The following is a 250,321-nucleotide window of genomic DNA, read 5'->3' on the forward strand; positions in this document are numbered from 1 at the left end:
TTGGGGAACATTTTTGTTTCTGAGAAGATGACATTAAGTTGGATCTTGAATGAAGGGTAAGATTTTGACCAGAAGAGAATGTTCCAGGAGGGGGAACCAGCTTATTTTCTTTCTTCCTTCTTTCTTTCTACTCCTCTATTCAATATTTCCATTTTTTTCCATGTAGAAATTAGGAAGTATGTCTCTCTACTTCCTGACATAGCTCTACTTAAAATTTTAGATGCCTTTGTATACATTTTCCCTTCTTGATTATACTCGAAAGCTCAAACAAAATTTGAGGCTACATGATTAAATGATACCAAAGACCTGGGTGTGGGAAAAGTTCTAGGGCTGGCTCTCTGTGAATCTTGTACTATGTAAATTCTGTGTAAAATGGCAAGGTATCTTCAGCTTCTGACATTTGAGTCATTACTCTATATCCAGGATGTCTCTCTCAACTTAAAATTTATGTTTTCCTCCTATTGTACCCTTCAGGTAACTTCAAGTCAGTCTTGTACACGAAATTGATGGATGGAGGAAATCACTCAGTGGTGTCTGAATTTTTCTTACTGGGACTCACCAGTTCTTGGGAGATTCAGATTCTCCTTTTTCTGTTTTTCACAATATTTTATGCAGCGAGTATGCTGGGAAACCTTCTCATTCTGCTCACCATCATTTCAGACCACCACTTACATTCCCCAATGTACTTCCTGCTGGCAAATCTCTCCTTCATTGATACCGGTGTTTCCAGTATTGCAACCCCCAAAATGATTTATGACCTTTTCAGAAAACATAAAGTCATCTCCTTGAAAGGGTGCATTACCCAGATGTTCTTTATTCACACCGTTGGGGGAACAGAGATGGTGCTGCTCATAGTCATGGCCTATGATCGATACATTGCTATCTGTAAGCCCCTCCACTACCTGACCATCATGCGCTTAAGAATGTGCATTTCTCTTACGGCTGTTGCTTGGACCATTGGACTCATCCACTCTGTGGCCCAGCTGGCTTTTGTTGTAAACTTACCCTTTTGTGGTCCCAACAAAATGGATAGCTTTTATTGTGATTTTCCTCGCTTCATCAAACTTGCGTGTATAGACACATATAGACTGGAGTTTCTGGTCACTGCCAACAGCGGTTTCATCTCCATGGGCACCTTTTTCATCTTGATTTTGTCTTATACCTTCATCCTGGTCACGATTCGTAAACGCTCTTCAGGTGGTTCACCCAAGGCCCTCTCTACCCTCTCAGCTCACATCACTGTTGTGGTTTTCTTCTTTGGTCCTTGCATTATTGTCTATGTGTGGCCATTCCCTACCTTACCCATAGATAAATTTTTAGCTATCTTTGATGTCCTCATCACTCCTTTTATGAATCCTGTCATCTACACATTTAGAAATAAGGACATGAAGGTGGCAATGAGGAGACTGTTTGTTAAGGCTTTAAGTTTCAGGAAGAGTTTTTTTATGTACAGTTCAAGAAATTCAGATTCATCTTGAGTATTTTTGGAAATTAATCTCTTTAATTAAACCTTTCACAAAACTTTTCAGTTTAGTTAGTGTTTTCAGTATCCACTATGAAATGTCTTTTCAAGAACTCTGTTCTGATCTGGTCTGTTCTTCACAAGGAACCACTGTTCTGAAGATCCTAAAAATACTGAGAAGGAGTGAAGTTAGCCTTGGAAAGTGGTGTCCTTGTATATTATTGAAGACTTCAGTGATGGTGTTTGCTGAAATCTCACATCCTGGGCATATTTTCCATTAACACCAAATGTTGGGCACTTATCTTTGGCACTGATTCTCAAAAGGCAAATCTCTTCTAGTCCAGATATGTACCTATATTCATGCTCTCTGAGTTTTTCGGTGTCTACATACGTGGAAGAATAACAAAATGAGGATAATTGCCTAGATAGCTTTCAGCATTTGATGCTTTTAAATCTAAATTTGCTCACCCACACTCAGATACAGTTAATACTAAGATTTTTAGATTGAGTTAGAATCAGAAGTGATATTTGGGGAAAATCATAGAGAGAGAATCGGGAAAATTTGATATTATTAACCAATAAAATGTTTTGAGACCAGAAGTTATAAATTTCTACACCACTCAATGTGTATGACAATTATATTTTTTATCCCAATAATTTCATAAACAATTAGTCATTATTTTTATATGGCAAAGAAAACTTTGCAAATATTTAATGATTACAAATGGAACAGATATTTTGGAATTGAAAACAGGAGACATTGATTTAAGAAGAAATGAATAAAATGTAAAAGGTTTCTATTCTATGTGAACCAGGTTTATAAGTAAAAGAAAAGCAAATACGAAGTGCAGAAATTATAAAAAGTTACAAAACTGACTATAAATGAAGAGATATAAAAATACCATGAAGATATACATTAAGCTTTCTATGTGATAAAATTTATTATACATAATTATTTTAAAAATAAACACGCTATTCAAAAATAGTATAAGTGACTATTCAAAAAGAGCATCTTACTGATTTCTCTGAGTTACCAAATGAGTAGGGGCAAGTGTCAAGTGAACACACTATTACTTAAGCGTAGATTAAACAACCTGTCAGGAAGCTGGCCTGTACTCCCTCCATGAGTTCCAGAATGACCTGTTGCAATCCTTGTAGTGGCAGCAATAGAGTATTAGTAAAAGATTGGAAGAGTAATGTTCAAGGATGAAATTAATATTTCTGACAAATCTTCAGCCTCTCTCTTGTACAAATTTATCACTGAACCTCAGCTAAAACGTTAGACCCTCTTGAACTACAAGATAGATACATTGGCACTCCTCTTTTGAAGTGCTTGCTTTTATGTATTAAAAAATTTTCATATTAAGTGTTTCATACCTCTGAAATATCCTCCCAAATATCTAACAGGAGTTCTGACTTCTTTCCTCAACCCCAGACAATATAACTTGATAGGGGAATTCCACACATAACTTTTATTCAACTTTTCCCTTTCCCCTTAGAAACTGGACTCTTCTTTCTGCATTTCTCAACCAGATTGGTGATGCTGTTCAGTCTTCTCAAGCTAGAATACTACAGATGCCTAGACTTTGCTCCCACCCCCTATAATTTTGTCTATTATTCTTTCTAATATTGCATATATGTCCCTTCCTCTTCCTTTTCAGTGTCATTTCCTTAGTCCAGGTCTTCTCATTCCTCTCCTCCTAATTGGTTTGGGCATTGAATTTCCCCTTCCATGCTTTTGGTGGGAATGTAAATTAGTACAAAAAACAGTATGACAGTTGCTCAAAAATTAAAAATAGAACAATTATATGATCCACCAATCCCACTGCTGGGTATATATCTAAGGAAGTAAATCACTATGTGGAAGAGATATCTTCACTCCCACATTCACTGCAGCATTATTCACAACAGCCAAGATATGGAATCATCCAAGGTATCTATTGACAGATTAATGGATAAATAAAATGTGGTATGCACATAAATATATGTGTGTATGTGTATATATGTGTACACACACACGTGCAATGGAATACTCTTTTACCTTACAAAAGAAGGAAATTCTATCATTTACTAAAACATGAATGAATCTGGGGGACATTACAAGTGAAATAAGCGGGGACATTACATCAAGTGAAATAAGCTGCCACACAAGGTTAATACTGCATTATCTCACTTATATGTGGAATCTTAAAAAGTTGAACTTATAGAAACAGAGTGGAATGGTGGTTATGAGAGGCTGTAGCAGGGAGTGTAAGGAAGGAGGTTGGGGAGATGTTGGTAAAGGATAGAAAATTCAGTTAGATAGGAGAGATAAATTCAAAATGGTGACCATATTTAATAACAGTGTATTATATTCTTAAAATTTACTAAGAGAATATATTTTAAGCATTGCCATCAAAAAAAAATGATAAATATATGAGGTCATACATATGGTAATTATCTTGATTTAGCCACTCCACAATATACATATTTCAAGGTATTATGTTGTATATGATAAATATATATATTTGTCATTTAAAAAGTAAATGAAATAAACTCTTGAACAGTTCAGAACATTTTAATAATATTTTTTACAAAACAGCTGTATATCATCTCCCTTATCTTATCAGTATGGAACAGAAAACAAGCATGTAAAATTAAGAAAGATATAAAATTATATGTTCAATCAATTTGAGTTAAAATGATGACAGTTCTGCAGTATGTTCACTCAGACATAAGATCTAAGATGCTTAGTTTTTTCATCCTCGGTTTAGTGTTAAATAGAGTAATTAGTGCTTATTATTTGGATAATTTTAAATAAGATTAAATATTGAATACTGAAACATTTGTCCCGGTGAGGGTCTATGTTTGTGTCTTCACATGTGTGCACATGTGTCACTTTACCTATACCTTTATGGCGTGTCTGTGCCTTTAGATCTTGTTAGTGAATGTGTTCATTTTTCCTACTTTATAAATAACATTTACTACGTTTGAGAAAGTATGAATAGGCTGTGTGTGGTGGTAAGGGGTTGTATTTAAGGTGCTCGTGAGCTCTGCTGGTCTACTAAAATGACTGCATGAGACAGACAGATATAAGTTACCTTCAAGAACTCTCAGTGAAACAGAAGTTAGTTACACTGTTTAAACATCACATTAATAATTAATATAGGTGAATGAAACTACACTAGAAGTTCTAGTGACCAAGAAATATGACCATGCAAGGTAGTAGGATCTGACTGTGTTTATCAGAGGGAAAAGGTTAGATTCACCCTAAGATAAAGTGTCTGGATAGTTCAGAATATGAAAGAGGATAGTAAAAGAGAAAACCCAATGGCAATAGAAAGCTATAGAAGATTCAGAAAGTAAACTCTGTTTGTCTTAGTTGTATACACACACACACACACACACACACACACACACACACAAATAATGAGTCTGTAAAGAAGCAATGATATATGCTAAAACTTTGGCAATGTTTGCATCCTCAGAGTTGATAGTTTTATAAAAATAAAAAAGAAAAGAAAAGAAAACTCAGTGATTCCATCCTTGTCATTTGGCTGTTTCCACTATGCTGACACTTCACAGCTGAGGCCTTGAGACCAAAGCATACACAAGTTCATCAAGACATGAAACCTGTGGAGTAGACATTTTACAAGAACTGTTAAGAGAACAATTTAAGAGGGACAGAAGTAATGGGAGGTTAGAAGAAGAAAGAGCATGGGGTAAAAGGAAGTGGGGGAGAAAAAGGGATGAGTGAATGGAAAAGAGAAGGAAGAAGGCCTGAGAGAGGAAAGGAAAAGGGCCCTGGCCCAGAGAGTACACTGTGGCTGAGGAAAAAGGAGGAGGGGCAAAGGGGAATTAAAACTGAATGGTGTTGAGTAGCATGATGTTGATCATGGAGAAAAATCATGACGTATTCTTCTTTCTCTCTTGGATTTCCAAAAATAGCTCAAACATCTTCTACCCAAAAGCATGCATCCATTAGAATCCTGTAAGTGTGCAAAGATGCTATTCTCCTTGCACTGCCCTCAAAGAGACACAAAAGGGGGGTGGATGTGGGCAAGCTGTGAGATACAGTAGGAGGACCCACTTGAATCTCCCTTTATGAATGCCCCATCGCACACTGCCAAAAATCTTCTGAGGGCCTTAAAGAAGCTTTCTCTCTTGTGTTTCTAAGAATTATTTTATATAAAAATTATTCCTTAGGAATTACAGCTCAAAGTTACTATACTCTTTGATTTACAAATATTGTATATATACTTTCTTCTCTGTTTTCCTAAGTTAATGTCTTTCCCTGGATATGTAAAGACCATATGCACCCAATATAAGTTTGGATAATCAATCCAGTTTGGACAAAAAGAAGCTTCTCTGAGTTTGACCATCAGCAATGGCTTTAAACAGTCAATGAGGACACTCACAATACAAGCAATCACTTAGGAGATCTTCCTGTAATTCACTAGCTGTCTGCATACTTTCCTCATTGCCATCCTCATTTATTGATTCCTGAATGTGTAGATGATAGGATTCAGAAGAGGAGTGAGAATTGCATCAAAGATGGCCAGAAACTTATCTAAGTGTGTGGAGGGAGATGGCCATGTGTACAAGAATATCGAAGGACCAAAGAACAAGACTACCACGGTGATGTGAGATGAAAGTGTAGACAGAGCCTTGGATGAACCAGCTGAAGAGTGTTTCTGAACAGTGAGAATGATGGCAATATAGGAAATGATCAGTATGAAAAAGGAGAGCAGAGGCCGGGCGCGGTGGCTCACGCCTGTAATCCTACCTCTGGGAGGCCGAGGCGGGTGGATCGCTCGAGGTCAGGAGTTCAAGACCAGCCTGAGCAAGAGTGAGACCCCGTCTCTACTAAAAATAGAAAAGAAATTATCTGGCCAACTAAAAATATATATACAAAAAAATTAGCCGGGCATGGTGGCTCATGCCTGTAGTCCCAGCTACTAGGGAGGCTGAGGCAGTAGGGTCGCTTAAGCCCAGGAGTCTGAGGTTGCTGTGAGCTAGGCTGATGCCACGGCACTCACTCTAGCCTGGGCAACAAAGTGAGACTCTGTCTCAAAAAAAAAAAAAAAAAAAAAGAAAAGAAAAAGGAGAGCACAGACATGAATCCACTGTTGGCTATGACCATGAACTCTAGTTGGTAGGTATCTGTGCAAGCAAGTTTGATAAACCGAGGAAGGTCACAGTAAAAGCTGTCCAATACATTTGGACCACAGAAGGGTAAGTTTACTACAAAAGCCAACTGAACAACAGAGTGGATGAGGCCTGTCGTCCAGGCAGCCACTAAAAAGAAGATGCACATTCATGGGCTCATGATCGTCAGGTAGTGAAGAGGCTTACATATGGCCACGTATCTGTCAAAGGCCATGGCTATGAGCAGCACCATCTCCACTCCACCAATGACATGGATGAAGAAGATCTGAGCAATGCAGCCTCCAAAGGAGATGACTTTGTGCTTTCTGAAAAGGTCATAAATCATCTTCGGAGAAGTGGCAGAAGAAATACCCAGGTCAATGAAGGAGAGGTTGGCCAATAGAAAATACATGGGAGAGTGTAAGTGAGGCCCAGTGGTCACAGTGAGCATAATGAGAGAATTTCCCATCAAGCTTGCCACATAAAACACAGAGGAGAACACAAAGAGGAGAAGTTGGATCTCCCAGGAATTGGTGAGTCCCAGGAACACAAACTCTGACACCACAGAGTGATTTGCTCCATCCATTGCCTGTGTGGGCATTGCTACCTAAAGAAGAAAAATAGGAGAAAATGTAAATTATGATCATTTTATTAATGAACCAAAAGGAGAGAAGTCAAAGTAATGAAAGCTTATTTCTACTTTAGCATTAAAAGCAACCAAATGGGCAACAGGTATATGAAAAATTGTCAACATCCCTAATCATCAGGGACATGCAAATTTTAAATGACGAGATACCATCTCATGCCTGTTAGATAATCTATTATCAAAAAAGACAAAACGCAAAAAGTGTTGGCGAGGCTGTGGAATAAGGGAACCCTGCTACCCTATTGGTGAAAATGTAAATTCATATAGCTATTATGAAACACACTGTGGAGGTTCCTTAAGAAATTAAAAATAAAACTACCATGTGATTCAGAAATCCCATTCCGGGTACATATAGAAAGCAATTTAAAAAGTATCTCATGATTGAGCTTGGGAAGGCTGTGTGATTCTAAAAATTTGTCCATTTCCTCCTCATTCTCCAATTTGTGTGCATAAAGATTTTTGTAATATTCATAGATAATGTCACGTATCTCTGTGGCTTCGGTTGTGATTTCTCCTTTCATGTTCCTGATGGAAGTTATTAAAGATTTTTCTTTTCTGCTCTTGGTTAGTCTAGCCAGTGGTGTGTCTATTTTATTTATCTTTTCAAAGAACCAACTTTTTGTTTTATTAATTTCCCTTATAGTATTTCTGTTGTCTTTTTCATTTAATTCTGATTTGATCTTAATAATTTCTCGCCTTCTGCTGGGTTTGGGGTCAGTCTGTTCTTCTTTCTCCAGCTCTTTGAGTCTATTCATTAAGTTGTCTAGTTGTAAATTGTCTGTCTTTTTGAAATAGGCATTTATGGAAATGAATTTTCCTCTCAGGACTGCTTTAGCTGCATCCCATAGATTTTGATAAGTTGTGTCACCTTTGTCATTTAATTCAAAGAATGTTTTGATTTCTGACTTAATTTCTTCCTTTACAAAATTGTTATTCAGGAGAAGGTTGTTTAGCTTCCATGACTTTGCGTAGGAATGAGAGTTCCTGTTAAGGTTCATTATTATTTTTATTCCATTGTGATCTGAGAAGATGCACGGTATGATTTCTATTTTTTTAATTTTTTTAAGACTTGCTTTATGACCTAGGATATGGTCAATCTTAGAGAATGTCCCGTGAGCTGATGAGAAGAATGTATATTCAGTGGTTTTCGGGTAGAATGTCCTGTAGATGTCAGTCAGGCCCATTTGTTCTAGCATTCTGTTTAAGTCTACTATGTCTTTACTTATTTTCTGCTTGGAGGATCTGTCCTGTGCTGTCAGTGGGGTATTAAAATCTCCAACTATTAAAGTGTTGTTGCCTATGATTTGGTTTAGATCGAGTAGGATTTGCTTTATGAATCTGGGTGCACCTAGATTGGGTGCATATATATTAAGTATGGTTATGTCTTCTTGTTGAATTGTGCCTTTCACCAGTATGTAGTAACCGTCTTTGTCTTTTATTACTTTTGTTGGTTTGAAGACTAAGTTATTGGAAATTAAAACTGCCACACCAGCTTTCTTTTGGCTACCATTTGCTTGAAATATCAGGTTCCATCCTTTTATTTTCAGTCTAAATGCATCTTTGCCGGTTAAGTGAGTTTCCTGAAGGCAGCAGACACTTGGTTTGTGTTTTTTTATCCATTGGCCCAGTCTATGTCTCTTGAGTGGGGAATTCAGGCCATTGACATTTAGTGAGAGAACTGATAATTGGGATAGATTTCTGTTTATCTTATTGGGTAGAACTTCATTGCTATGTTTTCTCTCTTGAGCCATTGTGGTGGCTAGAATTTGATCTTTAGCTCTTGGGTGGTTTTACATTCGTGGGTCTTTGTTGTGATGATCCATGTGTAACTCTCTTTTGAGTACTTCTTGGAGGGGTGGCCTTGTCTTGGTGAATTCCCTCAGTCCTTGTTTATCCGAGAATGTCTTAATTTCTCCTTCATATAGAAAGCTTAGCTTAGCTGGGTACAAGATTCTAGGCTGGGCATTATTCTGTTTCAGAAGAGTGAGAATGGGGCCCCAACTTCTTCTTGCTTGTAAAGTTTCAGTTGAGAAATCTGGCGTAATTCTAATGGGCCTCCCTTTGTATGTTACTTGTTTCTTTCTCCTTACAGCTCGAAGAAGGGTCTCTTTAGTGGATATTTTGGTCAGTCTGACGACTACGTGGCGTGGTGTTTTCCTATTTGCTATGAATCTACCAGGGGTTCTTTGAGCTTCTTGAACCTGTATATCTAAAGTTTTAGCAAGGCCTGGGAAATTTTCTTCTATTATGTCTTCAAATAGTTTATCCAGCCCTTGCTTATTATCTTCTTCAAAATCCCAAAACAACACATGTTGGCGTGGATGCGGAGAGACAGGAACACTCATACACTGCTGGTGGGAATGCAAACTAGTGCAACCCCTATGGAAAGCAATATGGAGATACCTTAAACAGATTCAAGTAGACCTACCATTTGATCCAGCAATCCCATTATTGGGCATATACCCAGAAGAACAAAAGTCATTCTTTAACAAAAACACCTGTACCCGAATGTTTATAGCAGCACAATTTACAATCGCAAGGATGTGGAAACAACCCAAGTGCCCATCAATCCACGAATGGATTAGTAAACTGTGGTATATGTATACCATGGAGTACTACTCAGCTATAAGAAATAACAATGATACGACATCTCTTTGGTTCTCCTGGAGAGAGCTGGAACCCATTATACTAAGTGAAGTATCCAAAGAATGGAAAAACAAGCATCACATGTACTCACCAGAAAACTGGTTTCCCTGATCATCACCTAAATGTACATCAGGGAAGGATACCAATTGGATATCAGACTGGGATGGGGGGTGGGGGGAGGGGATGGGTGTATGCCTACATGATGAGTGCGTTGCACACCCTCTGGGGAATGGTCATGCTTGAAGGTGCAGACCTGGGGAGGTGTGGGGGGGAGGGGATGGAGGTATGACTACATGATGAGTGCCAGGTGCACTGTCGGGAGAATGAGAACGGACGCGCTTGGGACTCTGACTCGGGGGGATGGGTGGGACATGGAAAATGTATATAACCTAAACTTATGTACCCCCATGATGAGCTGAAATAAAAAAAATATATATATAAAAAAAAAATAAATAAAATAAAGTCATTCCATTAAAAAAAAAAAAAAAAAGTATCTCAGCAAGATATCTGCACTCCCATGTTCATTACAGCGTTATTCACAAGAGCCAAGATGTGGAAACAACCTCAGTGTACACTGACAGGTGAATGGATAGAGACAATGGGTTGAGAGGGGAGGTGTATACACATGTACAATGCAATATTCTTCAGCTGTAACAAAGAAGGAAATCCTGTCATTTAGAACAACATGGATGAAGCCAGAGAAAATTGTGCTAAGTGAAATAAGAAAGACACAGAAAGACAAATTCTATAAGATCTCATTTATATGTGGAATCTAAAGAAATCAACCTTACAGAACTAGAGATCAGAATAGTGGTTGACAAGAGCTGGTGAGGGAGTGAGGAATGGGGAGATATTATTCACAGGGTACAACATTTCCATAAAACCAGAGAATAAACTCTAGAGGTCTATTGTGAAGCATAGTTATTAGAGGTAATAACAATGTATTACACTCTTGGAAATTGTTAAGAGGGGAGATTTTCAATGCTCTCACCACAAAGAAATGGTAAGTATGGGAAATGATGAATATGTTGATTAGCTTGAATTAAGCATTTTATAATGTATACATATATCAAAACATCACATCATACACCATAAATGTATACAATTTTTGTTAACCACACCTTATTAAAGCTTGCTGGGGTAGGGGAGGAAAACCTAATATGCTCAGATTCTGTAATTGTCCTGACACAGAGACAGTGGTGACTGTCACATGGAGGCATTCTCTTCCACCAAGGTGTCTCTGTTTTAATCCCCTTCTGCTTTCTCCCACAGTAGTTGATGTGATGTTCCTCATGAGATACAAGATTGCTCAACATCAGTAACAGCAATTTAACTCCAAATTCTTTTGATTTTTGCTTCAGTACTAATATAGCTTGGCTCCAGTCACGCAAAACGATTCATGTTTTTCAACTATTTAATATTAAATCCACTCCAAGGCTACCAGCCTTATTCATGCAAATAAGCACCTCCTTCCCACTCCCTACCTCACAAAAATATCAATATTCAAGATTTATTAAATGTTTACCATATCTGTAACATGTAGCTTCATATTACTAGCATTTATTTTACTATCCCTTATATTACAGTGAACTAGATACAAGTCTAACTCATCGAATAGCCTGCAAGCATCTGAAAGGCATGGATTGTACTTTTTCACATTTGGATTTGTTGAAGCTATGAAACAGTGGTTCACAGACAGATGCAGTTAAATGAGCTGTCTTTTACCAGTTTACATTATGTTAGGTACTGAAGTTAAAAGTCAATATTGAGGAACTTTACTAATAATTTGACATTACAGCAAAATCCAAGTGTCTGATTTTGTGTTCTACTAAAGTATCAGTCCGAGAAGCATTAGGGGGAAAAAACAAAGATAATTTGAGAAGATTTTGAAAAGAATTGCTGTTGAATACTTAGCACATGATCTGGAGAGCTTAAATGTATGAAGAACATCATAATGTAGTGGAAAACATTTTATTGAAGCCTCTGTGTAAGGATTTATCACATTATACTGTAATTTTAGTTTTATTTAGAGAAGTAATATGGTATAGTAGAAACAATGTGGGCTTTGGATTCAGAAAACCAAGATTTATACCATAGTTCAGCTACTGACAAGTTGAGATTGGACAAGTTACTTAAACTCTTGAGCCTCAGTTTGTCTATCAAATTGCAATTAATAATACTAACTTCACTGGGTAAATTGTGGGGATTAAATAATTAAAGTTTTAACTCAGCTATTTGATCAAATGAAACTTTATATATGTAAATGCCACAAACTAAGTCGCTCCTTAGCTTTCTGTTCACAAGACTCAACAAACTCAATACCTGTTTTATTTATTCTTTGAATTTTATTCACTCTTCGAATTTTATTCTCATCTTCATCCCCAAAATTATTTTTGTCAGCATACCTAAGCCTTCTTCATTCTACTTATATTAATAGTTCAAAGATAAAATTAATAAAAATACTTTAAGTCTGAATAACATAAAAGACTAGGAAAACTCAATCTAACCCCTGGTAGTTTTATGTACTATTTTGTTTTTAAATTTTTCACATAGCATTTTTTTTTTTTTTTTTTTTTTTTTTTTTTTTTGAGACAGAGTCTCACTTTGTTGCCCGGGCTAGAGTGAGTGCCGTGGCATCAGCCTAGCTCACAGCAACCTCAAACTCCTGGGCTTAAGCGATCCTACTGCCTCAGCCTCCCGAGTAGCTGGGACTACAGGCATGAGCCACCATGCCCGGCTAATTTTTTTTTTTTTTTTTTTTTTGTATATATATTTTTAGTTGGCCAGATAATTTCTTTCTATTTTTAGTAGAGACGGGGTCTCACTCTTGCTCAGGCTGGTCTCGAACTCCTGACCTCGAGCGATCCACCCGCCTCCGCCTCCCAGAGCTAGGATTACAGGCGTGAGCCACCGCGCCCGGCCACATAGCATTTTTAAATGACATTACATTGGAGTTACTTATTCAGCTTTAGGTATTTTGGTATCCATGTCTTTTATTTCTATTCAGGTCTCTATGAAACTGTTTTCCACCCTGTAAACTTGATAAGTTGATGATAAATTTGCTTCCCTTGTTACAGAACATCAACAGTTTATACCCATCTCTTTTAAGAAGAAAATTGAGATAAAAAATGTAATTAACTTTATCATTCTAATTTCATGTGTCATCAATTTTCTTGACTTTTTACCAAGTGGCAGAAGAAGAGAATCATTCATATAATCATCAATGAGAACAGAGTGATTAATTGCAACATATACTGAATCCAAACATTACAAAGCCATCTGACTTTTTCCAATGTCTTTCACATTTCCCTAGGCACAATATAATTCTAGCTCAAAGTCAAGTTCAGTTAACCTTTTCCAATATGTTAATAAACTTTTTCATAATTATTCTCCTGTACTATTCAGTTCCTTATTCTGGACTCTACCTACTTCACTTTAGGATAAATGCATGTACCTTAGGATAAGATTCATGTCCATAGCAATTCCAACAAGAAAAAAGAATAAAGCCACTCTTCCCAGTGTTAAATGTTATTTCCATCATTCCATTACCTGTATAAAGAGACCAGCAACTTCAAGGACTTTGAGATTTTCCTGTGTCCTCTAACATAAAGTGCCACATAGTATCCTGCCATAGGAAGACATGAAGCTAATTACATAGACCTCAAGAGCACAGTGACCAAGTGATGCTGCAAAAACATGATGGTTTAGAAGGAACTCATGGATCGGGTACTTTGCCCCTAGAGAACTATTTGCTTGGTCCAATGCAACCAAAGCATATAAAAACTCATAATAAGACACTAGAGAGAAAGACGGAAACAAAAGTGCAATTTTTTGTCTAATATTTTTGTGCTATTTTGTTGTAACTATTGATAATTACCCAATATAATTAATCCCTTAAAATAGGTAAATTTTAACTCAAAAAATTAAATAATGACTTGATCATCTTCATAGAAGACAATGTGCTAAACTTTTATACAGCAAATAGTAAAAGAATATACACAACACTTCATTTTCATACAATCATATATTGAGTAATTATGGACGTGTTCCGAGATTTAGCTGTGCAGAAGTTCTTTCCAGTGCTTAGAGCTTAACAGTAAGTGAAACAATTAAAAAATCTATCAGTTGATGATAAATTAAAGAAGTTATGCTATATCCATACAGTGAAATTCTCTGAAGCCACTGAAAAGCAAGCTCAAAATCTCTATAGCTAAAGACAACCACAAAATGCTATTGAGTGAAACAGTGGACAGCACACTATATAGTATGTCACTGTGCATATAAATATATATGTATCTAGAAAAATAGACAATAAACTTTCTATAATAAGTATTTCAGGGCAGTGCAATTGTTAAACAAGAAAACAAGGAATTTCACTTTCAATTTTATATACTCATATCAATCAAGATCCTTCCAAGATAAGAGATGGCATACTCAAAATAGGTAACTGGAGAAGAGCTTAATAAATACTCTTAAGCTTACTATGTACTCTAAACAAAGTCAGGTAGAGAAGGGTTGAAAGTGAACAACATTTGGAGGCACAAATGGAAGCTATTCTTTTACTCTCTTTATCCACTCATTTATACAGGGAGCAATCAGGGCAGGAAAAATAACATCAGGATAGAAGAAATTTTGTATGATAGGAGAAATAGTTACATCTTTGCAGAGTACTCTAAACCCAAAATGCCAGCCTCTATCAGTGTCCTTCCTATGAATTAACTAGTGGAAAATAGAGAAAGAAAAAGGTAATTAACACAAAATATAACTGTCAAAATCTCCATTACTGTAGCTGGTCATGAGGTCTATTTTGATAACAGAACTTCCATCAGTTCATCTTATCTTCTATCAGTACCTAAGCTGGACAGGGTACCCTTCCTGTGGGATGAACAAATTATTTTATCCCTACAATTATTCCTATAGGATATCAATCTTCAGATGATCCTTTTTTTGATGGAATGCCATTGTTTTCCATTGATGAGAACTATGGGCAAAAAGTACTAAGAAGCACCTCCAGTATATTCCCAGAGTTCTGGACTTAATACTCCTTGTCCCCACTGTGGAGTAGGAACCAACTTTCCATCAGTATTTGGAATGTGTCAGCCTGACACGCAGTACTGTCCTTAGACCCAAGCAAGAGAATCCCCTTCCCTGCTTACTCCCCATCCTACAAAAGATGCGAAAATAGCCATTTCCTGCTCATACCCTTCACCATGGTGTGAAGATTTTAAGAAGCCACGAGACGTGTCCACCTGGAGTCCTTGCCCCTACTTCTAGATCACGTTCTGGTCCTCAGAACCCAGTAATTTTATTCCAAACATTCCAAAATCCGCAAACCTGGCTTTCCAAATTTTCTGGGTATTGATGCATATATTAATATATATTTTGTGATAAATTGATCAGTATGTTAAAAGAGAATTTATTTTACTTGGGATTTTGTTAGCTTGATTTAAAACTTCCAAATAGTTCAACATGTGGCTTGTGGAATTCTGTTTTTGCTCTTCCCCAGGCCACACAAATGTCAGAGGCAGACCCCTTTCTATCTGTTGGCTTAGTGACAAAAGGAGCTCAAAGTGGTCAGAGACCAGTCCCAGCTATGCTCACTTTGGAAGCATTCTTCCTTGGGACACCACAACCTCTAACCCTACTACATGTCATTGTACATCTTAAATATAATTTTTATTTGTCAATTATACCTCAATAAACTGGGGAAAAGAAAATAAAAATGTTTAAAAGCATAAATATATACCAATAGAAGGAAGAACTTTCTAACAGTTACTTATGCAAGTATAGAACAAGCCTGGGATCAAAGTGATTTTCTATGTCTGGAGTAACACAAGTATGCACTGAATGTCCACATAATGAGTGTGTTGTCAGGATCTACGGTCCATAAAATAAGCCATGTGTGAGAGGAGTCAGTGCTGTGCTGGACTAAAATGTCAATGATCTCATTTGTTTTATTAAATAAAAATGAAATTATACTTACATGAATATAAAATATAAACAATATACCAAAAAAGCAGAGCATTCACTAGGCCATCCCACTACTCTATTAAGCCATTTGTTTCTGGGTGTTAGAGCACAAGTCTAGTGAAGTTCATGGGTATAAGCCCATTGTCACACTTCATTTCCTAAAAAAACATGCCCAGAGGAAATATTGAATATGATACAACAGCAACAGATATAGCAGTAAAGCTATTCTATAAATCCATGAATGGTGGTGCTGGCAGCAGCACTATGCATTGGAAAGACAAATCGGTACCTAGGAAAAGTAAGAAAGAAAGAAAAAAGAAAGAAAGATGAATGTTAAGAAGGAGTGCTATAACATATTTATATTATATAATTATATACTATATATTTACAGATAATAAATATACGTTTATAATATATGTATGTATATTTATCTCTATGACTTTTTATATATGCATATATGAAGATTAGCCTTTCTCAATTCAATAAAAGAAAAGTTTAACTCTGTTGAACCTTCCAAAAGGTGGACAGCTACAGCTAGTCTCACACTATGGTGAGATAAGTACTGTAGTGGGTGCTGACTCTTTACCTTTATGTTGGAAGCTTGGGCACTCGGCAGTGAAGACAGCCAGATCAGCCTTACTGAAGGGAAATTCATGTGGTTGATTTTATGCAGAGACTTCATCTCTGTTGCTATGGCCAGTTTAGTACCTATTAAGCAGTCCTAGGATAGCTGGGGAAAAGGACTGACTGGCATCTCCAGGGGCAGGTCATCTGCTCCTGGATACTTACCAACCTCTAACTGGCTTTATATGAACATAAATGTCTTCATTGTCTGTGCCTTTCTTTGAAGTCTAAATACATATCTCTCCCCAGCAGTCCATGCCAATAATTTTATAATCTTCTTCCTTCTTAGGCCCTGAACATCCAAACAAACCATCAGCCCTGCCTAAGAATTAGTAAGATCTGTATCTCAGGCCATCTCTCCTTCCAAAGACTACTGTATATAACTAAATGTATTCCCTAAAGTTCTTCCCACTAGAGGAGCTGTCATTTGCCACTATCCTTCAGGCAGTCTCTTAGTAGGATTTAATACAGTGCTTATTCACCTACAGCTGATGCCGGCATGATATGCATATCTATTCATAAACCAGGCTCATGCTTTGTCCTCCACTCTTAATTGGTCATAGAGAATTTTCAGTAATGCTGTGAAGGAGTAGGAGTCTGAGCTCCTACGTATGCAGGTTACTATTGCCTTGCAGACTGTGTACAGAGACTTTTCTTGCTCCAGACACAACTTGAAACAGGCAGCCTATGATTCCCCGGTAAATGAGTTGGAACAATACACCCATTACAGAATATGTTGCCTCCAAATTCCAAAGAAATGCACCAAGGATTGGGCCTCTTTCTCTGTGCCAGGCATTGCGAGGTGCAGCAACTTTGGAAGAAGTACCATGGCATGCCACCAAACCACTTAGAGATAAAAGTCACTGCTGTGTGAGGTCCCTGAACATTTGCAGGATTCATCTTCCTTCGTCATCTGGCAAATGTGCTTCTTACTAAGGCATTTAGAGTACTTATTACTTCTACGTACTAGCTCGTTAGATCTAATTACCATGATATGAAAGTACTGAACCAACGTAATATTCCATATAATACCAACATCCTCAATATCCTTCTCTGGCAGTAATATGACAGAGATCAGGAAAACCTACGCATCAAAGGTTGAGTTCCCAAGCAGACTCTCAGATCAGCATGCAGGAAGTTTGTCAAAGAGTGCTCTCAGGATCAATTCTGTTTGAAAGCAGGGATTAAGCTAGATGTGCCAGAGGAAGAAATTGGACAAGAGTGCAGTTACAACAAGGCCTCAGCCACCCTTGGCGGGAGTCCTGAACCTAGGATGACCTTTCAGAATTGTCTCAAGTTGGCTGTTGGAGGAAACTGCCACAAAAGTGCACATGGTCTTGGTTAAATCAACTGTCTTTAGCCAAGTCTGTTCCAAGGAGGGCAGACTGATGAGAGATGTCAGGCAACAGCTCTTCTACCAGCTGGGGGAATAAATGTCTGTCATGAAGAGGGGACCTGGGTGACAGCAGAGGATACATGACATCCACCATGGAGCCACTTGCATCTTCGTGCTTCACCTGGGTTCTGGGAATAGCTCTTCCAGGGCTTTGGTCCGCCTCTTATCCTGAACACATCTTATTAGAGGAAAGCTAATGGGATGAATTACAAAACCTACTCCTCAAGTGAGTTGTGAAACCACACCTGGTACTCATATCCCTCCTTTCCTATATAGTCTAGATTCTTCAGTTAACAAATCTGCTGTCCTATTTGGCTCATAAGTTGACCTCAGTGCTCACCCATGAGCACTCCAAGCCACTGCTTACTATGCACTTCTCAGGCCACAGCTGCTGCACTTGTCCATCTACCACCAAAACTGGCTATAGGAATATTAAAAGTCACCCATGTGGATCAGCTGGTGCCAAACTCTATCGTCCCTACTTCCGTTACCTAACAACAGTTTTACTTTTTCCTAATGATCAATTACTGCTGCCAGGATGGTGATTGTTCTTCTTCCTTGTTTGTTCATCACACAAGAATTTTGAATTTCCTGGGCAATAGCCATAAGCGAAAATAAAACTCTTGCGTCTCTGGTAGAAATGTTTCCTCTTGTTATGAAAACCAGGACTTCTAAACACGAACTACCCAGAGCTGTAAGATAGGAACCTCAAATTCCCCAACTGCAGGATGGGTACAGTGGCTCACACCTGTAATCTTAACACTCTTGGAGGCCAAGGCAGGATTATTGCTTGAGCTCAGGAGTTCCCACCGACCTGAGCATCAGTGAGACCCATCTCAACCAAAAATAGAAAAAAATTAGCTGGGCATGATAGTGTGCACCTATAGTACCGGCTACTCAAGAGGCCGAGGGAGGATGATCTCAGAAGCCCAGGGTTTTGAAGTTGCTATGAGCTAAGCTGACACCACAGTACTCTAGGCCAGGCAACAGGTGAGATTCTACCTCAAAAAAAAAAAGCAAAAACAAAAAAAAACCTAAGGGGTTTTAGTAGCATAATGTTGATCATGGAGAACAATCATGACAATTTCTCAGTTCTCTTTTGATATTCCAAAAATAGCTCACACAGCTTCTAAACAAAAGCATGCATTCATTAGACTCCTGTATGTGTGCTCTCAAACATGCTATTCTTCTTGCACAGCCCTCAAAGAGACACAAAAGCGGGGTAGATATGGACAAGCTGTGGGATACAGTAGGAGGACCCACTTGAATCTCCCTTTATGAATCCACCATTGCATACTGCCATAAATTCCTGTATTTGAGACAGATTCCTGTTAGTTCCCTCTTCTGAAGGCCTTAAAGGATCTTGCTCTCTTGTATTTCTATGGATTATTTTATATAAATATTATTCCTTAGGACTTATAGCTCAAAATTATTATAATCTTTGTTTTACAAATATTTTATCTATAATTCCTTTTCTCTTTTGTTAAGTTGATGTTTTTCGCAGCCAAGTGAGGACCAAAAAAACCCAATATCTGTGTTGATAATCAATCCAGTTAAGACAAAGAGAAGATTCTCTCTGAGTTTGACCGTCAGCAATGTCCTTAAACAGTCAATGAGGACACTCACAATACAAGCAAACACTTAAGAGATCTTCCTGTAATTCACTAGCTGTCTGCATACTTCCCCAATTGCCACCTTCATTTCTTGATTCCTGAGTGTGTAGATGATAGGATTCAGAAGAGGAGTGAGAATTGCATCAAAGATGGCCAGAAACTTATCCAGGTGTGTGGAGGGAGATGGCCATGTATAGAAGAATATCAAAGGACCAAAGAACAAGACTACCACAGTGATGTGAGCTGAAAGTGTAGACAGAGCCTTGGATGAACCAGCTGAAGAGTGTTTCTGAACAGTGAGAATGATGGCAATATAGGAAATGATCAGTATGAAAAAGGAGAACACAGACATGAATCCACTGTTGGCTATGACCATGAACTCTAGTTGGTAGGTATCTGTGCAAGCAAGTTTGATAAACCGAGGAAGGTCACAGTAAAAGCTGTCCAACACGTTAGGACCACAGAAGGGTAAGTTTATTACAAATGCCAACTGAACAACAGAGTGGATGAGGCCTGTCATCCAGGCAGCCACTAAAAAGAAGATGCACATTCGTGGGCTCATGATCGTCAGGTAGTGGAGAGGCTTACATATGGCCACGTATCTGTCAAAGGCCATGGCTATGAGCAGCACCATCTCCACTCCACCAATGACATGGATGAAGAAGATCTGAGCAATGCAGCCTCCAAAGGAGATGACTTTGTGCTTTCTGAAAAGGTCATAAATCATCTTCGGAGAAGTGACAGAAGAAATACCCAGGTCAATGAAGGAGAGGTTGGCCAATAGAAAATACATAGGAGAATGTAAGTGAGGGTCAGTGGTCACAGTGAGCATAATGAGAGAATTTCCCATCATGCTTCCCACATAAAACACAGAGGAGAACACAAAGAGGAGAAGTTGGATCTCCCAGGAATTGGTGAGTCCCAGGAACACAAACTCTGACACCACAGAGTGATTTGCTTTCTCCATTGGCTGTGTGGGCATTGCTACCTGAAGGAGAAAAACAGGAGAAAATGTAAATTATCATCATTTTATTAGTGAACCAAAAGGGGAGAAGTCCAAGTAATGAAAGCTTATTTCCACTTTAGCATTAAAAGCAACCAAATGGGCAACAGGTATATGAAAAATTGTCAACATCACTAATCATAAGAGATATGCAAATGTAAACGATGAGATATCATCTCATACTTGTTATAATACCTATTATCAAAAAGACAAAAAGTAGCAAGTGTCAAGACCGTGGAGTAAGGGAACCCTTGTACCCTATTATTGAAAATGTAAATTCATATAGCCATTATGAAACACAGTGTGGAGGTTCCTCAAGAAATTAAAATAAAACTACCATGTGATGCAGAAATCCCACTCTGGGTACATATAGAAAGCAATTTAAAAAGTATCTCAGTGAGATATCTGCACAGCCATGTTCATTGCAGCATTACTCACAAGAGCCAAGATGTGGAAACAACCTCAGTGTACACTGACAGGTGAATGGATAGAGACATGGGTTGAGAGGGGAGGTGTATACATATATACAATGGAATACTCTTCAGCCTTAAGAAAGAAGGAAATCCTGTCATTTGCAACAACATGGATGAAGCTAGAGGAAATTGTGCTGAGTGAAGTAAGACAGACAGAAAAACAAATTCTGTAAGATCCCACTTATATGTGGAATCTAAAGATATCAAACTTATACAGCTAGAGATTGAATAGTGGTTGACAAGGGCTGCTGAGGGGGTGTGCAATGGGGAGATGTTATTCACAGGGTACAATGTTTCAGTTAAACCTGGGAATAAATCTAGAGGTCTACTGTGAAGCATAGTTACTACAGTTAATAACAATGTATTGCATGCACTCTTGGAAATTGCTAAGAGGGTAGATTGTCACTGTTCTCACCACAAAGAAATGGTAAGTATGGGAAATTATGAATATGTTGATTAGCTTGAATTAAGCATTTTATAATGTATACATATATCAAAACATCACATCATACACCATAAATGTATACAATTTTTGTTAACCACACCTTATTAAAGCTTGCAGGGGTAGGGGAGGAAAACCTAATATGCTCACAGATTCTGTAATTGTCCTGACACAGAGACAGTGGTGACTGTCACATGGAGGCATTCTCTTCCACCAAGTTGTCTCTGTTTTAATCTCCTTCTACTTTCTCCCACAGTAGTTGCTGTGATGTTCCTCATGAGATACAAGATTGCTCAACATTGGTAACAGCAATTTAACTCCAAATTCTATTGATTTTTGCTTCAGTACTAATATAGCCTTGCTGCAGTCTCACAAAACGATTCATGTTTTTCAACTATTTAATATTACATCCCGGCCGGGTACGGTGGCTCATGCCTGTAATCCTAGCACTCTGGGAGGCAGAGGCGGGAAGATCACTCGAGGTCAGGAGTTCAAGACCAGCCTGAGCAAGAGCGAGACCCCGTCTCTACTAAAAATAGAAAGAAATGATCTGGACAGCTAAAAATATATAGAAAAAATTAGCCGGGCATGGTGGCACATGTCTGTAGTCCCAGCTACTCAGGAGGCTGAGGCAGAAGGATTGCTTGAGCCCAGGAGTTTGAGGTAGCTGTGAGCTAGGCTGATGCCACAGCACTCTAGCCCGGGCAAAAGAGCAAGACTGTGTCCCCAAAAAAAAAAAATATTACAACTACTCGAAGACTACCAGCCTTATTCACACAATGAAGCACTTCCTTCCCACTCCCTACCTCACAAAAATATCAATATTCAAGATTTATTAAATGTTTACCATATCTGTGACATCTAGCTTTATATTACTAGCATTTATTTTACTATCCCTTATATTACAGTGAACTAGGTACAAGTCTAACTCACCGAATAGCCTGCAAGCATCTGAAAGGCATGGATTGTACTTTTTCACATTTGGATTCGTTGAAGCTATGAAACAGTGGTTCACAGACAGATGCAGTTAAATGAGCTGTCTTTTACCAGTTTACATTATGTTAGGTACTGAAGTTGAAAGTCAATATTCAGAAACTTTACTAATAATTTGACATTACAGCAAAACCGAAGGGTGTGATTTTGTGTTCTACTGAAGTGTGAGTCTGAGAAGCATTAGGGGAAAAAAACAAAGATAATTTGAGAAGATTTTTGAAAAGAATTGCTGTTGAATACTTAGCACATGATCTGCAAAGCTTAAATGTATGAAGAACATCATAATGTAGTGTAAAACATTTTATTGAAGCCTCTGTGTAAGGATTTATCACATTATACTGTAATTTTAGTTTTATTTAGAGAAGTAATATGGTATAGTAGAAAGAATGTGGGCTTTGGATTCAGAATACCAAGATTTATACCACAGTTCAGCCACTGACAAGCTGAGATTGGACAAGTTACTTAAACTCTTGAACCTCAGTTTATTTGTCTATCAAATTGCAATTAATAATACTAACTTCACTGGGTAAACTGTAGGGATAAAATAATTATAGTTTTATACTCAGCTACTGGATCAAATAAAATTTTATATATATAAATGCCATAAAGTAAGTTGCTCCTTAGTTTTCTGTTCACAAGACTCAACAAACTCAATACCTTTTATATTTACTCTCAGAATATTTTTCTCATGCCCATCCCCAAAATTATTTTTGTCAATGAACCTAACCCTTCTTCACTCTACTTGTTATTTAGAAACAAAATTAATACAAATACTCTAATTCTGAACCACATAAGAGACCAGGAAAACTCAGTCTAACCTCCGGTAGTTTTATGTACTATTTTATTTTTAAATTTTTCACATAGCATTTTTAAATGACGTTACATTGGAGTTATTTATTCAGCTTTAGGTATTTTGGTATCTATGTCTTTTATTTCCATTCAGGTGTCTATGAAACTGTTTTCCACCTTGCAAACTTGACAAGTTGATGATAAATTTGCTTCCCTTGTTACAGAACATCAACAGTTTATACCCATCTCTTTTAAAAAGAAAATTGAGATAAAAATATAACCTTTATTTTTGTATTTTCATGTGTCATCAATTTTCTTGACTTTTTACCAAGTTACAGAAGATGAGAATCACTCATGTAATTATCAATGAGAACAGAGTGATTAATTGCAACCTATACTGAATCGAAAACATTGCAAAGCCATTTGAATTTTTCTAATGCCTTTCATATTTCCCTGGGCACAATACAATTCTAGCTCAAAGTCAAGTTCAGTTAACCTTTTCCAATATGTTAATAAACTTTTTCATAATTACTTTCCTGTGCTATTCAATTCCATTCTGGACTCTATCTACTTCACTTCAGGATGACATACATGCACCTTGGGATAAGACTCATGTTCATAACAATTCCAACAAGAAAACCACGTCTGAGACTAAAGCCACTCTTCCCAGTGTTAAATGTATTTCCATCATTCCATTACCTGTATAAAGAGACTGGCATCTTCAGGGACTCTGAGATTTTGCTTTGTTCTCTAACACAAAGTGCCATATAATATCCTGCCATAGGAAGACATGAAGCTAATTACATAGACCTCAAGAGCACAGTGACCAAGAGATGCTGCAAAAACATGATGATTTAGAAGGAGCTCATAGATCTGGTACTTTGCCCCTAGAGAGCTATTTGCTTTGTCCATTGCAACCAAAGGATATCAAAACTCATAATAAGACACTAGAGAGAAAGAAACAAAAGTGAAATTTTTTGTCTAATATCTTTGTGCTATTTTGTTGGAACTATTGATAATTACCCATTATAATTAATCCCTTAAAATAAATAAATGTTAACTCAAAAAATTAGCTATCATCACTTGATCATCTTCATAGAAGTCAATGTGCTATATTTTTATGGGGTAAATAGAAGAATATATATACCACTTTTTATACAATCACATACTGAGCAATTATGGATGTGTACCAAGATTTAGCTTTACAGAAGTTCTTTGCTGTGTTTAAAGCTTAATAGTAAATGAAACAACTAAAATATCTATCAGTTGATGATAAATTAAAGAAGTTAGGCTACATCCATACAGTGAAATTCTCTGAACCCACTCAAAAGCAAGTTCAAAATCACTATAGTTAAAGATAACCACAACATGCTGTTGCGTGAAACAGTGGACAGCACACCATATAGTATGTCACTGTTCATATAAATATATATGTATATGAAAAAATAGACAAACTTTCTTCAGTAAGTATTTCAGGGCAGTGAAACTGTTAAGCAAGAAAACAAGGAATTTCACTTTAAATTTTGTACACTTGTATCATTCAAGATCCTTCGAAGATAAGAGACAGCACACTCAAAATAGTTACCTGGAGAAGACTTAATAAATACACAAAGTTAGGTGGAGAAGGCTTGAGGGTGAACAACATTTGGAGGGACAAATGGAAACTATTCTTTTATTCTCTGTGTCCACTCTTTCATACAGGGAACAATCAGGGCAGGACAAATAATATCAGGATAGAAGAAATTTTGTATCATAGGAGAAATAGTTACATCTTTGCAGAGTACTCTAAACCCAAAATGCCAGCCTCTACCAGGGTCTTTCATGTGAATTAACTACTGGGAAATAGAGAAAGAAAAAGGTAATTAACACAAAATATAACTGTTCTTCTACCTTGAGCTTATATATTCTGGCTATGGAAGAGATGGCATCTTATATTGTCACTGATTTAAGGCATGTATTGCATCAAATAGGACAGCATCCTCCATTTAGAAGGCATTTGTGTCCCAGTTGGTACAAAAGCTGGCATTTACCAATAGCATTAATAATCAGGAAATGCAAATTAGAACTACAATGAGATATTACCCCATATCTATTAAGATGGCTATTATCAAAAGTCAAATGATGACAAGTGCTGGCAAGGATATAGAGTAACGAAACCCTTTTATACTGTTTGTAGTACTGTAAGTTTATACAGTCATTATGAAACACAGTGTGGTGATTCCTCAAAAATTAAAAATGGAACTACCACATGATCTAGCAATGCTACTTCTGAGTATCCAAATGAAAAGGAATCATTACCTTGAAGAGACATCTACACTCCCATTTTCATTGCAGCATTATTCACAATAACCAAGACATGGAAACAATGTAAGTGTGTTCTCCAATGGATGAATGTGGAAAGAAAATGTGAAAAACATACATACATACACTATGGAATAATATTCAGCCTTTCCAGAGAAGGCAATGTTATCATAGGAGACGATAGCTTTGTGTGTGTTATTGACCACGAAGACCTTCTAGCAGGACATGATGTGTAGGTAGAAGACAGTGATATTGATGATCCTGACCCAGTGTAGGCCTCGGCTAATGTGTGGTTTTGTGTCTCAGTTTTTACAGAGAAGTTTAAAAAGTAAAAAATAAATAAAAATAGAAAATACTTAAGAAGAATACAAAGAAATAAAATATTTTGTATAGCTGTACAATGTGTTTGTGTTTTAAGCTAAGTGTTATTACAAAAAAGTAAAAAAGTTAAAAAACTTTAAAAGGTTTTTAAAGTAAAAAAAATTACAGTAAGCTGGCATTAATTTATTATTGAAGAAATTAAAATGTTAAAAATAAATTTAGTATAGCCTAAGTGTATAGTGTTCATAAAGTCTACAATAGTTTATGGTAATGTTCACATTCACTCACTGACTTACCCAGAATAACTTCCAGTCCTTCAAGCTCCTTTCATGATAAGTGAGTGCCCTACACAGTTGTACCATATTTAATTTTTTATACTATGTCTTTACTGTACCTTTTCTGTGTTTAGCTAGATTTAAATACACAAATATTTACCATTGTGTTACAGTTGCCTACAATATTCAGTACGGTAATATGCTGTATAGGTTTGTAGCCCAGGAGCAATAGGCTATACCATATAGCCTAGGTGCGTAGTAGAATACGCCATCTACATTGTGCAAGTACATTCTATGATGTTTACACAATGATGAAATCACCTAATGAAGCACTTACCACAATGTATCCCTGAGGTTAAATGATGCATGACTGTACTTTAAATCATCTCTAGAATACTTACAATATCCAATACAATGTAAATGCTATGTGAATAGTTGTTATGCTATATTGGTTTCAAATTTGTATTATTTTTTATTGCTGTATTATTATTTTTTATTGTTAATTTTTAAAATATTTTTGATTTGAAGCTGGTTGAGTCCGTGGGTGCAGAACCCATGGATAAGGAGGGCAGATTGTATTATTGGATTCAATTTACAAATATTTTGCTGAGGATTTTTGCATGTATGTTCATAAGAGATATTGGTCTGTAGTTTTCTTTACTTTTTTAATGTCTTTGGTTTTGGTATTAAGGTAGTGCTGGCCTTATAGAATAAGTTAGGATGTATTTTCTCTACTTCTGTCCTTTGGAACAGATTTTCAAGCATTGGTATAATTTCTTCCTTAAATGTTTGGTAAAATTCACCAGTGAACTTGTCTGGACCCGGTGCTTTCTATCTGGGAAGGTTACTAATTGTTGATCTAATTTCTTTAATAAATATAGGCCCATTCAGATAGTCTATTTCTTCTTCTGTGAGTTTTGGTAGATTGTGTCTTTGAAGGAATTGGTCTATTTCACCTAGGTTATCAAATTTGTGGGCATAGAGTTATTTATAATATTCCGTTATTAATCTTTTAATGTCCAGGGGATCTATAGCAATGTTTTTTCCTTCATTTCTGATATTAGTAAAATGTGTTCTTTCTTTTTTTCTTAGTTACCCTGGCTACAGGCTTATTGATTTTATTGATCTTTTTAAAAAACCAGCTTTTGGTTTTGTTGATTTCTGTATTGGTTTTCTGTTTTCAATTTCATTGATTTCTGCTCTAATTTTTACTATTTCTTTTCATCTGCTTACTTTGGATTTAATTTGCCCTTTTTCTGGTTTCCTAAGGTGGAAGCCTAGATTACTAAGTCTTCTTTTCTAATATGTACATTCAATGCTATAAATTTTCCTCTAAGCATGGCTTTTGCCACATTCCACAGATTTTGATACATTGTGTTGATTTATGCATTTTTTCAGGGAGACAGGAAAAAGAATATTATACTGGCAAGCAATCCCTCCAGAGGATTAATCAGAGAATATATTACTTCTGTTCTAAGAAATGCTTGTTGTTTTAGATAATAACAAGAAACATAACTTTAAAAAAAATTATATTTAGTTGTTATGGGTACATAATAGTTGTATATATTTATAGGGTATATGTGATGTTTTATTACAAGCATACAATATCTATTAATCAATTCAGGGTAATTGAGGCATCTATCACCTCAAGAATTTATCATTTCTTTGTTTGGAACATTCTAATTCCACTCTTCTGTAATAGTTATTTTATGGTATACCCTGACTTATTGTTGATTATAGTCACCTTGATTTTTAAGTTTCTCTTGAGATTTCCTCTTTGACTCTTGTGTTATTTAGAAGCGTACTGTTTAATCTCCAAGAACTTTGGAAATTTCAAGCTATATCTTTCTTTTATTGTGGACTAAGAGCCTGCCTTCAATTTTGAAAGATATTTTTGCTGCATAAATAATTTTTAGTTGACACTTTTTTGGTTTTTTTTTTTTCTCCTTTTTTGAGACAGAGTCTTGCTCTGTTGCCTGGGCTAGAGTGCCGTCCCGTACTCCTAGCTCACAGCAACCTCAAACTTGCGGGCTCAAGCAATCCTCCTGCCTCAGCCTTCCGAGTAGCTGGGACTACCGGCATGCACCACCATGCCCAGCTAATTTTTCTGTTTTTAGTAGAGATGGGGTCTCACTTTTGCTTGGGCTGGTCTTAAGCGATCCTCCCACCTCCACCTCCCAGAGTGCTAGGATTACAGGCGTGGGCCACCGCACTGGCCTGTCTTTTCTTGAATAATTTCTTGTGAGAAATCTGATCTAATTTTTGTTCTCTATATGTGATGTGTCTTTTTCCTCTGGATCATTTAAAAATTTTCTCCTCATCACTGGTAATTTGATTATGCTCTGTTTCGGATGATTTTCTTTATGTTTATTCTGCTTGGAGTTAGTTGAACTTCTTAGATATGTGAGTTCATAGTTTTCATCAAACTTGGTAAAATTTCAACCATTACTGTTTCTGTACCCTTCCTCTACTTTCCTTCTGGGAGTCCAGCTATGTGTATATTAGGGTCCCTGATACTCAAATAGTTTTTCCATTTTTTTCCCTCTCTGTGCTTCATTTGAATAATTTCATATCTATGTTGTTAAATTTACTGATAATATCTTCAGAAGCGCTTAATCTACTGTCCATTCCACCTAGTGAATTTTTCATTTCAGATATTGTATTTTTATTTTTCAAAGTTCCATTTGGATCTTTTTTTAAAAAAAAAAAACTTTCATTTCTCTTTCCATCATGCTCATATTTTCTTTCCTCTACCTTCTTAAACATGTAAAACCACAAGTTCCATCATCTCTTTAATTTCTGGTTCTGTTTCCATTCATTGATTTTTTTTCTCTTGGTTCTTTGTAGGCTGGACATTGGGATTTTTATATGGTTTATTTCTGGATTTCTTAAACAGTTTTGGATCTTGTTCCAGAGGGCAGTTATTTAATATGTTACTTGGCATCTGTTGGATTCCTGTGAGTCTTGCTTTTAGGCCTAAAGCTCTTCCAGGGCAGCCTTTTTTAGTCAAGGGCTTATATAACTACTAATGAGATCCTACCCAAATGTTCCATGTATTATGGGGCCCTTCCATTCTGGCTGCTAGGAACCCAAAACATTCCCTGTGTGTGTTGTGTGCACTATTCTACCTACCACTTTCTAGTAGTTATTTTTTTCTTATACACGTGCAGATCATGTCTTAGTCAAAGCTTCAAAGAAGATAGTTCTCTACAGATCTTCAGAGCTCTCTCTTCTGTGGCGCATTGCACATTCTATCTGCTTTGATCTCTTCAAACTTCCTGGGTGTTATTTTTTTCTCTTCCTTGCATGGCCTGACATTTGCTGCTAGGTAGTAAACCGGTACAGTCATAAGGCTTATTTTGTTTGTTTCCCTTCTCACAAAGATCACAACCCTATGCTGAAGATTCAGTATCTGGTTCTCATGGTTTCATATATTTTGCCTGATTTTCCACTGGTATAAGGTGGGAGGGTCAAAACAGTGTCCTATTACTCCATCCTGTCTGGAAGCGAACCCCAGTGTAATTTTGATTTATCTTTCTCTTACTATTTGTAATTGGAGCATTTTAAATATGTTTAAAAGTCACTTACATTTCTTTTTCTCCAAACTACCTCCTCTTATCTATTGCTTAGTTTTTTTTTTTGTCCAGTGAATTTTGTCACTATTTTTTAGACAATTTTCATATGTTAGGTATATAAACCTTTGTCGTTTAAATAGCAAAATATTTGCCCATTATTTCTTTGTTTATGGTGTTTTTGACAATGCAAAATATTTTTAGGTTTTCATTTTTATATTGTCAAATTTAGCTATCTTTTCTCTATGCGTCTAGATTGTGAGTATGTTAATAGTTAGAAATGTTTTCTCTACTTACAGATTATAGAGGAATTTACTCATGTTTCTTCTAATACCTGTGTGTGTTCCCTTAAAAAATATTTAGACCTCTGCATCATTTGGAAGTTATCTTGATGCACTGTCAGCAATGAGTCTAATTTAACCTTTTCTACATATATTATAGTTCTCTAGTATTCTCAGTCATTTATTAAAATGTCCATATTTCTTGACGACAAAGGTTTATCTTTATTGAATATTAAATTTCCAACTGCGATTTGGAATGTTGATGCAATTTCCATTTGGTCCCAGTAATTTATTTGTTTATTTCTGTAGTTATTTTTATTTATAGAGGCTTTTAATATATTTTAATATCTGTTAGAGATTTCTCCCTCCTCCTTCTCTCCTCCTCTTCATTTATTTCCCCTTTCAAGGTTTTATAGCTATTCTGGTTTGTTCTTTCAAATAAAATTTATAATTAATTTATCTGGCTCCTGAGGAAAATCTGATGATACTTTTATTTAAATCATGATAAATTTAGAGATTAACCTAGAGAAAATTCACATCCTTGTATTTTTGTTTTAATTTTTGCTTTTACAAATGTCTTTTTGCCACAGTGTTTCCCACTTTAAAATTATATACTTATGGGTATAATGTGCATTGCTCCAGTGTTGGATACACTGAAGGCCCAGACTTCACCACCATGCAATATATTAATGTCAATGTAGCAAAATTGCACTTGTACCCCATGAATATATACAAATAAAAAAATAAAGGAAAAAAAAAGAAAAAAATTATGTACTTATATCTAATGGACTTTTCTGGGGTCTCCTCCCATCCCTAACTGTCAACTAAAGGTTTTGAAGAAATGTTAAATTCAAATACTAGTGCTCTAGCACTAGCTAGAGGGAAAAATTTCATAAAATAAACTCTTTGGAATGAGTATTCTTTCTTCTTATTTTTTAAATAAAAACTGTCAAATAAGAAATTTCTAGTTGAGTAGTATTCCATAGGTGAGGCAAATGCATTTTATGTAACCAAAATGTTTGCACTCCCATAATATCCTGAATTTAAAAAAAAAAAGAAATATCTATGCAAAAATTACAAAAGTATATTCAGGTATTCAATTACTCTTCCCAGAGCTAAGAAATTTTACTTTTTTCTTTTGCATGCTTTATATTTAATTGCTAGTGCATATATAAAATATTATCTTCTATCCATTCCCTTTAAAAAAACTTCCTACTATTTGAAGCCGTTTCATATCCATACAAACAGAACTTCCCTAATCTTTTCTTATTGCTTCCATTATATAAATGTACTATAATTTAGCTACTACTTCACTGATGAACATTTCCCCCAATTGTGTGCAATTACAAATATTTTATAAACAATCATTATTTTTTTCTACCAAAACACATATTAAATCACTAATGTCATTTAGCATACAGTCCATTTTCAAGTTTTCTCAATTTTCACAAAGATATCTTTGTAGCCTTTTTGTTTGTTTGTTTGCCTTTGTTATATCTAGGAGAAGTTTGATTTTAGGTTTTAGTTTTTATTTTGCTTTACTTCCTCTTTTTATTAAATCCAAGTTTTCTTATATTGTGATTAGAGTACTATTTCCACTTTTGGAAAGTTCTTATGGTATATGGTCTTATGGGTACTTGAAAAGAAAAAATTGTCTGTTTTAGGCTTCAGAGTATGATATTACTTAGATCTACATTATTATTTATGTACTTTAGGTCTTTTATGTGCTTTCACTTTTGACCTTTTTTCTCTGTTTTGTGACTCGTTTATAGCTCTCTCTGTTGGCTTGCTAGGATTCTGGGTGACAATTCCCTTGGACAAATGAACTCATATTGGTGATCCCAAATCTCTGCAGTATCATTTGGTCAGTACTCCCTGTGTGCCAATTAGTTATATATTTCACAATAATGGCATTTTTATAGCTGTTTGTGCATGAAGTAATGCTAGTTCTAACCAGGGGAAGGTTGAATGTGGTTAAGTCTTTGGAAATAGTCATACCTTTGATCTTTAAATAAGTATATTAATGGCAAATATAGAAATAGCTTAGGGATATTGGTGTACAATATTGAAGTCCAAAAGGCCAGTATTGAATAGTGTTTCTGATGACAAGGTTGTTTTGTGTAGAAATCAATCAAATATTCCCTTGTACAAGGGAAGAAGCTTTAGTTGAGCTTAATGATCAATAATTGATACAAATGAGAAGAAAAATAACATGCAGTTAGAAACTAAAATTACTTTTTTTTTAGCCCATTGCTATTTAAGGTTGCGATCCACAAAAGGGAATTAGAATGGTTAGGAGGCAGTCTTGTAAGTGGGAATAGAATCTGATTTGCTTTAGTTCTGCGCTTTATTTCATTTCTTGACCTGGAGACAGAGCACCTTTGCTTTCTTCATTCACTAGAGAGTAGTAAGGACTGAGTCTCTCATGGGAAGCTAAAGAATTTTGTGGATCAAGACAATGGCAGTCTGGAAACCCAACCAGGATGCTCTGAGCTGCAGGTACTATATGAATTGGCCTTCTCCTAGCATGTTTATTTAAAAAGCCAGGATGAATTAAGCATGTATTTGAAGTAGCTTAAGAAACCCAGATTTTTGTGAATACTTAAGGACAAAGCTGCCTTCTCCCCTCTCACTTAGATCTGCCTAGGGTGTGGAGGGTGGAACATGAAAAAGGGACTAAAGTGTGTCATACAATCAGAAAGTCATGAGAAAAAAGCAAAGTCTTCTCTATCTACTGGATAAGAGAGAGACCAGAGTATCAATATCAGATCTACCACTTATTAATCTAGCTTGTTACTTCCCTCTCTTGGTCTTGATTTCCCTAAATGTTAAAAGAAGACAATAATGCCAACTGTCATGGCTTTTGTAAACAAAATAGTGTATGTAAAGGAGTAATTGTTTTTCACATGGTAACCATTGCTTTGGTTTTGTTTTCGATTATCGTTACTTCCCTAGAAAGCTCACCAACCACTGCTCCAGACTGAAAGATAGTCCCTGATAGTGTTTCAGTAATTCTTTATGCTCAGACATAAAGCTGTATATTGACATAAATTAGACCCACCTTTTAAAGTGCAGCATAGGTTCTGATTTCTTTCTTAATACAGTTCTGATCACCCTGGCTCATGGGTATCTTTTCTGCTTCAAAAATCTTATGATCATCCATTCTGTCCCTGAATAAAAAAAAAAAAATCTTATGATCATACTACTTATTTGACATTTTTTATATAGTACCTTTTTTATTATTTACTTTTGTGTTTGTGTGCATGAATGTAAAAGCCTTAGGGTAAGTGAACATTTTAATGCTTCAATAAGTCCATAGTGTCCAGTGTGCACAGTAGGCATCTAGTTGTTTGTTGACTGATAACAAATGGTTATGATAAAGGGCAAAATAAATGATACAACAGACTTATAATAATATGTTAATTAAATCACAAAAGGAATTAGAGAAAAGAGAGAGTACTGTGAAGAGAAGGGCTTCCATGGGATATGGCACTTATAACCAACTACAAATAGGGGGGGAAATGGTGAACATGTTAGCAGTCCAATGCAGAGAATACCAACAACATGGAGAATTTCATTACATATTGGGCTAGCATTGTATTATAAAATAATAGAAATGTTAGATTTGGGGCCAGGCGTGGTGGCTCACACCTATAATCCTAGCACTCTGGGAGGTTGAGGTGGGAGGATTGCTTGAGCATAGGAGTTCAAGACCAGCCTGAGCAAGAGTAGACCCTTTCTCTACTAAAAATGGAAAAATTAGCCAGGCGTTCTGGCATTTGCCTGTAGTCCCACCTACTCAGCAGGCTGAGGCAGGATGATCGCTTGAGCCCAGGAGTTTGAGGTTGCAGTGAGCTATGATGATGCCACTGCACTCTAGCCGGGGCAACAGAGTAAGAGTGTCTCAAAAAGAAATGTTAGACTTGGAAGGATTACTTAGCATCACCTAGCCCAGCCCCTTTATTTTACAAATAATGTTACTAAGTTCAAGAAGTAGTTGAGTGTGGAAGGGATAGGAGAAAGAAATTACTCAAATTCTCATGGACTTAGGGTTAGAATTTAATCACACTCTTCTGATTCCAAGTGAAAGTTCTTTCTACCATTCCATGAAACATGAAATGTTAACATGGCCAATGATCTGCAAATATCAATCATGTAAAATTGTGTTTGCTACATTGTATTAGTTCTATTCATGTTCAGATTCCCCAGCATACCTCTTTTTTCTGACCTTGTCCTTCTCTACTATATGCTGTCACAGCCCAGGCTTTGTGATTGCCTCCACTCCCTGGGCTTAGCTACAAAAGTGGGATACTTTTAGGGTTTCTACATTATCTTCTCTTCTTCTGAGGAAAAGGTGAATATGATTCAATAAAACTGCAATAGCATGAGGCAAAACATGAGACAGTATGAATGACAGTGACAGCATTGCCTATAGGAGCAATCAAAGGGAAAAGAAAAACAGAGGTCATCAAAAATTGCTTGAGGTCTGGGGAACTTCAGAGGCAGGAGTAAAAAACCGTGAAGGAAAATCAATGTGTTCATTTCCATTTCCCCCTTTTTTCCTTCATGTTATTTCAGCACATTTCTAGCCCTCTCATAACTTCTCATCTGATTCTGCATTTGTTTTTGCCTAATCTTCTTTTACCAAAACGTGTAGAATTTTAGGAAGTATGGGGACTTAGAAGTAGTGCTTTGTGGCAATGAGTTACTGACTATTTTCTGCAACTACAGTTGAAGGGGTTATATAGAGGTGCTTTGGCTCTGTAAGGTAAGGCAATGTTATTTGCTTACAGTTTTAAACTTACGCAGTCAATGACTCCTCACAAAGCTTGATCTTATCTTTACTCCCTTTTCAGGTAATGTTAGAGTCAGCTTTGCTCGCAGAGATGATGGATGGAGCCAACCACTCTGTGGTATCTGAGTTTGTATTCCTTGGACTCTCCAATTCATGGGGGATCCAGCTTCTTCTTTTCCTCTTTTCCTCTGTGTTCTACATGGCAAGTTTGGTGGGAAACCTCCTCATTGTGTTCTCTGTGACCTCTGACTCTAACTTACACTCCCCCATGTACTTCCTGCTGGCCAACCTCTCCTTTCTTGACCTTGGAGTTTGCTCTATTGCAGCCCCCAAAATGATTTATGACCTTTTTAGAAAACGCAAAGCCATCTCTTTCAGGGGTTGTGTAACTCAGATCTTTTTTATCCATGCTATTGGGGGCACAGAAATGGTGCTGCTCATAGCCATGGCCTTTGACAGATATGTGGCCATATGTAAGCCTCTCCACTACTTGACCATCATGCACCCACGAATGTGCATTTTAATTTTGGCAGCTGCCTGGATCCTTGGCCTCATCCACTCAGTGGCCCAATTGGCTTTTGTCATAGACTTGCCCTTCTGTGGCCCTAATGTATTGGACAGCTTTTACTGTGATCTTCCTCAGCTCATTAAACTTGCCTGCACAGAGACCAACAGACTGGAGTTCATGGTCACAGCCAACAGTGGACTCATCTCTGTGGGATCCTTCTTCATGCTGATTATTTCTTACATCTTCATTCTGGTCACTGTTTGGAAACACTCCTCATCTGGTTTATCCAAAGCCCTCTCTACTTTGTCAGCTCATGTCACTGTGGTGGTTTTATTCTTTGGGCCATTAATCTTCTTCTACACCTGGCCCTTCCCCTCATCACACTTGGACAAATTCCTTGCTATCTTTGATGCAGTTCTCACTCCTTTTCTGAATCCAGTTATCTATACATTTAGGAACAAGGAGATGAAGGCAGCAATGAAGAAACTTTGCCATCAGCTTGTGAGTCATAGGAAGATATCCTGAATATTCTAAAGGCAAACAAAAATGTAGCTCTACACTCAATGACAATGGAAAAAATAAAGTCATTGAAATTTTAGATCTCTATTAATTTGTGTACTAGGTTACATTTAGGCATTTACCATGTCATTGTTTATCTCTAGTGCCTTAATCAATAAGGGTAAAGAAAGCTAACACTGGTGACTTCTCTGTTTCAGACCCTGTGCTGGATGTTTAATATAAATTATTTAATATTCATGATAACTCTATGGTATTTTTACTTCAGTATTATTAAGAAATGCTTTCTGTTCATTCTCCTTTTAATTACTGTGTAAATGTTTCAAACCAAAGCCGACTGTCACAGTCCACCACTTCCAATTGTCTTAGCTCTCAAAAGGTGCCAGAGAACATGTTCAACAATTCAATGTTGGATATTAGTGTATTATTACTTTTCACTGTTATATACTTTCCCCATTTTGAATTGGTTAATGTCCATTTCTCAAAATATCTACCAAACTGCCATAAAACCTAACTGGTTTGATGTTCTCCCTTCTTCCTTTGGTATCTGCTTGTTTCCTGTATCCTTTGGCTACTTAGAGAACTGTTGGCTGTATAATAGAATTTGGAATTTTAGAACTGGAATTTGAGAGATCATGTTCCAGCCTATTATTTTATAGATGATAATACTCAGGCACAGAAATGTTAGATGATACATTTGGGATGAGAATTAGATCATTTTTAGATTTAAAAAATTTAAAAAATATTTAAGCCCACTTTTGTTGATTTGGATTCTAAAGCTTTCCACTAACAATCTATACCTCTGGCCTTCTATTGCCTTTCTATTTCTGACCCCAGTGAGCAGAAGAGACACCAATGAGTTCATCACTCTTTTTTATTATCATCAATTTCATATGATTGTTTGTTGTTTCCAAGTTCTTTCTCTATTTGCCACCCAACTAGAAATTTCTTGAACCAGGTCCTAGTTATTTTACAACTGCATGATTATATCATCACTTGTTCCTGGTCTCTTCCATGGCTTTTACTTATGTCACTTACTAAAAAGTCCACAATTAAACACTCTTCTCTGTCTAGATTGCTTTTCTACTCTAATGAACACTCTAAAGAGCATTCACCATCACTTTGCTTATTGCTACCAAGATCTGGCAATTATCTTAGGTTTGCTTCAAGAATTTCAGGTATAGGCCGGGCGCGGTGGCTCACGCCTGTAATCCTAGCACTCTAGGAGGCCCAGGTGGGAGGATTGCTCAAGGTCAGGAGTTTGAAACCAGCCTGAACAAGAGCAAGACCCTGTCTCTACTAAAAATAGAAAGAAATTATCTGGACAACTAAAAATATATATAGAAAAAATTAGCCGGGCATAGTGGCACATGTCTGTAGTCCCAGCTACTCGAGAGGCTGAGGCAGGAGGATTGCTTGAGCCTAGGAGTTTGAGGTTGCTGTGAGCTAGGCTGACACCACGGCACTGTAGCCCAGGCAACAGAGAGAGATTCTGTCTCAAAAAAAAAAAAAATTTCAGGTATGAATATATGAATATTATTGCATTTAAAAAATCTGTTTTTATTAGTGGATCATGGTTTCCATGACTGAACAGCTGGCCACTTTAGAACTTTCAAGACCCAAGGGCAATATAAGCCAGAGATGAAATCTTTCTGATCTATAAATAAAGGCATAAATTTATAAACTAATAACTATGATAATATTACAATAATGCCTATTCTAAAGATTCTTTTAAAATGTCACATATATACTCATATCCCTGTAGACTAATAATTTTTGGCAGATCTTTATAATGAATCCATCTTCTTAAAGCATTGACAGGTTTCAGACTTCTCTTAGGAAGTTATTTTACCCTTTTACATTCATATTTATTTTTATTTTATTTTGGACTTCTTTAAAATTGTTAATTCACTTGTAATATATATTTATTAGGACACATATAGGCTCAGCCATTAACTCAGCCAGGTAAGAGATGTTTCCTTTTAGCAAAATTAGCCATTAGCCATAGGTTATCTATGTATGCAATTATTCCTTTTCCCTCTTGGTAAGCTTCATTTATACTTCTCTTTCTCTTAATGACTTCACAGAGTACCTCTGTGGATATCAGCCTCACACACATGTGATTCTCTGACCTTCTATTTGACAAGGAGAAGCTTAAACATGCAATCATTCCAGATAAAATTCAGGTCAGATTTATCATCATTCTGCTTGCCCTTAACTGTTTCATTCACAAGTCTGGTTGAAACTGCCACAGCTTGTTTCTCATTTATCAGTGTTCTCACAGGATATTTAAAGATCATTCACTGGTTTTGTCCAACAACCACCACCTCCACCACCACCACAGACACGCAGCTGGCAAGTGGTAGAGCCAGGATGCACATCCAAACACCTGCTGCTGCAACACCCCTGCTCTTCTTAATCACCACACTCCACCGCCTCTCAAGATTGTGGGTCCCTCTCTCCTGTACTTAAAATCTGAAGACATTTTTTCTATATATACTTAATACTATAAAATAGTAAACATAAAACATATATCAACTCAATAAAATATAATGCTATTTAAGATTTGTGTTCTGTCATTTTAATGTATCATTAAAATATCCATCTATTTACTATTCTACGGTGTTAAGACTCAGAGGTAACTTATAGACTAAAATAATTTTATAACCTTCTCATATTCAAACATAACTATGCACAAGTGAAGGGCAGTGCATCATCTACTTCTTGGAGATATTTGGTCCATGATAGAGTAATGTAATTTGAGGAAAAGAATGAAGCTTCAGTGGACAACTCATGGGGTTGCTTCATTCTCACTGAACCAGAGAGTTGCATCAGTCCAGGCAGAGAATGAGCCAATTTTAATAAGACAGCTTTAATTTACAGCTGGAAATGACTGAAAAAATGATGCACTGCTTCCTGATTCTATACCATTAGGCTCCTCCAAAATACCCCAACAAGAGCTTGAAAAAAAAAATGAACACTAAGTTTCAAGAACAGCTCTTCCTGGCCAGGCACAGTGGCTCATGGCTGTAATCCTAGCACTCTGGGAGGCCGAGGCAGGAGGATCACTTGAGATCAGGAGTCCAAGATCAGCCTGAGCAAGAATGAGATTCCATCTCTACAAAAAAATAGAAAAAATTAGCCGAGCATGGTGGCACACACCTGTAGTCCCAGCTACTCAGGAGGCTGAGGCAGGAGGATCACTTGAGCCCAGGAGTTTGAGGTTGTGGTAAGCTAAGATGATGCCACTGCATTCTAGCTGGGGTGACAGAGGGAGACTCTGTCTCAAAAAAACAAACAAAAAAATGTCAAAAAACAGCTCTTTCTGGAAAATACAAAACTCTTCCTTCTTAGCTAATATAATTAACCAATAAAGTTCCCCTTATCTCCCCAGCTACAATTATGGAGTGCTGTATGCCAGGCACTAATTTCTACATTATCTCATTGAAATCCCACAACCACCCTGTGAAGTGAGTACTATTATTACTTTCCCCCCATTACAGATAACGAATCAGGCACCGGAAGTCAAGAAGCTTGTCCTAGGGTACAGAGATGTGAAGTGTTGGAGCTGGGATCTGAACCCAGATCTCTCTGACCCCAGAGCCACTCTCTAAACCAATGTAGATTTCTTTTCTCTTCTATTAAATTTAGTTCATTAAAGGAATCTGATTTCTTCTGGATTTTCACTGAATGTTGTTTTGAGGTGATTTCTTTATCATATCAATAGATGTTAAAGTAACAGTTGTCTATAGTTCAACAGTTAGTAGACAGGGATTTATTTTTACTTCTCTAATTTTATGCCTCTGTTGACTTTTCAAGGGCTACAGCTGAAAACTGAATATCAAATGGCATTAAAGAAGGCAGTTTTAGTGATGCTGCTGCAACAAATCAGTCTTAGAAGAAAGTTTTGGTCAATATAATGATGAATGATTGCTTCTATTCTAGGCTTTATATGCCATGGAGCCTGTGATTTCAGTAATAGTGACAGAGACTCAATTTAGTCCAATTACATGGTAAACAGTAAAGATAAAAAAGTAGATGGAGACAAGGTAATAGCCAACCTTTCTCTTATTTCTCTTGGGAATCATGTCCTACACATGGATAGACTCAAAATGGACAGTCATGGTGTCTCTAGTTGATTGAAAAACATGGCTGCCATACTTTGTACCTCCTCCTGCCAAGAGGTGGAGTCTATTTCTCCAACCTTAAATCTGGCCTAGTCTTGTGTACATTGCTTTGTCCAATAGAATGAGGCAAAGTGATGTCATATGAGTTCCAGAACTCAGGTATAGCTTGCTTGTAGCTCCTGCCTTTGCACACTTGTAGCTCTCCCTGCCACCATGTAAAGAAGCTTGGGCAAAACTACTGAATAATAAAAGACCCCTTGGAGAGAAAGGCCCAGCCTATAGCCAGCACTAAGGCTCCAGACACATGAGTGAGGCCATCTTAGATCCTGCAACCCTGGTCAAGCTGCCAGATGACTGACACCTCATGAGAAAGCCCAGGGGAGACCAGCAGAAAAACTGCGTAGTTGAGCTTAGCCTGAATTACAGACTCAAGAGCTAGCAAAATGTTACTGATTTAAGCTACTTTGTTATGCAGCAATAGGTAATTGATATGGGGTACTCTGTATAATTGTAGATTATCAATGGCCCTTTCACTGACTCTTTCTCTGTACACCTTTGATGTAAAAATATAAAATATAACCAGAGGTTTTCTGTTCTGTTGATTTTTTTTTTTTAGAAAAAAATATCTTGCCTTATGAGAGGTTAAACCATTAGTGGTTTGTCTTATCCCAGATCCACTAGCATTTTAAGTCCATCCCCATGTGCTGCTCTTATAACACCCTATTCATCTCTCCTCACCAGCACACAATAAAGAACTAACTAAATGTTGACTGGAAAACTGTACATCTTATTACCTCTAATTTAGTTATCCTTTCTAAAGGTACACGGATTGTACTCTAGATGCCACATTGGAGGCTTCTCTTTTTTTCCCATTTTTCTCCCTTCCTATGGAGATGATAAACTTTATTTTGCTTTTTTGAAGGTATATTCATTTTTATGGAGTCTCTTCCCACCCAGAGAAAAAACAAGCAGATAAATGGATTTTTAAAATCTGTAATTATTACACACACAAAAATCCCTAGTCTCCCTTCTTCCTTCTCCTCAAGTGACCCATTACCAGCTTTTCCCTTTTAATTGCTGTGGACAAATTTCTGTGGTCCTAGGAAACAATTCTCTTGGCCAAATGTACTCATGATGGCAATCTCACTTTTCGGTGCTGCTAATTAGCCACCTTTCCCCCATGGAGGTATTATATATGGCTTTTTATGCCAAGTGATGATGACATCAACGAGCTCTGCATTTGTGATCCTCTAACTCCATGATAATTTCAACATTGGTGCAGGTAGGTTAGATGGATAGAAACTGTCTCTGATGGAGATCAGAACTTCAAGTGGAAACCCACAGAGCACTGAGAGGGAGAAATTAATCAACCAGAAGAAACGAATCAACTCTGCTATTTAACAGGGAAACTGCAGCAGAATGACTAACTACCAAAATGTAGAAGGCAGAAGAATGAGTACAGTCAAGTCATGATTTTATGTGTAGTACAGGAAAGGTTATTCCAGTGACATTTGCGCAGACGTCTCGCATGTGTGTCTCCAGGCAAAGAATAAAGCTGGAGTGGAAGATTGCAGTCCAGTGAAAATAAAATGTAGAGAATTTTGGACAATGCTAAAGAAACTAGCTTTGATATATAATGATTTCCTGGGCCACAGACAGGACACAAAGACTGGACCATCACAGCAAAAGAAGCACGGTATAATGGAAATAACCTGGACTGATGAAGCCAAAGGTCAAACATATTAATTTTGGATTTGCCACCACCTTGTTCTGTAGCTTCAGCAGAGTCATTTGCCTTCCCTGTACCCTGGTTGCACTAACTCTAAGATAAAAGCGTTTTACATTCACTAGTAAAGTTTCATTCAGGTCATAACAACAGACTTTTACAATGCTGGCTGCATTGATAGCAGTAAGAAAAATCATTTTGAGAGCCTGCAGCTCCAGTGCACATTCCGTACATCTTTCTCCTATTATCAGTGGTGTCTTGAGCTCTTTCTACCCACCTGAGGAAGAAAAAACTAGTGGAGAAACTTCCATGATAATCAGATTGAAATGTTTTCCAGCAAATTTTAGTATTATCCAGCAACTTTAATTTGAACTCAACCTAGTAACTGGAGACTAAAGGTTAGAAAGTAGAGGATAACAGCCAGGCACGGTGGCCTGTGCCTGTTGTCTGAGCTTCTTGAGAGGCTGAAGCGGGAGGATCCCTTGAGCTCAGGAGTCTGAGGCCAGCCTGGGCAATGTAGCAAGACCCCATCTCTAGAAAAAAAAATGTAGAAGATAACAAATCTGAGTGACTCCAAACATGCATCTACTTTTTGAAAAACTCTAGAATTATCCGCCTTTCTTGAATTGGTGGTAAGCTCATATGACTTATAATTCATTTCCTGTTTATGTTGGCCAGCACAAGGATGAGCAGACTTAAGCAGAAGAGAGAGCCAGCTAGTCAGTAGACGATCTCTGAAGCATCTCTCTCTTTTTACATTCTACACTGAGGAGTGGGAGTGTGGGCAGAGGTCAGGGCTCTGTGTTAAACGCACCACGGGATTCAGAACACTACAAACGCACACTGAGATTTAGTTGCTTATCATCACTGATAACCTATCTTCCTTTTGCGTAGTGAGTTAAGTACACAGTTTCCCTCTGTCTTCCCTGAAAAGATCAGATTTAAACTACTATTGTGCCCTTGTTAAAAAGTGAAGTTGTTTCATGGGGACTGATACAAAGTGTGGTATCCAGAGACCTTAAGTTTTCAGTGTAGATAGAACATAAAAGTCTGGCTAGAAATCAGTAGCACCAACAATGAGTGTACAAGCCTGTTTTCCAAACTTTTACCAACATTAGGACTTATCTAACTTTTTAATCTTTGCTAACATGATACATAAAAGATATTTTTAAAAATAAAACAAGGTCTTGTATAAAAATTAAAAAAAGTTTAAGATTGAGTAGGAATTCGAAGCATTGATAGATGAGATAGATTGAGTAGGATTCGAAGCATCGATAGCATTGTCAGCTTCTAGGGGAGCAATTTAGAATTCAGTCATTTGTTTGGATAAATTGCATGAGTGGGAAAATTGTGATGATAGTCACTGTGAAAGGAAACTAAGTGATTCCAAGCTAAGTTATTCTTTATAAATGTATCATTTATCCTGTTATGAGAAAGTTTTAAAAAGACATTTTAAAGACATATGAAAGAGACATCATTTACAATGACAAGAAATTCAATAGTGTTCTTTGTTCAACCACTATTAGAGCACTATTATTACAAGTGTTTTTGGTTTGGTTACCACAATATAAAAAAATTTATCTTCAGTTGGTGTATATAAGAGTAAGGGTATCGAAGAGGACTTCATGGAGGAAGGAATTTTGTAGGGTGAGTGTTGAAGAGAACAGAAAGAATTAGAGAGATGTAAAGAGGGTAAAGGCATTGCATGCCAAGTGAAGAATGTGGAAGAAGACATGAGTTAAAATATTTGATAGTGTGTGTGAGGGAAGAGTAAATACCATTTGGGAGCATGTCCAGTAAAGAGGAAGTAGTTTAGCTTAGAGTGGGAGGTGTAGGGAGGAGTGGAGTAGGAAAGTTAGTGAATATTTGGGGAGTACCTACGATCTTTGTCTTAATTTAGGAGATAGACTATGATTGTATCTTTAGATGCTCTGAATATATAAATTGTGTAGTTTTCCAAATTCACATACATTCACCTTATTGTAAAAGTGAAATAGATACGTGCTCACTGCAAAAATTTAAGATAGTAAGAGCACAAAGTGAAAAGCAAAAGTTCTCTTTTCCTTCATTACTTTCTCAACCCCACCCCTTAGAGATAATTATTAACAGGTTTTTGTGTATCAACCTAGACATTTTCTATCTACTTATTATTTTATTTAATTTTATTTTTAAACCCAGATGGGATAATGTAGTACACGAAACTGCCAACCTTTCTCCTGTTTGTCGTCTCTCTTTTTAAAAATTATATGTATATATGTATTTTTAGAGATGCGTCCTCACTATGTTGCACAGGCTGGTTTTGAACTCCTGGTCTCAAGTGATCCTCCCCTCTCAGCCTCCCAATGTTCTGGGTTTACAGGCATGAGACATCATGCCTGGTTTCCCCTATCTATTCTAGGCACATTTAGGTCTACCTCAGTGTTATAAATGGCTGCATTACACAGAAATGATCCCATATAAGTTATTTAGCTAGTCTCCTATTTGAATCTAACGTAAGTTAATTAACTTTTCTCCTAGTCTACACATTGAAGTTATTGTGTGCTCTTAATAACATCTATCAAAAATAACAAAGAAATACTATTTTTTTGTTCACATGCACACATACATATATTCAGGGATTTTTTTTCCCCAGAAGTAGAAGAGCTGAGTCAAAGTATACAAGCATGTAAAAATTCAGAAGGTATTTCCAAATTGGCAAATGTTTTATCAGTTTGCTTTCCCACTACCAGTTATGATTGTCTGTTTCCCCATTTTCTGCCAAACTCTGAATTTTGTCAAAAGTTTAAATATCTGCCAAACTGATAAGAAAAACTAGCATTTTGCTAATTTAGTATGTATTTATTTAATTATGAATGAGGTTAAATATCTCATTTAAAAGTAGACAGGGACTTTAACAGGCAGTTAAAGTAAACAGGGACATTTCTAAATCCTCTGGTCTTTTTACTTTTCTCCTTTACTTAAGATTTACAACTCATCACTCTCATTCTGGTTGCCTCTTTTACTTGTGGTCTCACGTTCTTTCCTTCCTCGGGAAAGAATCTCCTTAGTCAGAATCTCCTTTATGGTACCCACAACTGTGTCACTTTTTCTAGCCCTCATGGTGACTGCTGTGAGCTGGCATCCTCTACTCCTATATTTCTTGCCTTCTTCTAAATAACTTGTCTTCTCAATATACAGATATGAGAAATATGTATGTCCACGCCCTAAACATGCATGTAAGTATTCCAAAAGAACTTGCCAATGTGATCATACATATGGTATTAGTATATTGAGGAATGTTCAAGTTATGTTACTTAAGTATTTAATATATTTAATTTGTAAAAAGTCCTTAGCTCTTAGTCATACATAAATAACACTTAAAAATACAACAGCAGTATCCATCCAAATAAATAAAAGCATGGTTATTCTGTGCAATATATTTTTCAGCAATAAAATGTATAACAGAGGAATGTAAATTGATTTGTGACTGGAATAGTCTCCAAAGGCATAAATTAGCCTTTGTCTAGTTTTCTGACAACTTTCAAATTGCCCACTATTTTGCCAAGATCAGTGCTATTTGTCCTAAATCACAGTTTCTCCTTCCTCTCCTCTTTCAGGTGGCATGAGAGTTGTCACTGCTGATGGAGGCAATGGATGAAGCCAACCACACTGTGGTGTCTGAATTTGTGTTCCTGGGACTCTCTACTTCATGGGAGATCCAGCTCCTCCTCTTCCTCTTTTCCTCTGTGTTCTATGCGGCAAGCCTGATGGGAAACCTCCTCATTGTGCTAACTGTGACCTCTGACCCCCGTTTACAGTCCCCCATGTACTTCCTGCTGGCCAACCTTTCCATTATTGATTTGATATTTTGCTCCTCCACAGCTCCCAAGATGATTTATGACCTTTTCAGAAAGCACAAAACTATCTCTTTTGGGGGCTGTGTAGTTCAAATCTTTTTTATCCACGCAGTTGGGGGCACTGAGATAGTGCTGCTCATAGCCATGGCCTTTGACCGATATGTTGCCATATGTAAGCCTCTCCACTACCTGACTATCATGAGTCCAAGAAGATGCATTTTGTTTTTAGTCACTTCCTGGATTATTGGCCTTATGCACTCAGTGACCCAGTTGGCTTTTATTGTAGACTTGCCTTTCTGTGGCCCTAATGAATTAGACAGCTTTTTTTGTGATCTTCCTCGATTTATCAAACTTGCTTGCATACAGACCTACACATTGGGATTCATGGTTACTGCCAACAGTGGATTTATTTCTGTGGCCTCCTTTTTAATCCTGATCATCTCTTACATCTTCATTTTGGTGACCGTTCAGAAAAATTCTTCAGGTGGCATATTCAAGGCCCTCTCTACTCTGTCAGCTCATGTCACTGTGGTGGTTTTGTTCTTTGGGCCATTAATTTTTTTCTACATGTGGCCATTTCCTACATCACATCTGGATAAGTTTCTTGCCATCTTTGATGTAGTTATCACTCCTTTTCTAAATCCAGTCATCTACACTTTTAGGAATAAAGAGATGAAGATGGCAATGAGAAGATTATGCACTCGGTTTGTGAATTACAGTAAAATCTCTTAAATATATTGAGAATATATAAAAAGGCAAAATATACTAGAATTTCAGATGGATACCTACTAAATAAGCTATGTTAAATTTAACCAGAATGTCACTAACTACTAAAATGTGTTGTGCCCTGTCTTTTTTTTTCTCCCCAAATAGAATTGTGATGACAATCTCTTGACTATTTATATAAAAGATATAAAGACTAAAGATTATAGGTTGTGGCTGCTTTATCTCACCAGTGGTCTTATCTCTGCATAGTGCCAAACAGAATTACTACAAAATTAAACAATTCATTTTGAAAGTCAGTATGTGGCTTATTGTCCCTTTTCTATTTTTCCCATTTTAAGTAGACTATCTTAAAGTTAAATATTGATTTTTACTTTACCTGATTTGTCTTACTATATTTGTTTATTATTTCAGCTCATTATCTTTTAGCTATTCATTTGCTAATCTGGCCTTTTAGAAGACAAGTAAGGAGACAGAAATCACGCTTTTTTTTTTTTTTTTTGAAAAAAGAAAGTTTGATGTAAAGAATTATTAACCAAGCATGAAGGTGTATTAAACAAATTTTATGGGAGCCCATTGTTTTGGACCAGCCTCCTTCACTAGGCCCCGGCAGACCCGATCAAAGCAGAATGGAGTCACTCGTGCTAAGTGCCACATACTTTGCAACAGGCCAGTTTTCAAACAAAACAAAATAAAACCCCCAGGAGATTCCAGTCAACCTGAGTGAGCATAATAAATTCTCTCTGTTTAAGCTTAAAGGGAAGTACTTTTGAAAAGATCAAACCACTTTTTGTTGTCTGTTTCCGCTCTTTTCAGCCCCTTTCTCCCTAAAAACCAACCTGCTCTGCTCAGCTCATTGGAACACTCGCTCTGTTTTAGAGAATGAGGTGGTGTTGCCCAACTCTAGAATCACCAACGAAAGCCAATTCGATATTTCAACTGAAGTTGTTGTAATTTTGTCTTTTAACAGTTCACTAGTTATTTGAAAAAGAATGAACTTTAAGATTACAGATGTAGTATTTGTAGGATGGGGAGGGGGAAATAAAGGAAAGCGGTTAGAATTACTAAAACTTAAAAAAAAAAAAAAAGGAAACCCCTTAAAAGCTGCGAGGAAGGCCCCGCGGAGAGGAAACGCAATACCTGCGGAGGGGACGCGGGCTGGCGCGGGCGTCTCCGAGCCAAGACAGGGCGTGTGCGCCACCGCGCGGGCTGGCGCGGGCGTCCCCGAGGAGCGTGTGAGGGTCGAGCGACTCTAGCATTGGAGAAACTGCACCTGGATTCCGCTGCCGCTTTGGAAAGGAACCAAGGCTTCTGAGGTGAGGAGTACGGTGCTAGCGGGCGACGGTCACAGGCACAGCACACAGCGCTCGAAGAGGAAAGAACAGGCCCCTCTTCCACCCCCAGCCTCGCGGTCTTCCTCTAGTGCCCTCTAGTGGCGAGTCTAAACGGGGCAGCTGGCGAAAAAAAAAAAGAAGTTGGCGGAACCCTGCTCCTGCCTCACACGGAGTGTAGTAGATAGGTACCTTGGAGCTGAAAGATGGTATCTTATATAGCACATGCAGTTACGTAGTAGGATCACAGAGTTGAATTTAAATTATAAATCTTCTCAGAGTTTCCTCATTTTAGACAGTCTCAGCTACTGGAAAATAATTAACCCAAGATGATAAAAGAGATGTATGGAAGATCCAAATCTAGAATCTCGGTTGACAGACTCCTGGTCTTTTGCTGTCTTCTGACATTTTAGATCATGTTTCCTCAGTTGATAAGTCTGGTGTTCCCATTGGAATATTAATTGTTCACTGACGTGCGCTGTATATTATTCACCTTGTATCTTGAGTAACTGTCAAACAGCAGAGTTTCAACAAATGTTCAAGCATGATTTTAACTTGATAAATATATTTAGTAATATTTTACATTTCTTTTTCTGATTCTATTGATTTTTTTAAAAATAAAGCTTTTATTTTGGAATAATCTTTTTTTTTTTTTTTTTTTTTTTGAGACAGAGTCTCGCTCTGTTGCCCGGGCTAGAGTGCCGTGGCATCAGCCTAGCTCACAGCAACCTCAAACCCCTGAGCTCAAGCGATCCTCCTGCCTCAGCCTCCCGAGTAGGTGGGGCTACAGGCATGCGCCACCATGCCCGGCTAATTTTTTCTATATATATTTTTAGCTGTCCATATATTTTCTTTCTATTTTTAGTAGAGACGGAGTCTTGCTCTTGCTTAGGCTGGTCTCGAACTCCCCGCCTCGGCCTCCCAGAGTGTTAGGATTACAGGCGTGAGCCAACACGCCCGGCCTGGAATAATTTTAGATTTACAAAAAAGTTGCAGTGCTAGTCCGGAGAGTTCCCATATCCCCGTTACCCAGTTTCAGTTTCCCCTAATGTTATCATCTTCCATTTCCATGGTACATTTTCCAAAACTGAGAAATCAACACTGGTACATTACTATTAACTAAATTCTAGTCTTTATTCAAATTTCACCCGTTTTCCCATTAATGTCCTTTTTCTGTTTCAGAATCCAATTCTGGATATCACATTACTTTTAGTTATCATGTCCCCTTAATCTCCTCTGGTTTGTGACAATTTCTCATTTTTCTCTTGTTTTTCATAGCTGTGACACTTTAAGGAATATTGGTCAGGTGTTTCATAGAACATCCCTCAATTTGTGTTTGTCTGAAGTTTTTCCTTATATTAATAGTTAGACATGGGTTCGAGATTTTTGTAAAGAATACTCAAGAGATAGATCTTGTTACCACATGATATCAAGGGGTACATAATATCCATATATCACTAGTAATGTTAAACTTGCTGAGTTGGTTTGTTACTTTATCTTAATAAAAGAGCAGTGACTTCTCAGAGAATGCCATATGCATTCTTTCTTCCTACATAAGTAGTTAATCCCTTCCCCCAACTTATTTAGGGGATTGACGAGGGTTTATTATCATTTCTGCATATATTACTTAGATAATTCTTGGGGTATAAGCAAAGAATTATTTCAACTCCATCCCACCCTGGTTGGGTTGTAAAGGTATGCTGCGTACATGACTGCTCCTGGTCCCCTTCTCTTGCTGCTTCTTTGATTCAGTCATGTTTTGCTTCTATCCAGATGGAACTCTTTGCCTCTCTCTTTTTGAGTTTCCTAGTCTTATGCTATTAGAACTGATATTTGTATTTCGGAACTCTTTCTATTGAGTTTTAGTTTTCCCCAGGAGTTCTCACTGGAGTATCTTTGGCACTTTAATCACGTTTGCCAGTTCCTAATACCCCTATGTTTCACCCAGGCCCTCTGGCCTAATTCTATTTGAGTGGACATTTGACTATTTTGTCATGAATCTTTGACATATAACTGTTACCACAGCAACATGGATGAATTAATGACTGCTCTCCACACCTTCACCCTGGGTTTCAGGAGAATGCAGAGGAAAAATGTCTTTTTTCTCACCGATATTATTTTTAGGCCTGGAATCTACTCACTAATTTAGTTATTTAATTTATTTGTATTATTTTTCTGTACCATAAAACAGTGATTAATAAACAATGATCACTAGTTCAAAGGGTCAGTGCTTTGTAATGCTTTGAAAGATATGAACATCATCATTGCTCATCTTCAGGGAGACAAGTAGGAGGATGTTCCTGGCAGTGTTGCTTTTAGCACAGGGCAGGTATGATATTCAAAACATGAAACAAGTGCACGTGTAGGCACTGACCCATCAGAACAAATGCTGGCCACAGAGTTGGAGGAGGGTCCTGGAGACTCCTGCTGTTCTATGCATTAACTTTTAGTAGCTAATTTCATAAACTCTGGGAAAAGAACTTGGGGGCAGGTAGAAGCTCCAGGGACTTATGACAGTGGCTGTATTCTAAACAGTGTGCAAGTATTTTAGAATTTTAACAACCACTGTCATTACACTCATGTGTTCTAGAATATTAATATTATTGGGTTGTCGAGGTTGAAGAAGTTGGAGGCAAAGAACAATACTTGTGTAGTCCAATGCAGGGGCCCTGAAAAACTTGGAGGTAATCTGGGTAATCAGACAGGCAGAACATGGTATGTACTCACCACAGAGTGCAAGATAGTATTTAGATATATATGTAGCAACATGAACTAAGTGGGGAAAAAAGAATTAGCATGAGATATAAAACATTATTTTATATGTATATGCACACAAAACAATAAAACGTGTTTCACAATAACACACAAAACAGCAGGACATACTTTAAAAACACAAGAATGATTGTCTTTGAGGGAAAGAGCTTGGGAATGGGGAATGGAAATTAAAGGGAATAAACAAGTAAAATAAGAGAGGATCCCTTTGTGAAACCAATGCTCATAATGCATCATTGACAGAGAAATATGATTACCTCAATCCTCTACACCTGAGGTTAAAAACCACAGAGAAAAACAAGTCCTGTTACTTCATCTTAATATTTTGAAGTCAACCTTTATTCTTATTATCCCTGCCTCCAATGACAGGCACAATAAGGGACAATGGAATTGTTTCAACAACTAGATTCTTTTCTTAGATTCAACAAATATAAGTTAGGCTCCCTTGATTGCAGGAAACTGTACAAGTTGCTTTGGAAGAGATAAATATGAGTTAGACAAAGCCTGTATCTTCAAATTTAATATATTAAGTATATTAAATTTATGGTATATAAAACTCACATTATAAGATATTTTAAAAATTATTTTTATAGTTTATTCTTTTCTTGACTAGTTAATTTGTGTGTAGAGGAAATTGATATTTATAAGGATGTTTCATTTGATTTCTATGAATCTCTTGGAAAGTGAGTATTATCAGATTATCTAGAGACACTTAGTTATAGGATTTAAATAGGCGAAAATAATGATAAAGATTGATTTTCTTAAAGATTCCACTGTCATCCCTCCCTCCCATGACTCTTTATCAACATTTTCCCTTCGTTGCTATGATCACAACGAATATATTTCAAGAACATAATTTTCTTGGCTAATTGACTTTAGTTTTGCAGTCCCAGGTCACTATAGCTTTATTTGGTCACTATCTTCCAAATGCAGTTAATTAACTATTTTTTTCCATTTATAGAAACATTTTATATACCTGTGTGTGCTTGAGATAATAGTCTGTTAATTGCTGCAAGGGAAAGATGAGCTGAAGTTCACAACAGGAAGAAGATTTTTTTTAATAAAAAAAAACTTTTTATTTTTCCTTTCAAAAGTGCTAATATGCCCTGTGTAATATCACATAAAATAGTGACATTAAGAAGATATTAAACTAGATAAATTTCAGCAAGAAGAAAGACTCAGGTAACAGTTTGCTTTTTACACATGTCAAGTAAGTTTTGGCCTGGGGGACAGGAAGAAACAGGTGGTGGTGATGATGAATGAATGTTTAAACCAATGGGGAAATGATCACAGCAGGAGAATAAATATGAATTGTCATGAATATGAAGAAGAAGAATTTACCTTAATTTTTAACTAGGACTAGGAAATGACTTGGAGATCCAAGGTGTACCCGAGGGTATGTAGCAGAGTCTGCAGTCTGCACCATGCCTCGGTTCAGGTGAGAACTAGGATACAGGTTAAATTGTAAACTGTACCCAGGGACATTTAGTGAAATTTATTAACCCTGAAAATGAAGACAAATATGCCGCTTGTCTTCCCAACAAGGTTGTTGTCTACTTTACTTCTATTTCTAAAGAAGAGCTAAGATATAAAGAGGAGAAAATTCATTAGGCACTAGTGATAAATGCAGTTTTGAAAGATAAAACCCCAGTTTTATAGAATCAAGATGGAGAAAGAATGATTAAAAAGTTGTTTGGAAGAAAGACATCTAGGGATCTAACTTAACCCAAACTAAAATAATGTAGTGTCTGTCAAAATTAGATGATGAAAGAACAGAGAAAAAAAGTAGGAAACTAAATGTATAATGTTTAACAATGTGCAATCAATCCTCCTGTACTTATTTATGTTTTTAAAACATTTTTTAATAATTTTTTCTAGCTCAATACAATGATATGTTTCGTGGTGAAATAGGGTGATTAGGCAAGAGGGATAGAATATGGATCCTATGAGGAAAGGCTAAAGGAATGGAGATGATTAAAATTAGAGGGTACGGATGAATGATCTTCATTTGCTCGTACCAAGCTCAAGAGTATGAAACATTTATTTGAGAGAGTTTCTGACCGCTTCTTTATGTCCACAGAGGATGAATTAAGTGGACATCGACTTAATTGAAAGGATGAGAGATTTCCTTTTTATAAGAAAGAACCTTTGGACTATTATGTTAATAAAAACAGAAAACCCAGGAAAGAAATGGATTTTTAAACATTGTAAACTGACATGTCTTGGATAGAAAAAATAAAAGAAATAAATTGGGTAAGAACATATTTTTAGATCTCTTTCAGTTCATTGATTTTATTAATTGGGGATAATGAGCATATCTCTCTTTTTCCCAAAATTTTAAAATGTAAAACAAAATTACATAAAATGTAAAGTAATAAATCTTTTCTAAGAAATTACCCAATTTCAATTCTGTACAGGTGAATTTAAATTTTAATAGTGATTCCATCAAATGCTAGCATATCTGGATTTGTCACATATCACAATGATTTAAGTATTAATAGTGTAAATAAATGATGACTATAATTCACATCATTATAATTATTAAGAACAATAGCTAGGCTGGGCCCAGTGGCTCACGCCTATAATCCCAGCACTTTGGGAGGCCGAGGTGGGCGGATTGTTTGAGCTCAGGAGTTCGAGACCAGCCTGAGCAAGAGCGAGACCCCATCTCTACTAAAAATAGAAAGAAATTATATGAACAACTAAAAATATATACAGAAAAAATTAACCGGGCATGGTGGCACATGCCTGTAGTCCCAGCTACTCAGGAGGCTGAGGCAGGAGGATTGCTTGAGCCCAGGAGTTTGAGGTTGCTGTGAGCTGGGCTGACACCACAGCACTCTAGCTCAGGCGACAGAGTGAGACTCTGTCTCAAAAAAAAAAAAAAAAAAAGACCAATAGCTAGACCAGAACTAAAAAACTCAAACTGGAATATCACTTAATGGCAATGGTCTTAGGAGAGAGCCCACTCTTCCCATGGAGGGTCTGGAATGCCTCAAAGCGATCAAGCACTTGTAACCCAGTGTCTCACTCTGGAAGCCATTCGAAAATTCAAAGATGGATGATAGTCTAGAAATGTGAAGACTTGAAGAAAAGAGCCGAGTAAGTTTCCAGATCTGCTGATATTTGCTATTTGTTTTATTTTCTCATCTTTGCTCTTTAAGAATTATAAAGTAAGTAAATTTTGTGTTTATCCCTATTTCTCCTGCTCAGTTCCACCTCTCCTTTCTGGGGTCTGTCCTTCTCCTACCCAGCCCTCTGCTCTGAACCTTTCTCCTGTAGCAACTGACTGAAGTTAATCTTCCTTGAGTAAGGACTCAAGTTACTTATTTCTTCATCACCAAAACTCTCCTGTCTTGCATGCATAAGAGCTCAGCTAAAGAAAGCCATCTGGTAACTTATTTGTCTGTAATTGCTTAGTGGAGTGCCCATCCCATAGCAATGTAAGCAAAACTAGACACTGCAGTATGTTAACCTTAAAGAAAGCAAGTCTAATGCTGGGTGCTAATAGAAAATATTTTGGGGCACTGGGGCTCTTAAGATTGCACATCTATTGCATATCATAAGTTTTGGTATGTTGTAGTTTTGTTTTCATTTGTTTCAATTCATAGCTGTGTAAAAGGCACACATTAAAAAAAGCAGAAAGACCTCAAATCAATAACCTAACTGAACACCTTAAAGAACTAGAAAAAGCAAAGTCAACCCAAGCTAGCAGAAAAAAAGGTAAAAAATAAACGTTAGAGCAAAGATAAAATAAAATGGAGAATAGAAAAACAATAGAGAAAAGCAACAAAACCAAAGTTGTTTCTTTGAAAAGATCGGTAAAATTGACAAAACTTTAGCTAGATTGACTAAGAGAGATAAGACTCAAATTGTCAAACTCAGAAATGAAAGTGGAGACATTACTACAGATTTTACCAAAATAAAAAGGAATGACCGGGCACAGTGGCTCACGCCTGTAATCCTAGCACTCTGGGAGGCCGAGGTGGGTGGATCGCTCGAGGTCAGGAGTTCGAGACCGGCCTGAGCAAGAGTGAGACCCCCCCACTCCCGTCTCTACTAAAAATAGAAAGAAATGATGTGGACAGCTAAAAATATATATAGAAAAAATTAGCCGTGCATGGTGGCGCATGTCTGTAGTCCCAGCTACTTGGGAGGCTGAGGCAGTAGGATCGCTTAAGCCCAGGAGTTTGAGGTTGCTGTGAGCTAGGCTGATGCCACGGCACTCACTCTAGCCTGGGCAAAAGAGCCAGACTCTGTCTCAAAAAAAAAAAAAAAGGATTATAAGAGAATACTATGAACAGTTTTATGCCAACAAATTAGATAACCTAGATGCCTTGCTGCATTCCAAGCCTAAGTGCCTTCATTCAGTGCCCTTTTCATGAGGAGTTATCTGCAAAGATCCACTTATCAGGGGGAGAGGGGAACCTACCGCTGTAATTCTGAAGGAGGGTTCTCGGTATATTGCAATGATTCCAAACTAAGCATGTGCACTACGGATGAAGTATGCAAGGCCCAGGCTTATATCTTGTTACATACCCAATGAGTTACTGAGAATGGGCATTCTAAATTCCTGCCTCCAGAGCTCCTGTGTGGTAGCTAATATAGCAATGAAGAAGCCTCTCCTAACGAAATCCTTAGCTGATCTAAGACAGAGGGGCTTTTTTCTTGCAATTTGTATATATACTTTTTAAAAGGGTTGACCCTCAGCTTCATTGTTTTTGTTTTTTACTTATAAATCAGTGCACACTACATTTATACATATTGTATCTAACTACAAAAAAATTCTTTTTTTTTTTTATAGAGACAAAGTATAGATATATCAACTGCAGGTAACTAAACATTTTTAAAATACTTCAGAGTTTCGGTGTTTACCTCAGACTGGTGCTACCTCTTTTATATTTTGATGTCTTAATTGGCTCAGATCAGAAATTTGTACAATCTTCTACTGAAGAAGTTCAGGCGGCATCATTTTATATAAATTTGTTACTTATTTATCTTTTCTAGCTATTTTCTATACAAATTCTTAATAGATGGAAAATTAGACACTTTCTTCGTTAATACTCTTACCAAAAAGGCATTTCTTTCAGGCCATTTATGTATTGTAGTCACCTTTGCCCTTTGAAGGATGTTAAACTAGTACATCAAAGTGAAACATCAAGGTATCATCTAAATATTCAGCAATCACACTCACTGATATTCCTGAGGCTTTGTGTGTTGCAGGCCTTAGAATAGACATTACTTTGGTTAATGTAACTTCACTTAAAAATTCATTAAGTTTTATAATTGTTCTTTATTTGGCATAGTCAAATTATCTAAATGAAAATGGCAGCTTTACAAATAGTATCATTAAGTGAACTTTGGAACTATGGACATGAAACAAATGATGGCTGGGATTTATGATTTTTGTCTGGCAATAAACAGGTTTGTCCAGAGTCTAATAAATCAGTCATATAAAAAAATTGAATTTAGCAAACCAGTGCATTATGATGTTATTCAAATAGTTTATCTTGGGTATGTCAAACAGGTCCAGAGAAGCAATTAATTTAGTAGTGCCAGATGGGAGCCAACTGACTCCTCCAAGTAGAAGTCCAGGGTACACGTGATGAAGGTTATTTGCACATGTAAGATGCCACTATGACAATTATTTTTATGGCTGGAGGCTTTCTTTTATGAACTTTCATAATGCTTGCTTATGTAATTCTCTCTCATTTTCTTTATTTCATTAGTTAACATGAAATATGATCCTGGTGTCTGGGGCAATGGATGGAATGAATCACTCTGTAGTATCAGAGTTTGTGTTCCTTGGACTCACCAGTTCATGGGAGATTCAGCTTCTCCTCTTTGTCTTCTCCTTACTGTTCTACTTTGCAAGCATGATGGGAAACCTTGTCATTGTGTTCACTGTGACCATGGATGCTCATCTGCACTCCCCCATGTATTTCCTCCTGGCTAACCTCTCAGTCATTGATATGGTATTTTGTTCCATCACAGCCCCTAAGATGATTTGCGATAGCTTCAAGAGGCACAAAGCCATCTCGTTTTGGGGATGTATTACCCAGATTTTCTTTAGCCATGCCATAGGGGGCACTGAGATGGTGCTGCTCATAGCCATGGCCTTTGACAGATACGTGGCCATATGCAAGCCCCTCCACTACCTGACCATCATGAGCCCACGAATATGTCTATACTTTTTAGCGAGTTCCTGGATCATTGGCCTTATCCACTCATTGGTCCAATTAGTTTTTGTGGTAGATTTACCTTTTTGTGGCCCTAATGTATTTGATAGTTTTTACTGTGACCTTCCCCGGCTCCTCAGACTTGCCTGCACAAACACCCAAGAACTGGAGTTCATGGTCACTGTCAATAGTGGGCTCATTTCTGTGGGCTCCTTTGTCTTGCTGGTCATTTCCTACATCTTCATTCTGCTCACTGTTTGGAAACATTCTTCTGGTAGTTTATCCAAGGCCCTCTCTACTCTGTCAGCGCATATCACTGTGGTCATCCTGTTCTTTGGGCCACTGATGTTTTTCTACACATGGCCTTCTCCCACATCTCACCTGGATAAATATCTCGCTATTTTTGATGCGTTTATCACTCCTTTTCTGAATCCAGTCATCTATACATTAAGGAACAAAGACATGAAAGTAGCAATGAGAAGACTGTGCAGTCATCTTGTGCATTCCAGGAAGATTTCATAGATCAATTAGCTAAGAAGATGTGGAACTATGGATTCTCCCCCATGCTGGTTGTGAAAAAGACATTATGCTATTTCAGAGAAATATCCGAGACTTAGGCCACATCATATGCCTAGAAATCTATCTATTAAAATATGGTATCTAGTTCACCATTAAATTAGAAGTGATGTTTTTTGATGCTCTGTGCATCACAGCACTGAATATCAAATCTTCTGTCTTTTGTAACCTACCAATTTGAAAATCCTTGTTCTAGGAGAGTACCAGGTAATTGAGCAAATAATAATATTTTATCGTTGTCTGTATTGGACAGATTTTTCTATTGATAAACAAACTATTCATTCACATGATCGTTAATCTGTTTACTATCTATCTTGATTTTAATTCATTTTGTTCCTGAGCTGTTTCCTTTGTGTTGCCCCAGTCGCTACATATTTTCTTCCTTATCATGCTCCCCTGTCTGGAATCTGGGAAATTGTTAGTCCTATGTTTCGAATACTAGAATTTAAAGTTAGAATGGATTACCTGTATCATTTGTTCTGCTCTCCTCCAGTTACACATGCTAAAAACCAGAAATTGAGAAGTGAGGGCAGTTTGCCCAAGGGTGCACAGCTAGAAATCATCAAAGAGAGCAAGAAACCAGGACCCTAGTTGCTAGGTCAGTGCCCTTTCACTTTCAACTTAATTTTGTGTTTGAATTTATGTCGTATTCTACTCTTCCAGCTTTTTCTGTAGACCTAATTCTGAGTTTATTTGAAGAAAGAACTTTATACTTCTCATTTGTATTCCTTCCTCCCAGCACATTATCATTAGTATTTAGCACTTCTTTATCATTTCTAAAACCTTACATAATTTCTACCACTACCACACATTTCCTTGTTCAGGGCCTACCAAACCTGAATTTTATAAATCATGGCTTTAATTACTAAAAAAATGTTAAACTTATTAAACAGTATTCTTTTTTTTTTTTTTTTTTTTTGAGACAGAGTCTCACTTTGTTGCCCAGGCTAGAGTGAGTGCCGTGGCATCAGCCTAGCTCACAGCAACCTCAGACTCCTGGGCTTAAGCGATCCTACTGCCTCAGCCTCCCGAGTAGCTGGGACTACAGGCATGAGCCACCATGCCCGGCTAATTTTTTTGTATATATATTTTTAGTTGGCCAGATAATTTCTTTCTATTTTTGGTAGAGACGGGGTCTCACTCTTGCTCAGGCTGGTCTCGAACTCCTGACCTCGAGCGATCCACCCGCCTCGGCCTCCCAGAGCTAGGATTACAGGCATGAGCCACCACGCCCGGCCTAAACAGTATTCTTTTGTCTGTGGTGGTATTCACAGACATGCTTGATTAAATTTTATTTTATAGGCCTAAAGTTCACCCAAATACTTACAGTTGATGGTGTGTCCTTTTTTGAGGAAACAAATGTGATTGGTGAATTGTGTATTCGGATCAAGTAAATCACACTAAAATCATCATGCTTTTTCTCAGAAAGATAAATTTCAAATATTTCAGCAAATAGAAAGTGAAATATTTGTAAAATATGTGCGAAAGTTCTCTTTTTCCAAAAATTGTGCAGCTTGTTATCTATCATGGTTACTAAAAAGAATAGAAAGGAACCTATTAAGTGAAGTTTCCATCCTTCATGAGGTGACGAGGAATGCCTGTCATTATCTGTGTCTTAGAGAAGATAACAATTGATGAGACTCATGTAGTACTTCTTGTAGTCCAGGTATTGTTCAAAGTGCTTCACATTGAATCTTATGAAGCAGATACTTTCATTATCCCCATTTTCAAGAGGAACTGTATAAGGCACAGAGAAGCTACATAGCTTCAAGGTCTATTAAGTATAATAATAAGCCTGGATTCCAAGTCTGGTAGTTTGAATTCAGGATCTGTTCTCATAACCCCTACACTATAATGCATCTCTGGTAATAAAAAGTATCAGAATAACTCCTTTACTAAAAAGCAATCCCTATTTGCAGGCCCTACTTTGGGTGACCCCGTCACCACCAAAGCCCAGCATTTATGGGGTCAATTGACTTACAAACACTTATTGTGTATATACATTCAGACAGTTTGTTCTAGGCAGTCACTACTATTAGGGAAGTTGAAATACCAGAATTTCTCTGATATACTGTAAAGGAAAAAGTCTAAAGTCAATATTAAGTCAAATATGAGAAAGGTATTTGAATGGATCTACTGTGTGTAACCTACTTAGATAACTCTTAACTTTACCCTCTGGGGGGTGTTGGGGGGACACAGCATCACCATGGCTGCTGTAATAAAAATGGTAGAAGGAAGAACTGTACAACAGCTCAGTAGGTATACATAGACATGGTAATAATTCTATCAGTACTTGGCCCAAATGTACCTGTGACTATTTACTTGCACAATCAAACCCCAGGAAAAGAAAGAATATCACATTTTAGAGACTGTTAAACACAGATTTGACATTTACACCCAGGCTCCTGAAGGGTCATTGCTGCCCTTTTGTTTAAGTGGAGGGATGTGGAAATTAGATAATACACAGAATCCCTGTCCAGATCTGGTTCATTTTGCATCCCCCAAATGACAACCCTCCAGTGATAATTACACCATTTTTTTCTTCTTTAGAGACAGGGTCTTACTCTGTCACTAGGGCTAGAGTGTAGTGGCATTATCATAACTCACTGCAGTCTTGAACTCCTGGGCTGAACCAATCCTCCTGCTTCAGCCTCTCGAGTAGGTAGGACTACAGACTCACACCACCATGCCCAGCTAATTTTTTATTTTTTGTAGAGACAGAGTCTCGCCATGTTGCCCAGGCTGGTCTCCAACTTCTGACCTCAAGCAACTCTACTGCCTTGGCCTCCCAAAGTGCTGGAATTAGAAGCATGAGCCACCATGCCAGGCCCCATTCAGTTTTTATTCCCCTTTCCCTCTCTTCCTTTTTCCTCAACCAAAGTATCCTCTTTGGGCCAGGAAGGTTTTTTCTCCCTTTTCCTTTCCTCTCTAAGGCTTTATTCCTTCTCCTTCCCATTCACTCATCCCTTCCCCCCCACTTCCTTTTACCCTATGCCCTTTCTTCTTCTAACCTCCCATTACTGCTGCCCCTCTTAAATTTCTCTCTTAACAGTTCTTGTAAAATGTCTACTCCACAGGTTTCATGTCTTTATGAACTTGTGTGTGTTTTGGTCTCGAGGCCTCAGCTGTGAAGTGTCAGCATAGTGGAAACAGCCAAACAACAAGGATATAATCACTGAGTTTTCTTTTTTTTTTAATAAACCCATCACTCCGAGCATTGCAAACATTTCCAAAATTTTAACATATCATTGCTTCTTTACAGGTTCATCATTTGAATTTATATGTATGTATATAACTAAGACAAACAGAACCTGAACCTTCTACAGCTTTCTATTGCCATTGGGTTTTGTCTTTTACTATCCTCTTTCACATTCTGAAACATCCAGACACTTTGTCTTAGGGTGAATCTACCCTTTTCCCTCTGATAAACACAATCAGATCTTATTACCTTGAGTGATCATATTTCTTGGTCTCTAGAACTCCTAGTACAGTTTCATTCACCTATATTAATTATTAATGTGATGTTTAAACAATGTAACAAACTTCTATTTCTTTTTTTGTTTTTTGTGTTTTTTTTGAGACAGAGTCTCACTTTGTTGCCCTCACAGCAACCTCACACTCCTGGGCTTAAGCGATCCCACTGCCTCAGCCTCCCGAGCAGCTGGGACTACAGGCATGTGCCACCATGCCCGGCTAATTTTTTTTGCTATATATATTGTTAGTTGGCCAGATAATTTCTTTCTATTTTTAGTAGAGACGGGGTCTCACTCAGGCTGGTCTCGAACTCCTGACCTTGAGCGATCCACCCGCCTCGGCCTCCCAGAGTGCTAGGATTACAGGCGTGAGCCACCGCGCCCGGCCTAAACTTCTATTTCACTGAGAGTTCTTGAAGGTAACTTAGATCTGTCTGTCTCATGTAGTCATTTTAGTAGACCAGCAGAGCTCATGAGCACCTTAAATACAACCCCTTACCACCACACACAGCCTACTCATACCTTCTCAAGGTAGTAAATATTATTTATAAAGTAGGAAAAACGAACACATTCACTAACAGATTCCAAAGGCACAGGCACTCCATAAAGGTATAATTTAAGTGACACACGCGTGCGCGCGCACACACACACACACATGCAAACATAGACACTCACTAGGATGTTTCAATATTCAATATTTCAATATTCAATATTCAATTGAATGTTTCAATATTCAATATTTAATCCTATTTAAAATTATCCAAATAATATACAGTAATTTCTCTATTTAACACTAAACCAAAGATTTAAAAAACTAAGCATCTTAGATCTTATGTTTAAGTGGACATACTGCAGAACTATCATCATTTTAATTCAAATTGATTAAACATACAATTTTGTAGCTTTCCTAATTTTACATGCTTGCTTTCTATTCCATACCTATGAGATCAGGTAGAGGATAGACAGCTGTTTTATAAAAAATATTACTAAAATGTTCTGAACTGTTCAAGAACTTATTTCATTTACTTTTCAAAAGATACAAATTATATATTTATCATGTACAATATAATATTTTGAAATATGTATATTGTGGAGTGGCCAAATCAAGATAATTGTCGTATACTTTACCCCATATACTTATTTTTTGTGATGACAATGCTTAAAATCTATTCTCTTAGTGAATTTCAAGAATACAACACACTATTATTAACTATAGTGGCCATTTTGAAATTATCCCTCCTATCCAACTGAATTTTCTATTCTTTACCAACATCTCCCCAACCTCCTTCCTTATACTCCCTGCTCCAGTCCCTGACAACCATTCCATTTTCTGTTTCTATATGTTCAACTTTTTTATATTCCACATGTAAGTGAGATAATGCAGTAATAAGATATCCTTCTGTGCCTGGTTTATTTCACTTAACATAATGTCTCCCAGATTCACTCATGTTTTAGTAAATGATAGAATTTCCTTCTTTATACAGAAAATGTATTCCATTGCAAGTGCTCACATGTGTGTGTGCACGTGTGTATGTATACACACAAGTATATTTAATATGTATACCACATTTTATTTATCCATTAATCTATCAATAGACACTTTGGTTGATTCCATATCTTGGCTGTTGTGAATAACGCTGCAATGAATGTGAGAGTGCAGATTTCTCTTCAACACAGTGATTTCCTTCCTTGGATATATACCCAGCAGTGGGATTGCTGGATCATATAGCAGTTCTGTTTTTAATATTTTGAGGAACCATGATACTGTTTTTCATAATGGCTGTACTAATTTACATTCCCACCAATAATGTGGAAGGGGAGACACAATGCCCAAACCAATTAGGAGGACAGCAATGAGAGAAATTGGACTAAGGAAATGACACTGAAAAGAAAGAGGAAGGAACAAATATATGCAATATTAAAAAGAATAATAGACAAAATTATAGTGGGTTAGAGCAAAGTCTAGGCATCTCCAGTATTCTAGCTTGGGAAGACTGAATGGCATCACCAGTCTAGGTAAGAAGTGCAGAAAGAAAAACCCAGTTTCTAAGAGGAAAGAGTAAACTTTAATAAAAGTTGTATGTGGAATTCCCCTATCAAGTATGTTGTCTGGGGTTCAAGAAAGAAGTCAGGACTGCTGTTACATATCTAGGAGAATATTTCAGAGGTATGCAATACTCAGTATGAAATTTTTTTAATACATAAAAGGACTATGAAAGAGGAGTGCCAATATATCTATCCGCTAGTTCGAGAGGATCTAATCTTTTAGCTGAGATTCAGTGGCAAATTTGTGCAAGGGAGAGGGTGAAGATTTATCAGAAATATTAATTCCATCCTTGAACATTACTCTTCCAATCTTTTACTAATACTCTATTGTTGCCACTACAAGGATTGCTACAGGCCATTCTGGAGCTCATGGAGGGAGTGCAGGCCAGCTTCCTAACAGGTTGTTTAATCTACCCTTGAGTAATAATGTGTTCACTTCACACTTGCCCCTACACATTTGGTAACGCAAAGCAGTAAAATTCTCTCTTTGAATAGTTATTTATACTATTTTTGAATAGCATATTTATTTTTGAAATAATTATATATAATAAATTTTATCACATAGAAAGCTTAATGTATATCTTCATTATATTTTTATATCTCTTCATTTATAGTCTGTTTTATAACTTTTTATAATTTCTACACTTTGTATTTGCTTTTCATTTACTTATAAACCTGGTTCACATAGAATAGAAACCTTTTACATTTTATTCATTTGTTCTTAAGTAAATGTCTCCTGTTTTTAGCTCCAAAATATCTGTTCCATTTGTAATCATTAAATATTTGCAAAGTTTTCTTTGCCATATAAAAATAATGACTAATTGTTTATGAAATTATTGGGATAAAAAATAATTGTCATACACATTGAGTGGTGTAGAAATTTATAACTTCTGGTCTCAAAACATTTTATTGCTTAATAATATCAAATTTTCCTGATTCTCTCTCTATGATTTTCCCCAAATTTCACTTCTGATTCTAAATAAATCTAAATAAAAAGGTTGGTATTAACTGTATCTGAGTGTGGGTGAGCAAATTCAGATTTAAAAGCCTGACATGCTTAAAGCTATCTAGGCAATTATCATCATTTTGTTTATTCCTCCACGTATGTAGACATTGAAAAACTCAGAGGGCGTGAATATAGGTACATATCTGGACTAGAAGAGATTTGCCTTTTGAGAATCAGTGCCAAAGATAAGTGTCCAACATTTGGTGTTAATGGGAAATATGCCCAGGATGTGAGATTTCAGCAAACACCATCACTGAAGTCTTCAATAATAAACAGGGACACCACATTCCAAGGCTAACTTCACTCTTCCTCAATATTTTTAGGATCCTCAGAACAGTGGTTCCTTATGTAGAACAGACCAGATCAGAACTGAGTCCTTGAAAAGAGATTTCATAGTTGATATTAAAAACACTAACTAAACTGAAAAGTTTTGTGAAAGGTTTAATTAAAGAGATTAATTTCCAAGAATACTCAAGATGAATCTGAATTTCTTGAACTGTACATAAAAAAACTCTTCCTGAAACTTACAGCCTTAACAAACAGTCTCTTCATTGCCACTTTCATGTCCTTATTTCTAAATGTGTAGATGACAGGATTCATAAAAGGAGTGATAAGGGCATCAAAGATAGCTAAAAATTTATCTATGGGTAAGGTAGGGAATGGCCACACATAGACAATAATGCAAGGACCAAAGAAGAAAACCACAACAGTGATGTGAGCTGAGAGGGTAGAGAGGGCCTTGGGTGAACCACCTGAAGAGCGTTTACGAATCGTGACCAGGATGAAGGTGTAAGACAAAATCAAGATGAAGAAGGTGCCCATGGAGATGAAACCGCTGTTGGCAGTGACCAGAAACTCCAGTCTATATGTGTCTATACACGCAAGTTTGATGAAGCGAGGAAAATCACAATAAAAGCTATCCATTTTGTTGGGACCACAAAAGGGTAAGTTTACAACAAAAGCCAGTTGGGCCACAGAGTGGATGAGTCCAATGGTCCAAGCAACAGCCGTAAGAGAAATGCACATTCTTAAGCGCATGATGGTCAGGTAGTGGAGGGGCTTACAGATAGCAACATATCGATCGTAGGCCATGGCTATGAGCAGCACCATCTCTGTGCCCCCAACAGTGTGAATAAAGAACATCTGGGTAATGCACCCTTTCAAGGAGATGACTTTATGTTTTCTGAAAAGGTCATAAATCATTTTGGGGGTTGCAATACTGGAAACACCGGTATCAATGAAGGAGAGATTTGCCAGCAGGAAGTACATTGGGGAATGTAAGTGGTGGTCTGAAATGATGGTGAGCAGAATGAGAAGGTTTCCCAGCATACTCGCTGCATAAAATATTGTGAAAAACAGAAAAAGGAGAATCTGAATCTCCCAAGAACTGGTGAGTCCCAGCAAGAAAAATTCAGACACCACCGAGTGATTTCCTCCATCCATCAATTTCGTGTACAAGGCTGACTTGAAGTTACCTGAAGGGTACAATAGGAGGAAAACATAAATTTTAAGGTGAAAAAGACATCCTGGATATAGAGTAATGACTCAAATGTCAGAAACTGAAGATACCTTGCCATTTTACACAGAATTTACATAGTACAAGATTCACAGAGAGCCAGCCCTAGAACTTTTCCCACACCCAGGTCTTTGGTATCATTTAATCATGTAGCCTCAAATTTAGTTTGGGCTTTCAAGTATAATCAAGAAGGGAAAATGTATACAAAGGCATCTAAAATTTCAAGTAAGAGTAGGAAGTAGAGAGACATACTTCCTAATTTCTACATGGAAAAAAATGCCCCAGAATAGAAACCTGCTAAAATAGAGAAAAGTTACTTACTTTTGTCTGTATTATGTAGCCACCTTACTACATTCTATAGTTTTTTGCTGAAATGTCTTGGATTTTCTAGGTTTACAATCATGTCACCAGCAAAAAGAGATCACTTTTCACATCTTTAATTTTTATAGGTTTGATTAAGATAGTATTCATTTCATTACCCCCTTATTAACATGGAAGTCCTACAACACTTTTCTGTTCATGGCTACCACCCTTTTCTAGTGACAAAATTCTCTACTCTTATTTTAAAGTAAGAGGTCAACTATTTCCCCTACCAATATGATCTATTTCCTTCCTGCTTTCCCCTAACACCAATTAAGATGAGACCTTTGGAATACTTTTCTGTCTGTCTGATTTCCTCCTTTCCCTACTCAGTTCTTTTTTATCCTTATGGAACTACTATTGGTTTTACACAATATGCCTCCTGAATCTATCCTCCCTGTTTTATTTCCTTTCGTGATTTTCATCTCATTATCTTTATCTTATGTGTTTTTAGATACCCATTGCACCTTCCAGCCTCAGATTTGGATTTCAAAAATAATCATCTGGGCCAAGCTCAGTGGCACATGTCTGTAGTCCCAGCAACTCAAGAAGTTGAAGCAGCAAGATTGCTTGAACCAAGGAGTTACAGGCAGCAGTCAACTATGATTGTTCCTGTGAATGACCACTGCACTCTAGCTTGGGCAAGATAGCTTAACCCAGTCTCTAAAAAAAAAAGAAAATAAAAAAAGAATAATTATCTTCTTTAAATTCATCTTCCGAATTGTTCAACTCCAGAAGATCTTGTCTATGGTGCACTTGAATCTCCTTACATGCTATTGTTATGTTCTATTGAAATTAGTATATGCTTTTTCCGATAGCCATGTATCAAATATCAACCTAATAATACATATATTTAACATGGGTGTAATGAATAAAACTTACAGGATTTAACAGGATCATTCAGAAATCATCTATATCAAGCATCTGATTTCAAGATTCATTCAATAATATCCAGTCTAGTCTCGTTTTTTTTTACTCTATAATCTCTCCAGGGATGTAAATGCCACCTAAAGACAGTGGTAGACTCCTTGCTAAATTAGAATCATAACTTGAGTTCTACAATAGAAATGTGCCTGAAAATCTGTGAAATAAATAAATATCATGGGCATTGAGGTTTGAAGTAAACTATAATTCTCAATAACCATATTTTTATGTATTGCTTTGTGATGAAGTGATTAAAGAAAAACTAAATTGATGAGCTTGACATTTTTTAAGGACACAAACCTAGAATTGAGCTCATCTCAAACATTTTCTGTCACAATGAAGGCTGACCATGAAGACAAGTAAAATTTTCTCTACGGGATAACAAAGAACGAGAATTTAAAATAAAAATTCAATCATGTTAATCTTTCCAAATCTAAAATTTGGGTATTATGTAGTTTATTTAAACTGGTTTGCTTTCCTTCTGTTTAATGATCTGGAGAGACAGATGTAACATATTGGCTAAAAATGAAGAATCACAAGTCAAGCTGCTGGGTTTAAACTTGACTCAACCACTTACCTTCCTGCTTACCCTAACCTTAGATAAGTTACCTATCTCATTGTATCTAAGTTTCCTCATCTCTTAAATTGGGTAATAATAGTTCTGGCCTCAAACAAGGCTATGAATAAAGAGTTTAGAACAGTATTTGACACATAGAAAGAACTCAATAACTGTTAGCTATAATGATACTATTATAAACATCCTTAGTGGCACTAAACTCTCCTGGTAGTCCTAATTCTCAAACCCCTCCTTTTATTATTCCCCATTTTTCATTTTTCCTTCAGTATATAAATAAGAACATTATTTAAGATCTTATCTATTCTTTTCTCCTAAGGGGCTTTCTGTTTGATCTTATTATACCCTCCCCAAAAGCTGGACCACTATTTGAGAGGCAAGGTATATGGAAGGCTCTAGTAGTATCCCTAGCATACAAATGCTAGTTGAATCTGAGCAAGTATATCATTCATCCTGAACAACATAGTCATATTTCCCTCAGCCTGCTAAGCACTATCACCTATATGCTTGCATAAGAATCATATGCACGTGAAATTGTACATGACTACAACAAAACTCAGTCAACTCTCTATTCCCCAATGCAGCTTTTCCTCCAGATCTATTATAATACTGCCAGCATCTCATCCATCCTGCTTCTCTCAAATCTCTCATTTGCTTTCACTAACCAATACTAAAATCCTATAACACAGAAAAACTGATCTCTCCTCATTTCTCCACAGGGCATGGTAGCTCATGCCTGTAATCCCAGCACTTTGGGAAGAGGTCAGGAGTTCAAGACCAACCTGAGCAACATACCAAGACCCTATCTATGTGAAAAAAAAAAATTTTTTTTTAATTAGCCAGGTATGGAAGTGTGCACCTATAGTCCCGGTTACTTGGGAGACTGAGGCAGAAGGGTCACATGAGCCCAGGAGTTTGAGGGTGTAGTGAGTTATTATTGGGCCACTGAACTCCAGCCTGGGTGACAGAGTGAGACCCTGTCTCTTAAAAAATAAAATAAAATACCTATTCACCTCTCTTTAGTCTTATGGTATCCAGAATAGACAAACTTTTTATTATGAATGGCATTTTCTTTCTCAACACTTATTAACATATTATTAGTTCTTGTCTGACCCTCTTCACTATCTGCACATAACGTTCTCAATGTGCTAATGAATCTTGGTTTTAAAACTTTAAAAAGGGTCTATCTAATTATAAATACAATACAATTATTTCCTGAATCTTGTAGGTCATACTTCTGTTAATTCTTATCTCATATTGATGTTATAAAATATTAATATTATAATATAGTGGTATTATATCCTCTGGAAATTAAGACACTGTATGTTAGAATATCATTAGTCCTGACGATTAACCCTATACATTATAAACTCATCTGAAATGATAATGTGCCTATTCTCTCACCTAATTGCACTAAGACAATTTCTTCAACTTCTGTCCTACTATAAATGCTGTTTTTTTATCTTTTTTTATGAATCATTTCCTCCAGGAAAAAAAATTTATAATATTAATTTGCTTTTCTCCTTAAAGCTTACAGCCTGTAAAAACCTTTTATATGTCTTGTTATAAAATAGCCAGTGAAGAATACAGGAAAGACAACGATATGATCCACTATTTATAGATTAGAAAATAAGGACTCGAAAAGGTTAAATGAATTGCCTGGTTTTGCAAAGCCAAGTATCAAATTCAAACCCAATTCTTGCACATGCTTAAAAAATGCAAGTGAGTAAAAAAAGTATAACATCTAAAGAAAATTTCAAAAATCTTTTACTATCACGGTATGTGGTAGAATTTCATGGAAGACAAAGAGGGCCTTGGTACCTACCACCTCATTTCCAGCTCTTCTACGCTCTTTTATAGTACTGTCATCTGCTCCTACTACCTTCATACTTTCCTAGGCTGTCCAGAGATTTCCACTATGTCATTCTCTAACATATCTATTCTCCTCTAAGTTCCCAGGCTTCAGGATTATTCTTTCTACATTCCTTTCAATTAACCCATTTATTAATACATGTTGAGCCAGTTCTACATGAGAATTTAGAAGGAAATCAGTGCAGTTACCTGGGTTTATATAAATTCTGATCATATTTTTATGTTAGTTATATATGTTCCTGACTGTGCTATGCTTCCTGATTATTCCAGGATGCTAAAACTCTCAGCTCTCACCTTGCCCTCCTTACACTCCAGAAAAAGGGACATCAACAACTTAGCACTAAATTTCTAAAATGTTGCCTACACCTGATCTTAGCTCCTTATGGCAGAGTTTTATGTGAGAATTGAAGTTTACTCTATTCCACTGTCTTCATCTGTATTACATTAAAACAAAAACAGATGAATCTTCTCTGAGCCCTAGAAATAATTCTTACTCGATGAAAATACCATTAATTCTGTTTACAAAGAAAATCAGTGGGACCCAAAACTCTCTCTTACCTGAGTTAGATCAAAGAATCTAATCTACTCTCTTCATATGGCAGATCAATTCCCTCCAAATTTTGTGAGAAGACAAAAAGCTTCAATCATTTGATAGCTACAATTTCTAAAGAGAAAAATAAGAATTAGTTGGAGTGATGCCAAAAATCAAATGACAGATATTGGGAGTTTATAAAACACAGAAACTGAAAACATCACTTAGGTATTTATCTACCATGAAAAGCTAAAAGAAAACACAGAATAGAAGAGTAGAAAGAAATAAAGAATAGAAAGGAAGAAAATATCATACAGTTTCCCCCTTCTGGAACATTTTCTTTTGGTCAAAATCCTACCCTTCATTCATGATCCAACTTACTGTCATCTTCTCTAAAAAAATAAAAAATAAAACCTTCCCTGATACTGTTAGCAAAAGCCATAGCTTGCTCATCTTGATACTCTTCTCCATGCCTTGCCCAGAATGCATATATAACAAATATCTCGAATAGGGATTAGATTATAGATTAAAGTAAGAGGAGAAATATTTACTGAGCAATAGTCAGAGACAGATCAACTATCCAAGGATAGGTTGGATTTATATCTAGTCTACTAAACTGTAAAACATTTGTTTTACATATGTTTTACAGGATAGTACTTGAAGTAAGAGCATGTTTCTAGATTCACAAGAGGATAATTTCACATTCCAACTAAGATTGTAATCTTTTCAAAAACAAAGAGTCCTGCATTGTTTTCCTCAAGTAAAAAAGATTCTAATTAACAACCTTGGATATTGGTGACCAAATGATGGCACTGAGTCTTGGGAATAGTCAGTCCTTCCTTGGTTAGATTTTCCTGGGAATTATCCCTCGGAGTCTACACTGATTTTCACCCAGGGAATAAAAAGGACAAAAGAACAGAAGATTAATGTACAGATTTAGCCAAAATTTCCCTAAAAAACAATTAATGTACAGAAATATTTTTGTGTAAAGTGAGTCAATAGAAGTAACTGACTGAGAAGTCCAGCACTTTAAAATACTTGGAAAGAAGAGCTGGAAGGTGAAAGAGTAACTGTACTATAGCACTAACTAGAGATTTCATGACAGAAACACCCTCTTCAATGAGGACAAGGTTATCACAGGAAATAAGAAGCCACAGAACATAAAGCTATTTTTTACCAATTTTGATTTTCTAGATGTTTTGAGGCCCAAACCCAAGACCTAAGACTATAGAAATTTTTTATCAAAGAGCATTGTCATGTCACAAAACATTAATTACTGGAGTATAAGAGGAATTACGTCAGACAGTTTTCAAATAAATATACCTTTTCCAGAAAAACCTTTCTTGACCGTATTTAAAAAGAGTTTCATATACTTGTCTTTCACAGTCCCATGATCTTTCCCTCTCTTTCTATTCTTGCCATTATCCTTCAGATACTATTGCTTCATATTATCTCTTACAAAGAACTGCAATTGATCAGCCCCCACACCCACACCACACACTGCCATAACCTGATCAGTAAGGCAAGCAAGCAGCATTAAACAATGCAGAGCACATGGTCAATACTTAATAAAAATTTGTTTTGAAAATCTATGTGCTTAATTTTTTTCTGATCTAGGTTAGAATAATTTTTATAATCAATAATGTAACCACATGGTTGACCCCTCATAAACACAGCCTCTGCCAAAGAGCAGCTCGTATAAGAATTCAATGAAGTAAAGCCATTGTCTGAGTTTTACGTATTTGTAGATAATGTCAAAATTGACTTTAAAAATCCATCTATATGCTATTTACAAGACACATACCTAAAAACATAAAGATACAGAAAGGCTGAAAGTAAAATAACAAGAAAATGATCATAATGATAAATTTCAATTCACCAGGAACATTCTAAATGTATATAATTAATATAATAGCCTCAAAATAATAAAAAGAAAAAATTGATTAAATACAGCATCTTTCCAACATAATAGAAAACTTCAATACATTTCTTACACCACTTATAAGTCAAGCAAACAAAAAACAGCAATGTTATGGACTTGAACAATCATGAGCAATATTAATGACTAGATAAACAATCATGGTCTCATTGAAACATAGAACTCTATTTCCCGCAATTACAGAATATACATTTTTTAAAACACATATGAAGCAATTACAAAAACTTACCAATACCTCGTATCAGGTAGTTAAAAAGAGAGAAAGAGAGAGAGAAAAAAAAAGAAAAAGAAAAACCTACCAAGTAAGAGAACATTAGTCTTAACATATTTCAAAGAATATGACCTCAGTCTCTGACTACAACACTATCAACTTAACAAGTTTATAAAAGAGATATATTTTTTAAATTCCCATACATTTGCAAGCTCTGAAATTTCTAAATAATTTTTGTTGTAGTGAAAGATTTTTGGAAATTTTAAAATAATTAAAAGAATGTGTGGGGTATGGAAGCTCATGTGTACTTCAATGAAAATGCACATATGAGAAAACAAGAAAGCCAGAAAATTAAGTACTATCTAACTTTCTAACATAAGAAGTTAGAAAAATAAAATAAATTCAAAGAAAATAGATAGATAGATTTTAGTTATCAGCCCTTTATCGGATGTGTAACATGCGAATATTTTCTCTCATTTTGTAGGTTGTCTGTTTGCTCTCATGATAGTTTCTTTGGCTGTTCAGAAGCTTTTTAATTTGATCAGGTCCCGTTTATTTATTTTTTTTGTTGCTGTGATTGCCTTTGGGGTCTTCTTCATAAATTCTTTGCCTAGGCCAATGTCTGCAAGAGTTTTCTCCACATTTTTTTCTACAATTCTTATAGTTTCACACCTTAGGTTTAAGTCTGTTATCCATCGTGAGCTGATTTTTGTGAGAGGTGAAAGGTGCGGATCCTGTTTCAGTCTTCTACATGTGGCTATCCAGTTTTCCCAGCACCATTATCTATATAGAACTCAGAAAAATCAGCAAGAAAAAATCAAACAGCCCTATTAAAAAATGCGCAAAGGACATGAACAGAAACTTTCAAAAGAAGATAGACTAATGGCCAACAAACATACAAAAAAATGCTCAACATCTCTAATCATCAGGAAAATGCAAATCAAAAACCACAATGAAATACCACTTATCTCCAGTGAGAATGGCCTTTATTGAAAAGTCCCAAAACAATAAATGTTGGCATAGATGTGGAGACATAGGAACACTCATACACTGCTGGTGGGACTGCATACTAGTGCAACCTCTGTGGAAAGTAATATGGAGATACCTCAAAGAGATACAGGTAGAACTACCATTTGATCCAGCAATCCCATTACTGGGCATCTACCCAAAAGAAAAAAAGACATCTGCACTTGAATGTTTACAGCAGCACAATTCACAGTTGCAAAGATGTGGAAACAACTCAAGTGCCCATCAATACATGAGTGGATTAATAAAATGTGGTATATGTATACCATGGAGTTCTACTTAGCCACAAAAAACAATGGTGATCTAGCACCTCTTGTATTATCCTGGATAGAGCTGGAACCCATTCTACTAAGTGAAGTATCACAAGAATAGAAAAAGAAGCACCATATGTACTACCATCAAATTGGTATTAACTGATTGACACTTAGGTGCACCTATAGTAATAACATTCATCGGGTATCAGGCAGGTGGGAGGGGGAGAAGGGGGTGGGCATATACACACCTAATGGCTGTGGTGTGCACCGTCTGGGGGATGGACGCTTGAAGCTCTGACTCGGGTGGGGCAAAGGCAATATATGTAACCTAAACATCTGTACCCCTGTAATATGCTGAAATAAAAAAAAATAAAAAATAAAATGTTCCTCTCTCTGCACACTCTCAGTGGCATTTGTTGTTTTTTGTCTTTTTGATAATAGCCATTCTAACCAGTGTGAGATGATATCTCATTTTGTGGTTTTGATTTCACTGATGATTAATGATGTTGAGCATTTTTTATACATTTCTTTGGCCATTTGTATGTCTTCTTTTGAGAAATGTCTGTCCAGACCATTTGCCTATTTTTTAATCAAATTATGTGTTGTTGTTGCTTTTGATTTTTTTTTCATTTTTGTTTTGTTTTGTTTGCTCTTGTTTGAGTCCTTTGTTGGAGAAATAGTTTGCCAACATTTTCTCTCATTCTGTGGGTTGCCTCTTCACTTGATTATTTACTTTGCTGCACAGAAACTTTTTAGCTTGATATAGTCCTATTTGTCTATCTTTGCTTTTGTTGCCTTTGCTTTTGAGGTCTCATTCCCAAAATCATTTCCCAGGCTAGGGACAATAGTTTACGCCTGTAATCCCAGCACTTTGGGAGGCTGAGGTGGGAGGATCATTTGAGGCCAGGCCTTTGAGATCAGCTTGGGCAATATAGCAAGACCCCATCTCTACAAAAAATTAGCCTGGTGTGGTGGCATGTGCCTATAGTCCCAGCTACTCAGTAGACTGAGTCAGGGGGATTGCTTGAGCCCAGGAGTTTGAGGTTGCAGTGAGCTATGAGGCTGCCACTACACTCTAGTCTGGGTGACAAAGTGAGACTCTGTCTCAAAAAAAAAAAAAAACTCTTTTTTTCAGATCGATCTCCTGAAGCATTTCCCCTGTGTTTTTTCTTAGTTGTTTTATAATTTTGGGTTTTACATTTAGGTCTTTGATCCTTTCGAGTTGATTCTTGTATACGGTGAGAGGTAGGAGTCTAGTTTCCTTTTTCTGCATATGGATATCCAGTTTTCCCAGCACCACTTATTGAAGAGACTATCCTTTCCCTACTGAATATTCTTGGCATTTTTGTCAAAAATCAGTTGGCTGTAAATACAGATTGATTTCTGGTTTCTCTATTTTGTTCCATTGGTCTATGTAGTTGCTTTTATGCCAACACCATGCTGTTTTAGTTGCCGTAGCTTTGTAGCATATATTGAAGCCAGGTAGTGTGATGTTTACAGCTTTGTTCTTTTTTGCTCAGGATTGCTTTGTCTATTTAGGGTCTGGTTCCATACAAACTTCTGGTTCCAAAGAAATTTTAGGATTGTTTTTTCTATATTTGTGAAGAATGTCATTGGTATTTTGATAGGGATTGCATTGAATCTGCAGATTGCTTTTGGTAGTATGGTCATTTTCACAATATTAATTTGTCCAATCTGTGAACATGGAATGTCTTTCCATTTTTGTGTCCTCTTCCATTTTTTTCATCAGTGTTTTATAGTTTTCCTTGTAGAGATCTTTCAACTCCTAGGTTAAATTTATTCCTAGGGGGGTTTTTTGTTTGTTTGTTTGTTTGTTTGTTTGTTTGTTTGTTTAGTAGCTATTGTAAGTGAGATTAATTTCCTGATTTCTTTTTTTGCTAGTTCATTGTTGGTGTAAAAAAATGCTACTGATTTTCATATGTTTATTTTGAATCCTGCAACTGTGCTAAATTCATTTATTAGTTCCAAGAGTATTTTTGTGGACCTTTTAGGATTTTCTATATACAGGATTGTATCATCTTCAAACAAGGACAACTTGATTCTTCCTTTCCAGTGTGGATGCTTTTTATTTCTTTCTCTTGACTAATTGCTCTTTCAAGGACTTAAGAGTAGTGAGAGGGGGCTTCTTTGCCTTGTTCAGCTTCTTAGAGGAAAATTTTGGTAAGCTTTTTCCCATTCAGTATAATGTTAGCTGTGGGTTTGTTAATATATACCCTTTATTGTGTTGACATATGCTCCTTTATAATTAGTTTGTTGGGAGTTTTTACCATGGAGGGATGTTGAATTTTACCAAATCCTTCTTCTGTGTCTATTGATGATCCTATGGCTTTTGTTCTTCATTCTATTAATGTGATGGATCGGGTTTATTGATTTGCATATGTTGGATCATCCTTGCCTCTGTGGGATAAATCCCACTTAGTCATGCTGATCTTTTTAATATGCTGCTGGAATTAGTTTGCTAGTACTTTGTTGAGGATTTTTGCATATATGTTTGTCAGGGATACTGGCCTGTAGTAGCTTGTCCTTCTCTGGTTTTGATATCTGGGTGATGTTGGCCTCATAGAGTGAATTTGGAAGAATTCCCTTCTCTTCAATATTCTGGAAGATTTTAAGAATTGTTATTAGTTCTTCTTTAAATGTTTGGTAGAATTCAGCAGGGAGGCCACCAGGTCTTGGGCTTTTCTTTGACGGGGAACTTTTTATTACTAATTTAATCCCATTACTCATAATTGGTCTGTTCAGGTTTCCTACTTTTTCTTGGTTCATTCTTGGCAAGTTGTGCATGTCTAGAATTTATCCATTTCTGCTAGGTTTTCACATTTGTTGGCATATAGTTCTTCATAATAGTCTCTAATGGTTTTTTTTGTATTTCTGTGGAATCAGTGGTAGTCTCCTTTATGATTTCTGATTTTATTTGGATATTTATCTTTTTTTCTTGGTTAGCCAAGCTAATGATTTGTCAATTTTGTTCATCTTTTCAAAACACCAAGTTTTGTTTCTTTGATATTTTGTACTTTTTTGTCTCAATTTTATTTATTTCAACTCTGAACTTTATTATTTCTTTCCTTCTACTAATTTTGGGCTTGGTGAGTTCTTGCTTTTCTAGTTCCTTGAGATGCATTGTTAGGTTGTTTATTTAAAATCTACTCTCAATGTAGGCATTTATTGCTGTAAACATCCCTCTTGATACTGTTTTTGCTGAACCCCATACTTGTTGGTATATTATGTTTATATTTTCATTTGTTTCCAGAAATTTCCTTTTTAGTTTCTTCATTGACTCTTTGCTTGTTCAAGAGCATGTTTAATTTAATTTCCATGTATTTGCACAGTTTTGAAAGTTCCTCCTGTTATTGATTTCTAGTTTTCTTCCAGTGTGGTCAGAAAAGATATTTGATATGGTTTAAATTCTTTTAAATTTTGTTGAGACTTGTTTTGTGGCTTAATATGTGGTCTACCTTTCAAAATGTTCCATGTGCTGATGAGAATGTGTTCTGCAGCTGTTGCATGAAATATTCTATAAATATCTGTTAGATAAAATTGGTGTAAAGTGCACCTTAAATCCAATGTTACTTTGCTGATTTTCTGTCTTGACGATCTGTCCAATGCTGAGAGTAGAGTGTTAAGGTCCCCAGTTATTATTGTGTTGGAGTCTATCTCTCTCTTTAGATCAAATAATGTCTGGTTTATATATCTGGGTGCTCCAGTGTTGAGTGCATATATATTTAAAATTGTTATATCCACTGGCTACATTGAACCCTTTATCATTATATAATGACCTTCTTTGTTTCTTTTTTAAAGTTTTTGACTTAAAGTATGGTTTATCTGATGCAACTATAGCTACTCCTGTTCACGTTTAGTTTTCATCGCACGGAATATCTTTTCTCTCCCTGCACTCTCAGTCTATATATGTCTTTACAGGTGTTTGAGTTTCTTATAGGCAGCAGATAGAGTTGGGTCTTGTTTTTCTTATCTATTCAGCCGGTCTACATCTTTTAAGTGGGGAATGTAATCCACTTTTCTATTCAAGGTTATTATTGAAAATTGAGGACTTACTCTTGTCATTTTGTTGTTTTCTTGTTGTTTTGTATATCCTTTGGTTTTTTTCTTCCTCATTTATTGTTTACCATTAGAATTTGATTATTTTCTGTACTGTTAAGGTGAGATTCTTTTCTCTTCCTTCTTTGTATATGTGCTTTGCCAGTAAGGGGTTTTTATTTTATTTATTTTATTTTTTTTTAATTAGTTGCTTGGCCAAATTTCTTTCTATTTTTTTTTAGTAGAGACAGGGTCTCATTCTTGCTCAGGCTTGTCTTGAACTCCTGAGATCAAGCAATCCTCCCGCCTTGGCCTCCCAGAGTGCTAGGATTACAAGCGTGAGCCACCATGTCCAGCCACCAGTAAGGTTTATACTTTGCATGTCTTCATAATGATAATTGTTACCTTTTCACTTCCAGATGCAGAATGCCCTGCAGCATTTCTTGCAAGGTTGCTTTAGCAGTGACAAGTTCCCTGTTTTTCCTTTTCTGAGAAAGACTTTATTTCTCCCTCATTTCTGTAGGATAGCTTTGCTGGGTGTGGTATTCTTGGCTAGCATTTTTTTTTCTTTTTAGCACTTGAATTTATTATCCCATTCTCTCCTGGCCTATAAGGTTTCTGCTGACAAATCTGCATTACTTTATTGGGAATTCCCTTTTATGTGATTTGATGCATTATATGTTATTTGCTGCATTTCTCTATTTTTACCATTCTCTCTTTGTCTTTGACTTTTGAAGTTTTGACTGTAATGTGCATTGGGCAGGCATTTTTTGGTTGAATCCATCTGGAGACCTTTGATCTTCCTGGATCTGGATGCCCATATCTCTCCCCAAAACTACTTAGGAAGTTTTCAGTTATTATTTCATTAAATAGGTTTTTTATGCCTTTCTCCATTTTTTTTCCCTGAAATTCCCATAATATGAATATTTATTCACTTAATGGTGTCTCATATGTCTTGCAGAGTTTCTTTGCTATTTTTCATTCTTATTACTTTTTTTTCTCTCATTGGATAATTTCAAATGACCTATCTTCAAGTTCAGAGACTCATTTTTCTGCTTGATAAGTCTACTATTGAAGCTCTCTTTGTATTTCATTTATTTAATTCTTCACCTGCAGGATTTCTGCTTGGTTCTTTTTTATGATATCTATCTCCTTATTGAATTTCTCATTTCTGATTGTGTTGAACCATCTATCTGTATTTTCTTGTGCCTTGTCAAGTTTCTTTATGATTATTATTTTGAATTCCTTTTTCTGCAACTGATTGAGTTCCTTTTCATTGTGGTCTATTACTAAACAGTTATATTCCTTTGGTGATATCATATTTCCTTGCTCTTTCCTGTTTCTTGTGTCCCTGAATTGATGTCTGTGCATCTGGTAGAACAATCACCTCTTTCAGACTTTCTAGAGTGACTCTCATACGAAAAGATTTCACCTGCATTTGGATCTCAGTATGTTTTTGGAAAGGATGTGGTGGCTCTGTTTCCAGAGAGATGCAGTGGTATAGTCTCCAGGCAGCTTCTTCAGCTGCATTCAATGTCAGTAATAACTGTGGGCACATCAGTAGCCTAGGCTGTAGAAGTTTGTTGTAGGTTGTTTATGTCCTTGGTGACAAGGGCTTTGGGGTTCCTCCTATTCTCATTTTCCCCACAATGGGGAGACTTAGCCAAGGATATTTCTCTTGGTGTCAGGTCTGATGTGGCCAAAAAGCAACAGCAGCAGTGCTGGGTTCCAGGTGCAGGTGTTCAGAGGGGCTGTCAGGTCAGAGTCCTAGGGTCAGGATCTCATGAACTTATTACAGCATCAGGGTTTTGAGGTGCAGGTTTTCTCTCTGTGACAGCGTTGGATGTAGGTTGCCCACAGAGAGAGGATCTTTGACTCTGAGGTACCCACCCCCAGCAGCTTGGGCACAGGGGGCAATGTTGTAGCTGTGATTCTACTCCTGTAAGGTAGAGCACAGCACTGGCCTGACTCTGGGAAAGAAGGAGTTCTTTGGAGTTTGAGGCCTGGGAAGTTGGCCATGGCCACAAACTCAGGAACCTGAGCTAATACGCTCAGGGACAACTCAGGTCACTGGTGATAAGATACCATGTAGTGGTAACTCTAGACCCTGGGATGGTGGTGTTCAGCAGAATCCCAGACTCTGTGAGGCCAGATGCAGCAGCAGCAAGTTCCCCACAATGGCTAAGCACAGCATTATTTGGGCCCCAGGGAACAGGCAGAAGCACAGCAATGACCCCACTCTCCAGGGAGAGAAGTGTCTCAGCAGCTCAGATTCTAGCATGCTAGCCCAGCTCAAGGGAAGCAAAGTACTAGAGTTGTTTGGCCTGTAGGATGGAGTGTCTCAGCTCAGCCACTGCTCTGTGTGCCTGGGACCCAGGGTACTACATCAGCTCAGCCCTGGGGTGCAATAGCTGTCCAAGGCACTTATTCCCCATGGGGGCAGTATGCTGCTTCAGCTCAGGTCCATCAAGCATGACTGTTCTGGGCTGCCTAGGCGCCATTTCCCTTGGATGCAGGGCTCTGCCAAGGAAATGTTTCCTCAGGAGGCAGTGCACAGTTTCAGCTCAGGCCACTAGGGGCAAAGTGCAGCCGTGGCTGAGAGAGGTAGACGGACTGATTCTGCCAAAGCAGTTTTCTCAGGAGAGTATGCACAGCTTCAGCTCCAGCCTGAGGGAGCAAGGAGAAGGGTAGGTGGAGCCACTCCACTGATGCTTGGCCCCATAGGGAAGGGCATAACAGTTGCTCCTAGCTCAACTTGGGGATGTCAGCTACCAGGCAGGTAGTTTGCAGCAGTTTAGCCTCAGGGATGACAGAGTACCATGGCTACTCACTCCCAGGGAAAGACACACTCCAACAGTAGTTCTAGTCCCAAGATGGCATAGCATACAAGCCACAGGGGTGAGGCACAGTGCCAGCTCCTTCTCTTGGGGGAGCATAGCTGTGTGGACTCCAGGCAGCTCTCTCAGCTGGTCTTAGTGCCTCTGAGGGCTGCAAGGGACTCTAGTGGTGAGGACTGTAGGTGTCCAAGGTGTTCATGGGGGCTGCTGGGATCATCTTGCCTACCTTTTCACCATAGGAAGAAGTTTCTCCTTGTTCCCAGCTTATCCTGGCTGGGAGATGGGGTGGTGGAGTGCCAATGTTTCCTTCCATTCTCTATGTCCTGAGTTTCAAGGTTTCAGTTACTTCTTTGATGTACTCCAGTGCTCCCCTTGAGTTACTTTTATTAAAATGTAGTTATTTATTTATTATTTTGGCTCTCTTTGTGGAAGACATGAGCTCTATGGGCTTCTAGTCAGCCACCCTGGGATGTCACTCTCTCCATGAGGGAACTTCTGTATATAGGAAGTCTTTTCTTGGAGTTGACACTCAAGTTTAAACCTTAATGATAAGAAGAAGCCAGCCCTGCATATATCTGGGCAAAGCACTCTTCAGGTGGAGGGAAGAGCCAATGGTCTCAGGAGGCCACAAGCTTGTTATATTAAAGTGACAGAAAATCCAAAATGGCTCAGAGCATCCAGCAGGAAAAAGAGTGGCATGAAAAAACAACCAGTGAGGTTGGTAGGGTCAGATCTAGTTAGGCTTTGTGGACCTTGGTTAGGCAATGAGGTAGAGTAGGTGGTTAACCTCCCCAATTACGCTGTGGTATCAACCTGCCCTTAGCAGAGGTTTTCATTAGCTCTGTCCTTCCCAGAGCATGCAGTGACCTCAGAAGACTGGTCAGCATGGGCTTCAGCCCCATCCATAACATTCACAAGTCTATGAATCCCATCTGCTCAAACACCTTCATCGAGTCTACCCACTTTACAATACCCTTTAGTTACCTGCAGTAATTTTTTGTTTCAGAGACCTGTTGTCCCTTCCTAAAATTGGATTATATACTTCTAACATCATTTTCTACAGTTCCTAACACAGGAATTAGAACATAGTGAGTATTCAATATATTTTTTTGATCAACTGGATTTCTATTTATATATAATTTTTGTAAGTTAATCAGCCTGGTAACTTCCTCTAGCACATCGAAAACACCATAGATAAGCAAAACAAGCTTCATAGAACTGTGACATAGCATGAAGAAGGCAGTTTGATTATAAGAGAAAGAAAAGGTAAAGAAAGTATAGAAAGTTGGCCAGGTGCAGTGGCTCAGGCCTGTAATCCTAGCACTTTGGGAGGCCAAGATGGTCACGAGTTTGAGACCAGCCTAAGTAAGAGCAAGACCCCATCTATATAAAAAATAGAAAAATTGGCCAGGGTGGCAGGCACTTGTATTCCCAGCAGGTTAAGGCAGGAGGATTGCTCAAGCCCAGGAATTTGAGGTTGTAGTGAGCTATGATGCACTCTAGCCTGGGCAACAGAGACCCTGTCAAAAAAAAAAAAAGAAAAAGAAAGAAAGAATAGAAAATTAACTGAATTGTAGGAATCTTGAAGTCTCTATATTTAAGAAATTATATCATTTTAAATAACTGAAGAATATGCACTCTAGTCCTGTTAGGAAAAAAATAAGTTCTTGATCAAAGACTGATGAACAGAGTTAGAAAGAAAAGAAGCAATCTGTAGACAGCATAAAAGATCATCAAAACTGAGAGGGGGTTTTAATGTTTTATTGCATTTTACTCAACAAGAACTTATATAACACCATAGACCAAGAATTATTTAAAGCATTTTTTATAAATATTAGTCCAGTTACTCCTTAAAACCTTATAAGGAAGATATCTTCAGTCGTAAGGAACTGCCATTTTTTTTTAAGTCAAAAGCAGTCAAACATTGGGAATTTCAGATAGTTCATCCCAGCCCCATTTTACAGATGATGGAACTTAGGCATAAGGAGGTTAAGCAATTTGAGTAAATAAAAAGCAAAGCTGAGATTTCAAAGCAGACAGTCTGGCTCCAGAGTCTGTGCTTGTAACCATGTCACTGAAAAAGAAAAGAATTTACCTACCTCTGAGGAATGATTGCTAATTTCATTGTAAGTAGGACAAGCACAAGCTGGGAAAGAATTATTAAATAGGTCATTGTCTTTGCCCCTTACTGGGCCTCCATTGTTCAAATCCCCGACAGTAAAGGAACACAGCTTTTGAATGAAATTGAGCAATTATAAGGCTTAATTCACAGTTACCATATGCACTAGCTGAAATGCTTAAGAAGCCATAACCTAATGATCCAATTTCAGGCTAATGTTGTGATAAAATATAAATTTTTTTTTAATTTTAAAATAACTTTAGCTCTTTACTTTTGTTTATTGAAGGGCGTTATATATTGAAGGGTAATTTATAGATAATAATATCTCTTTAAAATTCTCTTTTTATCTTTCATCTGTTTTCTTCACAAGTCTGTTTCCACACATGTGGAAACCCCAGAGTCTGAAAAAAAAAAACTATCCCTAATAATTGCAAATTTTCTTATGGTTCCAAAGCACTTTTATTCAGATTCTGCATCACAAAACCCCAAAATTCAATCTGACAAGGGAGGATCATCCTCAGAATGCAGAGTAGGATATAATAGGCCAGTCCAGAATTGTCTTTATCAGGAATGGGGGGGTGGGGGTAAATGTGGAAACAGTTCTATATTAATACTTTTTATTCCAACACATTTTGTAAGAAAGAGTTCCATATCCTCCTTGGTATGGTCAAAAAATACATTAAGAAAATCCTGCACATTAGTAATTAAACTAGTAAGCAAAGCATCTATGGTGCTACGTTTCACTGGATTTGTGTCTGCAGCATAGGCCAGGGATTTTAGAGATGCTTGTCTTTCTTGATACCAAAATCGCTTAAAACAGCTTCCAGATGTTCAACATCTGACTGAATATTCTCCTCATCGCCACCTTCATGTCTTTATTCCTAAAAGTATAGATGGCAGGGTTCAGAAATGGAGTAATTATTACATCAAAAATGGCAAGGAATTTATCCACAGGCACTGTGAGAAATGGCCATGAATACACAAAGATGCACGGACCAAAATATAAAACCACCACTGTCATGTGCGCTGACAGTGTAGAGAGGGCTTTGGACAAGCCACCTGAAGAATGTTGCCAAACGGTGACCAAGATGAAGATATAGGAGATAATCAAGATGAAAAAAGTCCCCAGAGAGATGAAACCACTGTTGGCAGTGACTATGAGCTCCAATCTGTAAATGACCGTACAGGCAAGCCTAATGAATCGAGGAAGATCACAGTAAAAGCTATCCACTTCATTGGGGCCACAGAATGGTAGATTTACAACAAATACAAGTTGGATCAATGAGTGGGTGATTCCAATGGTCCAGGCAGCCACCAAAAGGAAAGTGCAAGTTCTGAAGTTCATGATGGTCAGGTAGTGGAGAGGCCTACATATAGCAACATATCGGTCAAGGGCCATGACAACGAGCAAAACCATCTCAGTTCCTCCAATAACATGAACGAAGAACATCTGCGTAATGCAGCCTTGGAAAGAGATTACTTTTCTCTCCTTGAAAAGATCATAAATCATCTTGGGAACTGTAATGGAGGAAACCCACATGTCAATAAAGGAGAGATTGGCCAGCAGGAAATACATGGGGGAGTGCAAATGGGAGTCAGAGATCACTGTGAGCACAATGAGGAAGTTTCCTAAAATACCTGCTACATAGAACACGGAGAAAACTAGAAAGAGGACAAGTTGCATCTCCAAAGAACTGGTAAGTCCCACCAACACAATCTCATGCACCACTGAATAATTTCCTCCCCCCATGGTCTCAGTCACTTTGGGCTCCAAATTTGCCTGAAAGAACAGGAGAAATAAGAAGGTAGAATTACTGGATGTATCATTCAGGGTTCCATTAGAGAGACAGAACCACTAAGAAATAATATGATAAGGAAATGTTACAGAAAGTTGACTTTATGTAATCATAGAAGCTGATTCAGCAATCGATATGTCAATTCCTTTTGCTTCTGATGCTGTGGTTGAAGACCACAAGACAAGCAGTCAGGAAGGGAAGAAGGACAGAAAATTGGGGAGAGCAAGAATAAATGGAAACCCACAAGCAAGTGCTAGAATCCACAAGGACAGACTGAAACTGGTGTCAGTTCTCATTGCCTCTGACCTTGATGGTACAGGTGTACTGCAGTAGCCAGGATCCTTTGTCACAGGGATAAACACACATACCTGGCCTTTGAGTCAATGAACCTAATGGAGGATCCCAAGGAAGGTGTTGCTTTTGTAGTCCCAGCCACTGCTTCACATCAATGAGATAAGCTCACCGATAAACAACGTGTATGATCTGCAAAGATGCTGCCGTTTTTCTTCCCTCAAAATCTTGCAAAAGAATCTCTCTTGCAGCCCACCCTAGTTGGAAACATACAGAAAAGGGACTTCTGAGGAATACAGCTCAGTCTAGCCAAGTTGACACAATAGAAACCACAACAATGGCTATTTAAAATGAATTTCCAAGTAAGAAAGAAAATGAACAAATTTTAAAATTGAACTATCACCTATTTTCACACAGTCAAACCATGACCACAGTGGCACTTAAATAGAGTTGGGAAAGGCTCCAAGTCCACTAGTCCTAATCTCAACCTGTCTTTCACCAATTTCCCTTTTTATTACTTAATCTGTTTAAAATTTCACTGGAAGAATCCAGGCAAGGTGGAGAACGAGAAGCAGCATGCACATGCCACTCTCAAGGAGAGGATTGAAAGTTGCAAGTACATGCCCAACTATGGATGGACCTTCTTGGAAAGAGCATTGTAAATCATCACAGAAGTGGCAGGATACACTCAAAGTGAAGGAGAGGGATCTAGGGTGATCTACTAGACAACATCAAAAGGTACGTGGGGATGTGTCCACACATGGAAAAAGTTCAGAGGAGAGCTCTAGGCTCCCCCAGCAGATACTGCAACCCAAGCTGTGAGGGAGCTCCCACCACCACTGTAGGCCTCTATTCTGATCAGGGAGCTGCTTAGAAACTGTACAGTAACATTGCACCAGAGAGTGGGCATAGCAGGGACATTTTGATTTCTGTTCCTGGGTTGCTATAACTGATGCCATTCTGAGATCTCAGATCCAGAGCATCTAGTCTACACACCGATCAGCTTCACTACAACTGCCTCCACATCACCCCTGCCAGGCCAGGGAGATGCTCTCGCATGCTCCAGGATGGGGAGCTAAGTGCCCCCCACTGGGGTATTCAAACAGAACAGGTGCCAATACTACCCGAGAACTCCATGGCAACGGCCTTAGTGGGACCTGCATAGGGAGAGAGTCCTAGCCACCTGGAGGCCTGTCCCCACAGTCCTGCATGCCTCCTAGCACCATGCCTGTGGTCCAATGCTCCACCACAGACCTACTAGCCATGAGCTGCCCCCTGCCATGTGCCACCATTGCACCTATCCCTGGGTAGAGCAAATGCCTGCAGCCTTGACACCCATAGCCACTGCCTAGATAGCCTTGCCAAGCAGCCACTGCCACCACCATGGGGAAACCAGGGCAGAGCAATCTCTGGCAACACCCAGCTCCATGGAGAGAGACTCACCAGCCCCCCACCTGAGCTTTGAACAGTGGCCTGGGGACCAATGCACCACTCCACGTGAAAATTAAACAACTTGCTGCTGAGGATGGAAATTAAGATGTAAATAAAAAGATTCTTTGAACTGAACAACAAAGGTGACACAAGTGTTTAAAAATCTATGGGATACAGTAAAAGCAGTGCTAAAGGGAAAATTCATAACCTTAAATGCTTACAACAAAAACACAGAAAGATCACAACCTAACTTTACACCAAAAGGAACTAGAAAAAGAAAAACAAACCAAACCCAAAGCCAGCAGAGGAAAAGAAATAACAGTGCTCAGAGCAGAACTAAACAAAATGGAAATCAAAAAAACAATGCAAGGGACCAATGAAACAAAGCGTTGGTACTTCGAAAAGATAAACAAAATAGGTAGACCACTAGCCAGATTAAGCAGAAATAGAAGAGAAAGAATGCAAATAAGCTCAATCAGAAATAAAAAAGGAGACATTACAACTGATACCACAGAAATACAAAATAAGTGTCTGTGAATACTACAAAAACCTCTAAGCACAAAAACTAGAAAATCAGATCAAATGGAAAAATTCCTGGAAGCACACAACCTCCCAAGCCTGAATCAGGAAGAAATAGAAATCCTGAGCAAATCAGTAATAAGCAATGAAATTGAAGCAGTAATAAAAAATTTCCCAAGAAAAGAAAGCAGCAGACCAGAAAGATATATAGCTGAATTCTACCAGATGTACAAATAAGAACTGACATTTGTCCACGTGAATTATTCCATAACATCAAGAAGAAGGGAAACCTCCCTAACTCATTCTACTAAAGCACTATTATCTTAATCCCAAAGCCAAGAAAGGACACAACAAAAAGAGAAAACTGCAGACCAAAATCCTTTGAGAATATAGATGTAAAAATCCTCAACAAAATACTAGAAAATTGAATTCAACAGCGTATCAAAAAGGTGAGTTCACCATGATCAAGTGGGTTTCATCTTAGGGACTCAAGGATGGTTCAACATATGCAAATCAGTAAATATGATTCCCTACAAAAACAGAAGGGAAAACAGAGACCATGGAATCATCTCCATAGATGGAGAAAAGGCATTCAACAAAATCCAGCACCCTTTCGTGATAAAAAACCTCAACAAACAAGGCATAGAAGGAACACGCTTAAAATTATGAAAGCCGTATATGACAAACACACAAACAACATCATGATGAATGGGGGAAAGTTGAAAATATTCCCTCTAAGAACTGAAACAAGACAAGTATGCCCACTGTCACCACTTTTATTCACCATAGTGCTGGAAGTCCTAGCCAGAGCAATCGGAAAAGAAAATGAAATAAATAAAGGGTATCCAAATCAAGAAAGAAGAAGTCAAACTATCCCTATTTGCTAACAATACGATCGTGTATCTGGAAAACCCTAAGGATTCCACCAAAAGACTCCTAGAATTAATAAAGAAATTCAGCATAAGTCTCAGATTACAAAATCAGTGTATACAAAGCAGTAGCATTTCTATATACTAATAACAGTCAAACTGAGAGTCAAATCAAGGACTCAATACCATTTACAATAGCTACCAAGGAAATAAAATACTTAGGAATATACTTAACCAAGGAGGTGAAAGATCTCTCTATAAGGAGAACTATAAAACACTGATGAAACAAACAAATGGAAAAACATCCCATGCTCATGGATTGGTAGAATCAACATCATTAAAATGTCTGTACTCCCCAAAGTAATTTACAGAATCAATGCAATTCCCATCAAAATACCAGCATCATATTTTGCATATCTAGGAAAAATAATCCTAAGATTCATTTGGAACCACAAAGAGCCTGAATAGCGAAAGCAATCTTAAGCAAAAAGAACAATCCGGAGGCATCACATTACATGAATTCAAATTATGCTACAAGGCTATAGGAACCAAAACAGCATAAAAGTAGAGACATACAGAGCTTGAATCCATCCTCCAAAGTGAGATATAACAAGAATGGAAGAATAGGCACCACATGTATTCGCCATCAAACTGGCACTGACTGATCAACACTAAGGGGCTCACACAGCAGTAATATTCTTTGGGGATAGCGGGGTTGGGGTGGGCAAACTCACAACTAATGGACACAGTGAGCATTGTAGGGGGGAAAGGGCATGTCTCAAATCATGGTTTGGATGTGGCCCGGTCCCCAGTCCCTGCCACCCCAGTCCATTCTACAGAAGATTATTGTTCTGAAAACACTAATTATGCCTCTCTATTGCTCAAAATCCTCAGTGAGTATCCATTGGCTAAAGAGCAACCATGCTATTCAACAGGTCCCTATGTTTTAGCTCCAGCAATATCTCACCCTGTCTTCACCCAAACCAGTCCCCTTGCCATCCCTAAAACTCCTTTCCTCTTTTTGCTCAAACTATCCCCTCCTCATAAAATACCCTGCCCCATCTATTCTGACATGTTGCCTATTTTTCACAGCCACGCTTAAAAGCCATCTATCTCTCAAAAACTCCCCAATGCTCTTAGCTAAAAAACAAAAAAACAAAAATCTTGTTCCCCACCTGGGCCCTAGCCACAAACTAATCACACCAAGACAAGACCTGAGCTTTACTTCTCAGAAAATATTTGCCAGAAACCCTGATGGATAGAAAATGGCAGACCCTTAATATAAAACTGAAGTTTCTCCTATTTTTTCCACTTCACTTCTAATGCAACATTTCCCTAAAGAGCAATCCTCACTTACTTATCTTTCCCCTCACAGCTGTTCCGGCTCTAGCTGCACAGTGATAGGAAATTATACCACTTTCTTTTTCTATCTCCTACACCAAGCTGTGAGCTCAGGGGGGAAAGAAACATCTTTCTCTCTATAACCCCAGCACCCAGCTCAGTACTAGAAACATAACAGAAGCCAAAGTGTTTTTTGTTGAATTTTAAAAATGGGTGTACAAACAAAAGTGAACCTAACCCAGATATCAAGGTTCTTTGACTATTTCAGAAGACTGGGGTCCAACTAAGAAAATTAGAGGGAATATTTCTCCTTCACAATCAATTCATATTTGTTCTCTTCAGTCATTTGCTATAATAACTGATTAAATGGTCAGTGTAGGAGGAAAAAATGTTTCTCCCTCTTCTTTGTCAAACACCACCTGAATTTCATTCTTCCATTTGCTTGGTCCACATAGAAGTTTCCTTCTACAACCAAGACCAAATACCATTACCTGGTATTTGGACAGATTTTCTCAATTACCATTACTTGCTACTCTGGAGTGGATGTTTACTGCCAAACTAATCTGAATTAGGAGCCAAATCTAAGCATCCTAGTGTTATTTACACTCCTGTGAATTCTTGGCTCATGCCTGATTCTCCCACATCATGGTTCCTTCTTTTAATTTTTAATTTTTATTTTATTTTAATTATTTTATACACATGATAAATTGTACAAAAGGTATTTTATAGCCACACTGGTTAGTTTAACATGTTTTGTATCTATGATTTTTATAAATCCATTAAAATTTACCTTAAACTACAAAAAAAAATTATTATGGATACATAAAAGTTGTACATATTTATGGGGTACATGTGATATTTTCATATGAGCACACATGTATAATGATCAAATCATTGTAATTAGGATAGCCATCACCTCAAGCATTTACCATTTCCTTGTGTTAGGAACATTCCAATTCCACTCTTTTAGTTATTGTGAAATATACAATAAATTATTATTAACTATAATTGCCTTGTTGTGATACCAGGCACTAGATCTTATTTCTTCTATCTAACTGTATTTTTGTACCCATTGACCATCCCCACTCCCTCCTCCTCACTGTCCTTCCCAGCCTTTGGTAACTATCACTCTACTCTGTCTCCAGGAGTTCAATTTTTTTTTTTAGCTCCCACATGTGAGTGAGAACATGCAATACTTGTCTTTCTATGCCTGGCTTATTTCAGTTAAAAATAATGTCCTCTAGTTCTATCCATGTTGTTGCAAATGACAGGATTTCACCACATGATGGTTCCTACCCTTAAATACCTGAGACCCTCTCTGTCTCTGTTTAAACACCAACATAAGTTCCCCGCAGATATTCGTCAAACCCTGCCCATTGACTCAATTTCTGTTCTCAACTCTTTCTCTTCCGGGTGCCTTCTTCTCCTATACCCAGTGGTGATTTCAAACTGTCGTTTAGTTACCAGAAAATCTCTTAGCAAAATACAACAATCTGATTGAATCTATGCTGCCCCTCCTTCTCACCCACCTGTTCTCCGGCAGATCTGAAGTAGTAGCTTCTTCAGAAAAATCATATCTGGCATTTGGAGCTATTTTACATGAGCCCAGAGTAGAAAAGGGATACTAATTCACAATGCAAGGGTAGTAAAAAGTGGTACTAATTAGAGCATGGAAGGCCAATATGACTGCAGTCTGTGCTGGGATTGGTCTCATAGAATAAGACTGATTTTCCCAAAGCAACATAGCAGGAGGCAATTAATGGGTCACCTTGGGGAAGGGATCCCTCAAGAATAAGTAAGTTTTATCAATTTATTTTTATATCTCAGGGGTTGGGGCAAAGATAAAATCATAAGAGTCATGAAAATATCTTTTAATTACTTTTTAATGAAAATTATCTTTATTGGCCTTTCATATACACACACAGAAGACATATAAAAACATATACGGTAGATACATATTTTCTAGATATCTTCATTTGGGCAGGGTGGAGAAAAGAAAAACACACATATTCTGGGATTTAGAATATACAACAACAGTCCAAAAAAAAAGAGATACCAAAAATAAGACCTATTGTTCTTCACCCTATCCTGAGTCCACCTCAATGTTCTTACTTCTAAATGCCTATTGCCCTGCCAAATAAATATTTATATAATTTTTACGGGTTTTAGTGTATTTTCTGTTTCAGTGATGGCCTTTGCAGTGTCTACTTAGTTCTCTTGGGAAAATATTTTTCTTTAAATGTTTATGGACCACTGAGTAAGACGATAGTGAAAAGGATGAGAGGACCATGTTCAAATCACTTCTACAAACACTAATTGGGATTCTAATATACCGAGCTCTATTGCTCTATTATATATGATGATTAACAAGAAGAAGAAGGAAGAGGAGTGAGGCAGGCAGGGGGGAGGAGGGAGGAAGGAGGAAGAGAAGTCACAGACTATCCCTCAAAGAAGTCACAGTCTGTACATGAGAGAAAGGTAAAGAAATATTACAAAATAGAGTGATAAGTGTAGTATTAAAAGTTCCACACAAAAGACAAAGTGATAAAATATGACTGGAAAGTATAAAGAGGCTTAATCAAAGAGGTGACAGCTTTGCTTTGAGCAGTGACAGAGGAAGCAGCATCTGCAGAGACACAAAAATCTGAAACAGTGTAACACGCTCAGGGGCTTGCCAGCAGTTTGTGCAGGGGGGCTGTGGTTTGCAGAAATGAGGTTCCTGGAAATAATTATGGGCACCTTGGGCTAACGAGAGAAGATATGACCAAAAATCACAGACCAGCTTATTGTCAAAGAGGACAGAGGATGGTATACAAAAGGGGTATTGGCCACTTGGGAATACATAGCAAAGTGGTATTGTGATTCTCCTTGTGTTTTTATTTAAGAATGCTGAATTTTTGTTGGTCTTGAGGGACTGGAAGTGGGAAACCCCAATATCCTTGATTTAAGGTAAGTCTGCAACCAATGTAACCCTTTCTCATTATTTAACACTAAACCCTAACCCTTTTCATTTGTATCTAAATGATTGGCAAAACTGTTAAAAATAGCAGGGCAATAAGTATATTTAATTCTCCATGCCATATACTTTTTAAGTTGGTACTCTATGGGTAATGTATCCCTGAAGTCTCAAATTTATCTAATTGTATTTCAAGAGAATTCACAGTTTTTCCTTTTTTCTGTTATAATAGCCTGAAACACTTTATTGAAATCTAGATATATTGTGTCTTTCTCTTCTTCTCTTATATGGAACTAATTAATCCATATTGGATAATAAAAATTTCAACCTTGGCCCTGAGCTCAAAAAATTGCAGTAACTAGCTGAGTATGGTGGCATGAGCCTATAGTCCCAGCTACTTTGTAGGCTGAGGTGAGAGGACTGCTTGAGCCCAAGAGTTCAAGGTTGCAGTGAGGTATGATCATGCCAGTGCACTCTAGCCTTGGTGACAGGGCAAGACCTTGTCTCTAAAGAAAAAAAATTATAGTAAAACTTTATCACTGCTAGGCTATCAATGATGTGTGTTGGAGAAAGTCAGTCTATTCAGCTTATATTTCTAACCAAAATTCATGGAACCTACTAAACTATTGTATGTCTACAAAAGTGAATAAAGTTTACCCTTGGCACTACTGGTTCAATAAACACATGACAGATTCAAACATTTTTTACAAAGTACTTGCTATTGAATAATGTAATGAATAAGCTCAGGTTTTCAACACCTTACATTTTCAAAAGCTTTCTAAATGTATCCTGTGAGGACTTTTACTGCACCAAGTGTATTTTTACCACCATCATTTGTGACAAATCTTAGCAGTTCCACTTCAGATTATACCAAATTTGTGTTTTCTCAACTCTGAAAATAGTCTCACCTATAGTTGTTCCACACAAACTATTCATAGAGGCTAATTTTTCAGCCACTTCAAACTCAGCGTTGACTCCTAAAATAAATGACAACTGAAAAGTATCAGTAACATCTATCAACTTATCAAGAACCAAAGGAAACCATTTGAAATAATTTGCTTGTTTTTAATTAACTATTGATGTTCCAATGCCCTCAACTCTTCAATAAATTGTTCTCATTATAAAGCTATAGTCTTAAGCAAGCATGTTTTATCTGGACACATTTCTTTGGCTGCAACAATAAAACAAGATTTAATTAATTTACTGTTGATAAATGTCTTTCCTTCCTTGGCTAACAAATGAGCCACTTGGAAATTTACTTTGGCTATAGCCTCATTTTCATTTTTTTTATTTTTTATTATTTTTATGTCACCTATTCTTTGCCTTCACTTCTAAAATTCTTTTCATTTATTTTTATTTATTTACTCATTTATTTTAGAAACAGATTCTTGTTCTGTCACCCAGGCTGGAGTGCAATGGCATAATCATTGCTCACTGCAACCTCAAACTCCTGGGCTCAAGCAATCCTCCCACCTCAGCCTCCTGAGTAGCTGGAACTATAAGCATGCATCACCACACCCAGCTAATTATCCTTTTTTTTTTCTTTTTTGTAGAGATGGGGTCTTGCTATGTTGCCCAGGCTGATCTCAAACTCCTGGCCTCAAGCAATCCTTCCACCTCAGCCTCCTGAGTAGCTGGGATTATAGGAATATACCACCATGTTCAGCTCTCATTTTCATTTTTTATTGTTGGGAAGAAATTCTACTTTAAAGAGATATTCCATTTTAAATTTTCTAATTTTTCCGACCATTGCTTTCCTGTGAGTGCTTAGTCTAGTAATGTTGACTATACTATAATCAAAAAAAGAAAAAGTCTTTATTTCACCTTTAATTTGGAAAGATATTTTCACTGAATAAAGTTCTATATGGACAGTAGATTTGTTTTGTTTTGCCTTTTAGAAACTTTAATATTACTCCATTATCTTCTGACTTACCTAATTTCTGATGAGAAGTTATTTGCTTTCCTTCTATGTGCAATAAATTCTTTTTTATCTGGCTATCTTTAAATTTTTCTCCTCTTCACTGGTTTTCAGCAATTTGATTGTGATGTTCCTTATCAGGATTTTAACTTTCCTTTTCTGATAGTTTCATCATTTCTGGCATTTCTGGATCTGTTTCTATTTATTTATTTTTCCTCTAGGGGTCATATTTTCCTGCTTATTTGCATACCTGGTAATTTTTGTTTGGACTCTAGTCATTATGGTTTTTTCATTGTTGATTATTGCATTTTGTTGCATTCCTTTAGATAGTGTTGAATTTTGTCCTACAATTAGATAATTATAATCTTCTGCTCAGTTTCCAAACACCTATTATAAGATTTGGTAAGATGCTCTCTAAAGAATGATTGCAAATCTTAACCAAGGAAGAAGGAAAATCTTATCTTCTTTGGCTGATTTAGCCCAACCTAGCACTATGACTTTGAAAGAAATATAGAAAACCAAAATGACTTTTGGGGTGTTCTTAAATTATTTCATGATGAAGAGCTTTTTTTCTTCACTACTTCCTTTAAATAAATGATTGGTTCTATTTCCTCAAACACTTAAGAGCTCTCTACAAGCCAAGATAATAAACAGATCTTTTTCTCGTGTTTTAGAGGTCTCCCTGAAAACATATTTCAGTGACGGTTACTACAAAGCAAGCTTCAAGGGCTGCTCGTTGGTCATATAATCAGCCTTTCCCTTCCAGAAAAGTCAGTATCTAAAACAGCCAATTAACAATGTTTTGAAAATTGTATTAAGAAAGTATTTTTCTATACCATGTAATCAGTTCTCCATTTACATAACATAAATATACTCTCTAATTTGTGTTATATATGGACAGAAAACTGATCAAAGTTCTCCTTAAATGTTTCTTTATTCAACTCCTTAGCTTTAACTCTTCCAAATGAGTAACCAAAATGTTTTAAACCTGTTTTTACCTCTTCCATTACTGCATTGTTCTTCTCTACTTACTTTCCAAAACATTAAGAGCTGGGCACAGTGGCTCATGGGTGTAATCCTAGCACTCTGGGAGGCTGAGGCAGGAGGATGGATTGAGGTCAGGAGTTCGAGACCAGCCTGAGCAAGAGTGAGACCCCCCCCCATCTCTACAAAAAATAGAAAAATTAGCCAGATGTGACAGCACATGCCTATAGTCCTAGACTTGGAAGGTTGAGGCAGGAGGATCGCTTGAGCCCAGGTGTTTGGGGTTATAGTGAGCTGTGTATGATGATGCCACTGCCCTTTAATCAGGACAACAGAGTGAGACTCTGTCTCCAAACTAAATAAAAATTTAAAAATAAATAAATAAATGAAATAATACATTAAGAAAATACAATTCAGCAATCTATTAATGCAAAAACTAAGGCTGAATTAAAAAAGCAATTTCCCCCTGGTTCTTGCAAATGGAGTGCTATTAAAACATCACAGTTTCATGCAAGAACTCTTATGTTAAATTCTCTTACCCATATTAGAACAAGGAGAATCACTTTATGGCAGTGTCCTTTATAAGTACTGGGCTGTTACCCTCTCTGGATTATCTGTGATCTTGCCGCCTCTCATAGTTCTTCCTATTCACTATGATTTTTTAAAATCCCTAGTGCTTTCTCTGGGGGAAGCACTTTTCTCTGTCTGGGAAAGTTGCATTCTCTTTGGAAGTTCATGTATTATTAAGGAAAGAAAACATTATTTCTCTGCCAGTGAGATCAACCTTGGAGATCTATGGGATTACAGATTTCAGATCAGATTATTGTAGTATCCTAAACACTATCCTTGTTTTTCCCTTCCCTTCTTTCCATCAAAACAATGCGGCTCTAAGGGAAGTTACACCTTCAAGGTTGATATCTTTATGTGTACCTGCCCCAGTAATGTTGAATCATGAAAAGGTTTATCCCTTCAAATGTTCCCTATACTTTAAATAACTCACCAAATCAGGCTTTGAAAATTTAAGATACCTTGAACTGAACTAAATAAAAGAGAAATATTCCCCTCACTTTGAACAGATTTCTTCCTTACCTATTAGTGACTGGAATTGACCAAAATGGGGTAACGGGGAAAGACCAATGTAACATAGAATAAGGAGAATTGGACTGAGGGTCCTAGCTGTGTCACCTGTTTTTTTTGTAGCCGCATGAAAGTCACTTCACCCATCTGGACCTTAGTTTTCACGTATTTAAATTAGGGAGAAAAGATGGAGAATTGGACTAGATAACCATTAACAATCCCTTCTAGATCTAATATTCTATATTACTACATAAATATACTTGAGGTATTAGATAAAATCACCAAAAAAAAAAAAAGCAATAGGAGATTTTTCTCAAAAAAACTTCAAAAAGGTGGCAACTAACCATTGACACTTACTACTATGTGCCAGGCCCTGGAAATTTAGCAGTGAAAGAGGCAGATATATCCTAGCCTTCATTGAGTCTGATGATTGTAGGAAGAACAACATTAGAAATATAAACACAATTAATTCCAATTTATTCATAACCTTAATTAATGAACGAGTTGATTGATTATAGGGTAATTGAATAATTTTAACTTTTTAAAAAATAACTTTCAATAACTTTAATAAAAAATCTAATCCAATCTGGCATTAGAAAAGGTTTCCCTGAGAAACTCATTTAACCTGAGACCAGACTCAAAGGGATGTTCAAAAGATGAGCAAGCATTTTTAAATAAGTGGAGAAAAAGGTGGGGCACAGTGGCTCACATCTATAATCCCAGCACTTTGGGAGGCAAAGGTGGGAGGATCACTTGAGGCCAGGAGTTTGAGATCAGGCTGGGCAACACAGCAAGACCCCATCTCTACAAAAAATACCAAAACTAACCAGGTATAGTGGCAAGTGCCTGTAGTCCCCACTACTCAGGAGGCTGAGGCGGGAGGATCGCTTAAGCCCAGGAGTTTGAGGTTTCAGTGATCTTTGATGGTGCCAGTGCACACCAGCCTGGGCAACAAAGCGAGACTTGTCTCAAAAAAAACAAAAGTCAAGAAAAAGAGGAGATAGAAAAATTATAATGAAAAGAATCCTAAGAAAGTTGAAAAAGAGAGAAAAAATGAAAGTGATAAAAATGGCGGCCAATGTTTTCACATCTACTTGGGAGTTAGAAATCCTCAGAGCTTAGCCATATATCAGAATTACCCTGAACACTAATTACTGCATGAGCTTCTACTCTGGTATGTAAACTTGTTACTTAACAGTTCTGGATATAATAACAGCACATTCTATTGAGGTCACAAAATAGCTAATTGTTTTGCCTAGGGAATTGTAACATGTCATCAGTCTAGGTTTTTAATTACTTGGTGATGAAGTACAGAGAGCAACTTCCTCCTGTGACTGAGATGAGATAGGACCTTGGCTGTCAGGAAAAGAAAAATGTGCAGCATATCTGTTTAGAATGCTTGAGACTGAACAGAGACTTGCTTGCAAACACCAACTGCTCATGTTGACCTCATATGTGCTCACAGAAAATAAAATGTCTGGGAGAGAAAATCCCTAAGACTCCACCACTGCCATCACGATCAACAGCTAGCTTAACTCCTTGTTTGCCCTCTTCCAGTCTGTGACAAAAACTCCTGCTCTCCTAGTTTTAGAGGGAGATATGTAACATAATATGAGTGTACCAATATGATCTTGGTCAAGAAAATTGCCAAAGAAATTATTAGTCCCATTCATTACTGTGAGAAATAATCATCATTACATTGAAGTGCTATAGGATTTGAAGCTGAATTTCAGGCTTTTCTTAAGAATCCTTCATAGTAGGCTATAAAGTAATAAAAGTTTTATCTATTAAAAATCTACATAGGCAAAAATGCACTGACTTTCAAATAGCTACCTAAAAAATTTTATTCTTATTCCAATGATGCTGGCTTTGTTCAGAACATTTAGGGCAGTCACAGGCCTACAAAACTGGAAAAGTAAATGTGGCTCCTTTAGACACATACATGACTATTTACCAAAAAATATTTGTAGCAGGTATGACACTAAGTCCACAAATTCACAGATACATGAAAGAGTGTGCTGCCTTATTTTTTTTTCAATCACCTTACATCTGACTTTGAACCCTATTCAGCTGGGCTGCTGAAGAGATTCCACTTCATCCATTATTTGGGCTCCCAATTCCCAAGTTGTACCAAGATCCTTGGGTCTTAAGCATCAGAGCATCAGAGAGTTTCTCAGTTATCTATACAAACTGCTAAGAAACCCGTTGTTCCAACCCTTGTGATTCTCACCTCCCCTGTGCACACTCAGTGCACTGGAATCTTAGAAAGGCTGGAAGTTCCTGTACCTGGGGCCCAGGTTTCTAATAAGCACAGGTTCCAGGGATTTTCGTCCCCTTTAGTATATTACTTGATAATTAGCTTGACTAAGATCATATTGCTACAATAATAATATTATATTGCTATAATAATGATAACAGTGATACTAATGATTGATGATTATTATGATAAACTAATTGAAAGTGATAGAAATAAGATATGAAGAATACATGCTAAATCAAAAAACATGTATTTTTACATGTTATTTAACTATTTAATGAATACTTTTACAGAGCTTATTCTATACTCTGGGCACTTTTCTAAGCACTTTATCAACATTAACTTTAGTACTTAGTCTCTAGTGTGTTTTCTTTATCTCTCTCTGTTCACATTCTTCTCTCTTTCTTACCCCTCAAGGACATAAATTACACTCAGCGGAGGCTCTATCAAAAGCAAACAATAGTTACTGATATTAAAACTTGTATATATATCCTACAAAAAATATATATGAAGCAAATAATTTCTAAAGGGCTGGCTATATACTTGGATTGGAAGAATAGAAAGAAATACACGGCAAAATACAAGTTAATACTTCAAAGAATTATCCTGTTGTACATCAAAACCCCAATTTAATGGCTTTTCTTATTTGAAAGTCTTGGTTCTAAATAACTTTTGACTATTTCAAAAAATAAAATCTCTCAATCAGTTCCATTGACATCCATTATGAACATCCAAAAGACTCTGTCACGCTTGAGATAGAACCAGCAAGATTAGTTCTTAAATTATAGAAAAAAATATTATATTAACTTGCAAATAGGAATACATACCTTTTATGTTACAAGGGCAATAGTGACAATCACAAATCAAGAAATAGATCACATTTAGCTAGTACTTACTACAGGTCACAGGGATCAACATGTGAAATGCACAGGACAAGCCAGTATCACATGACTGGTGAGTGCCGGAGCCAAGATTTGAACCAGAGCCTTCTAAGTGCCAAGTCGGTCCCATCAACCCCCCAGGTGGCACTGCTGCAGGTCACTGACTGGCAAGTGGCATAGTCAGGATTTGAACCCAAATGGAACATTAGTGCCAGGCAAACAGCATGACTGTTTTGGTTTTTTTTTATGTTATACTGAGAATTTAACAAAGCAATCAAAAGAGATCTCCAAGGACAGATGTTCACTATTTATTTCACCAACTAATCCATTCCACTTCTGCTCTAAATGTTAGGAAAATGATCTACAACTGCTCTAAATGTTAGAAAATCTTCCTCATGATGAGGTGTGATCTATTTCTGCGAGGGGATTCCTTTCCCAGGGGATCAGGGTCCACCCCCTGGAGCTACACAAAGTCAGTCTGCACTCACATGGCAGCCTTTCAAACACTTATCATGTCTCCCTTAATAGAATGAAGGGGTGAGCAGCAGCTCAGAGTATGTGTTTGAGAAACTTCCACTTACCGCCTGATAAATTGAAATATCCTCCCTAAACCCTCTCAGCCTCAAATGCTCATCTGCAAAACAAGCATAATAATAATTCCTCCATCATAATGCTGTTGTGAGTATTAATTTACATAACACATGTAAGGCGCTTAGTGCCTGCCTGGCAATTATTAAGTGCTTAATAACTGTTTCTTGTTCTCATTATTATTGATAATCTTAATTCCCCTAATTTAGTGCTGCAGACTCACCCTAATCAAAGGAGACAAGCACGTGCTGAATGACCTGCATAATATAATTCCCGACCTCAGTAGATGCAAGGCAGAGAAAGTAGCCCAGGTGCTTCACCAATTACCTGGTTTCCAATGGGGCATGGCAAAAACCCTCTGATTTCTTAATATAAATAGAACTGCTGTGGAGGTTGATTTTGATAGAGTATGACTGCCACCCAGTGTAATTTTCATGAATGACTGGCCAAGAAAGTGCTTTTGCCTTTGGAATAAAACCCCACTGATGCTGTTCTAAGTAAGAGAAGTGCAGCAAAGAGCAACGCTAGGGTTTGAGATGACCGGAAAACTATACCCCTTTCCTTCCTTGTGACCAGTTGGGATAGAGACAATAAACAATGTCGTTGGAGGTCAAACATAACTTTTGTGATTGATAAAGCTGACATGAGAGCATGTTGTTTAGCAGTGTGAGAGCTAAATTAGTTCCCAATGCTGAACCCCAAATCATATAATATAATTTTATTTAATTCTTTTGACCTAAAATTTCCATTACTACCTTTCCTTTTTGCAATAAAGAGCAATAATTTATTTAAGTAAATTTTACTGAGCACCCTATGTGCTCTGTTCTCAATCAGCAGTAACAAGAGACAAGTCCCTGCCCTCATGAAGCAGACACGAGGGAAACAGTCAATAAACAAGAAGATAAGTACATATTTTAATAATTCAGGGAGTCACCAGTGCTATGAAGAAAACTAAGAGCAGGATGGAGAGGAAGAAGGGGTGCTGGTTTTGGGGGTTTTGTTTTGTATTTTTTAGACAGTGTCTGTCTCTGTTGCCCAGGCTAGAGTGCCGTGGTGTCAGCATAGCTCACAGCAACCTCAAACTCCTGGGCTCAAGTGATCCTCCTGCCTCAGCCTCCCAAGTAGCTGGGACTACAGACATGCGCCACCACACCCAGTTAAACTTTTCTGTAAATCTTTTGTAGCGATGGGGTCTCCCTATGTTGCCCAAGCTGGTCTCAAACTGTTGGACTCAGGTGATCCTCCCACCTCTGCCTCCCAAAGTGCTAGATTACAGGTGTGAGCCACTGCGCTCAGCCCTGGTGCTCTTTCATATAGGGGGTGCAGAAAGGCCTCTCTGAGGGGATGGCATTTGAGCAGGTGCCTGGATGAAGTAAGGAAGGGAGTGGAAATACATCCACATGCCCTAAGTTAGAAGCAAGCGTGTTGTGGGTCTGAGGTTGGGTAACAGAGCAGCAGCCTAAGGTGAGGATTCCTGTTCAAGTGATTTATCAAGAAGATGCTCCCAAGGGAAACTAGCAAGGGAGTTGGTGAAGCAGTACAAAGAAAGGGAGAAAGACAAGAAAGGGTGCAATTTCATGCAGTCTGGGCCCTCAGCCTGATCTTTCAGGAGCCTCTGGAATGTAGACAATTGCTCAGCGTTTAGAGTTTATCCCAACTATTACAGTTTATCCCAACTAGAGTCCAAGCAACCTTCTGTGACTCAGTGTTGGCCAGAAGGAATGTAAACTCCCTGCCACTTCCTTCCCTCTCTGCCTGAGCAAAGCAGCTATAATAGCCTGAGGACAGTGCTCCTAAGCAAGTAGCAGGTGCTGCTCATTAAAAAACACATAAAAATGGTAAAAGGGGGTTTAAGCAGATCTGGGCAGAGCACTGACAGGTTCCACTACAGTTTCATGGAAATAAAAAGCTAGACAGAGAGGAAATGGTTAGAAATAGGCTTGCAACACAGCTTCCAGTATTCCAGAATACCATTCTATTTTTTTTCATTAAATAAATATTTATTGAGTCTCTTTGGTATACCAAATGTTATGCAGCGATGAACAACAGTTACTGTGTCCTCTTGGCACGCATAGTCTAACCAGGAATAGAAACATTAAATTAATTTCAAGTACTACAAGACACAAAGCAGAGGAACATAAACCACTTTACAGTCAGAGAAGGCTGCCTCGTGGAAATCATATCTGAGCTGAGGCTGAAAGTAAACAGGATGTAGTCAGCCATGGGCTGGGCTGGGTGGAAGGGTAAGGAGAGAATGTTTCAGGAGACTTAACTGCATGTTCAAAAGCCAGAAGGCATGAAGTATGGTGCGTTCAAGGAACTGGAACAAATCTGGTATGCCTGGGGCAGAGTGAGCAAAGGAGTGGCAGGAGGTGAAGTGGGAGACGATGGGAGTGTGGGAATTGAGGAGTAGCTTGTGAGCCAAGTTGAGGACGATATACTGCAATCCAAGGACAAGACAGGATTTAAATAGGACTTGGAAGCTAATTGGATGTGGAAGTGGTGATTGGTAATGCTGGATTTGTAATACATACTCCTAAGATAAACCAAGAATGTAAGAGGAAGAACAGGTTTGGGGGAAGTTTGTTGCCACTACTTTCTGGTTTTAAATATTAGTATTTTGTATTAGCATTTGTATTAGTGTAAAACCCTTATTTTGATATTTCAAAAATGTCTGAATCTGAATGTTATGAAAATAAGATACTATTTTCATTTCAAATATATATATTATATACATGTAAAAGAATATGTCAGCCTGAGAATGCATTTTGGAAAAAAAAAAAAGGATATGTGCTCAGAAGAGAAAAGCAGAACGAAAAAAGGAATATGTACAAAATTATTAATAATGGTTCCCTCTCAAAAGTATGACTACAGGAAGTTTTTATTTCTTATTTTGTATATTTCTATACTATTTGAATTTTTATGGGTGTATTTTTATATAATTACTAAAATGTTGCCTGTAATAATGCACAAAAAGAGAGAGAGAAGGAAAATAAAGGAAGTCTCTTTTCACAAATACATGCTAGCTTGAAAATATAAAAGAAATGATTGAATTAAGAAATCACCCTTTTTTTTATCACAATGTGATCATTGATTCAAGTGAGAATCATCAATGGGTGCCAAGATCATTAGGTGAAGCAAGACAAAGGCTTGTACACTGAAAACTGAAAACTACAAAATATTGACTAATGAAATTAAAGAAGACACAAATAAATAGAAAGACATCACGTGTTAATGTATGAAAACATTTAATATGGTTAAATGTTCATACAACCCAAAGCAATCTACAGATTCAATGCAATCCCTACCAAAATCCCAATGGCATTTTTTAATTTTATAGAAATTTTTTTAAAATCCTAAAATTCATATGGAACTACAAAGGAGCCTGACTAACCAAAACAATCTTGAAAAAGAAGAACAAAGCTGAAGGCCTCACACTTCCTGATTTCAAAATATATTACAAAGCTACAGTAATCAAAACAGTATGGCACTGGCATAAAGACAAACATATAGACCAACAGAACAGAATGAAGAGCCTAGAAATAAATCCACACATATATAGTCAACTGAGCTTTGACAAGAGAACCAAGAATACACAATGGGGAAAGGATAGTCTCTTTAACAAATGGTGTTGGAAAAACTGGCTATTCAAAAGAATAAAATTGGACTTTGCTGCTACTCCCAATACTCAGTGAAGAGTGATATGTTCAAGCTGGAGGAAAAACTGGCTGTTGGACTCACTGAAAGATCACATGTCTGTCTCCACCACAGAACCTTCCTTAGAGTCTTAATGTCAGTGTGTTACAACTCTTCTGTGGTTGAAGCTATGATCCTTTTCCTGTGTCTTTCTTAATATGAAAGATTTAGTTGGTTTGATCATGTGTTTTAATACACTGAAACTGAGTGATGAGAAGGATGTTAGCAGATCTAAGCAATATCCAGGGTGCTAAGGTATTGGGAGGTCCTTGATCCAGGAACCCTCCAAAAGATGGAGTTCACTTCTTTAACATAAGGTCTCACTCTAGGCATCTTTTTCTTCTACAATGTCCTCCTCTCTCCCTCCCAATTCTAATCTCTGTGCAATGTGTTGTTTAGTATGACTTGGATTTGTTGCACTGATTGGAGAGGAGGTAGAACAAATTAAAAGGTATTTTGCCATGCAAAGAAGGGATTTATTTCTTACATTAAAAAAAAGTATCAAAATGTTTTCTGAGTGAAATTTCATTTATCATATTGCCTGTTCCCTTGATGCCGGCCAGCATCATGAGTTCACTAACATTTGCAGAGATGATGTAAAGTCAGACCACTCTCTATTCTCATTATGACACTTCCGACCCTCAGAGATGGCATAGCTACTAAAGGGGTAGGAGATATAACTCAAAAGTTTGGGGTTGGAGGAGGGGAAAAAATAAAAATAAATAAATATAAATTTTAAAAATAGTTTTGGGTCCTGAGCAGGGCCAGTTTTATGGCCATGTGACCTAGGCAGTCACACAGGGCCCTGCAATTAGAACAGCCACATATTTGGTTTAATGTTTTGCTGGTGCATTTAAAAATTCATAATATTTTTGAACAAGGAGTCCTGCATCTTCATTTTGCACTTGATCCTGTAAAGTATATAACCACTCCTGATTCTGAGTTCATACTTCTGATGTGGGTCTCTAAGTATCATGGGGATTACTCAGTGTGGTAGATTCAAGATGGTCACAAATACTTTTCAACCCTTTCCTCAAGAGATGAAGTCTTTATCTTCTCTCCTGGAGCCTGCGATGACCCTGAAACTTGCTTTGACCAATAGAATTCAGTGGAAATGATGTTTAGAGACTTCTGCACCCAGGCCTAAGAGGGATGGTGACTTCTGCTTTCTCCCTCATAGGAGCCAGCTACCCCACAGTAAAGCATATAGAGCTACACAGCAAAACTATGAGAGCCATGTGCTAAGTGGCCCTGAAGGATGAGAAGCCACCCTGGATGTTCCAGCCCCTGCTGAGCCCCTGCTGAATGCACTTGAGCATTGCCTGGGGTGAACAGTAACACAGGCTTTTATAGCGACCTCAGCCATCCTGCATGGAAAAAACACACCTGACTGTGTCTGATCAACCCACAGAATCATGAAAAATAATAAATCATTGTTATTTGAAGCCACCAAGCTTGGGAATGATATGTAATGCAGCAAAATATAACTGAAATGCACACATAATCTTCACAACAACCCTAGAAGATTATTGGCATTATTATCCTCATTTGGTATATGAGAAAACTAAAGCTGAGAGAGTTTAAAGAACTTGTCCAATAACAAAAATTCAGAAGTGGCAAAACCAGGAATTAAAATCCATATTGGTCTGATTCCAGATGCTAGCTCCTAAGTATTACATTACGAAGCTTCTCACCAAGTCCAACCTGTACCCTAAGATATAAAATAAAGTGTAATATCCAATTACAGAGCCAAAAAGAGATAACATATTCAAAACACAAATGAATGCCTTCACTGTAACATTTTTGTCACCTAGAGTTAGTGTCTCGAAAAACAGGGCTTCTATTCAGAAAATCCTTTGTCATCAACAGCCTTTTTAGTGTTCACCCCAGGCAATGCTAGAGCACTGGAAACACAGAGACTACTACAAAAAAATAAACACTCTCCCACAAAGAGTAAGGGGAAGAAGAATAATAATTAGGACCAAGAATGAGAACTTGAGACTTCTCAGGCCCCTCTCCCCCAGGACCTGAGAACCTCGCCCGGGCCCCTCTCTCTTGGGACCCGTTACCCTCACCCAGGAGCGCTCCAATAAAGGCTCTTTACTTATCCCTTTCAAAAAAAAAAAAAAAAAATGAGAACTAACATGTGGTCTCAGTTGCTTATCATGGTTTGGCAGGAAGAAGTCTTTGAAAAAAAGATTAAAAACCAATGACAGAAAAGATGTTCAACATCACTAGCCATTACAGAAATGCAAATTAAGACCACAATGAGATATTAATATAACTACCTACCTATTAGAACAGCTCAGCCAGGGGTGGTGGCTCACGTCTGTAATCCTAGCACTCTGGGAGGCCAAGGCCAGAGGATTACTTGAGCTCAGGAGTTTGAGACCAGCCTGAGCAACAGTGAGACCCCATCTCTACAAAAAAATAGAAAAATTAGCCGGGCATGGTGGCACACACCTGTAGTCCCAGCTACTTGGGAGGCTGAGACAGGAGGATCACTTGAGCCCAGGAGTTTGAGGTTGCAGTGAGCTATGATGCATTCTAGCCAGGGCAAGACTCTGTCCCCCAGGCCCCCCCCAAAAACGAACAGCTAAAATAAAAAATAGTGATAATACCAAATGCTACCAAGGATATAGAACAACTGGATTATTGTTGGTCAGCAATCACACTCCTAGGCATTTATTCCAGAGAAGTGAAAATTTACATCTATACAAAAGCCTGTACACAAATATTCATAGTAGCTTTATTTATAATAGCCAAAAACTAGAAACAACCAAAATGTCCCTTAATAGGTGAATGGTTAAATAAACTGTGGTACGTCGATTCCATAGAATATTAATCAGCAAAAAAACAAAGAATGCAATATTGAAAGCACCACATGTACTCACCATCAAATTGGTTTCACTGATCATCACCTAAGAGCACATTCAGGAATAACATCAATCGGGTGTCGGGCAGATGTGGTGGGGGAAGGGGATGGGTGTAAACATACATAATGAGAGCGATGCGCACTGTCTAGGGGATGGACACATTTGAAGCTTTGACTGGGGGGAAGGGCAATATACGTAACCTAAACTTTTGTACCCCCACAATATGCTGAAATAATAATTTAAAAAAATAAAATAAAATAAATAAAAACATTAAAAAAAAGAATGCAATATTGAAACACATGGATCTCACAAGCTTTATGTTAATTGAAAAAAGCCAATCTCAAAAGGTCTTTAAAAAAGTCACATGCTGTATGATTCCATTTACTGAATACCATATAATATTCTTTTTCTTTTTCTTTTTAATTAATTAATTTATTTATTTATTTATTTTTGCAGGCAGAGTCATATAATATTCTTGATGGGACAAAACTGCAGTGATAAAAACATATTAGTGGTTGCCAGGGGTTAGGGATGCTGAGGAGTGGAGGGTGTGACTATAAAGGGGTAGCACAGGGAGAGCTTTGTGGCGATGGAGAGTTCTGCATCTTGATTGTGATGGTTGTTACCGGAATCTTTACCTGTGATGAGGCAGAGAGCTATGCACACACACTGCATCAATGTTAGTTTCCTGGTTTTGATGTTATGTTCCAGTTATGGAAAGTGTAATCATTGGAGGAAACTAAGAGAAGGGAACATGAATCTCTCTGTACAGTTTTAGAAACTTCCTGCCAATCTATAATTGTTTCAAAATAAAAAGGTAAAGAAAATTATAATGTCAAATATATCTCCATAAAGTTGATTTTCTTTAAAAAACTAACAACAGAAAATCAAATAAATTTATCTCTTACTGAATATGGTATCTTATTTGCTTCTCTTTATTTTCATTTTCCCTGGTTCTAATTCTTTGATCTTACTTATATTCTATTTTATGAGTTCTGATTGTTACCCAACAAAAGAATGTTATGAAATGTGGCATGAAAAAACAATAAATATTACTTTGCATTCAAACAATAATTATGAAGCACTTCTTAATGCCAGACATTGTGCCAAGCTCTCTGGATATGACTAATACCTCAACACACACCCTGCTTTGTCTCCTCCCACATCCTATCACCACCACCCCCAAACACTCCTCCCCCATACACAGTCCCTGATCTATTTCTTGCCCATACTCCATTGCTTGTTCTTTGATCTTTCATTAAAATTTAATATATATGTGTTTATTTTATTTTATTTTATTTTATTTTGAGACAGGGTCTTACTCTGTTGGCCGGGCTAGACTGCAGTGATGTGATCACAACTCAACGCAACCTCAAACTTCTGGCCCCAAGCCATCCTCCCACCTCGGCTTCCCAAAGTGCCAAGATTACAGGCATGAGCCACCACACCCAGCCTTACATGGTATTTCTGAGAGGGAAGGAAGAAGGCAGGAAACAGAATTCTTTGGTAACCACGAGAAAATAAGAGAAACGGGCATCCAGGGTGGAGAAGTGGTAGGAAGGAATGGCTCCACTGGCAGCTCAAATTAGATAGGGGCCGTGGGGAAGGTGATGGGGGGGGGGATGCTCCAAGCAAAGGAAAACGGACCCAAAAATTGTTTTGTGTTGCCAGAGTCAAAGTTTTTTTTTGGTTTTTTTTTTTTTTTTTTTTTTGAGACAGAGTCTCGCTTTGTTGCCTGGGCTAGAGTGAGTGCTGTGGCGTCAGCCTAGCTCACAGCAACCTCAAACTCCTGGGCTCAAGCGATCCTCCTGCCTCAGCCTCCCGAGTAGCTGGGACTACAGGCATGCGCCACCATGCCCGGCTAATTTTTTCTATATATATATTTTAGTTGGCCAGATAATTTCTTTCTATTTTTAGTGGAGACAGGGTCTCGCTCTTGCTCAGGCTGGTCTCGAACTCCTGAGCTCAAGCAATCCACCCGCCTCGGCCTCCCAGAGTGCTAGGATTACAGGCGTGAGCCACCTCGCCCGGCCAAAGTTGTTTACTTTATTCTGTACCACCAACCTCAGTCTGTCAACTCAAACTCATACCATTGCTACCAGGAAAGATTAGTGCAAATCTAACACCAAGCCTGAAAAAAATGGCTCAGCCAGCAGTGGTACCTTCATAAATATGAAAGATAATATTTATTTACTGGCTACAAATGTAGACTTGAGAGCAGTCACCAGGATATGTAATTAGTGGCCATTATTCCAGGTCCCTGGACTTGGATAACTCATGAAAACACAGGGAAAATCCAAGAATCTACAGCAGTTACTGATTTTTTCCAAAATCTGAGACTTTCAAATACCAAAAAATATTTATCAGACATAGGTGCACTCAGAACCACAGAGATAGAATTCCCTCTCCTCCCTTACTCACATGTGCCTTTATGCAGTAAGCTCCCCTTTTAAAACTTCTTTTCTCAGCCGGGTGCAGTGGCTCACACCTATAATACTAGCACTTTCTGAGGTTTGAGGTTTGGAGCTTGAGACCAGCCTGAGCAAGACTGCCCTGTCTCTACAAAAAAAATAGAAAAATTAGCCAGGCATAGTGGCACATGCCTGTAGTCCCAGCTACTCAGGAGGCTGAGGCAGAAGGATCCCTTGAGCCAAGGAGTTTGAGGTTGCAGTGAGCTGTGATGATGCCACTGTACTCTAGCCTGGGCCACAGAGCCAGACGCTGTCTCAAAAAAATAAAATAAAATAAAATAAAAGACTATCTTGAATATGTTGAAAATGAAGTTTAACTGTAATTTTCTCCCCAATATCTAATCCCTCCAGGAATATTCTTAGTGAACACAGAATAAGGGCAGAAAAAGTGCACACCCCCAACAAAGAGAAGTCCAGCCTTTGAGCTCCCTAAAAAAGAATCCAGCTTGTTTTTAAATGAGCATCTTCCTTATTGAGATTTCAAAAATGATCCAATATGGGCCGAGCGCGGTGGCTCACGCCTGTAATCCTAGCGCTCTGGGAGGCCGAGGCGGGAGGATTACTCGAGGTCAGGAGTTCGAGACCAGCCTGACCAAGAGCAAGACCCTGTCTCTACTAAAAATAGAAATGATTTGGACAGCTAAAAAATATATATAGAGAGAAAAAATTAGCCAGGCATGGTGTGGCACATGCCTGTAATCCTAGCTACCCGGGAGGCGGAGGCAGAAGGATTGCTTGAGCCCAGGAGTCTGAGGTTGCTGTGAGCGAGGCTGACGCCACGGCACTCACTCTAGCCCGGGCAACAGAGTGAGACTCTGTCTTAAAAAAAAAAAAAAAAAAATGATCCAATGTGAATCGTGATTCAAGAAAAAGAAGGGCAGAGGAAACTGGAATCTAAGTTTCACAACCACAGTAGATTGTGTCCGTCTCACCCATGTATGTATTCCTAGCACTTAGCATGAGTACATAGGAATTACTCAATATTTTTCAATTAAATTGAAATCTGACAAAATGGTTTGTCAGGAGAATTCTCTACTGACTTAAGGGACCTCTGAAATAAACAGAAATACATCTGATTTCAAAAATACATTAGAGACTGTTACAGTGGAAAGGCTAGTAGGTGCTCACAGTGCAGGTAGAGAAAGATTTTAAGAAATTAAGATATAAAGGTTAAAAAGTTTATTTTATTCTTATTAGAGAAGAAAGAGAGAAAGAGACAGTGTGACATCCCAAAGAAAGAACGAGGTGCCAGCAGCAAGGCTAAGTGGCTTGCTGCTTTCATGTGGACAAAGAGAGAGGAAAAAAGTGATGGCAGTTAACAAAAAAAAAAAAAAAAAGCAGCAGCACGTAGATTAAAAAAACTGCAAGGATGTCAAAGTCAGAGAGTTGGTTTCCTGCCTTTCCTTGGAGAAGGGATTATCACAAGAGATGTGACTCTGCCCTCAAGATATGGTTGAGGCTGTAGCTCGTTTTCCTGCTGTTTACTCAGGAACTCTGTAAAAGCAGATTCTCAAAAAAACAATTTTGAAAGAGAGAGATTTACATCTCTTTTTTATCCATTCAGCTTTCTTCAGAAGTTGTGCAAAACAGAACTCCTGCAGGGTACCTGTTAGTGAGAGAACTCATAGGATTAATCTTTAACTGTCCCTGAGGAAATTGTAGGATTAGGTATTTTCCTGTTATTTTTGCAAGGCCACCCTTACAGAGACATACTCCGATTTCAGTTTCTCTATTATATAGTACAAAATCTTTATCTCCAGCCCTGAGCCCTAGATCCACCTTTTTATTTATTTATTTTTTTTGAGACAGAGTCTCCCTCTGTTGCCTGGGCTAGAGTGCTGTGGAGTCAGCCTAGTTCACAGCAACCTCAAACTCCCGGGCTCAAGCGATCCTACTGCCTCAGCCTCCCAAGTAGCTGGGACTACAGGCATGCGCCACCATGCCCGGCTAATTTTTTATATATATTTTTTAGTTGTCCAGCTAATTTCTTTCTATTTTTTAGTAGAGAACAGGGTCTCGCTCTTGCTCAGGCTGGTCTCAAACTCCTGAGCTCAAATGATCCACCCGCCTCGGCCCCTCAAAGTGCTAGGATTACAGGCATGAGCCACCACGCCCGACCTAGAGCCACATTTTTGAAGGCCTACTAGACATTGCCACCTGGACCTGACTAGTACCTCTCACTTCATATGTTTAATTATGTTAATCCCAAATCTTCATAGTGTGAGGGTTGGAGGGAAATTTTCCCTTTCCCCCAAAAGTTTGCTGAAAGATGAACTCACAATTAAGGCAAATTAATAAGAGGAAGAGGTTTATTTACCGTGCACATGGGGAAAATCACAGAGTAATTACCCAATCTCTCAATGGGACCCAGATATTTTTATATCTGCCTTTTAGAGGGGAAGGAGACATAAGGAGTATAGGTAGTTCTGTTTAGGGGCAATAAATGGCTGCTAGGGAGGATGAATAGATAATTGGGAGAATGAATGGATGAGGGAAACAGATTGACTTGTAAATGATTCTCTTTTCAAATTAAATTAACCTTCAAATAAAGGTATTATATTTGAAATTATTTTGGCCAGGTCTGGTTGCATTCTTGATTTTCTTTCTAGCACTATAGTGAGATAAGGAGGGGAAGGGAAATGTTCTTTTGTTGAGTCCATCTGGTTATATAGACAGAGGGAAAGCCCCTCCCAAGGGCCAGTTGATCTCTAAGGGCCTTTAATTCAAAATACTCTTTATGCCAAGGAGCCATATTTTGGGGTGAAATTTCCTGAGCTCCTTCGGTGATCTCCCAACCTACACCAGTGCTTTTCAACCTACGACTAAGCAGCTAACAGCTCACAGAGTTGCACAATATTCCTCAGTCTCCCTCCCCAGCCTCTTCTCTTCCCATTCTCTTCCCAGCAACCTGACCACATTGGTTTTTTCACACCCTCATTCAATTTTTTCCTGTCTTTGGCTATGTGCTCCCATTTCCATCTTATTTGTTCCTCCCCCAGTTCTTTGCAAACTGCTATTCATTCTTCAAGATCTAATTCAAATGACCCTCTTGAGGGAAGTCCCTCTTGAGTTATCAAGGTCAACTGATAACTCTGAGGGCTTTTGTTCTTATCTGCATTTCAGTATAGCTCATGCAATTGTGAGCATGAAGCAGTTAAACAATAAACTCTGAACAAGAGAACAGTTTTACTTTCACTGCGGAAGAATAGGTGTATTTCTCCACAAAGGGAGAACAATCTTCATCTTGGACACTGAATCAGTTAGACTGTAGTGGACACACCCTAAGGTAGCACCACAATTCCTACCTCCTAGTATGTAGTGCCTTTATATAACCCCTTCCACTTGAATTCAAACAGAACCTGTGACTGGCTTCTAACAGAATATGGCAAAGGTGATGGGATATGCCTCCCATGTTACATTACTTGGCAAAGGTGAATAGATTTTACAGATGTAAGGCCCCTAGTTAGTTGCTTTGGGTTAATCAAAATGGGCATTATCCTGGATGAGTTTGAAGTAATCAGGTAAGCCCCTTATGTTACCTAAAGTTTGATACTTGTCCCCGAGATCAAATCAGTGAGAATAAAGAACAAGGACAAGTGGCTTGAGGAAAAGGAAACAGAAGTTTATTAATTTGCTGGCAAATCAGGAGGGTGGTAAACTAGCGTCTCAAAGACTACCATCCTGTCTTTAAGGAGAAACGTGGGGCTTTTTAAAAGGGGGATTTTGGGCAGTTGAGCTTGGGTCTACATGGTCAGTGTCATGTGTCATGACTTCGGGCTATTGTTGCTTAACTAAAATTGATAGTTTCTGTTGACTATCTCATGACCCTTGTCTGGACAATTCTGTTGAACCATCTCCTGTGGTTTAAGATCCTAGAAAACAAACAGCAAAGAACATTTTTCTGCCCCTTTGATTACTGGCCTCAGACAGGAATACAGGTTTTAATTCCCAAAAAGAAGGCTGGGTGTTAAAGAGACAACTTGTAAAACATTTTGTTGTCCCTTTTCAGACCTTTATCTCTGTCATATCAAGGAAATGAATTCTGCCAGCAACTAAGGGGGCTTGAAAGCAGATCATTCCCTGTTGTAATTTTGTCTTTTGTAACTTGATGTTAACTTTTGTTCTTATCTGCATTTCAGTATTGTTCATGCAGTTGTGAGCATGAAGCAGTTACACAATAAACTCTGAACAAGAGAACAGCTTTACTTTCACTCCAGAAGAATAAGTGTATTTCTCTGCAAAGGGAGAAAGCCACCAGAAGAGAACATGGCTTGGCCGACGCATTGATTTTACCCTGACCAGTGAACCTAGCTAAGAATGTGTGTAATTTCTAAGCTACAGAAACTGTAAAAATAAACAAGTGCTGTTTTAAGCCACTTATTTTGTGGCAATTTGTTACACAGTGTCAAAAGACAAAATTAGGCTGGGCGCAGTGGCTCACGCCTGTAATCCTAGCACTCTGGGAGGCTGAGGCAGCTGGATTGCTCAAGGTCAGGAGTTCGAGACCAGCCTGAGCAAGAGTGAGACCCTGTCTCTGCTAAAAATAGAAAGAAATAATCTGGCCAACTAAAATATATATAGAAAAAATTAGCCGGGCATGGTGGCACATGCCTGTAGTCCCAGCTACTCAGGAGGCTGAGGCAGTAGGATCGCTTAAACCCAGGAGTTTGAGGTTGCTGTGAGCTAGGCTGACACCACGGCACTCACTCTAGCCCAGGCAACAGAGCGAGACTCTGTCTCAAAAAAAAAAAAAGACAAAATTACAAAAAATTTAGTTAAAGATCTCAATTGGCTTTATTCAGAATTCCAGAATCCGGCAACAATTCATTCCATAAAATAGAATAAGTGTTCCAACCAGTTGAGCAGGGGAGGTTGGCTTTATTGACAGAGAAGGGCTGAAGAAAGCAGAAGCAAAGAACAAAGAGTGTATTAGTTACTTTTAGACAGAACAATAGAAAAATAACTGATTAGTTAACACCAAGTTACTTCAGGCTACCTTTTTTGTGTAAGGATTAAAGCAGAGAGAAATTCATTGTCATGATTGAAGATTTTAAACTAGACTGTTTGGGAAATTTGCTGTTATCCCTTTCTTTTGAGTTCTTGTGAGATCAGACAACTTAGTTTGGATTTCTCAACGGAAAAGAAGCCAAACTCTGTAAAATACTTTTATTTATTTATTTATTTATTTATTTATTTATTTATTTATTTATTTTTTGCGACTGAGTCTCTGTTGCCCAGGCTAGAGTGAGTGCTGTGGAGTCAGCCTAGCTCACAGCAACCTCAAACTCCTGGGCTCAAGCGATCCTCCTGCCTCAGCCTCCTGAGTAGCTGGGACTACAGGCACGTGCCACCACACTGGGCTAATTTTTTTCTTTCTTTCTTTCTTTTTTTTTTTTTTGAGACAGAGTCTCACTCTGTTGCCCGGGCTAGAGTGAGTGCCATGGTGTCAGCCTTGCTCACAGCAACCTCAGACTCCTGGGCTCAAGCAATCCTACTGCCTCAGCCTGCCGAGTAGCTGGGACTACAGGCATGTGCCACCACGCCCGGCTAATTTTTCTATATATATATATATATTTTTTTTAGCTGTCCATATAATTTCTTTCCATGTTTTGTAGAGACAGGGTCTCACTCTTGCTCAGGCTGGTCTCGAACTCCCAAGCTCAAGCCATCCTTCCGTCTCAGCCTCACAGAGTGCTAGGATTACAGGTGTGAGCCACTACACCTGGCCTGTAAAATAGTTTTAAAGAGATTTATTCTGAGCCAAATTTGAGGACCACAACCTGGAGCCACTCCCAAGAAGCGCTGAGCAAGTAGACTCCCTGTGGCTGAGTTAGAGTTTGGTTTTATACATTTCAGGGAGACAGGGGTTACAGGTAGTCATAAATCGATACATAGAAGGCATACATTGGTTTGGCCCCAAAAGGTGGACCATCTCGAGGGGGGAGAGCTCATAGGTTATAAGTGGGTTTAAAGATTCTTTGACTTGCAATTGGTTAAAGACATGAAGCTTTGTCTAAAGAATTGGAATGTTTTAAGATAAGGAGGTCTGTTAATCAGAGACAAGCCACCAGACATACACCGTGTTGTGTAAATTGAGGACCTGCAAGCTTATCTTGCATAGCCTTAGGCCTGTTAGTGGGTTACAAAGGATGTCTCCAAGAAGGGAGGGGGGATTGATAAGGCATGTCTGACCTCCCTCCTTGTGGCAGGCAATTTAGTTTTAGGATATCCCCTTGGCCAAGAGGGGGCCCATTCAGTCAGCCTGTGGAGCTGGGGGAGCCTTAAGATTTTATTTTAGTTCACAGGTTTGATGACTTGGAACTTTAGCACGGTGACACCATTTTGATTTTTATTCTGGTCTATTGGAGAGCCTAGCACAGAAACTTAGTCCAAAACAATGGCCTTCTATAATTTTTATTTAACAACAGCAATAGAAAACTAATACAGAGGGGTATTTTGTGCATAACAGAATCCTTTGACTCAAACTGATGACAAAAATTCTCTCCTGTCAAAATACAAAATTACAACAAATTTAGTTTAAAGATATTAATTGGCTTTTATTTGCAGTTCCAGGAATTAGGCAACACCTCATTCTATAAAGTAGAATAATAACTGTAAGGATGGTGGCAGGTACCTCTCCCTTCCCTAATGGAAAAAAGAAGAAGTCCCTCCTATCCCTCAATACTCACCCCAAAGCTGAAACAAAGAAATTCCTCACTCCTGGCTGACATCTCCTGGCTGAAGAAACTCCCATCCCCCAGTCCTAAGAACCTACATAAACCCACTCAGACTTCTGGGCAGTGCGGCCTCTCTGGTACCACTCTGTGGGTCCCGTGAGGCTCGATTGGGTCCCTCTCTCGGGACTTGTTACCCCCACCCGGGAGCGCTCCAATAAAGCCTCTTTACTTATCCCTTTCAACTCTGCTTGTCTTTCTCTAGCGCCGACTACTTCAAAAAAACCTTACAATAACCAGCTCCAAAAAGAAATATCAATGACCCCTATATGTTTTTTATAATTCTCCTCCTTAACTAATGTGTTGACTTTTTGAGTTGTTTACCAGAAATAGTGGATTTTCTGCAAGACAGAGGAGTTGAGATTCTAAAGGTCCTCAAGGCAGACTTCCTGACTCTAATTCAACCTGCCCAAAACATGTGCCCCCTCCTTAAAAAGACTATGGTTTCCATTAGGGAGATTTGAGGCAGCTTCTTCCATTCTCCCAGCAAGTTGTCATATTTCAAAAATTCCTTTCCTTGGCAATCCTTATTGTCTCAACAATTGGATCTTTGTGTGAGGAGCAACTAGACCCAGGCTGAAACCTCATTGCGGTTTCAATAACAGTATGAGTGTTCTGAAGGAAATGAAAAATATTTTACCCCAAAATATATTTGTTTGACATATTTTGAGATGGCTGCCATTAGTCTCACAGAGAGCAGTAACACTGCAAATCTGTGGTTTTTTTGGGGAGGTGGGATATTTACATCTGTAGAGAATGCTGCCAGGTTTATCCTCCCTCTTCCAGAAAAGATTAACTGAGAGTCTGACACCTTTTAAGGTTCTGAAAAGAAACATTTACCATCTAGTCTTGCTGAGGGCGGCTACCTTTAAGATTTCATTTATATAACAAGACCACCTTTGCTGGCTACCCAAGACTCTCACTCTCTCCTTCACAAAACCTGTTTTTCTGCTTTCAAGCTCCCATTCTTTAAAAACCTCTGTATCTTATTGAAGAGTTGAATCCTCATTTACTGAGGGGTCCCGTGTATACACATTAAAATAAATTTGTATAGCTTTTCTCTTATCAATCTGCTTTACTGTGAGTTGATTTTTCTGTGACACTTCCAAGACCAAAGGGGAAGTTTTCCCTTCCTCCCAACAGTTCCCACAAGCTGAGTAGAGGAGGTTGGCTTCATAGACAGAAAAGGGCTGAGGAAAACAAAAACAGAGAACAAAAAGTGGTCATTTCAAAGTTACTTTCATTGTAAAGGTTAAGGCAGGGGGACTTCCATACTGTGGCAGCTAAAACTGGCCTAATTAGGGATTTGGCTATTATCTCTTTCTTTCCTGATTTCTTGGAAGGTCAAATAAACAACCTAATTTCAGCTTGGTGACTCCACTTTGGTTTGGTCTGTTGGGCCTAGTACAGGAGCTCTGTCTAAACCAGTGGTGTTACTGAAAGTTAAGCACTTGTCCCGAGGCTGCACCAGAAGAACAAGGACAAGTGGTTTGAGGAGAAGGAAAGAGAAGTTTATTAACTTGCTGGCAAATGAAGAGTACACCAGACTCTTGTCTTAAAGCACTACGGGTACTTTGTCTATGAGTAGAAATACAGAGCTTTCAAAGAGAGGGTTTTCAGCTCCAGGCTATTGCTGTTTAACTTTAGTTGATGGTTCTGGTCCACCCCATCTCCTGGGAAGACAATTAGGAAGACAATCTCATGACCTCTGCCTGGATAATTTGACAATTCAGTTGAGCCATCTTCTGTGGTACAAAGAGCAAAAGACACTCCCCTGCTCCTCTGATTTCTGGCCTGGGCAGGGATGCAGGTTTTCATTCCCAAAAGAGGCGGGGGAGTTTTAAAGAGACAACTTGTAAAACATTTTACCCTTTTTCAGGCTGTTCCCTCTGTTACAATGGCCTCCTACAAGTTTTGTTTAACAGTCCCTTGACCTAACTCTAGTCAAACTCCTCTGAACTCTCTTCTCAACTAGGCCCTGACTTTTGGGCTTCCTTATTTGTCTCTGTTTAGTCCAATTTTAGCAAGAATCCTGCTGGGTCAGTTTGGCAAAAATCCCCCCCTCTTGATATCTGATCAAATTCATTATCTCCTACCCTCTGTATCTTATCACCCTGGCCTGTTAGATTTGTTTAGCTAGAATTCTCCTTACACCTGATGTTTCCGCTCAGTGAATTTCCATTCACTGATGCCCACACTGCTCCTTGCCTACAAATCACCACTTGTCCTTATTGTATTTGGAGTTGAGCCCAATCTCTCTCTAATCTTCCCCTTCTAAAAACCCCATTGTAATAGCTCACCTTGAATACAGTTTGCCTTACCATTTTTAATAAGTGTCATAAATAATTTTTTTTCTTTAATGCTAATTTAACAAGCAAGGAAATTTATTCTCTCATATAACAGAAAGTCCAGGTGTACTGAAGACTTCGATTTAATTTGTTCAGAGGCTCAAGTCTGTCATCAAAGGCCCAGATTCTCTGCATCCCACCACTCTGCCTTCCTAAGTGTTAGCTGATCCTCAGGGCAGTTGCAAGATGGCTGAACCAGTCATAAGTGTCACATTTAGAAACATCCAGAGGATGAAAAGAGAGTGTTACTTTGTGAGGCATTTTCTAGAGTGAGGAAAATCTCCCAGAAGCTCCTCAGCAGTTGTTCCTTCATGTCTCATTGGCCAGGGTCACTCATTCATTCCTGGTCAGTCACTGCCCAGGGGAATGGGATTACCTCAGATGGATTCCACCCACGCTGGCTGCCTCTCAGGCAAATGGCTATATGAAGCAGCTGCACATTTGAACTAATAAATGTTCTATTGAGAAGGAAGAGGAGAAAAGACCAACTTCTCCACTACAAATCCTAAAGAGTTTCTCTACAAAAAAGACAAAATATATAATACCTCTAACTCATTGGTCTAGCACTGGCAGAATGAATTATACTAGGGAATCAAAGTTAGAAAGAGGCAGAGGAGAGGGACAAAAACAAAGAAACTGTTCCTTGGCAATAAGCAGCTAATAGCAAGAATGTTGGCAGAATATTTTAGGAGAAAGTTAATAAAGATTTATTTAAAATATTAAACTTAAAAATTGCCATGAAGACTGAGATTGCTCTGCAACCAGTGATACAATGAAGTCACAACGTGGCAAGGAGTAACAAGGAGCAAGAACACTGCAGAATATACAGAAGATGAACAACACAAATGTTGAAAGAATAGAAATCCACACCAGACATATGGCCTATAGGTTTTCATCAGTTCCACAGAGAGAAAGAATTAGAAATTAGTATCAAAACTTTCTCTGTATATTATTGAGAACTATTTGTATGTGGTTATGCTTAATTTAATTATAGTAATTTGTATATAATTACTATTACTTTATGGGTTTGGCTCCTAAGTTTAATAACTCCTCTTGATATGGTTAACTTATGTTGAAATATTAAAGGCATAAAAATCAAATTATGGGCCAGGCACAGTGGCTCACGCTTGTCATCATAGCACTCTGGGAGGCCGAGGCGGGAGGATTGCTTGAGTTTGGGAGTTCGAGACCAGCCTGAGCAAGAGTGAGACCCTGTCTCTACTAAAAATACAAAGAAATTAGCCAAACAACTAAAAATAATAGCCAGGCATGGTGGCACATGCCTCTAGTCCCAGCTACTCGGGAGGCTGAGGCAGGAGGATCACTTGAGCCCAGGAGTTTGAGGTTGCTGTGAGCTAGGCTGACACCATGGCACTCTAGCCCAGGCAACACAGTGAGACTCTGTCTCAAAAAAAAAAAAAAAAAAAATCAAATTATGCATAACTATGTATTTACGAATTGCCTTAATTGAAATGAAATTATAAAAATATTGGAACGACCTTCAAAAACACAAGATATGCAGAAACCTGCACTCTTTTAAATAGTAAGTAAAAGCAAGCTATGAAATGCTCTCTAAGAATCTTTAAGAAATTGTCTTAGTCTTCTCAGGCTACTGTAATAACATGTCATAGACTGGGTAGCTTAAACAAGAGAAATTTATTTCTCACAGCTCTGAAGCTGGGAAGTCCAAGATCAAGGTGCCAGCAGATTTGGGGGCTGGTGAAGTCCAGCTTCCTGGCTTGCAGATGGCTGCCTTTTTGCTGTGTGCTCAAATGTCCTTTCCTCTATACATGTTCATGGAAAGAGAGATCTCTCTCTTCTTCTTATAAGGGCATTAATCCCATCATGAGAATCCTTCATGACCTAATCTAGACCTAATAACCTCCCAAAGACCCCCCTTTCAAATAACCACCCTCTGGGAGCTAAGGTTTCAACATATAAACTGCGGGATAAGGGGGACAAAAAATGACTGAAGCCCATTAACAGAAATAAACAAATCTTGACTGGGATATCCTTTTATTTCTCTGACAATGCTGACTGTTCTCTTTTTGAGGATATAGGCAGGGGTGTAAGTGAGTAAGGTGTGGGAGGTTGGGAGAGAAACTAGATAGGAGCGACTTCTGGCTTCTGCCAGGTCCCCCTTTCCAATAGAAGATTAAGGGTATCCAATGATCCAGCAGCCCATTGAGCTGCCATTGTCCCCATTACCCCAGGAAATGTGACTGATAGAGATACAGGGGTCAGGTGGAAGAGGAATCTGTCTAGCCTGGCAGACATTTTTAAGGATGCCACTAGAGATCATCAGTGTCTCAAGGATATTCTTTACCTAGTTGTCCTTTCTCAGATTGCCTATAGAAAGAAAGGCCACCATGAGAGTTTGGTGAGGGGCTAGAAGCAAGGAAAAATGTGAATGTTTTCATGGCTCTTCCATAGAAATGACTTTCCAATTCATCTTGAATGACCTACACTGGCAAATACTTGATTATAATACTCTGGCATTATAGTTGGTTTTTCATGGTGTTTATTGAATGCTCTTGAAGGAAACTAAAAAACTTCACTCCAAAATATACTTTGTGGACATATTTTGAGATGGCTGCTCAGAAGGCCTGCAAAGTTGTCTTTTGTTGGGGAAATTTGCATCTGTAGAGAAAACCTGCAATGAGTCATCCAGGCTTTCTCTGAGGCCCTCCTTTGTCCAGAGCTAGGAAGATTAGCTGAGAGTTTGACACCTTTAAAAGTCCCACAGAAAGATTTACTGTCTACTTTTTCCAAGGGCTATTACCAGGAGGTTTCATCTGCATAACAAGACCACCTTTGCTAGCCAGACCTTTCCTCTTTTCTTCCTCCCATAATCTATCTTGCCAAGATCCAAGCCCCAGTTCTTTCTGTGACCTTGAGGTGATATAAAAGTGGCAACCATCTGGCCATTTCCTTAAGGTTTTATATTTTGTATGACTTCCATGCACACGTGTGCATATAATAAAATCTGTATGCCTTTTTTGCCTGTTAATCTATGTATTATCAGGTTTTGTTTTGTTTTTTACTATTTTTTGCTAGGGTCCAAGTCCCAGAGCACCAACGCAGTGGTCTCTCTACGAACCAAGACCTATCAGGTTTTTTTTAATACACTCAAATTATTGAACATTCAAGGGAAAAATTTAAACATCCCTATACTTTCCACTTTCCTTGTCTCCCATCCTGTGAACATTATCACTCCTTAAACCACCTTTCTCCCCAAAGGCAAGTGCTTTCTCAGTTCCAATGAGAATGCAGGAAGCTGAAACTGCTTGCTTAACAAAGAAGTTTGGGAATTATGCATGGATTTGAGTTGGGACCTCCATGTTACACACAAAAATATCCCAGCCCTGCTCCTGGATCTCAACAGGATGCATGAGCCCTCCTCTGTCTCGGCCCCGGGCCCAGAAAATTTCCTGTAGCAGATTAATTTGGAGTTTGATTTAAAGGAAAAGCCAATGGCGACACACACCCTTAAGTCATGTCAGGCCTCTCTTTTTTCCTTCACTTTCTTCCTTCAGCTCCCCTGCCATTCACTGGGCAGAAAAAATAAAACAAGGTGAACTTAAGGTAGCTTCTTTCCACAAGCAGTAAGACTCTTATTCCTCTTTTTGTCATGCGCATATATTTTTTATTGTGTTACTGGGTGTGGATCTCAAAGTCCATCCAATTCCCTGGTCCCTGATCTCACCATGGCCTGACAACCATGGAGCTGAACAGCCAAGAGTTTTCTAGGGTAGTCAGGACCTTGTGGGCGAAGGAAATCACTGTGTCCTCTGTGTTGAGGGCAGAGAGGGAGAGATCCGGACCTGCACTGCCTCTCCCGGCCCGGCCCGGTCGTGCTCACGGGAGGCGCGCCGGCCGGCGTTCAGGGGGCTGCCGGCGCCCCCGGTGTTCCAGGCGCCCTCACACCGGGCCCTGCCCCGCTCCGGCAGGACGTGATGCGGAGAGCTGTGAGCGGCCACGCGGCCGCCAGAGGGCGCGAGACTCTCAAGTCCTCGCGCGATGGCGTCGGCCGGACCAGGAAAGGAAGGTGGTCCGGCTGCGAGGAAGGGCGGCTGGGGCCAGGGAACCCCTAGGGGGAGCGAGGCCCCGCCTCGCCCCGAAGCCGCCGGCCTCCGCGTACAGCCCACCCGCCCCTCCGGCCCCACCAGCCCGAGGGCCCCACCCCGATCCACGCCCTCAGGGTGACCGCGGCGCCCGGGCGGGGACCCGGGGCACCTGCCTCGAGGCCGCACTCCTGCTCCCAGCTGGAGGCCTGAGGGGAGGGGGCGGCCAGGTGTTCGGAGAGGAACGACCGGAGCGCCGAGCCCCGGGCTCAGCCCGCAGGCCGGCGGCGCGCTCAGCATAGGCCGCCGCGGGACAATGGCCGGAGGCGCCGCGGGCGCGAGCGCGGAGGCGCAGGGGTGCCGGGGCGCTGCAAGCCCCGCCCCGCGGCCGGCGCCCTGACTCCGCGGGCGGGCCGGGCCGCGCCGCCTGCTCCCCGCCCCTCGGCGGCCGCGCCGGGCGGGGCCGGGGCCAGAGCGCCGCCGCCGCTGCAGCAGCAGCTGCTTTGCGGGGTGGGAGCCGGGGTGGGGGCCGGGGCCCGGGCGCCCTCCCTCCCACCTTCTCCCGCCATGAGCCAAGGAAGTCCGGGGGGCTGGGCCCCCCTCGATCCCACCTCTGGACCGCCGGCGCCCCCAAACCCCTTCGTGCATGAGTTACATCTCTCTCGCCTCCAGAGGGTCAAGGTAAGGTGTGGGTAGTGGGTAGCGGGAGCGCTCGCGGGGATAGGAAAATGGGGCCGTTTGGAGCCCTGGCAAAGGTGGGCATGGGGATCCGTGGAAGGAGGTAGCTGAGAGGCTGGCGGAGCAGGAGTCCGGGGATGCGCACGTGGGGGCGGCCGGGGGCGGGCAAGGAGTCCTGGAGAGGACGCGGGCTTGGGCAGTAGGCAAGGTGGAAGAATTGAGTAGGTGGGGATGGAGGCCTGCAGGAGACCCAGGGGTAGCAGAGATGGAGGGCCCTGAGGAATGCGGTTTACATCCTGCGGAGGCTGAGGGCTAGGATGGAGTTGGAGGCTCCAGGAAGGCGGGTGGGGGCAGGGGCGTGCAGAGTGCTTCTTGGGGGCAGTGACTGAGAGGGAAGACGTTTCTGGGCCTGAAGCCTGCGTCCCTATGCCCTTCCAACACCCCTTCTTCCCACTGCCCCCACCCCGCACTGCAGCACCTCCCGGTGGGGGCAGGGAGGCTGAGAAGGGGGTTGGCTACAGGAAGTGGAGGGCCGGGGAACTGGGAGGTGGTGAGGGCAGGGAGTGTCCAAGGCTTCTGCTGTCATCACCTCCCCTGAGGCGGGCTCCAGGGGCTAGGTTTGTTTACCTGCTCACTCCCCAAGGCAGCCTTTGGAGTCACCCTCGCTCCTGGCAACCCTTAACGCGGCGTAGGGCCGAGCTTTTATCTTCCCCAATCCCCCACTGTGGGATTGCTGTTGGGCAGTACTAGAAACTGACCCGGAGCCTGAAAAGTGGACCTCTCAGTGTTTCCAACCTCTGCCTCCCAGGCCCCAAGCAGAAAGAACTGAACGCTGGTTTCTCTTGGACATGGGAGCTATTTATGGAATAGGATGTGGGGGAGGAGGACCTATCTCTAGCCTACTCTATATCGAGCACAGTGCTGAGCACTTTCACATGGGTTATCTCATTAAATCCTCCGAGTGCTAGATGCATTTTATGACATTCGGTTTTACAGGTGGGGTATGGACCAACTAAGAGATAGGAAAATGAGGCCCTTGATGCTTTTAATCTTTTATTCTCTTGCCCTTCTTGGTATCTTCACCCCATCTTGAGTCCCAGTCTCCTCTGCTATTCTCACACCACCTATCACCTGCAAGGGATGATGGTTCTTTGCTCCTGGGCCATCATTGTAGGAGCTGCTGTGGAGGGGAGCATCTCCCAGCCCTGAAGTGGCATTCTCTCCCACCCTCTGCAGTTCTGCCTCCTTGGGGCACTGCTGGCCCCCATCCGAGTGCTTTTGGCCTTTATCGTCCTCTTTCTCCTCTGGCCCTTTGCCTGGCTGCAAGTAGCTGGTCTTACTGAGGAGCAGCTTCAGGAGCCAATTACAGGATGGAGGAAGTAAGTGGGGGATCAGCCCCCAGAGACCCTACTTCTCTTCCCTGCTGTATATTCTGCTCCCTTTTTGAGAAGGAGAGGAGGGAGGGCTCTGAAACTATCCTGCCCAGCCTGAGTAGGTGGGAAGAATCAGCCAGACTCAGATATGGTACCCAGGACTTCAACTCTAAGTAATGTGCCCTGATGAGTCCCAAAGTGGCCAGAAAGTTCAGCCCCTTGGCCAAGTCCTATTTGAGGGTAAAAGAGGGGTGCCCTATTTTCCCAGTGCCTGAACGTGGGGGTGGGCAAGGGTCAGAACTGCTACCTCCACTGATACCCAGCCTTGCCCTGGCAGGACTGTGTGCCACAATGGGGTGCTGGGCCTGAGCCGCCTGCTCTTTTTCCTGCTGGGCTTCCTCCGGATTCGCGTTCGCGGCCAGCGGGCCTCTCGCCTTCAAGCCCCTGTCCTTGTTGCTGCCCCCCACTCCACTTTCTTTGACCCCATTGTTCTGCTGCCCTGTGACCTGCCCAAGGTTGTGTCCAGAGCTGAGAACCTTTCCGTGCCTGTCATTGGAGGTGAGAGAGTTCAACAAGGGTGAAGGGGAAGGATGACAACTCTGGGCCAAAAAAGTCAGGCATTGGAGACACTGGAGAGAACTGGCCTCAGGTGGGGAGGGAGAAGTTAGAAGAGGTATTGACTGTTGGTGAGTGAGATGTAAATTAACACCATTTTTCAACCCAGTCTCCTAGACTGTGAGGGCTGGGGCATTGAGGAGGTGTTGGAGGGAGCTCTGGTCAGTTTTCTAAAAGGACAACTTACTACAAAGGGATTGTCCCCAGGATAAAGAGATAACTGAGAATCGTCTCATACTGTTGGGAACTGGAGGCTGCGGATGTCAATACCCCCGGAGAGGAACCAAGTGACTCCTCCTTGTATCCTTTCCCTCCCCGCCCACAGCCCTTCTTCGATTCAACCAAGCCATCCTCGTATCCCGGCATGACCCAGCTTCTCGGCGCAGAGTGGTAGAGGAGGTCCGAAGGCGGGCCACCTCCGGTGGCAAGTGGCCCCAGGTGGGTAAGGGCCTTGAGACCCTCTCCTCACCCCCTATGTGCTCCTGAGGAGGCTTCCCTTTCCTCTTTCCTCCCCTTCAGCCTTCTCCGCCTCCTTCTGCTCTTTTCTTTCTTTCCCCAGGTACTATTCTTTCCGGAGGGCACCTGTTCCAACAAGAAGGCTTTGCTTAAGTTCAAACCAGGTGAATAAAGTGATAGTGGGTGGTAGGGTGTGGGAAAAAGCAGTCCCGGGTTTGGGGCAGGGACTCTGGAATAACCCAAGAAGTGGAAGGGCGGGGAAGGTTGGGGGAGAAAGAGGGACAGGGAACTCCCTAGCTGATGGGGACAAGTCAAGGAGTCAGAGAGAAAATTATCAATGGATGGAGCAAGGCCAGATCTCACTTGAGAACTGTCCAAACCCCCACACTCATGCCTTCCAGCTACCTCCATGTACTAACCTCTGCCTGGGGGTGGGGGTGGCAATGGGATTTAGGAGCCTTCATCGCAGGGGTGCCTGTGCAGCCTGTCCTCATCCGCTACCCCAACAGTCTGGTGAGTCTTAGTCCAAGAAAGGGGGGAGGGGGAAGCACGAATCCACCCTAAACGGAAATAAGTGAAAACTGTTGGTGCTGTGATGGGATGTACATCTGGGGGTGGGGCCAAAGGCTGGGTCAGGGCCTCTCCTCACAGATGATTGGCCAGTTCCAGGGAATGGGAAAATGAAAATAAAAGTAATGCTTTTCTGCCCTCACCTCTGCTTCTCCCATAGGACACCACAAGCTGGGCGTGGAGGGGCCCTGGAGTGTGAGTTCTGATATTCTTAGGGTGAGGGTGGGGTGCAGGGTCTATTAGACAATTCCTGGCCCATCTTTCAATCTCCAGAATTGAAAAGGTGAATGGCCCTTCTTCATTCCAAGACTGAGAGAACTCTAGAGAAGGAGATGCCCTTTTCCCTCTGATCTCTCAAAATAAAGTGGCAGTGCTTTCAGCTCTTCCACCTAAATCATTCCGGCGGTGATTGTGGCTCCTCTGCAGTTACTTCCCTATATTTCTGTGATTTTTCTCCCTTGTTGTCCCTTCTTAAGAACCACCACCCCCACGCATGCCTCTTGCCTTTTCCTTCTGCTACTCAAACCTCTTCTCACCTGCAGTTCTTCCTCTGGCATGTTGCTGCAGCTCTTCTCTCTTTCCTGGCCACGTTTCCGGCCCTTCCCTGGGGTCTCCCAGCTGCAAATGCACCCAGCTGACTCTATGGCTAGGAGTCTGTGTATCAATGGGCAGAACTTTCCCACTCCCCTCCTCAGGGTGGGAGGAGCCCATAGTTAGAGATTGGTGAGCATCAACGTCTCTCTTCTCCTAGACTCAAAGTCCTCTGGCTCACAGCCTCTCAGCCCTGCAGCATCGTGGATGTGGAGGTAGGACCTCCGTAGGTGGGGTGGGAAAATGTACATCTTGGACCCCCGAAGCCTTGGAGAAAGAGGATGGAATCGGTCACTCCTCACTTTGAGATCCTGATAAGAATGGTCTGTTTCAGTTCCTCCCTGTTTATCAACCCAGCCCCGAGGAGAGCAGGGATCCCACCCTCTATGCCAACAATGTCCAGCGAGTCATGGCACAGTGAGTTTTCCACACGGTATTTCCTGGAGCAGATACCCAGGGCAAAGGAACCACAGGAGGAGGGGGTGGGAAGGGTGAGGTTTTGAGGCAAAGATAGGGGGGCGGGCAGTGGGAAGGGCTCTTGGACAGAGGAGGGAAAGTTAAAGGGGCCTGATCTGCTCTCCCTAGACAGTAGGTCAGAGTCAGTAATGAACCTTCAGAAGTTTCTTCTGCTTCCTTCCCCCTCCCTTCCATCCCTCTTCATCCTGTAGGGCCCTGGGCATTCCAGCCACCGAATGTGAATTTGTAGGGAGCTTGCCTGTAATTGTGGTGGGTCGGCTGAAGGTGGCGTTGGAGCCACAGCTCTGGGAACTGGGAAAGGTGCTTCGGAAGGCCGGGTAAGTGGCTTTGAAGATGAGGGTGCGAGCAGTGTCACAGAGTGAGAGAGGATGAGTGAGAAGAAAGGGAAGAAATTGGAAAGAGCAAGGAAAATCTTTTAAAAAAGAAAAAAAAATGGAAAGACAGAGGAACTTTTAAAAAAAGATAATGGAGTAACTAAAAGAAAGGGAACAAAGAAGTGGAAGGATATATAATAACTCAGATGAAAAAAGTAAGAAGGGCTCTCAAGGGACTGTGAGTCAGTACATCTTAGAAAAACAGCAGCTGAACCTGTGCTGGGAGAACTCTTAGTACTGGGGCCAAGGTCCTGCTGGGTGGTGTGTGCAGAAGGAAACTGAGACAGCTCTCTGCCTTCAACAATTCCATTGTAGGCTGTCCCCTGGCTGTGTGGATGCTGGGGCAGAGCCAGGCCGGAGTCGAATGATCAGCCAGGAAGAGTTTGCCAGGCAGCTACAGCTCTCCGATCCTCAGACGGTGGCTGGTGCCTTTAGCTACTTCCAGCAGGTAAAGGAGCTGGAACACAGAGGGCAGAACCCAGGCTTGCCCTCTAGGCTGACATGCTCAGGATTTAAGGACCATATCCTAGTGGCCACATCAGTCACATTGGATGCCCAGTTTGGAGTCTGCGCTGAGTGTTCTAATAGCTATTGTTAGACAGCTATCTGAGATCCACTGGAAGATGCATTTTCTTGTCAAGTGTCCAGTGCCTTGAAGAGCAAAGTTTTAATCATTATGAGGAAGAATAAGCGAGAAATAATTGATCAATAAGGTCGGTACATTTCTGAAGCCACTTTAGAGATTGGCAGAGATGGGGAATCATAAGACCTTGTGAGGCACTGGGAGAGGGTCTTTGAAGAAGACTCTTGAAGATTAGATAGGAAAATGACATAGAAGAAACAACACCAGACAGGTTAGACAGTTCAGAGTTTGAGACCCAGCAGTAATTATAATGCTTGGGCAGATTATTTTAAATATCCTATAGCTTCTATAGAGGATTCCTGAACTTTTTCAAGAATCTTAGCCAACCATGTATTTCCTGGGATTTAACCAAGTTTCCCTGTCAAATTATAATAATCCTCTTGTGTTTATAACACAAGCTTCTTGTGTTTATAAACAACCAGCGGTGGTCCCAAGGGGCATTTTTTGATCCAAGATGCAGACTGTGGCTCTCAACCTCCTCTGAAGGGACAGAGCATGTGCACAGGTTCCTTAGACTGAGGCAGACTGTCCCCAAAAATAGCCTGTTGCAGAGCAGAAACAAAAATTCAAATGCCGTGATCTCCCATAGACAGGCACAGCAGGCATCCTCCTTGGGGTTTTTTGTAAGAAATTATGCCAGCATCCCCCTTTCAATCTGCTGGACTAGTTCTGCCACATAGGCTGAGTCAGAGGAGAGAACCAGTTTGTCCAGCTTGGGGGCCAGGAATGCCCTCCAGTGGCACATTAGACACTTGATAGTAACTTCAGCATTCCTGAGGGATTCCCAGACATTCCTAGGGGACCCCTTTATGGAAAGGCTTTGTTGCCAGGTGACTTGGTATAGTTTGAGAAAGCCTATGACCAGAAAGGAATTCCAGGGCTTCTAGAGAGTTTGGGGCTCACAGTTCTGAGAGAAGCAGTCTCAGGGATTGTCCTCATGCCTGCTGAGAAGAGGAAAGAGCCCCGATCTATAGAGCAGGAGAGAGGATGCAGGGACCCCACATTGCCCTGGTTTCTTTTTCACTCTCCAGGATGCCACGGGTTTGGTGGACTTCCGAGATGTAGCCCTTGCACTAGCAGCTCTGGATGGGGGCAGGAGCCTGGAGGAGCTGACTCGCCTGGCCTTTGAGGTACCCAGGGCATGGGGGGAATCTGGTGACAGTGTTCACCCCACTCCAGGAGGCTTATGTGGTGTGCTGTTTCCACACACTCCTTCTAGCCCCTTGCCAACTGCCTAAAAGTGCAGAGCCCCAGTGTCTCTCTGGAGGCCTAGCTGGGAACAGGAAGAGGGCAGAAGCTATAAAGTCTACAGTTCTCCTGCAGAAAGGGCCCTGAGGGTCAGGGAAGGCCTGTGCAACACACTTTTGGAAGAGGAGGAGCCTGTCAGGCCAACCTGCAGGGCAGTGTGAAGCAATGGCATGAGAAGAGAACTTGACTTTCATCCCTTTCTCTCCCAAGCTCTTTGCTAAAGAGCACACAGAGGGACCCGGCCGCCTCCTGTACAAAGACGGCTTCAGCACCATCCTGCACCTGCTGCTGGGTTCACCCCGCCCTGCTGCCACAACTTTGCATGCCGACCTGTGCCAGGCAGGGCCCAGCCAAGGCCTCTCCCTCTGTGAGTCACTGTCTTCTCAGCCCGGCACGGGCACCTGGGGCACCACCAGCACTTGGGACTTGGAGAAAAAGCACTAGGCTGGGAGGAACAGGCTGGACAGGAAGAGAGGATGCAAACCGGGACTTGAGAAGTTAAAAGAGATTAGAGGGATGGGATGGATCAGTTCTGAGAAAAGAGCAGGGGGCATCCTCTTCTCCTCACTCTCGGGTCTTTTCACTTTTCCCTGTCTTACTCTTCTTTGTCCAGGTCAGTTCCAGAACTTCTCCCTCCATGACCCACTCTATGGGAAGCTCTTCAGCACCTACCTGCGCCCCCCACACACCCCTCGAGGCACCTCCCAGACACCAGATGCCTCATCCCGAGGCAGCCGCACTGCTCTGGCCAATGGGACTGGGCAAGTGCCCAAGCAGAAGGGCGACTGAGCGCCTCAGCCCCATCTCTGCTCCTGTTTCACTTCTGTTATCGTTATCTGTTTTTTTAAGTTGCTTTTAATTTTTTGTTTGGTTGTGTTTTTTGTAAGAAACTATTTTATATATAAATATAAATCTATATCTATATCTATTAAAAAAAAATGAAGCTCCGTCACATTGATGGTATCATTAGCTGGTAAAGCAAAGGGGTGAATGGTTGCAGGAAGCCCATTGGGAGGTCCCAAAGGGCCCTTCAGGGTCAGCCCTGAAGGGCTGGGTCAGTCCTCTTGGCCATAGCTGGAAGAAGCCCCACCCCAGTGGACATGGCTCTTTCCTGCACTGAAATCACAGAAAGATTTCATATCTTCCCTGCCCCCCCATCATCTATATATGCACTTTCAGCAGACTTCTTCACAAACCTCCTTTAAGCCCATTCCCTCTTGTTCTGTCCTCATTCAAGATTAAAGAATAGCTTACTACCATTCCGTATTTAATAATTCTATGGAGACGTCATTCTGTCACCTGTAGTGGAAGCAGAGAGTTTTGTCAAGAAGGAACCAGCCTCCTCCCTGTGGGTCAGAACAACCACATAGGGGGTTTTTGCCATAGGATGAGCTGAGGACACTGAAGTCCTTTCTGTCTAGCCTCTTTTCAAGGAAGAAACAAGGCCCCCTGGAAGTGCTGTGTCTAGACACAATTATGGAAAATTAATGAGATTTAGAAAATTGATCTCCATCTCAGCTCTGACAGGTAAAAGAGCCTCTTTCCATCTGTAGACTGACTTAAAGGGAGGCAGATAATTATAGGATGTCCAGACAAGCCCTCCCAACACCAAGTCCAGGCTTGTGAAGAGGGATGAATAAAGTGATCATTGGAGACTTCTCAGTCTCCTATTTGGGACTTACTGCCTGAGAGCCAGTCTGTTGCCAAGAGGAGGCTGCGGGGACCCAAGATAAGGCTAGAGGCAAGGTAAGGTATCTGGATTCGTGAACCCCTTCCTCCCTTCTTTATAGTATCTTAACCTTATCTGGTGGCAAACACACCAGTACAAAAGAAGGGCACGTAGAGAGCATTGTCCAACAAAAATCTTTATTCTTTTTTTTCCATACAACTACTTCCAAAGGTACTTTCCTCTCACTTCCCACTAAAGGAACCACCCACATCCTAGCCAGTCTGACCTCCCTTCTCCACGCTCACCACCTTTGCAGAAAACAAAACGATATTGGGCTGAGGCTGATTCTCCATTGGTGAGCACCAGGGGTGAAATCTGCTCTGGGGCACCCACCTTTGGGGACTGGCAAGTGAGGTTGGGTGGCCCTGCTGCTCCCTACTGGCTACGACGACGTTTCTTCTTTCTGCCCGTGACAAAACTATCACGCCGCCTTTTACGGGGCTGTGAGGGTCGAACCACCCCCAAAGCCAGGGGTTTCTCACCAGGGACCCCAAGTTGAGCTCCTGAGTGGGGTCTCTTTTCAGCTGGGGCTGGACCTCCAACTAGAGCTCGCTTCCCAGACTTGGCAACAGGATACGGAGGTTGGCTGAGGCCTCTGGCCTCAGCACAGAGGAGGTGGGATGTTTTCTGGATGCCCCGACCTCCTGAGGCATGGCGGGGACTGAGAGAAAGCCCCTTTGACGACAGGCTAAGTTTAGATGCCAAGAGGTAGGCAAAGTTGGAGAGTTGCTCATCCTCACCCTCCTCCTCCTCCTCCTTCTCCTTTTCTTTGGCCCCATCTGCTGAGCTACATGTTTCACTAACAGAGGGGTTTTCTCTCAGAACTAAGGCATCCCTAGTTCCCCTTATAGAGGAAGTACTTCCAAGGTCCTGGTGAGATGTTGATTTGGGGGTTCCAAGTGCATAAGACTCTTGACTCTCTTGTAAAGGAGCATGGTCTTTAGGCTTGGAAAGATCAGTATCCTCACTGACCCCTACTTGGAGGCCATAGTCATCTCTAACACCTAGTGTGTTGGTGTCTTCTGTGGTTACCAACAGAGGAGCAAAGGAGGTGCCTCTGCTTCCTGCCCCTTGGCTGGCCTCAGGGAAGGAGGAGGCATGCGGAGTCCCCAAGATAAGGAGACTCCCTTGGCTTATGGGCAGGAGGGTTTCTTTGGAAGACCCCAGTGTGGAGGCACCAATTCTCCTTTCCAGCAATGGGGAGCGACCTTCAGCCCACAGATCACTGGGATCCCGTAAGGTCTCAGGGGTCTGTTCTCTATTTTCTTTGGGCCTCAAGGCCAGGCTATTCCCCCTGACGGGTCCTGGCAAGCTGCAGTAGTTTCTCTTTTCTAGGGCAGCTGTGGCATCTGTGCTTCCACAGGGACTCACACTGCTCCCCACATCCCCAGGGACTGTGGTTTCTCCGGGACCCAGAGAAATGTTACTTCTGGAACCCAGTGCCTGGCAGCCTCCCTGGGGCTCAGTTACACATTCCCCATCTCGGAAGCTCTCTATGACCTCTTCGATTTGTACGGGCAATTCCAGGCCTACAGCATCCATCTCATTGCTCAGCCAAAGTCCTGGGCTGAGAGAGGGGCCAGCCCCCAGGCAGTGCTCAGGGGACGCAGCACCCCCCAGGTGGCCATCCTGATTTAGAGATACCTGGTTTATAACCTTCCCAGACCCTCTTGTCTCCATACCCAAGGGTCCTAGAGTTCCCTGTGGAGCTGCAACTTCTAACTGCAGGTCCCAGCTCCTTGGGGGTGGCAGAATGTTCCCATCCCTGGGCAACCCCCTCAAGCCATCTAGGGCTCGCTCCCGCCCACTGTGCACTTCTCTTGCCCGCTTTCCTGGAGGAGCAGCCTTTCCAAGGCGAACAGTGCCCCCAGTGCCCCGAGGCCCAGGTGAAGGCCGAAGCCACCCACCCCCATCTTCATCCTCATCAGAAACAGAAGGACTTGAGTCTGACTGAGCTCCACTGCAACTGGGAGGCGCCTCCACATCCTCCTCCTCTTCTGAGGCCAGGAGTCGCTTCTGGACCAGCTGGAAGAGGATGGACAAATACCAGTTCTATACATGGCTGTGAGAAGTGGCTGAGTGGGTAGTGGGAGATGGTATTTGGGCAGGGCAGGGAGGGCAAGCAAGAGGTTTAAGTGATGGTATCAAAGACATACTGTAGCTCTTTCCGCCTTCTTGTGCCTTATTCCCATGCTTTGAGCCTTTCCACTCTCAATTTCCTGTGTTTCCATAGTCCCTTTCCTACTTGTTCTGAAGCCTAATCCTAAAGCTGTTCAGCTCTAGAGCTGCATCATCCATGACAGTGCAGGTTTAGATAAAATCATGTGAGCTTGTTTTGATATTCCCTACATCCCAGATTTACCTGGGCAACAGTAAGTGCTTCTTCTTGTTCCAGCTCCTCTATTAAGGCCAAGGGATCCCTCTGTTGTTCTGGGGACAGCAGATCTGACAGAAATTGAGGGTGAATGACGGCCTCCACCTGGGAAACAGAAGGAAGGGTGATATGAATCCTTGACAGGAGGTAACCTGTGAAACAAGGGGCTGCAGAGAAGCTATGAGCCCCCTAACTCCTCACTCTCACCCTCGGGTTATAAACCATGACCACCACCAGCTATACACCTCATATGTATATGTGCATGCACACACTTTTCTCAGTTACAGAGTAGAACCCAGTTCCTACTGCCTTGAACAAAACCCAAAATTGTTGGTTCCCCGGGGTGCCCACCCCTAGGATCTGCTAAGAAACCAGACGTGAAGGCCCAGCCCACCTTGGAGACAAAGATCTCCTGAGAACACAGCTCATCGATGTAGCTTAGGAGACTTGGATCTGGATACATCTCTTCCTCCTCCTGCTGCTGCTCTTCCTCTTCCTGCTTTTCATCTGACTCCCCAGTGGCCAGGTGACTCCCCACCAGCCCTTCCATGATGTCAGCATACTCCTTCACAACTTCTGGTGGGATCTCCTTGGGTGCCTCAGGAACTGGAGGCCTCTGGGGTTTGCGCTGACGCCGGCGGGGGGCCCGTGCCTTGGAGGCTGCCTTCTTTGGAATGTACACTAAGGGAAGAGCTGGAATGGAGCTTGGGAAGTGGCACCAAAACCATGGCTTCTACCTCCCAACTCTGTAAAGGCAGCGATCTGGGTACACTGAAATGGCTGCAGGCTGGATCAAACCAGCTTGGAAGAGTACCAGCCATTTGGAGATTTAGGGGAGGGTCTAAGAGAAAATCACTGTATGAGGAATCCTGGAATCCTTGAAATTCCAAGAAACCCCCTTATCTGGCCCCCATTTCTTAGGCAGATGAGTTATTATGTGCCTCATTTACAGTCCTGGTGAGAGTAGCCAGTTTACTTGTCCAAGATCAATACCTAGTTCAGGGCAAGGGGAACCTGAGAACCCAGCCTCCTATGGGGTGGTCTGTTTGGAACACCACGTGCCAATCTCTGGAGGGAAGGTGGCAGAACCAAGGGCAGTGCCTTTCCTAATCTGACTGGTTTCTGTGCACCTCCCTTTGAGCCTTTGGCCCACAGCTCCTACTGGAAGTGGGTCCCCTTACCTGGCTGCTGGCACACCTCGGAGGCCAGGGGCCCTGGAGGATCAAGTTTCAAAGAGGCTGCAGGAGACAGGCCCTGAGGCCCATTCATCAGCTGTGCTTTCTGAATCTGCATCTCCTCCTCAGCCTCAAACTCCATGAACCTGCAGAGGATGAGGAAGGCACAGGCAGTGCTGAGGAGGCCAGGCCTGTCAGGAACCCAGGCTGCAGCCAAGCATGGCTAAGAAAGGAAGTGCTCTCATTTGGGCAAAATCTGCCCAAGTCATGTCACCCAGGAGGGAGCTGCTCACAGGTAGCCTAATAACAGTTCCAGGGAAACCTTGAGAGCTCACCACATAGTCCCTTCAACTACAGTCATCACTCAGAAAGACTGTTAAGAAAATGAATGATCTAGAGCTTGTAAACTTCAGACAGCCCTGGCTTTCACCTCTTTTCCATACCTATCTCATCCAGCCTCAGGGATTATATACAGCAGCACTTAAAACAGGTTTGTTGAATTCAATCAGGCCTGAGCAGCAGCCTGGTGGGACCTCACCAGTGTGCCCCCGGAGGCCTCCTCTGTCCCTGCCTACAACCATAAAGTGGCCAGATTCCCGAAGCAGGGCCCAGGGGTGCAATTCAGAGCAGTTCCCACCAGTAGGCAGTGCTACAACACCCAGCAGTCCCGAGGCTGGGCCTAGGCCTTGGAAAGGTAAATCTAGGAGGCACAGGTCCAGAGGATTTGGGGGGAGAAAGTAGAAGCGAAACTTTGGGGGAGAGGGTTCCGGGTTCAGAGTTTTGTTTTCAACAATATTATCATGGAGAAACTGTTTAAGAGCTAAGAGACCACCCTGGGCACCTAGGACCTTGGTTTCCCCTGGCTCTTCCAGAACCAGCCCCTCCCTGGGATGAGAGGGGAAAGGATTTTCTGTGCCACTGTTTCCAAAGGGGGGGGGGTGCTGAAGTTCTGCATCAGTGGCCACTTGCTACCTGGTAGTGAGAAAAGAACCTGACTAGTAGAGCTTACCTCCTCGTTGCTACGTCCCTTCAGCTTGGAATTTCTACACCTACTGGGCTCAGTTCCCTCCTAGACCTACAGTATCAAGGCTCTTATGCAGATTCAAAATCTGGGGAGGGAGAAGCTTCCAAGATGAAACAGGATAGAAAAACCCAAGAGTCAAGGTGGTGGAAGAAGCAGCAGGGATCCAGGAGACCCCATCCTAGTCTACACCCTCCTCCTAACATCCCTTTTAGGAATCACCCACTCACCTGTGTCACTGCCCTTACAGCTAAGAGCCACCCCCCCTCCCGCCCCCCACCTCAGGAGAAGGAGGGTTCGCCAGACTCACTTTTCTGCCATCTCATAAAAGGTCATCCGGTCGAAGTTGCTGGTGCGTTCCCACTCCTGCACGGCCCTTGGCAGTCCCTCCTCCAGGGTCATGGTGGGTTTCAGTCGGGCCAGGGAACGAAGCACAGGGCTAAAAGCCCCATTGTGTCAGTCACATTCTGAAAGTGTGCCCCCCAACCTGTCCTGACGCCCACCTCAATACACATCCCCTACCCTTCATCAAATCTAATGTGCCCCTCTGTCCCTGTCATGTCCCCTTCTGATTAGACTTCCAGACTCTCAACCTCCCAAACATTCATTTTCCATACTCTCTTACCACTGAAATTTGCAAATCTCACGCAAAATCAAACAGATAATTCTACCTACCTTTTGAAAATCAACTGCAGCAACCACCCCTAATTCTCACAATGCTATCCTCAACTAAACGTGAGGAAGGAAGCACTCGTGTTATCAAATGAATGGTATTCACTATAAAGTAGGCTTAACCCTGCCCAGAGGCTCTTACATTTAAAAAAAGGCATTCGCTAACTCAAATGAATCTCTAATTAAAGGTTGTGTGGTGTTTTTATTTATTGGTTTTTCAGTGTCTTTGTTTCCAGGATACCCCCACAGTCCAACGCCAATACTAGACCCCCACTTCTGGAAGGCCCCTGAGCCCTTTCTGATCCAGAAGAAATAAAGAGCCCGGCCTAAAGGGCTTCATTTTTGCCTGAGTCCCTTTGAGTCCTAAAACATTACCGTGAATTAGACCACCCGGGGAAGCTTGTTATAAACATGAATTGCAGTGCCCCAGGATCTCAGGACCGAGCATTGTACCAGCCTCCCAGGTGCAGAGGTCTGGACTGCACTTTGGGGGAGACCCTGCCCAGAGCCCCGAGTGTGAAGCAGGAGCACCCCAGGACCCAAAGCAAGTGGATCTCACGCAGCCCTTGGGAGCCCACGCTGGCTCAAGATTTAGAAATTCATCCTGCCAGTCTCCAAGAGAGAACTCAGAGCTGTCTCAAGAAAGCAGGGAATCAGGAGATGCTATCCATCTAGGACTTTAGGGGATCCTCTTGATTCACTTGCTCCAGGGTCAGGGTAGAGTGGGGGGTTCCCCTAGGAGTTCTGCCACCAAAGGAGCACCATGTAAAATTTTTTAAGTCCAATAAAATGTGGTATGTGCTATGTAGTGGCTTACAGGAAATGCTGAGGTACCGTGCAGTTGAGAGAGACAGTGGGTATGGGTGGGAAGGAGAGAATATTCCCCAGATGACTAATGACTGCTTTATAAACAAAACAAACAACCTATGACCCAGGACTCCTTAGCTAAACACACACTCTTAAGCAAGGACATTTTGGCCTTCTATGAGTCCTTTTCCTCCTCTAGACTGCGTTTTTATAATAACAACAATAATAAAATAGCTACCATTTAACGAAGCATTCTGTATGCCAGCCACTTGGCCAAGCACTTCACATAAATCAGCCCATTTAATCTTCTCAGCAACCCTCTAAGGCAGGTGTCATTATCCCCTTCTTAAAGGGATGCTAAACATCCTGCCCAGGATCACAAATCTAGTGGGGGTGGAGCCCAGGCCCTTCCTAGACACCAAGTAAGCTCTACCACTACCCTATTTCAACTTGACTTCTGAATAAGATGGGGGGCGGGGACAGCGGAGGGTGGCGGCACACAGAAAGTCCTTTTCCTGGCCGGCACCATCCTACCCCTGACAGGAAGGGTCAGGGCCCAGCACTCCTTCTCCTGGTTGGTGTGGATGGCTCAACCCCATGTGGGAAGGCAGAGCAGGAGGACCCTGTCACTTGGAGTCAGACCTAACTTCAGTCACTGGTCTTTGCTTTATGACAGGAAGCCTCTCTGAGCTTCTGTCTTGTCATCTGTAAATGAAGATTACCATAAAAAAGGCTTGCCTGGGTTCACAAGGCTGTAAGGATCATTTAAGAGAAGACACCTGAAAGGTGGTTTCAAGCTGGGAAGTGGGTAAAGAGGCTGATTGATTATGATTACTACTATGTTTTTCATTTTCATAGCATCCCCATCACCCTCATGACCTGCCCTCAAGTATTCCTAAATAGCCTAAACTCCCATGTCCATCCCAAAGTCCTCCTTATTTAAAAACCCTAGAAGAATTAATCTCAGGTCTCCCCACTTACATAAGAAAACAGGAAAGAGCTTCTGCATCAGGACTTTGGGAAAAATGCCTCCGGGCCAAGGCTTTGTAACGTTGCCAGCGACGGAAGTTCTCATAAACACCCTTGGAAGTATAGGAGAGGTCACCCAGTGAGGGCTCGGATTGGGTGGCCGCAGGACAGCCTTCCCTGGTGGTCCCATGTGGCCCTGGCCAAGCCTTTTCTGGGGGCACAATGGGAGCCAGTTGGGCAACTGGTGGTGGAGCCTGAGGAGGAAGGCCTGGGGGGCCCTCCTGGCTCACGCCAGCAGCCTTAGTGGGCAGAATGGTCTTCACATTGGAGGCTGTCATGAATTGAGGTGGAGGACCCTCAAGGCCCCCGCAGGGAGCACCCGAGGCAATCCAATTGAGGCCGGTCTGAGTAAGGATAAAGTTCTGAGTTTGAGAGGGCTCAGCTGGCTCCCCTTCTGTCTTGACTTTGACAATGACCTTGCCAGCTCCAGCCCCACTGGGGCAAGGGCCCCCATCCCCTGTCACCAGCAGTGGGCTGGGGAAAGCAGAGAGCACCACAGGGTTGCCTGGAGAGAATGCTGAAGGCAAGGGTGGCTGTGGAGGTGGCTCCCAGGGTGGTTGGTCTGGGGGGCCAGGTGTAGGTGGGGGAAAGGGAACTGCAGTGAAAGTAGACAGGGTGGCACCAGGTTTCTTGGTCATATCCAGTCCCGGCAATGAAGATGCTGTTGAGACAAAGAAAAAAAAGGAATGGAGTAGAAGAAAAGGAGACCAGAGTTAGTCTGAGTTCTCCTGTATACCTTAAAGACTCAGAGCAATGATTCTCAACAGGTGAAAGAGGGGATATGGACAGGGAGCCTCTGCAGTTGGCAAATGTCCCCCAAGTGATTTTGATGTCCCTTACTCCCAGTTGAGAATTACTACCCTAGAGAAGTTGCTCCCTTTTCTTTTTTTTTTTTTTTTTTTGCAGAGATGGGGCCTTGCTATGTTGCCCAGGCTGGTCTTGAACTCCTGGCCTCAAGTGATCCTCCTGCCTCAGCCTCCCAAAGTGCTAGGACTACAGACATGAGCCACCGCACCCGGCCATTGCTCCCTTTTCGAGAAGACACACAGAACCCTGTCTGCCAAGAAGAGACAAGCCCAAGGCATCACTGCCTCTAAGAGCTTCTGAAGGAAAATTCCTGGCAGACCTCTCCTGCTAGCCCAATCGGCTGTTCACTAAGACATGGAACAGGTTTGACACTTGCTCTGCAGGGAAAACAGTCCACAGCAGGCTCAATGCAGTAAAAGAACTAGTCCAAGATAAGTTCTGGCCTCTCTCCAGGTACTCACACAGGGCCCTTGGAAAGGAGGCAGTTTCAAAAAGACTCTTGGCCCATTCCCTCTATGTCTCCTCTGTCTTTCCTAATCTAAAATAGCAGCAGAATAAAGACACGATCTACAAGCAGGAGCAATGACTCTAGGACCCATGAAGTTCATACACCATAACACAGCAACCCAGCATACATGTACATCTCCTGTCCTCACCTATTCCAAACAAGAGATTCAAACCACTAGAACTCTGCTTGCTCCAAGTTGCTCTGTGGCCCCTGCCACCACTCACAGAAGTGCTGCTCCCAGGAGAGGGCGTGTGAATTGGATGTTTGGTTTCCAGAAATTTTGTTCTGTAATAATCAGGACTAACTAGAGAGGATTAGATAAGGACCAGGAAATGGGTGAGGGGAAGATGTCATGGAGAGGGAGGTTTCCAAAGTTTTAAGTAACTGACAGACATATTAAAATTTGGAGATGCAGACTATCTGCGCTCCTTCTGGTTGGAGTTCCTTACACCAAAAATTTAGTGCCCACTAGGAACAAGGCATTGAGCTTGATGCCAAGGAAAGGACAATGAAGTCTGGAACACGGTTCCTGCTGAGAAGGAGCTATGCAGACTCTACTCAAGGGGACCAAAGACAAGAACACAAACATGTATTTAATTAATCAGGCCATGGCTGGGCAAGGCAGCTCATACCTGTAATCCCAGCACTTTGGGAGGCCGAGGCAAGAGGACTGTTTGAGGCCAGGAGTTTCAGACCAGCCTGAGCAACACAGCAAGACTCCATCTCTACAAAAAATGTTTTAAAAAGCCAGGAGTGGTGGTGTGTGCCTGTGGTCCCACATACTTAGGAGGCCAAGGTGGGAGGACTGCTTGACCCCAGGAGTTCAAGTCTGCAGTAAGTTATGGTGGTACCACTGCCCTCCAGCCTAGGCTACAGAGCAAGACCCTATCTCAAAAAGAAAAAAAAAAAAATCAGGACCTGTGTCTCCTAGGACTTTTTTTTTTTTTTTTTTTTTGAGACAGAGTCTCGCTCTGTTGCCTGGGCTAGAGTGCCGTGGTGTCAGCCTAGCTCACAGCAACCTCAAACTCTCAGGCTCAGGCAATCCTCCTGCCTCAGCCTCCCGAGTAGCTGGGACTACAGGCATGCACCACCATGCCCGGCTAATTTTTTCCTATATATATTTTTAGCTGTCCAGATCATTTCTTTCTATTTTTAGTAGAGACGGGGTCTCGCTCTTGCTCAGGCTGGTCTTGAACTCCTGACCTCAAGCGATCCTCCCGCCTCGGCCTCCCAGAGTGCTAGGATTATAGGCATGGGCCCCCGTGCCCGGCCTCTCCTAGGACTTTTAATAATAGAACATAATCTGCCTAATATCATGCTACTCTCCTCCCCCTTACAAAAAATATTCCATTGGGAAACTAGCAACACTCAGTTTCTGCTTTCTAACCATGGAATATGAGCAAACTCAGATTCACATTCATCTCAACCATAGAGCAGAGGGCCAGGAGTATGCCACGGAGTACTGAACACAATGAAAGGGGTCTGAAGGCCTGAGTTCCATAAAAAAGAAGAAAAACTAAGAGCATCTCTGGGAAGCCCCAGCTCTCAACCTGGCTGGAGTGACCCACCTCCCCTGGCCCCGGTGAATCAAAAAAACCTGCTTCCTGGACTGAAAAGGAAGCCACCTCTGGGGCTGGAAGGAGCCCTGAGACTCCTAGCAGAGGCCGTTATAGTAACTTCCAGCCCAGTTTTCAGGAAGACCTTTATTTCTCTATAACAGATAACTCTACTGAACAGCTTTCTCGATAAGGCTACCCCAGCCCCCTGCCCTATCCTCACCCTCCACCCTCTACCCTCTCCTTCCACTCATAAGATTGACAGTGGACCCAGCTCAATTCTCAGGGAAAAAGAGCAGGCTCCAGTTGCTTAAAGAAGACAGAGGAACCTTGGGCCTTCTCCTTGATCCCTCTCGGGGACTCCTAGGACCTCCAATCCCCCCTCCCAGCACACAAACACATGTTGAAGTGGCCCCTGTTCCAGAGAATCAAGTTGCTACCTGACATCCATTCTCTATACTCAGCATGTTTCCTTGGTGGTGCCTTGATTCACCTCCAAGGAGGGCCCTCTTCCTTTCCCAACCCCCAGTCTGAATGGTTTTATGATCACCTTCCCCCGCCTCCCCAAATGTGATGCTTCTGGTGGGGTCTAGCGTCTCACATCCCTTTAGGTCAGCCCAAAGAGCTTGTCCCCAAGTGAAGGGTCAAATTTGAATCCCCAAGGATGTGAGCAGGGGGCAGGGGCCCTCTCCACCACCTGCAGACTTACCTCCATCTGAAGCCATCGTCTCAGGTTTAGGCACTAACCGTGGCTGGCTGGAAGCCTTTAGAACGAGACAGTCAGTTCCAGGGCCCAAAGAGTAACCTGGCTCCGGGAGATACACAGGGATCCAAGGAAGGGAAGGTAAACATCAGATCAAAACAGAACTAGAATCTAGGACTTAAGGCATTCTGCTGTGGGGGAGGGGAGAGGGAAAGGTTGGCTTGGGGTGGGGAGATACTCCACAAAGTGTTCTAGTAAGTAGCAATAACCAGGGATTCCCTCCAAACTGGAGCTTGGCAACACAATCGATGGCTCTTTAGGACAATTTGTAAATTCTTTCTCAGATCCCTACACTACAGTTTTACCTTTTGGTTCTCTATATTTTGATTCTTCACCAACATATCTCATTCTGTGCCCTTCAATTCCACCCAGTTCTATAACTGACTTCTACTAATAGCAAGTTGGTGATAGACCCCCAACTTAATTCAATGATGGCTATATTTTCTGAGCCAAATTCAGAGCACACTGTCTTTATACTTAATGATCAAGGGAACCAAAGTTTGAAATTAGAATTGTCAGATGATCCATCTGTATGCGTATTACTTCCTTGGAAAGCTGACCTGCAGTCCCTAAACAGCCCACTACTATAAGCTCTGCAGTCCACAAATGCCACAGCCTGACCCTTTGCTGAAAAGCCCCACTAAATAAAAAAACTGCCACGTAGCCTAAAATTTTAAGACGACCAGAAAATCCTTCTTTTTGTTAAATTATTTGTTTTTTTTTTTAATTTTTAAAGTAAGTAATACATTTGCTTGGTTCAAAAGTCAAACTGTGCAAAATAGAATATATAGTAACGAGTCTACCTCCCACCTCTTTCCCCTATATCATCTGTTTCTTGTGAATCCTTGCAGAGATATGTTGTGCAACTACAAGCAAATAAATACAAACCATATTCTTTTTTTAAAAAAAAAACTTCCAGGTTTTTCTGGTTACAAAATTAATATATGTTCGAAAGTTTTGTCATTATAAATAATGCTCATCTTTGTAATGATATATTGGTTCTAATTTTCATTTCTTTAAACTAGAGTCCTATACGGAGAATTTCTACGTTCTTCTAAAACTTCGAAATACTTCTAGAAGGTGCAACCTATTATGTTATTATTAGCTACTCACCACTATAAGAAGGGGTGCCGAATTTGCCGTAGAGACCTGAGTTTGAATCGTGGTTTCACCAGTAAGCATACTCCACCAGTCTCATAGAATAAGTTTACGCTCTCTGCGCTTTACAGAATATTGAATACCCGTCATGCACTCTTTACCGCCAACACTTTGAAATGGAGCGGGGGAACTGGATGTAAAAGAGGGGAGGTAAGAAAACCATCTTCTTTCTTCCCTAGGGTAAAAGGGTTCTGAATCCTGGAGCCCTCGTTTCTTCAGGCACTAGAAACCCACTGCCCTTGAAATGGGTGTGCACCTTGAGATAAAGACAGGATTCCACACATCAATGTTCACCCCACACCCATTCCTACCCCTCTCTGGCACAGTGGGCACAATGCCTAGCACACAGTGTGCACACTTCACGTGTTTTAGAACTCCTGCAACGTTGCAACTGGGCGCCCCAAGCCAACTACTGCTCTGGTGCACCCCCTTCTGGCCAGCTGAAAGTAGGGCAAAAATGGACTACATTTCCCGGCATGCGTAGAGACAGACTTCCGGTTATGGGGGAAGGAAGTTGATGAACACGTGAGACGGTCTGGCAGACACAGCTACAGACTGAATTGGAACCTCTGGCTGAAGCGTGGTCATGTTTCTGCAGTATTACCTCAATGAGCAGGGAGAGCGGGTCTATACGCTGAAGGTGAGGAGAGGAAACAGGTTGTAAATGGGCATGGCGAGAAATGTAGATGGGGGGAGTGGTTGAGACCATCCACCGAGTTACCTAGCTGGGTGCGGGGAACCAGAAAATCCAGAACCGTGGCGGGGTAGAACCGGGAGTGCCTGACTCTATCTGACCACTGTGTCTCCTGTCTTTATGTTTGCCCTTTTTCGCGCTGCCGCCTCCTCATCTCACCACTCCTGTACTGAGATGATATTCTCTCTTTCTCGCGCAGAAATTTGACCCTATGGGACAGCAGACCTGCTCAGCCCACCCCGCTCGGTTCTCCCCAGACGACAAATACTCGCGACACCGAATCACTATCAAGAAACGCTTCAAGGTGCTCATGACCCAGCAACCGCGCCCTGTCCTCTGAGGGTCCCTTAAATTTCATGTTTCTTGTGCCGCCTGCTCCCCCTCGGAGACTCCGTAACCAAACTCTTCAATCTGTGAGCCAGGAAGTCATTTTACCAGCCATGCTCTTTGGAATCCAGTCTCATCATGGCCTTTGATCATGCTTGTGTGAGGCAGTCATGGTAGCATCCCCCAGAAAGGGAACAAGTTTGACTCTTTTTTTTTTTTCACATTTTAAATTACTGCCAGGTTATTAAAGATAAAATGATTTGAAAGAGCTCTCATTTTGTGTGTTGTTGAAGGAAAGGACTGGTAATTTTTTTTTTTAAAGCGAGGGAGATGGAGGGGGGAGTACCCCAGGGAGTTGGAACAAGACCACTTGAAAGAAAAACTTAAGTCCTTGCTGTAGCTGGAGTAGTGATGTGCTGTTAGTGATAGGAGAGTGTTGGGGAAGGGGAAGAAAGGTTAAGAAAGACTTTTACAACTATCAGCAGTGACTGAAACATACCTCTGTTGTTACTTAAAGTAATTTCTTGCCCCTTGAATTAACCTTTGATTCATAATGAAAGAATTGCCTGAAAAAGTAATGGGTAGTAGCCATGTTGTAGAGGGAAGGCAGTGAATTGGAAGTCAGGAGGCCAGTTTTCTTTCCTCTTTGTATAACTTTGAGAAAGTTACTTATCCTGTTTAGTCTCTTTTCCTTCTAATTTCTAAGTTCTCTTCCAAGTCTAAAATTGATAAGTTTAATGGTGGATCTTAATATATCTACAATGTTTGTCCAACTTTTCTGAATAAGAATGCCTTCATACATATTTACTGCCCCTCTAGAAATATTCCTGGACTTTTAGTTCTCTCCATCAAGGAGTTGTCTTCTTACATGCTCCTGAGTTTATATTCTCTTTGGCAGCTAGCCATGTGGAACTCTACACAGATACACAGATCTTAATTTAGAAGATGAAATATGAGAGAATCAAGCAGGGGTTTTTGTTGTTTTTCGAAACTACTCTGGGGGCCTTAATTATTTCAAAACTAGAAATTTCTTAGGACTTGAGCTCCTACCATGGCACAGCCATAAATGATTTTTAATACAATTACGTTGTATTAGAGGGATGGTGAAGTAATTGTGTACAAGCATTCAAGAAGTGCTAACTTCTTCCTTTCCTTGTTGAGTTAATCAACTCATTATTTCCTAATTTCTTCTTTCATGGCTTCTGACTTTGGATTTGAATATGTTTGCCCAGTGCTGCTGATTTTAAAATTGCTTTGTAGAGACTGTATTCTAATTCTGTAATCTTTATTTTCTATTATATTAAAATTCTACACTCTAGAAGCAGATGTAACTTAAATTAGTACAAATGTGGTTTATGAAGACTGGTCTTGGAAAGTGGTATGTTTTTTTTTTCTTGTATCCTGCTGTTTGACCATTCCAGCAGAAAATTTCTTGATAGTGGTTGACTACTGAGAAAAAAATCCCTCAACTTGGGTCATAGTTAACAGAAGACAGATGGTTTTCAAATAAATTATTTAAACTTATAGGAATGGTGAAATGAACTATGCTTCCTATCTAGCAATTTTATTTCTTAGCTTGTTCACTTACAGGGTTCTTAGCATTGGATCTGAAGGATATTAAAGAATTATCTTACCCAAATAAAGGGATAATGATTGGAGAAGTGTTTCTTAAGCATCAAAGTAAATGAATTCTGCTGCCAGTATTTTTTTTTAACCTTGACTGTAATTCTGTCTTACCAAAAAGAAAAGAAAAGGATTAGCATTGTTCCATGCTACCAGCTGCATAGACTGAAAAGACTTTAACCTGGAAATATTCCTAATGAATAAAAAGGAGAAAAGGCAAACTGGCATAAGTATACCAAGGACTTTTCCTTAAGAGATCCCCTGGGTATTAAGGTCTTTGACATAATGTTTATAGAGCTTGATTAGTGCTTGGAGATGAGAAGACTTAAGAGGTATAGTGTATTGGAATTATGTAGTATGTATAAGGAAATGCAAATACACCATGGTAGGAAACAAAAATTGAGTGTCATACGAATCCAGCATTTTTTTTTTTTTTTTTTTTTTGAGACAGAGTCTCGCTCTTTTGCCCTGGCGTCAGTCTAGCTCACAGCAACCTCAAACTACTGGGCTTCAGCAATCCTCCTGCCTCAGCCTCCCGAGTAGCTGGGACTACAGGCTAATTTTTTTGTATATATATTTTTGTATATATATTTTTAGCTGTCCAAATCATTTCTTTCAATTTTTAGTAGAGACGGGGGTCTTGCTTTTGCTCAGGCTGGTCTCTAACTCCTGAGCTCAAACAATCCACCCGCCTTGGCCTCCCAGAGTGCTAGGATTACAGGCATCAGCCACCACGCCCGGCCCAGCATTTCTTTATAAAAGAAAGTCTATGAGGTTTGAAGGAACAGCAGGCCTATCTGAGGAAAAAATTGATCCCTCAGGGAGATGGATTTCTTGCTTCCTATAGTAAGAAAGCTGTGGACCTCAATCAAGAATCACAGGCTTCATAAAGAAGCTTGAGGAGGTTAACTTTTTTTTTTTTGGTCCTAGACTCTGAAAAGATGTTTAAGCAGCATCCTTAGCCATTTGCACTTGTCAGGAGCAAATACCCAGGCAAAGCCAGGGCCTAGTTTCTGGGCCCATATTGTGAACACCTGTTTATGCATTAAATAAACAGATATTCTGGGGACAGTAAATGTAGTAGGGAAACACTGGGAATGGAGTCCAGAAAATATTTCAATGTCTTCTCCAGGTATAAAATTAAAGCTGTGTTCTCTAATAGAACTTTCATTCTGACCAGAAAGTGGATATAGCATCTTTTAAAAGGACAGGAACAGGAGAAAAAGAAACATACCAGAAAGTGTGTTTAATGTGTGGTTAGGACGCTTTAGAATAGACCTCTACATAAAAATTACAGTGTAGTCATATATCAAGGTATGTGGTGTTGGGACGTCTGTGAGTTTAAAGAAATTATGAATGATATTTTCAGAAACCCTTATTAGAGACATAGTTGTTAGGGTTATGAGGGTAAAGGGCATGGCCCACTTCCTAAGAGGCCCCCAGTGTGAGCTTGCAACGCAGCCTGGCCAACAGGGAGAAGGATTTTTCACCGCTTCCCGTGGGTCGGGCCCTGCGCCGGACTACAGTTCCCGTCGTGCCCCTGGCCTCAATTCTGCTCCGCCCCTCGCCCGCTGTCGCCCCCGGCGAGCGCAGGCGCACTGCGCTCTGTCACCGCGGGCTGCAGAGGTTGGGCGGGGCTGTGGGGCGCCCGCGGGACGGTGCGGCCCTCCCACTGCTCCCTCACGCTTCTCTTCGGAAGGTTAACCTCGAATGAGGAACGAGCGGGGAGGGGAAGGAGGGGCTGCGGCGGCGCGGGCACAGCCCGCCGGGCCCGGGGCGGGGGGCAGCGAGGTCACGTAACGGCTGCTCTGGCGGCTGGCCGGGCAGGGGGCGCCCGCCCCGGCAGCCCGAGCCCTCTGCGCGCGCCGCTGCTCGGAAACAGTTACCGGCTAGTAAACAACAGCTGCGCGCGCACCGCATCAGCTGGCGGCGGGATCCCGCACCTGCGACCTCCGCCTCCCCTCATCCTCGCTGCTCCTCCTGCCCAGCCAGGGCCAGCGTGCGTGGCCGTCTCCTCTTCTGCTGAGATCCGAAGGAAGAACGGCGAGGGGCTGACCTGCGCCGAGGCCGGGGTAGGGGAGAAAGCGTCTCCCGGCAAAGGGGTGGCCCGTCCTGTCACACGCAGGAGAAACCTAGCGAGCCGACCAGGGGCTCAGTGAACTAGCAACGACCTGCCACGACCCTGACCTGCAGTTTGAGCTGTCTTGATCTGCTAGCCTCCTTCTCCCAGATCCCAGGGACCTTTCTGCCAGGAGAAGAGCAGGCGGCCACCCCCGCAGACCTCTCGGAGGCAGGAATCCGCTCTGCCCCTGCATCCTTTTCTGCTCACCCTTCTCTCCTCATTCCCCTCTGTCTAGTAGTGTGGGTTATTTTTCCCGTTATGCATGCGCACCTTTCCCACCAGACCCAAGTGGATTATCGACCTCAAAAACATCGGGTGGCTCTACATACACCTCCTCCCAGCCAGACCTGTGAGGTATTCACCTGATGCACAACAGGTGGCCGGGTTTACACCTTTTCGCAATCTGATCCACGCTATATTCACCTGATAAGGGTGGGCTGCACGCACTTTGCTCAACTAGAACCGTGGGACGCTCACCAGATAAAGGACTGACTACCTCAGCAGGAACCTGGGGGTTGAGGGAGGGAGGCTTTACCAGCTGTTCTGAGACCATGGCACTGAGCCCTCAACCCTGGACCAGGGGAGATAGCTAGGTAGCTCTCCGTTCTGAAGGAAAGAAGTTACACATGATTGGCATCGTTTTGTGTTGTTTTTCCCCCCCTTAAAAAATATTTGTCAGCTATTGCTGGTGCACTTTTTAGGATAGCCGGCTTGAATTCTGAGAAGAATTCTTATTTGGGGCTTTTTGTGTGGTGTGAATCAAGGTAACTGAGGTTTTTTTTTTAAGTTATCTTTTATTTTTACAATCAAAAGTAGCTAGTGTAGGAGGAAGATTTTGCGAGGTTTCCCATTTTTTCTTTGTTCTTAAAAAGAAAAATGCATCCTCCAGAAACCACCACCAAGATGGCTTCAGTTCGATTCATGGTGACACCAACAAAGATCGATGACATTCCAGGTTTGTCAGACACCAGCCCGGACCTCAGCTCTCGATCTAGTTCTCGAGTAAGATTTAGCTCTCGGGAAAGTGTGCCTGAAACAAGCCGTAGTGAGCCCATGAGTGAAATGTCTGGGGCCACCACTTCACTGGCTACTGTTGGACTGGATCCACCCAGTGACCGGACTTCTAACCCCCAGGATGTTACCGAGGGTAAGTAGACACACAGACAACAGGATACTTTCATTACTGGTTTACTTAACCAGGATGACCATCTACTGGGAGATGGTTTTCCCATTTTGCAGTAATCATTAGGAACCAAGGCACCTCTGCTTAGGAACCCTTTAGAATAATGGTTAGCATAGTTGGTGTTTGCAGTGGTCATTTGGTATGTGGGAAAGTATATGTTGACTTCCTCATTTTTGCCATCTTAGAATTGCTGTTTTTTTTTTTTTTTAATTTCAGAATATTACCGGGCTGCAAACGTTTTGGTTACATGAATTACTTTTGTACAGTTTGAGTCAAAGTTATAAGGGTGTCCATCATCCAGATAGTGTGCATTGTACCTGTTAGGTGTGAATTTATCCATCGCCTCCTCCCTTCTCCCACCTGCTTGATTTCCATTGAATTTTACTACCATATGTACACATGAGTGTTGATCATTTAGTTCCAATTTAATAGTGAGCCTTCTTAGAAATGAAATGAGTCTTTTGGTTAAGGGTGAATATGAAAGGATGTAATCATTTTTCAGCACAGAGAATCCTAAATTTTAAAATTTGGTGGGTTGGCTATGTGTTCTCTAACTGGCTTTGGCTATTTCAGTCTTCTTTTAAGGCCAGTTACAAGGAATAGTCACTGATTGTATCTTAGTAGTTTTCCACCAAAGACTTCAGATGTGTATTGCAGAATTCTTTGAAATTTATATTTTTATAGAGACAGCTCAAGTAGCAAAGCTCACTCAGAATGATGATGGGCAGGTCTAATGTGCCATTCTGTCAAATGGAGGAGTTCTAAGGAGACTTTTAGGGCCTAATTCCCACATCATTTGTTCACTCTGAGCTTTAGATGCAATGTCTTGAGTATTGAGTCTTTGTGGTCAGCATGTAGCACACAAGCCACTCCTGGCCCATATTCACCGCTGCAGCAGATCTTTAGCTTCCTAAACCAGTTTGTGTCAGCTGGCTTGGAAGAGAGAGCAGAGAGAAAATGGAGAGGTCATAACATTTTTTGGACTCTGAAATAAAAAAGTTTGAAAATTTCTGTACTGCTTTATATAGTTAGTTTATGCTATGTTCTAACTAATCTTTTAGTAATAAAAATTTCTCTTAAGAATCTTAAAGACTGTTAAAATGATATTCTACCTAAGTTTGAAAACCATAGCCTCAGTGACTGACTTGTGAAAGCGAGACTTGCTTATCATTTTCCGGTGTCAGGAAATATTGTTCCTCCTAACCTAAAGGGTTCAGGAAACCAGAATGATTTTAGTTCCTTAATTCAGTTTGTGTTTTTAATATCTAGAAACAAGGTAGATTTAGTAAAGTTTATAGTCTTTGAATTCACTCGACTAATCATTTCTTCTTTTATGTAGGTATTACAGATTGGTTCCCAGACTTAAGTGTTTTCAATTTCTTGACAGATTTTACACTGTTACGTAAACTGTGTTAAAATTATAGTATGAAATAAAAAATAACTTATAATTTTCTCTTCCCCCAAATTCTAAATTGTAGTTTTAGTTTCTATCCATTATACTGTATTTAGTTTGCAAAAATATCAGGAAAAGACTATACCTGTTAATTTTTTTTATGTTTTAATTGTCATTAGGTTAAGTTATAGTTAAGTGTTATTAGACTTGTGACTTTTTATAGAATTGTATTTTTACTCTTTTAGAAAGTGGACTTATTTCAGTAATGTATTAGACTTGCAGAACAGTATCCTTGTCCAGGCTGCTGTTCTTATTTTACATTTGAGCATTCTTTACAGTCTAGAGTGGTATAGTTTTACACTATAGGGGTAAAACTGGGGACATGTCTAGGTAAAATCTATGTTGTTTATGTGGGTACAGAAGTTAAAGCTTGGCTTTCTTATAACACATTCCTTACTTAATGTTTAAATACTCTCTGGTACCCAGATGAAAGGGAAATTAATAGCACTGCCATTAAAGAGCACTTTACCCTATTCTTGTGGAACTAGCTTCCTGCTTTCCTAGTGACCCACTTTTTCCCTTATTCTTTCTATATTTTTAAAAATTCTTATAATAACTGTCATCACATGATATATTTTCCCCATCATTAGAGGGAATTGGTTAGAAACATATTACCTTTGGCTTCATAGTATGTGGATGCCCTCGTTAAAGTTAGATGTAGATTTTCAAAAGATACTGTTGTCAAGAAACTCAAGGACCTAATGTTAGTATAAATTTCTCTTTAGTCTGGCTTTAGTATAGGAAAACAACTACTTCCTCTTCTACAATTGACTCTATCCTTAAGTTCATAGTATATTTCAAAATTATATTTGGTATTTTAATATTTACAACTCTTAATTTTTTTTGCCCTTTCTACATCTTTCTTTGGTTGTGTGATTTTCCCCACAGTTCCTCCAACATTTCCTCCTGGAGAGAAACTTCCCACCTGAAGTTTCTTTTCTTGTCATTTGGCTTTTACTCATATCACACAAACAAGGGGTGACACATGAAGTTTTAAATACTTGTTTCTATCTGTGTTTTAATTTTTTCTACTGTTGGCTGTCTGAGTAGATAATTATCTTTCTGCTACCAAAGGAGTTTTTCTTTCATTTTGGCAAGGCTCTGTTTGAATTTATAGGACTATCCAGTTGGTTAAAATCAAGAATCTTAGCACTGTATCAGGTTATGCATGAAGAATGCCTTAAAAAATACACAAGCAACTGTGTAGAGTGCATACCTCTGTAAAGTGAGTTATGAAAATAGCATGGAGAGTGGGAATTTTCCTGAAAATTCTGAAGAGCATGTACAATTTTTTATATTTAGAATGTATCACTTTTATAATAGCTTTGTGATTTTTTTTTTTTAAAGAGACAAAGCATATTAGAGCTGATGATCTCTAGAATCTAATTCTGGTCAAACCTCCTTTTAATAAATGAGGAAACTAAGGCTTACAGAGATGATTATTTACAGGTCACATAGTTAGTGGCGAAGCCAAGATGGAAGCTCAGGCCTCTCCTGACTTCTATACAGTGCTCTTTCTTACATCATTTTGCCTCTGCCATGATGAATATTTTCTATATGTGCTTAATAACCATTTAGTTAATTCAAATTATTTTTAAAATAATAATACCAAAAAGAGCAAGGAACATATTTTTATATGTCTCATGTGGACTCTAATACACGTCAACCTTTTATAATTAAAAAAATACTCCCTGAGACTCTGATATGTATGAGGCACTCTAGTATGAATTGTAGGAAATATATAGGTAACCTATAGTTTCTGCCTTTGAGAGCTTATGGTATAGCGGTAAAAATGACCAGAAAGCTTTATCCTTTCCTTCACCAGACATTATTATGAGCACTTATTAAAGGTCAGGCCCTGTGCTGAGAATCCATTATCTGTTCTGAAGAAAGTTATGGTCTAATAGAGAAAGCAAACAAAATTTTATATAAATGTAATGCTGTATGATAAGGGCAACTATAGAAATATGCAAAAATATAGCAAAGGAAAATGATGAACTGAAGCACTGGAAGACTTGAAGGGGTAAAATATGGTGAAAGATGTGGGATTAAAGACTGGTCAGACGGTTGAATGGTTTCAGAGATGGCACATTTCCCGTATGATGTGGTCTACTGTGTGTGTGTAGCCTTGGGGGTGGGCTCCTGAAGTGGAGTAGAAGTAAAAGCCAGTTGAGGTCTGTACCAACTTTGAGGAGGCATATCAGTCACATGCAACGGGTGAACTTTGTTTGGATCCTAATAAGAACAAAGTAATTATAAAAGACTTTTGAGATAATTTGGAGAAATTTGAAAATGTACATGGTATTAAATAATATTAAGGAATTGTTAATTTGCTTAGATATATTTATGACATTGTGGTAATGTAAAGAAAGCTCTTGGCCCCGGGCGCGGTGGCTCACGCCTGTAATCCTAGCACTCTGGGAGGCCGAGGAGGACGGATTGTTTGAGCTTAGGAGTTCGAGACCAGCCTGAGCAAGAGCGAGACCCCGTCTCTACTAAAAATAGAAAGAAATTATATGGACAGCTAAAAATATATATAGAAAAAATTAACTGGGCATGGTGACTCATGCCTGTAGTCCCAGCTACTCGGGAGGCTGAGGCAGGAGGATTGCTTGAGCCCAGGAGTTTGAGGTTGCTGTGAGCTAGGCTGATGCCACGGCACTCACTCTAGCCCGGGCAACAGAGTAAGACTCTGTCTCAAAAAAAAAAAAAAAAAAAGAAAGAAAGCTCTTATCTGTAAAGATACATATTGGGCCAGGTATGGTGGCTCATGCCTGTAATCCCAGCACTTTGTGAGGCAGAGCGAGGTGGGAGGATTGCTTGAACCCAGGAGTTTGAGACCAGTCTGGGTACATAGCAAGACCCCATCTCTGCAAAAAAATTTTTTTTAAAAATTAGCCAGGCAGAATGGCCCCTGCCTATGGTCCTTGCTACTCGGGAGGCTGAGCCAGGAGGCTCTCTTGAGCCCAGGAATTCTAGGCTGTGCTGAACTATGATCTCACCACTGTACTTCAGCCTAGGCCCACGGTGCTAGAGGCTGTCTCAAATAAATATCAGTGATTAGTATAGTGATTGCCTCAACTTCTTGTGTTTGATCATCTCTTCTTATGTCCTCACTAAGTCTTTCCACTATGACCCCAAATTATTTTCCTCTGAGTGGCATGTTTTTGATTCCAGATTCTTATAAATTTTGATATTACCTGTACTGGAATGTAAAGAAACAAAAAAAGGAAGGCACTCTTTGAAAACTGGGAGCATTATGAAAGTCATGCTTTCTCATCTTAAGGCTGTTAGAATAAGAGAAATGTTCTAATAGTGATAGTTAAGGCAACTTATAATGACCTATGAGGACAGTATTATGCTGTAAGCTTTTGGATCATGGCTATTTCTTCTTTTGTCCCTTGTGTCTAATATATACTTCTGGACTACCAAGAACTTAGTGCAAATTCTAAAAAGGCACTCCTTTGTGCCCTGAGCCATTATGGTTCTAAGTTCATGACTTCACTGGAGAAGGGCAAGCTGGATTTCAGCTCCCTTCTCCTTGCCCTTTTGGCCTTATGCTTTTGTGCATAAATCTGCACAACTGCACCTGCTGGGTTTGTTGATACAGAATAATGCAAATTATATTAAGTTTTTGGTGATGTGTGATTCTTAGCAGTAGGTATGAACATTTTGATAGCTATATGTAGGAATTATGAAAGCATTTTATTTTGTGAATGTTAAAACAATGTATTATCTTAATGAAGTTTTGCAAATTTTACAAGTGAATAGAAAAACAAGAAGATACACTCTGTTAAAACCCTGCGATTAGTGCTTTGGTGTATTTTGTAGAATCTCAGCAGTTACATTTGAAGGTATGAGCACAAAATTGCAGAATATACAACAAATACATTAACACACAGCACCTTGCCTTAACTGCAAAAGTGCAATAGATGCTTAATAGGAAATATTATTACCATATTTGCTCAGTTCTAAGGTGTGTATATTTGCCTGTTTTAACAGTTCTGATATTCAGGTGCATTTTACTTTTGAAGAATTTTTAAGTTACTGTTAAATCACTGGTGAAACTTACAGTTAACAAAATTTCAGGATCAATTCAATAATGTAAATAAATCTATCTGAAGGCTATGTAAAACCTGAAATTTTGAGTTATCTTTGGATGTCTTAACTGAAAAAAATGTAATGGCTGTAGTTTTTTCTTCTTAAAATTGCAGAGTTTTTGCTTGTTTGTCTGTGTTTTAGAGACAGATTCTCGCTGTGTCACCCAGGCTTGAAAGTGCTGTAGTAGGCGACAGCTCACTGCAGCCTTGAACTCCTGGGCTCATGCCATTCTACCACCTCAGCCTCCCAAGTAGGTAGGACTACAGGTGCACACCATCATGTCTGGCTAATTTTTTTATTTTATGTAGAGATGGGCTCTTGCTATATTGCCCAGGTAGGTCTCAAACTCCTGGCCTCAAGCGATCCTCCCACCTTGGCCTCCCAAAGTACTGGGATTACAGGCTTGAGCTACCTCACCCAGCCAAAATTGCAGTTTTTGTAGTTGAAAAGTACAGAAATAAAAAACAAAGGTCATATTATTAGGAAATGACAAGTGTATTTATGTCTTAATCCTAATTTTAGTCTTTTTTTTTAAATTTCCTGTTATTTTAGCTCAGAGCTGGGTTTTAGTCTCCAGTTTCCTAGCTAAATTAACCAGTGGCAGGTTTTGGTTTGCCTTTTTTATTACTGCACTGCTAATCCTTGTTACATTTCCTGTGGCTTTGAGAAATCCATGCAAAAAATTCAATTGATAGCATTCATCTGTTTACAGTCATAACCATTTAGTAAATAATTTTAATTTTTGGCAAACTTTTACCAGATGGGTTTGTTTTTACTTTGGGGTAAAGCTATTTATTTTTCTTATTGCTAGTTCAAAAAAAAAAAAAAAAAAGAACACTAATAAGTTAAAAACTTGTTAAAATTTTTTACTTTTAATTATTATGGGTACATGATAGTTGTATATATTTATAGGGTATGTGTGAAGTTAAAAACTCTTTTGTATACATGTATAGTTTCACTTTGAGGAGCTATGAGAAATTGAATCCAACCGAAATTTACCTTTATTCTCTTTTGAGAACATTTGCATTTATCCTATTTAAACTTTTTTTTTTTTTTACAGCCAGAAATAATACTTATTTTCACAACTGGGTAATTTACATCCTAAAATGCATGCAAAAGATTATGCTCTGTTGATTTATTTTTTTTCTATTTTAGCAGTGTGCTGCATTTCAAATAAAATTTTAAGAATTGACAAAAAATAGAAAAATATTCTTCCCGGACTATTAGATAAGGATCTTTCTTCTCCTTAAAAGTTATCCATTTTGATATTTTTTCATTTAAAAAGTCATTTTATTCTGTGCTAAGATGAAATTTTTCATATCTGGGAGAAAACTGAGGCTGATAAGGTTAAGTAACCTGATCAAGGTCATACCAGTAATAAACTGAAGAACAGTGATTTGAACCCAGGCATATGTTATCCTAAAACCAGTATTTTTGTCATTACACTGCACTTTCTCTGATTTACTAATAGAGGTTAGCCCTATTGAAACATTTATTAAGCTGAAATCATATAGCAGATTAGAGAAAGCATAAAAGAAATGCAGTTTTTATGTTCTGTGGACATTGTTGCAATTATTTTGACTGGCACTGGGAGCATGAGAGGACATTGTTTAAAAAAAGGTAATAAAATGACATCTCTCAATAACTTAGATTCCGTGTTTCTAAAAGAAAATCTGGCATAATGATGTGTATTTCATTGTCTTTTATGCAAATTATGTGGAAGTGCCTAGGGCAGCATAATAGTGTTGAGTTACATCAACAGTTATTGATTTAGTTACATTCGTCCATCTGTCCTAAAGTTAATGAAGATGAACATTTTGACCCAAGTTTCAATAGATCTATTTTAAAATGGAGTTTTCTTTCAGAGGAGGAAAAAAAACCAGTGACTTATAAAAATACTTGTTCTCTGAGGTGAAAATTAATTTAACAGGGAAATTTTGTTTTGGATTGTTTTCATTTTCCCTTCCTTACATTTTTAGAAATATGTCCTTAGTTTTGACAATATGTTGCTTAATGTTAAGTTTTTTTATATATACATTTTTATGTTGACTAGAAGCCCATTGTTAATCTAGTAAGTATTTCATAATAGAAGAATACATCAGAAATGAAACCTTGGGTGAGTTACCGAATAGTCCATACTCGTAGCTGCCAGTGCTGCCTCTTTGGTTGATGACTCTTGGGCCCTATCCTACCTAGGCTGTAATGACATTAGACTAATGAAAGAGATGGCAGCCTTATATAAAGAGTTGTGATATGGTCAAAGAGGTAAGAGTGGAAGCTGAGGACTCTGAGTATTAAAGAGGCATTTGATGATTCCTCCTTAAGTAACAATATTTGAATCAGCATCCAAAATGGCTGAAGTAGCTATCAAATTAGCTAGCCATCAACTATTCAACTGCATCCTCTCTGTTAGTGAAGATTCACAGCTTTAGGTCCCCAAAAAAGTAGCTGGTCAAGGTGATGGATTGTTGTGTTCTTAAGGTTCTTTCTTTGCTTATAGAGAATTGTACTTACGGTCCTAGTTTTATATTGCCTCTGATTCTGTAGTTAATTGGCTAACAAAACTGTGATGTTCTTGTGGGCAGGAACAGTTTCTTGCTCTCCATTTCATTCCTATTTCCTGACACATAGTAGGCACTCAAATATTATTGACTAAATGAATGATTTTTTTCAGCCACGGTAAAGTATGAGATTTTCCTGATGCTTTCCCTTGGAAAACTCTTTGTCCTTCTTATAGTATAATATTATGAACCCATCAGGAAATAAGGTCTTTTACATATTTATTATCTTTCAGTTTTTAGTCCCAAAGTTCATTATATATTCACCACTGATACCATTTCGTAAAAATCCATTTTCATAGACAATTTCATGTAATTTTGAGATTCAATTTCCTGTAAGTTTGAGATTTGGAGGTTTTAAGTAGTAAGTCCTTGCCATCCCAAGATAGTTGGTCTTTACCAAAGTAATTGATTCATTCATTTAGTTCTTAATATAATTGTATACATAGTAAGGCAAAATTTAGAATCTGTGATCATTTTGATATTTTTAACTAATACTTACTGTCTCAGCAGAGGGATAAAGGGTTTGCTAAATATGATAAATAAATGTGTATATATCTCTTCTATTTAGGAATGAGAGTTTACCTTTCAGGCTCCAGCTATAGCAGTAACTCTAAATTTAAGTAGTGAACTGCTCACTCTCTTCTTGTGAGATGTTTTACAACATTCTTTAAAACAGAACTGTTCAGAGTGTAGTATGCAAATAGTGCTAGCTATGAGTTGTTATTACTTGTCTGTGAGGAGATAAGTTCAGAAGTTGAGAGCTGGGTACAGGGGCACACGCCTGTAATCTTAGCAACTTGAGAGGCTAAAGCTAAGGATTGCTTGAAGCTAGGAATTCAGACCAGCCTGGGCAACATAGTGAGGCTCTATCTCTAAAAAAAAAAGACAAAAAAGGAGAAATAAGCTGGGCATGGTGGCACACACCTGTAGTCCCAACTACTCAGGAAACTGAGGCAGGAGGATTGATTGAGCCCAGGAGTTTGAGGCTGCAGTGAGCTATGATTGTGCCACTGCACGCCAGCCTGGGCTACAGAGCGAGAACACATTGCTTAAAAAAAAAAAAAAGAAGAAGAAATTGAGTTTTTAGAAACCTGCATAGCAGTTTGATAGAGCAACTTTGTCTGTTGACTCTCATCACAAAAAATTGGGACTTATATTTGGCCTATCTTCAGTTCATTTTTCTAGTAATTCATTATTTTTTTATGAACTCATTAGCTCACAATGAATTGGAAATTTAAAGAAAAAGAGTCCTTTACCAGAGAAAATTTGCAAAGCACTGGTGTGAAACAATGGTTCATAGCCTTTTATATGTTTGCCTAAACTTCTGAATGATAACCACACTCAAGGGAGGTGTGGGGTGTGGGGTGATGTTTCCCTACCATGGCCCTCTGAAAGGTATCTGAGTAGGCATGGGGAATGATTAGAGTCCTTCATGTAAGTCTGAAATTTTTCTTAAGAAACGCTACTCTAACACATATAACCTCTTCCCTCTCTGCATATGTGAAGATAAGAAATTAAAAATTTTTGGAAGTTTTATACTTGAAGTTATATAATTCAGATACTTTATTTTATTTTGAGATAGGGTTTTACTCTGTTGCCCAGGCTAGAGTGCAGGGGCGTCATCATAGCTCATGGCAACCTCAAACTACTGGGCTCCAGCAATCCTCCTGCCTAAGCCTCCTGAGTAGCTGAGACTATAGTTGCGCTACACCATGCTCAGCTAATTTTTCTATTTTTTTTGTAGAGACAAGGTCCTGCTCTTTCTTAGGTTGGTCTTGAACTCCGAGCCTCAAGCAGTCCTCCCACCTCGGCCTCCCAAAGTGTTAGGATTACAGATGTGAGACACTTCACCTGGCATGCTAACTTTTTTTTTTAGCAGACATAATATAGTGACAAACAAGGTTTTATTGAAACTAATTAGTAACATAAATATGATATTTGGCCTAATGTATAAGGAACTGTGGAAGTAATGATATTATAAATGCCCTTTAGCCCTGGCCTGTATATATTTTTACTTTAAAATACCATAAATTTTTTTTTTTTTTTTTGAGACAGAGTCTCGCTCTGTTGCCCGGGCTAGAGTGAGTGCCGTGGTGTCAGCCTCGCTCACAGCAACCTCAGACTCCTGGGCTCAAGCAATCCCACTGCCTCAGCCTCCCGAGTAGCTGGAACTACAGGCATGCGCCACCATGCCTGGCTAATTTTTTCTATATATATTTTTATTTGGCCAGATAATTTCTTTCTATTTTTAGTAGAGACGAGGTCTCGCTCTTGCTCAGGCTGGTCTTGAACTCCTGACCTCGAGTGATCCACCCGCCTCGGCCTCCCAGAGTGCTAGGATTACAGGTGTGAGCCACCGCGCCCAGCCTATAAATTTTTTAAAACTATAAAAATGTAGATATTTTATACCTGTATGATGACTCTCATTTCAAACAACATTCAAGACTCTAAAATCAAAGTACAAGTAAAGCATTTATGCACCTCCCTAAATTATATGTGAAACAGAATTTGACCCTTAAGTGATTTTCTTTATACTCAGATCCAAATATCTTTAGGTTTCAGTGAACTTCAATTCATTGTATTTTTTCCAACATTTTATTACGAAAATTGTTAAACATACAGAAAGTTTGAAAGAATTGTATAGTGAACAACTATATCCTTATCCCCTAAATGCTAAAATTAACATTTTGCAATATTTGTTTTGTCCTATATTTATTCCTCTAGTAATCTATCTATTTTTGAATCATTTCAAAGTAAGTTGCAGACATTAGTAAGCTTCACCCCTAAACACATCAGTGTACACATAATTAATGTGTTATATATAATTTATAATGCATAATGTTTTTGAGATTCATCCATGTTGAATGTTTGTCCTATTGATGGATACCTAGGTTGTTTCGTGTTTGGGCTCTTATGAATAAAGCTGGTATATACATATTTGTTTGAATTTTTTGTGAACTTATGCTTTTATTTCTCTTGGGTAAAAATACCTAGAAGAGAAATTGCTGGGTCATAGATTAGCTATATGTTTTAAATTTATAAAAAACTACCAGAACTCTTTCTAAAGTGATCGTGACATTTTCTACTTCTGCCAATATTTGCCTCTACATCTTTGCCAACAGTCTTTTAAATTGTTATTTTAATTTGCATTTCCCTAATGACCAATGATGTTGAGCACCTTTTCAAGTGCTTTCAGCTATTTGTATATCTTCCTTTGTCAATTGTCTGTTTAAATCATTTGCCTGTTTTATATTGAGTTGTTTGTTGTTTTATTATTGAGTTGTAGGGGATTATTCTGTATTCTAGGTACAAGTCCTTGGTCACATATATGTTTTGTGAATATTTTCTTCCAGTCTCTGACTTGCCAATTCATTTTTAAAATGGTGTCAGTTCATTGTATTTTTTTGAACATTGTATTTTGAAAATTTTCTTTCTTTCTTTCTTTTTTTTTTTTTTTTGAGACAGAGTCTCGCTTTGTTGCCCGGGCTAGAGTGAGTGCCATGGCATCAGCCTAGCTCACAGCAACCTCAAACTCCTGGGCTCAAGCGATCCTTCTGCCTCAGCCTCCCGAGTAGCTGGGACTACAGGCATGTACCACCATGCCCGGCTAATTTTTTCTATATATATTTTTAGTTGGCCAGATAATTTCTTTCTATTTTTAGTAGAGACGGGGTCTCGCTCTTGCTCAGGCTGGTCTCGAACTCCTGACCTCGAGCAATCCTCCTGCCTCGGCCTCCCAGAGTGCTAGGATTACACACGTGAGCCACCGTGCCCGGTCTGAAAATTTTCAAACATAAAGTTAAAAGACTTTTATAGTGAACCACCTGTACACTCAGCACCCACATTCTATCATTAACATTTTATTATACTTGTTCTTTTATATATTTTCCATCTATTCTGTTTTATGCATTTTATGGTAAATTGTAGACATCAGTTCACTTCTCCCAAATACTTCAAAATGCATTTTTTTTTTTTTTTTTTTTGAGACAGAGTCTCACTTTGTTGCCTGGGCTAGAGTGAGTGCTGTGGCATCAGCCTAGCTCATAGCAACCTCAAACTCCTGGGCTCAAGCGATCCTCCTGCCTCAGCCTCCTGAGTAGCTGGGACTACAGGCACGCGCCACCATGCCCGGCTCATTTTTTTCTATATATATTTTTAGTTGGCCAGATAATTTCTTTCTATTTTTACTAGAGACGGGGTCTCGCTCAGGCTGGTCTCGAACTCCTGCCTTGAGTGATCCACCCGCCTCAGCCTCCCAGAGCGCTAGGATTACAGGCGTGAGCCACCGCGCCCCGGCTGCAAAATGCATATTTTTAGGTAGTATTTGTTTGCAGCTTTTCTCCTGTTGAGGTAAACTTTTCATATAATGAAATGCACAAATTTTATGTGAAAATTGTCTGAGTTTTGACAAATGTATGTACCTGTGGAACCCTTTAGCATTCTATCAGGATGTGGAATATTAACATCACTCCAGGCAATTCTCATGCCCAGTCCCAGTTAATCTCTACCTCTATACCCCAGAGGCAACCATTGTCCTGATTTTTTTATTTTATTTTATTATTATTTTTTTTTTGGAGACAGAGTCTCACTCTGTTGCCTGGACTAGAGTGCCCTGGTGTCAGCCTAGCTCACAGCAACCTCAAACTCCTGGGCTCAAGTGATCCTTCTGCCTCAGCCTCCCGAGTAGTGGGACTACAGGCAAGCGCCACCATGCCCCACTAATTTTTTCTGTATATATTTTTAGTTGTCCATATAATTTCTATTTTCTTTTTTCTTAGTAGAGACAGGGTCTTGCTCTTGCTCAGGCTGGTCTCGAACTCCTGAGCTCAAACGATCCACCCACCTTGGCCTCCCAGAGTGCTAGGATTACAGTAGGCATGAGCCACCGCGCCCAACCCCGTCCTGATTTTTTGGCACCATAGATAAGTTTTGCCTGTTCTAAAATCTTGTAACAGTGGATTCACATATTATTTACTCTTTTGTTTAAAGCTTCTTTAACCTAGCATAATGTTTTTGAGATTCATCCATGTTGTTGAACATATCAGTAGTTCATTCTTTTTTATTGCTGAATAGTAATCCTTTGTATGACTGTATCACACTTTGTTTATTCATTCTCTTGTGGATGTACACCTGGGGTGTTTCTAGTTTGGGGATTTTATGAATAAACTGTGAACATTTTGGTACAAGTCCTTCTATAGGAATATATTTTCATTTTTAGTGATAAATACCTAGGATTGGAATTGCCAGATTATGGGGAAAATGCCAGAACCTTTCCCACAATAGTAGTACTAATTTACACCAATAGTGTATGAAAGTTCTTTTTGTTCCACATTCTCACCAAATTTGGTCTTACTGATTTTCGCCATCTTGGTGAGTGTGTAGTGGTACCTCATAGTGAGAGTGTATTGTACTTTAAATAGCTATTTCTTATATCCCACCTTCTTTATCTAATCACTCCTGATGCACATCACTCACACAACTCAGCTTTACCCATTTTCCCCCAGCTTTTTCTGTTAGGCATTCTTAACAACACAGGCCTTATATTACGTCATCAACATAGAAATTGGAGAGTGGGTGAGTGCCTGAGTTTAAAAGAAAAAAAAGGAAATTAATTAACACAGGGCTCAGTTTATTGAACCCCTTTGCTAAGTGCAGAGGTATGAACTCATACTCTAAAGTCATGAACTGAGAATTTGATATAAGCAGTTATAAAATATCCCAAAACTAAGTATGTTATTTTAAGTGTGTGCTAAAAGGAACTACACACCTCTTAATCAGAAGGATTTCCTTGGATTTTTCCTTTTTTTCTTTTAACCCCTCTAAATTTTCTCCAGAATGGATTTTTTTTCCTTTGAAACAAGACATTTAGCCTCTCTGTATAATACAAAATACTCTGAAGTCTTTCCTTTAAAAATATTTTGTTCTTTTAAATGAACTTATACTTTTGGGAAAGTTAATTTCTCTTCTTGGATGTCTTTGTATACACTATAATGTCTAAAACTATGTCTTGTATAAAATATGTAGGTGTTCATTAAATAGTTGTTGAATGTTCCCACCTGACAGATAAGAAAAAACTTTTACTGATTTGTATGACTTTTTTTCATATGATTTGAAATAAAGCAACAACAGAAGCTTACAAATATTATATCTTTCATTTTCTGAGTGAACTATTCCCTAGTCTTGCTTGTGTGAAATATGAGGGCAGAGGGTGAGATCATGACATGCACATAGGAATGGCAGTAACTTCAGCGAAGGAAGCATAAATGGGGAAGCACACGGTGGGCTGCAGTGCACTGGGAATTCTGCCCAGTTTCCAGCTAGTGGCAGCTCTGGGAAAGCAGCCTAAACAGTTCTAGGGGTTCTTCAGGTTAATAACAATAGCAAGGGTGGAGTGCTTAATCCTTTTAAGTGAATGATAAACACTGTGGAAGGCGTGTCTTCAAGCACCCCACTCCCTCGGTGCTGTAGGTCACGTGAGCTTAAAGTACTTCCCGGATTCCCAGGCTCTGTCTCCTGTAGGTAGTGATCAGAGTCTGAAAAGAGGACAGCAAGGAAGAGGCAGGCGGGGAAAACAGTTTGGAAGGAAGTTTAAACACAGAAAGAGCAAAGTATTTCTAACTATAACAATGCCACACTTCACTGTGACTAAGGTAGAAGACCCAGAGGAGGGGGTAGCAGCTTCAGTCTCCCAAGAGCCTAGTTTAGCAGAAATAAAAGCTCGGATTCAGGATTCAAATGAACCAGGTAAGTACTCGGGAGCTTTTAGAACCTGTAAAGTTTTTCATGAGGGAAATGGTAATTAAAATATCAAAATTCAAAATGCCTTCTTATGGAGGAAGAAGAGTGTTGTGGTTGAGGTGTTTTTCAGTCAATTGTTTCATTCCTCTGTATATCTGATGACTTCTCTTACCTTTTTCACACACTGATTTTTCCCCACAATGAGTTCTGTGTTCATTATCAGCAGGTGAAATTGAGTCGGTAGCAGTGTATGAAAAGAGTTTTCAAGCAAAAAGAAAGGCACAGTAAAAGTCAATTTATGTGGAATTTAGAATTCCCTTTTTTCTCACAGTTTAGATTGTATCTGGAAAAGACTCTAAACCCAGCTAGTGGATGACATTTAAAGTTATCAGTTTATGTAATGTTATATAAAGGAGCATGGTTCAGTAGTTTTGTACCATGGACTTTGTACTTGTGACTTCTCAAGTTATTCTGTATTTTTCCTCAGTTTACCAGCTAAACAGTAATTCGGTAATGAATGGTCTAAGAATTCTTTAATGACAGCACAAAAGTACAATAGATGGTCATTATGGTGACTAGCATAGCATCAGGTTTAATAAAATTACTTTGATGAATGTGATTATCCCTATTATTTTCTTTAAATGATAACAGTTAACACTTGCTAGGGGAATTGTGGTTTTGAATTTTTAAACAGCAATTTAAATCTTAGTTAATGTTATGGTATTAATATAGTTGTAGTTTGAAGCCCCTTATTTTTTAAGTCTATAAATTGTCAACGACTTCTCTAGCATGTGAATTAAGTCTAAGGGAATAAGCTCTCAAAATTCCTTTTAATCCTGTGATTCCATGATTCTAACTTTTCCCTATGGCATGTAACACATTGCAGTTCCTTGCTGTAAACAGCTGTTGATTATAGCTTTTTCTTAAACCATTCAAGAATTTTTAAGAATCTTTAACTTGTTTGAAGAGACTATAAAGAAAAATGTTCCCTTTATTTATTTTTCTTTTAGTGAGAGAATTTATTAGATGAAGATCAGAAAGAGGGTTTTACGTAAACTCTTTGTCCTCAAGGTTCATTTTCCTAAATAGGGTGACTAGAAGTTGAAAGCAAGTTTAACCTACTTTGAACTTGAACCTGATTCTCTACAACTTCTGCTCATAGGAGTTAGATTCTCTCTCAGACCGTTGTGTATTTGAAGCTGCACTTTCTTAAGTTCCTTGTTTGCCTCCCTTAGATTTTAATCTCTTTAGGCTTTTGTCCTTGTTTTTGTCTTCCTTAATTTCACAAAATGCAAACAAATGAAGTCCATCTGTACCTCATTCTCATTGTTTTTTAATTTCCTTTCTCTACCACCTCTACTCTCTTTCATTATTTAATTTTTACTAGTCCCATTAGAACAGTGTTAAAATCATTAGCAACCACCTGTAAAGACCAGAAACATTCTGATAGTACCCAGCTTTGTGATGAGTGGCATTATTAGGCTTAATTTATTTTCTTCCATAGTAATTGCTTTCAACAAGGAAGATGTGACAGATTTAAATTTAACTTGAATTTAATAAGGCATTTTATTTTGGCGTTTTCCAAAACAGCCCAGAAAGCATCCACTTGAATAAACTATTGCTTGACAAATGAATAACTGCTGGTAATATATTATCTAAATTGCACTTATCTTTATTATGTGTTAAATTAGAGGAAATGAAATAGGAGAATGTATATGGGAAAAATCTTTTTTTTTTTTTTTTTTTTGTAGAGGCCTGGTGCCACTATGGAAAAATCTTAAAGTCATTTGTTATCTTTTTAAACCTAGGAATAAAATATTCTTGAGGGTAGATGATTTTTTTTTTTTTTTGAGCAGTTGCTTGAAATGCACTAAGTTTTAGCCCCTGTTCTCCTGAGTTAAAAAATCCTAAATTGATTGTGGTTTAGTTGCAAGCACTTGTAACACAGGCCAGTTATGTAACCAGCAGTCTTTCTCATTGTTTTCCCTTCTGTATTTGTGTGGAGAGAAAATATGTAGTGTCATATAAATTGAACATATTTAGAAAGCAGGTCATCCTTTAAAATGTGTTTCTAAAAGACGAGATCTATTTGGACTAGACGAGTAATTTCAGATAAAGTGGAAATATGAATATAGGGATAATATAAAGTAATTCAAAAATTAAACACAGGCATACCTTAAAGATTTTGTAGGCTCAGTTCCAGACCACTGCAATAAAGCAAATATTGCAATAAAGTGAGTCACATGAATTTTTTCGTTTCCCAGTGCATGTAAAAGTTTTGTTTATACTATACTGTAGTCTATTAAATGTGCAGTAGCATTATGTCTAAAAAAAATCCCAATGTATATACCTTAATTAAAAATACTTTATTTTTAAAATTTCTGCTTTTTTTTTTTTTTTTTAAGAGATGGGATCTTGTGTTACTCAGACTGGCCCCAAATTCCTGGGTTCATGAGTATCTGGGGCTACAGGCATGCCTAGCTCACATAACTCCTATGGGCCCTACAAGTTTTGGAATGGTAAGTGAGCATTGGCTTCAACTTCAAGTCACCAGCTGCGTTAGCCCCCAACAAAATAGCCTGTCCTTTGAAGCTTTGAAGCTAGGCGATGACTTCTCTCTAGCTACGAAAGTCCTAGATGCCATCTCCTTCAATTAAAAGGCTGTGTCATCTACATTGAAAATCTGTTGTTTAGTGTGGTCACCTTCAACAGTTATCTTACCTAGATCTTCTAGATCTGTAGTCCCCAACCCCTGGGCCATAGCCGGGTACCAGTCTGCAGCCTGTTAGCAACCGGGCTTTGCATCGCCACCTGAGCTCCACACTGGTCTCCCCACCCTCCAATCCCCTCGTGGAAAAATTGTCTTCCATGAAACTTAGGAACTGGGCCTCATAGCAAGATGTGAGCAGTGGGCACTGCCTGAGCTCCCCTGGAAAAATTGTCTTCTGTGAAACTGGTCTCTGGTGCCAAAAAGGTTGGGGACCGTTGTATCAGGTAACTTGCAGCAGCTTCTACATTTGCACTTGCTGCTTCACTTCACATTTTGTGTGAAGATGGCTTCTTTTTTAAATCTCATGAACCAACCTCTGCTAACTTCAGACTTTTCCACAGCTTCCTCGCCTCTCTCAGCCTTCATAGAATTGAAGAGAGGCCAGGGGCAGTGGCTCACACCTGTAGTCCTAGCACTTTGGGCGGCTGAGATGGAAGGATCACTTGAGGCCAAGAGTTCAAGACCAGCCTAGGGAACATGGCAAGACCTTCTGTCTACAAAAAAAATTAGCCAGGCATGGTGGTGTGTGCCTGTAGTCCCAGCTACTTGGGAGCCTGAGGCAGGAAGATGGCTTGAGCCCAGGAATGTCAGGTTATAGTGATCTGTGATAAGGCCACTGCACTTCAGCCTGGGCAACCGAGTAAGACCCTGGCTCAAAACAAAAAAAGAATTGAAGAGAGTTAGGGCCTTGCTCTGGATTAGGCTTTGGTTTGAGGGAATGTTGTAGCTGGTTTGATCTTCTACTTAGACTACTAAAACTTTCTCCATATAGACAATAAGGTTATTTCTTTTTCTTACCGTTTGTGTGTTCGTCACTAGAATAGCACTTTTCATTTCCTTCAAGAACTTTTACTTTGCATTCACAACTTGGCTGTTTGATACAAGAAGCCTAGCTTTCAGCCTCCCTCACTGGGCTTAACCGTTCCTAGTTTTTGTTTTAAAGTGAGAGATGTGCAACTCTTCCTTTCACTTAAACACTTAGAGGCTATTGTAGGGTTATTAATTGGCCTAATTTCAATATTTTTGTGTCTCACAGAATAGGGAAATCTGAGGAGAGGGAGAGAGAGATGGGAACAGCTGGTTGGTGGAGCAGTAAAAAAAAAACATACATTTATGGATTAAGTTCACTGTCTTATAGGGGCACAGTTCGTGGCACCCTAAAACAATAGTAACATCAAAGATCACTGATCACAGATCATCATAACAGATATAGTAATAATGAAAAAGTTAGAAATATTGCAAGAATTACGAAAACATGACACAGACACGAAGTGAGCACATGCTGTCGGGAAAATAAGACCCATAGACTTGCTTGACATAAGGTTGCCACAAACCTTTAATTTGTTTAAAACACAGTATCTGCAAAGTACAATAAAGTGAGGTATGCCTGTTTAGAAGAACCCTGCTTAATTCTAGTTTTGAAGGGAAAAGCAGAAACTCAGACTTTCCTACCATCCTTCTTTTTTTTTTTTTTTTTTTTGGAGACAGAGTCTCACTCTGTTGCCTGGGCTAGAGTGCCGTGGCGTCAGCCTAGCTCACAGCAACCTCAAACTCCTGGGCTTAAGCGATCCTCCTGCCTCAGCCTCCCGAGTAGCTGGGACTACAGGCATGTGCCACCATGCCTGGCTAATTTTTTCTATATATTTTTAGTTGGCCTGCTAATTTCTTTCTATTTTTTTTAGCAGAGACGGGGTCTGGCTCTTGCTCAGGCTGGTCTCAAACTCCTGACCTTGAGTGATCGACCCGCCTCGGCCTCCCAGAGTGCTAGGATTACAGACGTGAGCCACCACGCCTGGCCCCTACCATCATTCTTGACTGTTTTCTTCCTTCCCATTCCATTTTCTCAGCAGCCTGTCCACAGAAATAGCACTTACCACACACTGTATTGTAATCATCTGTTTACTTGTCTTTGTCCCCCAGCAGACTGATTATAAGCTCCTTGAGGACAGAGACCTTGTCAGATCATTTTTTTATTTCCAGGTCCTAAGGTAAATGTCTGGCATGTAATAAGTAATTCAGTGAATAGACATGCTGTCTGCCTTTTTTATTCACCAAACGCATGTTCAGTACAAATACCATGCCAGGTGTTGTACTTTTTTCCTAAGGCTACAAAGGTATGAGAAGTATTAGTTCCTCATTAGAGGCAGCAGAGTGGCTTTGGAGCCGGGGCCTGGCTTTAAGTCCCAGTCCTACTAATTACTACTAATTAGTAGTAGTGATAGTGAGTAATAATTATTACTCAAGTGACTTTCGCAAGCTATTTAACTTCTTTAAGCCTCACTTTCCTCATTGATAAAGGGAATAACAGTATCTCCTTTACAGGGTTGTTGTGAGGTTACATGGGATAATGTACCATATATAAAGCCCTTAATAAATGTGTGACACAGCACTCAAAAATAAGAACTACATTTTATTTATTACATTGTGATTAGTGGTTGAATAAGAAAAAGAAACAGATGATAATGGAGAGGATAATAATATCGCCTGGAGGGGACCCTGGATAGTTATCTCAGAGGAGAGGGCGCAATTCTTGGAGGGAGGTCTTGAGAAGGAGATCATAAGCAATAGGAACAATATAAAGGAATGAGAGGGGTATAGTGCTTATAAGAAACGAAAGTTTAGTGCAGTTAGCACATTGGTCTTGTGGTAGGGGAGATAAGAGATGAGGCAGGGAAGTAGATTGAGGCCATTTACTGCAGTGTTATCAATTTCATCCTCTCCCCACTCTGTGGGTGCTTATTGCCTTTTTAGAGATAAACTGAGGCTGGTGGTTAAGTAACTTGCCTCAGGCCACATTGTGAGTAGCAGAGCCAGTGTTCAAACTTCTAAATTCTATGTGCTTCTCACCACAACAAGATGCCAAGTCCTAGCTTTTTACTAATAAAAGAAAGTTACTTTCTTAATGTGCATAAGCCACAGAATTTAATGTGAGCATTATCAAAACTGTGATATTTTTTATAGGACCGATGTAATAGAGTTTTACTGTTTATTGCATTTACTTAATCAGGTATGAATGTTACATTCACTCATTCATTTTGATATTAAGTTTGTGTAAATATTTTTGTGAAATAATTGTTCCAGATTTTCTCCCTGGCTCTTCACATCTTACAGTGTCTATGAATGTGGCAGATTTAAACTGTTAGACTTGCCTTCATTAGACACAGATGGCAGATTGGAAGATTTCCCCTTCCTTTAAAATAGGTTTCTAAGGAAATTTTTCAGAAATGGACCTATAGCAAAAAAGTGAGGAAGCTGTATTGGTATTGAACAGCATCTCCAAACATTAACTCACAAGTAGCACAAACAGTATGAGAGCAAAGTATGAGACAGATTTTTGTTAAATGGAATTTAAAGCGTATTGAGAATCCACAGGATGTTAGACTTTAACTAAATATTATTTCTGGTGTTACTCGTGAAAACTTATAAAGAAAGTGATCTGGCTACCTTCTTTTATTCATTAACATTAAAATAGGTTGAAATAGACAACTAAAGAGCTTCTGTTGATAAAAATCTTTACTGCAGTGAAGATTCAAAGCCTTTTATTTTCTTGTCCTTTTAACTATTCACATGAGGCTTTTACCAGATCCAACCAATAGAAATTTAGATCTACATGTTTTAAAATCTCAGGGTCAAAAGTTTACCTGTAAACTTGGCTCAGCCATGTTTTTCTGCCTCCCTCCTCTCCTCCGCCTCTCCAGTATGCCATCATTGTCAGAAAGACTAACACCTCCCTGAAATATCTTCCCAATTCTTTTTACCATGATTTTTACTATATGTAAGACCTTAATATTAGAATACAGATTTGAGTCTGATTCTTTCAGTTTTTTACATCTGAAAACTTTGTTTAGATCACGGCCCTTCTTTGTCATATTACACTCTGACAATCTTGAACACTTTCATTTCCTATTTCAATGCTGTTGTCACCAGTTTTTTTAGAATCTCTCACTCCCCAAATTTTCCTAGTTTGGTGCACCATCTCTCTGTGTACTATCTGCTACTTTTGTCCCACAAGAGATACACCAGATTGGAACTGATTTAATTCTATAAAGATAAAATCTCTACAAAATAGACATATATGCATATTGCTTAATGTTTTTAAATTCTATAGCCAAAGCAACATTTAGGAATATAAAAATATATTAAGTGTCATCTTAGCATATTGTAAAATATCCAGAAGATTTTCACATTTCAGACTGAATTTAGACATGGCATAGGTTAAGAATTTGATTATAAGCGGATAAACTTTAAAGAATCTAGCATTTCTTGTTTTGCCAGGTTGAGAGAAAAAACAATTTTATTGGAAAATATCATCAATATTAGTAAAAATACTAGCTACTACTATTGTCGAGCATAGTGAGTAGTAAAATCAGTGTTCAGACCAGGCACTTAACAAATATTGGCTTATTTAATCCTCACAACAACCATGACAGGTAACTATTATCACCATTTTAGAGATGAGAAAAGTAAGGTGCCAAGAAATTAGGTAAATTATTTAAGTGGCAGATTTGGAATTCAAAATAAGGTCTGTGTGGCTCTAAAGCCTTTTTTCTTTTAACGACACCATACTGTCTCTCTACTTTAAATGTACACATAATTATGTTTTTTGAATGAGGCTGCTCTGTTTTCTCAGTAGTTACTAATTCTTAGGCTCTATTTCTTTTGTCTGCATGGATTTCTCAAAATTAATTGAAAGTTAACTGCTTCCTGCCTTTTATGTGTTAGATTGCTTTTTTATTTAGCCTATATAGTATTTCCAAATGTAGAATATTCTTTCGAATGGTGCCCAAAATTGAGAAATCTGAACTTAATCTGACAATCCTTTAGTAGCCCTCCACTCTTCCCATTTCTAGAAAGATGTACACTTATCAGTGAGACAGAAATAAGAGACTTAAAGACTAAGAATTGGTGGTGGAAAAAATGGTCATATGGAGGAAGTGAAATAATTGAATTTTAATATAACTTTATATGTGTATCACTGAAGGTATGTAATTTGTGTTTTTTTAATGTATTAGAAAAATTTTATTTCATCTCATGGATCTTATTAGAATGAAGCTAGGAAAAACAAACACCACATGCACTCACTATTAAATTAGAACTAATTGATCAGCACTAACGTGCAGATATGGAAGTAAACTCAACAGAAATCAAGCAGATTGGGGGGGAAGGAGGGAATGGATAAAATCACACCTGCACACGTAATGGGTACAATGTACACTATCTGGGTGATTGTCGCACTTATAACTTTGACTCAAATTTTACAAAAGCAATTCATGTGATCAAAACATTTGTACCTCTGTAATATTCTGAAATAAAAATAAATAAAACACAAAAAGAAAAAAAAACAAATGAAGCTAGGTAAAACACTAAAGTCTGTTTAGAGAAAAATATTAACATAGGTAGAACATAGACATGGCAAAGATTGAATATGATATATAAATAACTTTAATCCATTCTAAATCTTCCTACAGGGAATTAGATACCCTTATTTCCTTTCCTGTGTTCTTTCCACTGCAGCATATAACCTTTTGTGACAAAAGAGTCTGATGGTTGTATTAGAAATGGTGAACCTATATAGTAAGAGTCCTTCTCAAAAGTTGTCTTTGTCCACGTGCGGTGGCTCATACCTATAATCCCAGCATTTTGGGAGGCTGAGGCAGGAGGATTGCTTGAACCCAGGAGTTTGAGACCAACCTGGGTAATGTAGTGGGACCCCATCTCTACAGAAAAATTTAAAAATTAGCCAGGCATGGTAGCGTGCATCTATAGTCCTAGCTTCTTAGGAGGTTGAGTCAGGAGGATCATTTGAGCCCAGGAGTTTGAAGTTGCAGTGAGCTATGATTGAGTAGTTATGATTGCACTCTAGCCTAGGTGACAGAGCAAGGCCTTGTCTCTGAAAACAAATCGTCTCTATCTTTCCTCACTTCATTGCCTTTTTCATGTATTTTTCTTCATCTGAACTCTCTTCTCTCCTGCTTTCTATTCCCTGCCTACCATTAAAAAAATTAATCACACACCCACATTCCATATCACTTTAAAACCAGGCTCATACTCATTTCCTGCAAGATGACTTGCCTAATCATCTACTCAAACTTTGATTATTCCATTAACCAGTATCTATCAGTAGTCAAATACACTTTGCAGTATGTGTTAAATTTACAATAGCATTGTAATTTTATTTTTATCTCCAACTATATTGTGAATTATATGAGGGAGAGGGATAGGGTTTTAATATGTTTGAAAATCACACTTTTATTTTTGTGGAAAATTTCAAACTCAGAAGTTCAGGGGGCCGGGCGCGGTGGCTCACGCCTATAATACTAGCACTCTGGGAGGCCGAGGCGGGAGGATTGCTCAAGGTCAGGAGTTTGAGACCAGCCTGAGCAAGAGCGAGGCCCCGTCTCTACTAAAAATAGAAAGAAATGATCTGGACAGCTAAAAAATATATATAGAAAAAAATTAGCCAGGCATAGTGGCGCATGCCTGTAGTTCCAGCTACTCGGAAGGCTGAGGCAGAAGGATTGCTTGAGCCCAGGAGTTTGAGGTTGCTGTGAGCTAGGCTAACGCCACGGCACTCTAGCCCAGGCAACAGAACCAGACTCTGTCTCAAAAAAAAAAAAAAAGTTCAGTGGACTTCATGTTCATATCTCTTACCTGTTGGTGGTGGTCTTTATTTTTAGTTGTTCTTTAGGAATATCAACTCTTCCCCATCAGTATTTCTTTATTGAAATGCAATTGACATAAAATTAACTTACATATATTTAAAAGTGTATAGTTTGATGAGTTTTGACATGTGTATATACTCATGAAATTATTGTCATAATCAAGATAACATTTTCATCACTCTCAGAAGTTTCCTTGTGTCATTTATGACCCACTCACCTAATTCCCTGGTTTCCAGGCAACATTCATCTGCTTTCTGTCACTGCACATTAGTTTATATTTCCTAGAATTTCATATAAATGGAATTATACAGTATGTACTTTCTTTGGTCTGACTGCTTTTATACAATATGGGATTCATCAATCTCTAGTATCCTTTAATTCCGACTTCCATTAAGATCTTCCTTATTTCTTAGACTTATATTTTTTCACAACTTAACACTTAGGGCAGTAGTTGAAAACAGTGCAGTCCACAGATCTTTGGACTTCACAGAGGCTCTTTAAAATTTTGATTTATTTGCCTAGACTTGAATGTTTTTAGGATTAGTCTGTAAACAGGACTTACTTTCCAGAGAAGGTTCTCGGAAGGTGGCTACTTCAATATTTCAGTATCCCTCTGTTCATCATTCCAGCCTGTGGCTGCCTCTGGAGTGAAATGGCCCTGGATATAATGAACAGTTGGGTGCAAGTGAGGTCTTGGGCTCTGGAAGAGCTCTGTCAGTGAGAACTGGCACAAGACTTGTTCCTCAAGGGCTGGACCAGAGCCGGGAGAGGCTCAGGATTAGGATAAAAATGGCAGATTCAGGAAAGAGCTTGGTTTGGTAGAGATCCATGAATTCCTGGAGGGAAGGAGAAAGGGAAAGAGCCAGGGTACTGAGATCTCTCTATCCCTGTGGCTAGAAGATGTAAGGAGACCTGAGAACAAGGAGGTTTCTCCTCGAGCTTTCAGGTGGGCTGGTGACTTGCCTGCTGGTGCACTGCCTGTCCATAGAATAGAGACTGCTTAGCCTTTCTGTTTTCTTGAGACTACCACTGCTTGTGGTCCTCCAACAAGTAAACCTAAGCCCCTATGAGCTGACAAGGAAAAACAACCCATCTGGGGAAGCCAGGCAACCAGAAAGAGAAAAATCCCTTAGAATAAACAATATGCTGAGCCAGATAAATAGAAATGCTGGAGGAGACAGTAACTTAGACATGAAAATAATAAATAGTATGAACATTTACAGAAATTCAAGTAAAGTACAAAAAAGGCTTTATGGAACAAAAAATGTGATCACCCAGCCAAATACCACCTGACTTTCAATTCATACACATACACTTTTTAAAATAAACTGTCTCCACTAGATATAAGCACCACAAAGAGGAGGAACTTTTTGTCTTATATACACTGCTGATCTGTTGTCAGCCCCCATTGCCTAGAATGCTGTCTATTAGGCTCCTGGTACATAATTATTGAATAAAGGAATGAATGAATATGGTCAGTTGTTGGCCTGAAAGATCAAGTAGAAGAAATATTTCAAAGCACAGAGCCAAAATACAAAAATATATTTTTTAAAAAGTTAAGAGACTTGGTGGATAGATTTAGGACACCTAACATAGCTAATACAGGTTCCAGAAGAAGAAAAAAGAACAAATGGAGGAGAAGCAATAATTAAATAGAAGAAAATGTTCCTGAACTAAAGACTTCAGCGTGTAGAATGAAGTCTTAGGGAAGATCAGTGATACAAAGCACACATTTAGGGATATTCTGGTAAAATTTGTAGAATCCCGAATTTCAGACTGGCATCAGAATTCTAATCCACAACACTGGAAACCAGGAGACAGTGAAAGAGTATTTACAGATGACCAAGAGAAAAAAACTACAATCTCCAATCCCCCTATGAGGGGGAGCTATGTTACAAATACACAAAAATTTCAAGGGTATATCACTCACTTAGCCCCTCTGAGAATATTCAAGAAGGGATTCTAACCAAATAACAAATGAGGTGTTTGTTAATAGAACAGAGATCACAAGATGAAAGGGATAGGTAGAGTGGGAAATGACAAACTCTCTGGGAATATAGTATGTAAATGCTAAGTCAGGGTTTTAACCAAAAACGTACTTCAGGGAGCAGTATTTTTAATGTAATAGTTCTAAATAAGTCAGAAGAAAACCTCAAAACTGGGAAGAAAAAGAAGTAAAAGCTTTCCAAATGAAGACGAGGAGAGGAAAAAGTACCATAAGCACAGGTGAAGCTATTCCACATCATTAGTCATCAGGGACTCAACATCATTAGGCATCTTGCTGCATCTTCCCGTGGCAGAAGGGCAGAAAGGGAGGGAGAGAGCAAGAGAGAGAAGTGGACCAAACTCCCTTTTTTTTGTTTTAATAACAAACTCACTCCCATGATAACAGCATTAATCCATTGATGAGGGCAGAGCCCTCATGGCCTGATCACCTCTAATCAGGCCCCACCTCCCGACACTGTTGCCTTGGGCATTAAGTTTCTGACATATGCTTTTTGGGGAAACATATTCAAACCATAGCAAGTAGATAAATAATATTTCAAAACTATGTTTAAAAAAAAGAACTAGTATTGATAATACAGAACAACTTGCATGAATCTCCAGGGTATTATGCTGAATGAAAAAAAGCCAGTCTCAAAAGTTTATATACTATAAGATTCCATTTATATATTTTTTAATTATGGAAGATCATAACTGTTCAAAATTTGTGTGTACATACACATAATACACTAAAAACATGTTGTTTTAAATTTCAACATAAAATATATACAGTAATTGTTTCTAGTTTAATTTCTAGGTTTGAAATGTTAAGAAATATTAAATTCTGCTTGCATTAAGCAATTAAGGTTTGTGACATGAAATCAGTACAGGCTCATAAAATATCAAAGTAGTCTCTTAGTCCCACCAATTCAAAGTTTTAGTTCCTTAGCTCCTAATTTGGTGTTTGGATCAATTCTTGTTAAGGGGATAGTCTATTATGGATCATACTTGCTCTTCCAAAACCGTCTTTTTAAATGAAGGAAATATGAAGAAATTTTTTTTTTATGGTGCATGGGAAACAATTTGGACCATCCACAAAGCTAAAGAAGGACGTAGGTACCACATTTGTCTTGAAAAATGTTTGCAACAATCCTAAGATCTTTCCTTCTTTGTTTTATCTTAATAAGATTTTTCTCTTCTCTTTAACTATGTATTGTATAATACCCTCTTCTGTCATTTATACTTTTCTTGACTGGTTAGTTTGTGGATTTGGCCCAGGAAACTGTTTTTGTTGTTGTTGTTGTTGTTGTTTTAGACAGAGTCTCGCTCTGTTCGCCCCAGCTAGAGTATAGTGGCATCATCATAGCTCAGTGCAACCTCAAACTCCTGGGCTCAGGCAGTCCTCCTGCCTCAGCCTCCCAAGTAACTGGGACTGCAGGCATGAGCCACCACACCCAGCCAAGAAACTATCTGTATCTCTGTATTATACTTTGGGCTTTATTAAATCTGCTTTCTGCTGTTGGCTTGCTATTTTCTCAGTATTATGGGTGATACATTAAAATTACTACTATCTCTATCACAGATGAAGTCTTCAATTTCTAGTGGATTTTTTCCCATATATTTAGGGAGAATTTCAACAAAATTTAGTTACTTAAAGAAATCAGAACACAATTTACCTCATTTGCATTTTCTTCACACAAATCTGAAGCTCAAACAAAAATGTGGTCTTATAAAGAACATTTCTCTCGCTTGGGACACTCTACTAAATAGCACTGGTTTCTTCAAGGGCCTTCATTAAATCTAACATTTGTACTTACCATATGTACTGGACTTTGAAGGACATTGTTGATGAGAACCCAGTATTAGTGGCAGATCTGCCTGTACCTCCTGCTGTCTCTTTTCACCCCTTCCTGCCTGGAGCCCAGTATTTCCCCCCAGTGCCCTCAGTTCTACCACCTCCAACATCAGGCTGTCCCAACCACCCTGCAATACAGTGGAGCCCTGCTGCAAGGGATGGGCTTGAGTGGCCTGGATAAGACTCATGACTGGTCCTGGTTTCTGGTTCTGGTCCACTCCAGCTACTTGACTGCTGGCTACTGTTTGGCCACCTTTTCTTTAAAACAAGTCAGATAGATCGAAGAGAAGATTGCTAAATGAATTCACATAAATTTCTTTGGGATTTGTGCGTTGTGTTTTCTACTCCCGTAGGTATGTTTGGCTTTGCATTTTCACTACTTCCTACTTTAATTACCTTTTTTTTCCTTTTAGTGTCTAGATTTGTTGGGGAAAATTGAAATGACAACATTGCAGTCATGGTTCTTTCTTTCTTTCTTTTTTTTTTTTTTTGAGACAGAATCTTGCTATGTTGCCCGGGCTAGAGTGAGTGCCGTGGCACCAGCCTAGCTCACAGCAACCTCAAACTCCTGGGCTTAAGCGATCCTACCACCTCAGCCTCCCCAGTAGCTGGGACTACAGGCATGCGCCACCATGCCCGGATAATTTTTTTTTTCTATATATATATTTTAGTTGGCCAGATATTTTCTTTCTATTTTTAGTAGAGACGGGGTCTTGCTCTTGCTGAGGCTGGTCTCGAACTCCTGATCTCGAGCAATCCACCCGCCTCGGCCTCCCAGAGTGCTAGGATTACAGGCGTGAGCCACTGCGCCCGGCCAGTCATGGTTCTTTCAATGATTTTTTTCCTCTGTTTCCTTCTCTAGTATTCCCAGCCCTTGGTCTCAGCTTCTTCCTTTATACATTGACTTTTAGGAAAATTCATCCTTCTATCTTCAACTCTGTTTTGATGATGATTTTAAAATCTTTATTTCCATCATTAACCTTTTATTGAAACTTATCTTGAATTTCTGTCTCTGGGTATTTTTCTTTGAAATCCACTTTACCATAGGTCAATTAATAAACATTTGTTGAACATTTTATAACATATACAAAACTCTGTGTTTCAAAAAGTTGTAATTGTCACCACAACATTAAAACAAAGTTCTTGCCTTCAAAGAACTTATAATGGGGAGATAGGACCGTGTCCCACCATCACCCCCACAAAACCTCAACTCCAGGTTGTCACTCACTGATCTCCTCTAATTTCTTTTACTTTTAAATTTTTTCCTCCTCCTCTCATTCTTAATCATGGCAGTTGTGTTGCCAGGGGTAAGGACAGGTGGGGATGGGCAGAGGGGAGGGTCTCTCACAACCATGAAAATTGGCACTGCCACAAATTCATCATTTCCAATACTATATTTCCAATGGTATTATACTGTCAACACTATCTAAACATTCTTCTGTGTAATTGTAGTTAGCCTCTTTTCTCATTCCTTGCAGAACTTAAAATGCTTATTGAGCCCCTGATCCTCCATTCTCATGACTAAACCTTCTACTTCACTGAGTAAACTGTATTTCCAGTACTCCTCTTCCCAAATTCTTACCACATCTGTTGACATCTATCCTTTACCTTCTTCCTTTTTCTTATTTAGTACTAATCCATACACCTGTACTCTAGAACCTTTCTTGCTGCTTCTCTCCTGTGTTTTCTGTTTCCTTATTGACCTCTTCCCCTTGATGTATTACAGTATTCAATTTCTCTCTCCCTCTCTTTCCCTGTTCTCCCTCTCTTTCCCTGTTGTTCCTTGTCTTTCTCACCAATTTTTACTTAGTCTCCCAAATATTTCTCTCTCAAATCTTTCCCTTTCTCCCCATCCTCCCTGCTACTACACTAGTCCATTGTCATTTCTTGTCTGGCCTCCTAAAGCCATCCATTATATTAATAGTAATTACCAGAGGAATTTTTCTCAAATATAAATCTCATCCTATTACTCTCCTACTTAAAACCCTGTAATATCTCCCCATTGCTGACAAAAATCAAGTCTTTACTGCCTAGCAGGTCATATAAGTACCTTCATGATCTAGAGCATCTTAACTTACCAGCTTCCTTGTCTATTACTGTTTCATACATACTGCACATCAGATATAATGAACGTTCTCTAATGTTTTCTATTGCTTCAACACATTTGTTTCATCTTCTTTGGAATGTTTTTCACCCCACCCCCAGGTATCTAGCAAACACTCCTCTTTTTAAGACTGCGGTGAAACATCACTTCTTCCTTAATGGCTTCTGTGATGGTTCCAGGGAATGTAACATAGTGTAAACACTCCTCTATCTCTTTGTCTATACCTCTAATAATAGTACTGTGATCACTTAGTGTAATCACTTATCTTACCCCTGTGTGCTGTAAGCCCCTTAAAGGTAGCTACTATGTTTTATTCATCTTTGTGTATCCCCAGTGCCTAGCACATAGTCTAGATGATAGTAAATATTTATTGAATTAATATGGTGATTGATTAAATATGATACAAGGCAGAATGTATTAAACTTGTTCAGAATTAAACCTTGAGGTAAGAAGAAGCTCTTGGGCCGGGCGCGGTGGCTCATGCCTGTAATCCTAGCACTCTGGGAGGCCGAGGTGGGTGGATCACTCAAGGTCAGGAGTTCGAGACCAGCCTGAGCGAGACCCCGTCTCTACTAAAAATAGAAAGAAATTATCTGGCCAACTAAAATATATATAGAAAAAAATAGCTGGGCATGGTGGCGCATGCCTGTAGTCCCAGCTACTCGGGAGCCTGAGGCAGTAGGATCGCTTAAGCCCAGGAGTTTGAGGTTGCCGTGAGCTAGGCTGACGCCACGGCACTCACTGTAGCCCGGGCAACAAAGCGACACTCTGTCTCAAAAAAAAAGAAGAAGCTCTTGAATTAGGCCTTTGAAGGAAGTAGGACTCAGGTAATTGAAGAGAAAGGAGATGGAAATTTTCAATGAAAAATTGCTAATAAGCAAAGATGCATGGGTGTAGAATTAAGGCTCACATAGATTCCAGAGAGTGTGGAGCAGAGGGTTCATGACTAAGAACAGCAGATGATAAGGTTAGAGAGGAGTAAGCTGGTGCTGGATTATAAAAGGGCTTGAATGCCAAGATGAAGATTTTAGAGTTCATCCTGTACATCAGGGAACCCAAACAAGTAAACCAGGATCTATTTATAGATGTCTAAGCCATTTGCCTCTGCAGCCGCCACCACCACCCCCTAGCCTGAGAATTTGAAGTAGGAATGAAGACACAGCCTGCAAAGACAGCCCTTCCCCATTCCCTTGAGGGATTCGAATTAGTACCCCACACATGATGTCAGGATATAAATAAACAAGAAGTGAAAATGATCTCTTCACAAAATGGTAGGAGACTCCTGGCATTGTCACTTGGAAACCTTTTAAAGTATTTATTTTGTTTTTTAAGCAGTTAAGAAACATGATAAGGTCAGAGTTTTAGGGTTACTAATATGTAGGAAAATGCAGAATTGTTTGAAGATGGGAGAATTGGTGGCAAGGGGCATAACTGAACTATTTTAATGGTATAAGCTGGAAAGGATGAGGATCTAAATGATGGCAGTGCAATGGAAAAGAAGAGATTGGTATGGAAGCATAGCGAAGCCACAGTAGACTGGATTTGGTGACTAAATGTGGAGAATGAGGGCGGGGGAAGAATCAGAAGTTGGACATACAGATGCTGACTGGTCCTGCTCATCTCACCAGCTTTCTTTATTGATGACAATAGTCTTTTTTTCTTTTTTAAAAATGCATAGGTATATTAATTCCTGTTATTTTATCTCTGGAACATCTCCATTAGCTAAGTCCTAATTGTCAGTACCTCTGACTGGAACATCTCTCCCCCGTTTCCCCCCACCCATTTTTCTGCTTTTTGATGAACTATCCATCCTTCAAGATTTAACTCAGTTATCCACTTGATGCCACCCCTGACCACTGCTTTGTTTTGTTTTCTTTCCTTCATGAATCCAAAGGTATCTTTACTTACACTATAACAATTTTTTTTAATTTTTAATTTTTTTTAGAGACAAGGTCTCTGTCATTTAGGCTGGAATGCAGTAGTATGATCATAGCTCACTGCTGCCTCAAACTCCTGGGCTACAGGTTCGTGCAACCCTGCTCTACTCATTTTTTTCTTTCTTTCTTTCTTTCTTTTTTTTTTTTTTTTCTTGAGACAGAGTCTCACTCTGTTGCCTGGGTTAGAATGCAGTGGCATCAGCCTAGCTCACAGCAACCTCAAACTCCTGGGCTCAAGCGATCCTCCTGCCTCAGCCTCCCAAGTAGCTGGGACTACGTGGTGACGGTGCGCCGCCATGCCTGGCTAATTTTTTCGATTTTAGTTGCCCGGCCAATTTCTTGGGGTCTTGCTCTTGCTGAGGCTGGTCTGGAACTCCTGAGCTCAAGCGATCTTCCTGCCTCAGCTTCCCTGAGTGCTAAGATTATAGGCATGAGCCACCATGCCTGGCCTAATTTTTCTATTTTTTTTGTAGAGAAAAGGTCTCTCAGTGTTGCCCAGGCTGGTCTTGAACTCCTGGCCTCAAGTGATCCTCTCATCTCAGCCTCCCAAAGTGCTGGGATTACAAGGTGGGAGCCACTGCACTTGGCCTATAACAATTATTTTTATTGTTTTATAACTGTATGTATATTTTTCCCCCTCCAAATTTCTTGAGAACAAAGGGTCCTTTTTATAGTATTCATAGTGCCTAGCACATACCTGACATATAATAGGCATTCAGAGTGTTGGTTGAGTTAATAATGACAACTATTACTATTATCCTAAAGACCACTTTAGAGATGCTGTTAGCATATGGACAAATTACAGTGGTCTAATAATGAGTGTGTTTGCCTGTCTCTGATAAATCTGGGATTTATTTTATTTTGCATATTGCATTCATGTTTCTTTACCTAAAATACTGCTTTCATTTTTAGACTTCTACATAGAGAATTTCAGTTGTTTTCCATCTCCTTTAGACTTCTCTATTTGTCTTCTAAGACTTTTCCTAATATGACCGAACCTTTCCAAACAAACCTTCCCAGACATATGCTATGTTTATTCCTTCTCTGTGATTTTCAGTCCTTCATGATTTTTAAGGTTTTTAAAAGTTTTACATAAAGCTCACACTGCCTTGATCCATGATTTTTCTCACCTTTGGACCCTTGTATCACTTACTGCAGCTGAGATGGTCAAAAGACCAAGGCTGAGATCTGCCTCTGCTGTAGTTCCCTTGGCTTTATTGGCTACACATCCCACCTTGAGCAAATCATTTCAGCTTTCTCTGAATTAGTTTCTTTAGGAATGTGGGAATAATTCTTCCTCACAGGGTTGCTGTGCAGATTTGATATGATAATAGTAGGAAATTTTCCTTAAATTCCATCATTTAGAGACTACCTTTATAATCTTTCCATTTTTATGGATCATCTTTGCGTTTATTTAATATTTTTTCTTAAATTGAGTCACTGCTTTTATGGTTTGTTTTAAAATGGAAACTTTGTCACTAAATGAAATACCATCATGCCTCCCATAAATAGAGTATAAATTAAAAATAGATACAATACAAGCAATACTAATCTTGTTAGATACAGTTGCCAGGGATAGGCTCTGACTAAGCCTGTTAAAAAAGAGATTAGCAAGTTTTGAAGAGATGTTAAAGATATTCTAGCACACATATTTAAAAACTGATATCTGGGCCGGGCGCGGTGGCTCACGCCTGTAATCCTAGCACTCTGGGAGGCCGAGGTGGGCGGATCGTTGGAGCTCAGGAGTTCGAGACCAGCCTGAGCAAGAGCGAGACCCAGTCTCTACTAAAAATAGAAAGAAATATATGGACAGCTAATAAATATATATATATATATAAAATTAGCCGGGCATGGTGCCGCATGCCTATAGTCCCAGCTACTCGGGAGGCTGAGGTAGAAGGATCTCTTGAGCCCAGGAGTTTGAGGTTGCTGTGAGCTAGGCTGATGCCACGACACTCATTCTAGCCTGGGCAACAGAGTGAGACTCTGTCTCAAAAAATAAATAAATAAATAAATAAAAATAAAAACTGATATCTGGTAAAGTGCTTCAACTTTAAGTTAATGTGGTTAAATGGCAGAGTGAGAAAAGAAGGTGAAATCACAGTTGAAACTTATCTAGATGTTTAATACAAAATGAATTTAATAAACATTTCAGTTAAAATTACAGTAAATATGTCTGGATATTTGTATTCTTACAGAAGTAATCAAAAGTATAAAAGTAACAAAGTAAGATAGTTTGGTGACTTAACTGTTTTTGCACACATTAAATCAGAAGCATATTTACTGTTCTGGGGTGGATGTTCTTTATCTCTTCCTAATTTCCTACCCTTTCAGTTCTGACGCTATTGGATTCCATAACCACATGAGCTTCCCTTTACTTTCCCCATGTCCTGCCATGCTCTTAGCAAAAAGGGGTGGGAGTGGTCTTACCTGGGTAGGCAGTGTTTCTGAATCCTGTTGCAGTAGGCACAGTATGGCCATCTGTGGTCACTGTGTAGTTCCACACATTAGATACCTACTTTGATGATTGGTAATTTAATTATTTATTTATTTGTTTGTTTGTTTTTGAGACAGAGTCTTGCTCTGTTGCCCAGGATAGAATGCCGTGGCATCAGCCTAGCTCACGGCAGCCTTAAACTCCTGGGCTCAAGTGATCCTTTCCCTCAGCCTCCCAAATAGCTGGGACCACAGGTGTACACCACCATACCCAGCTAATTTTTTCTATTTTTAGTTGTCTGGCTAATTTCTTTCTATTTTTAGTGGAGACGGGGTCTCAGTCTTGCTCAGGCTGGTCTCAAACTCTTAACCTCAAGTAATCCTCCTTCCTGGGCTTCCCAGAGTGCTAGGATTAGAGGTGTGAGCCACCATGCCCAGCAAATTTAATTATTTCATAAATGCTTTGTTGTGATGTCCTTTACGTTAGTTATTCTTAATGTAGACCTATGTTACTAATATTATTCTTGTGCCTAAATTTTATGAACAGCCAGCATAATATAATAGAAAAATCAGAATCCAGGTTCAAGACAGTCTTTTGGCTGGGTGTGGTGGCTCACGCCTCTAATCCTAGCACTCTGGGAGGTTGAGGCGGGAGGACTGCTCGAGGTCAGGAGTTCGAGACCAGCGTTAGCAAGAGCGAGACCCTGTCTCTACTAAAAATAGAAAGAAATTATCTGGACAGCTAAAAATACATATAGAAAAAAATTAGCCAGGCATGGTGGCACATGCCTATCGTCCCAGCTACTTGGGAGGCTGAGCCAGTAGGATTGCTTAAGCCCAGGAGTTTGAGGTTGCTGTGAGCTTGATGCCACAGCACTCTAGCCCGGGCAACAGAGCGAGACTCTGTCTCAAAAAAAAAAAAAAAAAGACTTTGAAATTTACATTGAATATGCGTTGGCCAAACCATTGAGCCTAATTTAGCTTTAGCTTCTTTATATGTTTCCTACCTATATCACAGGGTTACCACGAGACTCAAATGAGATATGTGAAAATGTTTTAAAAACTATAAAGTGTTATTAAATATAAGGTACTGTTATTACTACCATTCTTTCTTAGTTTCTTATGTTGAACTTGACTCTTCAACTAGATTATGGGCTACTTAATGTCAGGAAATATCTTATGCTTATTCCTCACAGCATCCAGCACAACTTTAGGCATGTTTAAAACTTATGGAATTAAGTTATTGTTTATTTGAATGGAGTCATTAATAAAATTATACTGGGAGTATCGTTTGGACAATCCTCAACAGTTACTAGTATAATTAATTTTATCACAAAATCCCAAATCATATGTTAATACATATTTGGTCCCAACTGTAAATGTATCACACTTTGAAGTAATTCTATGAAGTAGGAAGTTAAAATAAAAAAACATTGGAAATAAGACTAGTGAATTAAACTATTAGTAATACATGACTGTACAATTTTAAGTCAATGTATACATCAGTGCTAACCATTCAACCACATTACTTTTATATTTTCCTTAGCACTATTGTACCACAAAATGCTTGAAGTTTAGAGTTCTAAGAAATGGACCCGGCTACCTAAGTTCTAATTGTTGTCATGATTGTTTGTAGCATTGTAATTTTTATTATTTCTCTTGAAAATCATTCCATGACTCATCTCAATTTTCTGTAGTATAGTATTATTCATATTGTATAGATAGTAAATTAAAGCTAAGAAATGTTAAATCATTTTTACGGGGTTACATGAATAGCATATGTAGAGCTAAGATCTCACTTGAGCTTTATCTGCTTCCCAGTCCTATATTCTCTTTTCACTCTGCCTCATTATCTTCTCTCTGGGACAGCTTTCTCTCCATTTCCCCTCCCCCTCCCAGTCCCTGTTAACCACCATGCTATTTTCTATTTATATAAATAGATATATTTTAGATAACTCATATAAGTGGAATCATAAGCTATTTGTCTTTTTACGGCTAGTTTGTTTAGTGTATTGTTCTCAAGATTCATCCATGTTGTAGCATGTGTCCAAATTTCCTTCCTTTTAAAGGCTGAATAATATTCCATTGCATGTGTATAGCATGTTTTGCTTATCCATTCATCCATCAGTGGACATTTGTATTGCTTCCACCTCTTTAAATGAATTCTTACTGTCTTTTGGTAGGTATGTGAAGACCTCATACCTAACAAAAAAAATCCATGCCGCTGGTTTGCCATTGGATAGAATTCACTAGCAAGCTGGCCTGGAAAACCCCTTTGTAAGCACTGTGCCTTTGACTTAGATTACTTGCTCTTCTCTCAGTCTTCCACAACTCAGTAATGACATCTCTATTCATCTAATTGCTGTGGAAAAATCGTTGGCTTCTTTCTTTCTCTCCTACCTCATATCCAGTCCATCAGCATGCTAATCTTGTCAGTCCCTCCTTTGAAATGTACCTAGTCAACATACCTAGCATCTGACTACTTTTCATAACCTCTGCTACTTTCTGACCTGATCCAAACTGCCATTATGTTTTCTTGGACCACAATAAAAGCCCTAACTTTTCTCTGCTCCTGCTTGCTTGCCCACTGCAATCTATTCTTCAGCTATTGTGATCGTGTTAAAACATAAACCAAAACCTTCCAGTGGCTTCCTGTCTCACTCAAAGTAAAATCAAAAGTCTTGACTGTATCCTACAAGGCCTCATCACATGGTCTGTGCTCCCTCCTCTATCACCTATATCCATCTCTTATTCCATGCCCTGTCACTTTCACCTTGTTTATTCTGTCTGATAACCTGGCCTCCTTGCTGTTCATTGAACATGCCTACACTCCTGCTCCAGGGTCTTTGCGCTAACTGTTCCCTCTGCCTGGAATGTTCTTCCGCAGATGTTTGTATGGCTAAGTGCCTTACTTCAAGTTTCTGCTCAAATGTCACATTATCTGGGAGGCCTTTTCAGACTCAGTATCCAAACTAGCACACAAACCACTCCCCCACTAATCCTCTGTATTCTCTTGCTCTGCTTTTTTGTTTGTTTTATGACTTATCACTCTTGACATATTTATTGTTGGTCTATTCCCCACTAAAATACAAGATTCTTGATGGCAGGGATTTTGTTCTTACATTACTTATAGTTAGAACGGTGTTTCACATGTAGAAAGTGCTCAACAATATTTATTGAAAAAAATATTTATTGAATAAATGAAAGAACTACAAATTTGAAAGTAACATGGACATTACCGTTGTAGACTAGCCCAAGAGCTCTCCTTCCAGAAGATATCAACCTATTTTTACCATTTTCACTACAGTCATTCTTAATATCTTTCTGAGATTTCTGTAGGAGACCCTCCTATTTCTATTCTTGTTCCCCGTATAATCCATTCTCCAACTGGCAGCCTGCATCTTTTGAAAAGTTAATCAGACCTGTCATGATGCTAATTTTCAAGGTAAAACTAACACTCCTTACCATGGTCTGCAAGACCACAAGATGTAGCTGCCCCCTAATTTGCTGACTTCTTTTTTTATCCACTGTCTTACTGTGCTTTAGTTGCATTAATGTTTCTCAAACATACCAAACATATTACCATTTTAAGGCCTTTGCACAGCTACTCCTCTGCCCTGACCAGTCTTTCATGATCCTCATGTGTCTGGCTCCTTTTCATGTAGGTCTCATTTTAAGGGTTACCTCCTTAGAAAGGTCTTCACAGTTCACCCAATCCAAAATAGGCTCTCCAGTCACTCTATTTTCTCTATAACACTTCAAACCTTAAATTATCTTGATTAATAATTTTCTTTTATTATTGATCTTCCCATATCTGCATGACAACAGGAACTTTTTCTTATTTGCTCTTCTATACTTGGCACATAGAAAAATGCCTGGGACTTTTGGTCACTCAAATATTTAAACAGGTGATGGATGGTTGAATGAATGAATAAATGAAGCTTTATTGTGACCTGAGACACTTGTTAAAACTACAGAATCTTAGTCTTCTCCTATGAAATTGAGTCAAAGCATTAGTTATGTGACCCAGGAATTTGTAGTTTAACAGATACCCCCATGATTATTTTGACTAGGCAAATCTGGAAAATGCTGGTTTAATGGAAATAGTGCTGACTGAATGAATGACCAAGCAAATAGGGATGATAATCCAGGGAGTAGTCTTCTAACCTTATATATTTATATGAATTAGTTGAACATTTCCCAAAGTGTGTACCATAGGACACTAATTACACAAGGTATTTGATACAAAATGAGTTATCTTTTCTAACACTTTTAGGAATGCTGAATATTCTTTTTTCAGAGCTAGCTAGACATCCATTAAGATATTAAAGGGTATGAGAAATTACATACACATCATAGAAATCTACTGAACTATTAAATAGATTTGCCAAATTTATTTACCATTCCTGCCCCAAACTGTTTTCTCACCAAATCCCTTTTAATATGCTAAGGAATATGCACTTAAGCGCTGTACATCAAGTGTAGTCCATGGTTTCGTGCTACCATCACAGCTTATTTTATCCATGGTTAACTGTCAGCTCAAGTCACTTATATAACAGATGATTTGGACTAAACTATAAATTTTAACTAAAGCACCTTTTGGGGCTTTAGGGGGCCATATGTAGGCTCTATATTGCTTTTTAAAACTATATGCTTATTATATTAAAAATCAAATAAGAATCTTTTGACTGTTATTTTGGGGTAGGCTAGAAGCATAAAGAACAAATAATTTGACTTTTTGTATGCATTGGTTTACATTGCCATCTTACTGCTTAATTGCTTTGCCTAAAATTGCCTGCTGTTTTTCACACCTCTATTTATTTAAACCCCATTAATCTCATGTAAGTTTTTCTAGGTCTATCTAGTTTCATTGCAGTAAATTTAGAATCTATTATATAAAGAGGCTAGCCTTTTCAGATTTTGCCTTATTTCAACTTGTTTTCCCACTTAGGTTTCCCACCAAGATCAGAACCTACCCATATAGAGGGGCAAAAAAATCTAATAAATTCATATGTTAGAGTAATTGTCTTTGGTTCTACTTTTAATCATCTTTGTCTAATTCTGAGTCAAATGGTTTCTTATGATGCCACTGCTTTGGTTTTTTAAAAAGTTGAATGGTGGAAAATTAAATCTGTGTTAAGATAGTGATTTCAGGTGTTTGATATCTGGAAATAGCTTTTGTAATATGCCTAGATAACATAGCCAGTAACATAATAGTCTGATTGTCCTGATGTATATGTACTTGGTCATGCCTACTTATTTACCTAAAGAATTAGGCAACAGTTTCCACTGTTGATTATGTTATTCAAAGATATTAATGATTCCATATTTAATCAAGTAAAACCTTCTACACTGAGTTTTAGCTGCAAGATATAGGTTAACTTTTTTTGCTTCAAACTCTCCACCATTATTAGTAGTTGAAGTGATTCTCATAGGAAATTCGAGGAAAGACTATTGCTGTGTAAAGCTCTTCAGCAAAACTTTACAGAGGCAGTTTTGCAAGTGTTTATCCCCTATGATTATTTTTCTCTGCCTCTATTATCCAAGGCGCATGGCAAGAAACTAAATAAAATCTTCATTGTTTACCATTTAGCCAAGATAAATATATTGAGCAAGTGCCTATTTGTAAAACTACTATATCATTACTTTTACAAGGAAATATTTTGTTTACTTTTCTGATTGCATTTACCTGTTGTTAAAAGGCGTATGTTTTGTTTCTGTTTTTATTTGAACTACCATTTTACCTTACAGAGTATCTCAGGCTTCTGATTATAACCTGGTTGTATTATAACCTAGGAGTAGCTTAATTTATGAAGGCCACTGAAGGGTAAAAATAGTCACATTATTGGCACATGGTTCCTGTTACAGGAAGTAATTTGGTTAAGATAAATGTTATTTTGAGTAATATTTAGAACAACTCTCAGTGTTAGGCAAACTTGGGTGTGCCCTCACCAATGACATGGTCAGGAAAAATGTTAAATGGGAGAGTTCAGATACAAGACAATATAGAAAGGTGCCCAGACATATCTCAGAGCAGTGTTAGCATGTTGATTACACAACTTGAATTACAAACCCAGAAACACCCTTCAACTTAAACCCACTTTACCAATTGTGGTTTTTATAGGCATGGCTAGTTTCATTCTAGTGGCTTCTTGAGCCTGTTCACTCCCAGATTTATCCTTGTTTTAGCTTTTATTATATTAATGAAGGATTTGCAGGTTCTTGAAGGTTAGTCTTCAAATTACCAAATAAATATCAGGTAAGGATTGTCCTGTAATCCTTTAATTATAATAAATGGAAAACAAAAATCTGAGTTGAGCTCATAGAGAACTATACAAAAGACTTTTTTCTATTCATTTCAAATATTGAAGGGTGTTCAAAGGAAGAGTCCTGGCTCAGCTAGAGAATATATAAACATCATGTAGGTACAGCTCAGAAGGCAAGGAAGTATATAGTGCAGGAGTTAATTCTTTTTTAAGAAAAAGTCATTTATATTTTATTCTCTAAAACCATGCCTAGTCTACCTGAGTTATCTAGGATGTTTTTCTATTTCTATTCATAGGACACATTCCCTGGCAATTCCAGATTTTTTTTTTTTTTTTTTTTTTTTTAGAAAAAAAGTTAGAATTACAGAGTATTGAGAAGCAAGAACATAGGGTCTCAAAGCATCAAGACTGAATCAATATCTAACCTTTCTCTTTTGGCAGTAGTGTGATGTATCTGGCCACTCATGAAGTTTGACATTTTTTTTAAACTATATATATTAAGATATGAGATTCTCAACTTTTCTGGCCCAGCATGCCTGAGACAAGCCAAGGCATTCACATTAGTGACAGTAGCTGGGAATCAGAATCTTGAGGAGGGGTGTTTGTTTGGTTTAGGGAGAAAAATAGATGATGTAATAACTCCTCTCCTTTTCCTCTAGAGTCACTAGAGCAGATCTAGGTGATGACTAAAGTTCCTTCAGTTCTAAAATTCTATTATTCTCTCTCTGTTCTTCTTTCCATGCCACCAACACACCTGCTTCTCTATAATGATAGAGTCCAATTTTCCTGGAGAAAGAGAGATCTAATATATCAACTTACTATAGAACTGTTATTCTTACTTTTTAAGTACATGCACGAACAACCAATATTCTTTATTTAAATGGAAAATAATATGAGTTTAAAGTAAAAGCTGGGAATTCAGTTGTTGGTATGTTGGGGAAAATATTTTAGAATAGAAAATATGGAATTTCTCTTTTGTAAAACCAAATTAAGAATTTCCTCTGAAAATAAATATTCAAATAGCATTTAAAACTTTAGTTGTAGAAATCAGGTTTCTACCTTATTTCCTTTTTGATTAAAGTATGTAGAGTATATGCCAGTATACTTCAGAAACCAGTATTTGATAAGTATTCTTGTTTCTTTCTGTCTGGGCTACTTATTTTAAAGTCTTAGGTTTAATTAAATATGTATATAAAACGTATATATGGACCATGGAAAATATTATTTGAATTTTGTCTAAAACACCAATAATGTGATATGAAAATATCTGATATTTATTGTTGACAAAATCACAGATACTTTATGTAGTTTGTTGCCTTCATCATAGTTGACAAAAATACTAAACTTCAATTAGAGGTTAGTAAAAATAAAGATGTAACTTTTTTCCCACTGTTCACAGATCCTCCTGGTCAAAAATTATTTTCATTTCCCCAGATACAAGAAAGCCAGATGTAATCCTCAGCATCTCAGGAGATTTAATCTTTGAAGAAAGTGGAGCTCAGGATCTTTTCCATATTTAGCCCTTAATGCTTTTCAAGCCTTTAAAATAGGCAACTGGTTGATTATTAAATCATGATTGTCAATGTCTCTTGCATTAGGAACTTGGCTTATTGCCACTAATTTTATTTTACATTACTGAATAATAGATATTTACAAAAGCCAGTTTAGTCATTTTGCCTTAAAGTCAAATCAGAACATATCTGTTAGTAATGAATGCTTTATTTATGTCTTGACTTTAAGCTACTATGGCTATATGTTCCCTTGTCATTAAGCAGGAAATGTAACTCATGTCATTAACCCTGAATCATTCTTCTACTTTAAGAAACTATTGGTTGGTCAAATTTGTGTGATTACTCTTTTTATTTACATATATAACAAAACATATATAACAGTATATATATTATAAAACATATATAACAAAATTCATTAATTTAACCATTTTTAAGTATATAATTCAGTGGCATTAATTATATTCACAATGTTGTACACCCATTATCACTATCTATTTCCAAAATTTCTCATCACCCCAAACAGAAACTATGTACTCATTAAGCAGTAACACCCTATATTCCCACTCCACCCAGTCCCTGGTAATCAATAATGTACTTTCTGTCTCCATAAATTTTCCTTTTCTCAATATTTCATATAAATGGAATCGTATGACATTTGTTCTTTTGTGTCTGGCTTATTTCCCTTAGCATAGTGTTCTCTCAGAGTTAATCCATGTTGTCACATGTATCAGAATTTCATTCCTTTTTGTAGCTGAGTAATATTCCATTGTATGTACATACCACATTTTGTTTATTCATCTGTAGGAGTACACTGGGGTTATTTCCACCTTTTGTCTATTGTGAATAATTCTGCTATAAACTTTGTGGTACAGGAGTCTGTTGGAGTCCCTGTTTTCAGTTCTTTTGGGTGTATACCTTGATGTGGAATTGCTGAGTCACATATTAAATCTCTGTTTAACTTTTTGAGGAATGTGATCTTTTTTTTTTTTAATAATAGTTCACTCTAGTTTTTTTACTATCCTTTCATTAATGTTTCTTAAGTTTTTTATTATTTTTGCTTATTTCCTTTGTTGACTTTTGTTGCTGATTTTAAAGAAATTATTTGTTTTGATCATTCATTTTTTCTTTTCTTTTCAATTGTTTGTTTTTCAGACCCGAGTCAGAACTCCATCACAGGGGAACACAGCCAGCTGTTAGGTATAGTATTACCATGGGGATTAACTTTCTCCAAAGTCACTCTTTACCCATTTATACTAACAGACATTACTCCCTTCTCTAATTCTATTTTCTATCTCTTCCATTTCTTTTCACCTCTCAACGTTTTGTCTGCTGTTTTTATTCTCAACTTGGTAAGTTTTAGGAAACTACTTCTGTAATTGATTGCTAAGACTCAATTTAGTTATATTAAAAAGTAATTTTACGTGGTTATGGTTAAAAAAGAAAAATCTAAGAATTAGGGCCAGGCATGGTGGCTCATGCCTGTAATCCCAGCATTTTGGGAGGCCGAGGTGGGAGGATCGCTTGAGACCAGGAGTTTGAGACCAGCCTGGGCAATATAGCAAGACCCCATCTCTATAAAAAACAAAACAATAAAATAAAAATAAGAATTAGAACTTCATTTTTCCAAGATAATTTTGAAGATATTATAATACTCTAATATCTTGGACTTTGAAGCTACTTTCCCCTTTTTTATTATTTTTCTTAGTCTTTGATTGCCATTTTAATTACTGAAAGTACTTCATAAACAGTATGGCCTTAAGTAATCCATAAAAATTGATGTTCTAGTTCCTTAGCAGTGAAACAGGTTCTGGAAATGAATTGATTTCCCCTAAGTATCACTTATTTAAATTTCAGTAAGCTTGTAATTTGACAAGAGTTGCACAATATCTCAGAACTTATAAATTTTAAAAATATAAAACTGAAACATGCTTTGGTAAGGGATTCAGACAATACAAACAGTATATTTAAAGAAAGTAAAAGACCTTTGAAGTATCTCTTCTCCCTACCAACTCACCTCCACTCTTCCAAAGTACTTGCTGTTGACAATTTATTGTGAATTCTAGAAATTTTTAATTATAATTTTTTTCATTTTATATATGATTTTTTTATATCAATGGGGTTATAGTATATGGACTGTTGTCTTGAATAGACCCTTTTTTTCACTTAACATTTTATCTTGGACATCTCATATCAGTACATAAAAATTTATCTTGTTCCTTTATTTGTGGCGGAATAGTATTCTTTCACGCTCCTACACTATAAATTTACTCAGCCAAGTTCCCTATTCCTGAGCATTTAAGTTATTTCCAGGTGTGTTAGTGTTACAAATTATGTTGCAATGAACATCTTGTACTTATATCCTTGCATTCTCATTGCCAGTGTATTTGTAGGGTAAATTCCTAACAGTGGAATTCTTTACTCAAAGGGTATGTATATTTAAAAAAAAAAATACATCAACTTAAACTCACATGAATAAGAGGTATAGAGGAATGCTTGTCATGCTTGGCTCCCTACCACTGAAACTAGGTATTATCAGTCTTAAAATTTTTTCTTTACTTAATAGGTGAAAATGGCATCTCTAGTTTTTATTTATACTACTTTAATTATGAGTGGGGTTAAGTACTTTTAAATATATTAACAGCCATTTTGTGTGTGTGTGACTTTTGATTTGAGTCTTATTTTGATTGTACACTGCTGAACTCTTAGCTGTTTGTTTGTTTTTTTTGGTTTTTTTTTTTGGAGACAGAATCTCACTGTGTTGCCCGGGCTAGAGTGCCATGGCGTCAGCCTAGCTCACAGCAACCTCAAACTCTTGGGCTCCAGCAATCCTACTGCCTCAGCCTCCCAAGTAGCGGGGACCACAGGCATGCGCCACACGCCCGGCTAATTTTTTTATATATTTTTAGTCGTCCAGCTAATTTCTTTCTATTTTTTAGTAGAGATGGGGTTTCGCTCTTGCTCAGGCTGGTCTCGAACTCCTGAGCTCAAACGATCCACCCGTCTCAGCCTCCCAGAGTGCTGGGATTACAGGCGTGAGCCACTGAGCCCTGCCTTAGCTGTTTGAATATGCACAAAGCAGCTGTAAGCTGTCAGCAAGTCCAAAGTAGGAAAAGTACTTGATATGACTTGTTTACTTATAAAAGATTCAGAGTATTAGTTGAAGAAATTGGAATACTTCATTTTTGCTCTATTTTAAGTACTTAGAATACTCCTTGAGTTAATGAGAAGAGTTAATGCAATCTTAATTTTCATTCCTTTGAGTGAATTTATATGTCAACACAGTACTTGACACCCTAGGCACTCAATAAATATTTATTAAGTAAATGGTTTGATATAAACATAGAAATCTGATCACTAAGGTCCTGGCCTTGTGATACTGGAGGTGTTTTCTTTTCTGTTCGTTATTCTCTCTTTTATATTGGATAGTTTATTTACACTGTTCAAAATTAGTCTTCTCTACATAAAAATTTTATATTTGGATGAGGAATTGTTAAGATTTCATTGAACAATTTTGCTAGATCATGAGAAGAATATCTTTCCCCCAAAATTATTAAATGGCTTTTGTCCCTGCTACATACATGGCTGGCAGAAAAGTTTGAGAGTAGTTCATTATCTGACTAGGAACACATACACAATGGAGGTAGGGAAGGAGATAGCTAATGAAATGGACAATTGGGAGTTGGTACAGTTCCAGCATTACTAAGCTAGATTTTGTTTCCAGTTAAGCACCTGTAGTAAAAAATAACAGGAGAATTGGAGGCAAAAAGCAATAATATGTGACTGTGAAGGAAGAGCTCTCTTAGTCATTATTAGCCAAAAATCCTAATAGTATTTGCAAAAAGACTACTCCAGACAGTAAGCTCATTTGGCAACCTACAGTTGCATTCAATTTTTAACAGACCTGGGGATTTATCCAGAGTCTTCTGATCAGACTCTCAGATAAGTCCATCCTGTTACCCTAGATTATCTCCTAGGTTCAGTAGGTCACATTATTATATTTTCTTCTTTTCTCATGCTCTGAAGAACTACTATCTTCTGTTTCCTATCCTAAGTAACTTTGTTTTAGCTATACCCTTAAAATCTTTAAAAGGCTGGTTTATTAAATGAACTCTGAGTTTGCAAAAGAGTGAAAGATGATTTTTTTGTTATATTTTCTAACAGTCTTACAGTTCTTCAGAAAAGGCATTGGTAGCTTGAATTAAAATCCTCCCATTTCTCTCTAAAAACTTTGTTTAGGATAATTTGGCCTCGTAGGTAAAAAACTGGTTCAATTGCCTGCTGAATCAAATTTTTAATAGCATCTTTCAGACCTTTCCTGCTGAATTGGATTTATAATAATAGCATCGTCCAAACATTCTAAATGTTTTTTCTGTCAACAGAGTAAAGTTATTTTAATGTATCTACTGTTCCCACTGACTCATCAGGTCTCTTGCAAAACTCAGAGTCAAGCTGAGGAGATATATGGGAGGATGAAACTGCTATTGTGATAATGAATCAAGCTGTACACTCATGATTTATGAACTTTTCCCTGTGCATGTATATGTATAATTTTCAATTTAAAAATTTTAGAAAGCAAGCAAACAAGCAGTGGGTCCTGGCATTTTTATAAGAAGTTTTACCAAACATTGAAAGAAAAATAATTCCAGTTTTCTACAGTCTCTCAAGGAATAGAAAACCAAGTAACCACTGCCTAACTCAGTTTGAGGCTTTCATAACCTTGGTACCAAAACTTAACAGTGATAATATGAGATAAGAAAAATACAAGCCAGTCTTACTTATGAATACATATGTAGTTGTAAACAAAATATTTATAATCTGAATCAAGCAATATACTTTTAAAAATTACCCCAATCACCAAGTGTGTTTCTTTAAGAAATATATGGTTGGTTTAATATTGAAAATCAGTTTACATAGTTTACTATATTAACTAATAGATTAAAGGAGAAACATTATATAATCATCTTAATAGATGTAGAAAAAGCATTTGATTTGAGACATACCCAATATTTAAATTCATGAGTTCATAATGATAACTTAAACTAATTCATCACCATTGGCGTATTCCATTGAACCAATTTATTATTCTGAGAACAATTTATTCTGAGGTCAATAAAGGAAAGAATGAAGTATTTTTCTTGCTTTTAACTGTACCTTGCTTTTAACTGGGTAACCAAATGGTAGATTAAAGGGAATGTCTCTTTATAGAAGTATTTCAGCTAATAAATGAAGGAAGAATAATCAAATGAGAATATCACCATTTGGTAATCTCTCATAAATTAATGGATCTAGGCATCAACAGTTGCTAATATTTCAAAAGGAATGACAACCAGATGACATGTACTTCTTGATAGAAGAACACAATACCACTATGAAGTAGTTCAAACTACTTCATAGTTTTCCTCTCTGCCCCTCTAGAAATACTGAATGTGATTAAACTTCTAGATCCAACAACCAGTTTATGGGAATTACAAAAGAACCAGAACATGTTAACCAATGTCACATGGATGCCATTTTCAAAACCCAGACATCAGAAACTCTCCAGGACAAATGGCATGGTTTCCTCAACAAATAAATTGTAAGGAAAAAATGGAAAGCTATAGCTATAAGAGATACAGCAACCAATCATAATATGTGCCTCTTATTTGGCTACTGATTCAAACAAACTATAAAATTGAAAACATTTATAGCATCTGAGACAACCTTTCCTCTTCATACTGGTGCATAGTTCAAACTCAAACCTATGCCCGGGGAAATTAAGTACATTTACTGCTCCACTTCTGCCTAGCTCAGACCAACAAAGGCCATTTGACAAAATGAGGAGGCTAAAGGAGTGATTTGAGATTTATCTTGGGCCCAAACTATAGTATAAGTGGTAATTCACAAAAGCAACATTATAGAAGCACCACAACAATAAAGTTTTTATAAAGAATAAGACCTTTGGTGTTCCTTTTTCCCTGTTTACAAAAGAAGTATGCCATAAAAAAACAAAAATCTGAAATCTTCAGTAGAACAATGACATTCCTATCAGTTTTCTTTTGAATTATGCAATAAAACATCAGTAAGTTTCTCAAGATCAGCATTATCTAGATAGTAAAGTGAGAAAAAAGAAACATAGTGAATATCTGATAGGCTGTTTAATTCAAAGTATTTGTGAGACTAGTCTCAGTAGGGTATACACCAAAGGAGTCATTTTAGGATTCTGGGTAATCCAAAAAGAGCTGTAGGATATGGGTTTAGTCGTTAGTTCCTATAGAGTAAAGATTATTTTCTGTTCAGAAACTTTAGAAGTTCCATTCCATCTTGTATTTCTTGGGGTCACATTAGTGACCAAGACTTCTGAAGGCTGTACTCTAAAGTAGCATGGTTTCCCACCAAAATTTTCAGGACAAGAATTGACCCATGCTTTTCAATATAACCACTTTCAATATCATGCCTTTCAGTATTAACCATGCTTGATGAGAACTTTGTTTCTGCCTTGGAAAGCCTTGACCTTTTGTGACTGTCCATAAGCCATAATTGACCAGGAACTCTCCCGTTCCATAACACCACCACAAGTTGACCTTGGGTAGGACCATCTTGGAGGCATCATTGGTCTCATAAAATATAAACAAACTCTCCAGGTACATTCTTTTACCCTCCAGAAAAATTAAGCAAGCAAATGGAAGGTAGGTCAGAAATAGCCAAGACCCAGGATGTCTGAAAGTTAAGGTGACTTCACCCGAAAGTTGAGACTAGAGAGGTCCAAACACAGAGGGGCCAGGGTTGCAGCAAGGGGAGCCAGAACTGCTAGGAGATGGGTTGAACAGCAGGCCTCAGAATGGGGCAGGATTGTCCTCAGGCCAGATTTTTATAGCAACACCTTTATAAAGTTATTGAACATCAGGGAGGTGGATGTTGAAGCCAGGACTCTTACCCCCATAACTCTCAAGAAGGGTATTGTGGTATTGCGTCTGGGATACAAAACTCCATTAAATGTTTAAATCAATAAAGGATGTGGTTATGAAGATGAGCAAACTACTCAGGAATGAAAGACTGTTTAGAGAAAAGAAAAACAAATGGAACTTCTAGAAAAGAAAAAAACACAATGACTGATATAAAAAATGAAGAGGCTAAACAGTAGATTAGATTATGAGCAAAAAGAAAACTACACCTAGGCCAGGTGCGGTAGTTCACACCTGTAATCCTAGCACTCTGGGAGGCCAAGGCAGGAGGATTGCTTGAGGTCAGGAATTCGAGACCAGCCTCAACAAGAGCAAGATGCTGTCTCTAGTTTAAAAAACAAAAAATAGAAATTAGCCAGGCATGGTGTCGCATGCCTGTAGCCCCAGCTACTCAGGAAGCTAAGGCAAGAGGATCACTTGAGCCCTGGAATTTGAGGTTGCTGTGAGCTAAGTTGACACCATGGCACCCTAGCCTGGGCAACAGAGTGAGACTCTATCTCAAAAAAAACAAAAAAACCCCCACAAAACACCAACTCACCTAGATATATCTTAATGAAACTGCAGAATATCTGAGAAAAAAATCTTATAAGTGGCCAGAGAGAAAGGACAGATCATCAAAGGAACAGCAGAATGTCAGAAGAGTTCTCAACAGCAAAACAGAGCCAGAAAACACAAATAAGTGTACATAAAAATTTTATTAACCCAGAATTGTGCTTAGCAAAATATTCCAGAATAACAGCAAAATAAAGACAATTATAGGTAAATGAAAGCTGAGGGCATTTCTTATCACCAGCCTTGCTCTAAAGTAGTGGTTTTCAACTAGGGGCCGTTTTGCCCACCAGGAAACATTTGGAAATGTTCAGAGACATTTTTGATAGTCACTACTGTCATCAAATGAGTAGAGGCTGGAGATGCTCTTAAACATCCTGCAATTCACGGGACAGTCTCCCACAACAAATAATTATTTGATTCAAAATTTCATAGTGCTGAGTTTGAGAAACCTTCTAAAGGAATTTTAAGGAATGTACCTTAAGAAAAAGTAAAATGACTCAAAAAGACTAGTAGTCTGAAGTACAAGAAAAAGTATTGAATAAATGAAATGGTATACTTGTGCCTTGATCCAAATAAATGTCTCTATAAAATAATTTTAGTATCTTATTTGTGGAGTTTAAAAAAAAAGACTACTGGAAATATTGGTCAGCAATATTAGGTAAGTTAAGAGGAGAGAGTTGGAACTGAAATATTCAAAAGTCTTTGTTGTTTGGGAGGATGTCAAGCTATTGTTTAGACTTATGTAACAATTTGTTTTAAGTAACATATATGGTAAAATTTCAAGGGTAATTGCTCAAAGAATAGAAATAGAGCGTGGAAGTTAGAGGAAAAAAAAGGGATTTGGGGAAAAAACCCAAAAATTTCCAAAGAGAGAGAAACAAAGAGAGAAAATGAGAATGAGTCATAGAGAAAGAAAAACAAATAAAAAGATGGTAGAACCCAGTTCAAATGTATTTATCGCCAAGGCTTATGGACTAAACTTGACAGTTAAAAAGACAGATTGTCAGATTTTTAAAAATCCAGCCCACGCAAATTGTGAGATGATAAATATGTTTTGTTTAAGCCAATAAATTTGGGGGTAATTTGTTAAGCAGAAGTACATAACAATAGATGTATGTGTAAAATTGTTATACCTTCTTGGTGAATTAAACCTTTCATTATTATGCAGTTACCTTCTAATCCCTAATAAAATTTTTCTCTTAAAAACAAATTTATCTGATATTCTTTTTTTTTTCCTTTGGAGACAGAGTCTAATTTTTCTACTTTTTGTAGAGATGAGGTCTCGCTCTTGCTCAGGCTGGTCTCAAACTCCTGAGCTCAAGCGATCCTCTCACCTTGGCCTCCCAGATTGCTAGGATTACAGTATGAGCCACCATATCTGGTCTAATTTACCTGATATTAATAAAATTATATCAGCTTTCTTTTGGTTAGTATTTGGTATATCTCTTTCCTTAACTTTCAGCTTTTACATTCCTTATATTATGTCTCTTTATTTTTTAAGAGAACAGGATCTTGCTCTGTCGCCCAGGCTGGAGTGCAGTGGCACAGTCAGCTCACTGCAACTTCGAAGTCCTGGGCTGAAGGGTGCAAGGGACTACAGGTTCATGCCACCACACCCAGCTAATTAAAAAATTATTTTGTAGAGACATGGTCTTATTATGTTGCCCAGGAGTCTAATTTTTCTATTTTTTGTAGAGATGAGGTCTCACTCTTGCTCAGGCTGGTCTCAAACTCCTGGCTTCAAGTGATCCTTCCACCTTAGTCCCCCAAATTGCTAGGATTACAGGCATGAACCACCCCACCCGGCTTATTATGTCTTCTATAAACAGTGTATGTCTAGATTTTATTGTTTAATCCAGTCTGTCAATCTTCAGTGAATTTAGTCTATTACATTAGTCTATTTACATTATAATTATTGGTATTTTTTTATCAGTTTGAACCATTCTGCCATCCTAAATTATTATTTCAGTTTGTCCTACTTTTTCTGCTGCTTTATAATCTCTTCTTACTTAAAAAAAAAAATGCTATCTATATTATCCCTGCTCCCTAAATAAAGAACATTAGTACACTCTCACATCACTCTCTTCCGTGTGTGCCCCAACCCCATAGGGTTGTTATTTTCTAGGTCAGTCATAAAGGAGAGACTATTCAATAAATGGATTTGGAAAAACTCCATTTGCTCCGTAACTACATGGTGTGGCTCCTTTCTATCTTTTGAAATACTCTCTTCTTTCCTCACTCTACTTCAGCCAACATTGTCTTTTCTGCTTTATGAATCCACTAAAATTGTTTCTGCTTTAGGACGTTTTAGAATTGCTATATTCCCTCTGCCTGAAATGCAGGCTTTTCCTTACCATCTGATGCCTGGAGTGTGCTGCAGCCAGCTCGTGTTAGCTCCTGAGAGCCAACTGTGTGCATCTCTTCCCAAAACCATGTCAGTTGTCAGATACCCTAAATCAGAGGTTGGGGTGTTTTAATTCTGGAGAGGCTGCTTATCAGCACACCAGTGATCTTATCTGAAGTGGTCCTTGCCCTCCCCAGTCATGCTCTATCCCAGTCCTTGTTTCATTTCCTTCATTGAACTTATCATTTCTTGAAATGTCTTTTTTTATTTTTTTTTCACGTACTTTTTGTCTTCTGTGACAAACAGTGAAAGAAAGCAGGGTCTGTAACTGCCTTGTCCACTGCTATACTGCCAGGACCTAGAACAGTACCCAGCACATTCTAGGAATTTAATAAAATGTCTGTTGAATTAATTGAATAAATGAATTACTCAGAAGTGGTGATAATTTTAAGCTGTGTCATTCTCTGCAGAATTTTCTTCAGAAAATTAGAAAGAGGAAAATAATTGTATTTTCCTTTCTTTTTATAACTTTTTTTTTTTTTCTTAAGACAGAGTCTCACTCTGTTGCCCGGGCTAGAGTGTCATGGCGTCAGCCTAGCTCACAGCAACCTCAAACTCCTGGGCTTAAGCAATCCTGCTATCTCAGCCTCCCAAGTAGCTGGGACTACAGGCATGCGCCACCATGCCCGGCTAATTTTTTCTATATATTTTTAGTTGTCCAACCAATTTCTTTCTATTTTCAGTAGAGACGGGGTCTCGCTCTTGCTCAGGCTGGTCTCAAACTTCTGAGCTCAAAAGATCCACCCGCCTCGGCCTCCCAGAGTGCTAGGATTACAGGCATGAGCCACCGCGCCCGGCATTTCTTTGTATAACTTTTTATTATGGAAAATATCAAAGGTACAGAAAAGTTAGAATAGCATAATGAACCTCCATGAACTCATCACCCAGCTTCAACAGTGTTGCAAATTTGTTTTCAAGCCTCTACCTAATCTTCCTAGAATATTTAAAAGAAAATTCCAGATGTCACATGATTTTACTTTCCTTTTTAAAAAAAAAAAAAAAAAAGCGAGTATATTTTCAGAGTTTTCAGATTGTTTCAAAAATAAAAATATTTTTTTATTTTTATTTATTTATTTATTTTTGAAACAGAGTTATCACTCTGTTCCCTAGGCTGGAGTGTGGTGGTGTGATCATAGCTGACTGTAACCTCAAACTTCTAGGCTCAAGCAGTCCTCCTGCCTCAGCCTCCCAAGTAGCTAGGACTATAGGTACATGCCACAATGCCCAGCTGATTTTTCTATTTTTTTTGTAGGGACGGAGGTCTCACTCTTGCTCAGGCTGGTCTCGAACTCCTGAGCACAGGCAGTCCTCCTGCCTCAGCCTCCCAGAGTGGCCTGGCTGATTTTTTAATTTTTTGTAGAAGTGGCGTCTTGCTATGTTTCCCAGGCTGGTCTTGAATTCCTGGGCTCAAGCGATCCTGCTGCCTGGACTTCCCAATATGCGTGAGTCATCACACCCAACCAAAAATGTCTTTTCACATTTGATTTGTTTAGTCGGGAGTCAGGATCCTAACGAGATTAACACCTTGCAATTGGTTGATATATCTTTTTTTTTTTTCGTTTTTAAAGATAGGGCCTTACTCTGGCACCCAAGCTGAATTGCAGTGGCTCTATCATAGCTCACTGTAACCTCAAACTCCTGGGTTCAAGAGATCCTCCTGCCTCAGTCTCCCAAGTAGCTAGGACTACAGACATGTGCCACCACACCTGGCTAATTTTTTTTTTCCTTCTAGAGGAGTCTCTATATGTTGCCCAGGCTGATCTCAAATTCCTGATCTCCAGCAATGCCTCCCCCCTTGGTCTCCCAAAGTGTTGGGATTACAGGCGTGAACCACCACACCAGCCTTGTTGTATCTCTTTATGTCTGTTTTATCTATAGAAGTTCACCTTTTTAGTTTCTGCCATTTATTTGTTGAAGAAATCAGTTTGTTCTACATTCTGAATTTGGTGATTATATTCTTGGGGTGATGTCTAGCATGGTCTTCCTTAGTGTTTTCTGTGATCTAGTAGTTAGATTTAGAGGCTTGATTAGATTCAGTTTCCATTCTTTTGGTAAGAATACATCATAAGTTATACAGGATATTTTTCATTGTATTATGGTAGGAGATTGTGTTGTCCCATTTTTTGTGATGTTTAGGTTGGTTATTGGGTTCCAGATCACCCTGATCCATCCATTATAATAGGTTATACCTTGGCCTTTCACCTAATGGTTTTAACAACCATTGATGATCATTGCCTCGATTTATTATTTCATTAAGGTTGCTAATTGATGGTTTTTTTTCCATAATTCTATCATTCCATCTGTCATTAATTAACTAGAATGCTTTTATAAGACAGAAATTTTCTTTTAAGTATTGGCTACCCTGAAATACAGTTGGCATAAGAAAAATAGGATAATTGCTTGATTTTTTTCATTTGTTTTTCAGAGTAATGTGTTGTTTCCTTAACAACCCTGCAAAGGTTGACTAATTTTTAAAAATACCATTTTGGGTATTTCATGTATTTGCATTTCAACTGCATTATTTATTTTTAGTGCTCGTATTATCCCATTTTTGGCCATTGGGAACCCTTTCAGGTTGGCTCTTGTGTCCTTTGATATGACCCAGTAATTCTGACAGTTTTTTGGCTATTTCCCAAGCCCATCTTGTATGTTTAAAGTTGTGGGTTTTTTTTTAATTTTTATATTGGTTATGTTTTTCCTCAGTATTAAAAATCTTAGTTTTTTAATATCATGTATATAACTTTTTATTTTCTCTCTTCTCTCCTACCAGATTATGTAATTATATAATTTTTACATAATAAAGAAACAAAGTTAGGGAAGTGCTCAGGTAACACAAACTCTGCTGTCTTAGGGACCCAGTATTTTTTTTCCCTTAATATTTTATTCACCAAATTCTTGTCGGGTGCCTCTTTTAATATAAAAAAAATAGAAGGGTTTGTACAAAAATAATACTTGATTAAATGACCTAATGTAATTTAGAAAGGGTCAGACAGCTCTGGAGGCAGAGAGCTTTTACTGCCATTATCAACAGCAGCAGTGTAGCCCATGTCTAGTACAGTACTATGCACTGAGTAGATACTCAATAAATATTCTATGTTTTCCTCTTAGATTTGGGTAAAGAGTAGGGTTTCTATAGGCTAGAATTCTAAAAGAATAGTGTCTCCAAAAGTCTTTACATTGGTAAGAACAGAAATCACCCATGTTTATTTATTTATTTTTGGTTTACCTTCCTCATTCTTTAATGTTATTTATTTATTTATAATAAATTTAGGGGGTACAAGTTGAATTCTGTTACATGTATATATTATAGATATATTGTGTAGTGGTGGAGTCTGGGCCACATTTACTTCTTAAAAATTTGTTTTGGCTCCTGCTGGAGAGGGGGTCACATTCTCTAAGCAATGCTGATTGAGTTCTACTACTGTACGATTAAATTTGAATATGAAAATGGCTTATATTAATATAGAATCAACATGTAGTTATTTGGTGCTGATGTTTTTTCATTACCAATGAGAAACTAACTGGGTTTACTTTTTTTTTTTCCAGATGATGGGCATAAGAAAGCTCGAAATGCTTATCTCAATAATTCAAATTATGAAGAAGGAGATGAATATTTTGATAAAAACTTGGCACTTTTTGAGGTAATACAATTTTTAAAAAATTTTTTTATTTAAGCATATTACAGGGGTACAAATGTTTAGGTTACATATATTTCCTTTGCCCCACCTGAGTCAGAGCTGAGACACGCTTGAGCGTGTCCATACCCCAGATGGTGCACACCGCACCCATTAGGTGTGTATATACACATCCCCTCCTCCCTCCTCCCACCTGCCCAACACCCGGTGAATGTTATTACTATATGTGCACTTAAGTGTTGATCAGTTAATACCAATTTGATGGTGAGTACATGTGGTGCTTGTTTTTCCATTCTTGGGATACTTCACTTAGTAGAATGGGTTCCAGCTCTATCCAGGATAATACAAGAGGTGCTATATCACCATTGTTTTTTGTGGCTGAGTAGAGCTCCATGGTATACATATACCACATTTTATTTTATTTTATTTTATTTTATTTTATTTTTTTTTTTTTTTTTTGAGACAGAGTCTCGCTCTGTTGCCCGGGCTAGAGTGAGTGCCGTGGCATCAGCCTGGCTCACAGCAACCTCAGACTCCTGGGCTTAAGCGATCCTACTGCCTCAGCCTCCCGAGTAGCTGGGACTACAGGCATGAGCCACCATGCCCGGCTAATTTTTTGTATATATATTTTTAGTTGGCCAGATAATTTCTTTCTATCTTTAGTAGAGACGGGGTCTCACTCTTGCTCAGGCTGGTCTCGAACTCCTGACCTTGAGCAATCCACCCGCCTCGGCCTCCCAGAGCTAGGATTACAGGCGTGAGCCACCGCGCCCGGCCTGTACCACATTTTATTAATCCACTCGTGTATTGATGGGCACTTAGGTTGTTTCCACATCTTTGCAATTGTGAATTGTGCTGCTATAAACATTCAAGTGCAGATGTCTTTTTTATAGAATGTCTTTTTTTCTTTTGGGTAGATACCCAGTAATGGGATTGCTGGATCAAATGGTAGTTCTACTTGTGTCTCTTTGAGGTATCTCCATATTGCTTTCCACAGAGATTGCACTAGTTTGCAGTCCCACCAGCAGTGTATGAGTGTTCCTATCTCTCCACATCCATGCCAACATTTATTGTTTTGGGACTTTTTAATAAAGACCATTCTCACTGGAGATAAGTGATATCTCATTGTGGTTTTGGTTTGCATTTCCTTGATGATTAAAGATGTTGAGCATTTTTTCATATGTTTGTTAGCCATTAGTCTATCTTCTTTTGAAAAGTTTCTGTTCGTGTCCTTTGCCCACTTTTTGATAGGGTTGTTTGATTTTTTCTTGCTGATTTTCCTGAGTTCTATAGAGATTCTAGTTTATGAGCGCTTTATCGGATGTGCAACATGCGAATGTTTTCTCCCATTCTGTAAGTTGTCTGTTTACTCTCACGATAGTTTCCTTGGTTGTGCAGAAGCTTTTCAATTTGATCAGGTCCCATTTATTTATTTTTGTTGTTGCTATTCTTTGAGGTAATATTTGGGAGAAGACTATGGACAGAGATTTCAGGAATAGATCTCAAGATAGCCATTTTCTACCCCATTTGGTTTTAAAATAGTAAAAGCTGGATAATTTAGTAACTAATGTTAAAATATAATATATATTATATCTTATATAATATAAAATATACTATATATTATATAGTATAATATATACTATATGATATATATAAAATATAATAACAGTTACACTTGTAACTGGTTGACATATTAATAGTTAATTTTGTCTGTATAATCTACTTATAGTGAGTAACCATTAAATCCAATGTTTATGAAGTTAAAGGAGTATTGACTTCTCAGGCATATGGATAACCTTTCAATCTAATTCAGCTATGATTTAAATGTTTTTATTAGAATTATCTTTCTTCTAAGTGTAAAGCAGTATATTTCTCCACCCTATGTTTAGGAAGACTATCATTTACTTTAGAACTAACTAAACAAAAATCACTGTAGGAAGCAGGCTGCCAGGTTAAGCAGACCTGTATCACTTTCCTTTAATTGACAAATAATAATTGTATATTTTTATGGGGTGTAGTGTAATATTTTGATGTATGTATACATTGTAGAATGATTCAACTAAGCTAATTAACATATATCATCTCATATACTTATTTTTTGTGGTAGGAGCATTTGAATTTTACTTTATTAGCACTTTTGAAATATATAACACATTATTGTTAACTGTAGTCACCATGCTGTGCAATAGATCTCAAAAATTATTCCTAGGCCAGGTGCAGTGGCTCACACCTATAATCCTAGCACTTTGAGAGGCTAGTGAGGTAGGATCACTAGAGGCCCGGAATTCAAGACCAGCCTGAGCAACATAGCGAGACCTGGTCTTTACAAAAAATAGAAAAATCAGCCAGGAAAGAAGACACGCACCTGTAGTCCCAGGCTCTTGGGAGGCTGAGGCAGAAGGATCGCTTGAGCCCAGCAGTTTGAGTTTGCAGGGAGCTGTGTTGATGCTACTGCACTCCTGCGGAAGCAACAGAGCAAGACCCTGTCTCAAAAAAAAATTATTCCTTCTGTCTAATTGAAACTTTGTACCCTAAGATTAACATTTCCCCATTTCCTGCCTGCCCCACCCCCAGCATCTGATAACCAGCATCTGCTCTCCTCTATGAGTTCAGCTTTTTTAGATTCCACATATAAGCAAGATCATGTGTGATTTGTCTTTCATGCCTGGCTAATTTCACTCAACATAATGAAAAGGACCTGTATGTCTTATCTAAGACAACATGGGCTCTGATGGAGTCTGTGGTCAGGTTGTTGAAAGGAGCTGGGTTTATACCAACACCATCTTTGTCTGGCTTTGGATAATGACGCAAGTGCCACTTCTGTCAATGTGCCTATTTTTTAAATGATATTTTCTCTCAGCTTCCTTCAAGCAAAGGTCTGAGGTGAATATTTAGCTTATTCACAAAAGTTTTCTCTTGACCTGTCCATGCTTGGCGCTATAAATAATAGCCATAAATGTTAGTAGCAAAAAAAGGGGGGATACTATAGTTAAGAATCATATTAGCAATGTTTTTTATTAGGTTACTGTAGGGGGCTAGTAATTTTTGTTTTTACTGAGATAAACTTACATAGCTCTTAGAAAGAATAATGAAAGTTTCCATTTAATAAGTTTATAAGTGGGAAAAAACATGGAAGTCCCTCAAAAAAATCAAAAATAAAACTCCTGTGTGGCCCAGCAATTCCACTATTGGGTATATATCCAAAATGAAATCAGTATGTCAAAGTGATGGCTGTATACCCTTGTTCATTGCAGCATTATCGACAATAGCCAAGATTTGGAATCAACCTGAGTGTTTATCAATGGATGAATGTATAAAGAAAATGTGATATATATTTATATACATATATATATATACACACACACACAGACACACACGCAAACAATGAAATATTATTCTTCCTTAGAAAAGAAGGAAGTCCTGTCATTTGCAAGAACATGAATGAACCTGGAGGACATTAGGTTAAGTGAAATAAGCCAGACACAGAAAGACAGATACTATGTGATCTCACTTATATGTGGAATCTAAAAAAGTTGAACTCATGGAATCAGAAAATACAGTGGTAGCTTCCAGGGAGTGAAGGGGAGAAAGGAGGAGGAAATAGGAAGGTGTGAGTCATAGGGTACGAAGCTTCAGTTAGACAGGAGGAAAAAGTTTTTGAAATCTATTGTATAGCATGGTGACTATAATTAATACTGTATACTTGAAAATTGCTAAGACAGTGATTTTAAATGGTGTCACCACAAAAAAAAGTATTTTGAGGTGATGAATATGTTAATTAGCTTGATATAATCATTCCAAAAATGTATGCATATATCAAAACATCACATTGTGCACCATAAACATATACAATTTTTATTTGTCAATTAAAAAAGAATTTTGCAAGGCTTCATGTTGCCCTAAGTGTGATCTTTTAATATTGTGGCGGGGGGAGGGGGAGGGAGATAAAGTCTCATTGATAAATTTTCTTAAAATATTTACGTGTGAAATACTTTTTCATTTACCTTTCAGTTTTTTGGTAGAAATGTTTTGATGCTTATTTTCAGTGTTCTTCATAACACATTTCTTCCATATTACTGGCTTTATAGGAAGAAATGGACACGAGACCAAAGGTGTCTTCTCTCCTCAACCGAATGGCCAACTACACTAATCTGACACAAGGAGTAAAGGAACATGAAGAGGCAGAAAACATCACAGAAGGGAAAAAGAAGCCTACCAAGGTGAGGCCTCAAAATAACAAGGACAAATTAGAAGAACCCTGTGTGTAAGACAATAGGAAATACCCAGGGCATCATTCTGTGTTCAGTTACCATTAAACACAAGAGATATGCCTGGCACTGTTCTGGGCACTTGGGTCATAGCACAGACAGAACATACAATATCCAGGCTGTCACGCAGTCTAAATTCTAGTGTGGGGAGATAGTCCTTAAGTTGTTTTAACTGTGTTAAAATATATAAAATATTAAGTGTTAATAAGTGCTTTGACAAAAATTTAAGCACGGTAAAGAGACTGAAACTGGCAAAGGAGCCAGAATGGAGGTGGATGCTGCTTTGGATAGGTTGGTCAGGGAAAGCCCTTCAGACAAGGTGATACTTGAGCACAGATCTGGCTCATGTGAGGGAGTGAGCCACATGGGAAAAGAGCATTCCCAGGCAGAGGGAACAGCACTTCAAGAGTGTCCACACTCATCTGCCCATGCCATCTGTCTGTTGTTAAGTTGTTGAGTTTTTTAAAGACCAAATATCAGTTTGTCTCAAAATGAAAGTATGAGACATTCAATTTAGCATTCTGGTTCTTCAGCTCTATGAAAAGGGATAAAACGGCCCTCAGAACTTCATTTTATCATTTACTTTATTTACCAACTACTGTGAAGAATTTCTGCCAAATTCTGAAGCAATTCTATCAAGTCCTTATTCTGTTTTTAAATGAAGAGAGTCAACAGCCGTGAAAAACAGAAAACTTTAAAATTGTTGGGGGCGCACTTAAAAGTTTATTTGTGGCCAAATGCCTATGTATAATAAAAAAATGTGTGGGAACCTATGTAAAGTAAAAATATATAGCTCTAGGAATAATAAAAGTATGGTGATAAACATTTGAAAGATGGAAATTTTATATGTGCCTTTTTAAAGATATTGCTTAAACTTAGGATCTTTGCTTTGGGATTAATATGGTAGTTGGGATGCAAGTGGTTATATAACAGTAAAAGACTAAAAACCTCTCTTTGGGATGACTATATGATTTTTTTGTCTTGTCAACATCTTTCTTTCCAGACCCCCCAAATGGGTACCTTCATGGGTGTCTACCTCCCATGTCTACAAAATATTTTTGGAGTGATCCTCTTTCTACGCCTTACATGGGTGGTAGGCACAGCTGGAGTTCTTCAGGCTTTTGCAATTGTCCTTATCTGCTGCTGCTGTGTAAGTCCTGCATTGGCTCCTGCAGATTACCTGGAACATTGCGAATTCTCAAGTGTATGCACTTGACCTCTTTGGGAATAAAACAAAGAATACTAGGGAAAGATTCATGATCTCAACGAGAAAGATTATTCTAATATTAAAATCTAAAGGACTTCAGTTATTTAGTGCCTGTTATTCACCGCTTGCTATCTATTATATTATATGATATACTAGAAATTACAAAGTACGACTTCAATTGGTTATAGAAGGTAAAGTCCCTATCTTTAAAGAATTCAGAATCCAAACCATTTGAGCTTGATAGCATCAAAGTTGTAACAGAAAATGTGTTAGAAAATGTGATGTACTACTCCAGTATGTATTGAGAAACAAAATTGAGAGTTATTTGGGGGGTGAGGGATATTTGGTGTTTTGTTTTGAAGTCTCTTCCCTTCCTTAGAAATTCAGTTGTTCTTTCCAGGTCTTCTCTTCGCTATACCAAGAACATTTTGATCTTCCTTTAATTTAAACTCCTCCTATTTTTGTATACCAGCCACATCTATCAATTTTATTATAGGTTTCTACTGTCCTCTTTTATCACTATAACCATTAAACCCTCCCTGTGCATTGTGCTCAGCTGAGTACTATCCAAAACAGGTCAAGCAGATATAGTCCATATCATTAATGACTTAAAATTAATGGTACCCACCTTTTTTTTTTTTTTTTTAAGTTTCTCAAGCTTAAAATTTCAAAGCTGTATTTGGTTCCTTAATTGCCTCACTCTTGTAATCAGCTACCAGTACTAATCCATTCTCTCTCTAAATCTCTTACATTCAAGCCTTCCTTTTTGTCCCCACTACCTCCACTGTAATTTTTGCTTCTCACTAAACTACTATAGTAGCCTACTAAGTCGTCACTCTGCCTCCAGCTACTCCTCATCTGCAATTCATTCTATACTGTGCCACCAGGTAATGTTTTTAAAATATAGTTCATATGTGCTCAAAAGCCTTCAGTGATTCCCTTTCTTACTGAATATTGTTCTTGGTGTCATAGTTACCTTTACGCAGGTTCTAACCTATTTTCCAAGTTGTTTCCCTACTTATTCCTTTTGAGTTTGTTATACTGTATTTCCTGTTTAACTAGGAGATACAGGGTGAGGTTAGCAATTCTTAAATAGCACATAACCTGCTGATTATGATGTAGGGGTATTTTAACAGAATACTCCAGATATTATTAGAATAGTGTGACTAGTGCAATGAGTGGGACCACATAATCTTATTTCCATACCGTTAGGTATAACAGGCAACTACCTCCATAAAAGAAAGTAGAGTTAAATGTCTGATAAGTGCTCTGAGGTCTACAGATGGGAAAGTAGTACAGAAATGTCATCTTTGCACAGTAACAATCCTCTCCTTTCCCTTTCTCTACAGACAATGTTAACTGCTATCTCCATGAGTGCCATTGCCACTAATGGAGTGGTGCCAGGTCAGTAGGCCAAGACTGGGTTTTGGGGATTGTCAGTGATTACTCTGTGTTTATGCTATACAGATAGAGGTAGAAACTTTTGAGGAATAGAATACTATTTAGTCTGTTCTGTGCTATAGCAGAGTAATGGCCTGTAGGACATAGACACTAATACTGTTTGACTGTAGGATACCTTCTTTAAAATCTCTCTATTTTCTAAACTAGAATGCTTTACTTTTAGTCACGTTCTTAAGCTTCTTTTAATTAGAATATATTTTATTGGACTATCTTATGCCTGTAGTAAATATTTCCTGTTTTTTTTCTAAGTAATAACTGGCAAACTATAATGCTTCATGTGGCACATTAGATGAGTAGTATATCCTAAAATAAAGGTTGCATCTTTTACTTCCCACTAGTAAATCATTTTATCACATTCATGGTTTTCAGAAGCTGGAAACATTTATCCTTCATACGTATTTTTATTCTTATTTATGACTTACTACATTCTTCTTACAAATGTACTCTCTTTATCCTATTTACCTTCTATTTTGTCTTTTAGCTGGGGGCTCATACTTTATGATTTCCCGGGCACTGGGCCCAGAGTTTGGTGGGGCTGTTGGCCTGTGCTTTTATCTTGGTACCACATTTGCAGCAGCCATGTATATCCTTGGTGCCATTGAAATCTTTCTGGTGAGTAATGACTTAATTTTTGTCTACTGTATAGAAGAGATATAGATTTGGGTTTATTTTGTTCTTTGATATCAAAGCTTCTGAGAGATCAGCTATAGGAACAAATCAGGTGATGGATTGCTAACCTGTTGCTGGCCTCTTACTGTGAATATGAGGTAGAAAGGTTGAAGTACCTACCCTTTGTCAGACAACACCTTCCCCTCCACCCAATCACCGGCATTCTTCCACCCCAACCAAGAAGTTAAAGTCTTGGACAAAACATGAACCAATGGGAAAAAGTAAAATAAAGTTTATCTCTTTTGATATCTTCATCGCCATGAAATAAAATGTTTTTAATTTCTGTTTATTCACTGAGATATATTTTTTACTATTTAAAGTAGTGATAGCAGAAGCAGAGCTCAAGGTAATCATTATAATTATTTTATATAAACTTTTGAATAAAATTATTCATTTATTCCTTTTTTTCCCTTTTGGAAATGTAGTTATTCAGAATAGCATGTATAATAGACCAAAACAAATAAACAAACAAAATCCATGACATCCCATTTACATAGGCATTTCAGATCCAGATTGGAATTAGGCTAATTCTCCAGTCATTTTCTGTCCCAGCTTTGCTTTCCTTTGTGGAAGCAAATGAAAACCACTACAGCCTTTTTTTTTGTCTCTACCTAAGATGGAAAACTACAGCCCTTTTACTTGATTATTTTGAAATGACCTAATTTTTTACTTTTTTTCGCCAAACAGGTATATATTGTCCCCCGGGCTGCCATCTTTCGCAGTGATGATGCATTCAAGGAATCAGCAGCCATGCTAAATAACATGCGTGTCTATGGCACAGCTTTTTTGGTCCTCATGGTGTTAGTGGTATTTATCGGCGTTCGCTATGTGAACAAGTTTGCTTCACTTTTCCTGGCCTGTGTCATCGTGTCCATCTTGGCCATCTACGCTGGAGCCATCAAATCTTCTTTCGCCCCTCCGCACTTCCCGTACGTGTCTCTCTCTCTTCCTAGCCATCATTATTGGGTAGTCATTGCCAATATCTGGTGGTGTGATCATTTCAAGTCAGACTATGATAGAGTCTTCCTGAAATTTCTCTCTCAGATAAGCCCAGGTAGACTTCCTTCCCGGCCTAGGCAAGAAGACTCCCAGCAAACTATATTCTGTCTATCCTCTTCCTTGCCGGGGTGGGGAACCTGCAGCCGTGGGGCCACATGTGGCCCTCTAGATCCCCTCTAGCACCTTAACTGAATCCAAACTTCACAAAACAGATCCCTTTATTTGTTCTGTAAAATTTGGATTCAGTCAAAGGGCCACACTCAAGGATCCCAAAGGCCGCATGTGGCCCCAAGGCTACAGGTTCCCCACCCCTAATAAGGACTAGCTGACAGTGAGTGTTTTTTATAAACTTGTTACAGAGATTGTCTTTGGCAAGTTATCTGGATTGTCTGGGGATCAAACTCATCAGTTCTATGTTGATTTAACCAGGTTATAGAAAAATAGATTTTTCAAGACAAAAAGACAGATCTGTTAAGGTTTAATGATTTGCCCCAAAGTTAGTTAATGACAGAGCAAGAACATGAACCCTGCGATTTCCTGACTTGCCATCCAATGATGTCAGTAATAGATTCCATCATAAATTTTTAGTCTGCTTATCTAGGGCCTGTAAAATAGCTGAAGAGCCTTTTTAGAGTCATAAAAGTTCTAAAGGTGACATTCTGGCTATATCTCAATTCGGGAAATTCCATTTTTGGCTCGAGTTCTCCTTTGAGGCTTCTCCTCTTCTTTAAGATAATGGAGCAAAACAAGACAAAAAACCTAGAGGAATACGTGAAATATGACTGGGAAATGTTGAAAGCTGTTGAAGCTGAGTAATAGGTACATGATTCATTAGGTATTTATGCAGTCATTTTGCAGATTTTAAAAGGTGCTTTGTTTGACTTGAGGGCTATTTTAATTGTGGATGTTTTATTCCTTTGTTCATATTTATGTCTCTGTGTTAAAGAAAAAAATAAAACCAGCAGTTAATATTTGTATTATCCTTAAATACCCTCACTCCCACTGGGTCTAGGCTTAAGTTCAAGAACAGTTTTCTCTTAGGCCATAGAGGTAAGTGCTTTTTTTAAATTCTAGCCAAGCTGTTGTCCTCACAACAATAGCCAGAAGGTTTAACCGTTAGCATAACATTTTCAAGGGGACTGTTACCAATGTAAGGCTTTTCTAGGCCAAAAAAATAGAGGCATTTTTTTTAATAAGAAGAACAAAAGGACTTCAGTATTCTTTTAGACCTAACAATTTTAGCCTAAAAACTTTAGAAGATGAATCAGCATAGTGTCTTCAGATAGTTCTTCAATTTGAATTCTGTCACTGCAACCTGCCACCTATGACCTTGGGCAAAATACCTTACATATTTCCCTAACCTTCAATTAACTCTCTAACTCCCTGAAGTTCAGTTCCTTCCTTCGCAACATAGAAATACCAATACTAATACATTGTGTGATTGCTGTAAAGATTAAATTAAATCAGAAAATGTCAGTCACCATTCACAGTGCTAGTCACCCATGACAGTAGAAACACTTAGAGATGAGATTTTTTTTTTTTCCTTTATTGATCTATTTTCTTTTTTTGGTGTATTTTTTTCTTGCTTGATCTTTCTCCCTGTTTGTTTTCACTTAGGGTCTGCATGCTGGGTAACCGCACCCTTTCATCAAGACACATTGACATTTGCTCTAAGACCAAGGAAATAAACAACATGACAATCCCATCAAAGTTATGGGGCTTCTTCTGTAACTCAAGTCAATTTTTCAATGCCACCTGTGATGAATACTTTGTTCACAATAATGTCACTTCAATCCAGGGCATTCCTGGATTGGCTAGTGGTATCATTACAGGTAAGTTAGGAGTTATTGGAGAAGTTTTTTCTTGTTCTCTGAGGAAAATAGGCTTTGACATCTTAGACTCTTGTATTGTTCATGAAGACTCACTGCTATGGTGCCACTTCCCTTCTTAAGCACAGCACACAGCTCTTAATTCAACATATTTCTGCTTTTCTGTTAGTAAAATTATCTTTATTCAGGACTCCTTTACAGAGTATCATCTGCTAAAATTTACCTCCTTTTAAGAGCAGAGCTGAACAAGTCACTTTTTAACCTAAGATAAGATAAAATATTCTGTGTATTGTTGTAAAATTGCCAATATTATTCCTACGTTGACAGAATAGAACTATTTAATGTCACCACATCCACATATGTGTTTTCGTAACTCAGCTAAATTCCTCAAACTCTTTCGTTAAGAGACTTCTTGCTTAAACTATTGTTCCACAAATTTCTTTGCAGGGAATCAAGTTCACGCTATAGTGTTAGAAACAGCATTGATGACTAATAAAAAGGAATAATGGGCTTTGAGGGGTATTCAGCTTGAGTCTTCTTAACTTTTACTAATTTGCATTAGTGAAGTTAATTGCATTTGTATGTACCAAAGCATTTTGTCAAATTATATTTGAACTGGACGAGGAGGACGTGTTTTTGGTTTTGTTTCTTGGAACTTCCTTCTTAGAGGGGTGTTATGTTTTTATTTGTGTTTTGTTATGTAATGCATAGTGTATATGTACTCATGTAGAAGCAAACATACCTTTAAAAACTATATAAATGAGGAGTCTGATTTTGAATGTTGTTTGGATAGGAAATTTTCTAATTATCTTCTCTCCATACTGCTGTTGCTTATATTCCCTTTTTCTCACTGCAGAGAATCTTTGGAGTAATTATCTACCCAAGGGAGAGATCATTGAAAAGCCATCAGCCAAGTCTTCTGATGTCTTAGGCAGCTTAAACCATGAATATGTTCTTGTTGACATCACCACCTCCTTCACTCTTCTGGTGGGAATCTTCTTTCCCTCTGTCACAGGTAAACAGATAGGTTGTTGTCTATATTAGAAGCTTCAGACCCAGAGAGTGATATTTCTTAGACAGAATTATATTCTCAGGATTCCTAGATTTGTCTAGTTTTCGGTATCAGTATGAATATCAAAGTGTTCAGGAACTCAAGAAATTAACTTGTTTTTTTTCCCCTCTCTAAAGGTATCATGGCTGGATCAAACAGATCTGGAGATCTGAAAGATGCTCAGAAATCTATTCCCATTGGTACTATTCTTGCCATCCTGACCACCTCGTTTGTCTGTATCCTTTTCATGGCTCCAGTCTGAGTCTTAGTCATAGGAACATCCAGTAGAACAAGGGTGATCAGTATTTTTATTCTGGTAATAAGGATATCTGTTTTCTACCACCTCACTTATTGCCAGATAATCTGCCCACCACACATACAAAATTCAAGAAAGAATTTATAGGAATAGTGAATTTATCAACTCATTTTACTGACAGAAGAAATATCCTGAATGTCTACTTTCTATCTCATGTTAAAGAGTAAATAGCAGTTTCCTTGACTCTTAATATGATAGATTTAAGCAATGTTGTCCTTTTTGGTGCATGTATTGAAGGGGTTGTTCTCAGAGACAAGTGAGTAGTTAATTTCTTTGTAACAATTATGTGTCTGTCTTCCATGACATCTCATCATTCCACATATCTCCAAGACAGTTATAAACTCAAAAACCCAACCTGAGGTATCAATCATGACTAACAGTAAGAAAAAAAATATATGTATATATTGTTCCAAAAAAGGTTAGTGAATAATAAGGGTCACTATGTTTTTATAAATATGTGAGATGCAGTGAATATAGCTCTTCAAACAAGCAGTGAATTTGTCTGAATAATAAGGACTTCCCTGTACATTTACTTTTGGTATAGTTGGGAAACTATACCAAAAGTAAAGAAGGGCAAGTTAAAAAAAAACAAACTTTTCAGTGTCTCTATTATCTCCTCCATAAGAGAAAAGTATCTATGTAATTCTGTTTGGTATTCTAAATAAAAGCCTGAAACTTACTTTCTTCATTTTCTTCATGAAGGCTGCTGTGTTTATTTTTCCGTTCCTCTCACCTATGAGTATAAAATACGTTTTTGTAAGAGATTCCTAGACAAACCTGCTACTTCTCCTCATATTTTCCTCATCTTGGTTAATAGCTTCACCACTCGTCCTCTCTTAAAACAGAAACCTAAGTATCATCCCAGACTTTTCCATCAATTCCCTCTTCCGGTTGGTTTCTGAGCCCTGTGAATTCTACCTTTCAACATTAATGGATCCATTCTTTCCCCTATTCTTTGTACAGGCCTTCAGGACTTTTTGCCTATATTATTGTAATAATCTTCCTTTCAATTTACCACCTTCCAATCCTTCTTCCACACTGCCACCGGAATGATTTTTTTAAAACACAAAATTTGATCATACAAACCTCCCTCCTTCGGAGCCTATCATAGGCCGTTAAAACACATCCCTGATCTGGCCCTCTCCATGTCTGTCTTCTTTTATCTCCTGCCATTCCCTCATAAACTCCCTGTGCTTCAGCCACAACTTAGAAGTTAAATATGTGTTATTTCAGATCTCCGTTCATCTACACATTTCTCTGTGCAGTTTCCTTCACTTAGAATAGGTTTCTCCCACCTGGCTGAGTCACATTTGTTCTCTAAGACTAGACTAAGTTTCTTTCCTATAAAGCTTTTATATACGCAAATGAAGATAACCACTCCTCCCTTTGTTTAGCCACTATATTTGAACATACTGTGTTACTGCACTTATGATGCTATATTGCTGCTACTCATTTTCATATCACTCTTCCCTACAGATTGAGCTCTAAGCAGCACAGGGTGTATATATATTTATATGTATATGTGTGTATGTATATATATATATGTAGGTGTGTATATGTACATATATGGTATAGTATATTATAATACTAATGTAATGGGGGATTTATAGAGGTTTGGTAAATTACACCATAATATAAAAATTATTACTGAGAGTGTAAATGGGAATACTATTTTGGAAAACTAGTGGTAATTATCTCCTAAAGTTGAACATTCACAAACCTATGACTCAGCTATTCCACTTCTGGGTATATCCAACAGAAATGCATGGACATGTGCATCAAGAATCATGCACAGGCTGGGCGTGGTGGCTCACGCCTGTAATCCTAGCACTCTGGAAGGCCAAGGCAGGCGGATCGTTTGAGCTCAGGAGTTTCAGACCAGCCTGAGCAAGAGCAAGACCCTGTCTCTACTAAAAATAGAAAGAAATTAGCTGGACAACTAAAAATAGATAGAGAAAAAATTAGCCAGGCATGGTGGCCCATGCCGGTAGTCCCAGCTACTCGGGAGGCTGAGGCAGGAGGATCGCTTGAGCCCAGGAGTTTGAGGTTGCTGTGAGCTAGGCTGACACCACGGCACTCTAGCCTGGACTACAGAGCGAGACTCTGTCTCAAAAAAAAAAAAAAAAAAAAGAATCATGCACAAGCATTTTCATAGTGGCGTTATTCTTAATAGCCAAAACCTAGAAATAATCCAAATGTCCACCAGTAGTAGAATGAATAAATTATATATTCATGCAATGGAGAACCATACGGCAATAAAAGTAAACGAATTATAACAGTATACCCCCCAAAATCACAAACAATGCTAAGTGAAAGAAATCAGATACAGAACATATGTACTGTGTTTCATTTTTATAAAGTTTAAAACCCGGTAAAACTGCATGGTATTAAAAGTCAGGATAACAGATAGTGGGGAGAAAGAAAGGGCTAGTGATTGGGAGTAAGCATGAGAGAGCCTTTTGGGTGCTGGCAATGTTCTGTTTCTTGACCTGCAGTTACATGAGTGTTTGCTTTATGGAAATTTAGAGATGTGCATTTGTTATTTGCACATTACTAGTTTTTGCCTGATACTTAATAAAAATTGTTAAAACAATAATTAAACAGAGATTCCATGTTTTGTTCATCAAATTAGCAGTGACTTTCAAATTTTTATTTTAATATTCTCTTTTTTAAGACAAACATGAAAATGAGGTTTTTTGAGAAAGAAAGATAGGATTATAGGCCAAGAGCAAGACATAGGTTTACAGAGCATGATACATACACTACAGATGTCAAGCAGACCATTGTAGTAGCAAAGGGAGAGCCAAAGGAAGGGCAAAAAAAAGAGCTAAATTTTTATTTTAACATTCAAGGCTGGTATGGAGTATATATGCCATAAGAGTTCATATACTTCCAGTGAGAGTAAAATTTATTATAAGCTTTCTGGAAAGCAGTTTGATAATGATTTTGAGATGTATTGATATTGTTACAATATCTCTCTCTTGGGAGTCCTCCATAAGGAAACAAAATCAGGAGTGTGAATGTAGATATGTGTATAAAAATGTTAATTACAGTATTTTGTATACTAGAAAATCCACACTAGAATAATGGATAGTATAAATTAAGATGCAATATTGGCCGGGCGCAGTGTGGCTCATGCCTGTAATCCTAGCACTCTGGGAGGCCGAGGCGGGTGGATTGCTTGAGCTCAGGAGTTCGAGACCAGCCTGAGCAAGAGTGAGACCCCGTCTCTACTAAAAATAGAAAGAAATTATCTGGCCAACTAAAATACATGTATAGAAAAAATTAGCCGGGCATGGTGGCGCATGCCTGTAGTCCCAGCTACTCGGGAGGCTGAGGCAGTAGGATCGTTTAAGCCCAGGAGTTTGAGGTTGCTGTGAGCTAGGCTGACGCCACGGCACTCACTCTAGCCTGGGCAACAAAGCAAGACTCTGTCTCAAAAAAAAAAAAAAAAAGATACAATATTATTCAAACCAGTAAAAAGTTTTATTCATAGTTTTTCATGACATAGGAAAGTGCTTATGTTTAGAAAGAATATAGGTTCAATGAGATCTCAATTTTTCTCCAAAAGCATGTATTTTGATAATCTGAAGGGGAAAGTTATAATTGAAGCTTAGTTTATTTTCTGGCCCCGCAGGTTATTTTTCCTTAATATTTTTCCAAAAGTGCCTTTTAATCAAATCCATTTACCTTTACATTTCTTAATATTCATGTCTATCTCAATTTTGATTCTCTAAAAATTATAAATAGAAAAAAATAAGGTGAATGTCTCTCTAGTCTTCAGTCTAAAGTTATTTTCAGATTAAATTTACCCACTCTATTTCTTTCCCAGGTTTGGGGATGCTGTGAAAGGTAATTTGGTGGTGGGCACCTTATCTTGGCCATCCCCGTGGGTGATTGTTATCGGCTCCTTCTTTTCAACGTGTGGGGCAGGACTTCAGAGCCTCACAGGTGCACCAAGGCTGCTACAGGCTATCGCCAAGGATAACATCATACCATTTCTAAGGGTGAGTGACGCTTCTCTATGCCCTCTTCTTTTTTCCCAGGTTTTATGAAAAACAGTGTGGTCCTTGTGGGCTTAGGAATTACTAGATCATAAATGTGGAGATGTGGGGTTTTAGTACAAGACATTCTGAATCCCTAATATGAGTTTATATGTGATTTCTGTAAAGGTGTTTAAAAAATATCACAGTTGTAACACCATTATCTTCCAGATGTCTGAAACTGTAGGATAGAGGAATCAGGAGCACTGACTCAACTCTCCTATGTCTGACATTTTTCCCTTCTATGCACAGGTTTTTGGCCACAGCAAAGCCAATGGTGAACCTACCTGGGCTTTACTTCTAACTGCTGCCATTGCAGAGCTGGGAATCCTTATCGCCTCTCTGGATCTTGTGGCCCCAATTCTTTCCATGTAAGAGCCAGTTATTTTCTTCAGTTATTCCTGTTTAGATATATGTTATGATACATGTTAATTTCTATCTATCATATAACAGTAGTGATAACAACAGAATATGCCAAATACAGTTGTAATTTCACTTAAAAAACATTCCTGAGAACTTTCATGTAAGGCTCACTTCTATGACTTATTATATTATGTTTTTTTCCTACATATAACTTCAAAAGTTCTTTGCCTTCATTTCTGATTCATTATCAATTGATTGTATCTTTTACCACTACTGTTAGCTTTTTATTCATTCATTTGTGACTTATTGGTGACTTACCTACCTGGCCCTGTGTAATACAGTATTCTGGGAATACAAAGATGGATAAGACACAATCTTAAGGAACTGATATAGATAAGGAAACCAGTGATCCCTGTACAGTGTGATGAATACCGTGGTAAAGGTGAACACTGTGTGCCGTAGGAACACCAAAGCAAGGCATCTAAACAGACTGGGACTTGAGAAAGATATTCTGGAGGAAGTGACACTTGTATCTTGAAGGATGACTGGTTATTTGCTAAGCAAAAAATGGGTGAAGAATGTTCTAGTCAGGGAGTGCGTACAAAGCAATTGAGGAATGAAATAATGTAGCACATCCGGAGAATTAAAAGTAGTTTGACTTGGCTAGAGTGGAGGGAGCATGTTAGGGAAATAATAGGCTAGAGAGGTAGGTAGAACCAGATCACAAAGAACCTGGAACTTTAACCTGGAAGTGCTGGGTAATCCTTTGAGAACAAAATGATTATGTTTTATAATGATCTGTTTGGTATAAAAAGATGGATTAGGAGACTAGAATTGAGCTGGGAGTGCTAATTAGAAAGAAGAAATGAGAGCCTGAACTAAGGTGATAGTAGTAGAGAGGAAAAGGAAGAAAAGAAGTTTAGAGAGTTTTAAATAGGTAGAATTTGCAGGATTTGACAAGTGAATTTGGAACAAGGGTAAGGAAGGAAGAGGAAACCTGTATTATCCCAAGAACAATTGGGTAGAGAGTGGTTGTTGTTGACTGAGAGAGAAAACATAGGAGGATGAGCAGGTTTGTGGGAAGAGGTGTAAATTTCTCTCCTTCCTACTTAACCAAGGGTTATTGGTCTAGAAACAGGCAAAAGGTCTCCAGTTATTTAAAATAACCCTCAAAAAATTATTTTACAATTATAGCTCTTTTGTTAGGACAGAAGGGTCTGTTCGTTGTTCTGTGGCAAACGTATCTTGCTCATGCTCTGTAAACCTATCTTGCCCTTCGTCAATAAACTTCACACTTTAAAAAAAATTATTTTACAATTATAATCATTCTTCTTACTGTTTTTATTCTGACAGGTTTTTTCTCATGTGTTACCTCTTTGTGAACTTGGCATGTGCCTTGCAAACATTACTTAGAACACCGAATTGGAGACCCCGATTCCGCTACTACCACTGGTAAGTCTGCTTTTTTTCTTCTCTTTTCCCACATCATTGAACTAGAAAACTAGGAGACTTTGGGTTCTTGATACAATTTTTTTTCTTGGCCAGCCATTCCATACTGTCTGTTTCAACTTACAATTCTCACCTGAATCCCCATCCTCCTATCCCATTTTTCTTATATCACTTTATAATAACTTGTATCCACTGAGAATAAAGATCAAAACTACAATATTTCCAGACTGCTACATTCTTCAGGTTAAAACCATCTTCCCTCTGCATATATATTTTCCCATTTCCCACTTAGGGCTGTAGAATCAGGTGACCCAAGTTCAGATCTCAGCTCCACTATTTCCTAGCTTTGTAACCTTCAGCAGAGCACATAACCATGTAAAATTTCATTTTAATCATTTGTAAAATGGGACTAGTAAATCTAAAGTGCTTAGCGTAGTACGTGGTACATAGTAAAGCTCCCAGTGAAATGTTACTGCTGCTGTTGTTGTGGTCGAGTCTCCTAAGTCCTGAAGGAGCCATCAAAGTTTTTTAGTTGCCATCCTATCTCTTTCGCATCTCTTTTCACTCATAGTTAAGCATCCTATATGGGGAGGGTGGGAGTGGGGTGAGGGATAAAAACTTACATCGGGTACAATGAACGCTGTCCTGGTGGCTGGCATGCTGAAAGCCCTGACTGTAACATTATACAGCATATCCTTGTGACAAAAATGTTTGTACCCCCTTAATGTTTTGAAATTCCTGAATTAAAAAAAATAATAAAATAATCAAAACATAATAAAAAGAAGGACAAAGAAATATCACCCACCAGAAATTTCCCAGAAACATTCTCCCTGATTCCATCTAGGTGCCTGGCCAGTAAATGGTAGTCCCATTTTGGTTTAGTCTGGACTACCCCCCATTCCAGAATAAAGAGAGAAATGGTAGGTTTATACTTTAAATTTCCTAATTTACTAAACATAGAGGAAGTGGAAAGCTAAGCAAAGAGAAGACCTGAGACCCTTACTAATCGTCCCTGACCACAGAACACTTGGTAAAATTCCTTGTCAAGGAGGGAATGACAAAGCTAGTTCACATCTTGTATAGGATGTTTCTCATTAGTTATACTTTAATATAAGTGTTTACAAATTCAGTCAATTATTTACTTGTAGTGAAAAATGGACCATTCTCAAGCAAATCACTTTTTATTATAAATTCCAGAGAAGAACCGTAAAAGGACATTTATTATATAACAAAAATAACCACATCTGGATGGGACACCAATCACCAGCTATTTACTAAATAAATGGCCAGAGAAAGATAGCTCATCTTTAATTTCAGTCATCATTAAAGGAAGAAGCTAGAAAAAAATAAAAATAAAATTATATCCTATATGTACTGGTTGCTACATTTCTTTTTGCTAACTTTCTCCTTGATTCCTTTCTGGCTTCACTTACCAACATTACCAACAGTGGACAGTGATGTGATCTTTTTTTTTTTTTTTTTTGAGACAGAGTCTCACTCTGTTGCCTGGGCTAGAGTGAGTGCCGTGGCGTGAGCCTAGCTCACAGCAACCTCAAACTCCTGGGCTTAAGCGATCCTACTGCCTCAGCCTCCCAAGTAGCTGGGACTACAGGCATGTGCCACCATGCCCAGCTAATTTTTGCATATATATTTTTAGTTGGCCAGATAATTTATTTCTATCTTTTTAGTGGAGACGGGGGTCTCGCTCTTGCTCATGCTGGTCTCGAACTCCTGACCTTGAGCGATCCACCCGCCTCGGCCTCCCAGAGTGCTAGGATTACAGGCATGAGCCACTGCGCCTGGCGTAATGTGATCTTTATTGGGCAAAAATTTAGATCTTCAACTGATTTTAATGCCTCTGGCCCTCTTTCTAGCTTTAACTCTAGTTAAAAGTTCATTATGAACAATTTTTTTGTGTTGCTATTTTGCTTCTAGTATGTTTTTATCTTTCCCACCCTATATTTTCATGAGATCCTAATTTTCTCCAGATTAACAACTCTCCTGTTCTTTCTTTAAAATTCATCATAGATCTAGGAGGTTCATTCTGTCCATGGAAAAAACTTCAGTAAATGTAGTTTTCTACCTGATTTATTTGACCAAGATAAGCATTTCATTACTCTCTGCTAAGTTTCTCTTATGTACAATCAGGAAACTAATGGTAAATTTTTCTCAGTGGATTCTGCAATTGTGCTAATAAATATTCAAAAAAATTTTAGGAATATTTACATGAAAAATTTAAAAAGATTATAGAGTTATTAACATTTCTAACTGTATATCCCATCCCTGCTTTGCCAAGTATTAATCGTCCTCATAACTACAGATGACTTTCATAGTGTCCTGTTCATTTGTGTTTTTCCAGCAATAGGAAGCATCTTCTAGTGCAAAACATAGTTTGGGGCTCAGTGCACATCTACTGACAGTTGCCAGTCCATGAAAAGACACCTGTAGAGTTGAGAGTAAGCATTTAGAAACCTTTGTAGCAATTTGACATTGCCACAGCATCCAGCCCTGTGATAATTTTTCTAATAATTCATTTTTATTGCATTTTACAAAAGTTCTCTCTGTAATAGATTGGAAATTTTGTTAAAAAATAATCCCTCACAACAGATAGTTTGAGAAGCACCTCTAACACAGGCTTCTTTTTCAGCTGCTTAAAAAGATACTTTTTTGTATGTGTGTTGTTTTAATTTTCTAGGGCCCTCTCTTTCATGGGAATGAGTATCTGTCTGGCTCTGATGTTCATTTCTTCCTGGTATTACGCCATTGTAGCTATGGTAATAGCTGGTATGATCTACAAGTACATTGAGTACCAAGGGTGAGTGTGGATTTGACCTTGTTCTCTGCAAAAAGTGGCAAGACTAGCTAGTTGGGTTAGGGCCAGCTCAATGAAAATTACATTAAGGACCTAGGTAACTTCGTTTGTTCATAACTAAATTTTGTACCCTTAATTCTCTTAACCATCTTATAGATGCAAAGTTTTCATCACAAGGGAAACCTGTTGAGAAAGTATGAATGGATCAATGAAAAACAACTAAAAGGACATATCCAAATAATAATGATCAGCACTAAACAAAATATAACACAAATAAAAATATTTTTGCTGATTTGTTTGGTCAAGGGATTGACTGAAATGAAAAAGAGATTAGTCCTGAATAACTTTAACAATTAAGACCTCACTAACAACTTCCAAAAATGAGGAATAAATAACATTCTGATTCAGAAGATTACATTGAATTTTACTTTCTCCTTATTTTCAAAATAAACTCTGGGTCTGTACTAATTTTCTAATCCAAATTGCTATTTTGCATTATTGCTTTTGAACTGTGCCATAGAAGTACCAAGTGAATGACCCTTTCAGGCTTTATTCTGAACTGTTTGTGCAATGCAGTCTGTTGGTGCAGGGTGGCGGTGATCTGCCAACAGTGTGTTCATTATGTTAGAGCATTATATAAATCATTAATCTGAGTCTTAATCTTCTACCTTGTGTCTGTTACTTTTAGATTCAGAAAAAATAAACTTTTATTTTTTTAAATTATACTTAGTACAGTTTAAATCTATCTCTGTTCTTTTCTCCTTTTTCTCCCAGAGCTGAGAAAGAATGGGGTGATGGTATCCGAGGGCTGTCCCTCAGTGCAGCCCGGTTTGCTTTGCTTCGGCTGGAGGAAGGACCTCCACACACTAAAAACTGGAGGTAAAGAAATCAACACTAGTGGTGTTTGGCACATAGTTAACACACACACAAATGTGTGCTTCGTTGATTATAGGGTAAGGAAATCATGTGGCTGAAGGAATTTGTACAATGGACCTGTTTTGGACTATTTAAAATATTTCATTTCTTTATTCCCTTTTCTTCGTGTGATTGATGATCTAGATTTCTACCATTTGTTACTCTTCCTTGAAGACTGATCAACTTGAGATAATGCTGGGAGCATTCAGAATAACCCAATACTCTCATCCTATCATTTCCTCTGATCTCTTCCTTCTGTCAAATTGTATGTTTTATACAGATCTCCTGAATTAAAAGGTGGAATTTGTCATTCTCTTCCCCAAACCCAAAGTGTTTTTTTTTCCCTCCCCCCCATCAACGTCTTCACAGGCCTCAGTTGCTTGTATTACTGAAACTAGATGAAGATTTACACGTCAAGCATCCTCGCCTCCTCACCTTTGCCTCCCAGCTCAAAGCAGGAAAGGGTCTCACTATTGTGGGCTCTGTCATCGTGGGGAACTTCCTAGAGAACTATGGTGAAGCCTTGGCTGCTGAGCAGGTAAGAATCAAGACTCTTGATATAGTGGAACTTAGCTTATAGCTTTGCAGTGTTAAATAGTGTAAGTGTAAGACCTTAGTCTTCTAAGTTAATCTCATTCCTGAATGATCTAGGAGGTTTCCCACTTAGTGCTGACTTTTAAACAGTCATTTTCTCCCAAATAATATGAGCCAGAAGATAGTTACTAATTCTTTCTTCTTATTTAAAGCAATACTAAGTTGTAACATTATTAAAGCTAAACATTATTTCCAGATAGACTGCAAACATTGATCTGAGCACTGAGAGAAGTCATGTAAATAAATCTCTCTCTTAAACTATGGGGGGAGGGTTTCTCTCATTCTTGTGACAATAAGGAGCAGTGAGCAACGTTTTTTCCCCTTTACTAATCTATGTGGCATCATGAGAAAGATTCCTTTGCGATTTATAATTAGCTGTACTTAAAGTTCTTAAAGTTCTGCCTCAAGAAAGAATTAGTTTTCACTCTAATATTTACTATAAATGATAGAACTAATCTTATTGTTTAGAGAAATATTCAATTGAATTTCAGAAATTTTCTAGATTTCATTTTGGAATTCTTTGAAATCCTACAAACTAGAAATGCTGAGAAACATTAGTTCAGAATGATGATAATAATTAATAAAAAGTACACAAGATTATGGCAAGGCATAGGGCCTCACTCCTGTAATCCTAGCACTTTGGGAGGGTGAAGTGGGAGGATCACTTGAGGCCAGGAATTCAACACCAGCCTGAGCAAGAGCAAGTCCCTGCCTCTATAAAAAACAGAAAAACTGTCCAAGCGTGTTGGTGCACACCTGTAGACCCAGCTACTCTGGAGGCTGAGGCAGGAGGATGACTTGAGTCCAGGAGTTCGAGGTTGCAGTGAGCTATGATGAGGCCACTGCACTCCAGCCTAGGTGACAAAACAAGACCCTGTTTCAAAAAAAAAAAAAAAAAATACACAAGATTGTAAATCAAGAGAGCCTGGTTTTTATCCTAGCCATATCACTGACTTAATCTGTGCTTTTGAGAAAATCGTTCCATTTTCGACACCATTATGCCTTTTCTTTTTCCACTAATAGGGTGCAGTAAGAGTAAATGAGATATTATCTCCAAATTGGCTTGACTAAATAAAATAATAGTAAAGCAAATATAAGTGTCATCAATAATCACTATTAAAATGTCAAAAAGGGAGAGGCAAAAAAGAAAACATACCTGGGATCAGGTGTGGTGACTCACCGCTATAATCCTAGCACTTTGGGAGGCCAAGGCAGGAGGATTACTTGAACCCAGCAGTTCAAGACCAGCCTGAGCAACACAGCGAGAGTCTGTCTCTACAAAAAATAGAAGAATTAGCCGGGCATGGTGGTGCATGCCTTTAGTCCTACTCAGGAGGCTGAGGCAGGAGGATCACTTGAGCCCAGGAATTTGAAGTGAGCTGTGTGATGCCACTGCATTCTGGCCTGGGCAACAGGGTGAGACCCTGTCTCAGAAAAATAAAAAGAAGAAGAAAGTATTTCTGAGAAAATTCTAAGGGAAACTGAATCATCAGATTGAATTTCTAGTAAGATAAGTCAGGGCATGACTGGAGCTGAGGCAGGAAGGAGATCGTGTTCAGACGAGTGAATCATCCTGGTCAATTGAGAAAGAATGCTAAATATTCACCATGTGGAGATCACCATTCTCAATTTTTTGATATGTTACAAAGGAAGAAAAGCAGAATAGAGGAAAAGGCAGCAAAACTACATGTAGACAACTGGCTATAGCTGTAAAAATATAAAGTAAGCACTTAGTGAAAAAGACAAAAGATCATGAAATGTCATCGGATAATTTTAACTTTTTGGAGTTTTCTGTAGGAGATACAATCTTATGCAGAGTTTAGAAAGAGAAGGGGAATATAATATGGAGAAGGATTAATGGGTTAAAAGGTCCAGGGTAAAGCAATTCAGTACTGAGGTCTTGTGTCTCTTTCAGACCATAAAGCACCTCATGGAGGCAGAGAAGGTGAAAGGATTCTGCCAGCTGGTGGTGGCTGCCAAGCTGCGAGAGGGCATTTCCCACCTCATCCAGTCATGTGGCCTCGGGGGCATGAAACACAACACGGTGGTGATGGGCTGGCCTAATGGCTGGCGGCAAAGCGAAGATGCTCGTGCTTGGAAGACGTTTATTGGTACAAATCATTTCTTGTATAAACCCAAGGGCCCAAATAGGGGATATAGTTAAATGTCTGTCACTCTCTAGCCTCCTAAAGTAAGAGACTATGCCATTGCTGAAACATAGTCTTATAAGCCCAGCTAAAAAACTATTAGTAATGATAACTAGATTCTATCTACCCCCTCCAGCTTTACATGATGTTCATGAATTATTTATCTCTGTCACGTCTTGTGCTAGGAATCATCTCCAAAATGGCCATGTTTTCATCTCTGATTTCCCATATTGATGTTCTTACAGGAATTGGAAGGATTGTTCTTCGCATAAAAATCTCCCAATTCAGATACCCCCCCTTAGAAATGTAGTAATCAGAATATATCCAGTAACATAAACTATGGTTCTCAATCTAATTCTGTTAGCTATTCAGATTTTTCTCAATGATTTTTGTTACTTAATGAGGTGTAACCTACTATGTAAATAGAACACCTTGCTCAAAGAAGTGTAAAAAGAGCATTATCCTCACTTTCCTGACATGGTGGAAAAGGAAGACAAGCCTAAGGATTCTGCTCTGCTTATTCTGATTCTCTCTTTTTATTCCCCTAGGCACAGTTCGAGTGACAACTGCTGCACATCTCGCTCTGCTGGTGGCTAAAAACGTCTCCTTCTTTCCCAGCAATGTGGAGCAATTTTCTGAGGGCAACATTGACGTGTGGTGGATTGTGCATGATGGGGGGATGCTCATGCTCTTACCATTCCTACTGAAACAGCACAAGGTATTTTAGACAGCTTTTCCAAAAAATCTTTCTTCCTCTTGTCCCAATTCACTAAACAAAGTCTTCCTCTTTGATTATGTAGTGTTGGGGCTTAGCATCAGGAATTGGGGATTATTCTCAGTGCTCCCATTTTCAACCTTATGAGAAACAGTTGTGTTTGTATTTGATACCTACCCATCTCCAAGTGAAATTAAGCAAATTAATAAAGTTCCATATGAGCCCTTGGGAAAAAGAATAAGAAGTGAACACATCTTTGAAAAAAAAACAAATACTGGAAACTTAAAGTATGGGTGTGTGTATTTTATACACAGACATGCTCATACTTTGGGAAGACTAACAAGACTGAAATTTAAAATAGTAAATATTATATTATGCATGGTATCATCAACTATCTGAATAAAGAACCCTTTTAATGTATCATAAGCCATTTTTTCTCTTGCCAGTTTTTTCTTGTTATGAAATTAAGAACTCCCCTAAAACTGTATTGAATGTGTTGTTTAGTCAGTCTTTTTTCCTATAATCACATAGCAAGTAGAAAGCTAGGAACAAATACCCTCAAACTATAGCAAGGTTGATCTAGGCAATCATGCCTAATGTTTTAGGAAATAACTCTTTTTTGCCCTCTTGCATCTAATTTTCCATGTGTCTGTGCACTCTCTCAGGTGTGGCGAAAGTGCAGCATACGGATCTTCACAGTAGCCCAGCTAGAAGACAACAGTATCCAGATGAAGAAGGACCTAGCCACCTTCCTGTACCACCTGCGTATTGAGGCAGAGGTGGAAGTGGTGGAGATGGTGAGAGAGCTGCGTTTAAGATAGAAGAGACCACCATTCCCACATTTCCCATCCCCTATCCGCCACCCTGTCTTCTTTGAACCTTTTCTGATTTGGGAAATCGTTGGGCTATAAATGTGAATTAATCACCCAGTGCCAAAAAAACTCTAATTTTTTGACCTGAGTAGAATGTGTATGTGATGTGTGTTTGGTATTTTTTTGTTTTTGCTTTGTTGTTTGTGTTTATTACACATCCCTTACATTTCTGCTAGATTCTTATCTGCTTAATATGGTTCTATTAATTTTTAATTCATATATTCATGCTTGAAATCACACATGGCTCTTTTTTTTTTTTTAAATAACCAAACAGTATTTTAAAAAAAGAGGGAGAGACAATATTTTGTGTTTTGTATTTCAAGGCAGCACATGCAATGGCTAGATAATGGAAAAGACTCCCAGAACCTCAAGATTTTATCTGCAGGAAAAAATATTTATGTAGCTCAATGACCAAAACAGGGGTGAAACTCAGGTTGATAATTGTGATACTTTCTCTGGTTTAATTTAGTGAGTGGAAATAAAACTGTATGGTTCATCTTTCTTTCTCCTTTGTGCTTTCTGCCCATTTTGTGTGACACCTGTGGCAGCATGACAGTGACATATCAGCTTACACTTACGAGCGCACTCTGATGATGGAGCAAAGGTCCCAGATGCTCCGGCACATGCGACTGTCCAAAACAGAGCGGGACAGAGAGGTGAGACCTCACTGCATCGATCTAATCCTGGCCCTATGAAGTCCATCGGTGAGAGGGGTGATACTGTATTATTTTCACAGGATAACAAATTCTTTCCTTCTCACTTTATCAGTTATTCCACTGTAACCCCATTATTGTTTCAAAATAATTGAAAATGAAGCCTGAGAGAAACTTAGGTAGAATAACTATGTTGGACCTTCCTCAGGCACAGCTGGTGAAAGACCGGAACTCAATGCTAAGATTGACCAGCATTGGCTCTGATGAGGATGAAGAGACAGAAACTTACCAGGAGAAGGTGCACATGACTTGGACAAAAGACAAGTACATGGCATCCCGGGGGCAAAAAGCCAAGTCAATGGAAGGATTCCAGGACCTGCTTAACATGCGTCCGTAAGTTTTCCCACTTACAAGCTTATCACATAATGTAGTAACCTAGTCAGTGGCACAGATGTGGCTTTGCCTGGACACACAGGATGGAGTCTGTTCTTCGTTTTACCCCAAATCCAGTCATCTCTTTATTGTTTGCCTATGCATATTTGCTCTCAATTAACACTGTACACAAATTAACCAACCTTTCTCTCCACATAGTTCACCTCCATACTGTGTTCCTAGTATTAATATAAAATAAACAAGTGTAAAATGAGAAAACCCAGGATATTATCATAAAGAAATAATTTTATCACATTACCCATAGTCAAGTGAGAAAACTCTTGATCTCAAGTGTTAAATATGGACCGTATAACTAGTCAGTATTTTTTCTCTTTGCCTTAACTACCTCTGTTTGTTTCTTCCCCACCCAGGGACCAGTCCAATGTGAGGCGGATGCATACAGCAGTGAAGCTCAATGAGGTTATAGTTAACAAGTCCCATGAAGCAAAGTTGGTTTTGTTGAATATGCCAGGGCCACCCAGAAACCCTGAGGGTGATGAAAACTGTATCCTTTTCAAGAGTGGAGCTGCCAGTAGGGAAAATCTTCTTAGTCTCTTTCTTAGATGAGATAACTAGGTAATTATAAAAGTCATTGTCAGGCTAAGTGCTGTGGCTCACACCTATAATCCCAGAACTTTGGGAGGCCAAGGTAGGAGGATTGCTTGAGGCTTGAAGTTCAAAACCAGCCTGGGCAACATAGCAAGACCCCCATCTCTACAAAAAATTTAAAAATTAGCCAGGTGTGGTGGCACACACCTGTAGCCCTAGCTACTCAGGAGGCTGAGGCAGGAGGATCGCTGGAGCCCAAAAGTTCTACCTTGGGTGACAGAGTAAGAACCCTATCTCTAAAAAAAAAAAAAAAAAGTCCTTATCTATGCCCCAGTTTCCCTGTTTGTTTGTTTGTCTTTCTTTTTTTTTCTTCAGTTTGTGCCTCTGAACCCAGTTTCCCTTTTTGAGGAAGGAGGAAGACTTAAAAGTCTTAGGCAAGGATTCTTACAAAAGTCATGAGATTAATCTCTTTTGGGGGAGTTGGAGGTATAATATATTGCCTCTGAATCCTGAAAGACTTTTTAGGTGGTATATTTGCAACATGATGTCTAATATTCAGTGTATAACATTAAATAGTAACAATAAGGAAGTATCAATGGTAGGAGGGAGATCTTTGTGGTGACGGGATAGTGCTGTATGTTGATGACATGGATGGTTACATGGATCTACACATATGATACAATGACATTGAATTATATACACACTTCGTACCAATGTCATTTTTCTGGTTCTAATATTGAACATGAGATGTAACCATTGGAGGAAACTAGGAGAAGGGCACAGGGGACCTCTTTGTACTTTATTTGAAACTTCCTGTGAATCTATAATTATTTCAAAACAAAACGTATTAAAAAAAAGACAAGACAAGGCCAGGCAGGCACAGTGGCTAACGCCTATAATCCTAGCACTTTGGAAGGCCAAGGAGGGAATTTGAGAGACCAGGAGTTCAAAACCACCCTGGGCAACATAGCAATCCAGTCCCTACAAAAGAAAAAAAAAAAAATGTATATATATATATATATATTATATATATAGAGAGAGAGAGAGAGAGAGAGAGAGAGATTCTGTACACTGAATATATATAAATATTTTAAGTGTATAGAACCCTGACAGTCCTAGAGACAGAATATCCACATTCTTTCTCCTTTTGGGGCTCTGTCCACTTTGCAAAGCCTCTTTTTTGTGGATGGAATTAGGGGAGAAGCAGCTGAGGTAGAGCCTCCCTTAACTAAGGTGAGAAAAAGAGATAGGGATTATTCCTTATACTGTCATCCCAGTATTGTTTTTTATTGGTTTCAGCACTGAATGACATAGACTGGCCCATTCCTACTAGTTCCATTTATGAAAAGAGGTTAGAGAGGAAGCAAGGAAGGAGGGAGGGAGGGAGGGAGGGAGGGAGGGAGGAAAAATGGGCTGGGCATGCAATCCTAGTACTTTTAGAGAGCAAGGTGGGAGGATCACTTGGGGCCTGGAATTTGCGCCAGCATGGGCAATATAGCAAGACCCTATCTCTACCAAAAAAAAATTAAAAAAGAAAAAAATCAACTGACAGAATAATCTGACTTGAGCAACTTCACTTAGAAATTACTTGGGTTCTCTCTAGTAATTTTATAAGCTGCCCTATTGCGGCTTATTATTTGTTGGCATTTTTGTCATATTTTATCATTTAGAATAACATTACTTGTGGCTTCTCCCCACCTTTTCCTTTTTTTTTGAGACAGTGTCTCTGTGTCGCACAGGCTAGAGTGGCATGATCATAGCTCACTGCAGCCTCGAATTCCTAGGCTCAAGCAATCATCCTGCCTCAGCCTCCTGAGTAGCTGGGAATGACAGGCACATGCCACCAAACCTGCCTAATTTTTTATTTTTCCTAGAGATAGGGTCTCACTATGTTGCCCAGGCTTGTCTCAAGAAATCTTCCTACCTTGGCTTCCCAAAGAGCTGGGATTAAAAGTATGAGCCACCATGCCCAGCCTTTTCCCATTTGTTAAGTAACATTTAGAAAATATCTAACAAATGGGAGACAGTCTTGTATTATATATGCAAAAAAATCTAGATCCCTAGATTACTTCACAGGGTTAAATTAAATGCAAAGTTCAGACTTTTCTGATTCTGAGTATATAATAATTAAGACAAGCATGCTGATTTTATAGCTCTATGATCACATAAATGGATTATGATGATGCTAGGTTGTAAATGTGTGCTGTTCTTTTGCTCATTTGTCTCCTTGACAAATTCTGAAGATATGGAGTTCCTAGAAGTGCTCACCGAGGGACTAGAGCGCGTCCTCCTTGTCCGGGGTGGTGGCAGTGAAGTGATCACCATTTATTCATAATCTATTCCTGAATGACTCTGCTTGGCCTCACCTTTCCTAAAAGGCCTCCATCCTCCATGGAAGTGCCAGCTCTTTACTACCACTCCTGCTCAACTAGAGGCCTGTGTTCTACACACATCACACTGAAATCTGGATGAGCTGAGCCTCAACTACTTGTGCAAAAGAGTACAAATGGATCTGCTCTTTGTTCCCATATGATGTGCAGTCTTTACAGAAGCAGCAAATATTCCCGCAACATCAAAACAATGGTCAAGGCCTAAATAAAAGCCATGTCTGACTAGAAGGCAAGTTAGAATTAACAAGCTGTGCCAATCAATGAATTGGTAAAAGGGATGCTAGAAATTCAACTGAAGACAAAAAGCAGGTGTATATCCAACATTAGAGATGAGTGTCAGAAATCATGGTTCAATGATGACATCAGAGCAGTAACAGCCAGAAACATAGCTTCATCTTACTAAAGGATTCATGGCTAAGAATATGGGGACCTATTATCCTGTGGAGATAACCTGTGGCAAGCCAAGCTGGAAACACTTTTTAGCTAATTATCTTTAGTGTACCCACTGCTCTTCTCTGATTTTATATTAGGGTACTAATGTACAAGACCTGAAACATGGCTGCAGCCTCTATTTCTTTCTCAAAAACAAGAGTACCCCAGAATACCAGGTTTAAGTATCTACACTCTGTCAGTGTATATTTCACCTGTTTGTTTCTCTTAACTCAAAACTCATTCTGTGGTTATAACACAGGCTATGTTACCATGGAAATTGTTTTTTCTTTAAAGTAAAAATTATTTTTTTCAGGTTCTTTCCAAATGGCTAAACTAAGGGAATTCCAAAAGGAAGCTACTAAGATATACCGAAATACAGTCTGTGGTTCTCTATGCAACATGGACAAAACATACAAGCTGTTATCTAAAAAATATAGGTCATGATGCACATTGGCCATAGGTTCTTCTTTCTTTTTTTCCGAGTTAGGAGGTACAGGTCAAAAAATCATAAGGAACAAACACTAGGAAGACTGAACAAAATCCTTTCCTAAAAGCTTTGGACCATCTTTTAAAGGGGGAGTCTAGCAATGGAATCGGAAGTTCTAGAGCCATATTCTTTCCATAGTGCCAAAGTTACTGAGCTGCTACTCTCCTTACCTGCTTCACTAAAGTGGCATACAGATTGCATTGGCCTGATTCAAGAAACTTTTCTTCCACTGAGAAACCTGTGGCCTCATCTCCAAAGCCATAGTTAAGACGAAGTATTCAACTTAATGCCCAAAGTATGAGCATTTTCCCTTTTTCTTTCAATTTTATTCTTCATTTGGACTGCAGACACTTGGCTCTGAACAAAGAGATTATCCAAACCAACGGTCTTCTGCCATTTCAGTTTTGTTTTCAGAAAGCTCAAAATGTGCCAAGGAAAACTTATGCAAGCTCAGCTTCTTATTTACCAATTTACTGATCACAAAACATCTGGCTTACAAGCATAAGAAAACTGTGTGGCTGAGTAGTAATTTAAAGTATGTGAAATCATTTCTTTTACAGGATAATTATTTAGAGAAAATTTATTCATGGTTGTTTTTGAATTTCGCTTTATTAATGACAAATATTGCAGTTCTTTGATTCCCAAATAGGTTATGGAGCAAACTGGCCTGTGTGTCACAAATTAAGGTCAGAGAAGAAAACCCTTCAATATGGCTTAAGAAATTGAGTCATTTTGATTTGTTCCCTTTGCTCGTACTTCCACCTCTAGGGTAGCAAAGCAGACAGGATCTTGTCTTTTTCTCTGCTCCTTCCTACAGAGGGTAGAAGCACTGTTTACAACTCCTATTGCAGCACACTATTGCTTAGTTGAATACACCAGTAGTGGGTGAGGTCCTCTAGGACTCAGGGTCTTAAAGACGCATACTATAAAAGTCAGCCTGCCCAGAATTCCCTATACTTACACACACCCCTGGCCAAAATGATGTATTTTTTTCTATAGAGAACAAATACGGGCAGAAAATAATGTTAGTTTTAGAAGTTTTGTTTGTGGTTGGAGCTCTGTAAAAATCTTTTAAAGGGATAAGGGAATTAGTGGCTATTAATATAGCCACTACTTCAGTCCCTAAAACACAAAATCACTGTTACATGGAAAAACAGTTATTAGGCCAGATTTATACTCATCTGTCTAGAACATTTCATGTCTGTGTGTTGCTTATGCTGTTTGTTTCCAAAGTGTCTCGTCTCTTTTAATCACTGCAAATAAAGCAATACTGAAAACTTGATGAGAGAGAATGCACCTTAGGGGAAGGGGCTTTGTGTTTCAAGAGGGAAGAGAAAGGAAAGACCTCCTCCTGCCTTTTGAATGAGACCCAGCTTTTAAGTCTTACCTATGACTTTACCAGGGCAGGTTATGATAATATACATTCTCCTACCGTGGGCCCTCTGCCTTCCATAGTTATCTTAAAAGCTGACATTTGAACTGGGTGCCAGGTTCCTCTTGGCAGGGGAAAGATCACTATATATCTTCCGTTGCCTCAGATTCCTGTGGCCCCAAGGACCCCACCAATCCTCATTCCCCCAAACATGTTAAAGATCCTTTATTGTGGGTATTAAAATAACAGTTACACTGTAAGCATATTTATGTGCTCTTTTTGTCTGGTTTATTTTTCTTTTCATCATGGATAATCTGAATCCAGCATTAGTTTCTCACATCTTCCACAAGTGTCTCCAGCAGAATTTTTATGTCCCAGCTTGTATAAATAGAAGAGAAATATTAAGGAAAGTAGACTTAAGGGAAACTTGTACAACTTTTTTTAAAGCATTGTTCTCAACCATTTAATTTATTGAAAGACGATGCTGCTACAGTTCTTGATTTAGCAGCAACCATTCTTTTGTTTACATAGAGTTATGATTTTATTTGTTGTTTTGCTCTGTACTGGAAACATAAATAAAGTTTTCTACATTATTTTCAGTCAGGGGTTGTGGTACAGTTTATTTGTGTTTATAATAATGTGCACGTTGTCCTTCTAGTAGGATCTGTCTCCTCACCATGGAGAAAAGAAAGCTTTTTGGTTTTTTTCAACATGAGTGATTATTTTAAGAGTATGATGAGGAGCCACTGGGCTTAAAGGAGGATATAAATAAGACCCAAATACATAGGCACCAGGTGCTGCTTTCTCAGGTTCACAAAAGCAGTCCTCCACCACTGAACTCCATTCTCTGAAAGAAGAAAAAAATAAAGTGAGTAATGAAATAAGTATTAAAATAACTTCCTGAATCAGTTATTTAACACTTTAATCACAAGATCTATTTTGCCTTTCCTTAAAAAATAATTTTCAAACTCCTAATGGCTTTTATTTCTTAATAAACAAACTCTAATACCAACCCTTAATTCACCACCCTCAAGTAGGTCAGCTATTCACTGTACATTATAACTGCCCAAAATGCAACTTTTCTTACCTCAGGAGGCTCAATGAAGGCTAACCAATCTGATGCATGTGTAGGCAACAGTCCCATGGACTGGCACTTGTAAACAGCCAAAGCCAAACCCATCAGGTTCCCAATAAGATAGACCAAACCCTGAAGAAACTTCTGGCTTGAACTTTCTAACATTTTGAAGGCTGTTGGGGCAATAGAAGTTGTTAAAACCAAAACAACTTTTTTCCCCCAATATGGATTAAACCAATAATACATTAAAATTATATAGACAGACCCAAAGTAAGATAGCAAATAGGGCCATTAAAGGCAAACAAAAAACCATAAGTACTGTTTTCCCCTCCGTGCCAGCACCATTACCTCCACCACCCTGCACACCCTCTAGCCAAAAACTGTGCTTAAGAATTTGCCTTTAATTCTTAAAAATTAAGGATCATTTCAAGAATACTTACTGGCTGAAATGGCCATAAGTGCCTGAATGGGTCGCCAGGCCATCATACACACCATCATAGTAGGGAAGATGGAGATGGTATTGCCTGCCATGTACATGATGAAGAGGTTCATGGGAATCTGTTTGAGGGGACCCAAGGCAATGTCCCAGCAGCGCTAAAACAAACACATAATTTTAACTTCTGATCACTACCCTCAGTCCCACATTTATGGTATCAATAATGCTAAAGTCAAATGAACAGAATTCCCAATTCCCTGCTTCTGACTGAGCTGCCTCCTCAATTTCACCACCCCTTCCCTTCTCCATGTTGCCACAGGAAGGCTCTCCTACTAAAGGTAAGACATCCTCACCATCTGCTGTGCTTTTCCCTATAGATTTTCCAGATGTCATTTTATCTGCTAATTTTGGTAAAGAAAAGATCTTCCTGTTTTTGTTCTTCTGCATCTATCATTGTCCCACCTACAGTTGAAGAGATAAATCCACCTAGTGGGAGATTAGCACACCTCAATCAATAACTAATAAAAGTATCGAAATGCTTTAGTTCCAGAAAAAAAAAAAATAGAACTAGCAGATGAATCAAGACATAGAAGATCTGAATGACATTAACAAACTTAACCCAACTGACATATACATAACATTGCAGCCAACAACTGCAGAATTCACATTCTTTTTAAAACACAGGATACTTACAAAAACTGATCACTTGCTGAGCCATGGAGAAAATGTCAATAAATCTCAAAGAACTCAAATTATACAAAACATATTCTTTGACTACAATACAATTAAGCTAGAAATAATTTAACTAGAAAATCCCCTATGTTTAGGAATTAACAAATGTACTCTAATTCATGACTCAAAGAAATGATAATGGAAAATAGAAATATTGTTACCTGACGGCAAAAATACCACATTAAAATTTGTGGGACATAGCTAGAGCTCTGAGAAATTCATAACCTTAAATACATATTAGAAGACTAAAAATAAACTAAGCAGCCATTTTAAGAAGCCAGAAAAAGAACAAATTAAACCCAAGGAATTTGAAAATAAAGATGAGAACAAAAATTAAATAAAATTAACAAAGCCAAAAGCATCTTTTTGGAAAAGACCAAGAAAATCAATACTGGTGAACCAGATAAAAAGAGAAGCCAAATATTCAACATCAGGAATGAAAAAAAGAGACATATCTACAAATCCTGCAGATATTAAAGTGATCACATTATGAACAACTTTATGTCAAAACATTTGAAATTTTAGGAAATGGATAAATTCCTAGAAAAAAAATATGACTTATCAAAATTGCAAAAGAAGTTCTGTTAAATTAACTGAAGGAAGGAAGCCCAGATGGCTTCCCTTAGCAAACTCTATTAAACATTTAAGGAAAAAATAAAGCTACTCTTACATAAACTCTTCCAGACAATAAAAAATGAACATTCTACAACTCATTACATGGGGCCTCATAAATACCAAACCTGACAAGGACATCAGGAGAAAAGTAATAAACTTTTGGCTAATATCACTCATGAATCTAAAGGAAAAAAATTTTAAAATATTAACAAAGTAAATCTAGCTATATAAAAAAATCAGGCCATTTTAATAATAGCTTATTCCCATGTATTATTCATATTACACTTTGATGTACCAAGATGAAAAATGATAGGATGATACTTTTCCAGGATTGATAATGGCTATCATTTTCATCTTTTGAAAATCACATGCATTCCATGAAACAAAGATCATTTAGTATTGAGTAATATTAAGGCTGGGAAAGAAATGTGAAAAGAAAGTGCCAAGCACTGTTCCGGGCACTTGGGATATATCAGATAAAATCCTGCTCTCATGGAACTTACAAAAATAATAAGGCAGATAGGCAATAAACAAAATAAGTAAGCTGTATCATATATATGGATGATATACAGAAATATAAAGTAGGTAAACAGGATAGGGATTGCCATGAGGGTAGGCTTCACTAAGAAGGTAACATTTGAAAGACCTAAAGGAGATGAGCGAACAAGTCATGAAGGTATCTGGGGAAAGAGCACTCCAGAAAGAGGTAAGAACAAGCATAAAAAGCCTGAGACCGGAAGCTTGTCTGGTATCTTTAAGGAGCAGCAAGGAGGCCACTATGACTATGGTGAAGTCAACAAAGGGGAAAATGGTAGAAGAGGTCAAAGATGCAAGGGGCTTGATCAATGCCAAGTTATGTAGAACACTATAAAGACGTTGGCTTTTATGCTGAATGAATGGGGAGCTACAGAAGAGTTTTGAGTAGGAATGATCTGACATGTTTTAAAAGGATCATTCTAACTGCTGTGCTGAGAATAGACTACAGGGAGTAAGTAACTAGACTAGTTACAAGTCAGCTGCAGAGAGGGACACATGAGATAAAAGGTATGTTCTCTTTCAAGATGGTGGTGGTTTCATGGAGGTATACCACTGTCAAAGCTCATCAGATTGTACTCTTTAAATGAGTGGTTCTCAACTGAGGGCAATTTGTCTCCTGAGAGACACTGGTAATGTTGGAGACATTTCTGGTGTCACAGCTAGGGGAAGGGCATTATTGGCATCTAATGGGTATAGGCCAGGGATGCTGCTAAACATTCTACAATGCACAGTACGGTCCCCCACCACTAAGCATCCAGCCCAAAATGTCAACAGTGCTGAGTTTGGGAAGCCATGCTTTAATTGAATACAGTTTACTGTACATAAACTATACCTCAAAATAATTGATTTAATAATTTTTTTTTTTTTTTTGGCCTTCTGCAGAAATCTGAGTGAGGGATGGCGGCTTAGATCAGGAAGGTGAAGGCAGTAAGAAACAGTAGGATTTGGGACCTATTTTGAAGGTAAAACCAATAAAATATCCTGACAGACTGGATGTGTTGCGTAAGAGAATTAGAATATAAAAAGTTACCACCATAAGATCATTTTCAACCTACTTTTTTATACCTTATGTTCCAAACATCTTTCATTGTTCAAATTAAGCACTTTTGGAGCTGATATGCAAACTACTGTAATACTAATCTCCAGGAGTTTAGCTTCCAAATATTCAGGTTAAGAGCCATCTATCTACAGTAATACTTTCGGGGAGATGAGAGGGGGTGTGTAGGTCAGGACTGGTCCGAGGACTACGGTAACATGCCTCTGTACCTTCTCCACCAGGATGCGGTCTGTCTCTTGCACACTGGTATCAGGCACTTGCTTGTCCAAGTAACCAACTGGGTACAGTGAGTCTCCCTGGCCACTGCCCCGGTCGCTTCGGCCCCTAAAGAACCAAACCAAGATAATTAAAGGTGCAAGCTTCCACACTTCATATCCCACATTTCCTGCTCTACCAATCATAGGAGTAAAGATGCTCAGATACACCAGCCCCCCTGTGGGCTCGTCAGTCCTGTTCTTACTGTGTGGACTGAAATAAGCATCCTTTAAGCATAGAAACCTCCAAGGCTGAGAAGCCGCTACCTCCCCCACGTGATGTCTGTGTGCCACCCACCCTTCTCAAAGAGTTGCGCCCAAGGGCTCAGGTCCCATTCATTACTCTGGGGCAGTTCTGGGATGAAGACTCTCAAGTCCAGGTACGCCCAGGCGCCTCACCTGCTGCCTCCTCCAGGTCCGCTCAGCTCAATGGCCCACTTGAAGCGCCGGCCTCGGCTGGCTACCAGGCCCCCCTGGGCCGTCATGCCGACGGCAGCTTTCTGAAGCCCAGCGGCTTCTCACTCGAAAGTGCACTCCGGCCTGAAACCCACCGGCGCGCTTCTTCGCACTCTCCAAGCTCACTTCCGGCGCGTGGATATAGACGTCACTGCGACCCCGGAAACTGGAGGTCCTGCGTACTGAAGGGCGAGTATTTGGGGTTGGAAAGGCAGGGAGGAGAGAAAAGCAGGCAAGCCTCAGAAGTCCTTAAGGCGGCTCCTGAGCGGTCCCTCTCTTTCTGAATATGCCTGTTGTGTGTTTCCTGATCTCTTAGATACGCTTTACGGGGGAGAAGGAAAGTCTAACTTTACCTTAAGAATTGAAGCCAAGAAAAGCTTCTTAACCTCCCACGCGCTCCCAGGAACACGGGATTCAAATCCAGGGTTTAAATCCTAGCTTCGACACTGTGTGACCTTGAGCGGGTCATTTAGTAGGTTCTGAGTATTGAATGTCCGCCGTGTTCCAGGAACTTTGTTTTTATTTTTTTTATTTAATTCGCAAAGGAACCCTGCAAGATAAATAGTTCTGTCCCCATTCTGCACAAAGGCAAGGTGGCAGTGTAGGCTTGGGATTCAGATGGCTTTTTGAATCCTGGCTTCACCACTTATTGTGTGACCTGGGGCAAGTTAAATCCATTGTGTTTCAACCTCCTTTGTAGAAGTTAGATAATCTGCCCACTTTCAAGGCTTATTGTAAGATTAAATTGTACCGGCCACATATGCAGTGTGTTCTGGGTTTTTTTTAAATGCGTTTTTAATGATGTCATTACATCTACATCATTATTTGTGCTGACTGGATTTTGTAGTCAGTTGTATACCTTTATCATAGTTTAGCCTTTTATTGGACATTTGAAATTGTCTCCTAATTTCCCTTCCTTTTATAACCAGTGTTGCTGTGAACATCCTTGTATTATGTCTTTCCTTACTTCCTTAAGTTATATTCCTAGACGTGAAATTGCTAGGCAAAGAATATGCACATTTTTAAAGAATTTTTATTTAAAATGCTCGTCTGAAAAACTGGCACCATTTACATTTCACCATCTTTATAATTTTTAAAAATTATGAGTTTGAAAATGGAACTATATTATTTTTTAATTTGCATTTCTTTGACTCCAAGTTATCACATATAGCTGGAGTTGAGGGGAGGGAAGTGCTATGAGAGTGTGGTTGGGGTTAAGGTTGAAAAGGGCCTCCCTGGCCAACTAAAGAATTTGGACGCTTGAAAATGATGTGATCTGGAAAGGCTGAAGATTTCCACCCCCACTTTTTTTCTGATTTTAAAAAGATGTGTTCATAGTGGACTTTTGAACAAGCCAGAATTGGAAAAGTCTTTTTCCCCTCAATCCATCTTAAAATGTATATCTATCTGATCATAGGAAGACCCAGCTTGTAGATTGCTTTCCTGTTTCTTTCTACCTTTTTGCCTTTACTATCTTGCCTCTGATGAACCTTTGCAATTGATCTCAAGCTTTACTAGGGCCTTGACCCTATTGGGCATTCTTCTCTGTGGCACTAAATCCTGCAGATAGCACCACCTTGCACTAGGTTTGTTGATATCCCCTGTGCACTTATCTCTACTTCTATAGCCTACTCTAAATTCCTTGAAGGTAGAAGCTATATGTTAATGATCTTTTATTACAGTCTATTGCCTGGAACATATAAAGTATGAAAAAATGTTTAGTGAATGAGGGTAAATTAACTTGAAAGTAAATACATACCAAAGTGTGAATATTCTATAATTATACTTATGTAAAATAAAATGTTAAAACTAGAAGGATATACATTGTATTGAGGTAATGGTTTTCATGCAATTTTGCCTAATTTTCAATATACTCTTGTTATGCTTTAATACATTTTAAATGAATACTTTTAAAAACATTAAGTTAGTCATTGAAATCATATATCCCTTCGATTTAAAGTACTCCCATACTTGCTATAAAAATCTTTAAACTATAACCTGAATCAAAGCCACTTTGCCCTCAGTGGTACTCTAGGTCATTTATTCCTTTATCCTAGGGATCCTCAATAGTGTCATTTGCTAAAATTTGTTCCAAAAAATGAAGACACTGGTACTGAGCTGAGGAACAGTTCTATAATTAAATAAATTTGAGAAATTCTGTGTATTATATTCTTCACACACACCAGAGATTTTCAGTGCTATTAGTATAACATATTTAAAACCAAGAGAAATGGTTCAGTAAAGAATCTCCTATAATTTTATTTCCCAATCTACTTAAGAAACCTTTTGTTTCTCCCCTTATAACACCTGTTAACATCAAATGGAATCAGTGTTCCACAGAACATAGTGTGGGCAACTGCTCTATTCATGCTAGAATTCTTCAGGAAAAAGAGGAAGCTCCTCCCTATAAACCTATACTTGTTCTTTTAAAAATATCATTAGAGGCCGGGCGCGGTGGCTCACGCCTGTAATCCTAGCACTCTGGGAGGCCAAGGTGGGTGGATCGTTTGAGCTCAGGAGTTCGAGACCAGCCTGAGCAAGACGAGAGCCCGTCTCTACTAAAAATAGAAAGAAATTATATGGACAACTAAAAATATATATACAAAAAATTAGCTGGGCATGGTGGCACATGCCTGTAGTCCCAGCTACTTGGGAGGCTGAGGCAGGAGTAGTGCTTGAGCCCAGGAGTTTGAGGTTGCTGTGACTGAGGCTGACACCACAGCACTCTAGCCCGGGCAACAGAGTAAGACTCTGTCTCAAAAAAAAAAAAAAAAAATCATTAGAAATAATAGATTCTATTTGAAAATGGAGTTTCAAGTTGAAATTAAACCTTTAAAGATTCAAGTTTTTGTACAAACTCTATTTTTCAATGAAAAGAAAACTATTATAAGATTTTCCATAATCCTAGGAAACTGAGATTCTCTTATTTTTTTGTTTTTTAGGTTGCAAATGTCTTCCACAAGGAAACCTGGATTTTAATCCTGACTCCACATGAAGCACCTGATTCGTTTGAGTTAGGGACTCTCTTGACTTTAATCTCTTCATCTATAAAATAAGAAACTGACACTAGATGATTTCTGGGTTCTAAGGGTACCTTCCAGTTCTAAAATGTATTAAGTTTGTTTATAAAAAAGAACATATTTTGCATACTATTCTTTTCATGCATATATACTCAGAAAAACAAGACTCAAATGATAAACACATAAAGGAATAATGGGTTTTCAGATAATTGTTTAACTCATGCTTTTCCATGCTTTTCCTGATTCTCTGCATTGTGCAGGTACTACTTTTGTAATTCGAAAAATATAAATGTTACTAATTATAACCTGACATGACTCTCCGCCTCGAAGCGTAGTGGTTTTCTGTTCTGCATACAAATGGGAATCAACTTGAGAGCCTTTAAAAATACTGATGCCTGTGCTACACCTCCGGAGATTCTGATTTCCTTTATTAGAGTGGGGCCTGGCCATCAGTATTCTCACCTCTCCAGGTGATTCTGCTATGCAGCCAGGATTGAGAACAGCCGACCTACAGCACTTTGTTGCTCTAACATACCAAAGTTTGAATTCACACAAAGTAATTTAAGAAAGCAATCAGATTTTGAAAGCTTCCTTGAATGCCTCCCACTAAGCTAAACCTGAATTGGAAAATGATGGGAATACTGAAATTGTAAAATAAATATTAAACTCCCCTTATTTTGTGCCGTTGAGCAAATATGATTTTAATTAAGGAAAGTATAAAAAGGCAAACAAGATTCCATACATAACTCATATAAATTGCCTTGCTTGATTTTTATAATTTATGCCACCTGTACAGTTTCTGTGTTTGTTTTTGTATTTTACCTTCCACCTCTGTCTAGGAGCCAAGGAAGCTATTTCATGCCATTTTTCTCTGGGCCAGTTGCATTTGGATTGAAACCTGAACGAGGAAATTTCCTATTCAAACAAGCAGATTTGTAAGAATGTATCCCTTTAGGGGGATGAGGAAAGCTTTTAAAGATATGTCTTAAGTTTTTGGTTTATACCATTTCACAATGTCTCTAGAATAATTGAGTGGCTATCCTTCCTGGTTCAACCAGTTTGCCCAGTGTTCTCTAAAAGCTCTTGAGATTCTTTACAGCTTCAATAAAATGGGCTTCCATTAGAAATCTCAGATACTTGTATTATTTTAACTCTACTATCATTATTACCTTCTGAAAAAGTCCAACTTAAACTGTTTTATCCATGACACAATTTATTTTGTGTCAGTAGTGGGGTCTTAACAAGAAGAAACTTTTTTTCTTCAATTTGACTATTTGCATTTCAAACCCCTTTAGTGAAAAAAAAAACTTTTTTTGGTAAGATACTGCCTTGCTAGTTACTGTCAGGTTACTGCATCATTTCTGTGCAGATTAGTTTTTTTTTTTTTTTCAATTTCTGGTTCATGGCTGCAGTGTCATGAAATGCCTGTCAGTGGTGACATAAACTAGTAGTATAGTGCTCGCAGAAGATGTTAGTAATACCATTCTTCCTTAGCAATTACCTTTTCTTCATTGCAGGAGAGCTGTTGTGCAATTCACTTTTTAACAAGTTCCCATTATAGCAGCTTCCCTCTAACACTTGCTTGGGAAGCTGGGATGGTTGCCATCCCCACAGATCCCATTAAAGGATAAGAATGACAACCATAGCATGAGTCATAATGATACATTAATGGCCTAACAGGTCTCTCCAAGCTTGGTTTGGAGAGATTCCTTCTGGTGATTAATTTTAGCTATCTTGAAAGTGGGCTTTACTGTCTCTACATCAAGTATCCAACTGACCAATCCAGGTTCTTTGGGCTAATTTTTAAAAGCCTCAATCAGTTCATTTATAAAACGTTATTTTATAATGGGAGTCTTTTGAAGGAGGATTGTTATGGACTGAATGTTTGTGTGTGCCCAAAACTCATGTATTGAAACTCTAAATCCCCAGTGTGATGGTATTCAGAGGTAGAGCCTTTGGGAAGTACTTAGGATTAGGTGAGGTAATGAGGGTGGATCCTTCTTGATAGCATTAGCGCCCTTATAAGAAGAGACGCCAGAGAGCTCTCTGCCACACCCCCACCCCAATCCCGACCGCTGCTGTGTGAGAACACAGTGAGAAAGCTGCCATCTACAAACCAGAAAGAGAGCCCTAACCAGGGAACCAAACCAGCCAACCACCTTGATCTTGAATTTCCCCACCTCTGGAACTGTGAGAAAATAAATTTATGTTGTTTAAGCCACCCAGTATTTTGCTATGGCAGGCCAAGCAGAATAATATGAAGATGAAATGGGATTCAGAAGAGTTGAAGGAAAACAATAGGAACTTCCTAGTACTTGAAAGACAAAGTCTAGCTGGGCGTGGTGCCTGTAATCCTAGCACTCTGGGAGGCCAAGGCAGGTGGATCATTTGAGCTCAGGAGTTCCAGCCCCGCCTGAGCAAGAGTGAGACACCGTCTCTACTAAAAAAATAGAAAATTAGCTGGACAGCTAAAAAATATATAGAAAAAATTAGCCGGGAATGGTGGCACATGCCTGTAGTCCCAGCTACTCGGGAGGCTGAGGCAGTAGGATCGCTTGAGCCCAGGAGTTTGAGGTTGCTGTGAGCTAGACTAATGCCACGGCACTCTGGCCTGGACAACAGACCGAGACTCTATCTCAAAAAAAAAAGAAAGACAAAGTCATCCCTTAAAACATACACATATATGTAGGTGTGTTTAATTTCTCATTATGTAAACACAAATATATAAACACTCTCCACTGACTTGCTTTTTTCACTTAATCTATCTTGGGTGTCTTCCATGTCTGTCACACAGATCTACTTCATTCTTTTTCAAGGTTGCAGAGTTTACATGGCATCAGTATATGATAATTTAATCAGTCTCCAACCCATAGACGTTCAAATTGTTCCCATTTTTCACTATTACAAAAAATGTCGCTGTGAACATCCTTGGGTACTTGTTGACACAGTTCTATAGGAGAATCAAACAATTAGGATTGCTTACCACAGAGTTTATACAGCTAAAAGTTGATAGGTTCAAATAGGCCCTCTAAAATGTACCGATGTACACTTCTAAGGATTTGTGGATTAAATTATTTCTAGAGTCTTATGGTGGGTTGAATAGAGCTCCCCCCGCCCCCCTGCAATTGCTGTCCACCCAGAGCCTCAGAATCTGACCTTATTTGGAAATAGGGTCTTTGCAGATGTATTGGATAAAATGAGGTCATACTGGATTATGGTGGGTCCTAAATCCAATGACTAGCATCCTTATAAGATTCAGATGGATCTCATAAGACCTTCTCTTATAAGAAGAAGAGAGGTCATATAGACACACAGGGAGGAAGGCCATGTGACAAGGGAGGCAGAGGAAGCTAGGAAGAGGCAAGGAAGGATTATTCCCTGGAGAATTCAGGGACTCCAGTCTTGGTAATCTTTCCAATATTCCCATTTCTTGAGGCTAGGGACCTGCTTTCCTCTTTCAAATCACCTTCTCAAGGACATTGTCCTGTTTCTGAGGATTGTTATCCTGCTAACTGCTGGCCCATTTCATTTCCTCCCTTCCTGCCTGCTCACCCTGAACTCCCTCCACTCTGCCTGTTTGTTTTGCAGCCCAGTTGAATTGAACAGTCCACCCGACCTCATCCCACCCCTCGCCAGCAATTGCATAATTAGACTTGTTTTGTGTATGATCATACCTATCAGATACCCTGTTCTGATTACCAGGCCATCAGCACTACAGTGAGTTTGTCCCTTAGCATTGACACACACACACACACACACACACACATAAACACACACACCACTAGCTAGTCTAATTCCAGGACTTTCCTTTTCCAAGGCAGCAGTCAACCATATTGTGTTCTTTGGTATCTGGACAAATCACTGAACAGGTAAATTGGGGGTGTTTTGCAGAAAGAGACACAATCACTGCACTAGGCACTGTTGTAAATGTTCTATGTTATACCATTTCCCAACATCCCCTGAGGGGACAGTATTATTATCCTCATTGTGCAATTAAGGCAAAAATGGTGTAGAAAGAGCCCAAAGGCAGTGATCTAGGCTTCCAATAGAGATAAGACTTGCACAAAGTTAATCTAACATGCGGCCCCCTACCACCTTCCACTTGGTGATAGTGTATCCTAATTGTGGGAAATGTAGTTGGGGGAGGAGGGAGATTGTCTCTTGAGATTCAGACTTGAAAGTCCATAAATATCAAACGTTGTCATAAATGTGTTTGGCTCACCTGCTTCTCAGCTGTAGAGTTGTAAATGTGAGCTATCAGAAACAAACTGTCTTAACAACAGGATCCTCTACCACTCAGTACCTCCCTACCACTCCCACCCTCCACCCCCCAAAAAAACCCAAACAAAATTGCTACTCCTGCCACCAAGCAGGGCATCCATACTGTAGCGGTGTTTGAAACAATCATGAATCCTGTAAACCAGGAGCAAGATTTGCTCATTTCCACTGCTGCTGCCTTATCTGAACTGTTTCCTACTGCTGTTATTTCCTTCCACAGCACAGGAAGGTGGGGGAGGGAGGATGTCAGTACTTAGGGAATGGGTGAGCTATTGCTGTCTTTTAAGTCCCTTCAAGCATTGTCCTCTATCAGGCCCAGCATCCGTCTGAATCAATGAGAATGACACACAGTGCAGTAAATGCTGTGGCTCCCTGAAGCTCCAGGCTGAACTACAGCACTGCTATAGCTAAGGTTCCCGCCATCAGTCCTCCTCCTTCCCTCCCTCTCTCTAGCCATCCTGCATCCTGGTGACAGACCCATCGTTCTAAAGTACTGACTTAACTCAGTCATTCCCCTGCTCAGCAGTCTTCGCTTTCTCCTCGCTGCCTCCAGACACCCTTGCTTGATAATTCCAGGTCTTCACAACCTGTCAGATGCCTACATACCTTTTCAGTCTGCTCTCCAGCTAATCTCCCAAGCTCTTCACTCCACTCAAATCAGGATAGACAGGTGTCCTGGAACTTCATTTTCACTCCCCCCTCTCTGTTTGGGACACCCCACCTGCCAAAATCCTCTCTGGCTTGTCAGGCCAAGCTCCACCCTTCCTCTCCTGCTCTGCCACCAAGAAGTGTACACAGGACTTTGCATGAGTGGGTGTTTATGGGTCTGGGTTACTCTATGTACTGTCCATGAATGATTCTGTATGTCTTAGAGAGGGGATTGTGAGGCAGGAAGGCTAACTCAGCTGCCTGTTCACTCAGAAGGAGGGAATTCGGGAATGGCCACAGGAGTAGACTCCCTGGGAGACTACCCACAGTGAAGGCTAACAGTAAACCACCTTTTTGTACACAGGCACTGGTATAGAGATTTTTTTTTAATGTGAGGGCTGTACTTTTTATTAAAAAACTAAACTTGCCAGGCACAGTGAGTGGCTCACACCTGTAATCCTAGCATTTTGGGAGGCTGAGGCAGGAGGATCACTTGAGCCCAGGAATTTGAGGTTGCAGTGAGCTATGATGATGCATGCCACTGCACTCTAGCCCTGGCAACAGAGTGAGACCCTATCTTTAAAAAAAAAACAACAACAAACTTTATTGAGCCCCAAGGGGAAAAAATTCAACTTTATTGATAGGAAAAGTATCAGTGAAGAAATTGACCTGCATTTTTCAATCACTAAAATGATGATTTGTATATATTCAACAGTAGTAATACAAAGGCAGTTTTATTTTTATGTTAAATTATAAGATCTGGGTGCCTGGGCTGCTCGTTGCTGGTATGAACTTTATAACCTGGGCTTGGAGATGAACCTGCCTGAGACCTTGTGCCCTAACAAGCTCCAAAAATGAGAACATTGAGGTTTTCCTCTGGCCTTCAGGCACCCAGAGGCCTTGTTTTATCTGAGATTCTTCTATGTTAACACAGCAGATTCCTTGAGTCCCAGGACTTGGGTACTTGTCTTACCCTATCATCCAGCCTCGCTTGAAAGTAGAGAATGTTTTACAATACTCTTTTTACCATCTTCTTCTGGTGAGGGACCAGCACAATGCATTTTGTATAGTGGGTCATCAAAAAATTCCTTTTTATGATGATGAAGAAATAAATGGCTTGAGAGAAAGTGACTTTACCCATGTGTGTTGAATTTTTATTTTCTTTAAAACAATCCACCTACTTAGTGGAAGTCATACTCAGGGAATGGTCTTCATTGCACACCCTTGGAACCCAGGGCTCCAGCTTCCTTTACTCACTTACCCAGCAGGACTCTCAACAGTTCTACCTGTTAGCAGGTGTGGCCCCATATATAGGCATGTACCTGCCTGTGCTTGGTACAATCTGAGAAGTTCTCATGGGCATTACTTATGCAAAACAGCCTAAAAATATTTCCCCACTGCCCTAAAGTGCTGCTTCAATTTTCACCATTACTTAATTTTTTGGATTAAGTAAGATTTTGTTACTAGAGAGGAAAAATACATTAAGTTTTAATCACCTAATGAGATCTTAGCTCTTATTAGTTTATCTAACAGGCTGTGACTTCTACAGCATGTAGGATACACCTTTTATCGTTGCACTCACTGCGGCGTATTAGCATGATCTCTTTTCCTGTTTGTCCAAGCCATTGTGAGCTACGTCAGGCTATTTCCAGCACTTGACACAATGTTTACCTGGCACATAATGAAGAAATTTTGTTGAGCCAAACTCAAGTAGCCTCTTAGGCAAGCCCTGTAGAGCTCTGAAAGGAGGGCTTTAAAAAGCAAGTCAAGGGATGTAGAATCTTTTGGTGAGGAAGTATTCCATCAAATGCACTAGTTGATTGCCTTCTGCAAGGAGTGAG

General features: G+C 39.0%; 12 protein-coding genes and 1 pseudogene across 17 annotated transcripts; 7 read left to right on the forward strand and 6 right to left on the reverse strand.

Annotated features, from left to right (window-relative positions):
* The first annotated feature begins 506 nt into the window (after positions 1 to 506).
* On the forward strand, positions 507 to 1,478 carry LOC123632684 (olfactory receptor 4F3/4F16/4F29-like). The gene has a single exon (XM_045543282.1). The coding sequence runs from the start codon at positions 507 to 509 to the stop codon at positions 1,476 to 1,478; it is 972 nt and encodes a 323-aa protein (XP_045399238.1).
* Positions 1,479 to 5,874: 4,396 nt separating this feature from the next.
* Positions 5,875 to 33,049, reverse strand: LOC123621639 (annotated as a pseudogene).
* On the reverse strand, positions 19,513 to 33,082 carry LOC123621645 (olfactory receptor 4F3/4F16/4F29-like). Its single transcript, XM_045527530.1, has 2 exons — positions 32,996 to 33,082; positions 19,513 to 20,472 (listed from the first exon to the last, which is right to left on the reverse strand). Exon 2 carries the CDS (start codon positions 20,464 to 20,466, stop codon positions 19,513 to 19,515), a length of 954 nt encoding a protein of 317 aa, XP_045383486.1. The 5' UTR covers positions 20,467 to 20,472; positions 32,996 to 33,082.
* Positions 33,083 to 34,823: 1,741 nt separating this feature from the next.
* LOC123621655 (olfactory receptor 4F15-like) lies at positions 34,824 to 35,762 on the forward strand. Its single transcript, XM_045527558.1, has one exon. The coding sequence runs from the start codon at positions 34,824 to 34,826 to the stop codon at positions 35,760 to 35,762; it is 939 nt and encodes a 312-aa protein (XP_045383514.1).
* A 9,441-nt stretch (positions 35,763 to 45,203) lies between these two features.
* On the forward strand, positions 45,204 to 46,397 carry LOC123621649 (olfactory receptor 4F6). Its single transcript, XM_045527546.1, has one exon. The coding sequence runs from the start codon at positions 45,227 to 45,229 to the stop codon at positions 46,172 to 46,174; it is 948 nt and encodes a 315-aa protein (XP_045383502.1). The 5' UTR covers positions 45,204 to 45,226; the 3' UTR covers positions 46,175 to 46,397.
* A 9,619-nt stretch (positions 46,398 to 56,016) lies between these two features.
* Positions 56,017 to 56,985, forward strand: LOC123640760 (olfactory receptor 4F15). The gene has a single exon (XM_045555334.1). It carries the CDS (start codon positions 56,031 to 56,033, stop codon positions 56,967 to 56,969), a length of 939 nt encoding a protein of 312 aa, XP_045411290.1. The 5' UTR covers positions 56,017 to 56,030; the 3' UTR covers positions 56,970 to 56,985.
* Positions 56,986 to 64,019: 7,034 nt separating this feature from the next.
* LOC123632749 (olfactory receptor 4F3/4F16/4F29-like) lies at positions 64,020 to 64,991 on the reverse strand. The gene has a single exon (XM_045543407.1). It carries the CDS (start codon positions 64,989 to 64,991, stop codon positions 64,020 to 64,022), a length of 972 nt encoding a protein of 323 aa, XP_045399363.1.
* Positions 64,992 to 82,579: 17,588 nt separating this feature from the next.
* Positions 82,580 to 83,518, reverse strand: LOC123632811 (olfactory receptor 4F3/4F16/4F29-like). The gene has a single exon (XM_045543527.1). The coding sequence runs from the start codon at positions 83,516 to 83,518 to the stop codon at positions 82,580 to 82,582; it is 939 nt and encodes a 312-aa protein (XP_045399483.1).
* Positions 83,519 to 121,342: 37,824 nt separating this feature from the next.
* On the forward strand, positions 121,343 to 128,834 carry LPCAT4 (lysophosphatidylcholine acyltransferase 4). The gene is made up of 14 exons (XM_045527570.1): positions 121,343 to 121,546; positions 122,780 to 122,922; positions 123,254 to 123,474; positions 123,857 to 123,969; positions 124,091 to 124,151; positions 124,442 to 124,500; positions 124,718 to 124,752; positions 125,309 to 125,363; positions 125,483 to 125,565; positions 125,817 to 125,942; positions 126,315 to 126,447; positions 127,674 to 127,772; positions 128,101 to 128,257; positions 128,504 to 128,834. The coding sequence occupies exons 1-14, from the start codon at positions 121,433 to 121,435 to the stop codon at positions 128,677 to 128,679; spliced, it is 1,575 nt and encodes a 524-aa protein (XP_045383526.1). The 5' UTR covers positions 121,343 to 121,432; the 3' UTR covers positions 128,680 to 128,834.
* Positions 128,835 to 129,994: 1,160 nt separating this feature from the next.
* On the reverse strand, positions 129,995 to 140,308 carry NUTM1 (NUT midline carcinoma family member 1). The gene is made up of 7 exons (XM_045527576.1): positions 140,278 to 140,308; positions 136,650 to 137,358; positions 134,500 to 134,628; positions 133,175 to 133,314; positions 132,388 to 132,674; positions 131,982 to 132,098; positions 129,995 to 131,644 (listed from the first exon to the last, which is right to left on the reverse strand). Exons 1-7 carry the CDS (start codon positions 140,291 to 140,293, stop codon positions 129,995 to 129,997), a joined length of 3,048 nt encoding a protein of 1,015 aa, XP_045383532.1. The 5' UTR covers positions 140,294 to 140,308.
* Positions 140,309 to 141,981: 1,673 nt separating this feature from the next.
* NOP10 (NOP10 ribonucleoprotein) lies at positions 141,982 to 142,776 on the forward strand. The gene is made up of 2 exons (XM_045527590.1): positions 141,982 to 142,129; positions 142,383 to 142,776. Exons 1-2 carry the CDS (start codon positions 142,076 to 142,078, stop codon positions 142,521 to 142,523), a joined length of 195 nt encoding a protein of 64 aa, XP_045383546.1. The 5' UTR covers positions 141,982 to 142,075; the 3' UTR covers positions 142,524 to 142,776.
* Positions 142,777 to 145,960: 3,184 nt separating this feature from the next.
* SLC12A6 (solute carrier family 12 member 6) lies at positions 145,961 to 235,971 on the forward strand. Of its 4 annotated transcripts, XM_045527606.1 has the most exons (26): positions 145,962 to 146,205; positions 147,145 to 147,402; positions 190,968 to 191,012; positions 203,259 to 203,353; positions 207,436 to 207,567; positions 208,619 to 208,765; positions 210,172 to 210,226; positions 210,765 to 210,895; positions 211,640 to 211,881; positions 213,569 to 213,783; positions 214,637 to 214,795; positions 214,969 to 215,067; positions 215,346 to 215,403; positions 218,980 to 219,154; positions 219,443 to 219,561; positions 220,907 to 221,005; positions 223,698 to 223,817; positions 224,589 to 224,693; positions 225,099 to 225,267; positions 227,239 to 227,434; positions 228,019 to 228,188; positions 228,851 to 228,982; positions 229,606 to 229,713; positions 229,919 to 230,103; positions 230,514 to 230,647; positions 232,935 to 235,971. In XM_045527606.1, exons 2-26 carry the CDS (start codon positions 147,159 to 147,161, stop codon positions 233,024 to 233,026), a joined length of 3,426 nt encoding a protein of 1,141 aa, XP_045383562.1. In that variant the 5' UTR covers positions 145,962 to 146,205; positions 147,145 to 147,158; the 3' UTR covers positions 233,027 to 235,971. The 4 variants fall into 4 exon arrangements, with proteins under 4 accessions (XP_045383555.1, XP_045383562.1, XP_045383568.1 ...); XM_045527599.1 differs by having other exon boundaries at positions 145,961 to 147,402; XM_045527617.1 differs by lacking the exons at positions 145,962 to 146,205; positions 147,145 to 147,402 and adding an exon at positions 161,741 to 162,297.
* Positions 235,583 to 240,670, reverse strand: EMC4 (ER membrane protein complex subunit 4). 3 transcript variants are annotated; one of them, XM_045527625.1, is made up of 6 exons: positions 240,478 to 240,670; positions 240,034 to 240,148; positions 236,888 to 237,041; positions 236,460 to 236,620; positions 236,139 to 236,219; positions 235,583 to 235,753 (listed from the first exon to the last, which is right to left on the reverse strand). In XM_045527625.1, the coding sequence occupies exons 1-5, from the start codon at positions 240,561 to 240,563 to the stop codon at positions 236,184 to 236,186; spliced, it is 552 nt and encodes a 183-aa protein (XP_045383581.1). In that variant the 5' UTR covers positions 240,564 to 240,670; the 3' UTR covers positions 235,583 to 235,753; positions 236,139 to 236,183. The 3 variants fall into 3 exon arrangements, with proteins under 3 accessions (XP_045383581.1, XP_045383577.1, XP_045383585.1); XM_045527621.1 differs by lacking the exon at positions 235,583 to 235,753 and having other exon boundaries at positions 235,819 to 236,219; XM_045527629.1 differs by lacking the exons at positions 235,583 to 235,753; positions 236,460 to 236,620 and having other exon boundaries at positions 235,819 to 236,219.
* Positions 240,671 to 250,321: the final 9,651 nt, after the last annotated feature.

This window comes from Lemur catta, chromosome 1, assembly GCF_020740605.2.
Source record: "Lemur catta isolate mLemCat1 chromosome 1, mLemCat1.pri, whole genome shotgun sequence".
In the NCBI taxonomy this organism is placed as follows: domain Eukaryota; kingdom Metazoa; phylum Chordata; class Mammalia; order Primates; family Lemuridae; genus Lemur; species Lemur catta.

Coding starts and splice junctions, on each gene's coding strand:
- LOC123632684 (XM_045543282.1), top strand. CDS start 507: ATGGATGGAGGAAATCACTCAGTGGTGTCTGAATTTTTCTTACTGGGA.
- LOC123632811 (XM_045543527.1), bottom strand. CDS start 83,518: ATGGGGGGAGGAAATTATTCAGTGGTGCATGAGATTGTGTTGGTGGGA.
- NOP10 (XM_045527590.1), top strand. CDS start 142,076: ATGTTTCTGCAGTATTACCTCAATGAGCAGGGAGAGCGGGTCTATACG. Junction 142,130..142,382: donor AGCGGGTCTATACGCTGAAG/GTGAGGAGAGGA, acceptor TTTCTCGCGCAG/AAATTTGACCCTATGGGACA.
- LPCAT4 (XM_045527570.1), top strand. CDS start 121,433: ATGAGCCAAGGAAGTCCGGGGGGCTGGGCCCCCCTCGATCCCACCTCT. Junction 121,547..122,779: donor CTCGCCTCCAGAGGGTCAAG/GTAAGGTGTGGG, acceptor CACCCTCTGCAG/TTCTGCCTCCTTGGGGCACT. Junction 123,475..123,856: donor TTCCGTGCCTGTCATTGGAG/GTGAGAGAGTTC, acceptor CCCCGCCCACAG/CCCTTCTTCGATTCAACCAA.
- SLC12A6 (XM_045527599.1), top strand. CDS start 147,132: ATGCATCCTCCAGAAACCACCACCAAGATGGCTTCAGTTCGATTCATG. Junction 147,403..190,967: donor CCCCCAGGATGTTACCGAGG/GTAAGTAGACAC, acceptor TTTGTTTTTCAG/ACCCGAGTCAGAACTCCATC. Junction 203,354..207,435: donor AAAACTTGGCACTTTTTGAG/GTAATACAATTT, acceptor CTGGCTTTATAG/GAAGAAATGGACACGAGACC.
- EMC4 (XM_045527625.1), bottom strand. CDS start 240,563: ATGACGGCCCAGGGGGGCCTGGTAGCCAGCCGAGGCCGGCGCTTCAAG. Junction 240,149..240,477: donor GGACCTGGAGGAGGCAGCAG/GTGAGGCGCCTG, acceptor TTGGTTCTTTAG/GGGCCGAAGCGACCGGGGCA. Junction 236,621..236,887: donor ACTTATGGCCATTTCAGCCA/GTAAGTATTCTT, acceptor TTGCCCCAACAG/CCTTCAAAATGTTAGAAAGT.
- LOC123640760 (XM_045555334.1), top strand. CDS start 56,031: ATGGATGGAATGAATCACTCTGTAGTATCAGAGTTTGTGTTCCTTGGA.
- LOC123621655 (XM_045527558.1), top strand. CDS start 34,824: ATGGATGGAGCCAACCACTCTGTGGTATCTGAGTTTGTATTCCTTGGA.
- LOC123621645 (XM_045527530.1), bottom strand. CDS start 20,466: ATGCCCACACAGCCAATGGAGAAAGCAAATCACTCTGTGGTGTCAGAG.
- NUTM1 (XM_045527576.1), bottom strand. Junction 132,675..133,174: donor CGAGGTGTGCCAGCAGCCAG/GTAAGGGGACCC, acceptor CTCTTCCCTTAG/TGTACATTCCAAAGAAGGCA. Junction 131,645..131,981: donor AAGCACTTACTGTTGCCCAG/GTAAATCTGGGA, acceptor ATCCTCTTCCAG/CTGGTCCAGAAGCGACTCCT.
- LOC123632749 (XM_045543407.1), bottom strand. CDS start 64,991: ATGGATGGAGGAAATCACTCGGTGGTGTCTGAATTTTTCTTGCTGGGA.
- LOC123621649 (XM_045527546.1), top strand. CDS start 45,227: ATGGAGGCAATGGATGAAGCCAACCACACTGTGGTGTCTGAATTTGTG.